This window comes from Pleurodeles waltl, chromosome 3_1, assembly GCF_031143425.1.
Source record: "Pleurodeles waltl isolate 20211129_DDA chromosome 3_1, aPleWal1.hap1.20221129, whole genome shotgun sequence".
In the NCBI taxonomy this organism is placed as follows: Eukaryota; Metazoa; Chordata; class Amphibia; order Caudata; family Salamandridae; genus Pleurodeles; species Pleurodeles waltl.
The window spans coordinates 621,223,815-621,512,172 of record NC_090440.1 but is presented as its reverse complement, the minus strand read 5'-3'; the positions used below and the strand labels follow the sequence as shown (position 1 = coordinate 621,512,172).

At 44.0% G+C, this 288,358-nt stretch overlaps 1 protein-coding gene across 2 annotated transcripts; it reads right to left on the bottom strand.

Moving 5' to 3' along the window:
• Positions 1-56,673: 56,673 nt before the first annotated feature.
• On the bottom strand, positions 56,674-183,670 carry CRACR2B (calcium release activated channel regulator 2B). Of its 2 annotated transcripts, XM_069223113.1 has the most exons (11): positions 183,201-183,670; positions 176,339-176,595; positions 172,979-173,090; positions 162,925-163,093; positions 125,952-126,098; positions 124,023-124,113; positions 122,315-122,410; positions 88,558-88,745; positions 88,033-88,104; positions 65,342-65,396; positions 56,674-57,127 (listed from the first exon to the last, which is right to left on the bottom strand). In XM_069223113.1, exons 1-11 carry the CDS (start codon positions 183,430-183,432, stop codon positions 57,122-57,124), a joined length of 1,425 nt encoding a protein of 474 aa, XP_069079214.1. In that variant the 5' UTR covers positions 183,433-183,670; the 3' UTR covers positions 56,674-57,121. The 2 variants fall into 2 exon arrangements, with proteins under 2 accessions (XP_069079214.1, XP_069079213.1); XM_069223112.1 differs by lacking the exon at positions 56,674-57,127 and having other exon boundaries at positions 64,633-65,396; positions 183,201-183,665.
• Positions 183,671-288,358: the final 104,688 nt, after the last annotated feature.

The following is a 288,358-nucleotide window of genomic DNA, read 5'->3' as shown; positions in this document are numbered from 1 at the left end:
AGGTAAGTATAGGTAAGTAGAGGTAAGTTTTTTTTTTTAAAGTGCCATTAGGGCCCCTGAAACGGGCCCTCCTACATGGCCATTGGGGTGGTGGGTATGACTCGTATCTTTTCTAAGACAGGAGTCATGTGGTATGGATAGTTTTGCGTCAGAAAATGACCTTAGGCAGGTTAGAGTCATTTTTTGGACTCTAACCTGCCTAACGTCATCTTTTGGTACAAAACCACCTTCTTCCATACCGCCAGCCCAACCCAACTAACGGCATTTTTTTTTACGCAAGCCTACCCTTTGCACCACCATTCCATAAATATGGTGCCCAGCTGGTGCACAGAAATGGTGCAAGCCGTTGCAAAACTTTTGGATGCAAAACTGTGTTAGTGCAGTTTTGCACCAAAAAGTATAAAACAGGGCCTAAGGGTTTTATTTATTTTAATGTTCATTTTTCGAGCGCCCCACTTGGGCGCTGCCCCACCCTGCCACCCCCAAGCACTGCAAGCCGCCCCTGCTGCTAGAGTGAGTACCTGATCCCCAAGAAATGCCTATCCAGGTCCTGGACCCTCAGATGGCATCAGTTGAGCTCCTCCTGTGACATTCTGGAGTTTTGAACTCTGCACGGTGGACTTTGAGAAGGTAATTTTTCAGCGGGACTAACCTGGTCCCTGAATCCGGCCAGCACTTCATTGTAATTGGCTTGAACTTGTGACTTTATCCCAGTCTAGCTTGACCAGATTCCCACAGCTAGCACTTCTTTCTTCTTCGTGCTATTTTGACTTAAATCTTTAAAGTTGCATATCTCCAGTGTTGGAAATGGCCTTTCTGCAGGGTCATCCCCAGACTTTTTGCCTTCCTCCTTCTCTTTTTCTGACCTCATTTTTGCTGGCTTTAGGACTCTGCGCACTTTCCCACTGCTAATCAGCGCTAAAGTGCATATGCTCTCTCCTTAAAACATGGTAACATTTGATTATACCCAATTGGACTATTTAATTTACTTATAAGACCCTGGTAGAGTGCACTGTATGTGCCCAGGGCATGTAGATTAAATGCTACTAGGGGCCTGCAGCACACGTTGTGCCACCCACTTAAGTAGCTCCTTAACCTTGACTCAGGCCTGCCATTACAAGGCCTGTGTGTGCAGTTTCACTACTAATTCGACTTGGCATTTAAAAGTACTTGCCAATCCTAAAACTCCCCTTTTTCTACATATGAGTCACCCCTATGGTATGCGCTAGGTAACCCATAGGGCAGGGTGCTGTGTAGGCAAAAGGCAGGACATGTGCCTGTGTAGTTTACTTGTCCTGGTAGTGTAACACTCCTAAATGTATTTGTACACTGCTGTGAGGCCTGCTCCCTTCGTAGGCTAACATTGGGGATGCCCTCATATATTGTTTGAGTGGTAGCTGCTGATCTGAAAGGAGTAGGAAGGTCATATTTAGTATGGCCAGAATGGTGATACAAAATCCTGCTGACTGGTAAATTTGGATTTAATAATACTATTTTAGAAATGCCACTTTTAGAAAGTGAGCATTTCTCTGCACTTAAATCCTTCTGTGCCTTACAATCCATGTCTGGCAGGGTTTAGTTGACAGCTCCTTTGTGCATTCACTCAGACACACCCCAAACACAGGATACTCAGCCTCACTTGCATACATCTGCTTTTTGAATGGGACTTCCTGGGCTGGGAGGGTTGAGGGCCTGACACACGCATGTCAAATGACAGTAGCCTGCCCTCACACAAAGGACGGCCACACCCCGTACTGGGACCCTGGCAGACAGGATTGAACTGAAAGGGGACCTGGTGCATTTCTAAGCCACTCTTTGAAGTCTCCCCCACTTCAAACGCACATTTGTGTATTTAAACAGGACCTCTGCCCCTGCCAACTCAGACACTTTCTGGAAAAGAGAACCTGAACCAGAACCTGCGTCCTGCCAAGAAGACCTGCCTGGCTGTTCAAAGGTCTCACCTGTCTGCTTTCTGTGGAGGACTGCTGCCTTGCTGTTGCCCTGCTGCCTTATTGCTCTCTGGCTATGGTGAAGAAGTGCTCTCCAAGGGCTTGGATAGAGCTTGCCTCCTGTTCCCTGAAATCTCAGGACCAAAAAGACTTCATCTCTACAAGAAGGACTCCTTGTGTGGCAAAATTCGACGCACAGCCTGCCAGAAACGACGCACAGCCTGCACAGTGGTGAAAATTCCACCGCACGCAGAACCAGAACGACGCAGCTCTACTTCGCAACAAGAAGATCGATGCAGCGCCAGCGTAGCGACCGGAAATTCGACGTACGGCCTCACCGAATCGACGCACAGCCGAGCTGGAACGACGCAGCCCGACTTCCAGAGAGGAATCGACGCAGCGCCTGCCGTGCTGTAAAAAATTCAACGCAACACCAACCAGATCGACGGAGCTCCTGTGACTTCACCCTGCCAGCGCCGGAAATCCACGTCCCGGGACGTCTGAAAACCCGCAACCCGAAGACGATCTACGACCGAGTTCTGGAAATCAACGCCCAGCCGTCCCTGCATGAAAACTAAACGACGCATCGCAGTGTGCAGCCTGAGAAATCGACGCACACCCCTTGGTTTCCACGCTTCTCCTCCTCTGACGTTCTTTGTGGAGATTTTTCACACAAACCAGGTACTTTGTGCTTAAAAGAGACTTTGTTTGCTTTTAAAAGACTTAAGACACTTTATATCACTTTTCAGTGATATCTCGACATATACTTATTACATTTTTAATCGTTTTGACCTGCATGTTATCAGATAAATATTATATATTTTTCTAAACTCTATGTGGTGTATTTTTGTGGTGCTATATTGTGTTATTGTAGGATTTATTGCACAACTACTTTACACATTGGCTTCTAAGTTAATCCTGACTGCTTAGTGGCAAGCTACCAGATGGTGGGCATACGATAATTTGGATTGTGTGTGATTTACCCTGACTAGAGTGGGGGTCCTTGATTGGACAGGGGGTAATCTGACTGCCAACTAAAGACTCCATTTCTAACATCTAGGTTCTACTGATTGGATTTTAGTCATGTTGGTCCCATTTTATTTATTACATTTTTCTCCTCTTTTCTGAATTGGTTTGGATTTTGTCTTGTATCGTGTCTTCACTTTATTACTCTTTGTGTACTTAATATGGTGCCCTCAAGCTAAGCCTGACTGTTTTCATGCCAAGCCACAAGAGGGTTAAGCACAAGTTAATTTAGTGACTGCTGACAAGGATTGGGGGTGTTCCTTGAGAAGGGTATCCACCCCCTCAATCAGCTGTGAAAAAACATCACCTTGTCAGTAGTTTAATCTCTTAACCATCTAAAACTCTACTTCATAGCCGAATCCAGGCTTTCCCAGACTTGTGCTTCCTCAATAGAAAATCTAGCCCCTTCTAATTTTAATGTAGCTAAAACTAATAGGTAAGGTGACAGAGTTGATATACTGCATCATGATTCCATTTAAGTAAATGATACGTGTCCCCTATACACAGATTAAGATTCTCTGTTTTTATTTGTTCCTAGATCTAAAAGTAACCCTGTACTATGTATGTTACTATCAAAACCCTATAAGATTGTAATGGAGGTTTTGAGTACACACTTTTATGAGAATCCACCAGTTTTCAATAGAAGAGATTTTTAGACCAGGAAATATCCAAATTATGATCCAACATATTTTGTGAGTGGGAAATTGTGGGTAGAGAGGTCCTTGCTTTGTTGGATAGCTTGCACTACTCAAGATGGAAAGAGGTGGCAGCAGTGGTAATGCTCACATAGTCAGATTTTTGTAATAAGGCAAACACGCACAGAGAAAGTGTGTGCATGTTTAAATATGTTAACATTACATATATGAGTTACTTGAGATAACTATAACTGGGGAATTTTAGTGTTTTTTGTTAGTTTAGAACATTTTCTAACTGAAATCTTCACCTAGGTATTACACCCATTTAGTCTTTGGTTTTGTTACTGAATTTCTAAGATTTGTTTTAATGTATAATACGATATTCTTACAATTCCTAAACTGTAAAGTCACTTTCACTGAATTTGTAGTTGTTTTTTTTTTTTGCGCAAATAAAATGTCTATCACCGTGTGTGGCATAGGGTTGGACGCCCAACCTTCATCAGGCACCCAAGTCCACGCTGCTCCTGGCCAGAACCTGCGCCCAACCTCCACAGATGCCAGATCTCTCTTTTTTTTGTGGCACAGCTCCAGGGGGTCTTGCTGCAACTCAAGACAGGTCCATGGATCCTCAGGACCCCCCCCCCAATAAAAATTTGGCTTGGCTTAGAGGGGTCACTCTGGGTATACCTACCTTGCCCCATTATTTGTGTTTTTCTTTTATTTTGTAGGACTTGGGAACTGAGCCCCCAAGTCCTAACACCATAGCCACAACTCTTCCTTCTGGTTGCAGCCAGCCAATCTCAACAGCAGTTGAGCTCGCTGAACCACCGCAGTTAATCACAGTTAAACAATCACAACGCAGGAAGATCTGTGGACCCTTCATGTCTTTATATATGCATAAAGGTTGAACCTTAATGTCCCGAAAACTACTGAATGAATTGACACCAAATCACAAAAAGCTAACTTTCTGGGTCAAGATCTAGATTTCTGCCAAATGTGGTGTAATTACGTTCAACCATTTTTGTGTATCATTGTTCAATTTTCTTTTGGAAAATTGCATGATGAATATGCATTTTAGACCCCTCTGGCCTTTTTCTCAACTCTTGCTTAACGGATCACCCCAAGACTTTCTGGGAAGGAGCTGAGGTGGCTGAGGTTTTTTGTTGAAACTATTTGTGAAGATTTGTTAAATTGTGCCAAAGTTATTAGCAAACCTGTTGACTTGGCCCTTTCTGCAGGGTCATCCCCAGACATTTTGGGGGTCATTACGACCCCGGCGGTTGGTGCAATAGTGGAGGTATTACTGACAACAGGCTGGCGGTACCTACCTCCACTACTATGACATTGGAGGTTTGGCCAAAGCCAAACCGCCAAGTTAACACACCGACCACCACGGCGGTAACAAACGCCAGGCAAGAGACTTCACTCTCCAGCCCGGCAGCCGTCACTAGGCCACCCATGGCATTTTAACCCCACCCACAGCCATGGTTTCCGTGCTTTCTATACTGCCACGGAAACCAAGGCGGTAGGCACTATCAGTGCCAGGGAATTCCTTCCCTGGCACGGATAGGGGTTTCCCCCGCCCCCTCCCCAGAGTCTTCCCCCACCGTCCCCCTCTCCCTCCTGACCCCCCCAAATATACACACACATACATGCCCATACATACACACCCATACACACACACATTTACCCATGCATGCATACATTCATAAACACTCACAGTAACACTCACGAACATACATCCAGGCACACACGCACTCACACGACACAACATGCATGTACACACACACCCACTCATGCACACATGCATTACACACGCATCCACGCATCCACGCATCCGTTCACAGTCACACACACCCCCATACACACACACAACACCCCCACTCCCCTCTCCTGTCAGAGAACCCGACTTACCTGCTTGCAGGGGGTCCTCCGGTAGGAGACATGATGCAGCGATGCTGCCAGCAGCAGTGTCTGTCGGTAAAACACCGCCAGGCTGTATCATGTATCATGATACAGTAGGCAGTGTTTTGCGGGCGTCACCTTGCCGCCGTCCACTGCCATGACCATTGCCGGAATTCCACCAGCCTTCTGGCAGAATTCCGGCTACGGTCATAATTCCATGGACGGTCGGTAGCCACGGCGACGATATGTTAGCTGCCGTCACCGTGGCGGTAGATGGCATTTGCCGCCAATGTCATAATGACCCCCTTTGTCTTTTATCTTCACCCTTTGCTGAATTTGTTTTTGTTGGCTTCAGGATTCTGGGCACTTTGCCGATGCACACCAGTGCTAAAGAACATGTGCTCTCTTCTGCACACATGGTAACATTGGCTGATCCACAATTAGCATATTTAATGTACTATAAGTCCCTAGTAAAGTGCACTACATGTGCCCAGGTTGGGCCTGATTGTGCCACCGACTTCGGTAGCCCTTTAAGCATGACTCAGGCCTACCATTTCAAAGCCTGTGTGTGGAGTTTTAAATTGTCATGTCAACCTGGCAAGTTAACTCTCTTGCCTGGCACAAACCTTCTTTTTTTAATACATATGTCACCCATGAGATAGGCCCTGCACAGTCAGGGTGCAGTGTATTTAAAAAGGTAGGCATGTACTTGTTAGTTTTACATGTCCAGGTAGTGAAAACTCCTAAATTTTGTTTTTCAGTGCTACAAGGTCTATCTCTCCCATAGTTCAGCATTGGGATTACCTTATTACATTTTATAAGTGTAATTTTCAATTGAAAAAATATAGATATTTCGAATTTGGTGTCTCTGGACTCATAATTGAAAATCACAACCTATGATAAAGTTGGATTTTTAGTTGCAATCTGAGAATGCCACTTGTAGAAAGTTGGCATTTTCTTACCTTAACCATTCTATACTTCAGCCTGTCTCCGAATACAAGTCTGGGGTAGGTGACAGTTGGACATTCCCACTAGACAGCCACACACAAAAGGAACTTAAGTGTGTCTGATGGACCATCCGGTGCTGGGCAAAATTTTGGAAACATAGATATTGTGGGGCAGAATATCATGTGAAAAATATCGAGGACAAGAATATCGTGAAGGTAATTTTCTAAGGGTACGTAACGCTTTTTACTACATATAACTTCACTTATATGTATCTTGAATATATATATGTATATATACATATATATATATATATATGATAAAGATTTAGAGTTAAGAATAGTACATTTATACTTACCTATTTGCACTTACCTTCTCGATATTCTTGTCCTCGAAATGTTTGACACAATAATCTGTAGACACAATATTTGTATTTCCTATGTTCTGTCACTGATCGGAGCAATCCACATCCTGATGGGTGATCCTGGGCAGCATGGGAGGGAGGAGCGGACGCTTTCACCTGAATGGGCTGTGCCTGTCCCCACAGAAAGAGCTGCATACCCCCCGTAGTGAATCTGGAAAAAGGGCAGGAAGGACAGGGACTTTGTCCACTTCAAAGGCTTATCTTTGAAGTCTCCCCCACTTCGAAGACATAGCTGGGTTTAAGTACCGGACCTCAGACATCACAACTACAGTACACTTCTGGGCCTGACTACATTCTGCCAAGAAGAAGGACTGCTGTGCTGCTAAAGGGACTGTTGCTGTTCTGGACTGTGCTGGACTCCTTCTCTGCTGTGCCTGCAGTGCTGCCTGCTGCCCTCCTTGCCTGGGAGTAAGAAGGACTGGACCTCCAGCTCTACATCCCCAGAACCAAAGTGACTCCAAGGACGTGGCGGCTTGATGTGGTGGCTTGACTCCTGTTCCGAAGTTTCAAGGACATAAAAGACTTCACTTCACCCAGCAACAGCACCTGGACTTTGCTTGCTGCAAGTCTTGTTTTGCCAAGTGGTGCCAATCCATTTCTGGGCCCTGGACGTGGGTATAAAGTGTTGCAGCTCTAAAATCCATGCATCACATCATGATGCTGGTCGGAACCGATGCATCTCCACTTGATGTCGATGCATCGCTGCTGCTGCTGAGGACAAAGACATCACATCACCAGTGAGCCGCCGACGTAGACGCATCACCTCCATTGCAAACGGGTGGTGAAACACAGTTGAGGACATCACATAGGCTGCATGACTTGATGACGACGCATCTCCGACTGCATTTATTGGAACTAATGCATCGCTTACATCTGAAGGGGTCAACAGTGACGCATCGGTGCCTCCTCTCCTCTGCATCAGGTCTTCAACGTAGACACATCCCTCTATCCAAGGTACTTTTTCAGCAAGACAAGGTTGGCCCCTGTAACCAACACATGCTCCATTGAGGTCGGGCAGACTTTTCTGGATCTTTATCGCTTTGGTCTTTTTTTGTTCTTTAAATTAAGCTCAATATTTTTACCCTGGTGTGGGTTATTTTTGTGTGGTGTTTTCACTGACTACTGCCTGCTCAGTGCCAAGCTACCAGAGGGTGAGTACAGGTTAATTTATGTTGTGTGTCTGACTTACCCTGACTAGGAATATGGTTCCTGCTTGGACAGGGTGCATACCTCTGCCAACTAGAAATCCAATTTCCAACAAAACCAAAAAAATCCATTCTCTATGGAAACCTGGTCCTAACTATACCTACAACGAGCAACCGCCACTCAGTAATGCATATTATTAATTTGGTAAAGGGATAGATTGTTAACATAGAGACTAACCTGATGCTCTGATTGAAAATGCTGGTAACAAAATGCAAGCAGTACCTAGAGACCTTCCCTTAGCACGCAGCAAAGGACATGGCTACCAGCCGAAGGTGTACAGAAGATATGGTCTGATACTGACTCACAAGCTGAAATCCAGGTAAGTACTAGCAAGAGGGAAGGAAAACAATGCAGAGAAAAGAAGGGAGGAAAAAGCAAAGGTGCAGGACTCAGAAACAAACTGCGTGCTATTTGATTAAGTGGCAACCAAGCAGAGCAGTTGGGAGGTGCTGGCGCGACTGGTCCTTCATTAGTAAATTTACAAGGGAACGCGCATAGGTCGATGAACCATTTGATTTGCATGGAGTACCCTAGCCATGATGTGACCCAATAATCAATACACAAAATTCAATAAACATTAGACAAGTCTTTAATCAATAATCAATGAAGATGCAAGCAAGCATGTCAGGTTGTTTTTATGAGCATAAGCCATCCCAAACATTTGTGTAGGTTCAAAGAATCCTTTGACCAATACTGTCATGATCCTTAGCTACTCTACTCAGATCCCTAATAATAGGTACAAACAAAAACACTACATCCTGATTTGAATAAAAATATTGGATATACTCCTAGTCATAAAACCTTGTTAGTAGCAGACTACAACTTATCCTGTGTGTTAATGGAGGACTATGGTACGTAACTCCTTCCTCAACTCACGAAGGAATTTGCGTACACACAATCTCTTGCATCCATCGTCTCAACATACTCACTCAACAAGCAATAGAAGACGTTAGAAGAAAGTTCTCCTTGAGTATTAAAATAATCATGCAAATATTTCTCATCTAATTTAAACTTCTCCAAAACTGTTAATGTAGTAGTCTCAGAAGCAGAAGTATGGTTGGCTCCTTTCACATCAAGAGCAGACATTCCCACCATCACCACTATAAACAAAATCCCACACATAATTGCCAAACCAATGCTCATATATTTACAGCGCTTAGTATTTCTAACCTGGTTATTTAACTTTTACTCAGCCATGATCTGAAAAGAATCAGAAAGCAGAAGTAACTTTAGAAAAGTGCAGCAAAAATAAAAAAAATAGACAATTTTCTTCTTTCAGCAGTTCAGTTTCACATCCAGGAACCCTTTCTCCTTTGTCAAAATCGATTAGCAGCTTGTCACATCCGGGTTTTAACATCTAATCAGGCTATCAATGTCTTTTCCAGTTTATTTTCAACAGTCTCTTTTCTTAAGCTATTCTCAGATTGATTCAACAATTCGGTTCCTTGATCACCTTAAAGTTACATCAAAATATTGACTCAGAACCTCCCTATCAAAACAAAAAGACATAAACTTGTGTTGCCATTCGTTTGTAGTTGTGTATGCCCATTCAGGACCTGTGTATCTCCGACTTGCTATTCTCTTTCTCTTCAACTTTCGATCACCTCTCAACTCTCCTTCACTCAATTCCTCTTTTCTCGTAGGATCCACTTCTTCCTCTATTGTTTGATCTATAACCACTTCTTTCTTTTTCTCTACTTGCGATTCAGGCCAATTATCTCTTCTGTCAATATTCCCTTCCCTTCAGAATTGGACTCGTCTCTTTCTCTTTCTCTATGGTGTTTTCTCTTGATAGAGCTGCAACAGGCTCAGGAGGAGTCAGATCACTTTGACTTTAAGCCAGCTCTACTCCCTCCCCTTGTTGGTCTGGCATTTGCTCTGTTTGTTTCTCAGAATCATCTATTTCTGGGAGAACCCCTGCTGTGCTAGGCTCTCCTACTGCATCCGTGGAGCAAAAATGAGTCACAAAAATAGGTCAGAGGGCAAAGAGTTAGGAAAAACCATACCAAGGATGCCAGGTCTGACACCCCTGAAGTAAAATAAATATGAGTACCCTGTTGCATGAGGAATTACAGTTCTATTCTGCATGTAAGGAGGAGTAGTTTTTTGGTTTGTAGTGGTTCTTTGTCATTGTTCACTGTTGCTGTGTGGTGTGTTTTTTTTCACTCGTATGTGCTGTGGAACTTATTGATGCTTTACGCATGATATGATTTGATAAGTGTCTAGTAGGGAAGACAGAACATTGATGTTTACTTTTGTATTTCACCTGTATGTGCTCTGGAACCAGTTGTTCTCATGTATAGATAACAGGATTTGACAGGTGTTTGGTACCGGACGCAGGGTACATTGTTGTTTGTCTTGTTTTGTGTATGTGCTTAAGCTCGATGTCAGTTAACATCGCGTATGTTTGGGAGCATACAATGGACATGTGATTTTGTCTCTAAAGGACAAAAGGTAGATTGTAGGGTATCGATACTTCTTTATCGTGGCACCCTCGTACATTTTAAGGTGTGTTGACATGGCTCTTTGGATGTTTTGTTTACGTGCTATTGCTAATAGTTTGTTTGGACACAGAAGGCTCTGTCATTGTCTCTGGGAGACGTTCTGTGTGATATTATGCAACACTGAGAATGCATGTTGCTGGGCCCAGATTCAATGGATTTTTTGATCGCATATTTGGTCAGGTTGGTTTTACCAGTAAGTGTAACTGGATGTTAGGTGTGGTGGAGAGCAGGGCTTCATTTGTGTGTGTGTTAGAATGTTTCAGAGAGTAGTGTCTTTGTGGGCATGTGAGGTTACTTATGAGAGACAGAAAATACATAACAATAAGCCTCGTTTGCTAATGATTGTTGTGTCTGCTTCACACCCGTCTCCTGTGTATGGAAAACAAATGAAGTAGTGATGTGACATGACTGAGTTGTCCTCTGCATAAGGAAAAGGAATGATGTAGCGTCTGGGCTTGCATTTGTGTGCATAGCCTGAGTGGGCATGTGTCGAAATGTCGAGTGCGGTTGCTAGGCGACTGTGATGATGCCTGCACGTTTAGAGACTGTCTGCTGGAACTACCTTGTGAGTACAGGTAGTGGAACAATGGAGCGCTTTCAGGGGCTAATGATGATGTGGCTGTGATCAGGGCCTATTATAGAGTAAACAGCTTAACGCCTGCCCAAATGGCTCCATGTTCTCCAATTATAACAACTGTGCATGTCTGACACATTTGTTTAAGAAATTGCAACTAATAGGTTAAAGGAAGCTAGTAACATTTGATTAAAGGTAAATTGGTAATGTAAATTGGCAGACTATTGTAATTTTAATCCTCCTGATATATTGTTTGTATAACGAGGGCCATTGGGAATCTGTTGAAAATGTTAATATTTCATATTACAGTCTTAATAGAATGTACATTTGACTCAGTTAACGTTTTTTGTATTTAGCTCTGTATAGTTGCAATTGCTGTATTAAGTCGTTACATAAATTCAAGTAAGAATTGAACTGACAAAAGATGTTTATATTTTACATATAATGGGATATAACAATTCCCCTGTAATAAACAAAATAAACAAATACATTAATATCTAATGTACTCCTTAAGGTTACCAGGAGGACAAACAACCGTTGTGATTACAAAATGTGAATCGGAAAATGTCCACTTCATAGTGGTTTCCAGTATCCTAACAACTTAAGGTTTCTGGAGTGTTACTGAGTTCACCTTCATTTAAAACACTACTCTTCCTAACCAGTCACAGACTTGGTACTTATCTAATTTTCCATTATTACACTCACTACAGGCCACAAAAGAAGAAATCGTACTATCCATCTATTATTATTTTTAACCAACTTCAGATCCACGCCAAGAAAACAACCATCTGTTACTTTTCTAATCTCTGCTCCCTTATCTTTACAGATATCGTGAGGAGAATTGAAAATTCTCCTTTTAGGCCACTGGCTGTGCTCCTTAAGAAGATGAGGAGGTTATTTGTACAGGGCAGACAGTAAAAATGGAAATAATCACCAAAAGATTTCATAATTTGTGAGTTTTCATCCGTGCCCAGAGAGAGAAAATCAATGCTAGGAGGGTAATGTGCAAACTCTCTGGCATGAAGTTAAGCAGGAGACAAAGAGGTCTGTACTTTTTGTACTTACACGTAAGGCAGATTGAGGCATAATTGTTCCTGGCCAGCAAATGTCAAAAAAGATTAAAAACACAGCTACTCGGGAATCGGAAATAGCTTAAAAAAGCCCTGAAGAGGCGTTGTAGCAATTTTAGCATCTTCTCATTGTGCTGCATGCAATGCAAAACAAGAGTGTGTTGCCACGAGCACAGTCGCAGGATTGGGAATGAGAAGATGAAAGCCCACTACAAACAGCACCAATAAAAATATAAGGACAAATTATTCCAGTTTTTAAAATCCACCCAAAAAACAAAATCTTAAGAAAGAAAAAAATATTTTTTAAGAAGTACCCACAAAATTCATTAAAAGAGGATTTCTCTACTATGACATATGCCATGTAAGGCTGCCTTCAACAGGTGGGGCAAAAAGTTAATAAGAATAGGGAGGTGGTAAGGGAAAATGACTAATGTTATTAAAACATAGCCAAATAGAATCAATACAAACATATGGCCATGTTAAGGAGGCAATGTAGTGACATACAGTCCAACAGGACCCAAATGCATTAAAACACCTGACTCAGCACATACTCCATTTTATCCCATCTCCCACCACTGTCGCATTTGGTGTACCTCAAGATTCTGAGGTTGCATCTATACTGTTCAACCTGCATGTCGAACCTCTAGACAAAATCTTGAGACAGATTATTGCTCCCACCAATAAGCAGATGATGCACAGCTATGAAAAAATGACAGCTGTAAGAACTTAGATACTTCTGCAGGAGGCTTTTCACATATCAGTTCATGGATGTGTCGGTGGGCACTAAAGTTAAAGGAACAAAAACATGAAACATCTTTGTCTATCACTTGCCAGTTCCAGGCTCTCCTAAACATCTTCCCTTAGAATGTTACTTGACCAATATTGCCTAATTTCATGCTGGGTAAACTTCTAATGTTTGAACATGCACAACATGGAAGTCAATAAAAGTCCAAGATACCTACAAAGGTTACTCAGTAATGTTAGACCATTCTTCCCCCATCATATTTTAAACTGCGGTACAAGCACTTTTGATATCACACATTGAGTATGAAAATGTTCTACTAACTGGATTACTGAAATCATTCACTATCATTCTGAAAACCATCCTCCACTTTGGAGACAGACTGAAAAAAGAATGTGACAGAAAAACACTTGCCCTCAAATCTCAAGCATGACTCACTCTTGAAGATCAAACTCTAGTAACACTGCATGTCTCACTTACGAAGCATTCCACCTCAACTCTGCCCTGTACCTCACTCACAAAAACTGTAATTTTATGGCAAGACCGGATGCTCTTATTATGCTTCTCTATCTTGCTTTATTTTAAATAGCAGCAGTCAAGAAAACTACATTTCCCATGAGGCCAAAGGAACAGGCAGCCAATGGGAAAGGAAAACATATCCACATAGTCACCAATAGTAACACCTGAACATACTATAAACACCATACTTGACTGCGACCAGCCCTCTTTCTTGCTGCTCGCAGTCAAGATAAGTGTTCTAAATTCCTCCATTTTATCTATGTGTGCGCATTTACCTAAATACTTCTTATTTGCATGTATTATTTCTTGTACGCCGCTTTGCTGCCGCGCGGCTGTGTTTCTTCGCTAATATTTCCCCCCCTGACGATCCCCTCCTTCTTTACTGCCCCCCCTCGCGCCGGCCTTACGAGGAACGCGCAAACGTTCCAATGGCCGTTTTTCTCCTCAACACGGCTTCGTCTCACATCAGACGACCGTGCTTCAACCAAATTCCCTCGCTCTTACCGGTCGCTTCAACGCCTGCTCCTCTTTTCGACTCCACACCTCTGACCGGCCTTCTCACACCGGTAACGCCCCCGTGGGCGTGTTCTCCCAGTTTTTGCTTCCAATAACTTCTCCTTAACCCTTTTCCTCCCGGTTTTCATCAAATATGACTGACAATTCTCATAATGACGATGAGGCAGTTAATCAAGACCTCGATAAGGGGTACACCCTTTGATATGCCGTCTTCTTAAGGGAGTAAAGTTTTCTTTTCCACCGTTACCCAGATATTCCAGACTATGGGATGTCAATGTTGTCTTAAACTTATTTATTTCCTGGCAGGACAATGCAGAACTTTCTCTAAAAATGCTTTCAGCCAAACTAACAATTTTACTATGTTTAGTCTCTATTAAACGTTTATCAGATGTCAAAGCACTAGATATTTCATCTCGCCAATTCTCCCCTACAGGTGTTTTATTTACTATTAACAAACTTTCCAAAACAAATATACGTTCATTGTTTTACCCTTATTTTCCCAATCAACCCAAATTATGTGTAGGACAATGTCTCAAAGTCTACGAAGCCCGCACAGCCAACCTCAGAATGTCCTCATCCCAACTTCTCATTTCTTTCCGCAAACCCCATAAACCTGTATCATCTGCTACTCTAGCCAGATGGGTACGCTGGGTCATGACCTTAGCAGGCATAGACACATCCGTGTTTGGCGCTCACTCTTCCAGAGGTGCCATGGCTTCCAAAGCATTTTGGGTAGGATCCAGACTCGAGGACATTCTGAGATCGGCTGACTGGTCTAATGATTATGTTTTCAGAACTTTCTATTGTAAACCAATTCATAAAATAATTAACATGCTTTAAAAAAGCATAATAAGAGCCTCCGGTCTTGCCATAAAATGTAGATTTTCCTAGTAATTTATGACGGAAAGTCTTAATTTTATTAAAGACACAGAGGCGAGTATTATCCCACCTCAGATTCTCTAATTTTTGTTGATTCTTCTTCCCTCCCACAGCAACAACAAACCAACCTCAGAACCCTTCCTGATCTCCGGAAAATGCCTCCAACATCGTCAAGTTGGATCACCCATCTGCCTCAGGTTCATCACAAGTTGCACTCATCTACCTGGTCTTTCCTGATCCTCAAGACATGGATGAACTTTTGGCAAGAACTTTGTTCTCTAATTTTGGCGGTTGCCATAGTTGTTTCTATTATTCCGTTATTTTCTCACACAGACTAGCCTCCTCGCATCAAGAAAGAGGGCTGGTCGCAGTCAAGTATAGTGTTTATAGTATGTTCAGGTGTTACTAATGGTGGCCATGCCGATACGTTTTCCTTTCCCATTGGCTGCCTGTTCCTTTAGCCTCATGGGAAATGTAGTTTTCTTGACTGCTGCTATTTAAAATAAAGCAAGATAGAGAAGCATAATACTCGCCTCCGTGTCTTCAATAAAATTAAGACTTTCCGTCATAAATTACTAGGAAAATCTACATTGTGTCGTAGTAACACGTCCCTAAGAAGTTAGAAATATCTTCTCAACACACTACATTCTTAAAAGACCCGCACCTTGAAGCACTCTTTTTCAGGGAAAACCCTAAAATGTAGACTGCTCTCTCCATGAACATAAGACGTATTCCCACACTACTAATCTTCAAATCTAAGTTTAAAAACCACTCATCTAAAGCGAACTAATTAGTACTAACTGAGTACGTACATTTTTACTGATGCTCTGTATTTTTCCAAATCCTTCCCCATTGTTTGTATATATATCTTTTCTCTCCTGTCTTTTCTCTGTTCAATTACAATATTTTGACAAGGGAACCATTTTTGTACAGAGTGATATCACCCTTACGGTGTCTAGCAGCGCTATAAAAATAAATACTGGCATTACGACATAGTTAAAACAGCTACATTGCACCTAACAGTGGATCTGAGAGATAGACTAAACAATTTACCAACTGATTTTCTTTGTAGGTCGAGGGAGGGTAAAAATATCACAACTATACAAGCATGTAGAAAGGTTCAAACAGTTGTTGCCTTGCTTATAGAAATGCAGTGTGGGTGAACACTAGAGACACACACATAGCAGTAATAATTTCCCTCTGGAACAGATTTTTCTACATTAATCCATTCTCAGGTGGAGGTCCAGGTAATCTATTACTTCATGGCGGCACTCTACGTGGCCAAGGGTGTTATATCCTCAGGGTTAATGAGAAGAGTTTGGAACCTCGTGACGTGGTCTATCCTTTTTTCTATCACGTGGCAATTTACTGTTTGTAACAGAGTCTCTGGTGGTTGATGTCCTTAAGTGCTCCACTGTGACAGTGAGTTCATCTATAACTCATCCACGTATGCATGCATGCATGCATCATCAGTTATTGAAGGCATGCCTCCAAGTGTGTTTTTCTATGTCTCTGTTGGTCCCATTATGTATGTTGCTTGTAGATAAATGGGTGCTGTATGCAAAACTGGTTTCATATGCCAGGTGTCCTGTAGTATTGTTAGATACACACTGTTAGACCCTGTTTCCTGGGTACCAGGGCACTCATGGGCTACCCCGCTCCAATCGCATCAACTGGAGCGTCCCCCACTGGTGTCCTGGGACCTCAGGGCTAGCGGACTCAAAACTGGAAAACCAAGTACTATTCTCCAGCACTTGACTCTCTCAGGTTAGCAAGGCAGAGCAGTCCAAGGCTTACTCAAGGAGGTGAGGTGGGCTAGACATTCAGAATAAGAAACAGGGTACACAGTACTACCAGCTAATAAGATAAATGTCCAGTTAGTGCTTTACTTTTGTTTATAAAAGAAAACTACTTTAATACACATAAGAGAAATATACTACACATGACACTAGGATAAACAATGAAAACCAGACATCTCTACAATCCTCTGGGCCAGAGTTCTGACTCCTAACAGTATTATAGCGCCTAGACACTAAGCGGCATACAAACACAGTTAGCATGTAGACACACGGTTAGCATTGCATATTACAGACTATGTTGCACATGGTTGCTCTCATTCGCTAGAGCCATGATACCAATCCTTGTATGGCAGTGATGTAGTTTCAGCAAATGATGTTAAGTCAAAAGTTCAAGATCAGCTCCAGAACCCACCACCCAAAGAACAGAAGTGCCCTCCTGTCCTTAGCAAGGACACCACTCTGGTTGCATGAGGGATCTGATCACAGGTGCCCGATGTCTTGGCACAGTTTACTGGAATCCCAGTAAATCAGTAGCCACTGGCTAGCTGTAAGAGAGTATTAGCTGGCCAGAGTGCCAGTACACCCTGGAACCCCCATGTGTCACAAAGAGAAAGGGGCCTGTACCACAGGACACCTTTCCCCAGCTACAGATTGCAACTGTAAGTATCCCAGGTTCCAACAGCACAGGGGAGGGGTCTGGGCAGAAGTGGCCTTACCTTCAAAGGCTTGGTGGAATCAAGCTTCCCCCTCTGTTGATGTGCTGCAAGCTTCCTTATCTTGAGCAGCTGTTTGCAATTTTCTTGTCTCCCAAGCCGATGCTGCTCCGCTCGAAAAACCTCACAAACAGCTGGTCCTCTGCATCTGCATTCAGGTTGCTGTTTGATACTTTTGCTCTTTCACAGCTGCCAAATTCCTTCATAGCAGAATCCATCCATCATAGAGAAAACTCTCAAGTTCAGACGCAGTGAACAAGCTTCCTTGCCTTTACACTGCAGGCCCACAGCTGGCTTCTGTAGATGCTTGTTAGAACCAAAGACCAGTCTTAAACAACCACTGACTACTAAGGCCAGACTTTTATCACCTCTGCTTGATAGGCTGATCCAATCAGAGGGTCTGCTTCTTTTGAATCCTGGGTACACCCTCCAATCATGAGGCCTATCTGTGTCATGCTCACTGCGTGTATAAGACATGTATAGGATGAGTTACTGGGGTTCAGGACAGGCTCTTGGTATCAGCCCAGGCTATTCCCCAGAGAGGAATTTTAATTAGCTCCGGATCAGGAGGCACTGGCCATCATCCCTCCTAGCAGATTTAGGGCAGCTAAACACAGATAAGAGCAAGAGTCTACCCCATCCCACCAAGCTTCTCCAAGGAATAGGGAGGGGCACAGGAGAGATGGAATGTCAAGCAGAACAGATCAGCTCACTATAAACACGATGGCTCACCTCACCATTCTCCCTTAGGGAACATACTGGCTGCCAAACAGGCACATCCCAGGTAGACAAAGGCAACCGGACCACAGGCAAAGAAGACTGCACAGATGTGATCAGGAGGGTGGCTGGTAGCCCTCCCTCCACCAAGGGTACAAGTATACATGTATCCTTGACTATAGATTTATTGCTGCCACTACTGTCTGTCTACCACTGCCTTGGTAGAGAGGGCAGTAGCCACTCTCTGTGAACTATGGGTGCACTATGCATGCCCCCCTCGACCTCAGAGCTAAGCTATAGGGTCTCAGTCCATGTAAACAGAGAGATCCTCAGTGGACATATGTTTGTCATGTTCACTGAGGTAGGGATCCAGAAACCATACAGTAACTTTTAAGTGACTTGCCTGTAGATCATCATAAGGCTGGGGAAGCACGCTCTCCAGAGACATGCAGAAAAGTTACTGTCCCAACACACACTCTTTTGTGTATATACTATAATGCTTGCATTTCGTTGACTTCTCCATTATTTCATAACTTGTGCCTAGTCATATTGGGAGCCACATGTTAATGATGCTATAGGCAGCACTGTTTTTTGCCTTGTCCTTCTTCACTCCTGCAGACAAAGCTCTTGTGATGACACTGACATCATTGAGGACTTGATGTCACCCTCCAAGATGCCTCGAAGCTCTAGAAGATTAAAAGGTGCGAATTAAAGTTTAGAATTTGGGGCTTAATCCTGACATAGAGTAGTATATATTGTCCAGGGGAAGTATATTTTGGACCCAACTTTAGTTAGGCATTTACTATCTCTTAGTCAAGCACAATTTATTAGTTACTCTTCAGGCCCCAGCCAGATCCAGAAAAACAACCCATTTTTACCCTCATTGTTTTCTTATATAGACCAGTTTCCTTCTCATTTGCAGTGCTCACTTGCTTTCCACCAAACTTTAGGCTCTAAATATAGACATGCATGCAAGCTTGACTGTAGTAATGATGCCCTCGTTTGGGCCTCAGGTTGCAGAACCTCTACTGAATCTGTTTCAAGATCTACGATTATGAAGAGCTACTTCAAACTCTGCTTCAAAGCCTGGCCCCGGTTAGAAGTTATAAAAGGTTCATTACTCACTGATGTGTCTTTGCAGAGCTTCCTTGCTGACAGCAATCTTTTATGGGACAGTTCTCCCACATCTGCTGTCTTGTAGTCTAATACACTTTCTTGAAAATAAAACCTCACTCCATCTCAGTTAAGCTGAACCACTGCTTTAAATACTTTGTTGAATGACTCACTGTGTCGCTGGAACAAAAGTTTTCCCGGCTGAATAGCCCATAACTAGGGCGAAACTCGCTCTGGGTTCCTTGTGCTCTTGTTCAGGGAGGACCTGGCTTGGCAGTTTGGGCTGGACTGTTCCTGTGAGGAACAGGGGCTGACTGATTTCAATATGTCTGGGGCAAAACTGAGGTGGCAAGGTGAGCAAATGAATAATGGATAGGAGTGCTTCCTTAAGCTGTTGCCACTGGTTAAACTTATTGCAAGTAGTCCCCCATCACATTTTATGTGCCTCATGAACTGCCCTAAGTAGCATGGGTGTGCCCAGACATGGGTCCCCTGCTCAATGTGTCATTGGAACCAAGCTGTATCCAACTGAAGAACCCATAATTGGGGTGAAACCGGTACTGGGTTGCTTGTGTTCCCGTTCAGGGAGGACCTGGCCTAGCAGTTTGGGCTGGACTGTTACCATGAGAAGCAGGGTCAAGGCTTACTTGCATATGGCAGGGTCCAAACTGAAGTAGCATGTTGAGCAAAAGAATAGCTGGTTGGTGTGCTACGCTGAGCTATTAATAGTGGCTAGAGTTAATACAAGCAGCCTCCTACTAACTTTTGGGTTTTTCATGTGAGCAAAAGAACAATGGGTAGGAGTGCTACCTTGAGCTATTGCCAGTGGTTAGACTTATTGCAAATAGCCTCCCATCACCTTTTGTGTGTTTCATGTTCTATCCTTAGTGGCATGGGTTCTGTGCTGCTCGTGTCACTGGAACCAAGATGTACCTGGCTGATGAGCCCATAAGTAGGGTGAAACTGGTCCTGGGCTGCTTGACTTCCACTTCAGGGAGCAATTGGCTTGGCAGTTTGGGCTAGACTGTTACCATGAGGAGCAGAGTCAAGACTGATTTGAATATGGCTGGGTTCAAACTGAAGTGGCATGTTGCGCAAAAGAACGAATGATTGTAGTGCTACCCGAGCTATTGCAGTGAATAGACTTTTTGAAAGGGTTGTATGAGAGAACAATGCAGGGCAATACATCTCGTGCCTTTACATCGCATTTTTTTACCCCACATTATTTTACTACGTATATGCTTTTACCTCGCATACCATTACCACGCATGGTTAGCCTATCTAAGGTATATATTAGGTTAAGTTAAAAAATATATATGTATGGTTGACAGTCAGGTTACCCCCTGTTCAAGCAAGGACCCTCACTCTAGTCAGGGTAAAAGAGAATCACCTTCAGCTAACCCCTGCTTACCCTCTTGGTAGCTTGGCAGAGTAGTAGGCTTAACTTCAGAGTGCTAGGTGTAAAGTATTGTAGGTAACTTAATGAAAACACTACAAAATGACACGACACAGGTTTAGACAAATAGGAAATATTTATCTAAACAAAACAAGACCAAAATGACAAAAATCCACAATACACAAGTCAAGTTATCAATAAAAATGCAAAAAGAGTCTTTAAGTAGTTTTAAACACACACTAACGCTGTCAGCGTGAAAAAGTACCTCGGGCGCAATAACCTTGCATGGGCGAGTGCATGTCAAAAAGGGCTTGCGATGTGTTGATTCCACTCACGAGTGGGACCGTGCGTCGTTTCTCCTTTTGCCGGGTCGGGGCGTGTTGTTTCTTCTCTCCTAAGGAGAGTGATGCGTCGATCCGGTCAGTGCTCTCGGGTCCGGGCAGTTCTTGCGTTGCTTTTCCACACACAACGGGACTTGAGTCAGAAATCCAGCCACATGAGTATCCGAAAACCCCGTAGCGCGGGTTGTGATCTCCCAGCCTCCGTCAGCGATGCTGCGCGTCGTTTCTCCTGCTCCGTGCATCAATTCTTCGGTCGCGTTTCCTGCGAGCGGCGTTTCTCAGCTGCGGAGCCGGTAGCGTGTCATTTCTTCAGCTGCAGGTTGGAGTTGCGTCGATCTTTTCCCTGCACGGTGCTCTATGCATGGATTTCCTTGCCTTTAGGCAGCTAGCTCTCCTTTCAGGGTCCCAGGAACTGGATGGGCACCACAGGGCAGAGTAGGAGTCTCTCCAGAGACTCCAGGTGCTGGCAGAGAGAAGTCTTTGCTGTCCCTGAGAATTCAAACAACAGGAGGCAAGCTCTAAATCAAGACGGAAGGCACACAAAGTCTAGTCTTTGCCCTCTTACTCTGGCAGAAGCAGCAACTTCATGATAGGTCAACAAAGCACAGTCACAGGCAGGGCAGCTCTTCTTCCTCAGCTCTTCTGTGGTTTGGGTGCCCTTCTTATATCCAATTTCTCCTTTGAAGCAGGCTTGGAGACTGCATTGTGTGAGGGCAGACACAGCCCTTTCAGGTGTGAGTGACCACTCCTCCTCTCCCTCCTAGCACAGATGGCTCATCGAGATATGCAGGCTACACCCCAGTTCCCTTTGTGTCACTGTCTAGTGTGAGGTGCAAACAGCCCAACTGTCAAACTGACCCAGACAGGGAAATAACAAAAACAGTAAAATCCGAGTCCAGCACACATCAACAACCTGGGGAACAGAGGCAAAAAGTTAAGGGAGACCACACCAAGAATTAAAAGTCTAACAATATGTGTATGCATTTTTTACCCCACATTTTTTTACTACACATATTCTTTTACCTCGCATGCCATTACCACACATTGTTAGATTATCTAAGGTATGTATTAGATTAAGTTAAAAAATATGTATGTATATATGTATATGTATTTTTATTTTAAGGTTTTTATATACATATATACATGTGTGTATGTGTGTATATATATATATATATATATATATATATATATATATATATATATATATATTTATTTGTTTATTTTCTTTTTTTGGGGGGTTGGAGAGACTCCCCAAACCCCCCTTTCTTAATTATTCTTACAACCCAATACCCCTACCCACCCCTAAACCTTAAAAACACCCTTACCACCCAATATCCCTGCCCACCCCTAAAACCTAAAAATACCCTTAACACCCAATACCCTTACACATCCCTGAACCCTAAAGAAACATTTTCCAACCACACCCCTTACCCACGCCTAAATCCTAAAAAGAACACCCTTACCACCGTTATCCCCTACCCAGCCCTAAACCCTAAAAAACCTTAAAGACATACAAGTGCTAAAATTATGTGTGGTAAAAAATTACTTGTAATTGTAGTCCGATGTAACACATTTGTGGTAAAGGTTTGGCTTTTTCCCCTTGCAGGCAGCCTTCCATCCACTTTTGTGTGTTTCATGAACACATTGTTCACACTGTGACCTAAAAGACCATAAAACGCTTTGTTTTGAGAAATTTTCTGAACTGTGGAAGACTGGTTTGGGCCATACGGAGGCTCAAGGTCATCTACTGTAAGATAGTGTGTGGACTAGGCAGGCCCAAATAGATGGTCAAAGAAAGGGAATGATGTGCTGTAACTGTTCATGTCTCAACTTTTACCAGCACCAGTAAAAGACATCATAAAATAGTTTGCCACACCACAAAATAAGATCCTATCCCATTCCCACCACAACTCAGGCACTCCAAATCGATACAAAATCTCAAAGTAAGCATTGATCATGTTAAGTGGATAAGTTAAGGTGCAGATTGTAGTCATGAACCACAGAGGAGAGTTCCGGCACCACAGTCAGTGCTCACCTATTATTCTTTGAATGTCCTTGCTTTGATTGAGAGGGTTGTTTATTAATTAGGACATCCTAGCCTGTGCTGGAGCCAGATGAAGGGCAATGGCTGACCAAAGTTTTTTGCTTACTCAATGTAGCCTGGTCTTTACAGAGAATGGAAGGTACCGGATGGCCTAGATGGTAGATTTTGTTTTGACTGCATGATACTTGTGGTTGATGTGATGATTGGCAGCAACATTCCATCTGTCTGGCTGGCACTTATGGGCTCATAGGATTCGGAGGAAAAGCAGGTATTTCATGGGATGCTTGTCACAATTTAAGTGATAGTGATATAGCAACCGGCCAAACTCTCTGTGAACTTGCCCGCTGGTTCGGAACTAAGGCGCCTTTCAATTGAAGCAACAGACATCCTTAGACTTTTTTGTGGCATCAAGGTTGAGGATGCAGTTTCCCTATGGGATGTGAGTGTTTTTTTCCATCAATTAACATTTTAACTAGTCAGGATCAAGCGCTATGCCCTAAGGTAAAAGGGAACCCACTGAAGTCTCAAAATAGGTTAGTAAGAAGGGAGAAATCACTATTTGGGTCAAGTACCAAACTCTGAAGTATATGGTGTACCTATCCCTAAGCATATCATGAGCAGTAAAGAATCTTTGAATCACAAATAGAACAATATATTTTCAAATAAGCGCATGAATTCTCTTAGCATGCTGGTCCTAAGGCAACTCGAATGACAATAGGCTGTTCCTCCACTCAAAAGGAAACCTCCATAATGCTTCACCTTCTGCTGCATTCCTAACAGCCACTCAATGCCTAAGGAGCTCTGTTTTTCTCAATATATGAGCTGTCAAAGCAGGGGAGTGGTTATGGATAGTGCACTCAACAACTGAATGCCACAGGTATAGCAGCTGTCACCTTTCACATGTTTTTTTCATGTACTGACTAGGAATGGGCAGAATTTTGAATTCTGGTGGTAGAATTGGAGAAAGTTAGTAATTCCATGTTTCTCTTGTAACACGGAATTACTAATAATTTCTGCCACTCCGCTTGGGTGACAGAAATTATCAGCAATTCAGTATCAGAATTAGACAGCATATGCTAGCATCCCTGTGTCTTTTCTAGCACAGCCTCTCCCTCTCTATGGTGCACACATTCTCAGACTGCAAGATCGACCTGGGATGTAAACAAGTAGTAGTTCCTTTAGGCTGCGGCCTCTGTGCTGTCTGGGCTGGGAAGGTGGCAGTGAGGCCCATGGAGCCCTCTGGCCCCAACAGCATGTCATGGCCAAGGTGCGACACCATAGCGGGAGTCTGGGTAGCATCAGCTGGGCCTTCACTGGGTGTTCACTGCCAGCCAGGGCAAGGCTGATCCCAGCCGCCACCTCCAGCACCCTGGAGCTCAAGGATACCGTGACCAGTGAGGGGATCTGACCCACTTCACAGCCAACAACCTGCAGCTGCGGTGCTTGCTGAGCGTGCTGCACAGGGCGCTGCAGGGGCTGGGGGGAGAGGGCCTTGTGAGCAGGACAGCGAGGGAGGGAGAGAGTTGCAGGGGCTGGATGGTGAGTGAGGGGTGTGGGGTGAGGGCTGTGGGGACAGGATTACCCCCCTCAGGTTCACAGGCACTCAGCCAGCCGAAGGGGCAAGTTCAGTTTCTAAAGGGGAGACTTGAGTGAGCCAGGCACCATTTCTGCCTGGTGCCCTAAGACAATGGCAGGGGGAGCTCTGGGGACTCGGCTGCTTGGGGAGAGAGGGTGCAGTATGGGCAGATAGGTAAAAGTCGTCCTCTGTTGTCCGCAGAGCTTCACATACGACGAATGCCTTTATTTCCTAGATGGCATTTTTTCAAGTGACAGCAGCAGTTCCCACGCAACCTAAGAAACACTCATCTGCTGAGGCAATCCGCTGCTTGACGTTAAGCCAGCTGCATGCCAAACGGGGCTTTTGTTTCCTTGCCGCTTACCCTCATTCAAACACTCTTGCTTGTTGTACACTGTGCTATTTATAGCCGCTGCCCACCAATCGGTCTTCACTCAACACACATTAACAGGGGTGGGCGGAACTAGACGGAATCTCATGGAGTGGTAACTCTGTAGAATTCCATTGAATATTGTGAGTTCTGTCCACCCTAGTATTGACTCCTGCTAAGTGAAGAAGGACAAAGCCCGAACCTCAGTAGAATTAAGCAAGCAGTTGGCTTAGGATCATATTGTCAAAATTCCAGACAACTTATCAATATTTAAATCCACTGGGAGGTAGTTATAGAATTCGTTTGTTCTATTGGGGTCATGGTCAGAAAGTTTTTTTTTTTATGCCTGTTGTATATCAGCAATGCTAATTTTGCCTTTAAATACTATTTATAGAAGCAGTGTTTGTTAAATGAGTGTTATTAGATCGTACATTATTAAGGCAATTAGTTGACAGCCACAGCCTAAACTTAAATCACAATTTTGGTTCTTGGGATATGGTGGTGGGAATCAGCCATGGGATAGTGGAATAAGTTCCCCATATCATGTTAGCAGCCAGGAAATAGGAGGCATGAGTGCTTTTGTGGCCCTCAGGGTTGACTGATGGTTGGGGATTAGTAAGTGGGTAGGTTCATAAAGGGTAGATGAGAATAAGGACAAGGTGGGGTCGCACATACAAACATTTGTAACTAATATTAGCTTAGGGGTTTTAAGTACTAGTTATATTTTCAGACCTACTTTTTCTCTTCAAGATGTTGAAGGCGAGGGTCAAGCCAGCAATAGGTTGGACAGTCTACCACACATCAACTATTTGCACGAGGCTGTCAAGGATCAAAAGATGTTCAATGTATTGGGCTGCAAATATTTTTGTGCCACCACGCAAGGGGCTACTACTTGAAAATTTGATCCCTTATTGTTTGTTCTCATTTTTAACAGTGACCCACTTTGGAATCGAGTAATAGCTGAAATTAGCTGCAAGTCTTATTAAGTATAGCATTGTTCAGTTTATGGGTCCAATCTGAATCCCCAACACGCATGAACATCAATTCACCAAAATACGAAGGGAAGCGGAACTGACATCACACACCATTTGACCTTTTCTTGCACTCATGCATTCATGCTTACACACACACACATAATTAAACCTAATTACACACACTCACTCTTTCATAAACAGACTCTCACATGTAAGCATGCACACAACATACATTTAAAACCATTTTTTACTTACCTTAGTTGCCAGAAAGGGATATCTTTCAGCTAATTGTACTCCATTCTTTTTTACACTAATAGTGAATTATATATTATTAACTATTAATGTAATAAAACACTGACAAAAAACAGGGATAGTGGAGTCCCAAACGTTGTCCATGAGGATGAGCTGCGCATGTGTTCCTGGCACTGATTTGCCACCTCTGAGGCCAGGAGTCACAAAGGCAGTACTAGGGTCGCAAGGGGCAAGCCAGGGGTCCAGCTGCAAAACATGTTCTTTGTTGAAACGTGTTGCTTGTAATTGGATTCTTAATTTCTCTTATAATGCTTAGCAATAAATAAATAAAAATTACTGAAGGCAAACCTGTCACAAAAATGGGAAGTTGACAAACTCTTTAAGAAAGAGAAGGAAGCCTATGACTGAATGCTGAAGTGTCTTGTGAGTTAGAGATGAAGGGAACCTTTAGGTTCCTGACAAATTCCATAGAACTTTGACATACGTTTTCGGGTGTGGTGAGTGGAATTCATGATTTAGAATGTTGAGTTCGCAGTTACCCTCTGAGAAATAAAGGCATTTAATACCAAGCTGTGTGTGGCATAATCATTTACAAGTACCAGGTCAGGGGAGTACGCTACAGATGCTACTTTCTATTTAAGGGCTGTGAGATCAGAGAATCTTGTTGTGGCTAGAGTTTCATCCTACGAAGCCATTGGTGGAGAAGAATGAGAGGACTGGAGAATGTCCTGATAACCCACGGTAATTGGTAGAGTGAGGTCATGCAGCAAAGATAAGCCATTAAGAAAGGTAAGAAATAAAGTACATCAGGGGTATAGTTATAATTCAGATACCAGATATCTGTCTGTATATGTTAATATTCATAGACAAATGGAAATTGAAGACCTTGGCTTGGAGCCCCTAGTCAAAGAATTTGTGATCCAAGGAATTCTACTTGGAAGGAGAACCAATGGAAATGGTACAGATATTTACCTTTGTAGGTATAACCTTTGCCACATAGGACTCTTGGAAACCACATGCAGTGAAGCCCTCATGGAAACAAGCGATTGTAAAAGGCATCCTCTCCTTCACATGTTATTTCAGTGGTGAAATACATTCCTTGTTTTCAATCACAGCACAAGTTAAAATGGACTTGATAGCCACCCATGGAGCATCGGTATGGTCAGCCATGAAAAAAGTTTTGGAATTGCGAATGTCACAGAGGAAACTTTCCAAATCTGTGCTTCAGATCCTGCATTCCTTACCAGCAGCAGTCCTCTAAGGATAATGTGCATGTACTCCTGTTGAGCTCCAATGCCTCAAAAGGTGAAACGAGCTGTACAACCAAACATCGCACAGCCCACCTGATCCACAGGTGCTGGGAAGAATTTGTCAATCCCAATAATAATATTGGGAAGAAAGGTCAAGTGGTGCAAGAAGTAATAAATAAAGCAATTCTCAAAAGGAAATACACAAAACCCAACCAGCAAGAATAGCAAGAAAAAGCAGACACTGTCAAGAGCATTCCATGAGGAAGGCATAGGAACTGCACCAAAAACAAAAACCATATCTCACCACTGTTCAGGGAGGGGACAAACACAGAAAGTTTGCCTTAGCAAGACTCACCTTCTCAACCCTTAAGAACAAATCCACTGGTAGAATAAGATCTTGCATCCAGAATGCCTCTGCAACAAGAAACAAATTGAAAACATTGCATATATCCTTCTAACATGCAAATGTAATCAAAGTGCACAAAGACCTTTCTGAAGAAACTCATAAAGCAAACCCAATTGGAAGACCATACAAGGACTATTGGCACTGCTTCCTGGACATTACCTACCAGAAATTATCCAGAAAATTCAAGCCTTCCTCAAGGTCTCTGGGAAAATTAGAAGCCTAAAATCATGTTGATGTCCTTGTCTCTGAAGGAGATGAAGGTAAATACCCTACCCCTGACCCACATGTGGACCAAAATCACCTGCCCAAGTAGGATACTCTCCAAGAAAAAATGGATACGTTGCGAAGCCTGGGCCAAATACGTGCCCACTGTGTGGCTCCTTTCATTCTCACTTATCCCCTCGCTGCCCTGAGTAACCATGTATGCTATGCTGTGGTATTTGTAGAGCACTCTGTCACACCTCAGGGTATCCTTGCGCTGAGCAGGTGTGGTGCTAGAATCCGTGACTCAAGTCAAAGAGGTCTTCAGCCTATTGTAGAAATTGAAGAGGAAGGAAAAGTTCCCTATGTAGGGAGGGAGGTTGTTCCATGTTTTGGTTGTGATGTAGGAGAAGTCCTGATCTTGTGTATTCCTGGGATCTGTGCGAGGGCTAGTTCTGCTGACCTAAGGATTCTACTGTTGAGGCAACCTGGTCCAGTCTTGTGGAATGCCTTGAATGTGAGGGTGATAAGCTTGAACGTGATTCTCTTGTGGATTGGTAACCAGTGTAGTGTCTTGAGGTTGTTGGTGATGGATGTTGGTGCTGTGAATTCCTTTACTAAGGTGAAGATTTACTTGCTTTTGTTGGTGCTGGAGTGTATGCAATCTCCCAGGTACCTTTTTTGCATGTCTCTAATTTGCTGGTGGTGTTTTAGTTCTGCAGCTTTGTACATGTCTTTGTTCGTAGTGTTTCATTTAAGCCTTCATTTCCTTTCCAGCTGCTTGCAGTGAAGCTTAGACAACCTAAGTTCTTTCTTCTGTGTACTGTCATGATCTTGTTGTTGATTGCCTCTACCTGAGGAGTTGCCAGTGTGCCTGCGCAGGAGATGATCCAATTGTTGAAATTTGTGATGTCTGTCAGTAGCTAGCCTGTGTGAGCCAGTGTAAATCTGAAAGAGTGATCCTGCAGTTTTCCTCTGTAATGTTCCTCCATTAACAGCAAGCTGTACATGTCATGGTGTTTTTTTGTTACGCAGTGCACTGATCTTGAAGTACACATGGGTGTGGTCTGATCAGATGATGGCAGTGGGTGTGTTGACTGTGATGTTGGTATAGTTTTCAAAAATGGTGTTGTGGGAGCTGAACCCCAATATTTGCAAGTACCCCAATCTTTAGATCACAGAAAATGTACCTCCAGCAGCTCAGCTCCAGCACCCTTGATCTAGTGATGTCATCATCCTTTTTGACATAAGACCCACAAAATCAGTTTAGCAGATTAAATAAATAATGATTGTGACCACTCTATAATTGAGTTCGAGATCAATGAAAAGGTAAAGGGTTTTATTACAAAAATCTCAAAAAAAGAAATGAGAAAAATGCAAAATTATATAGCCCATGAAGGCTTAGATACAAAATACATAGTCAGAAATCAAAATTATTCCAAGTCCCTAAAAACAGCAAAAGACATAAAAATCAGCATCTCCAATAGAATGAGAAGCCTCTTAATAAATGAACAGAGTCTAAAGTGAAGTCATCAAATTAATCAAACAGAATCCTGCGAAGAAAATGAAAAGTCCCATGGTTCACCCCAAAACCAGGGTTTTTTATGCACATTTTACACATAAGTAATGAGGAAACTGCAAATTCAACATGGCATGGCTACTGATGTAACATATTGGATGAATTAGAATCTTGATCGTCATAGAAATATTATAGCATTAACCCATTTCTAAGGTAGAGAAAATATTCCAATAGCTTCCACAGCAACAGAGGTCCAGAGATGTACAACACAATATGAAATATTATCAAATAAATACTCCTACACTAGTCTGCTAGCAAGCCTGCATTGGAACTTTCAGCTGAAGTGCCCTTTAGAAAGTTACATTAGGAACACAATCAAAAACTTAATTTACAATACATGCTGTCGAAGAGAAATAACTAATTACATCACAGTGCCCATGCTGCACAAAAACTGTGGGAGAGAAGTCTTGCAGAGGAACATTGATTGGGAGGGGAGATGAGTAAGAGCAAGATTAACAGAACAACAAAAAACAGCATCCATTTTAAGAAAATGGCGTCACTACGAAAATATGGCAAAACTAAACTATGTTATTAAACACTCCTCTAAACCCTTAAATAAAATCGTTTTATGTATATTATGAATTCATTGGTTATGACTGTATTCATCTGAAAAATCATTAGTATTCACAAATTATTTGTCATCCAGAATTGTACATTCAACAAAAACTTCAACATCCTCCAGAGTCTCACCTATGGTGTATGTTGGCCCTTTAACATACTGTGTGAGACTGAGGTTTTCAAGGTTACCAAGCAGGGCTAATTATTTGGGGTCGAAGGTGTTATCCAGGTGGTAGTTTAGATCCTGTAGGTAGATGGAGGTATTTGATTTAACCAGGAGAGGTGATATGAAGTACAGAAGGTTGTTGATGAAGCTGAAGCTGGCCCAAGATCCTGGTGGATGTAGACTAGGGTGCTGTGAATAGAGAAGATGACTATGATGAATAGCTGGAAGGTGTGATGTTCCATGTAGCTCATCTCGGTCTCCGAGGAGGTCATGTAGGTGTAGAAGTCTTTGTAGATAATGGCAATGCCTCCTCCAGGGTTGTGTTGATGATCCTGTCTGGTTATCTTGTAATCATCTTGGATGGCTGAGGTGATGTCCGGGGATGATGTTGCAATCATCCATGTTTCTGTCAGGAGTAGGAGGTCAGGTGAGGAGGTGTCAGGCAGGTCTAGGTAGCATGAGATAGTTGTGTGTGGTGTTATCCAGGTGGTAGTTTAGATCCTGTAGGTAGATGGAGGTATTTGATTTAACCAGGAGAGGTGATATGAAGTACAGAAGGTTGTTGATGAAGCTGAAGCTGGCCCAAGATCCTGGTGGATGTAGACTAGGGTGCTGTGAATAGAGAAGATGACTATGATGAATAGCTGGAAGGTGTGATGTTCCATGTAGCTCATCTCGGTCTCCGAGGAGGTCATGTAGGTGTAGAAGTCTTTGTAGATAATGGCAATGCCTCCTCCAGGGTTGTGTTGATGATCCTGTCTGGTTATCTTGTAATCATCTTGGATGGCTGAGGTGATGTCCGGGGATGATGTTGCAATCATCCATGTTTCTGTCAGGAGTAGGAGGTCAGGTGAGGAGGTGTCAGGCAGGTCTAGGTAGCATGAGATAGTTGTGTGTGGTGGGTATGAGAGAAGAAAGGGGTGGGCGAGTGAGGCAGGGGGTCGGTGGTGCAAGTGTGGTGGGACGCTCCTGTGTTGTTTGGTGCAGTGTCAGTGCACCAAGCAGCAGCCCGGGCTAAGGGCATGAAGGACTATAGCAGTGGGATGGGGGAGGACCTGCATTCCTGGTGGGCAGAGGTGCTCTTGCATTTAGCGTGCCAGTGGAGTGCCTGCACTGTGGCTGCAATTAAATAAATAATCTTGGAAGATGGGAGGAGGAGGAGAGGAGGGGCGTGACACAGGGAGCATAGCAGGGAAAAAAGCAGCAATTGGTAGCAGGTGGCAAGAAGGTAAGTAGGGGGCAGAACCAGCATTAAGGGGTGCAAGAGGAGATTTCATAGAATGAGGAAAGTGAAGGGGTGAAAGAGCCTGAGTGAGTGGAGACCAGGTGAGAGAATATCAAGAGGAAGAAAAAGAGCATAGGAAAGTGAGAGTGGAAGGCAGAGCATGAGTGAGTGAGAGTAGAAAGAAATCAGAGCACAGAAACAGAAGATCAGAAGGCACAATAAAAGAAGACCAGAAAAAGAAGCACAAAGAAGAGCTGTAAAATGCAAAAAGAGAAGAGCAGAAAAGCAGTATAGCACAAACACAAAGCAGAAATGTACAGGCACCAGGGGCCACTGGTGTTCATGGACAAAAGGGGCATTGCCCTGCCACCCTGAGGGGAGAGGCAGAAACAGGGAAATAAACACAGAGCAGCTGAAAATAAATTAGTGCTTGATCAATTGTGCTGAATCTCCTGGGTGAACTCTAGAGAACTTTGCAGATGTCCTACTGCACAAGTGCTAGCAGGGCGAGGATTGCTTTGACCTGCAGGTACAAGCTACAGCAGTGACATTACAGGAGTGGGAGTGCTTAATTAGAAAGCCATGGATATGGTTGCTTTTGGGGCACATAAACTGTGGCCCTGGGAGGAGTTGGCAAAGCTCCATTCATTTCAATGGCCGGGGTGGGACAGGCCAATGAGGACAAGGAGGGAGTGGGTGGCAACAATTTGTTGATCATTACAGAGGGGCAGACTGTAGGACGGGTCAAGGTTCTGCTCTTCTGGCAGTAACGTGTTTAGTACTGATTCGCTTTCACTTTGAAAAAATAAAATATTATGGCGGTGACCACACAGAGTGCTCCTTATCTCGACCATAGAAGCTCAAGAGAAAGGAGGTACCAGCTGAGGACAACAATTGCACTAGTGGACTAAGGGTTCAGTGTTAAGCTTCTGCATCAGTGGCATCATCACCCCTGCCCCATGCCCGCCCTAGTTTAGCAGCTACAGGGAGAGTAGGGTTCTTGATGGGCCTCCTCTGTCTGCAACTTAGCAGACAAAGGCTCATAAATGAACTTGGGAGAGTGAGTGATTGAAAGGCTTGATGGATGGATGGATGAAATGGATGGATCAGTGAAAGGATGGATGTAACAATGGAAGAGTGAAAGGGAGAGAGGGTGTATGTATGGATGGATGAATGGATGAATGAATGAGTGAAAGAATGGATGGATGGATGGATGGATGGAGGATGATGAGAAAAAGGGTGAATCGAGGGAAGAATGAGTGAAAGGACGGATGGATGAGTGGAAGTGTAAAAGGATAGAGGAGTGCATGAAGTGAACATATGGTTGGATGAGTGAAAGGATGGATGAGTGAAGTGATGTATGTAAAGATGGATGAGTAAAACAACAAGTGGATCAGTGAAAGACAGGGTAGATGAATGTAGATGGAAGGATGGATGGGTGGAAGAGTGAAAGGGTGAATTGATGGATGGATAGATGGATGAGTGTGTGAAAGGAAGGATGGCTGAGTAAAAGGGTAAATGGAGGGATATATGGATGGATTGGACAAAGGTTTGATGGATGAGTGTATGAGTAGATGGCTGAGTGAAAGGGTGGATAGATGGATAAAGCACAGGGAGGATGATGGATGGATGGATGGATGGAGTGAAAGGATGGATAGATGGAGAGAAATTATGGATGGATGAGTGAAAGGATGGATTGATGATGATGGATTGATGACCAAAAGGATGGATGAATGGATGGATGCAAGGTGGTGAATAGGTGAAAGGATTGATAATTGAGTGAATAGATTGGTTTGATGGATGGGTGTCCCTGGACCAGTGGCGGCTCTCCTTTATGGTCCATTTTTATTGTATCAAGAGCGAATAACTATTCACTCTTGGCAGAGCTTTGGGTCCAGCACCAAACTGAGGCAGCAAGTGACTTTGTTTGATTGCTTACACAAGTGCATGAAGGTGCCTGTGCCATTCCAGCACTGTGAGAATGGCTGTGTGACTATGTGTGTGAGTTAAAGGGAGAGTCAGTGAAGGACTAAGTCATGGTGAGAGAGAATGAGGGGCAGTAAGGGCAAGTATGTGTGAGAGTGAATGTGAGTGAGAGAGAATGACAGTGAGGGCAACTGAGTTACTGTGTGTGAGACACAATAAGACTGAAAAATTCAGAATGAGTGGGACTGAGTGAGACAGAGTGGGGCAGAGTAGAATGAGTGAAACTGTGTGAATTAGACAGATTGTGAGTGAAGAAATCATAGTTAGAGTGTACGCAGTGCAAGAAAGTGTGAGAGAACCCTTCAAGAAGAAGCTCATTGTAATTCGAGCTAAGGAGTAAGCCCCACCACTGTTCAACATCACGAGTTGCCACTGACAGTCACAAGTAGAGAAAAAGTGTGACAGCAGAAGGCAGCAGAGCGAAGCAAGCTGGCCCAGTCTCGAGACGGGAGTCTCATCAGGATGGCATGAATATAGTCCAAAAGGGACCCCACATTTATTAGAGGACCAGTGAAGTAAATGCAGGGGACAGTTTAATTACGTACATTTCTTTCCATCTCTTCATGAGATGTTTGCCTAACAGTGATTTAGCATGAGGAGAACAGACAATTGATTTACTCTGAGCAAAGGCCTCTGTGAAAAGGAATTGTGTTGCGAACATTACACAGAAATCTCAAACCTGGCAGAAGCTCAATCAAGGAAAAGATGGGTGTTCCAGCAAAGCTGCTACATTTTTAGCTGAAACCAATGGGCGCAGGCAAGCTGTACCACACTCCAAGTAACATGTACTGTGCCCTTCACAGGCACACATAAACCGAGCACATGTATGTAGTATTCTTGCACATCACAAGACTATATCCTTCATGTATTGTAGCATTCACAGACACACATACACTCAGCACATGCATTTAATATGCATGCATTTCACAGCACAGCATTATTCTTGTATTGTACCTTTTACAGACAGGCATGCACCGATCACATGTATACCACGAAGGCACTGAGCAACACTACACACAAAACCAATGTAGACCAAGGGTGAGGTAATCACAGAGCCGCAGAAGTTTAAATGAGTGAGCTTGTAGACCTCACTCCAGTAACATAGGCAAAAAGGACCTATTTGCTCCTACTGAACACTACATGGTAGGCTGCCATCACTGCACTTTCATTGCTTACATGCCTCTTCTAGTTGTTCTTGTTGTCTAGTGCGTATACATTCATTGTTATTCTGAGGAAGACCCGGTTTCAAAGCATACATGGTGGAAACATTGACAATTAAGTTATGAGCTTGATGTTGGTTAACTGTTACGGGCTAAACAAGGAGTTGACAACTTGCCCCATTTCTCAAACTGTTATGTGTTCACAGGCTCTTATTTTCATAACGTATGTTGGATATTAGTCTTTTGTTGTGAGCTCACTTTCACTATAGTTGTGCCAGTCTCACTGTATGGAACACCCTTCTATGTAATGTTGTTCTCTTAGAATTCTTATAGTTGTGTTTTTGTCTAAATGGTGTGTTGTTGTAAGTCACTATATAACCTGCCCCCTTATGAAATAGTTGTTTTTTTACATTTTCATCGCATGATCATTCTGGAATTTTATATCTAATAGGCTCAGATTCTGATGATTGCCCCCCATCCCCTGTGTATATTTAACTTATGGAAAACGCAGAACTCTTTCACCATATGAGGGTAACGAGTTAGGACCCCTCCTGGTCCAAAAAGACCACAACCCCTGAGACAGGCCTATGTCATCCCACACCCTCATGATCCATGTGCACCATCAACTAAAATCAGCAATAGGGATCCAGGCATCATCATTCACAGTTGTGGCACTCAGTGCAGACGTGCTCCTCTGTCACCACGCAAAGCACATTTCAGCCCCAACTGTGTAGTTAGTTTTTTACTGCACTTGATGCATTGTGCTCTGTTTTAACTGTTCTGTTTTTGAGTTGTTAATTTGCTTTGTTGTATGTTGTATTTTGATGTATAAATACGTTAGAGGTCAAAAACGTTGGTAGGTTTCCAGCCTAATTCAGCACATTCCTTTAAAGTTTAATTGACAACACCACACTTCTGCTCCAGCTCTTCAACTATTGAGGACATCAGCAAAACCAAAACTATGCAGAGACCGTGCATTAAAATAGGGCTTCCAGTGCTCAGGTGATGCGAAATAATCCTTGAATCGTTGTTATTAATGTCTCTTCCTGGGTACTTACAGTAGGTTTGCAGTTTAAGTGGACTCCATATGATAAGCAGGTGGGTTTTATAGTCAAGAAAGTTTTGTGTTCCGTGCAGGTCGCTTTTATTGAGAGTCCTGGCTTCCTCTGGACACCAGTGCAGAATCGTGGTTGCAACATCTGACAGGCAAGAGGCAACGCGTATTATTTGAGCACGTTGTGGGATTTGCCTTGGAGTGAAGAATTTGGATGCTCTCTGCAATTAATGAAACATATCAATAAGGCTATGACAACAAGAAGGTGAAGTTGGAAATAACGTGGTTGTCTGCTTCAGCATCATGAATCCCACATTGCAAAATATACTGCGTTTGGAAAGGCTCTATGTTGTCCACTAGATGGCAGCAAAATCTTACAAACTACCGTAGCGCTAACTCACTTTAAATTAATATTTTTGATAGCCAGTGTGCAACTATCTTTCTCTTTAGTTTGTCGGAAATGTTTTCAAAGTGACAACACAGGACAATTTAACATTGTGGCGGTCATTCTGACCCTGACCGCGGGAGCACCGCCGACAGGCCGGCGGTGCTCCAATGGGGATTCCGACCGCGGCGGTAAAGCCGCGGTCGGACCGGCACCACTGGCGGGCTCCCGCCAGTGTACCGCCGCCCCATTGAATCCTCCAAGGCGGCGCAGCTTGCTGCGCCGCCGAGGGGATTCCGACCCCCCCTACCGCCATCCAGATCCCGGCGGTCCGACCGCCGGGATCCGGATGGCGGTAGGGGGGGTCGCGGGGCCCCTGGGGGCCCCTGCAGTGCCCATGCCACTGGCATGGGCATTGCAGGGGCCCCCGTAAGAGGGCCCCTAAATGTATTTCACTGTCTGCTGCGCAGACAGTGAAATACGCGACGGGTGCAACTGCACCCGTCGCACAGCTTCCACTCCGCCGGCTCGATTCCGAGCCGGCTTCATCGTGGAAGCCTCTTTCCCGCTGGGCTGTCGGGCGGTCTGAAGGCGACCGCCCGCCAGCCCAGCGGGAAAGTCAGAATTACCGCCGCGGTCTTTCGACCGCGGAACGGTAACCTGACGGCGGGACTTTGGCGGGCGGCCTCCGCCGCCCGCCAAGGTCAGAATGAGGGCCTGTGTCTTGAAAAGAAGGAATTGCTACCGTCGATGTTTAATATGAATGTTACGCCAATTGGCCTCTTGTCGCTAAAGAAAACACCAGCAGATATGCATTCGGCAGCCTTGTACACTATGATTCCAGGACAACTCACATACGGAGCAAGGGTATGGTGTGAGTATTTATATAACATTTACTACACCTGTCGAAGCTCTGAAGCGCCATGCGGAATTGATATACTTTCCCCGAGATGTATTTGGCCTGAATTATGAAATATGTGTGGGAGTAAGCGCACCCCTCCCACCCCCCACCCACACACACACACACACACTTCCAATAGCCATTTTAGGCCCCGAAAAGCCCAGTCCTGGGGCTGTATTCAACAAAGTAAAGGGCCATAGCCACGGGAGGGTGTGAAAGCGAATGCTCCATACAGTAGGTCTGAGTTGGTTATGGTGACAACTTAATGATGAAAAACGATTGGCCTGATTGTTTTTTTGGGTAAGTTATTTCAGATGTCATATGATTTATCTAGTATGTTTATTATGAAACATTTGGACAAAAGCAGTGGGCCTTATTTATTTGTAATACATATTATTGCCCATAGGCCTTTGAGGACAGTTTGCTATTACATGGACCCAAAACATATTTTATTACATGAAATCCTACTGATTACCATTGTAGGGAAGGGCTTTGCTGTTGATTAACCCGTTTGACAAATATTTGGGGGTGGTGGGGATGTGGAGAACGTTTACCCTGCAATAATTCTTGCTAGCATTTCTGCGGAAGACCTGACAGGCTTTGTTGTCTGCCAGATTCTTGTAATCAAAAGCCTGAATCAAAATCATAAATATACATGAACATATACAGAGGGGTTTAGGTCATCCCTTTTCTGTAATTAGTCGGTATGAGTGTCATTTAAATCAATCAATCAATCAATTAATCATTCAATCAATATTTGTTTAGTGCAGCTTATCACCCCGAGCGGTAGCCAGGTGCTGGGGAGGGGGCCAAGGGGGGTGACGTTTCATGCTGGCGGCCTCTCGTCGAAGAGCCAGGTCTTGAGCTTCTTCCTGAAGTCGGGGAGAGACTGAGTGGTTCAGAGGTGGAGGTAATTCCTGGCTTTAGCGGTGAAGGGGGAGAAGGAATGGCCTCCGCAGTGGCTCCGGTGGAATCGTTTGATGTTTGCGAGCGAGGGCGACCAAAGTTCTCTGGTGTGTTGGTGGAAAGTGAGACAGTAGTTGATGTGTTTGGGTCCAATGTTGTGGAGGGCTGTGAAGGCGAGGCTCAGGACCTTGAATTTGCATCTCTTTTGTACGGGCAGCCAGTGTAGGCTTCTGAGGTGCAGGGTGATGCTGGTGTGTCTGGGAAGATCTAGGATGAGTCTTGCTACAGAGTTCTGTATAGTTTGGAGGCAGTTGAGGAGTTGGCTGGTGACTTCAACGTAGAGTGGTAATGAGGGCTTGGGTCACCATTCTTCTGGCACCTACGGAGATCCATCTGAAAATCTTTTGTAGCATGGGGAGGAGGATGAAGCAGGAAGTGGCAGCTGTGCTTATCTGACCCTTGAAGGTGAATCCACTGTCGATGATGATGCTGAGGTTGCAGGCGTGGTCTGTTGGGGTTTGCCCAAGAGCGATGAGCCACCAGGTGTTGTTCCAGGGGATGCGTTTTTTACCGAAAATGATCACTTCTGTGGGAAAGACAGGCCTTGCAATAGTGAAAACTGAAATTAGCTGTATTTCACTTTCAGGACATATAAAACACACCATTACATGTCCTTCCTTTTAAATACCCTGCACCCTGCACATGGGACTACCTTGGGCCTACCTTAGGGGTAACTTACAGGTAATAAAAGGGAAGGATTAGGCCTGGTAAGTGGGTGCACTTGCAAGGTCGAAATGGCAGTATGAAACTGCACACACAGGCACTGTAATGGTAGGCCTGATACGTGTTTGCAGGGCTACACATGTGGGAGGCACAATCAGTGCTCCAGGCCCACTAGTACCATTTGATTTACAGGCCCTGGGCACACTGGTGCACTTTACTAGGGACTTACTGGTCAATCAGATAAGCCAATCATGGATAACCAATCACCAATACAATTTAGACAGCGAGCATATGCACTTTAGCACTGGTTAGCATGGTAAAGTGCCCAGAGTCCTGAAGCAAACAAAATTAGGTCAGAAAAAATAGGAAGAAGAAGGCAAAAAATTTGGGGATAACCCAAAAAGGGACAGGTCCACAATTATTAATTATGTAAATTGCGTAGTTATTATATTTTTTAGTTATACTTTAGGTGTGGTTTGCTGGGTTTGTAGGGGTACAGGGTGGGAAGGTAATTCTGTAATAATAAATTAATTATTATTAATGTATTATTATTTATTTGAGTCATGTAAATTGCGTATTATCTCTTTTTTATGTTTTATATTAGGTGTGGGTTGTTGGGTTTGTAGGGATATGGGATTGAAAGTTAATTAAGTAATTAATAATTAATAATTCATTTATTAATAATTGATTATAAATTATGTAAATTTTGTAATAATTATATTTTATAAGTTATATGTTAGGTGAGGGCTGTTGCGTTTGTAGCAGTATAGGGTGGGAAGTTATTTAAATAATAATTAACAGTTAATTATTCATGTATTAATTATTATTTAATTGATTATTACATATGCTAATTGTGCTATACTTATTTATATTAGCTATATTTTAAGTGTGAGCTGCTAGGCTTGTGGGGACTTTATGAAATAATAAAGTATTCACATTTTTTAATTCATAATTAACAATTAAATTTTTTAAATAATCATGTATTTGTTTATTTTTTTCTTTATATATATAATTTTCCTAATAAGAGTTTTATATTTCAGGTCAACTAATAAGTTATTAAAATATGTGTTTAAAGTGAAGTACTTTCTCTACTGCTGCACAGACTGGAGTGGAAATAATAAATATCACCCCTCTAGAGTTTAATACTTCCTGTATTGTTGCACAGACTAGAGTGGTGAAAGTAGATTTAACCCCTCTGAAGTCCAATGCTTTCCCTACTGTTGCGCAGGCTGGAGTCAGAATTGTAAATTGAATCCCTCTGAAATCCAACGCTTTCCCCACTGTTGCATATACTGGAGTGTGAATAGTAAATGTAACCCCTTAGAAGTCCAACGCTTCCCCTACTGTTGCATAGACTGGAGTATGAATAGTACATTTAACCCCACCCAAGTCCGTAGCTTTCCCTGTTACATTAGACCTAATTACGATCTTGGCAGATGGGATGCTCTGTCACAAACGTGACGGATATCCTGTCTGCCAAATTACAAGTTCCATTATATCCTATGTCATGTTTGTGACGGAGTATCCTATCCGCCAAGATCATAATTAGGCCAATAGAGTAAAGTGGGAATAGTACATTTAGCCCCTCCGAAGTCCAACACTTTCTCTACTGTTGCAAAGATTGAAGTGGGAATAGTAAATATAACCCCTGGGAAATCCAACGCTTTCTCTACTGTTGCACAGAGTGGAGTGGGAATAGTAAATGTAACCCCTCCAAATTCCAATACTTTTCCACTGTTGCACACGCTGGAGTCTAAATAGAAATGTTTACCTCTTCGAAGCAGACCACCCCATGTGTGCTCATGACAGCTGATTAGCATTTCAGCCATTACGGCCTTGTTCACGGTTACAAATCCAGTAATTGCTATGTTAATTGCTCACCCTTATAAGCCATGCTGGGAATGATGGTCTTGGTAGTTTTGTGTTCTTTTATCCTTCAAGCTAAATGTAACTTGCCTCTTTATTCAAACAAAAGCATTTGCTGCGGAATTACAAGTTCCATTATATCCTATGGAACGTGTAATACAGTGGGCGGGATATTTGTCACGTTTATGACGGAGTATCGTATCTGTCAAGATCATAATCAGGCCAATAGAGTGAAGTGGGAATAGTACATTTAACCCCTCCAAAGTCCAACACTTTCATAGTTACAGGGACGTTATAGTTAGGCTCACATTTCAAACCTATAAAACCATAGGAATTCACCAGTTACAGGTATTTAAAGTAACTATGGCCCTCGTTATGACATTGGCGGTAAATCCCACTTACCGCTATGCCCACTGCCGCCAACATAACGCTGCTGTGGTAGATAACCTCCAAGCATATTATGACACACACATACCAATCCGTCACTCTACAGCCAAACACACAAGTGCGCCAGCACAAAGGTCAGTGATAAAGTGGCGGTATCCAAACCCACACCGTTACGCCAACAGAACTACACGGCGGACATTCAATGGCAGTAAACCATTGGCGGTGCATACCGCCACGCTCAAAATACACACATTCAAACACAACTACACCACATTGGACAATTCAAACTACACACACCTGACACACATACACACACCACACCCACACCACTATAAAACACACACCCACATTACCCACAACTCTTTACGACTAGAAAGAATTGCCACCAGAGAGACATACAGCAAGAGCACCCACACAACCAGAGCCACATAACACCATCACCTATACACTATCCACGCACCTTACATCACACACCCCAACACATCACCCCACACACCCTCACCCACACCATTCACACTACACCCATGGCACCACAATGACACCCTAGGTTCTCTGAGAAGGAGCTAAGGGTCAAAGTGGAGGAAATCATCCAGGTAGAGCCACAGCTGTTTGGATCACAGGTGCAGCAGACATCCATTGCTAGGAAGATGGAGCTATGGCGGAGAATCATGGACAGGGTCAACGCTGTGGGGCAGCACTCCAGAACAACGGATGACATCAGGAAGAGGTGGAACGACCTAGGGGGGAAGGTGGGTTCCACAGCAGCAAGACACCAACTAGCTGTACAGAGGACTGGCAGTGGACCCTCACCTCCTCCCCCACAACTAACAACATTGGAGGAGCAAGTCTTGGCAATCATGCATCCCGAGGGCCTCGAAGGAGTAGGATGAGGACTGGACTCTGGTAAGTCAACTCTCTATTACTATCACCCCCTCTACCTGCATGCCATCACAAATCTCCACCCTCACTCCCATCACTTCACCACCTCCCACATACTCCACCATCACAACCCACTCATCCCAATACTAAGCCCTGCATGCAACACCAATGCATGGAAACCCCTCACAGACCTGCAAGGACACCCATCACAACTGCATGCACACTGGAGAGAATCACCTAGCCCACCAAATAGCAACTCACACAAAGGCAAATCTGCCATGGGCAACAACAACCATAGAGGGCAACACACCCATGCACAATATGTCACGTGCAGAAACAATAACACTGCATTCACATCCCCACAGGTACCCCGGCCAATGTCACCGGAGAAGAGTTGCCAGCAACATCCAGTCCCCCCACAGAAGAGACCCACAGTGATGACAGCAGCTCTGCTCGTGGATTTGGATGACCAACCTAGCCAATCAGGGATCTCCGGACAGTCGGTTACCTAGGCACTGTCACACACCACCAGAGAGCCTCCCCCTTCAGGAAACACCACCACAGCACCCACCCAGCGGGCCCATACCTCTGTCCCCAGGACACCTCACAAACACAGGACAATCAGGGACCTGGGGTCAGTGGCAGTGGGCATACAGTTCAGGGGACAGAGGCACAGGACAACAGGGAAGCTGGGAGGACTGTTGTGCGACAGGAGGAGAACAGACCCAGGGAACCGATTTCCAGGAGGAACTCACCGCGATCCTGGGAGCATACCAACATTCCCAGGATACACTGGGCCAGATACTGGACAAGTTGCAGGAGAACATGTAGCTACAGGAGGGACAGTACTTGGGATCAGGGAGGACTTGAAGGACATCAACACCACCCTGGTCTCTATTGCAGGGGTGCTGGAAGACATGGCCAACACTTTAAGGGAGGCAGTGGCACAGCACCGGGCCCCTGACACTAGCCAAACCGATTAACAGCCTTCCACCTCAGCTGCCACTAGTGAACAGGAGGCCCTGCCACAGGTCACCAGCACCCCACCCCACAAACGTTCCCTGCGATTCAGGCAGAAGCCAGAGACTATTGTCAAGACCCCGCCAGGAAATAAGACTCTCCTGATTGTCACCTTTGTGTCCCACTCTGTCACCCTGCCCACCTTGAACTGCCATTTCTCCTCTTCCTATGCCCCCTTGGACAATGCACCTGTGATAGAAATAGACTGGACTCTATCCTGGACTTTCCTCCACCATCAACCCAGCCCATTCCACTAGCACTTAAATAAACACCCTTTGAAAAAATACAAGTATGGAGTATGTCAAATGATTTAAGTATGTATTCGTTTATCAAGGTTTAAACATTGCAATTCAACTGTACAGTAATGTATACATAGGAAAGACCTGTAGTTGGCTGCAGGCAACACACCAGGCGCAATAATGGGGCACAAATATCTGTAAATAGAGATGCCAAAGGGTACAGTGAGTGACCATAGAACTGGGAAAAACAGCCTGCCAGTTACAATGTCAAGCACAAAACTGTCAATTAAATATGAATTTGCACTGTCTTCCCTGTGTGTCATTGGAAGTATTGACGAATTATTGCACTTCTGATGTCCTCATCCTCATCCTCTGGCTCCTCGTCTTCACTGTCCACAGGGTCCACGGCTGTCACACGGCCATCTTCTGCATCCTCCTCCTGCAGAAAAGGCACCTGCCGACTCAAGGCAAGGTTGTGCAACATACAGCATGCCACGATGATCTGGCAGACCTTCTTGGGTGAGTAGCACAGGGATCCACCTGTTAGACGGAGGTAACAAAACCTGGTCTTGAGGAGGCCAAAGGTCCACTCTATAATTCTTCTTGTTCGCCCTTGTGCCTCATTGTAACGTCCCTCTGCCCTTGTCCTGGGATTCCTCACAGGGGTCAGGAGCCATGAGAGGTTGGGGTAACCAGAGTCACATGCAAATATCGAGGGACAACTGTTAACCACACACTAACCCTTAGGGCCCACACCATACCCAAACATCAACATATACTTGGTGGGAACCAGGGCTCACGTATTAGCCACACCCTGTGCCTCTGGAATTAAGCCATCACATTTGGGATGCTGCTATTCCTCAGGATAAAGGCATCATGCACAGACCCAAGATATTTTGCATTGACGTGGGAGATGAAGTGGTCTGCCAGGCACATCATCTGCACATTCATGGAGTGAATGCTTCTGAACACCTGTTCATTTCGCCGGGGGGAGGGGGGGGGGGACAAATGCAATATGTGTTCCATCAATTGCCCCAATAATGTTGGGGATATGTCCCATTGTATAGAAATCAGCTTTCACTGTGGCCAAATCCTCCACCTGGGGGAAAACAATGTAGCTGCACATGTGTTTAATCAGGGCAGACAACACTCTGGTCAGCACGTTTGATAACATTGGCTGAGACATTCCTGCCACCAAGCCCACTGTCACTTGGAAGGAGCCAGTTGCCAGGAAATGGAGCACTGATAGCACTTGCACAAGAGGGGGGATCCTGGTGGAGTGACAGATAGCAGATATTAGGTCAGGCTCCAATTGGGCACACAGCTCTGTGATTGTGGCCCTGTCAAGTCTATAGGTGAGGATGATGTGCCTGTCCTCCATTGTTGCTAAGTCCACCAGGGGTCTGTACATGGTGGGATGTCTCATCTCCTATTCATCCGCAGCGGTTGCAATCTAGGAGACAAAATGGTGAGCATCTGGCCATTATCTCCTAATTCCAACCACTACAGTTCAATGCATGTTGTGATTGTAACGTTATTTTGTTGGAGATGTCCAAATGGTGCATTTGTGTACTGTGACACAGTTAGGATCAATGGCCTGCCCCCCACTAAAATGGCGTCCACCTGTCCTGTATGGAGGGACAGGTGTATACGAGGTAATTCCGCTGACGTTGTGCGCCGTTGCAGAAGGCGATTGAAAAACCGCAGTGCAACTCCTCATTGGTTAACATTGGGCCCTATGGGGTACAGTGGCCAATGGTGATGTACTCCTGCGGTGACAGTATGCACCAGCGGACGTCACCTCCATTTTCTATCTGTTCACTCACTTGTTACCTGACCTTCAACAGTAGAGGACCTACACTGCATGTGCTGCTGTGACCTGTTTCTGGAACTGACTATGGCTCGTGTGACTGGGGAAAGGGCCCCTGCCTTCACCTCTGTGGAGTTGGAGAGACTGGTGGATGGGGTTCTACCCCAGTACCGAATGCTATCTGGGCCTCCAGACCAACAGGTGAGTACACCGTGAGTACGAAGCATGGTGCGTGAATGTATGGAGTGCTGTGTGTGAAGGCCTCATGTAGGGGGTGGGTGGTGGATGGGCCCTGGGCAGCATGCAGCATGCAGCATGCAGCATGTATTGAGAGCCATGTCTGTGCTACTGGGAATGGGAAGAGGCATGGTGGGCCATGAGTGTAACAGGCAGGACAGTCGGACTAATATCTTTCCCTGTGTCCACTTCCCTAGAAGTCAGCGCCCATCAAAAGAAGGGTATATGGCGTGACATCGCCAACGACGTGCGGACCCTGGTGGTCTACGGCAGGCAGAGCACCCACTGTCAGAAACAGTGGGAGGACCTGAGATGCTGGGCATGGAAGACGGTGGAGGCCCAGTTGGGGATGGCCTCCCAACGAGGCAGGGGTGCCCGTCGAACCCTGACTCCCCTGATGGCCAGCATACCGTATCCTTTGCCCCTTTTTGTTTTGTCACCCTGTCTTTATGTGCATTAGCATCATCTGACGGAGGACCAGAGGCACCGGCGACGGATGGAGCTGCATCCCACAGGACCCAGGAGGCAGAGTCCACCGACGCTGAGGGCACCAGTGGAGAAAGGACAGTTCGGACACGGATTCCTCCACCTCTGTGACCACCCGATCTACAGGTACAGCTGCCATCCCCCATACCAGCACCGCTCTCCCAGCAGCCCTTCAGCGAGTTTCCAGTGCCCGCTCACCCAGGAGGGTGGGCATCTCCTTCGCCCCAGGCACCTCAGGCCCTGCCCCAGTTAGCCCTCCTGCCCTCAGTGAGGAGGCTATTGACCTCCTGTGATCCATCTCTGTTGGGCAGTCAACCATTGTGAATGCCATCCAGGGGCTGGCAGCCCAAATGCAACAGACAAATGCATTCCTGGAGGGCATTTACACTGGCATGGTGGCCCAACATAGATCAATCCAGGCTCTGGCCTCCACTCTGATGGCAGCCATTGCCCCTGTTTCTAGCCTGCCCCCTCCAACTTCCTCTACCCAATCCCATTCCCCTCAACGCCAACCAATCCCAAGCACACAGTCAGACGAGCATGCACCCAGGAGTGGACATGGCAAACACAAGCACCACACTTCATCCCACAGGCACTCACACAAACACCATCCAGAATCAGACATACCAACATCCACTGCCTCCACTGTGGCCCCCTCCTCCTCATCGTCCACCTCCCTCCCAGTTGCGTCTCCAATCACACCTGCATGCACTACAGTCACCACCCCCACTTCAATCACTCAGACACCCAACAGCCATGCACCTCACAACAGCATCCAGCCAATGCACCTGCACTCAAACACAGCAGACACCTCCTACCACCACTCCTTCTTTGTCCACTCCTAAACCATCTCCCTCTTCCCGCCCCAATGTCCCTAAAAAGCTTTTCCTCTCCACCATTGACCTCTTCCCTACCCCTCCCCCACCCTGTCCCTCACGTCAGGCCAGCACGGTCAGAACCCAGGCAAGCACTTCAGCCACCCGGTCCACGGGCACAGTAGTGTCCACAGCTACTCCAGGTGGGAGAGGATCCCAGACACCAGGCAGCCACACTGAAAGGCTACCTACACCAAGTGCTGTAAGGAATGGCAAGGAGGCACCCCAGCTGCTAAAAGGAAGGGCAGGGAGACACCCCCAGCTGCTGAAAAGAAGGGAAAGGAGGTACCTCCAGCTGCTAAACAGAAGGGCAAGGAGGCACCCCCAGCTGCTAAACAGAAGGGCAATGAGCAATCCTGGCTGCTGAATGGAAGGGCAAGGGGCCTGCCCCAGCAGGCTGAAAGGACAGGAGGCCTGGTGCTGGGACTCAGTCGAAGCCCCCACTACCAATCATGGTGGTTCACCTGCACCCCCACCAGCACCACTGCCAGCAGCAGCAGCCCCAGTGGGCAGCTGTCCGAGGCTGCAGGGGAAGGGCTGGAGCCTCCCACCACCACTGCCAGCACCGCCACCAGAACCGCCACCAGCAGCAGCAGCCCCAGTAGGCAGCCGTCCGAAGCTGCAGGGGAAGGGCTAGAGCCTCCCCCCATCACTGCCAGCTCCACCAGCAGCACCACCACTGCCACCACTGAGTAGCGGTCACCACCAGCGGACAGTGTGCAGTCCTGCCTCCATGGGCTGTTGTGCGGCCTGACCCCAGCAAATCCTGTGGGTCTGACACCCAGGTATAAGATTGTGACCTTGCACTCCCCAAGATCTGCATCACAGGGCACAATGCCCCCTACAGAACCAGTGGAAGAAGCCATCCACTCACCCCATCCTCCACAGGAAGAAGCTCACTGGGCACAATGCCCCCTCCAGAACCAGTGGAAGAAGCCATCCATTCACCCCATCCTCCACAGGAAGGAGCTCACTGGGCACAATGCCCCCTCCAGAACCAGTGGAAGAAGCCATCCATTCACCCCATCCTCCACAGGAAGGAGCTCACTGGGCACAATGCCCCCTCCAGAACCAGTGGAAGAAGCCATCCACTCACCCCATCCTCCACAGGAAGGAGCTCACTGGGCACAATGCCCCCTCCAGAACCAGTGGAAGAAGCCATGCACTCACCCCATCCTCCACAGGAAGAAGCTCACTGGGCACAATGCCCCCACCAGAACCAGTGGAAGAAGCCATGCACTCACCCCTTCCTCAACAGGAAGAAGCTCACTGGGCACATGGCCCACTCCAGAAACAATGGAAGAAGTCACCTACTTGAGAGACTGTGGCCTTGCATTCCCCAGGACCAGGCAGTGGGCAAATAACCCACTTGAGAGACTGTGGCCTTGCACTCCTAAGGACCAGGTAGTGGGCAAATCACCCACTTGAGAGACTGTGGCCTTGAACTCCCCAGGACCAGGCAGTGGGCAAATCACCCACTTGAGAGACTGTGGCCTTGCACTCCCCAGGACCAGGCAGTCGGCAAATCACCCACTTGAGTGACTGGTCTTGCACTCCCCAGGACCAAGCACAGGGCATGTTGGCCCCTCCAGGACCAGTGGCGTTGTACCATCTTCCGTCTGAGGTGCCCCCCCATTCCTCATCCCCCTAAGGTGCCTGTCTATTTTTGACCTGATGCCCCTGCAGTGTTCTCTCCGTTGTGTTGCAGGAGTGAGGTGGGGCCTTGGACTATGTGATGTGGCCCTGTGGCCCACAGACATTGAGGACTGGGCAGTGTCCCTTACATTTGTAAATATGTATATACTTGTTGATTTGGATGCACGTATTTATAGTATTTTATCTTATTACACTCTTTTTACTCTATAGTAGTTGTCCTTGCATTATTCCTGAGGGGTACGGGGTGAATATGTAATGTTACTTCACCTGCTTGTGTGTATGGTGTTGGGGGTGGGGGTGTTGCGTGTGTGTGTCACTCTCTTTTTCCTCCTTCCCTCTCCTGTGTGCTAGGCGGCAGTACTCACCGTGGTCGTCTTCACCAGGCGTTGGTGTTTGCAATGGAGCAGAAGGTAGAAGATCATGTGGAACACATGCAACTCAGGCTCCATGGCGGCGTGGTTCTTCCCTGAGTGTCCAGAGGTGAGTCTTCTGACTTCTGAAATCTGTTTCCGCCAGGCTTTTGATGTTGTTGGTACCGCCCCGGAAAAGGTGGCGGTTTCCTGTCTCATAATACAGTGGGCGGAACATTGTCTTCCGCCTGGCTAAAGGCGGTTACCACCGTGGTGCCTGTTGATTTCACCCTGGCGATCGGTGTGTTAAAGTGGCTGTCTGTCTGAGCGGTTTCTGCAGTGGTCATAATTTCATATTTCTTACCGCCGGCCTGTTGGCTGTATTACCGCCGCTTTATCACCAACCGCCAGGGTCATAATGAGGGCCTATATTTTGTGCCCTGAGGTAACTATAACCCACACCCTCGCCTTGTACAATTTTTTGTAAGCCGTAATTCGTGGTGTAATTAGCACGTCCCTGTAACCTTTGTTTTTTTTAAGTGAATTTCTATTTTTCATTTGATTTCCTAACTATAACATCCCTGAAACCTTTGGCTTTTTCAGTGAATTTCTATGGTTTTTCTAACGTAAAGTAATTTTCATTACTATACGTTAATCCAACTGCCATGCACAACCAGTGGCTGTGCGTGATGGCAGTTGACCTCAGTGCCTGGTCTGCGGCCAGACCCTGCAGCCAATCCCCCTAGCCCCTCAACCCCAAACCCCACACTGTGCAGGGCCCTTTGACCATGCATGGTGGGAGTTGGCTGTGGCCTGTTTCTCTGGGTGTAAGAATAGACGTAGGAGGGTGTATGTGGGGGTGAGAGTGGCTGTATGAGTGTCTGTCTGGGTGTGAGAGTGGGTGCATAAGTGTTTTAGTGGGTGCATCAGTGTCTGTGGGTCTGTGAGTGGCTGCGTCAGGGTTTCAGTGGGTCTGTTAGTAGGTGTGTCAGTGTCTGTGTGGGTGTGAAATGGGTACATCAGTGTCTTATTGGGTGCGTCAATGTCTGTGTGGGTCTGTCAGTGGGTGCTTGAGGGTTTCAGTGGGTTTGTGATTGGGTGTGTAAGATTCTTAGTGGGTCAGTGAGTGGGTGCATAAGTGTCTGAATGGGTCTGTGAGTGGGTGCGTGAAGGTGTGAGTGGGTGCACAAGGGTCTGAGTGGGTCTGTGAGTGGGTGCGCAAGGGTCCAAGTGGGTGTGCGAGGGGGAAATGGATTTAAAAAGAGAAATTGAGAGAGAGAGAGAAAGAAAGGGGGAGTTAGAGTGATTTTTAGGCTTCTGTGGATGATATACTTAGAATAAGATATTTCTGGACAAATAGGAAAGAAACATGTATTTGTCAATTAAAAAGAGTGAGATCACCTGTCAGTATAAACCTCACATTTTTAAAGTTGAAAATAAAGTAAAATAGGAAATGACCACAGACACATCTGGACTAAAACTCTCAACTTTCAGTGTGAGGGTCTGTGACATTAACCATAATGCCACAGGTGACTGTTGCATGTGCTGAAAGTCATTGCATGGAAAGACTATTGCAATGACTATCTCTCTCTCTCTTCAATCCCATTATGAGATGGAAGAGAGAGAAAGAGTGACAGGACCGTGGGGGGAGCCTCAAGGCCCCTGCGGACGTTGCCAGCCCCCCACGACCTAGCAGCTCCCTGCTTCTGCGAGCAATACTTCAATGTCTTCTGTGCATGCATATTTGTATGTAGGAAGACAGATGAAATCTCCGCCTTCTGCAAGGGAGAGCTGTTTGACAGCTCTCTCTTGCAGAAACCGTACTTTGTTTGCTTTTGCTTGGTGGGAGCTGTTAGGCACCACCAAGCAAAAGCAAACAGCTATGTCCCTGGGGATGGGCACCCTAGGACATAGCGGGAGCCGGCCCTGGGGGGGGTGGCAGTCCCCAGGGACATAAGCGGTTCATCAAGGGGGCCACGTGGCCCCCTTCAGCAAGCATAGCCCTGGGAAGGTGGTGGTCCCCAAGGCTGGGGGGGAGATCTAAAACAGACCCCCTATGTTTCCTTCAATTATAGCCCTGGGCAGTGCCATCCCCCACACTTCTTTTATGAATTGCCCCTTGAAGGTGGTGGTCCCCAGGAATACAAGGGGGAGGCGCGTTCCCCCCTCATTGAATTTGAATAATGCCCCAGGGATGTGGTGGTCCATGGGGGGGCTGCACTTATTTTATGAATCGCCATGGGGAGGTGGCGGTCTCCGGGGCTTCTGGGGTCGGTGCCTCCGCACACATAATATTTTTAACCCCGGGAGGTGGCGGTCTCAGTAGTAGGGGGGGGCAGTTGGCCCCCCACATCAAAATATCAATGCCCCTGGGACTTGGCACACACAAGGTCTCCTCTGAAAGAAGACTGAGCCAGCACTTCATTTTTTTTTTGTTTAATGTTCGCTGGATCTGCCGCAAACCGTAGGAATTTTTTTTTTTAATGCTTTTTTGCTCTGGGGGGGCTTTTTTTGCATCTTTTTCTGGGACTCAGCGGAAGCTGAGTCACAACATAGCTGACAACGCTTCCTGGTTGAAGTGTTGGCAGCCAATTAGATCTCAGCATGAGATCAGAAGGGGTCGCAAATCCATTGTGTCTTGTTGAGGAAGCTGCTGCCCGAGTAGAAAATCTATTCGAGTAGCAGAAAGAAGTTAGCGCCCTCTGGCACTCCATGTGATGCAGTTTGTGCTGATTTAACAGTGCAGGAGAAACTCCTGGCTCTGAAAATCCGCACGAACAGTGCGACTTACCCAAACTCTGCTGCTCGCAGAACTCCGCATAGCGCATCAGAGTTTTTTCAGCACTTCGCGGCATTCCACATTGCAGAACTCCACCCAGACCTACAAAAGTATTGGACTACTGCATGTCAGGAGGCTGGACTATGCCTAACCAAGGCTTTTATGTAGTTCTTTAAATGGAATTCACCTCATATCTTCACCTGTAATAGAGATTTGCCAGACTACGGAGTGCTTGGAACAGGAGGGAGAACAGAACAGCCCATGGACTAGATTGAAGCAATGCTGTGTGAGAGTGGGCCTGCAACTGCACACATTCCCAGGACCTTTGGGTGGTTCTAAAGAGGATCAGGGTGAGCTGATCTCCTGGCGACTTCATGGGATACAGAAGGGCATGCAAAGTCATCTTCTTGTGAAATGACCAATAGCCAGTTGCATACATGCCAACATTTCAGAATAGGAAAGTGAGAGATTTTTAAACAATAATCGAGAGAATGTATTTCTCTCATTGACTTCTACTGAAGGAGAAGCAATTTCAGTTAACAACCAAAGCCATTTTTGCCTTTAAAATTCAGGGGTCCCCCTCCTGAACTGTATTGGCATGTGTTCAGTTGGCATTAGATGAACTGTTCTGTTGACTATTATTTGCTGGAAGTGCAGGATGTGGGACAAAGCTGACTCTTACTGTGAGCTGACCACTAGCGGAAGTACTCGTTGGATTGATGATCCTGGGGCTGTACCAGAGACTGAACTTGCACCTTTGAATGTGGGCCTCATCCAGTGGCCCGTGGAGACTTGGGAGGACCAGCTGAGACCCTGCATGCAGTGAAGACTCGCCCTTAGGAACTCCATGAAGTTTGCAAGCTGTGAACTGTGCTTACTTCCAAGAGGTGACCGATTCTTAACCAGCCCTATGGCCTGACTAATTGCAAGAGGCAGCCTGCAGCTGAAAACTGTACTGTGCTCTTGGAAAGAGAGGCAGACTCGAAATCCCACTTGTGAGCAATGCACAGGAACGTTCAATGACTGCACATGCAGAATACAGACGCTTGTATTTGAACAATTACATTGAAATTCTGTATCTTTGACACGACTAACCCTATGTTTTTGCTGTTTTGATTTTAATTTTTATCATAAACTATTATTGACTTTTTCTAACTTGGTTTGGGAGCTTTACTGCGTGGTTTCTTGACGTGAGTGTTAACGCTGGTGCTGTTTGCATCCTTAGTAGGCCAGATGTGAAGAAAGCCTACAGCCGAAAACCACATCGCAAGCAGAAGCCAGACACAGTTATCTCAGAGACCTTGCTTGCCTGAGTAGGAGCTAGTTTATAGTGTTTGGGAGAGACTTTTCGGTAATGACAATTCTTGTAGAACGCAACACTAATACAACAACATAGGCCCAACCTTGGGAGCAGCAGTGTAAACGCCCCCAGCGGAAAGAGGAGGGACAGGAGAAGTGTCAGCCTCAAGAGCAGCAGCATAAGGTTCTGTTACAGGACTGGTACGACACAGGTAACAACAGCGCAACCTTCCCTTCCTTACAGAACGGATTTAACTCGAGCACCAGTACAGCAAGTGGCTCCCTCTTGCAGAACAGGTACAGATTGTATTGTACTGGTATTTATATAGCACTTTCCATACCCCTTCTGAGGTCTAAAGGGCTTAGGGGAAGTAGCAGTGAAAACTCCTCTTCTTCATAGACCAGGTAACGCAAGTCCACATTTTCGTTTCACAGAATAGCTACAGCTTGTGCAGCAGAAGTGCAAGCTTCTCACATAAAAGGTACAGCAGTGCAGAAATATTGCAAACTTCCCTCTCTCACAGAACAGGTACTTCTTCGGCATAAGCAGTGAATGTTTTCCTTCCTTGTTTGACAGGTACAAACTGGGCAGAAGAGGTGCAAGCTTCAGTTCCACAAAACAAGTACAGATTGGTAACAACAATCAAGTTTCCTATTTTTTTACAGAAACCAGCCATAGAACACGATTCCCTTTATGAAACAAAAGATGCAGCACATCAGTAGCTTCCACTGCTCCCCAAAAATGTGATGCATTGGATGCATGAGTGACAAGTAGGATATATACAGATCTATGGATCAGGTGCTTGATCCACTCAGGGGAAGGTAGAGATGGGTAGATGATTATACTCTTGTACAATGTCATTGTGAGAATGGATCCGCCCCTTTAAGCCCCCTGGATTTCTTGACTAGCTGGTTTATAGTCTTCTGCCATGATGAATCTCACTACCTGAGTCTATCTTACAGTAAGCTTGGTTATAATGGACTGAAAATGCTAACCACCGGTGTCTGCCTTAAAAGATATGGTCCACTGTTGCACAGCTAGGGTAAAAGGCTCTCGGCTAGTTGTGTGTGAATACATGCAGCATATACACAAGTGTCTATCTGAGCACAGTTACACTGGCGCAGAGGTGATCTTTCATTTGTTGTTGCTGACCTTTGCAGGACTTATAATTAAGGCTCCCTGTTTTCCATTTTTCTAAATATATACAATCTTTTTTCCAGTCAGAAATTAGGTAATTTCACGAGTGGTTCTAAATGTTCTCAGGCATGACGGCGCAGCCAACAGCCGTCCTGATTGACAGTTAAGGGAGATGAAAAAAAAGACATTTTTTGTATGAGGCTTAAACAGCTCTATATGTGTACAATGTTGATACTAAAATCTGCATGTTTTCATATGAGTGTATTCATTTTACATCTGTGGATGGTCATATCATTCAAACATGTCAGGCATTCAAAATATAGGTGTACATTTAGTGGTTAAATAAATGTAGAAATATAATAGTTTCAGCTTTCTCTTTTTACAACACCCAAAATAAATATATGATAGAAACAATATCATAAATATTGGAGCCCAGTTAGGGCTAGAGAAGAGTGCACCAAACACAGATCTGACATTCATTTCCACATATCTTTAGTCTTTGTGGCACTTCAAGACTCATTATTTGTCTCTGAGTTAGCTCCTAGTTTGATTTGGCCTTTGAATCTCCTTGCTCACCCAAGTTAATTACCCTGCTGGCCAGCTGGAGGATCAAACACCTCCCCTCAACTTTGGGCCATTATCCAGTAATGATCCTGGGAAAGGAGAGGTTGGGCAGAATCTGCATGTGCTACTTACTTTTCCTACTTCACCTGGCCTGGGAAATCTCAGCCGTGCAGAAACAAAGGAGAGTAGCAAGACCTCTGTAGTCAATCACAGGAGTTAAAGCTTTGGAGGGAAGGTACCAGATAGCTGTGGCACTTATTGGTGGTGCTTAGGCTCTCAGAGAAGGTCTTCAAGAGACCACTTGAATACACCATTTTGGAAATTCTCAAAATACTATGCCAAATGGTTGAGGAAGTGATGATGTCTCACCCTAGGGTTTGTTGAAGGTGGAGGCGACAAGAACTTTCCACACCACTTAAAAACCCCTGTACAACGGAGAAACTCTGGAGAACAGTCTGGGTGTGGGGAAAGGGGCACCAGAGAAAATCATAGATGGAAGAAAGAAGACTCCTGACTCCTACACAGATGGACTCGAGGACTTTCTGAATTCTGCTAGGCACCACTAGGTATCACTCACCTATAATTGAGACCTACATGGTTTTCTAACCACCGTTTGCTCTTCTTTGTTCATAACTTTCAAGAGTTCCCCTGCTCTGTATGTTATGCTGTGGTAACCAAGCAAAGTGGTGGTGCAGGAGAGAGATGTTGCTGGCCTTGAAATCTGTTGAACTGCTGCCCTAATTTCGAGTATGTGATTGGCCTAATGCACAAATGCACTAGGATTTAGTTTTTCCTGAAGCTGACGTGTGATTCAAAGGAAAGAACAATGTGTTATTGACTTTTATCTAAAGCTTGCAACCACAATTTGCTCATGTTTAATTTCACTTATCTTTGATGGTTTATTCAGCTTAATTCCCCAAAAGACCTTTGTGGTTACTTAACGTAGGCTTCTATTGCCTTGACCCCTCTTCTCCCACCTTGGTCAGACAATTCTCTACCAGTTACCACCTTCAAGTGGACAGGCAAATCCCTTTCTTCCCTTATCCCTGGACTTCCCTGCCCATCCCCATTTTGTTATCTCTCCTCCCAGTTATCCTCTCAGACAACCAAGTAACGGACAGATAGGTTAAGGATTGTGCCCCTGCAGCATCTTCCCTGCTTGGGCCAGTAAGTGTAAGTCATAGGGGAAGAACTCATATTCAGTTCTTCCCAGTCTGATTCTTTTCTAGAACTTCTCCCCATCCCCCTAAATGTTCTGCAATCAAGCTACATTCTTCCCACGATTCCTGATTAATGCTCACCCATGACACTCCCTTAATTTCACCCACTCTATATACGCTGTCACAATTTCTGGGTGTCTCCTATACATCCATTTATTTATTGTGGTTTATGTAGATTTATTTGGATCGTATCTTCTCTGCTTCTATGTGGATCTCCACACATTCACCTTTCATTGAGGTGTAATGTCTCCAAAATAGGAAAACTCCACAGACCCATTTCCTGTGGTGTTGGTGCATTTTCTTAGGTTTTCCCTGCTCCACGTTTGTGTGGACCCTGGAGGCCCATATATAGTGGTGTCTCTAGATTTCAGTGAATGTGCCTTCTCCACTCTGAGCGAACCACTAGACCCATTTACTATGGTGTTTCTTTGGCCCTCAGGTTGTACAATTGTTGCTTTGTTTTGGACCCCGTATACCTATTTATAGTGAAGTCCGTGGATTTCCCTAAAGTCTGTCTTTCCATTTATGTGTGAACACCCCTATTATGTGGCCTTTGTTTAATTATTTAGGTCGCAACACCTTTACTAAAGATTCACCGTTGTGACTGGTGTTCCATCAGGTATGGAGAATCAATACCACATGGTGCTCACTGCATTTCTCTCTTATAGATCTATATACTCTTGCACACACATGCACTTCCACTTGTAACCATTCAGGGCATGTGCCCTTTACAAATGCTAGGTAACGTAACATAGGCCAAAGAGTTCGCACTTCATTTAGATTTTTAAGAAAGAAGTCACAGGCCTAAGCAGCTGTTCTTTTAAAGAACAACTCGGAATCACTTCTTATCAAACTAGTCAAGAATTGGCAAATGCCTGATCAGTCTGTTGGCCGAAGATAGCCACCTCAGTGTATTAAAATTGCTGCCAATTGACCCTTTCGGGCTCCGCCTTTCCCAGTAAATGCCTCTCCCGCAGGCGTCAAATATTGACCTGTGCGTGCGTCTCATACAGCTCAGTGTTCGAGCTCTGCAACAGCCTCCCCCAGGGCGTGATGACCGAGCTGCCCACACCCAGGCCCAGCGTCCACCGATTACCTGCTGGCAAACAGCAAAGTCATGTGCCGATCCACAGAGTAAATATTAGCTCCACCTTTAAGAAAAGACGGACAAACTCATGCTTTTCTTTCTCCCACCGAACTTGTCCGGTCATTGATTTTTATTAAATTATTTTCTTGCCTTACCCAGCTTTGTAACTTTGGTTTTTCACATTCAAAAGGTAACGCAATCAAAATACACTTTGCACAAAACGTGCACGAAAGAAATTTAAAGACTTTGACACAAACAAATATATTGCTGTACAGAGGACGTGCGTGAATGAATATCGAAAATGAATGTTTGTTTTACCAAGTGTCTAGGGCGGGGGTGTTGACCCCGCTCTCTCGTTTGGCGTTTCCTTGCCTATTTCTCGTGAACAGGGAAACATGGACCCGCTGCCCCAGTCTCAGATAAACCAGAGGCCTCGACCTCGCGGTTGATAGTGGGTGAGTGTTTTGAAACTCAGGAATTTGTGGGCACGACAACATCCCACTCAGTCGCAGCATGCTTCGGTTCTTCCACGACTCGGGATCATTCCTTGAGAAACAACAAATTCATTGTCAAGTTAGCCTAGCCTTGCGGTTCCACTGCACGTCTCCTAGTGTTGTACCATACAATTAGTAAAATGAACCCCCTCAGTTTATTTTGAAGACCTCTATTTAAATCCTCCCACAAGACATTTTCAAAGAAATCAGGTGAATGACGAGACACACTCTAGTCCACCAACAGCCCTGCAGTTGTACGCATAAGACATTATGGAGGAATTTTGATCGAGGGTACTGGCGGTCACACAGAAGGCCATTTAGAATCTAACATTCAAACCCAGACGTTCTCTTAAAGGCTCATTGGCATAAAGCAACGCTGTATGCCAAGGTGATGAAAGACGCCATCTAGATATTGGTCGTCCGATCCTGCCCTCCCATTCTCTTGTGTAGATCATTAAGCCACCCACCCTTCCTGTGCACCTCCTAAAAGGGTCAAGAGAAACGCACAGTAGACGTATATTGTTTCTCCTCTCCGTTTTGTAAAGCCCATTCTTATACATGGCACCCCACCTACTTCCTCTCTGCCTCCTCTGGGGTATCATTTTATTCCACACCAGGCACAGGCAAGGGAGGTTCTGTCATTGAAACTAGTTTACAGAAGTAATCACACTATTTTAGTATTTTAGTGTCTGTCCCCTTCATCATTGCGGCACAGTCTCCAGATTTACCCAAACGCTACAATTTGTGAGAGACAGAAAATGAAAAGGGAGCGAGGCTAAGTATGGGACACGGAAACTGAAGTTGAAGGAAAGATAAAAGAGAAAACAAGCATTGGCATGGCTGACAGCTCTGGGCTTCATCTTCCTATGCATGCAGCGCAAGTATAGTTAAACCTGATAAGAAACAAAAGAGGACTGAACCAAAAGCTGTCTTGCCCTTGATGCAGCCCCGCTTTTGCATTTAGCTTAAAATAAGGCTGGCTGCTACAGGAACCTACATTATTGTCCTCCTTTTTCAGAAAGGAAGGCATCTAATGAAAGCTGCCTTGCCAAACCATTTTTTGACATAAAAACAAAAAAGGAGGTATTGAATGCAAGGCGTCCTACAGTACAACAGGCTTTTAGTTTCTATGAAACAAAAATTGTGTAAAAACTCTAGGTCAGTGGTTCCCAACCTGTTGTCCGGGGACCCCTGTGGGTCCAGGAAGTCTCCTTGGGGGTATCCGTGACAGCTCAGAAAATTAAATAATATTAACAGATTAGGTCCCCAGATTTCAGTAATGACTCAGTGTGGGGGGAGGGGGGGTCCCCGAATTCCAATAATGATATAGTGGGAGTCCCCAGGTTCTAGTAATGATAAAGTAGTGGTCAACAGAAATCAAAAGGTTGGGAACCACTGCTCTAGGTCCTAGCAGCACTAACAAGAAAATGTGGAAAAAGGTTGGCTGGGATGGGGAGAGTGAGCCCACAGGGAAAGGAGAGAAGGAGCTATGAGAGGGTGGCAGTCAGGCAGACTGAGGAATACACAGGGGACAGAGAGATGGACAGGAGGGAGCAGAGACGTCGAACAGAAGCGGGACAGAGTGAGAACGGTTTGTAAACTGAAAAACAAAGCAATATTGCAGGCAGGATGAAAAAAGACAAGTACATCAATGTGTTTTAAAGGACGTTACAGACAAGTTATAAAGGCTAAGCACCTTTAAATTATCTTCTTAAGTTAAAGAATTCAACCAAAAATATCCTTCCCCAATGCAATTGTAAATTAAAGAGTTAAAGAACAAATGTGATTTTATGGTCGCACTAAATGCCCATTTTCAGAAGTTTTTAGGTTTTACAACATCACAAGGCACTTTAACCTCCCTTGCATGGTATTATGGCTACAGCTATTCACAAATAATTATACAATAAACATACATATACATTTACATATATACTTCATTATACATGTATGCTACAGAGGCTTATACTAGAGAATAATTTTACAATCGCGCTGCTCAAGGGTTGCTTCAAGACCCTTGTGCTCAAACATTGAAAATGGTAGCTGAAATTAAGCACGGTGTAGGCTAATAGAAGACAACTATAAAGTGGGCTCACTATCAGCGCCATATGGAATTCCAGATGTGATTCAATGTCCGCAACAGCTAATGGAAGACTGTTTCTGAGCAGAGAGTCCTGTAATGCTAAGTCATGCCCCACACAAATTTGTGAGTCAAACCATTATTTGATTTGACAGGCTTCACTTGACAAGTCTAATGAGTCTCCATGAGTGCCACTAGGATCATGCTCCTTGGAAGAGTGAAGGGCCGGCCAACTCAAATGTGGAAAGGTGACATGCCAACAAATCCAAAAATTACATACAATATAAACAATACAAAGAGGCAGCAACCGGTTCGAGTTACCAAACACAAATAGGAACTTGTAGTGTTCTTAATGTCCAACAGTTAGGGAAGGTGTGTTGCCTCAATCCTATGTTGACGTTTCAACCCCAATAGGAACTTCATCTGGACATAATAATGGTAGACACCTAGACTGTTATTATTCACTGTTCATTCTAGAATCAATTCCTAAATATCAGCCTTGATTGATATAGAAATATATGGAGGCCTACACAGCCACTAAAAAGTTGGCCCTGACTTTTTCACCAGGAGGAGGCTTTACTGACAGGGAGTTCTGGACAAAGACGTTAGCTTGCAGTGACTGCCTGTTGTGCATATGACAGATTTACTTTATGATGGTTGTGTAGGCTGCCATCACCTTTGCACTCTTCACTGCACTGTCACTTTGGAGCACCTGCATTGCTGAACCAGTCTCACTATTCTTTCAAATATAAAGAAAATAAATTGAATATTATTAAGCCTGAGAATTGTGTATCTGGATCCTTGAATCTTTGACTGACTAAGTTAGATGTGATACCCATTACTGTATTAAAAAATATTTTTCCCATTTTAGGAATTAATGACAGAACACCTTTTGATATTACGTTTATTATCCTTGTTCTGTGGACTATAGGGTTCCCCAAGATTGGGTGATATTTCCAATTGATTGCAATAGTGTTGATCCCCTGAAGTTCTACGCATTGACTGTACTTAAGGTAAAAGTTAAGATATTTCCGGCTTCTCTGGCAATATTCTATCAACCCACTAAAAATATCGATCTCTATTTTTGTTGTCCTTGCCAATACTATGTCTAAAAAGCTGATGACACATGTTCTTCTTTTATCTAATCCTTTCAAGGGTGAGGCTGCTGATGCAATTTCTTCCATGAACGCTCACATTTAATTCTGGGGAATTCTACACCTCTTGTTGTGATATGTTTGCTGCACTGGGCCAATTTGATTAACCTCTCTTTTCTAACAGGATTGCCATACATCTCCCAAAGTTAGTCATGGATCTCCCTGGTAAGAAAAACAATTCAGGTTCCTGAGATTCTAGCTCATTTGCAGACAGTGTTGGACTTTCCTTTCTGTGCAAGGCCATGGATCATTATATAGCTATTCAGTTGTACTTACACACTGCATATAACAATCGTTTGGTCCTGCTCTAGTCTGGCTTCCAGTGGGGTCGTGCTACAATGACATCCACCGTCCAGTTCAAGCACAATATTATCTGCTTAATGGATGGGGTAATTCATGTCTTTCTGACACAGTGATATTTGATAAATCGCTTATTAGGCTCCTCTCTGTATCCTAGGAGCCTAGATAGACCTTTTAGGTGTAGTGTTGAGGTAGATTGCCCCATTCATTGGTGATTGGTTCCAGTAAGTGGTTTCAGTAGGAGAAAGTAGCTGCAAGCCTGGATGACTATTTAATTTCTATCTCATTTGGCGGCCGAATTCCAACATTGGAGTCAGCTCTGAGCCCACTAGTATGATGCAGATAGTCAATTCAACCCCTGGACATTTTGTTTGGTTTATTCCCCAGTCTGTGCTCCATTTGTGTTGGTCTGGCTTCAGGACAGTAGGGCAGTATAACTCTTTGTATGTTTGTATGTACTGGGGCAGCATAGCTGAAGAACAATAGAATGCTGAACAAAGAAGAGAACAAACAGATTGTTGTTAACAAAGGGAGGGTTGAGCCTTCTTGTAAAATATTGTCCGAGTTTGGGATCTAGTACCTGACAAAGATGAATGAGATGTTCTTGAAAAGATGAGTTTTAATCTTCATTATTAAGTGCTTTAGCGATGTGGTGAGTCAGTTAGGGTGGCAAGATATTTCCTCAGATTCTGGGATTATTCATCAGAATGCCTGATTTCCAGTCTTCTACATTTTGCATTGCTTTGTTTTCTGTCTGGTGATTTGAGGAGTCCTGTGTTTTATAACCCACCACAGATGTTTCTATGTTTCTGGCAGATATAATGAGGTGTTTTAGTCTACTGCCTTGGAGAGTGTGCAGGAGAATGCAACAGGTCCATATTGTAAATTGGTTGTGTTAAAAATGTTCTTGTTCGCTCACTCTTGAGTTTTTCTGTTTGCCTACATTTTGAACTGTTACTTTTTCCTTTTGTTATAGACTTGTTTATCCCTGTTTTTGTGGGATAGCTTTTAGATGTTTTAATATTGGTTTTACAGTTAGATACTGGTCCGTTGACTCAAATACAAGTGAGTGCCAGCCTATAGTTACCCACCCTTCTCATTTTATAGTTAATAAACCTTCACGTATAATGATGAGCTATGCTTGCTTATACAACAGTGGAACTTTGAAGGAATATTTGACGTTGCAGGTATATTATACCAGGCCAAACAGAGTTATTTCACATGCCTCTGGACATGCTTATACCAACCGAAGAGTTCAGCACCACAATGAGCCGAAACTTAGCCTTATAAAGCTTGGGTTAAAGACATTATTGAGGGGATTCTTTTAAAGACACGACGTCACAGAAATGAACATTGGCCAGTCAAATAATGCCAATACTACACCCAACCCAATGGCCAATCCGAGCTAAAGTGTAAATTATGAATTCCCCTCCATATTACGTTTCAGCTATGTAGTTTTTCAATCTTTAAAGCCATTCCAAACAAAACCTTTACCCTTGCCTTTACTCACAAGTATAAAAAGTGTACATTTTGTGACGGATTTTATATACATCACATTGTAGTTACATGACATTTCACCTTTTTTAGGTGAGAATAGCAATAAGGTTGTGCAAGAATTATTTCGAAATCTCAAGCATTTTTTGCTGTTTCATGTTGAATTTCTCCATCATACCGCTATCCAAGTTTGAAAACTGCTATCCTCACCGACTTCAGTGTGGACTCCTACATCCTGCTCAAGATGCCTGCTGTGCAGTTCTAGTTATTATCAATGATATTTGACAAACAGGGTAGAATGCAAAATAAAAGCTGTTATGTCTGGCATATTGTGGCGATTGTGAAATACAAGGATCAGCATTTCTTGAAATCTCTCACTATTTTTATGAAAGATGTCTGACAATATATTCTGTGCAGATTATAAAATAAAGTTACAGGCGTGGCACATAGTGCATATTGTGAAATAAGAAGGAGGGACCGTGGGAAATCTTTTGTGTTTGGTGGCCCGCTATTTTTTGCCTTTTGCAGGGACCATATGTTTAAGCTGGCTTTATAGTTTGTGTACTTTACCCCTGTTAACCAGTAGTAAAGTGCATGTACTCCCCTAAGTGCTCGAATTGGCATATTCCTAACTTGTGTAAAACATGGCTTCACGCCTACCAGTGTAGCCTGACCACTGCAGTGTAAAAACTGCAATTCAACCTGTCAAAAATACCCTTTTGACAGTTTTAAACATCCATTTTGAATATTAATAAGTCACTATTATATAAGCATTTGGCCCACAAAGCAGGGTGCATGGTGTTTAAAAGTAAGACATGTACAATTTAATGTTCACATGTCCTTACTGTGACTAGCACTCAAAAGCTATTTTTCCACTGTAGTTGGTCAGAGTACAGATAAGAGTCCTTAATACTGTGTCTCAGGAATAGAACTAGGTGGAAAAATAATGAAACAACTATTATTACTACTTAGTAAAAATCTATTTCTATAATGAAGTCATATTTTAATAAACAATACAGAAAAGTGGCTTTTAAAACGTTATGTTTTCCCTCTCTGAAGTTCCTGGAAGCTAATTTGCATGGGCTCTCAAATGTCTCCCAAGGAGGGATTAGTATTTGAGTAGGTGTGGAATGCCTCCCAGGAGCAAACAATGGGCTGACCTCAATGGGCAGAGATGAGTCCTCTGAAACTCCCAGAATAAATACAAAGGGTAGGGACTGTGAGCATCCGTTTTGGCATTATTGTGTCAAAATCTGCATCAATGTCAAATCCACTCAGACCAGACATAAATGTGACATCTCCAGGCATCCATTTCAGATCCTTCCTGGACCTGAGGGCGATCAGCAGAGGACTGAGCCTGCTGTCTGTGACCTAAGACAAGCCCAGAAGGAGTGCACCAGCTCTCTCTTTTATCTGGGACAAAGAAGTAGACTACAAAGATCAAAAGGTGTCAACTACCGGATGCAACATGCTACACAAATATAACAAACTTACAACAGTCCTTTCCTGCAGTGGCCCAGTAGGTCAGTGGCAACTGGACCAGGACAGGTGCCTGCTTTTGGCCTCTGTCCAATGTCCTGTAAGTCTTTAAATGGCTTCCCTCAGGTTCTGAGGGCATTAGAATTGTACTCCTGTGGTGGATTGGGACTTAAAGGTCTAATGTCAGAAAGTAAAATCTTTTGAACAGGATGAACCTGGTTGCTGTATCCGACCCACGCTCCATCTCAGTCAGCATCAAATTGAGCCTTGGTCCAGGTCTACAATGACCATTGACTATCATTGGCACTTTATGCATCTTGGCCCTACTTCTACTTGAATCTTTAAAAATCCATGTATCCGGTTCCCTCAATGCAGTTCACTCTAGTTTTCTAATTCAGGTTTGGGAGTTTTATTGTTTTATATTTCAGATTAATTACTGCTATGGTACTGCATAAATACTTTATACATCACCTCTTGTCTGGTCTGTGCCATAGTTATTAAGGGGTTGAGCTCATGTTTATTTAGTGGTTTACCCTAACAAGGACAGTGATTTTTACTTTATGTGGGTAGTCACCCACTCAAATTAATAATCCAGTTTCTTACAAAGAGCTTTATGGATTGCTGTTAAGATTATGAAATATATATGGAAGAGATGTCCGACAAAGTGCAGAATATAAAATAAAATGCCAGATTTGCCTGACATTCTTATCAGATTCTGGAATAACACAGCAGACATAACATGTCTGGTGCAAGGTCTGGAAAGAAGATAGTTGAAAAGTCTGTCATATTCTAAAATAAAATAGCTGGTATGCCAAGAATACTATGCAGATTGTGGAATGAGATGCATTATCAGTCCAGATTCTAAAACAGAATTGATAACTTGACCAGCATTATGTCCACATTTAAAAAAATTGAATATAATTTCTATTATTCTGTGCAAGTTCTGAATGAAGTGGTCTGGATGGTCCTGCATGTCATCATCTACATACCATGATCCATACAAGTTGAGCTATCAGATGTGTTACAGCAAACACGACCTTTCGAGGCAAAGGATAAAGAAAACAGTTCTGTATTTTTTTCGGGTATGCTTGCAAGAAGTTCCAAACATATCTTTAAGCACGAAGGAATGTGGAAGGAATCCCCAAATTATCTTGGAGGTGCGCTGAATGTCCATATCATTTAGACTGCAAAAACTGGGCCAGTTTTACTACAGTGATTCAAATTCAAAACCAAGCATACAACAAAACAAAAAACTGGAAGAGGCCCGTTTCCAGGAAGGTGGAGGTCCACTAGCCTGCATAAAAGGCCTTGTGTCTCTTCTAGCGTCATTAAGCCCTATTCCTTCATGTTCCCTACTCTTCCACTTTTCTAGACTACCCACCAATGAACACCACTGCTGCACAAAAGAAAACCTCTTGTTCTATTATTATAATCAATCTGGAGCAGCCCTTGATTGCAGGGGTTCATGTAAAGGTGAAGGTCTTGTCTTAGAAGCAAAAGACATCTATTGCACTCTTTTTGGCACGGACAGAAAGTTCACCGACTCCTGTGTCTTTTGTCCTGGATTTCAGTATGTGCAGCATTTAGATATATATTACAGTCTTTTACATATTTGTGTACATTCATGTGTCTATATCATCTTAAGGGCTACTAGATAGCACAGCTAATGTCCTGCATGGCAGTGCAGTGAGCCCACATGGTTGTGACAGCAGCAGCAATTGGAAAGGTGCACAGGCTTCACAGGGGTCTTCCTGAGACTAACCAGCTTCTTGGCTTCAAAGGCGTCACGGTCATCCCTGAGCTTCTTGTTCATCTCCCTGCAGGCAAGAATGAAAGAATGAAATGATTAGACTGCTGGACAGACAATCAGAACCTGTATCAGACCCTAGACCTATTGCACAACTGTACCCTGATGTATGAAGCCACTGTATTGCTTCCTCTTTTTCCCCCGCAAGCACTTATTTTCAGTACTCTACTAGAAGAACACTTGGAGTTGTGGTATTTTTGGATTGAAGAACACACTCTTTCAGACAACCCAACCAAAACTAAACAGCCCAACAGTGCTTCTTTAACACTACAAGAGGCACCAAATGTCACACTAAGTGGCAGGAATTTGACACCAGAAGGCACAAAATGTCAAGCTAGGCGGCAATGGATCACACCATGAAAGCCAGTGGCTCTCATCCCAGCAGTTCATTTACCTAACCCCGAAAGGCATTATGTGTCACCTCAGAATACCTAATCTCGAAGTAATTGCTAGGTATCTATCTATCTGTCTATCATTCTATCTATCTATCTATCTATCTATCTATCTATCTATCTATCTATCTATCTATCTATATGTATATATACAAATATATATATATATATATATATTTACTACCTAGTAGCAGTCGCCACTAGGTAGTTATGGTTAGGACCTAGGTTCTATAGAAAAAGCATTTTTTGGTTAACTAATAACTTTTGGGCTGTTGGCTGAATCTTCACAAAATTTCCCTAAAAAGTACGACGCTCACTTCAGTGTCTGTCTCGAAAGTTTCAGGATGATCTGTCAAGCGGGGGTAGAGAAGACACTTTTTCCCCATGCATTTTTCCATAGGGATTTTGAACAGAAATAGCGCCCGACCCACTGGATGGAATTGCACCAAATTTGGTAGAAAGGTAGCTCTAGGTCCAGAAAGTGAACTTATTGTTATTTGGTGTAAATCCATTCAGTAGTTTTGAGTAAATAAAGACAAAACGAATTTGTATATATAGGGATGCAAAGACTCAGTGAACCCTCTCGATCTTGTGCTGAGATCAGATTGGCTGCCAACACTTCAACAAGGAAGTGATAGCAGTCATTTTGGGACTCGGCTTCACCTTGGATGCCGCGGGCGCCCTCACTTTAGCATTGTGACTTCGCCAGACTTCGACTTTGCCGGAGGTGCCAAGGAACCGAATCCTCGCAACTGACACTGCCTCACCTCCACTGCTCTGCAGCAAGGAACCAACGCCTCTTTGTGACGCCTTCGCTCCTTTGCCCTGCAGCACCAGAACTGATGCTGCATCGGATCCAGCAACACCTAGCTCCCCGACTCAATGCATCGGCCTGTTCTTCCACACTTTTGCTAAGGTACTGTACCTGGGAGTCTGTGTGACTCCGTAAACGGTGCCAGTGGCATCACATTGTGGGAAAGGACTCCGTCACAACGACGCCTCAGCATCAGATTGCAGCATTTGTGCATCTAGGCACTATTTTTGTGTTTTTAAGTGCTAAAGCCATATTTTTAATTGTGTATGGTGGATTTTTATCGTATTTGGTCTTGTCTTATTTAGATAAATATTTACTATTTTTCTAAACCTGTGTGATGTCCATTTTGTAGTGTTTCACTGTATTACTGTGTGCGTTGGAACAAATACTTTACACATTGCCTCTGGGTTAAACCTTTCTGCTCGTTCCAAGCTACTAAGTGGGTGAGTGGGGGTTAACCAGGTGTGTTTCTCCTTTGCCCTGACTAGAGTGAGGGTCCTTGCTTGGACAGGGGGCAACCTGACTGCCAACCAAAGACCCCATTTCTGAAAGCATCCAAACATACCTATAACATTTGTACCAAACATCTTGTTAGTCTGACTCTTTGAAGTCATTGTATGGAGATACCATTGCAATGACAACTTCTCTCTCTACCCCATCCCTTTCACAGTCACCCACGTCCATTTTTCACTGTTCCTTCAGTTGTTGCAGGGCATCGGGAGTGTGCGGTGGGATTTATTTGTATGTCAGGGTTGTGGCTATTTTATGCATAGGTTCGCTTAGTAGTCTGTCCCCGGGGGTGGGGGGGGAGACTTCCTTCAGCTTCGTACTGTTCTCTAACACTGATCTCAAGGTATGCCTCATCTGAAAATATCTGTAGGTATAGGGGGCTGGTAGTCTCTCATTTTTTCCACCAAAGGAATCTCTCTTAGCCCCATATTTCCCCCACTGTGGTTATGCCAATTAGGTCCAACCTGGAAATCTCACCATTGCTGCCAACATCTCTGCATCCCAGAGTGGGGTGGCTTGTGTTATTCTTCTCCTCCACCCTAAGTATGATGCTACTGCTTTCCAAATTTTAATCACTGTTCTGGCCAAGGTGGGTAACCAGTATAGCGTCCACCCTCCATAAAGCGCTGCTGGGTATCCCCTGGCACCCACAGCAGGTCTTTCCATTTGTAACGCCGATTCAGTTTATGCCATGAAGGCCCAGTATTAACAAAGATCAGCTGCAATGCCCAGTAGAATGTTTTGGTATCTGGAAAAGGCAAATCCCCCATTATACCAGCTCTTCGTCAATTTGGGCAAGGCGATCCGTGCCTGGACACTGTCCCATAGTAGAAGACAAACTTCTGCCTCTATTGCCTTGAAGTACCCTTTAGGAATCTCATAGGGTATATTATGTAACACCTATAAGAAATGTGTCAAAGACATAGTTTTAAATAAAGCTGCCCTGCCCAGGAGGGAGAACCCCAAGGCACATCAGTGACGCACATCGCCTTTCAGTCAGTCCATCACCGGGAACAGATTCCACTCATAAAAGAGTTCTGCTTCTGATGTTGTGTAAATACCCAAGTAGGGAAATCCACTCCATACAGAGGTCACTCCACAATTATGTGGCAGTCTTGGTATCCCCCCTTAGTGGATATAATAAGTACTTGTGCCAATTGATAACAGACCAGGAGTATTTTCCAAAATTCGTATTTGCATTATACTATCAACTCCCAGCTCAGGGTCGGAGATATAGAGTAGCACATCATCCGCGTATAGAGATATTTTGTACTCCAAAGCCACCCCACCCCAGTCCAGTCTCTTGAGCAGTGGGTCCCATTGTATTAAGACAGCGAGGGGCTCCAGTGCCCGAGCAAATATTATTGGTGACAAGGTGCATCCTTGTCTAGTGTCCTTTCATAGTCCTAGACAATGGACCGTCATACAGCAAGCGTACCCACAGTGTATATTTAGGGCCAAATCCCAACCTGACCAATACCTCAAACATATAAGTCCATTCCAGCATGTCAAACACAATTTCTGCATCCGTCAGAATTACCATCGCATTCTCACTGCCATTACAATACTATTGCACCCAACACTCCATTTGCTTTATGTTAGGCATTTAATCGCGTTGCCAGTATTTTGACCAATATTTTAACCTCAGCGTTTAGCAATGAAATCGGCCTATAAGAGGTACAGTCTTCTGGGGGTTTCCCCTCCTTATGAATAACTACTAAGGTAGTGAGCCCTTGGTCTTGCAGGAGGGTGTCCCGCCTTCTGCATTCTTCGTACATGTTTAGTAGCTGCGGGCTAGTTTTGCGGCCATCGCCTTATAGAGCTCCACCAGGAGTCTGTTTGGGCCCAAGGACTTCACCGCCTTGAGCTCCTGCATCGCCACCCCAATTGCCTCAACCCCTAAGTTGGTGCTAGATACTCTACATGGTCCTGTGTTGGGGAGGACAATATTTTTGAGAAGGGCGGCAGAATCCTCTGCTGTCTTCATCAACATTGGGGAGTATATGTGGGTGTGGTGGCAACACAAGCTTTAGCTATGCACTTTCCTTCTCTAAATATCTCCTCACCTCATCCTTGACCTCTAGCACCCAGTTTCAGGACTGATCCTTCCTATCCAGTCAGGCAAGGAGTTTGCCTTCTTTATCCCCAACGTCATACAGCTGATTGGCAGAAGCTCTATGTGTTGCCCGGAGGCATCAGTGGCTAGGTTTTTATACTCCTGTTCCTTGAGCATCAGTCCATGTCACATCCCTGATCGCCCCTTATTCTCAGGAAGGCATTCTTCTTCCATGATTTCTTTTGCTAGCTTATCCATTTTTGCTCTCTTCTGCCGCTTGAGTCCTAAGATCAAGGATAGGGCCTGTCCCCTGTCTACAGTTCTGTAAGCTTTCACTACTGAGTGCTGAATCAACTGTGCCCACATTTTCTTTGAAGTATTGCTCTGTGCATGTATTGAGTCCCTCCCGTACCTTGACCTATTTTAGGGATCACAGATTAATCTGCCCAAACCTCACCCAAGTGCCAGCTCATTCACTGAGTAATGCTCACTCTGGAGAGTGATCTGAGATCCCCCTGAGCAGGTGTCGGGCCTCTGTGAATCTGTGTGAGACTGCCATGATCCCCCAAGTGATGAGTGTATGCTTATCTTGAGGGTTGGGCAGTCTCCATAAATCGAACAGGGCCATGGCAACCAGAAATCATGGAATGGACTCGACTTGTCCTTGGTCAGCCTAGTTGTCAATATATCCCAGTCATCACACACCACCATGTTAAAGTCACCCCCTATTATAAGACTTCGTCTGGAAGTTGCAGTAGTAAAGAGCCCACATCTGGCAGTGCAAGGACATGCAGTTTGGGTGGGATGTAGATAGAGCAAATATTAACCAGTGGGTCCTTCCAATTTCCTGACAGAGTCATATTTCTACCCTGCACGTTAGCCCGCGTCCGTTTTAGAGGTAGCGACTTCTTAAGCAGTATATCCAACCCCCTAGTGCCCAAGTTATACCCGGCACGAGCTAGCAATTTGTATCCCCATCTGTCCATGGCCTTGTTCGTGGTGCTCATCACTTATGTTTCTTGTAATTAAACTATATCTGGGGCATGCTGTTTAAGATACTGTAGGGCTATCCCCCCTCTTTATCTTGTCCACCAGACCGTATAGATTCTACACAAGTACTTTCAATGATCGCCCGTTGGCCACATAAAGGCATTACTACTTCTGGCCTTGGACTTCTTTATTCCCTGTGGCTGATGAGGGGTTAGGTAACGTTTGCCTTTCGCAGGATTCAACAGTGAATTGACACCACCAAGAACAAAACATTTGAAATAAGTAATTTCCCCATAAACCTCCCCCCTCCTAGCTTAAAACTGCCTCCCACCAACACTGCAGAGGACCTGTCACCCCAAATTCATTGTATCTCAACTGGGTAGCTCTACCAATACAGTCTTCTAGTCCCATGCTTCTCACCCCTGCTTACCAATCATTGTTTGTTACCGCGTGACAAGCCATGGTGAGGGAAATGTCCGGCTTCCACATTTGGCCCGGACTCTCTTTTGAGAGGATGTCCCTGGTGATAGTCATTATCATGGATCATGCTAGGGGCCAGACTCTCTATAGTCTCAGTGGTTGGTGTCTATTCGCTCCCCCCGACCTCCTTGTATAAGGATTCTTGCATTTCTTCCAGCTCTATCGGTGGGTTCTTGTTCTCCTGGGGGTCTTATTATAGTCCTAAATCTCATGCAGCAGCATTTGGCGATATGGGGTGCCGTCCTTGTACCCATCTACCCTCCATCATTCGGCCTCTGTCCAGCCAGTTCCAGGCCTCGTCCGGGGAAGCAAAATACCATGTTTTTCATTTAGCCACAGCCCTCAACTTCCAGTGGCCGCTGGTGACATTTGAAAGTGGTGGGGCTTAAAAGTTCGGGATGAGTGCCCTGTGGCAAGTGTGTGTATCAGGTGAGCTTGACCGTCATAAGGGGGATTTTGGGGAAAAAAATTATTTGAAAGAGAAGTGGGCAAATGGTGTTTTTTCAAGCAAATTTGAGATAGCAAGATGGTTTACTAAATAATTGTGAAAGTACATACTTTAAATATTGAAGCAATAAAATGCTCCTTATCTTACTGAATTTAAATTGTTCAACAGTTAGTGTGGTGTGTAAATTCAAATTGTCCTTTTATTCCGCTCTCACTCATTCCTTCTCCATTCCCATACTTCCCTTCCGCCCCTTCTTCTCGTCCTCTCCCCTTCCACCCTTCACTCTCTGTTCTCATTCCATCCCCATTGTTCTCACTATGCCTCTCCCCTTTTGCGTTTGTCCTATTTTTTCTTCTCCTCTACTTCCTCCCTTCCCCTTTTTCTCCCTACCCCTCCTCTCCTCTTTATGTTCTCCCTTGTTTACTCTTACCCCTCCTTTCTCTCTTATGGTCTCCCTCTTCCTTCTCCCCCTCCATTCTCTGGCTTCTCTTCCCCTTTCTTCTCTTCCCCCTTTGCCTCTCTTCTCCATTTCTCCTAATTTTCTCCCTTTCACCTTCTTCTAGCTCCCTACCCGCACTCCTGGTTTTGCAGAAATTAAACAGTGATCTGTTAGGGAGAAAGGTCTTGGGTTCAGCTCTGGTTCTCAGCAGAACTTTGAACTGGGCCGTCTGGTTGTTTGTGGCCTCCCTCAACACGGAAACAATAGGTGAGTGTTGGAAAATGTATTCTGTAGTACTGGTGACTGAGAGCAGATATCATCATACCGCCGGTACTCTGCCAGTTTCCCAATGTGTCCACTCCACTCCCAGACACAGGCCTTACCGATAAGAGGGAGACGGAAAACAACAAGAAGTGAGTTCCGAATGCTGATTCCCCAAAGGTGAGGGAAAAATGCAAGAGCCAAAAGGAAGCATAAAGTGAATGAAATAAAAATCAAGTAAATATACACAGAAATAATAAGGCTAATGGAAGAAATATAGGTAGCGCGTCTGAGTTACTTGCTACTATGCCCAGCATAGACATTGAATAAAACGCTTGCAGCGCCAGTGCCACACGCTAGTTCACCACAATCAGCCACAGAATGATGGATTAAAATATCAAGACTCATTTTTACCTCCTTACATTACTACTAATATTATTATTGTTTTTGCACCAGTGTGAACACCTTAGCAATTAGCAAATCGTATTACTGACCAATTCAGACAGGATGCATGCAGATGTGTTCACTCCGCTCCAGACAAAAGAGGAACTGTGCCAGCTGCTATTCACCTCAGGCTCACTAATTGCCCAGGTTGAGACTCCTGGAGAGAAGTCTCTAGAGTGCATGTTTGGCTGTCCGAAAAGAGGCAGCAGTTCAACCCGACATGTGCACTTTGTGGGCCCAAGTGCACTCACTGTTGAACATGGTGTCTGCTGTCAATATTGTTTAAGACCCACCCCCTCAGGCCCGCATGCACTGGCTTCCAGGCTGCCTCAGGCTCGACAGATCAACTGGCCTGTAGCTGACAGCTGACTGCCGCAGGAGGAATGAAAAAATAAATACATGTATAACTTTATTCACATTTAATCGAGGGGTTAGAGGGATTAAAATATGAGAGGGGGAACACCCTAAACTCCTAAGGGAGGAACCACCCCTCCCAACTTCACTGGAAATATCATTTAATATTTGAGGCCCAACTTTCTCAAGATCTTTTTGATTTCGTAAAAGTTGTGTCATAGCTTCTGTACTCGGAGTGTAAAATCCAGAAAAAAGCTGATTGTGGCATTCTTGTATTCAATAGTCATGTTCTGTCAGGCTGCTTGTGGGATCACATCCTGGTCCTGATGATTGAAAATGAGTGGTGCAATAGTTCATAGCTGGGCACCGAGATGGGAAGTGGGGTGGGGGCTCTCTGGGCATGTTCTATTGTGAGAAATGTTGAGTTCCCTTGGCTTTAGTGTATTCATTATCAGATCCTCTAGAAAGTGATCAACACTGTGCCGTCCTCTCTTTCTGGGACTTCTACGGCCCTGATCTTATTTCTCCTGGAGCGGCCTTTAATTTATTCCATTTTGGCCCCTGTCTTTGCAGTTTCAGTCAGCAGCCAGGCCGCCTGATCCTTGAAGTTCTGAGTCTTGCCTGCAATTTGGCAATCAGGTATTCATTTTCTGTAACTCTGTCACCCAGTTTGTGCAGATCAGCCGGCAGGAGTGTGCCTTCTATAGTGACAGAGTCAATCTTGGAGCCCAATGAGCGATGGACACCTTGAATCACCTCAATGATGTCTTTGAGGATAGGTTCCACTTGTCTTGGATTGTGTTAGCGTTCCACCAGGATTAGGGCTTCATTTGGATGCTTAGGTGGGGCATAGATCTCCTTGTTTTTTTCTGCATGCCCTTGTTGCTCCTACCTATGGTCATTGTAGCCACCTGAGTGCCTCTCTGCACAATCATGTGGAGCTTGTAATCACCACCTCCTGCCAAAGCAGCCTACTTCGATTCTGTCGTGCCTATCGGTCTGTCGGGTTTCCCAGGACCTCCTTTACTGTCGGTGGCCAAGGGCACTCTCATTCGGTGGATTTGGTGCACCATTCAGGGAAGTCTTAGCCCACATGGGTGTTTGGGGGCTATTGCATTTTCCCAGGTGGCTCTGCCATCATCTCTGGCATCACCACTTTGCCTGCCTATCACATCCAAGTCTCCAGTCTCAGGAGGCTCTGCTTCGTGCCTCTCATCTCCAGGCACTGTGTTGGCTCGGTCCCACTTCCTGCCTCCACTGGTGCCCCCTCTCTTAGCACCAGTGGGCTGCTTCACATCTCCTCACTCTGGCTCCAGGCCCCACACATGCCTCAGCAGCTCCATTTCTGGGTCTTGGCTCACGTCTTGCCTCCTCTGGCAGCCCTGTTATCAGCACTGGAGGCCCACGTTGCTTCCTTCCCCTGCTCTGGCCCCTGCTGCCAGTCCGAGATGTCTTGTCGTGGGCAGTCCTCCTTAAATTCACTCAGGGGCCTGGGCTCTCCACCCACTCTAAAGTGTTTATAGGGGCAGGACTATGCAGCCCTCGGCTTGTCCTCTTTGTCTACCCCTACCCTGCACTCGAGGCTGGGGATTCAGGCACAGGTGTAGCCCGTGGTCCTGCACCAGGCTCTGGGTGGCGTTTCTGCCACCTGGAACCTCTCAGCTATAACAGACGGAGCAGAGGAACATATTATTTGACAGATGGTGGGAAATTTAGGTGAGTCAGCGCAGCAGCGGCTTACACAAGCAGCCATTCCCCTCTGTGGTTGGCCATGCTCCACTGTTGCTAATAACATTGAATCACCCCAAAACCTTTTAAAACAAGTACTACTTTTTGACTAATTTGACTAATTTGCACATATAAAATGTCAAAGTGATCTGTTAGTTGGGAGCCGAAAAAAAGGAGGTTCCCAAAATGCATTTTCCCCATTCATATTCTTCAGGAACTTTAGACACAGCTGCAGCCCAAACCACTGAACAGATTTACACAACATTTGGCACAAAGCTAGGTATTGGTCCAGAAAAAAAGTGCTTTTTGTGAGTGGATGTAAATCTGTTCAGTAGTTTTTGAGCAATTAATGTTCAAAAACATTGTATATTTCATGCTGTGGAGGCTTTGTGGCCCAGAAAGATCCCCTACTGAGTGACATTGGCTGCCACCACATCAACCAGGAAGTGGTGGTAGACATTTTAGGACGAAGGACTCAGTATATAAGTAAGTAAAATCCATATACCTGTGAAGTAGAGGCATGCATGATTAAGGCTGTGTTGTAAATGCTTGCACGGTAAAGACATACGTAGTTATGTCATACAACAGTAATTACTATGGGTTAGAGTGTGAAAGTTTTGTTACTCTGTAACCTTAGTCTCATTGAATATTGAAAATTAAAGAAATGTTATAGTGCACAATGGACTTTATTCAAACTGAAGCATACCAACAACATAAATTGGCCTGCATACACACAATAGCCAATAGGCAGGGGCTCAAACCTTAAAACAAAAAGTGGACATTTATTTATTTAATTCATAAAGCGCTAGCTTGTAACATGTTGCCACTTTGTTGCGCTAAAACTGTTATAGTCAGGTGGGTTTCTCATGAGATGTCAAGTGGTGGCTTGAGAATGAGCGTTTTGTGTATTTGCTGAGGAAGAGAAGCATCTTATATCATCCCTGTCATCTAGTCAGAAGGAGGGGTGGTCCCTACACAATTAAAGGGTAGGGTAGGCCTCTTTGAAAATACTGGGTTTCAGGTTTCTTTTCAAGTACATCAGGGTTGGTTGATAAGCCACGGTTCTGATTGGGCATCTTCCATGGGATATTCGTGTGAAACTGGGTTGAACAATCAATTTTGCATTGCTTGATTTGAGACCCCAACTTGGGGAATGATTCACAAAGAGCCTTTGCAGTTGTGGCAGGTGCTCCTGAGTCAAGTGTAGTCCCCGCACTCCATGGAGAATCTCTGTACTGCAGTTTCTTACTGCAGAGATTGAGCCACAAGTGTGGAGATTATGCTAAAACTGCGGAGCCTCTGCAATGACTGCACAGGCTCTAAAGGGCGAAATTAGGCTTTTTAGGTATTTTGTCCTTTTTACTACTGACATTTGAAGACTTGGCAGAGGAGCTTGAATTTGAACTTTTATGCAGCCGGGAACCAATGGATAGTTTCCTGGCTGAGGTAGATTCTGGTTGTTTGATTGCGTATCCTCAGTAGTTTTGTAGCTCCCTTTCTGTGTGCTCCTAAGTAGACTATAATGCAATATGTGAGATGCAACAGAATCAGTGCCCTCATAAGTTTGATCCTGTGTTTTCTTTGGAGAAGGGGTGACACATCTGATCCTCATGAGGTGTTAGTTACGATTAACGGTTGCAATATGATATTTGAGGGAACGTTCCCTGTCAGACCATATCCCAAGATTTCTGACTGACTTAATAGAGTTGGGGTCACCTAGTTCCCTTGGCCATTCAAAGAGGAGGTTACTTGTTGTGATCCTGCTGATTGTCAGAATTTTGTTTTTGACCCATTAAGGTGGAGGTAGCTCTCCTACATCCAGTCGTAAGTATGTTTCATGCATGTTGTCATGGTCCTCTTTTTATTAGGGGGGATTCCTATTCAGAGTCGGATTTGATGTTAGCAGTGTACATTTGGAATTTAAGTTGTTATTGGAAGATGATCTGAATTAGCGGTTTCATGTACATTTTAAAACATAAAGGAATAACATTCAATTTAATCTTGAAGTGGCATTGTGATCTCACTTTCTATGATTTTGCTAATGAAGGGGAGGTTCAATATATATCTGTAGTTTGATAGTTCAATACGTGCTCATATTGTTTATACAGTAGAGAGTTATTTTGGCTTGCTGTAGGTCATGATGGTATGAGGGAGATGTTTTCAAGATATGAAGGCCTAGTGTGGTCAGATGTTTTTTGATAGTTGCAACGGATGTTGGTTCCAATGGGGATTGTGATGCCTATTATTTGTTTTCTCTTTCGAGAACTTGGTTGACGTTCACAAAAGCGGTTGAAAAATGTGATTCGGAACTAAGGCTTTTGTTTGGAGGAAAGGGGAAGGTTCATGATTTTCCTGAATGTTTTGTGGAATATTTGAGATTTGATTCTCAAACAATGGAAGTAGGTACTGTTATGATTGGTTGGCTACAGTACTGGAGGATTTGTTATCCAGTTTGGTTTATTTGAGTTAAAGAGGGGACGCTGTGCTCCTGAGATGGAGTATACTGAAGAGGGTGCCTGGGTTGATGGTATTTGGTGAAGTGGGGGCAGGATTTTTTTAAAGGCCTCTAGGAATATTGATTGGGGACCTTTCTCCAGATTTTACAAGGTGACGCATGGGTCTCCTTGATTACTGGCCCTTTGGTTTGTGCAACTCATTTCTGTCATGAACAGACCCAAGGAACTGTATGACCATGAGAGTGGCATAGCTATTGGTTCTTAGATGGACAGTCCATGTGAAAAGACTAGGTCAAAGATGTGTCCTGCTCTGTGGCTTAGACCCCACACCATTTCAGTAAACCTTTGTCTAGCTTTTTCTCACCTTTCCTTGCTTGATTATTGCTCAGGCTGTCTCCAAGTAACATGATTTTTTGAAAATATGGATTGAATATATAGGGTTAGATCTATGATTTCTTTAAAGAACATCAAGAAAAAGCCTGGTTTTCAATATATCAGTATTAGGGTAAATGGTGATTCGGGACAGGAAGAAAGGTGTGCTGTTAAGTGGTTGAAGGAGAACTATAGTTAGGCTTTATAGACCACCTTTCAGACCTGTGAGTCATGGTAAATGATGTGCAGACAAAAAGTAAGATCCAGTAGTTGGTTGGAAAAAACGTGTCTAAGAGGGTGAGGAGCATCAAAAGTGAACCAGTTTTCCATGAACCGCAGAATGGCGCTTTTCTCATCTTCTGTTATGTTTTGAATTTCTGTTGATTGTTTGGTGCACAGTGGCCATTTATGCACCTAATTTGAAAAGGTATGCACCGGAAGTTGAGGTGCCTCTGTTGTTTGGTGTCAGACTTGTTCAATACGGATAGAGGTGTAGTCGAAGAAGGCAACTTATCTGGTGGGACTGCTACTTTTTCTGACAGACTGAGGGGTATGCTGGTTGTTGAATTATTTTTAGGCCATTTCTGCCCCCCCAGGGGCAGATCGGCCTAATACAATTAGGCCGATCTGCCCCCGGGGGGGCAGAAACCACAAGACACCAGGGAATTTTTATTTTTTTATACTAACGCATAAGGGGAGAGCCACTCCCCGGGGGGGAAATATTTTTAGGCCTTTTCTGCCCCCCCAGAGGCAGATTGGCCTAATATAATTAGGCGGATCTGCCCCCAGGGGGGGCAGAAACCTCTAGACACCAGGGATATATATATTTTTTTATTTACTTTATATTTTTATGTATGGGGAGCGACTCCTTAGACAAGGGTTGCTCCCCTGGGGGGCAAATTGTACTTAGGCCATTTCTGCCCCCCTTGGGGGCAGATCAGCCTATTTTTGTTAGTCACCTCCAGACACCATGGATTGGTGTGTGTGTGTTTTGTTTGGGGGGCAGCACCTTGGGCAAGGGTCGCTCACCATGGGGGCACATTACTGTTGGCCATAACTGCCCCCCTTGGGGGCAGATTGGCCTATTTTTGGAAGGCCCATCTGCCCCCAAGGAGGGCAGAAAGCCCACCAGAGACCAGGGAAGATTTATTTTTCAAAATAAGAGGTTGGGGGTATGGCCATACCCTCACCCCCAAATAAATGGGGCCAAAGCTGTTCTGCCCACCAGTGGGCAGATTGGGCAATTACCCCCGATCCACACCCAGGGGGGACAGAAAGTATACTAGATGCCAGGGAATAAAAAAAATAAAAGAAAGTAGTGGGTTGGTGGTTACCAACCAGTATGGGCCTGGTTATGCCACCACCCGAACTGAAGGGGCTAACAGTCTTTCAGCTCTCCCCCACACTAAAACATCTTATCCCATGGCAAGCAAGAGGACATTTGATTATTTTTGTTTTTTGTTTTACATTTGGGCCATGAGAGCTTGGTAACTCTCAAAAACATCCCACATGGAATGGTGAGGGCTGCACTTTTTTTTACTTTGGGACGCTGCCATGTAGAAAAATCCACAAGACCTAGACACATCTGAAAACTAATCATCTAGTTGATTCCAGGCTGGTGTGCTTCACATGCACCCCACACCATTTCCTTACCCACAATGCACTGCACAGCTGCAACTTTGCTGGAAAGCACACATTTTCCCCACATTTTTGTCATGGAACCTTTTGGAATCTGCAGGAATCCACAAAATTGCTACCACCCAGCATTGTCTCATCTATACCAATAACATTTCTGCTGCACTTGTCAGCCTAAAAATTTGTTTTTTCAAACTGCCCTTTTGGACCCACTTTGGTTCCCCCTCATTTTCGACGTGTTTTTGGCTCTTCCCCGTCACAAACACTTGGCCCACCTACACAAGTGAGGTATCATTGTTACTGGGAGATTGAGGGGAAAGTTGGGTGGTAGGAAATTTGTCCCAGTGCGGTGATCCCACACAGAAATGTGGGAAAACGTGATTATTTAACTAAATTTGAGGTTTGCTGAGGATTCTGGGTAAGAAAACATTGGGGGATCGACGCAAGTCACACCTCCCTTGACTCCCTCAGGTGTCTAATTTTCAGAAATGTCTGGGTTTGGTAGGTTTCCCTAGATGGCTGCTGAGCCCAGGACCAAAAACACAGGCGCCCCCGCAAAAACAGGTAGTTTTCTATTTGATAATTTTGATGTGTCCAGATAGTGTTTTGGGGCATTTCGTGTCGCGAGCACAAGGCCTACCCACACAAGCGAGGTACCATTTTTATCAGGAGACTTGGGGATCGCTGGGTGGAAGGAACTTTGTGGCTCCTCTCAGATTCTAGAACTTTCTGTCACCGAAATGTGAGGAAAAAGTGTTTTTTTAGCCAAAGTTTGAGGTTTGCAAAGGATTCTGGGTAACAGAAGTTGGGGAGAGCCCCACAAGTCACCCCATCTTGGATTCCCCTAAGTCTCTAGTTTTAAAAAATGCACAGGTTCGGTAGGTTTCCCTATGTGCCGGCTGAGCTAGAGGCCAAAATCCACAGGTAGGCACTTTGCAAAAAACACCTCTGTTTTCTATGGAAAAATGTGATGTGTCCATGTTGTGTTTTGGGGCAATTCCTGTTGCGGGCACTAGGCGTACCCACACAAGTGAGGTATCATTTTTATCGGGAGACTTGGGGGAACGCTGGGTGGAAGGAAATTCGTGGCTCCTCTCAGATTCCAGAACTTTCTGTCACCGAAATGTGAGGAAAACATGTTTTGTTAGCCAAATTTTGAGGTTTGCAAAGTATTCTGGGTAACAGAACCTGGTGAGAGCCCCACAGGTCACCCCATCTTGGATTCCCCTAGGTCTCTAGTTTAAAAAAATGCACAGGTTTGGCACGTTTCTCTAGGTGCGGCTGAGCTAGAGGCCAAAATCCACAGGTAGGCCCTTTGCAAAAAACACCTCAGTTTTCTGTGGAAAAATTTGATGTGTCCACGTTGTGTTTTGGAGCATTTCCTGTCGCGGGCACTAGGCCTACCCACACAAGTGAGGTACCATTTTTATCGGGAGACTTGGGGAACGCTGGGTGGAAGGAAATTTGTGGCTCCTCTCAGATTCCAGAACTTTCTGTCACTGAAATGTGAGGAAAAAGTGTTTTTTTAGCCAGATTTTGAGGTTTGCAAAGGATTCTGGGTAACAGAACCTGGCGAGAGCCCCACAAGTCACGCCATCTTGGATTCCCCTAGGTCTCTAGTTTTCAGAAACGCACAGGTTTGGTAGGTTTCCCTAGGTGCCGGCTGAGCTAGAGGCCAAAATCCACAGGTAGGCACTTTGCAAAAAAACACCTCTGTTTTCTGTGGAAAAATGTGATGTGTCCACGTTGTGTTTTGGAGCACTTCCTGTCGCGGGCACTAGGCCTACCCACACAAGTGAGGTACCATTTTTATTGGGAGACTTGGGGAACGCTGGGTGGAAGGAAATTTGTGGCTCCTCTCAGATTCCAGAACTTTCTGTCACCGAAATGTGAGGAAAAAGTGTTTTTTTAGCCAAATTATGAGGTTTGCAAATGATTCTGGGTACCAGAACCTGGTGAAAGCCCCACAATTCACCCCATCTTGGATTCCCCTAAGTCTCTAGTTTTAAAAAATGCACAGGTTTGGTAGGTTTCCCTAGGTGCCGGCTGAGCTAGAGGCCAAAATCCACAGGTAGGCACTTTGCAAAAAACACCTCTGTTTTCTGTGGAAAAATGTGATGTGTCCATGTTGTGTTTTGGAGCATTTCCTGTCGCGGGCACTAGGCCTACCCACAATAGTGAGGTACCATTTTTATTGGGAGACTTGGGGAACGCTGGGTGGAAGGAAATTTGTGGCTCCTCTCAGATTCCAGAACTTTCTGTCACCGAAATGTGAGGAAAAAGTGTTTTTTCAGTCAAATTTTGATGTGTGCAAAGGATTCTGAGTAACAAAACCTGGTGAGAACCCCACAAGGCACCCCGTCTTGGATTCCCCTAGGTCTCTAGTTTTAAAAAATGCACAGGTTTGGTAGGTTTCCCTAGGTGCCGGCTGAGCTAGAGGCCACAATCCACAGGTAATTGAATTGAAGAGGACATGCTGAAAGCAAAAACTTGAAATTGAACATCACCCGCAATTATTGCCGGGAGTCTCTCTTTTGAGGAGATAAAGATATTAAGGGAGAGACTATATGCCTGTTGAAGAGCCCATTCTTGAGGCTTTACTGAACAATAATGTGTACTGTGTAGAATCACTAATAGTGAAGATGACTCTATCAAGAAATGACAATCTATAATTTCAACTACTAGGTGCTACTATATAGAATGATTCCCAGTCCTGATGATGACCCGTTGTTGATTCTTATCTATATAAAGGGTCAAAACGTCGACATTAATTGAAATGTGGATTGACATTACATGTGTTTAAGTGACTTCAGGACTCCTGGATTGACGGAGCCCCTGGAAGTTCACTCTGATTTTAACCACATTTTTGTATATATTGTGTATAACACCATCACTTTGTTCACAATATTCACTTTCACCGTGTTTATCAATATATGAGCACCTATTGTTATACATTTTTTAATGAGAAATATTGTATGTTGGAGTTGTTAGAGGACATTAATTGAGTTTGCAAAAGAAATAAAAAACTTAAATTAATCCAGGGAGACTGGATACATTGAATATAATAATTATAAATTATTTACTGTGAAGGTCTAGGCTTACTTTCCCCTTGTAATGACCACGTATCATTATCATTGTTTATTTACCCAGGTCAAAGGGTAAGTGGGCTTTGCCTCATTTTCTTTATCACAATCCACAGGTAGGCACTTAGCAAAAAACACCTCTTTTTTTCTTTGGGAAAATGTGATGTGTCCACATTATGTTTTGGGGCATTTCCTGTTGCAGGCGCTAGGCCTACCCACACAAGTGAGGTACCATTTTTATCGGGAGACTTGGGGGAACATAGAATAGCAGAAAAAGTGTTATTGCCCCTTGTCTTTCTCTACATTTTTTGCTTCCAAATATAAGACAGTGGGCCTGATTACAACCTTGGAGGAGGTGTTAATCCTTCCCAAATGTGACGGATATACCACCAGACGTATTACGAGTTCCATAGGATATAATGGACTCGTAATACGGCTGGTGGTATATCCTTCACATTTGGGACGGATTAACACCTTCCTCCAAAGTTGTAATGAGGCCCAGTGTGTAAAAAAGACGTCTCTTTGAGAAATTCCCTGTAATTCACATGCTAGTATGGGCACCCCAGAATTCAGAGATGTGCAAATAACCACTGCTCCTCAACACCTTATCTTGTGCCCATTTTGGAAATACAAAGGTTTTCTTGATACCTGTTTTTCACTCTTTATATTTCAGAAAATTAATTGCTGTATACCCGGTATAGAATGAAAACCCACTGCAAGGGTGCAGCTCATTGATTGGCTCTGGGTACCTAGGGTTCTTGATGAACCTACAAGCCCTAAATATCCCCGCAACCAGAAGAGTACAGCAGACATAAGAGTATATTGCTTTAAAAAATCTGACATTGCAGGAAAAAGTTACAGAGTAAAACGTAGAGAAAAATGGCAGTTTTTTTCACCTCAATTTCAATATTTTTTTATTTCAGTTGTTATTTTCTGTAGGAAACCCTTGTAGGATCTACACAAATTACCCATTGCTGAGTTCAGAATTTTGTCTACTTTTCAGAAATGTTTAGGTTTCTGGGATCCAGCATTGGTTTCACCCATTTCTGTCACTGACTGTAAGGAGGCTGAAAGCACAAAAATCGTAAAAATGGGGAATGTCCCAGTAAAATGCCACAATTGAGTTGAAAAATTGGGTTTTCTGATTCAAGTCTGCCTGTTCCTGAAATCTGGGAAGCTGGTGATTTGTGCTCTGCAAACCCTTTGTTGATGCTAATTTCAGGGGAAAAACCACAAGCCTTCTGCAGCCCTTTTTTTCTCATTTTTTAAAAAAAATACTAAGGGGCTCATTCTGAGCCCGGCGGGCGGCGGGAGCCGCCCGCCTGGAGGGAGCCGCCAAATGACCGCACCACGGTCAAAAGACCGCGGCGGCCATTCAGACATTTCCTCTGGGCCGGCGGGCGCTCTCCAAAAGAGCGCCTGCCGGCCCAGAGGAAATGCCCCTGCAACGAGGACGCCGGCTCAGAATTGAGCCGGCGTAGTTGCAGGGGTGCGACGGGTGCAGTTTGCACCCATCGCGTATTTCAGTGTCTGCATTGCAGACACTGAAATACACAGTGGGGCCCTCTTACGGGGGCCCCTGCAGTGCCCATGCCATTGGCATGGTCACTGCAGGGGCCCCCAGGGGCCCCGCGGCACCCCCTACTGCCATCCTGTTCCTGGCGGGAGACCCGCCAGGAACAGGATGGCGGTAGGGGGTGTCAGAATCCCCATGGCTGCAGAGCGCGCTCCGCAGCCATGGAGGATTCCCCCGAGCAGCGGGAAGTCGGCGGGAGACCGCCGACTTTCCGCTTCTGACCGCGGCTGAACCGCTGCGGTCAGAATGCTCGTGGGAGCACCGCCAGCCTGTTGGCGGTGCTCCCGTGGTCGGTGGCCCTGGCGGCCACCGACTGCCAGGGTCAGAATGAACCCCTCAATTTTCATTCTATTTTGGCTGCTTTCTTGGTCTCCTTCAGGGGAACCCACAAAGTCTGGGTACCTCTAGAATCCCTAGGATGTTGGAAAAAAAGGACGCAAATGTGGCGTGGGTAGCTTATGTGGACAAAAAGTTATGAGGGCCTAAGCGCGCCCTGCCACAAATAGCCAAAAAAAGGCCTGGCACTTGAGAGGGAAAAGGCCTGGCAGCGAAGGGGTTAAGGGATATAGCAGCCTTATTCAGGCCTTCTCCTTCAATAATAGCTGACATTTTGTGATCCTAGATTGAAGCCTTGTGTAAATTTCCTATGTCTTTGGAGAACTGGTTAGTGAATTTGGACATAGCTATTCAAGCATCCAGATACTGAGGAGTTGTTTTCTCTTTATCTGGATTACTTTGGAAGCCTGGGAAAATTAGTTGCTAAATAAACCAGCTTTAAAATGAATATTTAGTATATTTATTGTTTTTCTCATTGTTCTCTGTGGTCAGCGACCTCGTTCTCTTCTGGTAGATTTTCTCTTGCCCCGTTTCCCTGTTGGGGTCCTCCATTATCCTATGAGGTTTCTGTTTTCACTCTAGGCCTTTTTTCGCTGAGGTGACCTGCCGTTCCCTGGCCTCCATCCTGTATCCAGCTCCATGCTTCATCCGGGGACGCGAAGTGTCACATCTTTCCCTCTGCCACAATTCGTAATTTAGCTGGAAGCAACATTAAGGGGGTCATTACAACCGCAGACCGCCGAGGTTGCGGAGCCAGAATACCGCCATTGCTGGTGGTATGGCTGGCTCCCTATTTTGACTTTTCCACTGGGCCAGCGGAAAAGTCACATCAACATTGCCGCCGGCTCGTAATTGAGCCGGCGGCAATGCTGATGTGCAGCGGGTGCAGTAGCACCCGTCGCACATTTCACTGCCTGAAATTCGGGCAGAGAAATGCGCGACGGGGCTCTGCCTGGGGGCCCCTGCACTGCCCATGCCACGTGCATGGGCAGTGCAGGGGCCCCCAGGGGCCCCCTGAGTCCACTTACCACTAGCCTCTTCCTGGCGGTGCAAACCGCCAGAAAGAGGCTGGCGGTAGGGGAGTCATAATCCCCAGGGCAGCGCTGCTTGCAGCGCTGCCCTGGTGGATTATCACCGCCGGGGCTGAAATGGCGGTATACCGCCGGCCCCGGCGGTGCAACCGCAGCGCTACCGCCGCGGTCCAAATACGCCGAGAGGCACTGCCAGCCTGTTGGCGGTGCTCCTGTCGTTTTGGCCATGGCGGTCAAAGAAAGCCAGGGTCATAATGACCACCTAAGTGTTTGAGATTATTCTGTTGTAACGCATTTTTAACCGCAGCAATGCTGCATCTGAGCTGCTGTATTGGAAGCGTAAAATCCAAGAAGATACTGATGTTCCCATTTTCCTATTTTTTTGGTGGGCTTTGTCAGGCGGGTTGCAGGATTGCATAACGATGCTGGTGGTTAAAAATGAGGGCAATAATAGTCCTGGGTGGGGTTCCCAGACAGGGCAGTGGGATGGGTGGCCTATGGCCCTGTTCTACTGAAAAGAAATTAGGGTTTCAGCGTGTTCATAATTAGGTCCTCCAGAAACAGGTCTGCACTAGGCCCCTCTGCCCTCTCCGAGCCCTCAACAACTCTGATATTTCTTCTGAAGTGGCCTTCAAAGTCTCCATGCTTAGCTTCCATTGCCTCAGCGTCTGTCAGGAGTATAACTTGGTCTCAGAGGGTCTTTGTTTCAGTTTGTAGTGGGCCAGCAAGGCTTCGATTCCTGAGACCCTGTCACCCATTTTCCAAATATTGGCCTATAAAAGCACGACCTCTGCTGTTACATTGTTAATCTTTGACTCCCCTGAATTGCCACCATTATGTCTTTTAGTGTACGCTCCAAGTGTCCCTGTGAGCTCTCTGGATGAACACATGGACGGGAAGGCAGAAAGGCTTTCTGCCGACATCTTGTACATGGCGTTCTTATCCACTTTGGTCTGTTGTGGTCCCTTAATGACCTTGCCACCAGTCATTTTGGTTGTGGAGCCTGCTCCTCACTGTCTCACCTATCAACACCAAGGAGTGTGGAAATGGTACTCATTATTGCCTGCCAGGGCTCTCTGCAGCTGGTAGCCATGCCCCTGTAGCCTCACCATTTTCCGTGTGACATCCTGCTCTCTCCCAAGTTAGTAAAAGCACAGGGTTGGCAGGCCTCACACTCATTGGGCTCTTCACTCAGCCTTGGTGCTTTTTGTTTGCTGAGTAGATTGCTGCTCCCTCATGTACTTGAGCTGGTTGCTCCAGCAGAGTTTTCAGCTCCCTCGCTTTGAGCAGCCACTTCGTCCTGCACAGCCCAGCACCAGTTGGGACGTCGAGTACCAGGGGCATCTGCCTCTGTGGTGCCCTGATTGCTCAGGCTATCAGGAGGTTGCTGCTTGGGAGTGCCATACATTGGCCACCACATGAGCCTTCCTCTGGTGCTCCAGCTCTCTCAATTGAGCCCATGGATGTACATGCAGGAGTAGGCCGTGGCCCACTGCCGCTGTCCACAGTGCTTTCAGTGCATCTTGCCGGTTCTACAGCCTCCCTGCACTGCTACACTGTTGTGTCATTGTTGGCCGCCACTGCAGAGTGGATAGGTGGTCAGATGGCAGGGGATATTAGAGATAAATTACCAGAGCCTCTTCATTGAGAAGCCATTTTCTTTGCCAGTTGGCCTATCCCCCCCCCCACCAACCCCGCCCAATTTTTTAGCCTTTTTTACTATATGCAGGGAGGCCTGGTTTTCAAGATTTTCAGGACAGTCATGGTCTTTCACCATCTGCTCAGGCTACTTTCAGTAGATTTGGCACAGGTCGGTTAAGTGAATAGAGAGGAAGGCACATTTTCATATATTCCTATCCAGAATTATTTGCAGCTTATATTCAATGGTGATTTAATTATACATTAAATATATTTTTCTAAGGTTTAATTATTCCCTTTGTTCCACAATGTACTTCGATATTAGACAATGCTGTTGTTTAAGTCATTTGGTGCCCCAGATTTAGTGCTAGCTTGTAGTGTTATTTCTGTGTTTGAGGTTTATTTAGACTGGGTACCCTGTTTGCATGAGGATTAACATACAGCCACAGAGTAAGGGAAGATATTGAGTGCCTGTGGAAGTCAGTGATCTTACCCTTAACCAAGGCCAGTACATTTAGGCCCCTCCATCCTCATCTGGCACTTTGCCTTTGAGTGCCTCTAATCATCAGCAGAATAGACAGGGCCAATCTCAAATCAACCTCCCATCTTTGGGGGGAGGATGGTGGTTGGCAGTCTTGGGGACCCCACTGTGCCATGCCCACACAACAGTCTCCAGCCTCATCAGAGGTATTCCGCAGAGGTGTGTCACCTTAGCTTCCGCGCTTGCTGAGCAAGAGGCTTGAGGGTCGACTACACTGGCTTTCTGTGTCAGAATATAGATGCCAGAGACATGTCCATTTGTCACCTACAGCAGAACCCTTTGCAGGGAGGCTGTGTGGCACAATTACAGTGATTCAGGGTTGTCGATGTCTCTCAATCACTGTGTCTGTTCTTGAAGGGTGAATGGTTGTGCTGGGCAGGTTTGGTTGCATTCACTAGACTAGTGTTGGGAGTACCTATGTGGTGTTGCTTCTGTTCCCTCAACCATCTTGTGCAAAGTTTACATTTAGCACCCTAATCCACTTCTAAGCTTTATGTAATGGGCACTGTCCAGCCCCCAGTTTAAATTACTGACACTGCTGTGCATCTTACAGCTGCAGACCTTTGCGATCCTGGTCTGCTTGGCAAGTCCAGGGAAATTCATCTTCTTACCTTAGATATAACCCTTTTTCTGTGATCAGGTACTGAAGCAACATCTCCCTGAATATGCTATCAGCAGGTACCTGACAACTGGTCCTGAGAACTGGTGACTCCCCTTGGCTCTTTTATGATACGATACTGTTACCTGTGCTAACGTGGTCATCCTTCCCTCTGTGCTGATAGCAGGGTCCTTGTTGTACTGGCCCTGATGATGACAAGTGGCTTGCATGACTCATTTGCACGACTGGCTATTGAAGGGTTCCTTGAACCCCTTCTACAAGAGCGAAAGGAGTCTAGTGTTTCTCCTTCATTTTGTATGCCATAGTCTGTACTGAAGGAGTCACCACTCACCCAACTTAGCACTAAAAGGACGTGGATGCACCCACATTTATGCACAGGGCTTCCCCTGTGGTTTCATTTAATCCTACATCGTAATGCCATTCTCCTGCCACAGTACCCTCACCTGAGAAGTTCCAGTTGCCGCAGAAGGCTCTGTTTCTCTTTCTGCATGTTCTTTGAGACTTTGAAGACAACCCTGTAGGGAGACAAACATTATCATGTACATCATCATCAACATTTGTGTCAGCCTCTGAGTTCAGCAGACATACCATTTGATTCACACGAGTTGGAAGACAAACAACAACATACTTCTGTTTGGAACTCATCAACCAATAAAAGTGCAGATCTCTGTATGAACACAGACACCTGCATTTCCACTGGTCAATAAATAATGTCATTTACACATGGCCGAACAGCGAAAGGAGCATGTTTCACATTGGAAGAGCATTTCAAGCTGAAGAACGTTAAGGGCTACCTTCCTTGCTCCAGTCAACCAATACATGCGTACCACACTACAGAGCACCACATTAAGCGTCTACATTAGAAAGAGCCATTGCTGAGCAGACTAGCTTAAGGTTTTGCTTGCGGCTGTGTGGAATGATGTTGAGCCACTATTGTTCTAGAAGCTTCTAGCCCTCCCTTGCTCTACCTGTCCTTCACGTCCTGTTCAAGGTCAGCCTGCTTCTGGAGGGTCTGCAACTGGCCTCGGGCCGCCTCGAGACCGCACTTGCTCTGCTCCAGTTGCTCGAGGAGGTCTTGATTCAGCTGGCGTAGTTGTTCATTCTGTACGCGGGTCTCCAACTGCTCCGAGTTTAGGGCCTGCAGCCTTTGTTCCAGCTGTCAACGACAAGACACACATGACAGAACAGATGGCATTAGCTGCAGAGGTTCACAGAGATCACCAGGGCCCACAACAGTGGACACACATCTTAATTTCATTAGAAAAGGGGATGAGATTCCAGTGGCTTGGGAGACAGAGATGTCACACAGGACCTGAGAGCCTGCACATCCTGAGAAAGTGGAATCAGTACGCCCAGAATAGTTTCATGAAAAACAGGGTAGCAACACTTGATACATCACAGATTAGAACAGTAAGTGATGATATAGCTCACAAAGCACTTCTCCAACTGCGCCGGGTGGGGGAAGGGGAGGGATATTGTGCACCTTAGTAGAGACAGTTAGTGCACTCTAAAGTTACAGTAGCAATTCTTATGACTAGGCAGATAAAAAATTCTAAAGAACTGAAAACAGAACATGTCCTCCAGTGCGAACTTAGGGGCAGATTTATACTTTTTCACACAAAACTGCGTTAGTGCAGTTTTGAGTGAAAAAGTATAGCGCCGGCTAGCGACATTCCAAGAAGCCGGCCTGGTGCCATATTTATGGAATGGCGCTAGCCGGCGCTAATGCCCTGTCGGCGTCCTTGGAAAGGACGCTAACAGTGCTGGAGAGGCATAGTGGTGCTACACTGTTCAGAGGCAGAAAAATTGCCTCTAAGCAGTGTAGCACCATTTTCTGGCACACAACCCCTGTGGACATGGCTCCTGTCTTAGTAAAGACAGGAGCCATGCCCACCACCCGAATGTCCATGCCCAAGGGATGAATGTCCCCTGGGCATGTCCATTGGGGCCAGCACCATGCTGGGGGCCCCAAGTCAGGGCCCCCGAGTGGTGTTGGATAAAAAAATATATATATACTTACCTGGGATGGGTCCCCCATCCTTAGGTAGCCTCCTGGTGTGGGTGGGGGTGTCCCTGGGGCCAGGGAAGGGCACCTGTGGGCAATTTCCATGGTCTCTGACCATGGAAATATGCCTACAGGTCCCATTATGCCTGCCCATTCCCAGGCATTAAATATTTAAGGCCCCCATCCCCCTGTGCTGGATTTTAGGACGGGTGATAAATATGGCGCAAAGGCTATATGTCCTTATCTTAACTGGAACAACTACCTTGCATCTCATTGACGCAAGGTAGGTGTTCACGTCCAGAAAATGCTGTTAACTCCATTACTTTGGTGATAGACGTGCCTAATGCCAAAGTATAAATATGGAGTTAGGTTTGCGCTGAATTAGCGTAAACAAAATGTCGCTAATTCAGAGCACACCGAGTATAAATATGGGCCTGAGTATGATCCCAGCTGCACAGGCGCGGGCGAGCCTACAGCAGACCATGGACGACAAAAAGGGGTGCACAGTCACACAGGTCAATCTTCACCACTGCGGAAGGAGAGATTAGCCCCTTTGCGGCACAGCAACACTTCCAAACTATGAGAGGCCAAAGCAGGGGTGGTTGGATTGTGAGAACACCTTACATTTGATTCAACACAAAACACAGCTGGAATGTGATAAATGAACATTCCGCAGGCCCTGTACTTTATCAGGGACGGTACGCCCCCTCCTTGCTCTTTCCTTATCAGGATTGTGTCAGGTACAAGCTGTGCTGGAGGGCTGGCACTCTGCCTAGTTACCTTTCTGAGCCTGGCGCCAATGGAGAGCAAACCCACACAATACCCAAGGCCCTCCGCCGTAAACATTCCACGAGCAGCACGTGGTCTACAGACTTCCCTAACCATTTCTCTTCTTTTATTTAGCACCTAATTTCTGCTTAAAGTGGTCAACCCTGGAATTTGGCTCCCAAGTCCCGAATGTCAGCAGTGGAGCTGTGCCAGGCCCCGTAATGTGCAAACATACGCAGTGATGTGCACCTCATATTTTACCACCATTGGAAAAAATTTGAAAAGGTAGCTTGGCGGGTTAATGCAACTGTTGCAGCGGTCTCTGTGCTACCCAGTAGCAGCGTCCTCTGTGGCACCTGCAATTCACAGATCCACACGCTGGATAAACAAACGAGTCCCCGACCCTTAAAATACCATAACAAAGACCCATTAAATTAGTTACAATGACTTGTTACAGCAGCATTACGCCTCTAAGCCAGGACAGTAAGCAACATCTAAAGAAGTGCATACATACATTGCATACATTCACCCAAAATAGCCCGAACCTTTCTCTATTCCCTATGTACTAAGACAGCTGCGGTCCTCAAAGAGCTTTACAAACAAGGGGGACACCCCAGCCTGCTCCTAAAAATGAGCACTGCTTGATGACACCCATGAAGCATTGCCCTTCTTCAGCATCCGTGACCACAGACCTCCACTTTTACGGGGACAGGCCGACCCTGGCTAAAAAACCTCACTGAGAGTAGGTCAGGAGTGGTTATCAAAGAAACCAATTATCCTGAAAGCATGGGAGGGAGGAGGCGCCTTTTACAGAGGTTGATCGCACATAAGGAAAGACGTGTGTGCTGGCGAGGAATGCATTTTTATTTTGCCTCGCCTAAAGCCTCTCAAAGGTAAACTCATCTGTGGTTTTGCACGTTTTGCATCGTCAACAAGGCGCGGGGTTGGATCAATGTTCCAATTAAGATAACGTCATTGTTTTGATAAGAGGTATTTGTGTAAGGCTCAGTGTTCTTTACAATCTGACACAGCCTGTCCGGACTGTGGGTATTTTTGCAGTAAGCTGTAAACTGAGCATGAATTTATATGGTAAGATTCACACTCAGTTTCACACGAGGTGTGGGCACTGGGCATCATTCTGTCACAAATAACTACACTGCGACTTGTGCCAGGTCTACAAGATTCTCTCATTCTGGGTCTTGGGTTCAGTGGGTTTCATTTTCTCACTTTGAGACCTGAGCCCCAAGGCGAAAGCCCATCAGTCACCCCTTGACTTCCTAAAATAAACAGTGTCAGAGCGTAGCCTATGAAAACGGAGATCTCTGGATTTTCAAAGTATTACACTCTCATTTTCAGGCTCTCTGCAATATGTGAACCAAACCGCTATAGTTCAATAGCCAGCCGCCACCCAGTAGCAGCAGAGCTCTGGCGACCTATGGGGCCGTTCAATTGTGAGGCTGCTGATTTACTCAGCTAATCCTCTAATCAGCGTTCAACATTTTCAGGCTGCTATTCATGAAATCAAACTCTGTTTCTTTGATCTTTCTGCTGTAAGCATACAAAGAGGAAGTATCCTCAAATTAGAGTTTTTGTGCAGGAAAACTGTCCTGACCTTAACACTAACACAGGCACCTTTGCACATTAGTGCAGGGCTGCCCGCGTCGGCGCGTCGGCATCCACAAATGCGCCAGCGCGAAGCAGCGCACCATTCTTTGGAGATATTGTATTGCATTGTAATCGTATTTATATAGCGCTTACTACCCCTGACGGGGCGTCGAAGCGCTTTTCGATGAGTAGCACGCTACTCTGGAACCCAACAAGAATTAGTGATGGATTAGTATAGTTTAATAATGAGTACAGTTTTAGTATTATTATGAGTTAATTTGAGCCGCGGATATGAGAGTTTGTTAGTTAGATTGACTGGAGTAATGGAGGGGTGGAGGAGGAAAGAAACCCAGAAGTGTTGAGTGGGAATATATCCTTCATTTACTCAACCCAAAGGCTTGGGATGAATAAAGGGGGGTGGAGGGGGAAGAGTATGCAGAAGGGTTAGGGAGAGCATAGTAGCAAGGTGAGATGAATGCAGAAGAATTTAGTAGGGTTGTGTGGGAGGTCACAGAGGTAGAGTGAGATTTGGTGAGTTAGATGTGGAGGTGGAGGGAAGAGCTTAGGCAGAGATATTTAGGAGATGAAAGTGGTAAAAGGGATGAGTCAGAGTGAGAATGGAGGATAGTTTGATAGATGGAGCAGTTCAACTTCATTTACTGCACTGCTTTGCATGAACTCCTTAAAGATATGCTCCTTAATTCAGAATTCCATAAATTGTGATTCAAAGTTTGGCAGCAGAAAGGGGGTGGAGTCACAAGGGTCAGAATCACAAAACGCAGAGTCTGACAATTTATACATTCATTTTGAAAAAAAACTCTGCAGCAGTGTAACTGGCAACAAGGAAAAATGTAACAGTAAATCTGTTCTGGCTCACTTAATTGGTCCCAAACAGGTTGCATTTTCAAATATCTTATAGGGTTCAGGGAATAATAATAATTGGCAGATAACTGGTGGTTAATGCCCTCGCTGGAGAGATCTGTGCTTTGTCTAGTCACAGTTTTAAATCATCATGAAATAACACAGGGGGTATAATGCAACTGTTGCAAAACCTCTGTAACATGCAGATCATAGATATATATTTTATGCAGATAGCTTAATGGGATAATGCTTTCACAACTGAGACTATTTTGTTAATTGCAGTTAATAAGTTACAATCCTTCTAATATTGCGCAGTTACCTAAGGATCGGTATCAAGGAGCTGCATGCAAACTGCAAGGCATAGGTTTAGAAACTGATGTTTTTTCGCTCAATCTTTCATCATTGCAGAGCTGATTAAAGGGTTCCCTTTGGTAATTATAAAGTCTTAGGGCCTCATTATGAGTGTGACGGTTCTCGGACCGCCACCCTGGCGTTGACCGTTGGAGTGCCGCACTCCAGGCGGTCCGACTGCCCAATTACAACTTTAGCGAGCGGACCCGCCTAAAGACCGCCGTCCACACCAGGATCATAGATCCCGATGGGGTGACAGTGGTTGGGCTTGTAACCAGCCATGGCAGCGCTGAACTCGGCATTGCCTGGCTGATTACAACTCCATTTTCTGCCACCATTTTTGATGGCAGGGAACCTGCCATGAAAAGGCTGGCAGAAAGCCAGTGCTGGGAGCCACGAGGGGGCCCTGCACTGCCCATACCATGGGCAGTGCAGGGCCCCCCCTGCTCAGCATCATCGGAATGTGCACTGTCTGCTTTAAAGTCAGTGCGCATTCTGAGGGTACTAGTCGGCCACACCTGTGCATTATTTATAGTACTTGGCTCCCCTAAGGGAGTCGAGTCCTATACCGTAGCACTGTTCCCACTGGACTGACAGTCAGGAACACTTTATTATAACGTTCCTGCCAGTCAGCCCGGCAGGAACATTGTAATAGGGTGGGGGGGGGCACCACTGGTATGGCGGTGGCGCCCTCCCCACGGCATTGGCAGTCAGCTGGTCCGACTGCCAATGTCGTAATCAGGCCCTTAGTGGTAAAGGTATCCCCAACAGTGTTTTAAATGCTGACTTTGTGTTTAAGATTAACCACTGTTAAAATATAACGCTTACCATTCTAGATGATAGGTGATTTTTTTCTTAAACCTTGTCACCTTGTTTTATATTTCATGTACACTGATTTACACATTTTTATGTTTCATTGTCTCTGTATAATGTATGTGTGTTGACACCCTTCATAGGGGCGAGTAGCATTATGAAACAAATAAAATAAAATATTCCAGTGATTTCCATTTAATTTGATCTTTGAATAGTTACTCAGTCAGTCAATCATATATATTGGGCTAAGGATTGCCATACAATACAGTCAATAAATATATGAAATAATATAAGATTTATAATAAAAACAAGTTAAAAACATTAAAATGTGCAATCAGAGCTAATTAATTTACGAGTTAGTATAGAAACGTATATTCAACGATTTTGCAGGCAATTAACCATTCCATATCTTTTCCTGACATTCAAAGTGCACCTAATGAAATTGATCACTGCGCAGCAAGTTTGTATTGACCCCAGTTGCTTAGCAGTAGTTCAAAAAAGCATAAACTGAGAGGTGCTTTTTTTCAGATACATTGCCACAAGAGCATTTATGGAGATTTAAAAAACAAGATCCCTGCACAGGAAACGCAAACAAAAAATGAAGGGTATTACATTGAAGGCGAATAAGATAAAATCTATATTGAAAATTATTGATTATAGATAAGTAAATCTCCGGCCCAAGAGTGGTCTTCAAAGCAGAATACGAATTAAACTGCATGCGATGAGCCTTCACATTGCGCTTTTAATAACAGGGGTTATAAAACAGGCGTTGTACAAGGTCTTTTGAATTCCATCAACACTGCTGGGATTGGTAAAGAGCTCAGGGACCCCAAGAGCAATAAAACCCAGCTTCACATAAGCTATCCAGTGGATTGCTAGCGTGTTATCTAGAGTTAGACAACCTTTAATGAATCTCCTCTTAGAGCTAACTATTGGTTTCTCCCAAACACTAAGCAATAACAGCAGTGGACTTACTTTGATAACGCTTTCCAAATTACCCACTCCCACCTCAGTGTGAAATAAATGTACAAGAGACCTACTGCACGGCTAGCAATCTATTTACAAAGCTATTTTCCACCCTTTGAAGGGTTTTGGCATTAATGTACCCCCATACACCTTCACGGTATAGCCCCTATGAGATACACATGTTCCTATAAATGAGTGTTATTTCTTTCAGCGGCTTATGCGTCTGCTTTGACGTGAAGCAGAAGACGGATTCAATAGCTCCATGAAATTTCTTGTAAATTAAGTAAATAATCCCCATTTAATGCAGAATAACATGAAGTACCTAGATATGTTGTAGAATGAGCCTTTGATTTTATATTTTTTAGACCGCTTCTCACAATGAAAGACTTTGTTAAGTTTATTTTTAAATCAGTCACACAGAAAACACCTAATTAGACAAGGAGGTTTGTAACCCGTTTGGGGTACTTGATAAAAGGACCACGTGGTCAGCATATAAAAAAACTGGGTAAGGGCATTTCCCTAACTGTGACACATATTTCCAACAAAAGGTCAAATATTTTTCCAACCCAATATTATAAATTAAAAACAAAAAAGGTATCAGAAGGCATCCCTAGCGATCCCCGGATTTAGATTGTGTTAGAGAAGAGAGTTTGCCATTAGGCCCATAACTTACCCCAGCCGACTTCCTCCAGTGTAAGTACCTTAACAAATCAATGAGTGCCTTTTCAACTTCCATCTCACTCATAAGCATCCACAATTTGATCGAGTTACTGTGTCAAAAGCACAGGAGAGATCCATGAACACCATATGTATAGCACCCTTCCTGGCTTTGACATAGGAGATATAGGTTAAGGCACTGGTCAACAGTTCCAGGCCCGGTTGGAAACCAAACTGCACTTCGGACTGGACATTATTTTCCACAGCCGACCCCTCCAATCTAGAAAGGAGTACTTCGCCTAAGATTTTAGTATAGCTTTTAGTAAGGAATTTGAATGGTAGCAGCTGAGCAGATTACTATCCCCTTTTTTAAAGATTGGCACAATCACTTCCTTCCAAGGTGCTACAAATGGCCAGCAATAGCAGCTTTTAATACATTTGTAAGTCCTGCGGCCCAGAGGGTAGTATTCTCTTTAAAAATGTCTACAGGTACTCCGTCGAGGGCTCAAGCCTTCCCAGGAGGACTCTTATTAATAGCTAGGGCAACCTTTTTTATGTTGAGTGTGAGACTCAATCTGAGTCAGCAGCCTGACCATAAATTACTCCAGCCTTCTTGAATGGGTCAGCTCTGACATGACGAGGAGCATAAATGTTAATAATAAAATGCTCAACCCACATATTATCTAGGATTAAACACTCAACCTTTTCCATTTAATAATCAATAAAGGGAGGTTTACTACTTACAAAAGCACCTTACTTTAGGTTCCCTGACATTTCTGGATCCTACCATGCTTTGGATTGGATGTCTTTTTTACCTGCATGTATTGCATTTTGTTAAATCCCTCTAGCAGCTATTACATGATCCTTAGAGTATGGGCCATTTTTAAGTGCTAGATTAATCTGTCTACATGCTACTGTGCATACAGAGTTAAACCATCAGCATTGCTTTCAATCGTCTTCGTTTTCTGAACTAATAGCAGCGACGATATAGAAGAGAAGAGTAAATTAAATGATTTTAAAACAGTACATAGGGCATCATAATTAAAAAAAGCCAGTATTGTTTCCTTGTAAGAACTTATTAAATCATACATTTTTCTTAATTAATGTTTCCTTACTTAATTTTTACACCTTTATTTGTTAAGTATTCAATTTCCTGTCCCTCTATAGCATTATTGTTACCCTTCATATTTAAATCTATGAATACAGTGAGTGGATTGTGATCATCTGCACAGTTAACAATGACATCAAATTGTGCCACTAATGGTACTATGTCTGCTGACATTAAAAATAAAATTGATTGTAGTACAATTACAATTTCCTTTAAATATAGGAACATAATGCTCATTGAACAGATTTAAGTCATTCACAAACAGCAAATATTTTGTCATTATCAATTGAGTTAATGTAACCCCCCCTCATCTCTAATATACCATACACGGGTGTATTACATAATTTTATACAGAGATATAAAAATCTTCTGCCCACAAAAATACAGTCTTTTACATTTCCCCTGGGGGCTTGGCATAAAAGCATGGAATGCAACAATTACTCGTGGGAATCTATGGTAAAAATATTTATTATAATAAAAATTCATCAAAATGATGCAATTGGACGCAGCGAGTTTCAGGAGTAATAATTGATAAGAGCAGGTACAAGACTACTGTAGTTAATTCTCTTTTGCCTCTATTAGCAGTAGATGGAATTTCACACAGATTATGATACTCATCTAAACAAAAGTCACCCACTGCCCACGCCTCTTGGCAACAGATTATACCAAACTAATTTATAAGAGTTAATAGCCAATCAAAGTTGGTCAGTTTTGAATGAATGCCTGCAATATTACAGAAAACATATAATTACTCCTACAGACCCACATCTGACATTCTTACAGTGATTGCACATCTCTCACTTACAGTGGTTGAATAAAGTAAAAACCTGCATCCAAATCATTGTTTCTATAATGCACTTAGTATATGATAACAAGCTGAGTGCCTTAGTTTACTATCATTGAAGTTAGCATTTAGGAGTTAGGCTCCAGTTAGCTCCTGACCAACATCAGACTGGAAAAAAAGAAGGGCTTATGGCCCTTTAAGTGAATGCTTTGTGTCGGACCTAGCTCGAAGTGAAAATAAGAAACCGCCTTTAACCCCTGTTGGTTGCTGCTCTGAGCAGAAATCAGAAGTGTTGGCACTGCTGAATGTGTCTTGTGTTGGCAAATTACACCGGACAAATTCCGCATATTTGATTAGGGCCACCCGATTTCCAGATCCAGATAGATAACAGCTGCCAGATCCAGCTGGATCTTCCTCATCACTTGCAATGGTAACTGGTGTATACTAGCTGCTGCAAACCAGAAGCAGACTTGCTGAGACAAACAAAAAAAGACAGTCATCTAGGAAAGAATCAGAATTTGTGAACTGATGGCTTAGGAACCAATATGTTTGTGTTTTGGTGGATTAAGTCTGCAGACATTGCATGAGCACAGACTTAAATACACAATCCCGTCTGACGCCATGTCAACTACAGATTAACCACCAATAGGGTTTTCCAGAGGATGGAGCCTGCAGCAGCAGTGCCTTCGGGAAAACACCTATGTGAAATGGAGGATACAACAGGTGGCCAATGGGGAATTACTTTAGCTTTTAGCATTTTTCCCCCTTCTGGACCACTCCTAAATGATCAAATTCAAAGGATCCTGCACTCCAAGTAGATAATAACATTTTCTTAAAAAATTATCCTAAAAATTTCACTGGTCATCCATGTAGTAGGTGTTGATCAAGGGTATCTCCTTCTGATCACAAGGCGTACTAGTTCAAACAAACCAACCATGTGACCCTCCAATTTGGGGACATCCTCCTAATGCATTCGAAAAAACTGTTTTCAAACTCCAAAAAGCATAACTGAATTTAAATGTTTATTTAAAAACTTTGGATTATATATTCATGAAGTAATTCAAATACAATCAAACATTTATCTTCCAGTGTTTATCTTCATCAAAATGAGTTTTCTTGGAACTCAAAACATCAAGTGTATTCCAGGTCATTCAAGTCAACAGCCCAAAGCATTTCGGGCAAAGTCCTGATGTTTGATTGTACTTTATGCTCTGATAGATCTCTGGAGTTTCTGCAACTTTATCTTGAAGGGAAGGGTGAGGACATTTGTTGCATAATTTTGCCCTGACTTCTTTTTCAAAGCTTTTGCGGCGGCGCAACTGGACATTATCCACATCCTTAGTCGAAGGGCATCATTTGGCAGATCTGGGGTGGATAATGGTGTCAGATCGAAATCCAGAATACTTTCGGCTCTGTAGCATTGTCAAGATGGATTTTGTGACTACCTTTCGATGGAGGAGGAAGGGAATCCTCTTTGGACATTTCTGATGAAGTCAGAGAGTCTGCGCCATCTTGCATCAGATCAGAGGGCTTGTCATACATTAATGGTTCCGTATTTCCTGCCACCCCGTAAGCATGGTCAACCAAGACTTCTTTAGCTAAACTATTTAGTGTTGAGGTGTGTAGCCAAGCTTGATCCACAAATAGAGGATCTTCAAGTTGAAGATTGGGTGCCACACCCTGAGCTTCACGCTCTTTCTCTCTAAGAGCATAATTTGTTAAGGGGCGTTGAAAAGGCTGGAGAGCGGCCGCCAGGGCCCTGTTGACCAAGTCCTGAATGCAATGATCTATTGCCTTCACTAAATGATCCTCAAAGTGTACCTCAGCAGGATCTTCATAATCATCGTAGTCCTCAGAGTCATCATAATGAGAGTAACCTGCCATGACAAGTTCACTATTTATTTTCTTTGGCTGTTTATGTGGTACAGGAAATAAGAAGGCTGGGAACCCACCCAGGCACATGGCAGAAAGCTTGCTTGGCAAGCCCGTGAACCAAATAGGGCCTATCTGACAGAGTTTGTCAAAAGGAGAGATTGGAAAGCCTGGAGGGAGGTACCTGAACTCCTCGAACAGTGCTCTTAATCAGTAATAGCAGCCCCATGGGGCATAGAGGAGTTAGTGAGGTAGCGTGGAGCGTAACAAGTCAGTTACAGGCTTTCTCGTTTGAATAGCGTGCTTCCACCTCACGGGTGCCTCGTGCATGCACGATCTGGCATCCGCAATAAAAGAGGACTGCGCAACTAGCGCATGTCCCACTCCTTTCTCCCTCCAGGTGGCCACATACAAGGCCAGCCCCAGGACCCTCAAAGAGGGTAAGTATGTGACAGAAAAGTCTGAGGCTGAGGGGAAGGGAAGGGTGAATGCTTTTCCCTCACATCCAGGACCCGCTTTGAAGTTGTCAAAACGTGTCCATACCGCACGCGGGTGAAGCGTATCTTTAACAATCATTATAGCGATTTATACGTTAGACATAAAAGAGGTTTCATTTATCTCGAGGCTGCTGAGCAGCAAACAAAGAGGAAAAAACATGGTGGGAGCAGGTTATGCAGGCTGCATGGGAATACGATTGGCGGATGAGTGTGATGTTATACACTGTTCATGGGATATGTAGTTTTTGTTCACTTTTACGCTGAAAACGTTTTCGTTGGCTGCTGTGTTTATGCAGAAATGAGAAGCATATTCTGAAGCCCCCGCTCCTGACATAGAATTATTGTATTTGCTGCCCTTCTATTTCTACGCCCTATTGTAGAACTGAAGGAAGGACTAATCTGTTTTCTTCCACTGCTTTAACTATTAAGGTAGATGCAGGGCGCGACTGAGACACTGCAAGAGTAGCAAGTAGCCCCGGTACCCTGAAATAAGTGCCGGTGGGGCCCACAGCACAACTTAGGCACTGCTGCTTAATCTGGGCAAACCTTTCCTCTTCCAAAACCACAGACTCTATTTAGTTTCCGTATCTGTCTTTATTGTGTGACGTAGATAATTCGATGGTAAAGCTAGAGAGAAACCCCTTAGCTCAACTAATCTTGTTGATTATCTGTCAGTTGAGACCCCAGAGTCTCCAGGCTTGTGTTTGTTCTTATGCTATGATTACCCTACAGGTTTGTCTTGCTCTTACACTTTGATAATATTACATTTAAATTAACCTAGAGAGTCCCCACTAAATAGTGCAAATTGAGTATTGCACACAATACAACTATGTTTCGTATCTTACCCCGATGAACTTAACAACGGCTAAACATTAAAAAATGAATATTAATACAAAATAATGAATAATCAACAAATAACAAGTCAATTCTTTAGACGTTGTTGCTTTAAATAACAGGTGGCCGCACCTCAGAGTGGTGAAGCTGCAGTTGCAGCAATTAGTATCTTCAACTCAGACCTCCCCGTTACATAATGAGCACTTTCCTCACTAAACTATTTTCCCACAGAACTACTTTGCTGGCTCACACATCAATACATTGTTCTGTACTGTGCAGAGAAAAAAAGCATTATGTATAATAGATGATTGATGCCTCGCCGCACCTCTCTTTCTTCAGTGTGCACTGTCTCCCTCATGTGAAAAAGTACTGCCTGGCTGATGTAAAGAACTGTTACTCGAATACCTGTCAATCTGTAACTTGCCATAGTAACTGGTTAACTTGCTTGTTTGAGGAGGGATTGATAGACTATCTATAAACATGTTTTAAAAAAAGCTTAACAGAAAAATACAAAATGAAGAAAAGTAAGGAGTTCCCTTATCCTGTGTCATGCTACAGGGTTCCTAATTATTTATTGTGGCCACGAACTGGAGCTAGTGGGGTGGGGTGGGGGGGGGGGATGGAAGGGCAGGGCAGCGTGGCACGTGGTGTGGACAAATAAAAGTAATAATATATTTTTTTTAATTAGCTTCCTTGCCGCCTCCACAGCTCCTCGGTCCTCACAGCAGGCACAGGCTCCCAGCCTGCCTTGCGTCCAATCCTAATGCTGCTTTCATGCTGATAGCAGCTTGAAAGCAGCATTAGGATTGGCCAGTGCGTCCTGACTTGGAGCTCTGAGGCTGAGTGGGAGCCTCTGCCTGTTGTCTCCAACCCGGCAGAGAGCCCAGTACGCATGTGTGTTTGGCCGACCCGAGACGGCCAGGAAAACATACATGCACACTGAGGGAAGAGCTGTGCACTCCCCCTCCGTCCCTGTAATGCCCCATGGGCCCAACCCTTTTCCAATAAAACAATAATAGACATAGCTTATTATCATTTTATTGTAAAAGGTTTGCAGCTGCTAGCGGATGGGCGACGCTTCTCCGCCATAGTGGAGGAGCCACCGCTGCATGCAAGTAACCATCCGTGGTGTATCCATTCCAAATTTTTTAGGACCATACTTAATATAAACATGATAAAGATGCTAAGCTGTACTGTTGCACATGAGGAGTCTTTGCCGTAATTGTCAATGTTGTAGTCTTATTGACTGTGTGGCTGATGGGATACTCCGTCACAAACATGGCTGATATCCTTTCAGCTATATTACAAGTGACATAGGCTATTAAACACTTTTAATATGGCAGACAGGCAGTCCATAATTTTTCTGTCCCTACTGCCAAGCTTTACATAAGGCCCTTAGTCCTTTCTCTCGTACCACTTTCCAGCCCACTGCTCTAGAAGTCACATCCCTGGTTCCTCTGTATAAAGCTTATCAGAGCCAGTAAGTATTCTGGTTAGTAGGAAAATCAATAGTTAATCACAAGCCAAGAGAGAAATAAATCATCTTAAGGGAAAAGTTCTGCTGCATAAGATGAGGACCAGGTAAGTATGAAGGGGGGAGGGTGTGGGGGCTACCCGAGACGCATCAGCTAGGCAGTACCGTCATTTATGCCACTTGATAGCTCACAAATGGACCCCATCACTCATCACAACTAAAACTGAGGCAAAGTGGAGGTAGCACAGGGCCCACTGAAGTTCTGAATCCAAGATTAGTTGAAGCTTGTATAATGAATTCTAGGCATGCTGAGAGAGAGGTGGTCCTATATGCATTTACTTCATCTCCTTGAATATTGTACGCCTGAGCGTACCCAGGCAAAAACAGACTGCACTTTTCCTGACAACTTGCATGATTAGCAGTAAAAAAGAGATATTCATGTATTCTTAGTTTGCCTTGCAGCAGGCACATTTCCTGTCTCTCTCTATGTGCCCTGGAAGGTGTGATCCAAATTGTGTCCATTGGTGCCTACCAAAAACTATCCTAATGAATTATTCCTTTAGGATGTGTACAGGTATCCATGTAGTCAGGGAAAGTGCAAACTCTGAAGATTGATGGATGCTGGTCTTATGTCACCAAAGAACCCCGCAGCAGCTGATGCCAATATACCACTTCTGAGAAGCACAGCTTTCAAACAGCACTCTGCCTTTTGATGTGCTGGTTTTAGAGCTCACAGTCCCTCAATATGCCTGTAATACTGAGGTGTTGGGGGGTGGGGGTGTAGGGGGGCAGGGAGGGGGGCACAGCAAGAGTTACCGACCCCATAAGAATGATGACATCGACAGAACCTTGCAAATTGGGTGTCTTTCACCTAAAGACCCCACCTATAGAAGCAGGTGAAGTCTGTAGGTGAGAGATAGGTGGGGGAGGGGGGTTGGGGGGGAGGGGCATGGAGAGTGAATAAGAACCGGAACTCGAATTACATATTACCCCATTACTTCCTCATTTTTCATGCTCTCGTAGGGAATACCAGGTAAGTCTGCCGCCTCAGAATTACTACTGCCCCTTGTATTGGTACCATCGTGGGGATGGAAATACTGGGCATAACTATGGGGACTTCAGAATGAGGCTTGTAATAGACACTGGCCCAATTTAAAGTTGGCTGGAAGTGGGACATCTCTAAGAAGTTGCTGATGCCCGTCCACTGTACCATGAGTCCATCAATGTCAATTAGAACATTGGAAGTTGGCAGCTCCATTGAAAACAATGGAGTGCTGCGGGCTTTTACTGGCCGGTAAAAGCCCGCAGCGCCAACATTCCAATGGGCTTTGTTCACAGCAGCAGCTGTGAACAAAGCCTCACGGAGCCCGAGGGGATTCTAATCCCCTCGGGCTCCGTGAGCAATTTGTTTTTTTTAAGAGAACATTCTGCCCTGAGTTAAATGCCCGAGCCGAAGGCGAGGGCATTTAACAAGGGAAAGGGCCTTTAATAGCCGGTAGAGCCCACTATGGCGGGTTCTAAGGCTATTAGAACATTCTGCCACTCAGGGCAGAATGTTCTCTTAAAAAAAACAAATTGCTCACGGAGCCCGAGGGGATTAGAATCCCCTCGGGCTCCGTGAGGCTTTGTTCACAGCTGCTGCTGTGAACAAAGCCCATTGGAATGTTGGCGCTGCAGGCTTTTACCGGCCAGTAAAAGCCCGCAGAACTCCATTGTTTTCAATGGAGCAGCCAACTTCCAATGTTCTAATAGCCGGTAGAGCCCGCTACGGCGGGTTCTAAGGCTATATTATGCACTACCTACGCAGACAGGAGATATCCACCACCTTTTGGCAGATATCCTGCTACTACAAACTGTAAATAAGGTGCACTGCCTGTTCTCCTTCTTAAGAAAACAGACATGGACAAAATGCCCCCAAAGATTGCATGTAAGTGTTAACCGACAGGTGCGCATAGTCACAAATGAGGACCCTTATATAAATCAACAGTGCAATTACATGACCTGCATGATTTGGAAAGGACAACTGGCTGTCATGCATTAGGAACAGCAAGGACTTCAGCAAGAGATGTTTAGTATTGAAACATCAGGAATACTGTAAATTACATAAGGAGAGACATGTCTGTCTTACATCTCTGGTTACCCTGATCCCCACAGTAGACACCTCACTGTCCAGCATGGGGCATATGCAGAATTCCTGCAGGAAATGCCTGGTCATTAGACATAAGTCAAAGGATGCTCCATGCACATACAGGACGACAGAGATAAATAACAACAGGTAATTAGCTGTTACAAAGGGAAATTAGATACAGAGGGAGTTTTGGCTGTCAGACTTCATGGCTATCCAGTAACCACGTCATCCCACTTTTGTTCTTTATGGGTGTGTTAGAACTAAACAACCATGCCTTATCTTTTATGTTAATATATTAAAGATTTGGATTCTTGTACATTTAAGTCGAATCCACCTCGTTAAAGACTTTTCTTGCCAATAATACATTGATGCAAGAATCGGGGCTTTCGAGAAATAGTAGCAATAGAAGCTGAGAAGGGGGACATAAGGGGTATCCAGTGACTTCCGGATTTCAGCAGGGGAGACCTTCCCTCTGACGTCAGAGTCCTTCAGCATTACCAGCAGGGGCCATCTGGTAGCCAGGATTTCAGCAGTAACGAGTCAGACAGGTCACATGGAAGGCCTTGCACGAAGGAGCACTAGGCTCCTCCAGGTCTGCGGTGGGATATTTACACTTGCTATTTAAAGAGTCAGAAATGAGCAAGATGTCTATAAACTAACATGTGCGTAATGGTAATGATTTCAGAAGGCCTGAGTCACTGCACCTTATCTGATGCAACATAAGCCAATCAAGGAAGGAGCTGGGACACACAGCTGTCCGTAAAAACTGGATTGTTACAGGTACACCCCCTCACCCCACCGCAAGCACCTCCTAAAGGCCTGAGTATGTGTGGGTGGAGGGAGACGAGTGAGAATGAGGCATTTCACAACAGTCAGCGTGCAGTGCTCTGAACTAATATACAAAATGTATCAGTGAATAGTTGTAGTGTAGACCTTGCCTCCTTGAGTGGGAGTAGGGCCACAAGGCAGAGATCAGATTCTTAGGCAAAGAGCTGACAATCCTAAACACGAGAGTGTTCAGTGCAGAAATTGTCTGAGTAAACAAGCAATCGCCTGATACAGTGAAAAACAAATCTTTCTAAGGGACCACAGATAGTGCCAAACCACTATGACAGCACATTTTCAGGGGCAGGCTGCTATAATGCTGGGGGACAGGGGTACCTTAAACGTTATCTTTGTTGGAGAGATCAGGCCTAACCAGACCGATCAGATAGCTGCCTAAAGTCAAACCCGCTCTCACACCGGGGATACCGCACACTTTTCCTCAGGCATTCCTAACAGCTATAACACACAAGAGGTGTGGTGCAGTAAAAACAGGGTAACATCTGCCTCGTTGGTATCTTCTTTCATCAAGTGACTTGGACTCCCCACAACCTAGTCCTTGTAGCTTTCTTATCGTATGAGCTTATTCTCTCAGTACAGGTCTGGGAACACTCATTATGGAGAGCCAGTCCCCCGTTCCCTTGTCTAAAAGAGTTACTATGAAGGTTGGGCTACTCATGAGTCTCACCCTAGAATGCCGACATTCGAGCTTGTCAAAGAGCGAGGAAGGAAGGCAACTCTCACCAAGGACCAAAAGTTAGGTGACTGCCTAGGAGCCTCAACTACTCACCGACTTGGCAGCCCGTGTGGTGGCTTGCATATCTGGATGTCGACTCTCAAACCATCCTTCTGCGCTGTATTGCTTGCCTGGTCAAGGGCTATCCTTTCTTCAGGAGTGATCGTGAGGGAGAAGGCAGTCTTGAGGTATTGCCAGCCAGCAGCTAATTAATTTAGTGGTGAAGCCCACCTGACCTGCACTTGGGGTCCTTCTGAGCATGTTCTATTCTAGTGGGCTCTCTAAACCAGTTCCTAGACCAGGGTCTTCTTCCATGGTTCCACTCAACAGGTTCTTGAGCATATGCCATGTTAGCGGCTACCGCATACTTGAAAGTGCTCTCTTTGACTTAGTCATAGTAGCAGAACATTCTGCCTTTGACAAGATTCAGAGATGCCCATGTGTTGACCTGGCCAGTCATAAACTCACAATTGGGATATTGTCAGCCAGGCTCTGTTTGTGTAGAAAATAAGTGATAAATCATACCCACTACACCATTTGCAGCAGTGACATCTACAGGGATCAATGGAAACATGCACCAGCTCATATTCACCCTCTTAATAACAATAGTCAAATAATTCACCTAAAATTCAATAAAAAGGGACCGCTATAGCAGTAAAACAGTGCAACTAATTAAGTTATGTAGAACACCAGAGAGCAACAAATATTAACAATTCCAGTAGATATTGCCTTTTAAAGGCCACTCCTGAGCTATTGGTTTTGCCAATGCTTGTTATCATTAGCATTATAAAAGTAAAAAAATAATAATAATCATTGGCGGCTGGAGCACCACAACGAACACACATACATGCATCACGACACTCTGCCGCCATCTATCAATGACTTTTCTTAAAAAAGAAAAAACATTCCAAGATGGCAGTATCTGTATGCATGGGTGGCCATCTTGGAATGTTCCTTCTTTATAAGAAAATTAATTTCTAGATCACCACTTGGTATCAAGATGGGCACACATGCATGCACTGCCAGCCACTTGGGCAGACTGACAACTGTAAATTAAAAACAAAAAAAGCTCTAAAAGAAAGAAGTAAGCAGCCTGATAGTACTTTGCAGCCTCCAGGTCTATGTTGAAATAATACAAATAAATAATAATAATAAAGCGGGAAAAGGAGAGGTGAGGGGCAACAGAGAGTGAAGCAAAGGGCAAACAGCAGTGTGCAGCTCTTGGGCCCTAGCACAAACAATCCATGTTTTTCAATTATTTAGCAAAAGCAAAGAAACAGAGTGAGAACGGGAAGGAGTGATGAAGCAATGGCTGAGCAAGTGGGTGAGGGTATTTGAGCATGGGTGGTAAAATACTTTTTATGGCCTACTGTGCTACTGTGAATACTGTTACAGGTAAATCACCTTGAAGGTAGGTCACATGGACCAAATTGACTAAGTCACATGGATGACCTGTCCAGCGGTAAGGAGCCTGTTGTTCATCACATTCTTGAAGGAGAGTGGGTAAAGGTAAAACCAGGACATTGGTTTAAGGGTTTGTCCAAGTTCTAAGGGCTACATAAACTAAGTGCATCAGGAAGGAATTGGGTTAAACTAGAAAATGATCAAAGGTCGACCTTAAGGGGTGTTAAAGAAAAAGGGGCTCTTTCAGGAAAAGAAGATGCAGAAGATTGTACTAGTTGGTTTCGTTAAAGTTTCTGATTTTCAGCGTGTTGAAAGAAGAAGGTGTGGTCCTCCCTTAGGCTCAGCAAACAACCTGGTCAATGCTCCTGGTTATGCAATTCTAGATTCTCACAAGTCACCTGAACCATAACATCGTCCAGGAGTTTGGTGAGGAACCGGAGACCACCAGGGTAGTTGCATGACTTTGTGCAGGTTTAATGTGTTTGTTCTATTTTAATATTGCATAGCGTTTGAGGGTGAAGTTGTTTGTTTCATTGCGTTGTTCATTAGCATTCCTGCTATGTTCATGATGTGCACTGTCATATCGTTTTTTAGGAATGTTTATGTGGGTGTCTTGTTTCGGTGTGTGAGTCATCGTGTTTCAGTGTTTGATTTTGTTATTTGTGAAAAGGAGATGTGATGTCTTCCTGTAGAATGCTTGATGTGTGATGTCTTACTGTGGAACACGTACTATGTAATGGAGTTCCAGGAGCCTGTGCCAGTGTATTCCATACTTGTTAGAATTTTATTTGCCAGTTGCAGCCGTGGTGTAAGGCCCTAAGATGTCACAGAGATATTGCCCAATAAACTACTTCTACAAACTCGAAGAAGGTTGCTGCTTCAATCATTTACAACTGAAACGATAGATATTAAGATCCAAGAAAAAACAGACTGACAACAGATGTGTCGTTATGAGATGATGGCGATTTATCAAGCTAAAAACAAAAATGTCCATGAAATCAGGGGGCAAGAAGGATGTGACTTTCGACCCTATTCCAAGATTCCCACGTCACTGAGCGGCACTGGGGACAATGCTTAGTATCACGTCGTAACAGAAGAAATACTACATATACACCATCCCCAACAAGAAAGTTTGCTGCTAAGGTTTTACGCCAATAACAATTGAGAGGATGTTTAGGGTTTCCTGCACAGCAACAACCTTTTGCCACAAAGGTGTCCCATATAATACTGCAAGACACACATTTTAAACTTTTCTGCATTTTCTGTTGAAGGACACGTTAGTAGTCCACAGTATGGTCAGTTAATATTTGTAGAAGTACTCAGGATTCCACTAACAGCCAATTGAGTGCTTATGTGCAGCCTCGGTATAGCTGCATGTCCAAGACTGTATGCTAGTCATCAATAATGCTCCTGTTGAGATCTGGCAACAGCAACCCTCCTCACAGAAATATTTCTTCCCTCCCCACTTCCTTGCATTACTCTGACACATGAGTCATGTTGACACAGCCCTGCACCAAACAGCCAAATAAATCGGGGCCTCTCTGTGTTTGAAAGTAAGTCCAAAACTCATACTCCATTCCAAAGCACGGCAACTGAATAAAACAACACACACTCACAACCCTGGAAACTCAAAACTTACTTGTAGTCCTAGTTCTTCAAAGGAATCTTCATTAACAACATAAACATTAGAATAATTCTCTACCGTGAGATTGGACCCCGGAACACTTCATTTTAATGTATTTATCCATGCAATTTAAATCGTAAGTTGCAAAAGTCCATATGTCCATATGATGATCTGCACCCTTTTGAAAGCCTATCCAAACCAAGGGTTTTCTAAATGTAGGCTTTTGGACTCCAGAGTGCCAATTTCATTGCAGCACAAAAGGCTTAAAACCTGTCTAACATATTGTTAAGCTTCTGAGTAACTCACCATGTGAGTTGCAGGTACAGCAGCACCTCCCACCACTTACCTACCTGTTTCCTGGTCACCGATGGGCACGCTGCAGTCAGCGGCACAGCAGGGGAGTTGGAGAGAGTTCTGCATAAGCTCATTTTCTCTGCCCTCCCTTCTTCCTTGATGTGGCCTCACATTCTTGTGGAACGTTTGGGCTCCGTAGGAGAATCCGCTATCTATGCTGCATGTACTGGAAATTGACTCTCTTTAAGGCCATCGTTAATAGCCCCCTAACAAAAAAGCCCCCAGGGCAGATGGGGTTCCTATGGATCTATTCAAGACAAACCCAAATGTATTCAACTCCGTGAGCAAGGTTGGGGTGTCCCCATCTTGGCATAAATCTATAATAGTACCTGTTTTCATAAAGGGTAACTTGCGGAACCCTAGATATTATCGCTCAAATTCTCTCCTAGATTCTACCACTAAAATAGTTGGGTGTGTCATTTTGGACCACTTGCTTGAATGGACCTCAGAGCTAAATATTATTTCTCCAGCTAAATATTGTTTCAGGAAAGGTCTTGGCACTGTTGAACAGTGTTTAAATCTCCATCTACTTATTTTCAAATATACGCATGCCAAAGGCAGTTCATTACAGTTGGCGTTTTTGGACCTATCTAGCACCTTTGACTGTGTGAACCTTTGTAAATTATGACAAACACCAACTTCTATGGGTTTGGAAGCTGGCCTGGTGACGTTCTTACGACATCTTCACTGGGACTTAGAGGCATCTGTAAGGTATGGGGAAAATGGACAGTCTTCCCCCATTTTGGCGGTAAGTAGAAGAGTGCAACAGGGGAACATACTCACCCTTATGTTATTCTTGCTATATGAATGATTTAGAGACAACTCTCATCAGTTGGGGGCTGATGTGCCAGCGGTTAAAAATAGACCTATGTTGGCGCTCCTCTATGTGGACGATGCTGTGTTGCTTGCTAGAACCACCAGTAGTTTATAGCTGTTGATCTCTAGCTTTGTGAGTTTCATAGTTAAACTTGATTTGCAGTCCAATCTAACAAGGACCTTCATAATCGTATGTGGCCCCACGAACACAAAAACTCATTCCATATGCACTGAGGCAACTTAATTGAGAGAGTTAGCCAATTCCCCTATCTAGGACTGACGTTCGATGCTCTTGGATCCCGTGTAGGGCACTGAATCAACTGCTACGTTGGGGTGGCTGGGTCTATAGTCTCATTAGCTTCCACAATAGAGGGAAAACCAGAAGTTCTCATCCTAGAGATCTACAGGAGGAAGTGTCTTCCCTCCTTGACTTTTGGGTCAGGGGTTCGGGGCTATAAAGTTTCCAGTAGAGTGAAGCGGAGAACAGAAACTGTAGGTGGATTCTGGACGTCCCCCCATCAGCCTCCCATTTTATTGTTCACCAGGAGCTAGCTTTGGAGTACGTTGAGGACCAAATACACCTAGCCCCACTGCTGCTGTGGTGTTCAAATTGGACAAATAATGAAGCTGGGGTTAACAGTGCAATCATATTAGATTGCCTCTCCTGTTCGCACGGTCATAATATCCCTTGGCTGAGGTATATCAAGGAGACGACTCTAGCTTTAGGCTGTCCACATATTTTTGAGAAACCCAATCACATCACAAAGAGGGACAAGGGATGGCTCAGAGATTGTTTTTTATCCTATAGACGGGTGCAGAGGGAGGGAGAGGAGGTAATGAAACCATCTATCAGAGAATATTGTCTAGTCCAAACTACTAAAGCAGTGCCCCCTTATTTAATTAATGTTAAGAAAACATGGTAGCGTACACTATTCATGCTCTTCAAAGTTGGCTCTAACAGATGGCTACTGTGATTTCCCCAAGGCCAGTTTGTCTCCTCCGACATATTAATCTGCCCCTGCAATGAGTCATCCCCGAAAACTCTGGTACATTTTGTTTTCTTCTGCAAATTTTATTTCCCACTCATGAAAAGGTTTTAATTCCCACTACCATATGCAAACATCAGTTTGGTAGGAGCAGAGTGGTGTTGCTTTTCCTTCAACAACTAGAAGGTACACTTACCTGCAAGACAGTTGGCACTTTCCTAAAGAATGCTCTTTATTTGCAGAAGTCAATATTGTTTTAATTTATGAATTGCTGTTTTTTCTTCTGATGCACTATGTTGTATGCTTGAAAGTGTTATTTTTTTGTGTTTTAACATGTTCCTGCAATTATTTCTCATATCTTATATCTGTTTTTATGTTTTATTGTGATTTTATTGTGCATCTTTTATGATCCTTTTTTGTGATCGAATAAAGAATACTTCGATTTAATTTTTAACTCTCAGAACAACTTCTTTGCATGGTAACTATCTGACAGATGGTTTCTACCTTCCAATGGGTTCCAGTCGAATAGGCAGGCAGGTCGTTAATGACTTCAAAGAAGGTTTGTGCATTACAGAACTTGAACTACAACAAAGTAACATGTTCTTCTGTATCATAGGCTCTTCCCTGATAGTCATAAACAATAGAATAGAGAAGCTAGCTAGCAACATTCATACATAGCAGTTGTTGGACAATAGAAAGAAAGCCAAACGGTAATCAATTGAGATTCCTGAAAAGAGAATCATGACTATTCGAAGGCTTGAATATTGTTGGCTGGCCCTAGCATTAGGGGTGTGTCTGAGCCTAGGCAATAGTGTCTTGTGAATGTGTGTAGTGACCTCCATGTGGCAGCTTTGCAAATCTCAGACAATACTGATCCAAGTTGCTGTGCATTATTTACCTCTACTCAAATAGTTTTTTGGGTTTAACTGGAGGTGGTATATTTACAAATTGGTAGCATAACGAAATACATACTACAAGCCATCTGACATAGATTATTTGGACGAGACTAGACCCTATCTAATATGGCCATAACTGATAAGTAGTTGCTTTGATTTTCTTAGATCTTTTTACTTATATAGGTAGAAATTAAGTACCTGTCTAAAGCACAATGAAGGGAGTGAACATTCTACTGACGTGGACAGACTGGGTAAAAAGGTAGGTAATGTAATTGTTTCAATAATGTGAAACTCTAGGACAACTTTGGGCAGGAAAGATGAATATATCTTCATTACTACTCTGTTTGCAAAGGAAACACTGTATGGTTGTACAGCCGATAGGGCTGTATTTCTCTCTCTAAAGTGGATGAACCAGCAACCAAAAGATTGTTTTGTATGAAAGTGCTGCAATGTAGCTCGGCCCACTAGTGTTGATAAAAGCAGCAAGAGTTCCCAATGAAGGAAATGTCTTCTGATCTTCCAAAAATACTTCACAGGGATTTTGAAGAATTAAGCTTGGGTTGGTTATTTTCTGTAAGTCCTTGTTTCAGCAAGATGAACCTTTATCATAGGGAAATGCAATGTTGATCATGCTGAATACAATGCATATGGTATAATAACATCCTCTTGACACAAGATTGGATTGTGCGCATTCTTCTAGCACCAAATACAAAAATGTTCCCACTTCATGGTATAACAAGCTTTTGTTGAAGGTCAATTTACTTCTAGATTATCTAGAGTGCTGATAGTAAACTTAAATATCCATATTGTCTGACTTCAGGAGCCATTCTGCCAAATATAGGTGATAGTAAATTTAGATGTTGAATTTGCGCCAGAATTCTGGGAAATATGGTAGTCTCGTGTGTTGTGTCATGGACATCTCTAAAAGGTTTGGACACTATTGTCTGGCGCTATCAGAATCATTTAAGTTTAAGACTTTTGCAGTTTTATTAATACTGTTGGAAGGAGTGGGATTGGTTGAAAGACATAAAGAAATGGCCTTGACCAACTGACTTCTATTCTGGATTTTCTGTTTTGAGCCACTACAAAGACATTTAGCAATTACATAGTCCACTCTTCACAGGCATTTCTTACTTGTGACAGTATTTCTTCTGAACCCAAACACAGTTGTGGATGCACAGATAAAAGTAAAGTTATATCTAATAAAGAAGGAGTTCCCCCTTCTCTCTCCCAGTCCTAATGCCAGCTTCCCCTAACTGGTTGGAAAAATGTTAAATCTTCATGACATCATAAGAAGATTATTACTACTGTTACATCCCATGAACATCTGTGCCACCGGAACGTTTGTGTTCGGTGACAGATCCTCCTCAGTGGCACTTAAACGAAATGGAACAAACTTCCAATATATCTGCATTCCATCCCTTCATGACTCATGTTTTACAAGTCTTTAAAGAATTTTCTTTTTAACCCAATTTAGAAAATGTCTGTTATTCTAGCATTCTGCCCCCAGTCCAGCACCATGAAACGTCAATAAACAAGTGCTTTATACATACTAACTTTTTATATCTACGGCTCCCGGTTTTATGGTATTTTTTTTTTTTCAATTTCTGACTAGTTTAATCTATATTTTGCTAATTTTATCTGTTTTTTTCCACATCTATTTTGTCTAAGATGGAAACATAAAGAAGTATATTTCTTCATTTATTCAACTGATAAATGTACACTCTCACTTGAATTCCTGACAGATTCAATGATATGAACATCCACAGATGATACATCGAAACAAGTATATGAAAACATGCAAATTTTAATATCAATGTGTGCATATTTACTGCTTTTGAAGCCTTATTACTAATATGTTCTTCTTTTTTAACCCCTTACCTGTCACTCCGCCCAGCTATTACTTTTCCTGGAAGTCATGACTGACAACATTTAAAACATTAAAAAACAACCTAATTTCCGTTTTTTATCCACATTAAAGAATAAATACAGACAGGAAAATAAATAGTTAGTTGTCTGTATTTTTCTGTAAAAATCAGTGCCTTACTTATAACATATTCTCTCTATGTCGGATTTGTAACTAGCTTTGCAGACAATGGTGATTTTCAGAATTAACTATGGAAATGCTCATCTTGCCTGACTCCTTACAGCTTGACTCACCCACTTCAAAGCTTTCCTTCACTCTGCTAGATGTCTTATCTCTATCAACAAAAAATATTACTATGTCCTGTTCTTGCCTCTCTCAGATGACTACCTATGGATTCTCTAAACACTTTTAAAACAGCATGAATTATCTTTAAGGCCATCCACATGACAACCCTCAGTTATTTCTCACAAACATTAAACAAACTCTGGTGGCATTAGGAAACTGTGGAGTAAAACCATCCTACTCACAAAAACTACACAGTTCAGACAACCATTGGCAAAGCCAATAGACCTAGCCTGCGCAAGGGCTATTGGCTTTGCCAATATGTTTTAGCTATGTTGTTCTCCAGCCTCAGCATAGCTAAAAATTAGTGGCATAGAAGAGAGTAGCATGGAGTGTCATAGAGTGGAATGGCGAAGAGTTGAGTAGAGTGTTGTAGAGTGGGGTGGCAGAGATTGTTGTGTATTGAAGTGGCATAGTGTGGAGTCACATAGAGTGGCATACACTGGAGTACCATAGTGTAGAGTGGACTGGTGTACAATGCATTGGCAAAGAATGTTGCAGAGTATTGCGGTGTAGAGTGCAGTGGCATTGAATTCAGCAGTGTACAATGCATCATCGTAGACTGCAGTGGTGTAGATTTGGCTGGTGCATAATAGAGTGAAGTGGGGCAGAGTGGTGTGGTGCAGAGTGGTGCAGAACAGAGTAGCGAAGAGTGGAGTGGTGCAAAGTACAGTGACACAGAGCAGAATGGCACAGAGTAGAGTAGCATAAAGTGCAGTGGCATAGAGTGCAGTGGCGTAGAGTGGAGTACAGTAGTGCAGAGTGGAGTGGCGTAGAGTTGAGTGATGCAGAAGGCAGTGGCGCAGATAAAAGTCAAGTGGCACAGAATGCAGTGGCTTAGAGTGCAGAGCAGAGGTGAGTGGCATAGAGTGGTACAGAGTAGAGTATATTGCCATATAATGCAGTGGCGCTGAGTGGAGTAGTGCAGAGTAGAGTGGGGTAAAGTTCAGTGGCAAAGAGTGCAGTGTTGCAGAGTAGTACAGTGTCGGAGTGCAGTGGTGCAGCGCGGAGTAGAGTGGTGTAGAGAGCAGTGGTGTAAAGTACACTGATGCAGAGTAGAGTGCAGTGGCATAAAGTGCAGTGACACAGAGTGCAGTTGTGTAGAGTGCACCGGCATATAGTGCAGTGGTTAAGAGTAGAGTGGTGTAGAGTGCAGTGGCATAGGGTAGTTTGATCAGAGTAGAGTGGGCTGGTGCAAGGTAGAGTGTAGTTGCGTAGAGTGGCGCAGAGTAAAGTGGTGTGGAGTGCAGTGGCATAGAGTGCAGTGGTGCAGAGTAGATTAGAGGGACATACAGTGGATTGGTGCAGAGCGCAGGGTAATAGAGTTAAGTGTTACAGAGTAAAGTGCAATGACGTAGAGTGTATTGGTATAAAGTTAAGTGGCATAGAGTGCAGTGTTGCAGAGTGGCGTAGAGTACAGTGTCATGGAGTGGAGTTGTGCAGAGTAGATTGGTGTGGCCTAGAGTGGAGTGATGTAAAGTGCAGTGGTACAGAGTGCAGTGGTACAGAGTGCAGTGGCCTGCAATGGAGTGAAGTGGAACTGTACAAAGTTGAGTGCAGTGGTGTAGAGTGGAGCGGCGTAGAGTGGAGTATTCATGGTGTGGTAGCACACTGCCACTTCAGACAACACATTTTCGATTGAAATGACCATTACATTTGCAAAGACATACAGTTTTACTAATAAAACTACACAGTGTACAGATGGAAATATGTGGAAATTGGATCACCTTGTTTAATGCTTAGTTTGGATCATATTAAAGTATTTGTTTCCAACACACTTCAGAAATAACAAAAATGTGCTGCATTTGTGCATTTATAAATCTGATATATTATGAAATACTTACACATCTCATTTAAACATTGTTGTGTGCTAGAAAAAAACTCTTTCCTACCCCCAGTATCCAGCAAAAGTGTCACATAAATCCTCTGACTTTGAAGTCAGAGAAAGAACAAGCACCCTTGAAAGACAGTGCCTGACATTTGACCTCGGTCTTTGAATGTACAGCAAATGTGATGAGATAGAGATTTAAAGGCATGTTAACAGAAAGTGAGTTTGTGGAAGGATACAGAAAACACGGATTAGGCAACATGAGGGGCAAACTGAGCCTGGTGAGCCTAAAAAATTAAAACAAACAAATTGAAAACCAGAAACTCTGATTTACAAACCACAAAGCCAATGGTAATCAACGAGCGGAATGCATTTCTAGGTCAACTTTCTCAAAGTCCCCAAGATGTCTTTGTAAAAAAAGGGTCACTTTCAAGCTTTCTTTTTTGGGCAGTACACAACAGTGCAGGGAATACTGAATTTGAAAGTTGCCACCCCTGAAAATCCTCAAAGATCTTTTAGAGCAGGGTTTATGTGGCTCCTCTTTCACAGACTTAGCTAAAGTCTGAGAGACTAATTTTGGAGCATTTCCATTCTGTTTATAAATGTATTTGAAAGCCTAGTGCAGATGACTTTTTTTGTCTAATATGCAGAAACCATGGCTTTGATCATCTTGACCCAGTAGTCCAGTTGGAGGAAGGTCAGAACTTTTGGAACAGAGGGCCTCATTTACAGGAATATGATGCATCCGATCCGATGTGTCAGATTCCTTGTGCTGCCCTATGGCCCCCTACCAACGCCATGGATGCACTGTATTTACAACACAGACCTCCATGGCTCAAGTTTTTACAGATGTGTCAGAAATTCTGATGCATCTGTGGCACTAAACTCATGCATTGCTTGACTAGCATCAAAAAAATGACACTACACCAGCAGTACCAGAAGGTCCACATTAAGAAAAGCTCAGTGTCAGTTTTATGCCTGCTCTGAGCAGGCTGTAAAATTTTGATGCAGTGAAGTTGCAAAATGATGCAGTGAAATATTGTAAGTTGTTGGAAATCTATCTATTTAGTGCTGCACCTCCCTTTATGACTGTACTTTCAAGTTTCCATCGAATATGATTATATAACTCCAGGATGCTAGTCCGGGCACACTAACTGTAGACATTGGACCCATAACAATGCAACTTTTTTGACCCGTACATTTTTTCAGTTTTTGTAAGTTATGTTCCTGAAGTACAACAATACCCAGATGGCTTTAGCAACATGGGAGTATCTTTTTTTATATGAGTTCAAGAAAGTTATCAGAATTAATGTTTATAAGGGATGTTTTAAACAGAAAGTCTAGGTTGATTGTCATCCTCTTTTTAGCATTGCTAAATGTTTTCCACCTTCCACCTTCCATTAACACACAATGTATTCAGGTGGGAAAGTCCAGAAATGAATCCTGGTTTCTTGGAAGCAAAGTCAACAATGAAGGAAATGGAGCACATTTCTTCCTGTAATGTATTACTCATGTGCAGGTTAATGTCTTAGTTTATGGGGAGCAGCTTTTTGGGTGGTGTCACCCCTGTCTTGGAGATGGGAAAAGCAGAAGACTTGGCAGACTATTCTGCTTTTCCACTGATGAATCTGGTATCAAAAGTGCACCAGACACATAGGCCCTCATTCTGACCCTGGCGGTCGGCGGAGAGGCGGCGGTCGGACCGCGAACAGACCGGCGGTATTAAAAATGGCATTCTGACCGCGGCGGTCCCCGCCGCGACCGACCGCCACTTCCCCACTCCGACAGCCACGGCGGTCATGACCGACGGGCTGGAGTCTGCGCACTCCGGTCCGGCGGTCGACCCAAGACCGCCAACGCTATCATGACCCTGCTTACTGCCGCGGTTTCTTGCGTTCGGGAACCGCCATGCGAACCATGGCGGTAGGCACTATCGGGGCCAGGGAATTCCTTCCCTGGCACTGATAGGGGTCTCCCCCACCCCCCACTGCCCCCCCGAGTCCTCCCCCCACACCCTCCACCCCCCTGCCACCCCCCAGAGGTGGTACGAACCCCCTCCCCACCCCCACCCCGACATGCACATACATGCACCCCGACATGCACACACCCCCAACATGCACATATACACACCCCCTACACACACACATACACAACGGGGACACATACCCGCACACATACATGCCGACATGCGCACCCGCCGAACTACACACATTGCCCATAGGCACAGCAGCAATCCCCGCCCGCATGCACGCACTCACACACCCCCTCTACACACTCACACGCACACCCCCATGCACGCACACATCACACAACACCCCCCCATCCCCTCCCCTCACGGACGATCAACTTACCTTGTGCGTTGGTCCTCCGGGAGGCGACGGGAGCCATAGGGACGTGACCGCCAACAGAAGACCGCCAACAGAAGACCGCCACACAGAAATGTGGGTCGTAATTCTGGGGGCGGTGTTCTGCTGGCGTGGCGGTGGAGGTTGACCAGTCTCCACTTTCCCGCCGACCGCCAGTGTGGCTGCTGGCGGTATTCCGGCGGAACGCTCCCAGCGGTCGGAATACGCGCAGCGGCATACCGCCGCGGTCGGCGGTCTTTACCGCGGCGGTAACTCGGCGGTCTTGCGAAAAGACCGCCAAGGTCAGAATGAGGGCCATAGTGTGTCCCATTTTCCACATATCCGGTGTATATCTCTGTGGTCCTGCTGGCTAGGGCAAGCAATTAGCGTGCCCTGTGCTCTGAACTGAGTTGAATCCAACCTCCAGTTTTCCGCCGCTTCCTTTATGTAGCTAATGAGAACAGGAGGCTGGATCATGGCAGGATGGAGTGCTGAGCATAACCCTACCTCACTGCTACTTGTTTATTCCAATTTATAACTGTCCTACCTGTCCCCTGGGTTTGCATCCTAGTCTGTCACGTGTCCAGTCTGTCCCTTGCAGCCACAGCCTGTTCACTGTGAGTGTTGGGACACAGCAGAAATCATGCACCTCTCCGTGTTCTTAGTAACTGCAAATACTGGAATCATTCAGGCCACTCATAATGAGATCCAAGGAAGTGGGCGAGGACAAAGGAGAGTAGATGGGCTTTGAAGCTTTTTAGGCTAGGCAGGCTCATCACTGTGGATGGTATAGCTACCAAACTTTTACATTTTATGTGCCAGTCGTATTACAAAAAAGTCAACCTGAATTTTCAAATGAAATCCATCTGACTAGATGAGTGCTTAAAGGGTACACTGCAGGAAACGTGCATTTTTTTAAAGGAAGTGCAAATTTTTCATTGACCCTTCCAAAATAAACTCAGTTTAGGAGCTGTATGACAGTCAACATGGTCACACAGAGCCTCCCTCAGACTCACACCTCACATTGCCTTATGAATTTTGGTAGAAGCACAGCTTCAAAATTAACGGCGAGTCTCAGATGGGTTGGAGTGATCCTGCCAGACAAACGCTTGGGATGAACACTGCTATGAAGCAGATTTCCGTACTGCATTATGCACCACCAGTAGGGCGTGGATTGCTACAGGACAGCACATGGATGGAAACTCTTTCTCGAGAATTTGTTTTCCCTCAATTGGAGATTTAGTATTCCTTAGTCTTCCTGCTTAAAACATTTAATAAACTCTCCCCTGTTTTTAATGAAAACTAAGTATATGGTGTAAAGCACCTTGATGGCATGCTTCCAAGAATGAAGAGTGTAACAGGATAAAAAGATACCAATAGGAAGTACTATTAGGACAAATTCTAGTGATCCATTCATTTTAGTCTTGAATCCATTTTCAATGTAATTTTATAAATACATAAATAGGTTGGTGTTTTTCGACACAAGCCTAAATTGTATGTCTTGATGAAGACCTAGGAAATTGTTCTGATATGACGTAAGTAATTATTGACTGTGTACTACTCAAGAACTATTCTTGCACCTTCTCACAGTCTTCATATGTTTTGCACTGATATTTATTAAATAACACTTTTTAACTCAACCTGGGCATTTTTGATAGACTCCACTATCATGTGTGCAGAAAAAAAACATTTTCTTCTTTTCTGAGTCAGATTGTTGTTAAAACAAATATCTTACAAAAAAGATTTTGAATATCTAACATGGAGTGCAATCAGTGTTAGAAAGAAGACTACCAGTCAACAACCATGCAATAACTTTCAAATGTGTATTCTATAACTAGTGGAGTTTGATTAGTGACGTTTGTAACACCAAACTATCTTGATTTAAGAAAGTATTACACTCACCTCCTACATATTTTGGTTCACAAGAACAGGTGAAACACATTCTCAATACCTGATGCTTCCTCACAAAGCCCTCACTTAAATATCAATGGAATAAAACACTTGAAGATGGAGCAACAAAAATAAGCATTGGAAAAGCCGATGTGTCTCACTTTTGTGACCGATGGGCATTGCCAGTGGTTTTTAGCCAGCAATGCTGTGCAGCATAGATAAAGTTTAAAAAGAAAGCCTTTTAATGAGACCACCAGCGTCATTTTTTATGCACGCACAACACACTTGTGCATGCCTACATAACGATGTGGGTGCTTTTTTTTCCTGTTAGTTACTGATCTGAGTAACATAAAAGAAAACAAAATGTCCAAAAGCATTTTCTTATAGCGGGTCTGGGAGAGGAAGCAACAGAGGGAGGTGGGGTAAACGGGGAAGCAACACAAGGGAGGGTATTGCCAAAGAAGCACTAGATAGCATGCAAAAGAAACAGGGAGGAGGCCTGGAGGGGATGCAAACACAACAGGGGGGCGGCGGTAATGCAACATAGAAGTTGGGGGAAAGCAAGAGGAAGTGTGTAGGTAGCAACAGGGAGAAGTGCACAGGTGACCGCGAGAGGGCAATGCAGGAAGATCCGGTCATGCAACAAAGAGTAAAACAGAGTACAGGGGGAGAGATGTACATGAGGGAGATGGCTCCAAAACACACACACTTTAATGTAGTGCTTCACTCCATAGAAAAAATACGTTTTTGAAAAAGAATAATTGGAAGCAGCAATGCAAGCCAATTAGAGAGATTGTAAAGAGGTCATGATCCAGGAGAAAAACAAACAAGATTGGCAAGCTGCTTCACAAATACGAAGTAAGCAAGTGAGATTGACAAACCAACCAGTGGTAAGCAATGGGCGGGCTCCATTGCTTACCACTGGTTGGCCCCTCTATTTTCTTGGTAAGCAGAGTATGCCTCGCAACAGAAAGGACATGAACCATCTAGTAGGTTTGAACTAAAAAGAAGAGAAATGCTGGAGCCTCAAACCTAAAGTTGCCACATATGTGCGAGAAACTGTCATGCAACAATGCATTAAGTTTTCTTTATATCAGAACGCACATTTTAGCAAGACAAGTTGTTTAAAGTACGTTTCATCCAGACCCGTACGCATGTGTTCCCTCTAACATTTCATTTGCAAATGAACTGCGCAGGGCAAATGTTGATAGGTGGTAACTCATAAACACAAAGCACAAAGTCATGGAAAAATTAATTTAGACTTTTTTTCTGCTGGATTATGCCAGTTGAGAAAAATGATTTGGCAGCAAAAGTATTGCTTGATTTTTTTTAGTGAACTTCACTATATCTCGTGATATTTTTTTTTTTAACAGAATGACCATGTCAATTTTTTCTTTATTCTTCTAGGATCAAAGGATGAGAGGCCGTTCTTTGGTAAAAAAATAAAAATAAATCACAGGAGGATTAATTCACAAATATTCATGTGCACCAACAAGCACAAATTGCTTTCTGCAAAGGAATATTTCAGATTCTAATTTACAGAGTCAGCTTCTGTGCACATTCCAGGGACTTTCTGCTGTAAGAAGGTCTGGTAAGGTGGACAGAACCTATAACTTGATGGATATTCACAAACTTTCCCAATTGTTTTTTACGTCCAAAATGTGTACCTAACTTTAGTGACAAACAAAGCTAGCGTAGGAGTGCAAAATTTGGTAGAGAAAGCTACCAGACCTGTAATGTTTTACAGGATCTGCGGACAGGTTTTTTCCCACCAGGGAAAACCACTCTCTTGGATTTAGGTGAAAGAAATTAAAGTTAAGATGAATTTTCTTCTAAAACGTGCTCCTTTCATGGCTCGCTTTCTGCTGTTGGAAATATCTGCCAAATTAGAGTATGATTAGAGATCTAAAATGTTCACACCTGCTGCTTAAATTAAAATAGAACCTGGAAATCTCAATTTGTAGGAGAACCTAGTATGTGTATATTTTCAACTTCTAAAATTAACTTTGTCATTCAACCCCTTCTGGACAGTGAGTGCAAGTGGGGAGCAATCAACCAGACAACAATGTTTTACACGCTCAATCCAGTATACCTGCTTTTGGCGTGAGACAATGTTCTCCAGCTCCAGCTCCTTGTTCCTCAGCTCTTTCTGTAGCAATGTATTTCTACCATTGTGTTTAGCAGAATCCTGTCGGAGAGAGGGACAGAGAAACAGGCATACTGTCAACATGACTGGGGAGCAAGAGCGAAGCATTCAGAACACGTGAGAGCAGCGCAGGGTGTGAAACTGCACACCATGTGCCAGCAGAAGAGTTGAGCACTGGCAGCAAATGACCACAACTGAACTGGTCTTGACACACTGGTGCAGCGCTACCTTTTTGTAATCTTTTATCGTAAACATGTGCAAGAAAAAAAATAGGAAAAAAAATGCTTTCGCCTAAACATGGCTTTCTTAAAATAAAAATTTTAAATTTAAAAAACATTCACCCATAGCGATGTTTGTCAAACAATAAGCCTTTCAGTTGTTCTGTGCATTTATTCTTATTTTTAATAATACTATTAATACTAATACAGCTACTACTAATAATAGTAAAATTATAATAACAGGGGCAAGAATAAATCACCAGCTAAGCAAGCACAAGAGCTGCAGTCAGCTATATTGTTGCCACTTAAATATTTTATAACATAAGCTTTAAAAAGAGGTCCAGGCAGACCAAATAGCCTGTATTTAAAGAGAATATAAAAAATAAGGAACATTAAAAAAACACAGTTTGAAGCAGCTTTGCAACAGAAGAGAAAGGAACTATTTTCAGGCAGATGTGAACAATGTGCGCTCAATTTGTGCAGTCACTCAAAGTGAAGGGAATCAAAAGGTAAAGTGGGCTGACCATTGCCCCATGCTGAATGCTGTTATTGGTGGAAGCAAAATATGATTGACAATTTAACAGAACAATGGAAGAAGCCCATTGACCAAACACTCCTCTATGTGTGTAAGTTATGAGTGAATCTTTGGGAAAAACATACAGGGCCTGATTAACAAAGGCAAACTTACAGTACCAGTTTGCCTTTGTGAATCAGGCCCATAGTCCGTGAGAAAACTAAAGCTGTCTCAAAGGCCAGACCTAAACAGCCGAGGAATCACCAAAAAAGGTGAGAGCTGGAAAGCCTGGGTGGTGGAGCACTTTACAGTACCCTGGAACACAGGTCTCTGTATCACTTAACTACGTTCACCTTTTGCAGCATGATGATAGACCCTGTGGTCTTAAACGCACAATTTACTGACTGGGTGGGACAGGGATCACTTGCGAAAAAGATTAATGCCAGCAAAGTGATGATCATTGAGATTGGAGACAGAAGGTAGGTTAGCGCACAATGACCTCCATTTGATAAGTAGACGATTAATAAGGGAGGAGCGGGCAGGAAAGCCCACCAGACTGGAAGCACAGCCAAACGCAGGGGGACCTGCAGAGTTTCTGCAGGGACTAGCCAACTAAGAGAGGCCTTGCATTGTGCATTGAAGCTTGCTTGAATTGGGATACTCAGTACGCCATTTGACATCGCTTAGACCAAGGGTAAGGGAAAAATGGAAACAGCTTGGGAAATGAGGATAAAGTACTGGAAGCATCTGGAGTGAAAGAGTAAGTATTGGGAGAATAAGAGGATGTTAGGGAAGAAAACGGAAAGCACAGTGGGAATGAACGAATAAAGGAACAAAACACAACCTGCCCATTCTTGACAATCATGAGCCTGCCCTTTGTACTGGTCACAGTGTTTATCAGAATCAGCTTGGATGGAATTACCTTGCCCAGTAAACGCTCCTTCTCGATTTTAATCTGCTGCTCCATCTCCTCATAAAGGCATCGCACTTCTCGTCCATGGTCTGTCTCTTTTCTAGAAAGGGGAAGAAGGGTCATCATGTGTTCATAGGATTCAGAATAAGAAGAAATTAAAACCTTCCCTTCACTAGTGAAGTGAAATTGAGGGTGAAGGAAAAGACAGAACGTAAGAGTAACCCATCATGAAGGATTCACTCCTTTATCTTCTAGTTGCACACTGCGCTCTGTATGCACTGACATGATCATTGTCGTGCACACATCTGCAGAAAGGGATTTCAGGGCAATGTGCATTTTGTGATTACAACTTAACACAAAGGGAGAGGAGGGGAGAGGAAAAGAACCAAGACCCCATACACAAGATACACAACCAAGTACACAAGGAGTATGGGGTGTTTTTATGGGTACCAAGAGCAAGGAAGTTGCCCTGGACCCTCTGTATATCTCAAACTTGACTTTTTTGTGTGCTGAATGTCGCTGACCGGAGGGGAATTTCTCTTTACGGACTAGGTGGTCTCACACACTATATAGTGTCATGCTTCATCATTTGACCACCTAGCCCCATCCAGGTAGGATAGTACCACCTGGACGGACTCATCCTCGCCAATAAAAGAACTCGGAAGGAGTGCAGAGATAAAGATTATCTGAAAAGAAGTGGGATCCAGTTGTACTACAGAAAATATAAAATCACCTAATCAGTCACCTGTTTTGTAATGCACCTTTATTCGTGGTGACTGCTGGTGAGATTAAAGACAATCGGTGGGACACCTATTGAGGGTAATGACTTGAAGGGTCAACTACTATTCACTGGCCAACATGTTTCTGCCCACTAATTAGAGCCAAAGGAGGACTGGGGGCATTCGTCAGGGCCTAGGATCCCTAGATTCATGCACTAACAAGTTGTGTGCAGAGGGAAAGAGGGCGGCTACCTCAGTAGGAGGTGGCCAGATAGTAGTAATGGAAAGAGGGCCTACCTGTGGAACAACGTGATCCCACTTCTATCCAGATTATTTTTATCTCTGCACTCCCTCTGAGTTCTTTTAATGGCGAGGTTGAGTCCGTTCAGGTGGTACTATCCTACCTGGATGGGGCTAGGTGGTCAAATGATGAAGCATGACACTATATAGTGTGTGAGACCACCTAGTCCGTAAGGAGAAATTCCCCTCCGGTCAGCCACATTCAGCACACAAACAAGTCCTGAGGTTCAAGATCCACAGAGGGCTCAGGGCAACTTCCTTGCACTTGGTACCCATAAAAACACCTCATACTCCTTGTGTACTTGGTCATGTTGTGATTACAATCATACTGGCTCACACATGGCCACTTCAAGTTTAGTGGAGTAGATATTCTAAAGCGAAATCACTAAGGCCAACAAATGTGTTTCATTGCTGTGACATTACCGTGACCTTCATTGACTGTAGTCAGAAAATCAGTAGGTTACATAGACTATGAAGTGCTGTTCAAAGGACACAGTAACTGTGTTGGATTAAATAATGGATCACAGTGACACAGGAATATTGACTATGTGACAGTAATGATAATGGCTCAGTGAATGTTGTATGTCAATGGCAGTAGCTGGGTGAATGCTGTGTTAAAGCTGCAGACGTAAGGGTGACCTAGTTCACAGTCACTGTGCTGCAGGAATGTACTTGAAATCTGGGTCACAAATACTGTTGTGATGATGTAAAATAAGCAAATCATCAATTCAAAATAACATAACATAACATAAGATGACATAACCTGACATGCCATGACGTAACATAAATGCACCCAGTGATTGGTGCTGATAGTCAGTGTTCCATTGCATTAGGCATGGAAACCTGGTTGTTTACTTTGGACATTATTTTTTTATTTAAAATTCAGTAAAATACTTCAGCCCCTTCCAAACTTCCTCACCGTTTTAGTGCTTGCTCCATGGTTTCTTTCTCGTGATGTACTTCCCTGATATAGGAGGAAACGCGATACAGAAATTCTTCAAAATTGGCAAGGAGCTCCGGGCGATCCTTCCGAAGCCGGGCCCAGAGCTCTCGCACTTCTCTCTGACTAGGAAAAAATGATAAAGGCAAGGTGGGTTCATTTGAATTCTCCTTTTTGGCTGCAGCTTCTTACATTGAACACTCTGCTAGACCTTGTACTGATGCTGTGGTCGCCTTTCGGAAAACACAATAGAGGTCTGGGAGATGTCTTTTTGTACAGGTTTGTCAACTAGCATCTGCACATTTAGAACATGGATCAGTAACTTTTGAAGAAGCCTTCAGTTGAAAGGACAAAAGCATTCTTGAGCTACCATGGTGCTGGTATCACAAAGAGTGCGCACAGGCTCTACAGGTACTTATGTTCAATGGAAATCATACCCAGCTAATAAATTACTAGTGTGCTAATAGTGACCACACCAAAAAAATAATACATTAGTGATTGTCACATGCAAAATTACCAAACGTGATCACCTTGCTGTATCGGACAGGGTTGCCAGCAGCAATGTGAAGAAGTCTTTATCGTTTATCAGCCTCTACATGGTTAATACATAACGGCCATAGCTGCAATGCCTCCAGCTCAGAAGTAATAATACTACTAATAAGTTTCCCCAGCACTCATGATTTATTACTCCTAAATCACCTTTAAATATATTTTGGAAATCCAGTCTTTTTTTTTCAAACATCGGCTTATGAATTCTGAAAATATATAAATTTTCATCTCCAGAACACAATTTTCTGTTTCGTAATACATATGCTAATTCCACCAAGCAAAAACGTGTAATTTAGCAGGCTGGGCTGAAAACATGAGAGCTACTTACAGGTAGCTGGGGAGCTACCAGTAGCTCACAAGCTACTAGTTGGAGAAGCCTGCTCTACAGCTCCAAAATGCCCACCCGCTTGGTTTAGGCGCCAAAGTGTCTGGAACACTGGAATGTGGGCCAACACTTGGACACTCTCCAACTTGACTTTAGCCCTTGACTTTAGCCCTCTCTTCATCCCCTAACCCTTTCTTTCTCCATTTCTCTAATGCTTTAACATACGTATAAACATGGACAATACATACATTAAACAAATGAATAGCACCTTCAAAGGACATAACCTGACATTACCTTCCAGGAAAAATATTCTGAACGTTATTTGGAGATGGGGTGTGACGAGAAAGTACTCAAATTCTGGAGTTAACACATTGGCTAAATCTGGTACTCTTCGGTCGCTCTCATGTAAGCCATGGAATTAACTGAAATTAGAGGACCTAAAACAATACCTCTTTCAGTTTGTCCTGCTGTTCTCAGGAATGTCTTGGCCATACACTGCCAACGCAGCGGAAATATGCTAATTAATATCGGCTTTCAAAAATCCTCTTATTCTCAGGTGCGATGATTTTTCACTTTAACACGAGTGGATTCTTGGCGATGTTTACTCATGTAAATAGAACTCAACGAGGCATGACTGGACACTAATCCCAGGTGCTGACTAACAGAGTTGATAAGAATGTGAATTCTCCATCACTGAGTGGCTACATGAAGTTCATTCTTACTTATGATGGAAGAAACGGGCTAGGTCTTCAAACTGGGGGGCGGGCCCCCCTAGGGGGGCTTCAAGTGATCCCAGGGGGGCCCCAGACTCTGGCCAAAAGAAATATTATACAGATAACAAGCCTTTGTTTTAAGCAGAAGCAAGGTATTGCAGTTTTAAAAAGGTAACAGTACTTAACTGCAATGTTTAAATAGATTTAGACATATTTAAACATTGCCATGTTTATAAAATAATTGTGAAAAATTCTGAGGGGGCCCAATGATTTTTATTTTTCAACTGGGGGGGGGGCGGCATTAAAAAGTTTGGAGACCTCTGGGCTAGAGGTACCCTAATGCATTGAGACGAAGATAAGAACATCTGTAGTTTTTCATGCTGTGACTCAGAGATCATACCATCCAGTTAACAAGTAGATTGGTAGATTGCTCCTTTTTATTCAAGCAGGTGCAGCTGCCTCAGAAACAGTTCTTTTCTGTGATAGTAAGTTCCCCTTGGCAGTCTTCTGTTTTTACAGGAAACAGGCGTGCACAACTGCTTGTTTTGTGTTGTATCAATAGCACATCTTCAGAGTCTGAGCGTCAACATGACAACATGAGTAGAAGTCGAAGCCCCAAGGACAGTACAGAAACAAGCCACCTGCATGTTAGTATGAGAACCAGCGTCCTGCACATTAGTTTTGGAACAAAGGGCAGGTGCAAGTATACTCCTAATGCCATAGAGATGTGTGTCTCCTGGCCAAGAACTAGATAGGCTCTCAGAATACTCTCATCTTAACACTTTAGGTGCCAAAATAAGGGGTACTGTACCTGCAGAATGAGTACAAATCAAATTTAATTTCCACAGGTGCCCTGGTGGTCTCACATCTAACAACTCTTGACAATTCACCAACATCATCTTATTATCAATTTAATTGTATCATTTTCACTCCACTCTTTATGCTCCTACAATTTAATGTTAAGGATAAAACACTCTCTCTTTGAATGTAAGTCTGTGGCAAAATAGAGAAATGCAAAAGGGCCTGTCAGTGTTATCAACTACGTTGTAAACCGTGTCTCTGTGAGAACAAATTTGAAGGTAGAGACCATGGGCCAGATTTACAAAGCGTTTTTGAGGTCACATATGGGCTCAAATTGCAATTCAGTAGCTACCAAATTGGAATTTAGGTTTGCCACCCAATATCAATTTGATCTTTGGAAGGGGCGTGTTTAGGGTGTCCCTTCAAAATACCGAATGATAGTGCTATGTATTAATATTGGCGACTGTTCTGGTTGCAAAATATTAATATTTTATCACCTCTTTAAAGGATTTGGTGACCCATTCGCAAATATGACGGAGTCTTCTTAGGGACCCCTTCCCGTTTGAGAATGTTAAAAAAAAAAATAAGATCAGGCTGTGGGCCCATGACCCACTGCCTACTATTGAAAAATGAAAGTTAAACGTTTCATTTTTTGTTTTGGAAACACATCCCATTTTCCTTTAAGGAATATGGGTTGCATTAAAAAAATACTTTATTTAAAGGCAGTCATAGGCTTGGTGGTCAGCAGGCCAACATTGCCATCCCCAGATTTTGCACATCTGGCCCCCAGTTCATTAGGGATATTTGCTCACCCCTTAAACACTGGCCACAAAGTACCAGAGCTGAAATTGCCTCCGATTTTTAAAATCAAGAAGTGTGGCAATGAGATTTTCAAAGGTGTGGATGAGAGGATTCAAACAATCTTTCTATGCATGGGACACAACACTGAACCTTCAAAAAGGCAGTGATGTCTAGTTGGCTTAACGAAGTCTTGCTTTTTCATTATCATACATTACCTATGTGAATTTGTGGCGATTGAACTACCCGGACTACCTAACCTTTTTATTTTCCCTAATTCTGACTATTTGAGAGTTCATTATAAACATTTCTGAGATATTTGGGTATACTACATTATTTATACTACATTATTTATACTACATTATTTTACATGGACCGTTTCATGCCATTTAATAGAGATGCACAGTACATTGGAAGTAAAATACATTGCCATTCCTACCACCTGCCTTGTTCTTAGTGGAAAAGCAATGGCTGAATCACACAATAATGGTCTTCGAGCATCGGCAGAATCCATGCACAATAAACGTCTTCAGGCATGCATGCTAAGAATCCACTTTAGCTTGAAAGAAGTATCTGGGTAAGAATGACCGTTGTGCTGAAATTGTCTATGAAGCCAAATATCCAGGGGATGAGCAAATGAAGGGTGATAAGCGAGGCCAGCCTAGCCACTTATAGCTGTGTGTGAACTAGTACAGCAGAGGCTTGGGACCAGAAGGTTTCTCAGTATGTTGTCGCCTACTGTTCAGCATGCCATAGCATTGAAGCTGTTTTTCAGTCTTGGCTAAAGATAGCTGTAGCTGTCTGAGGGAAGACCTATTATTTTCAATTATTATATACATAGAGTGAGTTTGGGCCAGCCCTTGCTCTATGACACTGGCGTTTTTGTCTATCTCTAGTTTTTGATCTTGGTTTTATGGCCTTCTTCCCTATTCTTGGGTTTGCCCCGGTCTGGTACATTTTGGTTGCACAGTGTTCTGATTGGATGTGTGGTATCCTTCCACTTCTGCCCAGAGAGGTTTCTTCCCTTCGAGTGTAAGCATAGGGATACAGAATCCTGGTGGTGGAGGCGATCTTGTGGCAGTCCAACCACCAGCATCCAAATCTGGTGGTAAGACCACCAAGTATTGTGGCGATTGGCCCGCTACTGTGAGTATGGCGTCCTAGGACTGCCATGCTCATAATCGGGCACTATATTTACTCATGATATTAAGTAACATTTGGCACTTAAACCAGATGCATCAGGAACTAAATGTAAAGTAAATAAAGTGTCAACCCAAATATTTTAAACAGACATATGTGCATTATAAAAAAAATTGTATGCAATTACATCCTGCAAATATATGTCAAATTATTTTGATAGTGCTACAATAATTTTGCTGGGTTTTTGATCACAATGCACCCGCTTACTTCGTAGACACAGGTAGTCTAGCATGGGCTATTAGTGTGAAACAAAAAGGTATAAGGTCATCTAGCTTTTGTACTGTTTGTGGCCAGGGTTGTGGGTCAGAAGTCTTAGATCCCTCATTCTGGTAAGTGCAATAGCATCAGCCCAAATTTCACTCACTCAGCACCCACACTGAGAAAGAGTGCCAATGCCTGAATCCCTCTGCCTCACTACACGTTACTATCATACATACAACGAAAGATCCAAAAACATTCTATGTTTAAACTGCAAAATACAACAGAAATATCTATTCTCCTCATTAGGCTCTTCACACAGCGGAACACCAAGGGCCTTAATCTCAAGCTAATGGTCAGACACACCATGCTCGTTTTGCAGATATCGTCACTTCCCCCATCTTGCAGGCCCTCCCCATCACAGAAACACGATTCACCCATAACCTTTTCTCCTGATTTGAAAAACTACCCCCCACTTAAAATATCTTTAAAATGGGAGTAGGCAAATTCTACTAGACATTTCGTTCATAGGCATTTCTCCGCTATAAATCATGTATGCTCTCCTGCCTCTTCATGTCAGCCTACAGAGGATCCAACAACAACAAATCAGGAAATATATTGTTTACTGAACACCTGACATCGAGAGAACTTGCCCAACACTTCCCTGCCCTCTTTCTCATCCCACATCTCCATCGCTGCTATCAACGTATCCTGCTTACCTGGTCAGACCACTGAACCGTTTTAGTCAAAATCCCACACAACAAAGCACAACACACAAGCCAACCAGTTCACGTCTGTCCAAAAATGTCTTATCTAACTACTCAAACGAGGACTCTAATGCCTTGCTATAAACCCCCCAATTCACTCCAAATTCACTCCGCATATACAGCCAGGTTTTCTTCATGCAACTGTCAGACACAATCCATACAATCACAGAGGCAACATATAAACAAGGAACCGTTGACAGTAAGTTCATCTGCAGCTTTGATCTTACCCACTGTAAACATTCTGAATTGAGAAAAAAAGAAATCCCATTTGCTAAATCTGTCTTTCACCTCAAGACCTTACCCCAGAAACATTTTAAGGATTTTGGGGGTCCTGGGCCAAACATATTGTGGGGGCCCTTTTCTGAACAGCTTTAAATGTATGATCCAATTTCAGTTCTGCAGAACAGAGCTAGCTCTAGCAAGGGGGGCCCTGTGCCAGGGCCCACTTTCCTATGCCTTTAAATGTCTTTGCATTACCCAATACAAAGGCAAGATTAACATTTCTTCAAAACTGCCTTTCCTTGCCTCAGTCTCTTTAAGAGCCCCGTGCCATATTGCACTAAGGGGGTTATTCTAACTTTGGAGGAGGTGTTAATCCGTCCCAAAAGTGACGGAAAAGTGACGGATTTACCACCAGCCGTATTACATTACATATATATCCTATGGAACTCGTAATACGGCTGGTGGTATATCCGTCACTTTACCGTCACTTTTGGGACGGATTAACACTCCTCCAAAGTTAGAATAACCCCCTAAATGTCTACCGCAACTAATCTTTTTACACTCAAAACTCACTTGCTCCTTCTTCCAAGTTAAAAAGCTGTTATTTTTTCGTCCCTGGCCCACAATAATTCTACTTCATCCTTCTTTGGTTTCTCTAAATACCTTCTAGGAAATTACCAGATGGCTCCGAATTCTGGTGTGCAGGCATGGCCGGCTTTAGCGCTGGTGGTATCCAGTGCAACAAGCTTTTATTGGTGCCTTCTCCACAAATTCCCTCACTACCATGCTCCACCAGTAACAAGCATCACTACATAGCTCCTCTCTAACATGCTTTTTATTTGTTTCATAGTAGTACTCATCTAGTGTAGGGTGACAGAGTACTTTTCATCACACACATTAAGCCAATGAAGCATACGTGTGTAAATCAGTCTATAGTAAATGTTACATAAGACAATGAGGATTCCAATATGTGGGAGTCACATGTCACTGATACTTGTAGGCAGTATACTTTAATACTGTTTTATCTGGAGAAGGACAAGCTGCAGTAGTTTGCTTTACTAATAAGAATGCATTTCTACTTAAATGAACTCTTTTTTGCACCATTAGGATAATGAAAGACTGGGAGAAAAATAATAATATCCTAACCTATAGAATACGTTTTCATGCCGATCTTTGATGATTGTTCACAGCATACTGTGCTACATTAGGTTTGTAACTTATGAATTGCAAGTAAGAAAAGGATTTATTTCATAAAAGCAATAACGCACTGCACAGTAAAATACTGTTCAGTTATTTGCATGCTACATGTTCTTTGCATACTTTTTGCAGCAGGCAAATTAACCCTCTGTGCAACTTTATGATGAGTCAAAAATGCCACTAGGCAATACTGCAAACTCTCTCCAACAGGAACATTAATCACTAGTTAGCTTGACATTTTATTGTTGCCTGAAAACTGCTAGACAAACGAGTAATTCTGAAACTGGTGCTTTTAGGTGGAAGCCTACTAGACAGTGCAGCTATCTGGTTGTGGAAAGACGTTTTGTGGGCATTCAGAAGGCTTCCATGGGAATGCATTTTGCCCATTGTTCATAATTGGCTTTGTGATTTCTAACTCACCTTTTCTGGCTTTCTGTTTGCCGGAATTATTGGTTTAAGGCTGGTCTGCATGCTTTTTTCCTCCCATGGACCAAAGCTTGTTCACCATTTGATCTATGTATTTTTCCACAAGTCTTCACTTTCTGTAAACAGGCATTTACATTTTGTTTTAATCTTGTCAGATTTGCTACACTTTTAAAGACAGAGGTCAAATGTCAGACTCTGTCTTCTGAGGGAGTTTGGTGTTTGTTTTTCTTTCTCTTAATTCAAAATGAGAGGATTTAGGTGACAATCTTGCCAAGTACTGGGAAAAAATCCTTTTTTTTCCAGCACACAAAATTAATATGTCTGTAAAAGAACTGTGTAAATATTTCAGAATATATCAGAATTAGGAAAGCACAAATGAAGCACTTTGTAATTTAGAAGTGCGGTGGAAACAAATATTTGAATACGATCGAAACAAATGAGTACACTAGGTGCTCCCATTTCCACACATTATAGTTTGTGCGCTGTATAGTTTTGTCAATAAAACTGTATGTTCAAATGTAATGGTTATTGAATTGGAAGTGTGTTGTCTGTAGTAGAAATGGACTTCCACGCCATGCATATGTCACTCAAAGCCACTCCACGCTACACCACTCCTCTCTACAACACTTTACTCCCCTCTATGCCCCTCCACTATATGCCATTCCACTCTAAGCCACTACACTCTAAGCCAATACACTCTAAGCTACTCCCCTCTGAGCTGTGACACTCCAAGACAGTCTACTCCCCTCTCTGACACAAAATTCCACCAAACGCCACTCCACCACACTCTACTGCACACCACTGCATGCCACTTGCCTCTTTACTCCACTCTACACCACTCTACTCCACTCTGAGCCACTCTACTTCCTCTATGACACTCCATGCCACTCCACTCCACACTATGATACGCTACACCACTCTATGCCCCTCCACTCTATGTCATTCTGCTCCACTCTATGCCAGTCCTGTACAGTTCTTTACTCTACCCTTTGCATCTCTATAGCTCTCAACTCCCTCTATGCCACGTTACTCCACTCTACTGCATGACACACTATTCCCTAAGCCGAGCCACTCCGCTCTATGCCACTCTATGCAACTCCAATCTATGCTACTCTTCTACACTCTATGCCACTCCACTCTATAATACTCTACTTCACTATATGCCACTCCAATCTATGCCACTCCATTTCACTCTACAACTCTCCACTCTACGACAATCCGCTCTGTGACACTCAAATCTACAACACTCCACTCTGACACTCCACTCTACTCCACTCTACTCCACTATACCACCTCCACTCTATGTGCTATCACTCCACTCTGCTCCCTCCACAAGACTCTACGCCACTCCACTCTATGCCACTCTACTCGTTGACAATCTTTGCCACTCCATAATGTTCTACGTCACTCCATCTTACTCCACTCTACACCATTACATCTACTCCACACTATACCACTCTATGCCGCTCCATGACACCCTACTCCATGACACTTTACACCATTCATTGACATTCCACTCTACCCCACTCCACTCTGTGATACTCCACTCCATGTCACTCTCTTCTATGCCACTAACGTTTAGCTATGCTGAACAGCAGTCACGCTGGTGTACAACATGACTAAAACACATTGGAATAGCCAAGAGTTCATGCATAGGCGAGACCTATTGTCTTTGCCAATACTTGTTAAACCATGTTATTTCTAAACATGACACACCCCTGCCCACACCCTTTGCCCTAGAGTTCACTTGCCCCTCCGAGGCTACACCCCTCTCACCGCCCTAGAGCCGGTCCTGTGTAAAGGTGATCCTCAAGCTTAAACTTCAGGGTACCATTCTGGGCCATCTTAAGGGTCAGCATCGGTTGCCAGCGGTGAAAACACATGTTCTATTTCACCCTACATCAACCTTTGTGAGGTCAATGGAAAAGATTCTGCACTACTGCAATCTAAATTCATACACTCTCACAGCTTTTGTGTGTCAGCCAAACTCCTCTGCTAGTTGCACTATAACTGCTATAATATGCAAAAGAACACTCTCTGGAGTGGAAGCCAAGCTTTACAAACTCATCAAATTATATACATTTATCAGAGAAATTAAAGGATAAGACCCAATATCAGCCTAAATAATCAAATCAAGTCTGCTTCAATTTTTATAGGACATACATTTTGTATCTGTCCAAGCACCCCCTACCAGGAACACATTCTTAGACCTCATCTTCAGGCACTCAGTTAATTCCTTTACATCTCTGGTTAGAGGAATGGCTGAGCTGTTTTTCTCTACTTCTTCACAACCAGTAAATGGTTCCTCTATTAAATGCTCCCTGCTTATACATCTGTCTTCATCATCCATGCCCTCCTAAAAGCAGCTGTCCATGCAGCAGTACATGGCTCAAATTGCAAAAAACTGCATGGTCACATGACCTACCCTGTGATTAATCCTCATGTTTTCTTCCAACTGTATAATCTGTATAAAGCAGGCTACTTGATTCACAAAGTCAAAATCAATAATAAACTCTCCAACCTCACTGACAAACTCTCAATAAATGGTTAAAGCCATTGAAACCAGAGACAATGCAGGCAGGGAAGGCTCGCAAATGAGAGTGGATGAGGGAGGAGGAGTTTGACAGACTGGCCTGCTTCACTCGTACTGTCAGTCTAGCAGTAGAAGTTCAGCAGTGCAGTGTAAGGACACACTCTATAATGTATATATGGGAGCCTTAATTCTCTCCCAGGTTTTACAAGGCCTCTATGTGTCAGAGATGGAGAAGTTAGTGCAGACATGTACTGCAAAAAAGTGTCACGTTTCCATGGGCATAGGGTAAGAAACTGGATTATGTCTTACCTCTCCTTAGCCCGCCTTACCTGTGCTGGGCAGATCCTGCCTACTCTCATTGGCTGACCCTTTAGGAGTAGGCATTATCCAAAGGCAAACTGATGACTTCACCTCTACCTACCTCACTCTGCTTCTGGCCTCAACCTGTCACCCTTCACCCCATTGGAGTGAGAATATCTGTGAGCATTTGTTCATGTGTGAACTTTCGTGTTTGTGTATGTGTGTGGGGGGAGGCTGTCTATGTGTGAATGAACAAGATAAGTGTTTGAATGACAAGTCAAGTCATAGATGGGGAAAGTTGTGTTGTAGGGCCTGCATTCAGTATCCATGTTAGCTTTCATTTTTAACTGGATATCTTTTTCTAAAAGTAATTTTTACATGTTTTTCTTTAACACAAGAATATGACACACACCCATTTATTCTTGGTAGGCATTGTCACCCTGTAATGTGCGCATTTAGTTCCATGGTTTTACAATCAGAACTTAATGCCATTGTTATATTTTTCTGTGCTAGTAGGAGACTACTCTTTCTCCCCAGAATCACTAAAGAAGCTTTTCTGCATATATGACACAGTACAAGAAGGATAGTGTTTTATTATATAAACAGTGTCCATGCTAAACTCAGTGAGAGGATGCTGAGCTTATCATTGAACTGCTGAGCGCTCTGACTGAGATACACCTCTCCTGACCACAACCTTCATCCTGAGAAGGAAGGTAGCCATGCACGGTTAGATGGGTGCATTCGTGAATGCAATGAGGTTGGTGTCCTAACACATGATACCAGGGTATGGCGGATTGGATCATTGCAACAGGTCTGGCAGAAGGGTACTCCTGCTATGCGTTGTTTCATGATTAGGTATTAGTGACAAAAGGAGGAACATTAGGACCAATTAACATGTTGAAATTGGTTGTTTTTTCATCATTCTAATAATGCCTATTACAATGATATGTCTCCTCTCCTTAATAATCGCAGCTCATGTTTTATTTACAAGAATAAGGTCTTTGCAATAAATATTTGAAAATATACTACCATATCTTTTCTTTGTGACACCTTGGGCATTCCCAAGTAATGAATAAAAGGGTTAGATCTGTTTCAACGAATTCCTTTGGAATCAGAGGGCTTATCTGCAAGGTTACCAAAAACATCTGCTACTGTGAAAGGTTAGGGTTTTAGAAGTGGTGCAGTGAGGTACCCTCATGAACCAACATTTACTAATCATATAAGTAGACCCAGGGCATATTTATGGATTTGTGTCGCAGGGCAGCGCAGCAAGTTACCTTGCTGCGCTGCCCTGTGCCACAGGGAAAGGGCAGGAGTGCACTGTGGCATATAGCATATGGTGCATTCCTGTCCTTTCCTCCTGCACTGGCCACGTTTCGACAGCCTAACACCAATGCAGGCAGCCTTGCACCATGGTGCAAGGGTGCCTGCATTGCATGCAGGATTGTTTTTGTGCAGGAAGGGTAACTTTCCTGCACAAAAACAAAACAACCCTGGGAGGCCTCTTCCTCTCTCTATATGTGCTGCAGAGAATACAGCGCACATAGAGAGGAAAAAAGGAGGAGAAATAGTGATATTTATCCTCATTGTGCCTCCCCTGGGGAGGTGTATGGTTTTGGAGCATCCCCAGGTTTCTAAGGTCTTGTAAATCTGGGGATGCGTCAAAATCCATGGCTGTTGCGTGGATACACCCACCACAAAGCCCATGAATGCCTCCCTAGTGCAGTGTTTGTGCTGCCTTGCATTAGCCTATATTTATGAGGCCATTCAGAGTCACACAAAGTGGCTTTGCGTGGTCTCATAAATATGAGTTAGAGATTTGTGCTGCTGTTGCACCACAAAAAGGGGCACATTGGCGGTGCAAGGGTCTCAAAAATATTGGCTAAAGTCTCTATATTATGAACTTTTTGTTGACATAATCCACAGTCCTACTAAATTCATAGGTACCGTATAACACTTGATGGGCCAAAAGGTAAGTGGTGATCCTTGTATTTTGTGGCCTGGGTTCTATCTTCAACATATTGTGGCCATCCTTGACCACATTCTAGCTCTCTGAACAATAACGTTGGCCTATACACAATATGTAGGGAGCTTTTTAGTTCACAGCACAGGAGGGCACCGCTGTCGCCAGACCTTATGTGATCAACAGAGAAAGAGCTTTACAGAGCACTAGTGGAAAGGGGTATGGCTCTGCCCCTATATTGATTTCCTTAACTGTTGGACCTGACCCTTTTTGCAGGGTTATGCCCAGACGTTTTGCGTTCCTCCTCCTATTTTTTCTGACCTGTTTTCTTTTTGCTTTCGGCACTTTACCACTGCTAACCAGAGCTAAAGTGCATATGCTTTCTGTCTAAAATGTATTGGCGGTTGGTTTATTCATGATTGGCATATTTGATTTACTAGTAAGCCCCTAGTAAAGTACCCTATGTGTGCCCAGAGCCTGTAAATCAAATGCTACTAGTGGGCACTCAGCACTAATTGTGCCACCCACACGAGTAGCCCTGTAAGCATGTCTCAGACCTGCCACTGCAGTGTTTGTGTGTGCAATATTAAACTGCCATGTCGACCTGGCAAGTGCACCCACTTACAAGGCCCAAACCTGCCCTTTTATTACCTGTAAGTTACCCCTAAGGTAAGCTCAAGGTAACCCTGTGGGTAGGATGCAGGGAATGTAAAAGGTAGGACAGGTAATGGTGTGTTTTACATGTCCTGATAGTGAAAAGCTGGTCCATTTTGTTTTTACTATTGCAAGGCCGGTATCTTCAATCAGGTAACATGGGGATTGCCTTGAAATATCTTTTATGTGTAATTTCCCATTGGGAGCAGATAGAGATCTGGAGTATGGGGTCTTTGAATTCACAATTTTAAAATACATCTTGTGGTGAAGTTGGTTTTTGAATTGTAAGTTTGAAAATGCCACTTTTTGAAAGAGGGCATTTTCTTGCTTAACCTTTCTGTGCCTTTGCATGTCTGCCGAATGCACATCTGGGTCAGGATGACAGTTGGGCTGTTTGTGCATTCACTCTAGACAGTCACAGAGGGAGCTGAGGTGTGCCCTGCATATCCTGATGGCCTATCACCAGGCTGATGGGTCTTCCTGAGCTAGAGTGGTGGGAGGAGCCGACAATTGCACCTGAATAGCGATGTGCTTGTCTTTACACAAAGCATGCTCTGACCACCTGGAGTGTGCCTGGGGCCAGGGCAGGGAAATGTAGGGTCTTGTGCATTACAAAGACTTCTAATTGAAGTTTGCCTACTTCAAAGACAGAAATGGGTATAAGTACTGGACCTCTGACACCACAAAGTTAGAACTTTTCAGAACTGAGGACATTGTGCCAGGAAGAAGTGCTGGATGCTGAAGGACGGACTGCCACTCTGCCTGCTGCTTTGTTGTGCTGGTCTGCTGCTTGGTGCTTCTGTCCTGGGAGTGAAAAGACTTGCCTTGGCTTTCTACATCCTGCGTTCCAAGGTTCTGCAAGGGCTTGATCTGAGCTTTCCTCCTGTAAAGAAGTCTCAGGGACATCAAAGACTGCATCGACCCTGCAGGTGCCTGGGCTCTTCTGCTGAGAATCCTGACTTGCTGAGTGGTGCCAACTCCAATCCCTGGGCTATTGGAAGTGTAAGCAGGTGACCTGAAGGAGAAAATCCATGCACTGATGCACCGCGGGTGAAAAATCAATGCAGCACCTGTTCAGCTAGAGAAATGACACAGCGCCTGTCTCGAAGCTGCAGAATCGACACAGCACCTATTTCACGCCAACTCTATCAACACAGCACGTCTGGATTTTCCAATTTCTCATTGACCCTGCAACGCAGTAAGGAACCAAGGCTGCATGTCCATAAATCAATGCATCGCCTTTCCTGTGAGGAAAGAATCAAAGCATCACCTCCCCTGCAAGTAAGGAACCGATGTGCGAGGAAAGAATCAACGCATAACCTCCCCTGCACAGTAAGGAACCAATGCATCACTTTGCTTTTTGGGGTCTCACCTCCCTGTGGCCCACATCATCTTTTTCTTTATGCATCCCAGGTATTTGGTGCTAAAAATACGAACATTGATTCCTGTGGATTAATACTCCTTTAAACCTTTAAAAAGTGATATCTTTACTTGTGTATGGTGGGATTTTTATTGTTTTGGTCTATTTTTACTCATATAAATATTGGCTATTTTTCTATACTGGTGTGGAGTACTTTTGTGGTGTTTTCACTGTGTTACTGTGTGTGTGTGTGCACAAATTCTTTATACATTGCCTCTGAGATAAGCCCGACTGCTTGTGCCAAGCTAGCAAGGGCATCAGCAGGGGTTATCTTAGCTGTGTGGCTTCCTTCCCCTGACTACAGTAAGCATCTGTTCTTGGAGAGGGTGCAAACCACTCCGAACTAAAGACCCCATTTCTAACATTAACTGCATCATTTAATTGGGCAGATGTTTTGTGCTTCCACCAAAGAATACTTTTTGCTCTATTGAACTTAAAACAGTTGCATACAATAGGAGGGTGAATGATGAGTAATGAGCGCTCCCTACTCTATTGCTATACTCAAAAATCCTACTATGTCTCACGGTGCAGCTGACTAGGGTCACACCCTCAAAAAACCCTAAACGACAAATGCCTATTGTCAAAACATGAAAATAAATTCAGTTGCACACGTGACAATAAAATAAGAAGAAACCTCGTTTCAAAGCAGTAAACAGATTATATTATATATACAAATTGAATAAATCAGATTATACAAATTAAATGTCCATCAGATGATGTCCTATTATCTAAGTTTCCCGAAGTCCAAAACAAATGTATAGTTCCCTTGTTGTCCTATCCATAGTCTCAAAGTCCATAAATCCAAATTATATATCTTTATTTGGTTTGGTTCCAAAGTTGCCGATTTATATCCTTGTGTGAATTGTTTCAAAATTACCAGTTCCATCCAACAGCTTCCTCTTTTCTCCCTTAGTCTTTTAGTCTCTTTGTCTTGTCTTTAGTCCCTTTGTCAACACGTGTTTCATCCAGGGAGTACCCCCAGGACTTCGTCAGGACTTCCTATAATGGTATTATGTATGTGATTTTATATAATAAAACATAGTTACTTGAATATAAAATAATTTGTGAAATATTTTAACTATTTAAATATTTTATTATATAAAATCACATACATAATACCATTATAGGAAGTCCTGACGAAGTCCTGGGGGTACTCCCTGGATGAAACACGTGTTGACAAAGGGACTAAAGACAAGACAAAGAGACTAAAAGACTAAGGGAGAAAAAAGGAAGCTGTTGGATGGAACTGGTAATTTTGAAACAATTCACACAAGGATATAAATCGGCAACTTTGGAACCAAACCAAATAAAGATATATAATTTGGATTTATGGACTTTGAGACTATGGATAGGACAACAAGGGAACTATACATTTGTTTTGGACTTCGGGAAACTTAGATAATAGGACATCATCTGATGGACATTTAATTTGTATAATCTGATTTATTCAATTTGTATATATAATATAATCTGTTTACTGCTTTGAAACGAGGTTTCTTCTTATTTTATTGTCACGTGTGCAACAGAATTTATTTTCAACTTAAAACAGTTGGCCTGAATAGATTATGGTAATAAGGCAATGATGCCACTTGTCAGATGCCATGGGTGTGATTTGTGATTATGTCATATTATACCAAATGTAGTAAGTCTGAAAACATGTTAAAAGCAATAGGCCTGTTAAACCCTCGGGTGCCCTTGACGAGATGGTTACGTTCGCTGCCGTGACGCTTAGGTCCCCAAGGAAAGCGCTAGCACTCCCCCGAGGGCTTTGCACTCACCTCCTATGGGCAGGGCTGGAAGGGGAATCGCTTCCTCTTCCACACCTGCCTCCCCCTGGGGTCTCATGAAGTCAGCTTGCGATTGCGCACTAACCTCATCAGAGGCTGCCCCCACCACGCTGGAAGCTCAGCAAAAGCATTTATCTTCCGATCACGTGGAAGGGGCAAGAGAGGCATCAAAGGAAAGGAAAGGCATTTCCTTTCCTTTGAGGTCTCTCTCAGCATTTCTGCAGCAGAAATGCCCACTAGACACTGGGGATGTTTTTTGTATTTTTTTATTTATGTAATTATGTAATAAGGGGAGCGGCCCTTGGGCAAGGGCTGCTCCCCATGGCGGGCAGAAAGCCTACTAGATGCCAGGGATTAAAAAAAAATAGTGGGGTGGTGGCTACCAACCAGTGTGGGCATGTTATGACCCCACCCCAACTGAAGGGGGTAACAGTCTTTCAGCTCTCCCCCTGCACAGTAAATCATCTTATCCCACTGCAAGCAAGAGGACATCTGATTATTTTGGGTTTTGGTTTTACATTTGGGCCATGAGAGCTTGTCTAACTCTCAAAATAGTCCCTCTTGGAATGGTGAGAGCTGCACATTTCGGACTTTGGGACGATGCCATGTAGAAAAATCCACAAGATCTAGACACATCTGAAAACGAAACATCTGGATGAGTCCAGGGTGGTGTGCTTCACATGCACCCTCACCATTTTTAACATTTTCAAACCCACAGTGCCCTGCAAATCTCCAGCTTTGCTGGAAATCACACATTTTCCCCATATTTTTGTGATGGAACTTTCCGGGAATCTGCAGGAATCCACAAAATTCCTACCGCCCAGCATTGCTGCATCTATACCGATAAAAATTCTGCCCCACTTGTCAGCCTAAAAATGTTTTTTTTTTCAAACTGCCCTTTTGGTCCCACTTTGGTTCCCACTCAATTTCAACGTTTTTGGCTCTTCCCTGTCACAGGCACTTGGCCCACCTACTCAAGTGGGGTATCATTTTTACTGGGACACTGAGGGGAACGTTGGGTGGTGGGACATTTGTCATGGTGCAGTGATCCCACACAGAAATGTGGGAAAAATTAGATTTTTTTGGTAAAATTTGAGGTTTCCTGAGGATTCTAGGTAAGAAAACCCTGGGGGATCCATGCAAGTCACACCTCCCTGGAGTCCCCCAGGTGTCTAGTTTTCAGAAATGTTTGGGTTTGGTAGGTTTCTTTATAAAGCTGCTGAGCCCAGGACCAGAAACGCAGGTGCCACCCTCCAACCTGCAAAAACAGGTAGCTTTGTATTTGTTAATTTTGATGTGTCCACATAGTGCTTTGGGGCATTTCCTTTCGCGGCACTAGGCCTACCCACACAAGTGAGGTACCATTTTTATCTGGAGACTTGGGGGAATGTTGGGTGGAAGGAAATGTGTGGCTCCTCTTAGATTCCAGAACTTTCTATCACTGAAATTTGAGGAAAATGTGTTTTTTTTGCCAGATTTTGAGGTTTGCAAAGGATTCTGGGTAACAGAACCTGGTGAGAGCCCCACAAGTCACCCCATCTTGGATTCCCCTAGGTGCTAGTTTTAAAAAATGTACAGGTTTAGTAGGTTTCCCAAGGTGTCGGCTGAGCTGGAGGACGAAATCCACAGCTAGGCACTTTGCAAAAAAACAGCTCTTTTTCTTTGTGAAAATGTGATGTGTTCACGTTGTGTTTTGGGGCATTTCCTGTTGCGGGCTCTAGGCCTACCCACACAAGTGGGTATTATTTTTATTGGGAGATTGGGCAAACGCTGAATGGAAGGAAATTTATGGCTCCTCTTAGATTCCAGAACTTTCTGTCACCGAAATTTGAGGAAAAAGTGTTTTGTTGGCCAAATTTTGAGGTTTGCAAAGGATTCTGGGTAACAGAACATGGCGAGAGCCCTACAAGTCACCCCATCCTTGATTCCCCTAGGTGTCTAGTTTTCAACATTGCTCTGGTTTGGTAGGCTTCCCTAGATGCCAGCTGAGCTAGAGGCCAAAATCTACAACTAGGCACTTTGCAAAAAACACGTCAGATTTCAGAGTAAAAATGTGATGTGTCCATGTTGCGTTTCCTGTTGCAGGCATTAGGCCCACCCACACAAGTGAGGTAACTTTTTTATCGGGAGACTCGGGGGGAACACAGAATAGAAAAACAAGTGTTATTGTCCCTTGTCTTTCTCAACATTTTTTCCTTCTAAATGTAAGACAGTGTGTAAAAAAGACGCCTTTTTGAGAAATGCAGTGTAATTCACATACTAATATGGGGACCCCGGAATTCAGAGATGTGCAAATAACCACTGCTTCTCAAAACCTTATCTTGTGCATTTTGTAAATACAAAGGTTTCCTTGATACCTATTTTTCACTCTTTATATTTCACCTAATTAATAGCTGTATACCCGGCATAGAATGAAAACCCATTGCAGGGTGCAGTTCATTTGTTGGCTCTGGGTACCTAGGGTCTTTGATGAACCTACAAGCCCTATATATCACAACTAGAAGAGTCAAGCAGACGGAACGGTATATTGCTTGCAAAAATCTGACATTGCAGGAAAAAGTTACAGAGTAAAACTTGAAGAAAAAAGGCATTTTTTTAACCACAATTTCAATATTTTTTTATTTCTGCTGTTATTTTCTGTAGAAAAACCTTGTAGGATCTACACAATGACCCCTTGCTGAATTCAGAATTTTGTCTACTTTTTGGAAATGTTTAGCTTTCCGGGATCAAGCATTGGTTTCATACCCATTTCTGTCACTAACTTGAAGGAGGCTAAAAGCACAAAATATAGTAAAAACGTGGTATATCCCAGTAAAATGCCAAAATTGTGTTGAAAAATGTGTTTTTCTGATTCAAGTCTGCCTGTTCCTGAAAGGTGGGAAGATGTTGATTTTAGCACAGCAAACCCTTTGTTGAATCCATTTTTAGGGGAAAAAAACACAAGCCGTCTTTTGCAGCCCTTTTTCCCAATTTTTTATCAAAAAACGAAAATGTCCCTGTATTTTGGCCAATTTTTTGGTCTCCTCCAGGGGAACCCACAAACTCTGGGTACTGTAATTGTATGCTTCATGGCTGCCTTGAGGGAAAGTTTATACTCAATACATTAGGCCTAAATGGTGACAAGCCAATAATAAAGAAAATAGACTTGAATGGTTATGAAAATATTTCGCTGATGCTGTAGGGTTGATCTATTTATTATGGAACGTTATGAAAAAGGCAGTAGCCCTGACTTATTTATTGTGCAAGGAATGTGTAATAGGTGAAAGGCCTTTCATAGGGAGGTAAGGCAGTGCAGAAGCGAATCATCCCCCGCTGGATTGGGCTCTGCTTTAAAATGTGCTATCCACTGGCCAAAAAGCATCCGTCAGAAGGGCTGCATGGACATTCTACCAGGGCCAAAGCTGCTATGACTGCATTAACACGAGGAGTCCCTGATCTAGTTGTTTGCCAGGGCGATACATGGGCATCCCTCCATACGTCACAAAGCACTATCATCTGGACAGTTGGGATTGTCAAGAGGGGCTTTTTGCCGTCTCAGACCTGCAGGCCTTTCTGGTTTCAGTGCGTTTACAGAGTTGCCTGCAAATATGTACTGCTTTGGTATCTATTCAAAAGGTGAGGAATCTGTGGCAAGAATTCTTTTTGAAAATAACAGGTCACTTACCTTCGATAATGCTCTCTACGGTAGACTCTATTTAGCCGCAGATTCCTCACTGGCCCTCCCACCCTCAATATTCTGTGATCAAACTCCATAAATTTGATTCCAAGTCTAGGAATATGCATTCTGGTCACAGCCAGTTTGCTCTGGGGATGTAGACAGCCTCAAAAGAAACTGACATTAGTGAGCAAAGGTGGCATCTATCTAGACTAAACACATCATTTATGATACCAAATAGGCTTGGGGTGGAATTGAAAATTCACTGCTGATGGGTTTCCAGATCTGGTCTGGCTCCTGGGAAGTGTACAAGAGGTGAGGAATCTATGACTTGATAGTTTCTTCCAGAAACAGCAATAATTGAAGGTAAGTAACTTGCACACTGAGCAGTGTTGAAATCCCTGCACTATGTTTTCAGTAAACATAGCTTTACAACAAAAAAACCTAAATAATGTGGTCAGTTCTTATGGCACATTTGCTACATGATGATACTGGTTGCATGTACAGAGCTGTTTGCTCCATAAGATTAGTTTTATGCTGTTGAAATATTTCTCCTGCCTCCCCATAACTGATCCATTGTGTCAAAACGTGGGGGAGAGAGCTTCGAAGTAATTGGTTGTACTAATGTTTGTTTACTCATCACTGTTAGCCTAGTGTTAATACAAGGCTGAGTTAGCGAGGCTTCACTCAGAGAAATGAAGGATTCATGTTTAAAAACAACACTACAAGGCAGGATGGATCCTGCAAGGGGAAGGTGACCCCAGACACATCCATTCTGCTGGACATGATGTCTGTTCTGCGGGGGTGCAGGTGGATACAGGGGACAGCACCTTCCAAACCAGACATAGAATGGGTCACAAACATGAAGTGAATATACTTGTGATTGCTGCAACGTGTCTATCAATTGCCTTGTTCTATTTGTAGGTTGGTCAGTGTTTACATAATATATTGTTTATCATATATATATTATTATATTGTTTATGGTGCACATAATTTGCTTTAACTAACAATACTTTATAGTATTAAATGTGCTGTAGTGAGTAAATAAAAAGAGGCTCTTATTTGTTATACTGTTAAATGGGTCTCAACAAGCAATATGCTTCTTTTTTTACTGTAAGAAGTATCTGTATCACCTCTTGGAGTGCCTCTAGAAAGATTGTGTAATCTGCATTCCTTTGGAGCAGAATTTGCAACTGTTTCTTTCAAAAGGTTTACATCCACAAATTGCATGCAAAAATTCTCATCCTGTTATATTCCTTAAAATCCTGCATGAAAAATTGACCTTCCATCACTTATGTTTTTTAAATTGACATCTGCTTCTTTTTACCTTTTGTCTGCCTCTTCTGTATACAAGTTACTCTAAAATCTCATGCCTATCTGCCTTAAAGCTCTTTGGAAGCCAGAACAAAATATATTAATTCCAGCTGGCAATTATGTCTCACATAGCCCTCTCTAATAATCACACATATGTCAACAATGTACCACAAGAAAACTGGATTGAATGCATGGAATGGGCATGTAAAACTAACCCCAATAACTAATGGGCTGATCACTAACTTTAAGCTCCCGGGTAGCGTGCTACTCACCATAAAGCGCTTTGACACCTTGTCAGGGGTAGTAAACGGGATACAAATACAATTTAAATTTAAATACGTCCCTTCTTTTACTCCAATTTAATACTCTGGGTGCAGCTGCTAATCTCCAATCCTCATCTATTTCTGTTTTGGGGAGAAGAATCCCAGGGTTAATTAAGACTGTGGCATGAAATGCATATCTTAACTCCTCAACAAGGGCCTACAGTGTTACCATAGGGAATCTCTGACCAGCCCATAACCTCCTAGAGAACCCAGCACACAGCAGTCCAAAACATCTGTACCACTAGGCAGCCCCAGACTGAATGGAGAAAATACGTGGTATGTGAAGCAATTATGTGATGGATTTTAATCTATCTTCATTAGGTGTTAGGGAGTATAATACACTCAATTAAAAAATTGAAACTCTCTAAGATGGAACTTGGCTGAGATAGCCACCTCCTGCATCACCACCTTAGCAATTTAACCATTCTCTTCAGATAAAGGGCCATGTCTTCTCTCCAACATGCCTGTAATGCAACAGATGAGGAAGGCGCATTGACAATTAGGATACACCAGCTCGGCAACAAACATTTTCCATATAGCACACCCACTATATTTATCTTCTAGATGTCGAAAATCTCGAAATAATATCTATGAATACTGGAGTGTTTCAAGTGCACATCTCAGGTGGAAGTATTTCTAAAAGTGGGACCTATGTAGGGCAAAGCTGCCACCAAGTTCAGAGACAATTATTCACCCAGACATCTCCCAACTTTCAAATTGCAATCAAATTTCAGGGCCTGGTACTAACACAGTTTGAGCTAACCAAGTACCCTCACACAGGCGTGCATCCTTAGTGGGGATCTCCCTAGTCAGTCTGACGTTCTACAGAATCTGGGTCACAGATCCTTCCTTTAGTAATGAGAATGTCCTGAAGGACCTGTGCACCACGGAGCAACCTCAGTAAGTTTGTGCTACTAAACGCATCACACTAAAACCTGACAGCAGAGCCATTTTGACAACTAAAAAGCCAATCATTCACCTCACTACGATGAGCTGCCCAGTAATGAGCTGCCCTGTAATACAATAAACAAATTGGACACATTCATCCAGAGAGACTGTGCACCCCCTAAGACAATGGGACAAAGCACACCTAACTCTCAACTGTGTAGTAACATTGACCAAGGACAACATGCTGATACTTTTGGAGCATATATAGTAACTGCGGGAACACTAACAAGCTTATCAGGTGCTGCGGTACAATGAGGTGGAAGCTTGTGTATTAGATACACCAGGAGTATCACAGTACCCATAAACATTTTTAAAAACCTAAAAGAAAGAAAATGTGGATTGGGTGCTCGTGGGGCTGTTGGGAGCAGGGCCTGGACAGAAGGCAGGCCCTGCTGCAAATTTCCCCCTATGCATGGAGGGAAGATGAGGAGCAGTGGGAGGTTGACTGCCCATGGCAGACGTGGGTGCAGGGCCTGGCCTTCGACCACCTGCAGTTGTGGTAGGCACAACAAATAGTTAGAAGTCATGCCCTGCAGTCAATTGCAGGCTGTAGGTTGCCCAAGGGGGTTGGGTGGATGCTAATGTATGAATATGATCAACAAACCCCACACAATCTCTGAAAAAACAGAGTAAAGTGATGCTATAGTTTGGTATGGCAATTAGATTTTAGCTCATGTTAAAATAGAATATTAGAAATTCACTAAAAACACAAAGTTATGTTATAGTTAAGTGTTGAAATTAGACATGAATAGGGAGTTTGATGTGGGATTTATATTAAGGTTTACTATTGCTGATTTATTTGAAGAAAAGTGCTAGTGAAGGGATAGTAAAGCGTATTGTAAACATTCAAGATCAGGATCCCCAGAGGCTAACTCATCAAAGTTCCATAGAGCCAGTGTCTCCCCATGAGTTAAGTAAATACATTCTGAATGATAACAAGATGAATAGGTGCTGTCTGGATCCTACCAGTGCATGGTTCTCCGTGGCATGCATATCAACCTGCAGATATATCTTACGGAATTTACCCTGGGTTTAAAAAATTATTAAAAAGTCAGTCGAGAGATAGAGTTTGCAGAGACTGAGCTGTAGACTAAGCACTAAAGCAGATACTTTTAAAGCAGTTGAGACCACCTAACCCGTAAAGCCTGGCCTATCACCACTTGCACCTGCCACAGATTTACGAGTGATTTTTAAAGAAAAAGAGACAGGAGAGACATAGATGAGTTGTACGTCACCATATCATGATCAGAAATGTCCAACTACAAATATACTGCATCCACAGTATTAACTTCCACTGTATTGTTCAGGTAAGTATGTATATGGACGAATGGAGTCTCTATTCTTAACTCTTCATTTACTTACCTTTATGATGCAGGGCCTGATTTATACTTTGGCAGATGGTTGTATGTCTTTCAGAGCGACTGAGTAATACCATCCATCAAAGCTAGAGATGTCCACCGGCTCCACGGACGTCTCTTAACATGGGCAGGAACCACCATCATGGCGGTTCAAGTCAATGTTTTGAATGTTTGATGGTCAGCTCCATAAGGAATGATGGCCCTTTGTCAAACTTTTACAAAGTCTTACATTTTTTAAAGAAAAACCTCCAAAGTGGGAATTTGATATTGCAAAATGTAAAACTAATGAGTTTTCTCCCCTAGTGTGGTGGTCATATACCAAACACAGAATCTGGGCCATAGCGTTAGTCAAATATTGTAGACTCAATATTTTTTTATGTCAATATTTTGACCATGATATAGTGACCCCCACAGATAAGAGGGAGAGTAGGGTGGGAGAGAGCTAACACAGTAATATGTGGTGAAAGGTTAAGTACATGAGAGAGAGACCCTTGCCTTCTGCAACTTCTTTAACAAAGGCTGCAGAACAGATAGAGGAAGTTTTTCTTTTTGTTAAGCACCCAAAACAACATACTTATATTTTTACTCCACTGAATACATTGGCACTCCTAAGTCACTTCATCTCCAGGGATTCAATGAGCGATACCGAAAAAAAAAAAACAACATGAGAGTTATAAGAACCTCATCAGCCATGTCTATCATAGACCTGACCCAATCTACAAGGAAGCAAGGCTCAATAAACTAATTGAGGACATAGGAAGCCAAGAGAAGAGGGACTTGTAATGCTATAATGATACAAAAAACACTGCACACACAGCTAGCTCAAGAGATACACCCAACTCTCTCTGCATCCCACAACACACACAGGCAATAAACAAATGCAAAAGTATTAATCACAGAGTGGATAATTAACCAGACCTACATAAACAGAAGAGCAGGAACTGGAATCTTAATGACAAGGATTAAACTTTGATCTGAAAATAAACCTTCAAGAATATAGTATTGGGACCTGGTAGCAATTAACTTCTGAAAGTAAATACTTTTACCTGGAAGTAATAAATATGACAAATCAATGTTTTATACTTTCCAAATTAAATTGACATCAACATCGACTTTCTTGGTCTTACGTGAAGGCAAGTGCTGGTTGTCTCTAGTAATCAATATACCAGCCTCTTGGAGAGGTAGCTACAGAAGACCACAATGCTGCACCATCACATTTCCCTGAACAGGCATTAGTGCCACACGTCATTCAGAAACCATCAGCGTTGGTAGATGTTCATGAGAACAAAGAAACAAGATGACCAGAGAAAGGACAGCATACTTAGGGCCAGATGTACAAAGCATTTTTGGGGTTACAAAAATACTGTTTTTTCTACAGGGTCACAATTTGGGTTTGTGTTCCATATTTGGAATGGGTGTGTTCAGGTTGTCACTTCGACATATTGAATCGTAGCGGTATGAATTAATGTTTGCAACCGAATTCTGGCTGCAAAAATATTAAGCTTTTATCACCTTCTCAAAGGAGGTGGTAAGCCATTTGCAGGAACGGGGAGGGACCCCAAAAGACTCCTTCCCCTTTGTAGATGTTGAAAAGAAACATTTTTAAAACATAAGCAGAGGTCATATGGACCACTGCCTACACTTAAAAAATGAAACTTACACTCTTCTGTTTTTTTTATACTCATCCCGTTTTCTTTTATGGAAAACGGGTTGCATTTGTTTTTTAAAAAAGATCGATTCATTTAAAACCAATCACAGACATCGTGGTGTGATGCCTTCAGCATGTCACCATCCCTGTTATGGCTGTCATTTCTAATACGTTTCAAATTGCGAACTACCTAATTAATATTCATGAGGTAAGTCGATTTCCAGTCCACGAGGAATCGCTAATTAAAAAAGAAAAGTTTCATACTTTGAGTAGCGATTACCAACCAGCGATTTAAAGAAAAAAACTCTTCTAAATGTTTGTACATCTGTCCCCAAGTGAAGTTCCTGAAAAACTGTGTGTCATCCCCGGACTGCAGACAAATATTGTCCAAATGCTGTAAATTATATCCCATCATCAAGCTATATGTGAAATATGTTATCGAGCATGTCCCCGCTTTACAACATTACTCTGTTCTATTTTTACCATTACTTAATAGCCTTTGCCTGTTTGATGAGCTTGCAAAGAGAAATATTTGCACGTAAGATTAATCCTGAAGAGTTTTGTGCAGTGAGGACTGGGACCAATATGGGAAACTGGGGGTATAATCCCAAAAGTTGCATTTCCCATTCAAGCTCTGGCAGGAAATTGTATACATCGACATAGCAAGATTGCTGGACAGATAGGCACCAAACCTGGGCCAATAGATAGAACATTGTCCAATTTTGGATGTTTTGTTTTTTTACCTTTAGTATGATCCTTTCCAGCTATCTTGTAAACGCTAAAAATAAAAAGCAAAATGTTTATATACAGGGCTTATTGGTGTGTGGGCCATCTTGTGGACCACAATTCAAGTCTGAGAGCAGAATTTGATGGGGTACAAAGAGTTTTCCCTGTAAGCCATTTGTGAACCCGGTTGTATTGGACTGAAAAAAAACACTATGTGGCCACAATGGGGACAACCAGAGTACGCCTCAGAGAATTAGTAATGCCCGTCAAAAAGTCACAAATGTGCCATGTTGTTTGTTAAATGATTTGCAATTCGTGAACCTCACCTGCTCCAAGAAGAGCGATGAGGTTCAAAAACCAAAGCCACTAAGGTTCCAAAATTCTGCATAAGGTGTGTAAAATGCCTGCATTGCATGAACGTATGCCATGCCATGTAGGCACTGCAAATTCAGGTATTGCATTTCCAAAAGCCATGGCTATGCATTGCTGGCACTAGATATTTGGTATAGAAAATAGCAAAGGCTAAGACGTGCACCTAGGACATGCTGACAACTACCCATGGCTATGCATTGGCGGTACTGGATACCTGGTACAAAAAATAGCAAAGGCTATGACCCGCACCTAGGACATGCTGACAACTACCCATGGCTATAGCAAAGGCTAAGACGTGCACCTAGGACATGCTGACAACTACCCATGGCTATGCACTGCTGGCACTGGATACCTGGTACAGAAAATAGCAACGGCTATGAACTGCACCTAGGACATGCTGACAACTACCCACGGCTATGCACTGCTGGCACTGGATACCTGGTACAGAAAATAGCAACGGCTATGAACTGCAGCTAGGACATGCTGACAACTATTATGAACTGCACCTAGGACATGCTGACAACTACCCACGGCTATGCACTGCTGGCACTGGATACCTGGTACAGAAAATAGCAACGGCTATGAACTGCAGCTAGGACATGCTGACAACTACCCACGGCTATGCACTGCTGGCACAGGATACCTGGTACAGAAAATAGCAAAGGCTATGAACTGCACCTAGGACATGCTGACAACTACCCACGGCTATGCACTGATAGTACTGGATACCTGGTACAAAAAATAGCAACGGCTATGAACTGCACCTAGGACATGCTGACAACTACCCACGGCTATGCACTGATAGTACTGGATACCTGGTACAGAAAATAGCAACGGCTATGAACTGCACCTAGGACATGCTGACAACTACCCAAGGCTATGCACTGCTGGCACTGGATACCTGGTACAGAAAATAGCAACGGCTATGAACTGCACCTAGGACATGCTGACAACTACCCACGGCTATGCACTGCTGGCACTGGATACCTGGTACAGAAAATAGCAACGGCTATGAACTGCACCTAGGACATGCTGACAACTACCCACGGCTATGCACTGATAGTACTGGATACCTGGTACAAAAAATAGCAACGGCTATGAACTGCACCTAGGACATGCTGACAACTACCCACGGCTGTGCACTGATAGTACTGGATACCTGGTACAAAAAATAGCAACGGCTATGAACTGCACGTAGGACATGCTGACAACTACCCACGGCTGTGCACTGCTGGTACTGGATACCTGGTACAGAAAAAAGCAACGGCTATGAACTGCACGTAGGGCATGCTGACAACTACCCACGGCTATGCAGTGCTGGTACTGGATACCTGGTACAGAAAATAGCAACGGCTATGAACTGCACCTAGGACATGCTGACAACTCCCCTCGGCTATGCACTGCTGGCACTGGAAACCTGGTACAGAAAATAGCAACGGCTATGAACTGCACCTAGGACATGCTGACAACTACCCATGGCTATGTACTGCTAGTACTGGATACCTGGTAGAAAAAATAGCAAAGGCTATGACCTGCACCTAGGACATGCTGTCAACTACTCATGGCTATGCACTGCTGGCACTGGATACCTGGTACAAAAAATAGCAAAGGCTATGACGTGCACCTAGGACATGCTGATCCGTGTGCTCTCTGCCGCTTTTCGCCGTATCTGTAAGTGTTTTCTACTTTTCAGCGCCTTGCCTCCTTGCGCTCTTGCCCCCATTGTGCCCCCTCTGATTGCTGTATTCCGATTGTATTTTGTGCCACTTACCGTATTTTGTGACTGTTTTTGACTTGTGCCGCATTTTTGTCATTTTGTGCCTTGTTTAACCTGGTTTCGCCCCTTAGGCGCTCCCCCTTGCCGCTCCCCCTGCCGCCTCCCGCCTCCCAGCTGCTTCTCCCTCCCCCTCCCTTCTTAATGGCTGGCGCTGCGCGTCGCGGGTGAGCGACCTCTGACCTGTTTTTGGTCTAGAGCTCGCCCCCCACGTCCGCAGCACCACCTTGCTGTCTCGTGCCCCTGACCCCCACCCATACTGCTGCTAGCGTGTTTGAGGCCCTCCTCCACCCGCAGGCATCCTCCTGCGCCTCATCCCTGGTGTCTAGTGGGCTCTGGTAAGCTTCGCTAGACCCGTGTGCTCTCTGCCGCTTTTCGCCGTATCTGTAAGTGTTTTCTACTTTTCAGCGCCTTGCCTCCTTGCGCTCTTGCCCCCATTGTGCCCCCTCTGATTGCTGTATTCTGATTGTATTTTGTGCCATTTACCGTATTTTGTGACTGTTTTTGACTTGTGCCGTATTTTTGTCATTTTGTGCCTTGTTTAACCTGGTTTCGCCCCTTAGGCGCTCCCCCTTGCCGCTCCCCCTGCCGCTGCCTCCCTGCGGCCCTGCCCCCCTCGCACCCCCATTCGCCGCTCCCTCCCGCCTCCCAGCTGCTCCTCCCTCCCCCCTCCTCCCTTCTTATTGGCTGGTGCTGCGTGTCTGCGCAGCGGGCGCGCCAGAGGCAAGCCCGTCCGCGCCTGGACCGCGCCCAGCGCCACCACCCCTGGCCCGCACGTCCCCCGCACCACCAGCCTTCGCTACTCGGCCAGCGAACTCCTCGCCCTTAACCCTGGCTCCTCCACAGCCTGCTTCCAGGCCACTACGAAGCACACCAAAGGACCCTTCTCCTGCCGCACCTGCAACTTCACCTGCAACAGAACAAGGAAGCCTGCAACTACCAACACCAACCACCTCCACTGCATCCTCATCAACACACGCTCCGCATGAAAACACGCCATCGAGCTCTGGGACCTGCTCGACACCACCGCCCCAGACGTAGCCTTCCTGACCGAAACCTGGTGGAACGACTCCTCGGCCCCAGACATCGCCATCGCCATCCCTGACGGCTACAAGATCACCAGAAGATATCGCACCAACGGAATCGGCGGAGGAATAGCCATCGTCCACAAATCCACCCTCAAGATCCACACCCACACGGACGACACCCTCAAGACAGCTGAACACCTTCACTTGCAGATCCACACGGACCCCAACACTACCCTCAGAGGAACTCTCATATACCGACCTCCAGGACCAAGAGCCCCCTTCAGTGACACCATCTCCAACCTCGCAAGCACCCACGCCCTCGCCTCAATGGACTACATCCTCCTTGGAGACCTCAACTTCCACCTGGAGAACAACAACGACGCCAACACCGCATCACTGACCACCAAACTCTCCAACCTCGGACTCAGACAACTGGTCAACACACCCACCCACATCGCCGGTCACACCCTAGACCCACTCTTCACTGCAAGCAACCACATCCCCTTCAGCCACACCACCGAACTCCACTGGACCGACCACCACTGCGTCCACTTCACATTTAAGAAAAACACCGAACACCACCGCACCCCACTACCGCCGCACCGCCGCTGGGGCAAAGTCACGAGGACCAACTAACCAGCACCCTCGCCAAGAACCCACCGACCGACCCTACCGACCCGGACTCCGCCGCCATCAACCTCCAACAGTGGATCCTCAACTGCGCCAACACCCTCGCACCACTCAAGAGGCCCACCGTCAACCAAGAAAAGAAAAAAGCAGCCTGGTTCACAGACGAACTGATCACCTCCAAACGCACCTGCCAGTAACTTAAGAAAAAATGGCTTCTCGAGCGCACACCCGACAGCCTGGTAACCCAAAAGGAAGCCACCCGCACGCACCACCAACTTATCCGACTCGCCAAACGCTCCCACTTCACAGAACGCCTAAACAACAACGCACACGACAGCAAGGCACTCTTCTGCATCGTGAAGGAGCTCTCCAACCCCAGCGCCAACGTCAACGACGTCCCACCATCCCAGAAACTCTGCGACGCACTCCCCACCTTCTTTTACCAAAAAATCGCCGCCATCCACGACAGCCTCAACACCACACCTCCGCCAGACCCCACCCCCGACAACTCCTCCTACGCCGACCGCCTCACCACCTGGACCCACGTAGATGACGCCAAAACCCGAAAGACCATGAACTCCATCCACTCAGGATCCCCCTCAGACCCCTGCCCACACCACGTCTACAACAAAGCCGACTCCACCATCGCCCCCCAACTTCGTAAGATCATCAACCTATCCTTCGATACTGCGACCTTCCCGGACAGCTGGAAGCAGGCCGATATCCAACCCCTCCTCAAGAAACCCAAGGCTGACCTCAACGACCTCAAAAACTTCCGTCCGATCTCCCTCCTCCCCTTCCCAGCGAAGGTCCTCGAGAAGATCGTCAACGCCCAGCTCACCCACTACCTCGAAGACAACTCCATCCTAGACCCCTCACAATCCAGATTCAGACGCAATCACAGCACCGAGACTGCACTCCTCGCCGCCACAGATGACATCAGACAGCAAATGGGACAACGGCGAAACTTCAGCCCTCATCCTCCTAGACCTCTCCGCTGCCTTCGATACGGTCTGCCACCGCACCCTACTAACTCGTCTCCACGAAGCCGGAATACAAGAAAAAGCCCTCAACTGGATCTCCTCATTTCTCTCCGGCAGAACCCAGAGAGTCCGACTCTCACCCTTCCGCTCCGAAGCCACCAACCTCATCTTCGGCGTCCCCCAAGGCTCCTTGCTAAGCCCAACACTGTTCAACGTCTACATGGCCCCCCTCGCACAACTGGCCCGTCAGCACAACCTCAGCATCATCTCCTACGCCGACGACACACAGCTCATCCTCTCCCTCACCAATGACCCACACACCGCCAAAGCCAACCTCCACGATGGATTGAAATCCATCGCCGAGTGGATGAGAAACAGCCGCCTGAAATTAAACTCCGACAAGACGGAAGTCCTCATCCTCGGACGCACCCCCTCGGCCTGGGACGACTCCTGGTGGCCCACCGCGCTGGGACCCCCCCTTACTCCAGCCAACCACGCACGCAACCTCGGCTTCATCCTCGACTCCGCCCTCACCATGTCCAAACAGGTCAACGCAGTCTCCTCCTTCTGCATCAACACCCTCCACATGCTCCGTAGAATCTACAAGTGGATCCCGACGGAAACCAGAAAAACGGTGACCCAGGCCCTCGTCAGTAGCAGACTTGACTACGGCAACGCACTCTACACAGGCATCCCAGCAAAAGACATCCAACGACTCCAACGCATCCAGAACGCATCCGCCCGCCTAATCCTCGACATACCCCGCCGATGCCACATCTCCCACCACCTGAAGGACCTCCACTGGCTCCGCGTGGACAAGAGGATCACCTTTAAACTCCTCACCCATGCGCACAAAGCACTACACAACGCCGGACCCTCCTACCTGAACAACAGACTCAACTTCTACGTCCCTTCCCGCCAACTCCGCTCTGCCAACCTCTCCCTCGCCATCGTTCCCCGATTCCAACGCAAGACCTCCGGCGGCAGATCCTTCTCCTACCTCGCCGCCAAGATCTGGAACTCCCTCCCGACCCCCCTGCGCCAGACCCAGGACCTCCTCACCTTCAGGAGACTCCTCAAGACCTGGCTCTTCGACCAATAGCAGCTGCCCCCCCCCTCAGCGCCTTGAAACCCTTACAGGTACATAGCGCGCTTTATCAATTTAATGATTGATTGATTGCTGACAACTACCCATGGCTGTGCACTGCCGGGACAGGATACCTGGTACAGAAAATAGCAAAGCCTATGACCTGCACCTAGAACATGCTGACAACTACCCATAGCTATGCACTGCTAGTACTGGATACCTGGTACAAAAAATAGCAAAGGCTATGACCAGCACCTAGGACATGCTGACAACTACCCATGGCTATGCACTGCTAGTACTGGATACCTGGTACAAAAAATAGCAAAGGCTATGACCTGCACCTAGGACATGCAGACAACTACCCATGGCTATGCACTGATGGTACTGGATACCTGGTACAAAAAATATCAAAGGCTATGACCTACACCTAGGACATGCTGACAACTACCCATGGCTATGCACTGCCGGTACTGGATACCTGGTACAAAAAATAGCAAAGGCTATGACCTGCACCAAGGACATGCGGACAACTACCCATGGCTATGCACTGATGGTACTGGATACCTGGTACAAAAAATAGCAAAGGCTATGACCTGCACCTAGGACATGCTGACAACTACCCATGGCTATGCACTGTCGGGACTGGATACCTGATACAAAAAATAGCAACAGCTATGAACTGCACCTAGGACATGCTGACAACTACCCATGGCTATGCACTGCTAGTACTGGATACCTGGTACAAAAAATAGCAAAGGCTATGAAGTGCACCTAGGACATGCTGACAACTACCCATGGCTATGCACTGCTGGCACTGGATACCTGGTACAGAAAATAGCAAAGGCTATGACCTGCACCTAGGACATGCTGACAACTACCGATGGCTATGCACTGCCGGGGCTGGATACCTGGTACAGAAAATAGCAAAGGCTATGATCTGCACCTAGCACATGCTGACAATTGCCCTTTTAGCCATAAGACAGGAGTACTAGACACTAAGCATGGCTGAAGGCTATACCTGCGTGCAGTGTCTAATGCACACAGTGGCAGAGTGTTCCTAATGTCCAGCAGGCAGGCACAGCCACTGATGTGCCCAGCAGGTCCTTAGTGCAAGGGTACTGAGCAAACAGCATGGCTGAAGGACATATCCCTTACTCACTGGACACTGCCACAAGCCATGCTTGATGGATGCCAATGTCAGTGGCCTTGTACTCACTGGTTGCAGGGCAAGGCCGCATGCCCTCTCCAGCAGGTAGGGGCAGGTGTGAAGAGCAAAGACTGTGGCTGAAAGACGCACCCTGTGCACAGTGTGCATTGTGGCTAGTGGGCCAAGTATCGAATTAGAACATTGACGAAATTTACAGGGAAAAAAACTTTATGAAAAGGGTCTTTACTGCTGCCTACCAAATTCATTAAAATGTGACTATTATATAAATAATAGAACTGGTATTTAAAATATAATGAATTCAGTAGTTAAGATTACTGTTTAATAATCAGCTCATTATAGAGATTCTACATCCAATGCACTGGTCGTGACCTTACTAATGACAACACAAAAGACATCATTCATAACATGGCTCAAGGAATCAGATATGCCATCACCATCAAGAGCTGTTAGGGACCAACATTTTTTATTGAATATTTGAATATGTGATCGAACGGGCAGGACGCCCCTGTAAGTATGTTTTGTAGTGAATACATATTAACACGTAGACCCTGCTTGGGCACAAAGCTAAAAAGTAAATATATGTCCTCTTTGGTCTGCGTTATACATATCAACTGCTAACTTCTTGAACTGGCTTGAAATGACAATAAATACAATTTTGTGATCAGTGTGTGCCAGACCTCGAGAGGAGTGAGAGAAAGAGAATGAGTGAAACGCTGAAAGAGATTGGGGGGAGAGCGAGAGAAAGAGGGACAGAGGGGAGAGGAGGTATCATGCGATGGTGCCTTCGAGGGAGTCTGTGTGTTGTGCACGAGCAGGGACATGAAATATGTGAGTGGGTGGAAGAATGAACAGAAAGAGAAAATGCATCTGACGGCGGGGGGGAGAGAGATGTGGGCTGGATGTGTGCGCTGCTCTTAGCAATGTCACTTTACTGAGCTCGTTCAGCCAGAGGGCCTGTGAAACATGGACCTGACACTGCGAAGTGGGACAAGATGAACAGGTTGATCCACCCCAGGCTTTTATTGCTGGCACAGCGAGGTCTCATAAAGCAATCTTCCCTCCTGTCATCCTTTGTGCACTAAAGGACTTTGCGCTCTTGCCTTCGCGTCTTTGCTCTGCACCAACAACTCCTCAGTAGTAAATGCTTGTTTTTTTCTTTTGTTTTTTTTTCCAAATGTGAGGAATTCGTGCTTTGGTTCAGATACATACAATCGTCACCGTACACAAATACCTAGTAGTAAATGCTTGTTACTCGAGTTAAGCACATCATGGCTCCCAATTTAGGTAGCTCTGGCTTCCGGAACACTGAAAGAGGTACTGGTTAGACAAGATCACACAACTGTTCGAGTGAGGGCACTCGTTTTCGCATTCCACAGTTGATGTAGCAGTTTCCCTGCGGTTTTGTTAGGTGAGATTTTGTGCATAAGCTTGGTGTGTGCCATGGTGTACCTAAGCGGTGTTCCGGGCTCTTCCTATTCTGTTTAAGAACAGCTGGATATACACAATAATAAATGGGTTAAACACTTTGGTGGCTTTTATGACAGATGATGTCTACAGGAGGGACATTTGAAAGGGTGGAGGATGAAAGACATAGAGGATGCTGCTGATGGAAAGAAACCAGATACCCAACAAGCATATCAACGTACCACTGTACCAAAGGGCATAGGAAACAGTATATATATTGCTTGCCATGTCAGGCAGCCCAAGTTTGGCAAGCCAACTTCATGGTACCCTTGGCAGTTGAGGTTACAACCAAATTTATATATACTTTCTTTAACCTGTCGGTTAATTTACTTTTCTTTTTAACATTGCTATGATGTCTAAAAACATATGGGGCAAAATAAATTGATTTAAAGGAAATTTAGGGTCACAATTGGTATCTTACAGCTTGCTAATCAGTTAGAGAGACTTTCTCAAATTCAGAAGACTAAGGAAATATGGCACAAGTGACCAGGAGTACTAATGCTTGGGGTGTGTCTGTGTAAAAGTCTACTGAGCACAGGAAAATTAAGCCATGCCAGGGCTTCCAAATAAGGTATGATGGCCCACAAGTGAAGTTAAGAGATCCTAAGGAACAGTTTTATTAGTATCAGGATTTTGGGAGCATGGGAGCCCTCTTGCCCCTTGCTTCTGATACAGCAGCAGATATCAGGTGGTCTACGGTTTCTGTCTAACAACATTATACTGAGGTTGTCTTGCCTAAAAAACAAACAGATAGTAGCCTGGGTCCTGATGTCCAGTGGACACCCATCAAACCTGGTCCCCCTAAATGAAAAACACTAGGGGGGTTATTCCAACTTTGGAGGAGGTGTTAATCCGTCCCAAAAGTGACGGTAAAGTGACGGATATACCACCAGCCGTATTACGAGTTCCATAGGATATAATGGACTCGTAATACGGCTGGTGGTAAATCCGTCACTTTTCCGTCACTTTTGGGACGGATTAACACCTCCTCCAAAGTTGGAATAACCCCCTAGGTCTCCTTTCATGACGTCTCAGGGAATGGTTTGGTTCTGTGGACACGCTATGGGAATCTCCATATATTGGCTGGTTCATGACGGATAGTCAGGGATTCCACAGCTCTGCCTTCTGCCATTGACATTCACTATATGGACGTAATTCTGCAGGACCGCAGGCAATGTGGCATCACAAAATATTCAGAGTGCAGGATGGGGTTCCTCAAGATGTTCTCTCTCAAAGGTTCCACGTATGCGTAGTTAAGACAACTATATAGGTTGAATGGGCACATAGTGCTGTTTTTTCCTACAAAAGAGAGCTTTTATAGGGAAACATCTGAGCGTATGATTATTCTATTGGAAGTCTGGTTAGGATTGGTGATCTACAGCAGGGAACAGTAACAGAAAAGGTGTGACACCCAGAAATGTTTTTCTGAATTTTGCAAGTGTAACTGACAGTCAAAATATCACAAGCACTACTGACTACCACTATATGCAGTATGCACTTTACGGACAAACCAACTACCAGTCACCACCCCAGCTTACCCAAGTGACATAGTTCTGCAAAATAATGTCTTCTTTCTTAAAGTAGCACTAGCTAAATATTTAGGCCAAGAAGACATGTAGGGGTATATTTATGAGCCCCTAGCGCCACCGAAGGATCACTTTTTGTGATGCGCCGGTGGCACAATGCCATGCACCGTATTTACAAGGTAGCGTTATGCCACTTTTTAGCAGCTTAACGCCAGCTTGTAAATACCGCCCCTTCACACTCAGCCCTTTGCCTGGAAGGTGCATGCAATGGGTGTTGCTGTAGGTGTGCAATAGCAACACCCATTGCATTTTGATGCTGCCTCAGACTTACAAGTTTTCATAAACCTGAGGCAGTGCCAAAATCTAACAACACCCCAGGGGTGGCGTTAGCAAGGTGCAACGAGGAGGAATACTTTTATTCCTCCTCGTATTTTGATTTTTCTATGTGTGCTGCATTCTGCAGCACGCATAGAAAGAGTAAAATGTCAGAAATGATTGTTTATGTGCGGGAAGGTGTCCTTTCCTGCACATAAACAATCATTTCAAAATGACGCTTTGGCAGTGCTGTGTGAGTTGCATTGTGCAGCACACACACAAGTGCTAAATCACCATTAGTGATTGTTTATGTGCAGGAAGGGACACCTTCCCACACATAAACAATCAGACCCTTCAACGCAGACATCCTTGCACGATGGTGCAAGGATGTCTGCGTTGGCGCTAGGCAGGTCAATTTAGCACCAGTGCAGGGGACAACACAGTGGTTTGACGTATTCAATTAAATATGGTGCATCCCTGTATTGTAAAAATGACGGAGTGTGGCGCTGCCAATTTGGCGCAGCGTCGCTCTCCATCATTTTCAGTTAAATATGGGCCGTAGTGTGTACAGCCATCTCAAACATGACAAGGTTCAAATCTCTACTTACTCGAACAGGTATCAGAATAGCCCTCACAAATCTCTCCTTTTCTGAGGCCCTATCTGTGTCTGCCCAAGGTGTTAGCCTATGCCGAAAATAGTTTTTTTTCACAATGTGCTCATTTCAGGAGCATGATGAAAACGTTTCACAATTGGTCATCATCACATCTTAGAAGACTCACCCCTCAAAGATCTGGGCAGCTCCCAGCTGCTCCATCATGGAACAGAAACGTCGCTCTTCACAGTCAGCATCGCCCAACTCATCTGACCAGCCTGACTCAAAGGTCTCCTCAATCCCAGAATTCTCCACGTTATCAGTCTCTGGAAACAGCTCGACCCCTAAAAGCTTTCCTGTTAGTGTGGGTGGAGGAGAAGGAAAGAATATAGAAACATACTTATGTGCAATGAAAATGATGCAATCTATGATCCTATAGTCACGCTGTCTAACGGATAGCTTATCTTGTAGGTGGGTCAATACTTTTGAGGTATTTGTAGATTTTTGTCACCTTGATACTTCCTACCAGGGAGCAGAGTGACAACTGCAAGGTGACTTTAGGAGGCACAAGAACTACATCCGCCCCATTTATGCAGGTAAACTAGAGCTGGAGGCTGCTGAAGGCAGAGCACACATATGGATGTACAAACATTTACATACATGCTGTACAGGCTTATGAAAGGTATAGGGTTCCACAAATGCTAGTTTACAAATTTGAAAACATAATAAGCGTATTGTTATTATTCCTTGTTGCGTATGTTGTGGAGGTCATATTAATAGGTCAAAAGAGCAGCTATGGTTCGTAGTTTAAATTCTAAGGGTTGGCATTTGTACATTTCACGACAACAGCGAGAACTTGTGAAAATGGTCCATGATGTAACAATATCTGTACACAAAAAATACAGCAATTAAAACATTCAGTCAATATGACGTTACTTGCCTCTAGACATCATCCCAGATAGCAAAAAAGGAGAATGTAAATAGAGGGATGCGCAGAAGGTGTATATTTAGAGTACTCAGATGAGGAAGCCAGTGGCTGGAGACAGGCAAAGCAATGAACAAAAACCAACAAAGGTAGAGGAGATAAGGAGGGATCATATGCGGAGCAGGAGGAATGCTGCAGCCTATGTCTCACTCAGTGTGGCATCGTAGGTAGACAGCTGCAGAGCAAGGCACTCCCATGCCAAGATTCCCCTATCATACTATTCCACAAGTGAACTCTCAAGGAGGTTACAAGTACTGGATCTGTGGCTGTTTGGTTCACATCATCCATCCCTCCAATTAGGTTAATTTCCAGGGTGAGGGTTCTAGGGGACTTAATCCCAATTCTGATTTTTGTCTTCCTCTTTTGTGGGCCACAATGAATAGGTACAGACAATCCAATGTGTTCGTCCTGGGCATGACAGTGGAACTTTGTTACCTGGGATGGTTGCAAGACCGTGAAGCTGGCTACTCCACCTTGGGAGTGAGCTATGAGCTATGTCCTGCTGGACTATGGTCTCCAAATGTGTGGTAAACCCCCTTGAAGCTGTGGAAATACTGCATCAGTTGTCATGTAGCCACAATGGTTCTTGATTAATCAAACGAGCAGCAAGCTTAACTTGCATCAACAATGGCTGCTTTTGGATCACCCTTACGTTAACACTCTACCTCATTTAATTAACCTGTGGCATTAATTTCTCCAGAAACTGTGTCCCGAGTAGAGATGTGAGAAATGTTGTGGGCTCAGAAAAAATGGCTCAGGAGAGTGGAAAAAGATGTAAGTGCATTGCGGGCAGAACACTATAAAAGGCGTGTTGGGTAAAGTAAGCGAAGAGGGAAAACATCTATAAAGTACAAATGCCCAAATCTGCTAAGCTCTTCCCACTAGTTCCATTAATTAGCACTCTGAAGCTGCTGAAAATCAGCATGAGTGTTATGCAAAAAGTTTAAATTAGTCAGGATAAAATAAATAAATTCTCATTGAGAACTGAACGGTTTCCCTGCCAAAACAACGTAGCCACAAACCGTAAGTGGAAATAAGTGGGTGCATGGATGGCTTTAGATGTGTAGTGAAAGCAGTTTATGTTGCCTCTGGAAGCTCTCCCAGTATTATTGAATGAAGTTCTTGGAACCCTTCAAGGGCTTGGATTGACCCAAGCATTAGTGCAACAACACATGCAAGCAACTTATCTGCAGCGGTCGCTGCAAATCTCAAGGTGGGCAGCAGAGGGAGATGGGGACTGGGAAATAAAAACAAAAACGTACCTGTCCTGCCGCCTCGCTCCTCTTCTGTCCTGATGGTGTCCCACCAGTCCCAGGGACACTAGCACAGGTTCCCCACATAATCCGGATGCTGTTCTCATGCTATACCTAGCATGAGAGCCGTGCCAGGATTGGTCTGAGCAGCTTGATCTGCCCCTCAGACAGTGGACTGGAGTCTGTGCTTGGAGAAACCTAAGTGCACATGTCAGTTTGGCTGGCCTAAGATGGCCAGCTAAACTGACATGCGCACTTCAGTGAACTGCAGTCCACTCACCCTACCCTCTCCCATGGCCCAACCCCACCCCTCCTTGCACATGCCGGCTCAGCCAGCAGCTCAAATAAAAAAGATAATAAAATGTTACTTTACTTTTCAGCAGCTGGCTCTTAGCCAGGAGGGCGATGCTCCTTCGCCATAGTGGCTTATGCTCTGCTCTTGCACTAGACTGGTGCCTGTTAGGAACTGGAAGCAAAGTGGGCTCACTTGCTTGCTGTCGCTATCACTTTTTAATGGCAAAGTGCAAGAAACATGTCAAAAATAATAAAAATTGGGAATGTACACAAAACTAATATAAAATTTCGTTGATTACTTCCGATTCCAACGTGGTGAGAGATTTTCAAAACAAGTTAGAAAGCCCCATATAAGTTTCAGCTGATGAAGACAGATCAGAGGAGGTGAGGCAGGTTTTGCTTCAATGGCTTTTTCAAGAGAGGTTGCGGCAAAGTCAGCAGAGTTGAGATGTAAAGGCCGAGATCAAAAAAATCAGTTTCTGCCACTGGCTGTCACTCAGATTTCTGTAAACCTCTGAATGAAGAACGAAAAGACAGAAGGCCAATGGTTTTCACTTTCTCGGGTAAAATAGAGTTCCTACTACATAGATGGTGAAGAAACGCCAGCGGCTGATCTAGCACATCCAGGAGATGAACAAAGTGATGTTTCTCTATTAAAGATTGCGTTGGTAAAGTACTCTCCCTTTCTTGGCTAGTTCTACGAGGATGGAGCTTATCTTGGGGTCAGACAGCCGCTGTGTCTGTCCCAGCATGCAGTTTTCTCTTTTCCATTGCCAAATTCTGGATGAACCATTTTCCAAGAGGAGTGATTACAACAGAGGATATATTAATGTGGATGAATCTATTATGGACCTTGTGAAGTCAGTCGTTACATAAATGTAAATGCAGATAGGGTCTGCAGCACAGAACATTTGAGTAAAAAGGTGGTCGTGAAAGTCAAATGTCTTCCCAGATGGTGACCCACACCTGGAAGTGGGAAAGGTGCTGAATCTGGGGACTGGGGGTCTGCCTCACATCTAGGGCCAAACGTGTTGTCAAAGTTATGTAATCCAGCAGGCGAAGCTGCTACAGTAGCAGGAAGCAAATCATTTATTTAGAACAATATATATATATATTTTTTAAACAACTACATTTAGGGTCATCTTGAAGATGCAATCATCAGCAAGCTGAGGCAAGCCTATGGAATCCAAGCCTGATGAAAAAAACTTCGAATATTGAAATGTCTTGCTAGCCTGGGCCACAGGTAATAATGTCACGCCAGTACTCCTGCGGGCCGAGGCCGAGGAGAGGTTAGGTGGCCTGTATACGACACTACCAGCAAAGCGGTCTTGCCTGAAACACAGCATCACTGACCCTGCATAGATCACCGAGAAGGATTGAGGATCGTGGGATAGGGCGGAAACGTTTCCCTCTGTTGAGACCCTAGATCGGGGGACACAAGAATACACGTGCACCCGGTCCCCTTACGTTCTGCTAACAGGTATGTGGTTGCGTCACTTTTGGATCCATCACGTCACAGCGTCGGGCCAAATGACATGCAGAAGAAGGCAGAAAGCATTCCTCGTCTGGCCCTGGTGGGGTAGGGGCAGAACACCTCCCTGGGATGGATAACAAACCTTCTAGGTGCCGATTGCATTTTGCCATCAGATGCTTTGCAGAGGTCAAAGGATGATCTACGGACACATGAGGAACACTAATTTTAGATGTGCTGGAAACTAGTGCATAATTGCTTACATCCTAAGTGTAAACAGCGAACAAGCCGGAAAACCAGACAAGAGCATTACAATGAAGAGCTACGTAACTTGTATCTCACTGTGCAGAACTTGTCGTCTCAAAAATTATGCTAAAAATATATTTTCCTGCACTGAAGAATTGCAAGGAAATCCTTAGAGATATGGAGTGTTTCCGAACAAGGGTAAGATGAGGCTTAAGCAGAGTCAGGCGTCTGCCTCAGATCCAAACAAAATATCTGACACCTTACCGAAAATGGCATACCACAAACCCCGCAACACTGAAACATGCATCACAGAAGCGAGGGGGAGTGAGAGAGAGAGAGAGGAAAAAGCAGGACAGTCGAAAAAAGAGAGAAATCAAAAGGTATAGAGATAGGGAAAGGAAAGATAAATAAGGGGACAGGAAAACAGAAGGTGGAGAAATGAGGTTGGGGGGGAATAGCGGTGTACATGGGAAAATAATGGGGACAAAAATATCACAATGCATTAATAGAGTGTCAAAAACACCATTAAGAAAAATATTGAGCTTACATACTTTGCCTCATTACAACAAGTTTGGCAGGATAGGTTAGGGGGCATATTTATTAGCGCCTTGCGCCACCCCTCCCCCCCCATTGCATCACTTTTTGTGATGCAACGGCAGCACAGCCCTTGAACTTGTATTTCTGAGGCCCTGCAAAGCCACTTTGCAGGCTTCAAATGACCTCATAGATATGGAGTAAGGCAAGGCAGCGCAAATCGCTGTGTTGCCTTACCCTGCGCAAGGGAGGCATTCCGTGGGCGTGGTGGTGGGTGTATCCACGCAACACCCATTGCTTTTGACGCATCCCCAGATTTACAAGAGCTTGTAAATCTGGGGATGAACCAACATTTGTCTCCTCCCCAGGGGAGACGCAACGGGGAGAAATATCACTATTTCTCCTTGTTATTTCCTCTTTCCATGTGTGCTGCGATCTGCAGCACACATGGCAGGAGGAAAAAGCCTCCTAGGATTGTTTTTGTACAGAAAGTTGCCCTTTTCTGCACTAAAACAATCCTGCATGCAACACAGGCACCCTTGCACCATGGTGTCAGGGTGCCTGCATTGGTGGTAGGCAGCCCATTGTGCGCCAGCGCAGGCGGAAGGGACAGGAATGCGCAATATGTTACAGATACAGCGCATCCCTGCCCTTTCACTTTGTTGCAGGGCATTGCAGCAAGGTGACTTGCTAAGCGTCCCTGCGCCAAATGCCCATAAATATGCCCATAGGTATTTACCATGTGTGGTAAATCCTTCCTATTCTGTGTTTTCAAGACAAAAACGCGGCATAACGTGGAATCATTGGTATTTAACACACCAAATTCAACATGTTTTACCTTTTTTATGGGCCCTTTCCAGTGATAAATTTCTGCAGGTTTGTGCTGCCAGAAGTTATTAGGAGAAAACTGGAAGGGTGTGATGATTATCGTACAACATGTAATTCTGATCCCTGAATAAACATGTGGTTGCACGGAGATTGGAATTAAGCACTGAAAGCGTATTGAGGGCCTTTGTATGTAAAGTATGAACACTACAACATTATTGAAAACAAATAATGTGGACCAGAATGTTGTCAAAAAACGTAAATGCATATATAAAAGGTAATCCGATAATTAAAAGAAATATAAAAATATTTCACTTTGTTTATATAAAATAAAGATAAAAATATAATTAAAAAACGAAAAAATTGAAACAATTTATAAAATACATTAAATTATTAGTAATAAAAATATGACATTTAGCAAAACTATATATTCATAAGAAAATATATATCAAATTTAATTAAGAAATAAAATTAGTACACAAACAACAAAATTATAATTTAAATAAAAATGACAAATTATTTCCATAAATAATTTACAAATTTAGAAAAAAGTAATTAAAAAAATATTAACAATCCAAACTAAACAATAGTAGGGAGAGTGCTGGACTTTGAAGGAGACAGATTTACTTTTCAAGCTTCAGCTAAAGCAACAAAAAGGAAAATGTTGGACTTTGTAGGGGTAATATTCATGATTTCCACCCCAATGTTAAAAAAAATATGGAAAGTGGTAAACTTCCGATGGATTACTTTTCGTTTTCCTATTCCAATACGAGCAAAAGCTGGAAAGGTAAAGTATTGGATGTTGGAGGGTTAAATGTCCTATTCTCACTACAGTCTGAGCAACAGTAGGGAAAGTGTTGGACTTTGGAGGGATTACATATATTATTCCTACTCCAATCTCAGCAACAGAAGGGAAGTGGAAGGGTTTGATTTACTACTCCCAGTCCAACATAAACAAAAGCAGGCAAAGTGCTGGATTCTGGAGGGGTTAGATGTACCATTCCTACTCCAGTCTGCGCAACAGTAGGGAATATGCTTGACTTTGGAGGTGTCAAATTTAATATTCCCACTCTAACGTAACCAGAAACAAAAAGTGTTGAACTTTACAGGGGTTAGATTTACTATTACTCACTCCATTCTGAACAAAAGCAGGGAAAGTGTTGGACTCTAGAGGGGTTAGAGGATTAGATCTACTATTACCATTCCTAAACCTTTTTAAAAAAAAAGCATTTAATATAAAACAAAATAGAACTACTGATCCATGTTAAAAAATATATAGATTTAACAAATTAAAGATAAATATAACAAAATCAACTAGAAAATATACATTTAATATTACAGAATTAACAAAAAAATAAAAAAGTAAAAATATTTAAAACATACACTTCCTTCTATACTACACATAAAACACTAACAATTAAAGTGAATTAAAAAATAAAAATGAAACATTATTAATTAGAACGATTGGAATTAAAACAAATAATAAATATAAAACTCATTCTAAAAAAAATAATTAAATAAACTGATTAACCCATTAATAATTAACAAACATTTTATTTAAAAACAAATAATGTACATACATAATAATTAATAACTTAATTTACCTAAAAAAAAGACACAAAACAATATTTTATCCTTTAGATAGCTTACTACTTTAATTCCCTAAAGCCCAACAGCCCACTATTACAGAGAGTTTGAGTGAGTCAAAGAAAGAGAGAGTGAATGATAGAGAGTTAAAAAGAGATGAAAAACTCTGCTGGACTCCTTTGTGCCCTGTTAGCTGTATGCGTCACCAGCACTGTTGTCACTTTTGACCCATGTTTTGCACTTCCAACATAACTAATGTCATCACATCAGCCTCTAAAATGATTTGTATGCAGAAAATGCACTGGATATGTGTAATACGAGAGCAAAATAAAGACAACTTGTGACTTTTTTTACAAAAACACAGAAAGTAATCAGCCTTTCGCAAAAAACACTGTTGAACTGAAAGGTGTTACTATTTTAGCATTTGAAAAACAGACAGTTGTCCTTCTCTCCATTCCTCGCTCGCTTCCAGGCCTTCCCATCCATAGTGATTTGGCTTTTCTGCAGTAACGTGCACATAACGTCTCACAAGACCTTCAGAAAGACATCAGCATGAAAGCACGTATTCAGTGGCCCCCAAAGTCTGACCCTTAAAATTGCATATGATCAAACCCAGCACACACGTCCTAGGGTTACTTCCATTCTCATCAGAAGCAACACAAATACTTGCAACTAGAGGGCGCCTGACAATATTATGTGAAACATTTGCATTTCAATGGTGTCTTTTGTGTGCTTTTTTTCACCTGGATTCCGTTTGATTTTCTCCCATTTCCGTTCCACATCAGTTTGTACGAAGAAAGAAGTCTCTTTGCAGGGTTGCTCATAAAATGAATATTAAGCTTAGTTCAAGTATTCTCATTTTTTTATTGTTAATGTTTTATTTTCCTTCAAGACCCCTTGCTTGGCAGTGTCAGGATCACATTGGCTCTGCCTTCAAAACTCCCCAAAGCTCCAACTTACTGTTTTGTGGATGGATCACTATCCTGTCAGTAGGACGGGGAGTCACCTCTGTCACACCAGAAGTCTAAGGCATGTAGATTTAAGTCTCACCAGCACAGGGCAATCTGTCTGGGGGGAAACTGCCCATTATAACATTTACACCTTCTATGTCCCTCATGGGGGAATTGACATCACAAATGTGGATACCCGGATTCTACTCAAATCTAGAGATATATTTACTGGCATACTGGGAGTGGCCTCAACAACATTGCAAGGGCTTTCTCTACCATAGCCTACATAATGGTTTTACAGAGAACTGGTATTGCTGGAAATACCGTCAGACCTGCAATTCTAATTTTGGCAGCTGGTTTAACATCACTTCCGGCTGATCAGCAGCTATCCATTGCTATTTACAATAACCGAGCCAGAAGCAACTCCACCATTGGGTACATCGCCACCCCTTACAATCACAACGAGGCAGGGAGTACAGAGGTGAGCAGACAGGGCACTTGCTGTTCCCTGTAGATGTCCCATTACCACGCCTCTAAATCAGTAGGTTAAAAGTAATAATTGAATCATTTGGCTTCAGAGGGTCCCCTGTCATATCACTGAAAGAACCCTCAATGGGGTTTTAACTCATGGGTACAGAATACCTGGATTATAGGAATCCTGTCACATCACGGTCGCTGACAGGAGGCTGATTGCTCATGGTTTATCAGTGAATATACCTGCTTTTTTAACAGTACAAGGGAGCCCCAAAGGGTGAATATTGACACTTTTTTAGAATAATGAATAACTATGGAACTTGAAGGATCATTTTCTGGAAGTTGCTAGTAGAAACCACGGTTAAGCATAATACCACACTTCCTGACCAAATGCCCAGGTGAGCTATCTTAAGCAAAAGCAATGATACAAAAAATAAGAGTCGTACACCAGGCACTATGCAAAGGATCGCAATGTGGTGTCACACTAACGTCTGCAAGGGTATACATATCAACTGTACAAAACTGTCAGGATTTGGTTGAAAATCTGTCTTCATCATCATTACTGTATGATAAAATACTGGAGATCATGCATGTAACTAGCAATTATAAGCCATGTGCGCCTAATGTACCAGGAGAAAACAGCAATAGCAATACGAATAGTCTGTGCATGTTAAGTCCTAGGCATGATCAGAAAGAATACACAACCCGGACCTTAAAAAAGGAGGTGAGAGGGACTTAAGGGAAATGCAGCTGCGGTCTTCTGTCTGAAGTTACCCTTGTTGTGGAAGAGTTCAGGATCTGAGGAGCCATAGATGGTGTGGAGGAGAATCGCAGTAACTGACTGCATGGTGGGGTAGGACCATATGGGGATGTGAGTGAGGACATTATGGAAGGTAAGGAGACAGCAAAGAACACTAGTGGGAGAGGTTAAGCTGGTGACATTGTTGCGTCTGGAGACTAGTTAGCCCAGAAAGTGTCCTGTGCTGGAACATGGTCAGAGCTCTGGTGGGTAGTCTGTACTGCAGGACTGGAGATATCCTGACTTTACCATGGGTTTCTGATCTAAGCCGCATGAAAGGGCACCTGCTTATGCACAATTGCAACAAAGAATACCATTCCTATAGTGGTGTTGAAGGCGTTCTTGCATACATTGCAGGACTTTTCCAATTCAACAAGTGCCTGTAGCTGAAACCAGTAAAGGGATTCTAGAATGGGTGAGATGGGCGTAGATGTCCTTATTTCCATGACCATGTCAAGAAAATAGTCTGTGATCAAGCTAAACACAAGTGCACAATGCTCAGCTTCTTCTTGGAAAATGGCTTCATTATCATGGTACATTGCAAGGGAAATGAAAAGTAGGGGAATGAAAAGTAGGGACACAGAAGCAGTGACCGGAACATAAAGCCGACATACTCTACATCACATGAACATTCAGTAGAAGCAAATTCCCATCAGTGCAACCACGCTTGTCTAAACCCCTAAAACACTGAAGGGAAAAACTTCAGATCCCCTGAAAGACATTCTACAATGGACAAACTCTTGGCTAAATACCTATTTCACTCAATGGGCCTCTTTTGTCCCCCTAAGCATGCTTCTTATTAGTCATAACAGGGTGCACTCACCTAATCCCATGCTGAACTCGACAGGTGTCAAGTAACCATTGTTACTCTGGTCCAAGCTCTCGAAAACGGCCTCGAGCTGCTCGGGGGAAAGGGGCAGTTCACTCTGGAGCCGCTGGGGACAAGAAGTAATATTGATGAAAGACTAAACGTTGAGTGAAGAGCGTCAGCACCACAGCCTTGAATGCAACCATGTAGGAACAAATCATATTGATGTGTGACCCATTAACTTTTAACTTTCACAGGTGGCTATGAATTTTAACCAACACAGGATTTGTCTATGAACAAAAAATGGAACAGATTAAATACATTAATGCATTTTGGTATGAATCACTGCTGGGTCAGTCGTCAAAGGATGAAAGAAAAAACAAAATACATATTTTAATGTGGTTGACAGTCAACAGATGTCCATGTCAACACATGCACAGCATCTTCCTGTCTGTGATTGTGTATTTATGTAACACTTGGCTACGACTGCTCAGATGTCAGTGACACGTTTATAAGGTAGAGCATTGTTGTTAGGTCAGTTGTTTGTGGTTCGCCATCAACGGAAACACCAAAAAATGCCAGGAAGTAAAGAGATGCCGCAAGAACAGTTTAGGAAAGGGGCTGAAGAAGAATTCCACCTGCAAGGCCTGGCAGTTGAAAAAGGCATGGAGTATATATTGTGGAAATGGAATTCAGGATGACCCAGTGTCCTAGTATTGGGGAAGACGATTTTTCAAGAAAACAGCAAAAGCCAATGCCCCATGTCGAGCGTAAGAAGCTAGGACTGATCTGCTCCAACGTATGGACACTGAAGGGCAGGACTTCATTTATTCTCATACACCTGCCTGGTGAGCTCTGTAGACTATACCACCACGGTAGATACGCAGCTGGAACACCACTTTAAGGTTCACTGCATACACGTTCCTTTTTGAGTATCTTTTCTAGGGCTAACAAATAAAGATACACGAATGCATAGCACTATAGTTGTTTCCCCTCGTGCTCGAGTTATCACATCCCCCGAGCACTTACCAGCCTGCGGGCCCTATACAGAAGAGAATTTGGCTCCATCCTGTCCCCAGCGCTCACATTCTTAAATCATAAAACCTATATCTCGTACAGTTCTCCGCTGCTTGCAAGCTAGGCCCGCATTGTGTAAATCACAATAAGTAAATACATATAGACATTGCTTTTGAACGCCAATGAACATGCTTTGCTCCCGTGGCTCACCAATGCCTGCACCACTGCCTTACAGGCGACCATAAGGGAACACACAGAGCCGCAAGTCATGTGAAACCATGTCTATGAGATGTCACCACAATGGTCACAGATGGAAAAGACAAATGTAATGGAAAAGGCTCTATGCTATGATGTTTTCAGTGACAATGTTAGAAACTGGCGATTTGGTGCGTCTATCAGTTAAAGTACTTCATGTTAATGTGAAGCGTAAGTGATAGATTTGTTCTGGATGTGAAATTGAAATCTGGCTCATAGGTGATAGAGGAGGATTTAGGTGGCATTATTTGCATTTATTCCGTACTGAGGTTGATTTGATTCTGGACTGGACTGTGACTTTAACATAAGCCAAGCATAGATAAGTTATTTCAAAATGAGTGGTAGACTTGAGGGAGTTGTAATTAAACAGATAAACAACAAACTACCTCATCCCTCAAGATCGTCTTTTTGTTCTTCTGACTTGAGAGAGATTAAAAATAAATTAACAAAAAACCTTTAATGCCTCCTAGGATCAACTGTAGTTCCACTACCATTACTTTATTTATGGGGGATCTGGTTCGTATAACAGGGAGGAGATCACCGCGAATGATATTTATCTGTTTATTAAGTTGATTGATTTTAGGTAGCATCATTGTACTGCCGTTCTGCCACATATGGATACTTTGCCCACACAACAACACCTCAGAGTATCCCTTCACAAAGGTCACAATCTTATATAAGCGGTATGTTGTGATGTGACAGAGCTTCACCATCACTGAGAACCCCCTGGGTGTATTAAAAAAAAAGCATAATTTCTCAGCTGGAGGGCGTTCTTGTAGGGAAAAATAGGAAGGAAAACACCTGCACAGGAGACAGGAGCATCATACAAAGTGCACATGACTCCATCAAAAATTTTATCTTTGGCCAACATAACTTTTGGTTTACGCTCTGCAATGTTGAGTCTGCGTTTCCCAACATAGCATAAGTAGAATAAGAACCACTGGCCCCTGTAAAGCTATGGCGTGGGCCATCCTTGCTTGGGAGGCTGTACAAACTCATGGGCTAATAATTACTGGAACTGTTGGGTGGGATATGATACGGGAAGTGCACAGTGTATGAAAAGGAAGAGTGACACAATGTAAGCTGAGGTGTGGTGCACTGAAAGGGGATATGCAATTGGAAGATGAGGACACCAGGCCTTTTCGGAGTTTGGATAAGAAGAAACGAGTGGACAAAGTAGATATTAGCTTTGAGAGAATGGAAGGTCAGACAGCTGGTTAGGTTATGAAGTGACATAGTCATGGAAGAAAGAATGCATGTGTATGTTGGGGAATTTATAATTTCTGATTTGTCTCTCTAGCTTCTGGTGACAGATTGTTACTCAAAAATGCTTGTGACCGTAGTGGAATCATTAAGGGAAACATCCGGAAAGGCAGAGATAACTGTCTAGAGCGCCTCCTAGAGAAAAAGACGACTTGTGTGATTGAATGAGTGTATTCTCAAAGCATGCTACACTATGCAAGACAGTTCTGAACACTGATAAAAGTTAAAGGGGTGGCCAGAGTGCCACTGCTGATCTAGGGACTAACAAATGTGGGCCCCATAGTCAACAGAGCAGACGTACAAGGGGGCATTTCAAAGCCTTCCTCCTATATTTGTGGTAGTCCAAAGGGGCACATACTGATCCGATAAGAAGTTTGTTTCTTGTGCAAGGATTGGCTATCCAAAATGCTTTGATGACTCAACTGTGTTTAGAAGATAGTGGGCTCCTCTGAGGAGTGCAGTGACTCTATCTCCTGAACAAAGAGCTGTTAGTAAGCAGGTAGTTGGTGTGGATTTCATGTCTAATTGAAGTGTAGATGAAGAATGTACCAAGGATTTAGGAGGATAGGAATGCAAAGATGGCTTAAGTCTATTGGGGATTGAAGGCCAGGGCAGTTAGTTAATAGCCTCAAGAAATCACACTCATTTTATCCATGGGTGAAGAATGGCAAACTGAGGCCATTTGGGAACTTGCCATCTTCAAGTTAAAGCCATTTTAAATCTTGATACTTTGGGAAGCAGGGTTGTATCCTTAGATATTGAGGTCCCTTAATTATTGTTTTTCTGTGCACCTTATAAGTTTATATATTCTATGCACCTTATAGGTTTCCTAGATCATACCTGCAGATCTCGTTTGGTAATCAGGCCTTTCTCTTCTTTGTCGCAGAGCTGGAACAGCTCCCGGGCCTTCTCCAACATCTCCTCTTGGGTATCTCCATTCACTAGTCCCAGGCCCATGCCGACCACAGCAGGGCTTCCTTGCACTTTAGCAGATGCCTGTCTCAACTGCCGCGTACTCCTTGTCCGCTCTTTCCTGTGCGTCTCCATTTTTAACAAGCCCGGCTCTACGAGCCCAATGGCCACCAAGGGCATGCACTCTGAAAAGAAAAATCACATTTGAGTAGAGAGCACCATGCACGCAAATACTAAGAGTACAATATATATATGTATGTATGTAAGTAGGGATTTAGTGCCCACATAGCTATTCTGAGCAGAGTGGAGTGCTGAGCAGGGTAGGGTCCAAAAGGGTGTGAGGGAGGTTCTCTAATGTTGATGTTAATTGACATCCCAGTATGACATGTGAACTAGAAACACTCCCACTTTACCATGCAGTCGAGGATGCAAGGGCTTCTCTTTCTAGAGGAAAAGTCATGAGCAGACAATATGTCGGCGACCACAGTGGAAGTCAGTACTGACTGAAACGTAGGGTCAGGTTGTGGTGTAAAGTGAACTAGAGGGAAGAGCAGAGGAGATTATACCTAGGCTAAAGATTTGAGGAGTAGGAAATGAAGAGGAGATCTTGAACAATGTGGATGAATAAACTGGTGCCAAGTGGCCATATGCAATAAAGATTTGTACACATTTTTCTTTAAAAAAATATCCTTTGATGTTGTGACTTTGAATTGCAGAGAGGTCTTGAGACGTCATGCTCATTTAATAGGTTCCTCTGTATTCTCTGACGTAAAGCGTGCATCAACTGTTTGTGGCAAAAATACTTTTTTTGTCTCAAAAAGCACACATTAACATAGTAGTCCCGGGCACCTTTGTAACTCCTCTGTATGTGGATGTGCTCCTTGTGAAAGTGCAGAATGCAATAAATCACAGTAAAGTTAGCCAATGCCTGAAGTGAGCTGACCCACTGCCCCACGCTGCAGTGGGTGAAGAAAAATGTGACTGACACAATAACAAACCAGTAGCTGAAGAGGGCTGTCTTAAAGTCCCAATAAGTAAGTATATTATATATTTAAATTTAGCAAACACACAAGGTCTTGGCTAATGCCATACCTAAAATGTGGCAGCACTAGAAATGATAATGCTAGCACAGCACCATGAGCACTTTATTACCATATTTATTTCTGAGTGGCAGTTGTAGTGGAGGCCTGTAGGGACTGTATCAATAAATTACAAAGTGTTTTCACTGCACCATCTTACATACATTGGTCCTTACTTTTATTCAGGAGGGATAGCTTAGTTTTCTACATCTAACAAACATCAAAGTGGATCCACTGACACCAGCATTGTATACATTAGGGGGGGGGGTGGATCTTGCAGTTTCACTCTGTGGAATTTGGCAAAGTTGCATGAAAATTCAGCAGAGTCCTGCGAACTGGCAGAAATCAGCATGTTGCGCTGGTTGCACTGATTTTTAGCGCAAGGAGCTCATTCCGTTCAGAAAAATCAGTACAAACGGCACCAAGCAGGATGCCAGAGGGTGCTGCTGCTCGAGCTGGTTTTGCTGCTGCTTGAGATTTTCTACTCAAGCGGCAGCTTACTCACCCGTGAATGGTCCAATCTCCTGCGTTGGGATAATCTCACTGGGTACCCTCCTAGCACTCAAAAATCGCGTGAGGAGATATCAATTCTCTCCTGTGCTTCCCAACCTATTGCTGGCGAGCTGCGAGTGAGAAAAAAAATTCCACCACACCATGGTTGCCAGAACTTGGCCACAACTTCTCCTTACAAGCGTAACATTGAGTGGTCAAAATGTTGCCAACTCAGCTGACGGAATTTATTGTCCACTCCTAGTATACACTCTTTGTAGGAACACTGGAGAGCGTAGGTCCCACACGCAGAGGCTAGTCACAAGACCCTTACATAAACAAGCATTAAAAAAGTCAATCGATCTGGCTTTAGCAAAGCGTACAATTTTTTTTGCAAGCACATGCAGTAGAAATTACTTTTTTTAAAAAAAATACTACAAGTCCCATCGTGTAAAGGTGACAGGCATATGTTGGAAATGAAAGTAGGTAAAAAATGAACCACTGGAGAGGGTGAAAATATACAGTACTTAAAAAATAATAAAAAGTTAAGTCAGACGACGAGCAGAGGCACATTACTCCTGGCAGTGAATGCACTCCTGTTCAGGTGGCTTCACATCTGATCATGAAAGATGCCACCACTCTGCAAGTGAGGCCTTCGCTGTATGCTGTAGTGGGTAGAAGCATTTTCCAGATGACACTTAAACAGACCAATGGATGAAGAGGTTTGTTTGAAAGTCACTCAATGGATGCATATGTATGTGCATTTGTATTTTTGTTTTTTAAACATGAGGCAGGTGAGACATCTTAACCTGACTCTGGGTCAATCTTAAAAAAGTATATAGAACTTCACTGAGGTGGGGTAATTGGGAATAGGCATATGCCACTGAGTGAGAGCCCTGTGCTGCCCAATAAGTCTCTTATCCAGTGATTAATTCTGTTTAAATACAAGTAAGCATGCATTACTAGACTGTTATCCCATAACACAGCTTTAACGAGATGCAAAGGACTGAGACTAGAAGACATATCAATTTTTTTATGTATGTTCTTAATATGTATTTGTGCTCCCTGCCAGGCAGATGTATACGTGAGGTAGGCTGCAGAAGGGGGCAAGAACTTGGGGAGTCAGGGGGTGCCATAATAGCCAGCTAACTGAATGCTTTGACTTTGTTCGTTGTATGTCCAATGCTGCGTCTACATGTGTTCTGTCGTCGGATAGTAGGTGGTATGTCTTTTGCCTGGTGCTTTCATGAGCAAGTGGATACACAATGTTTAAGCATGTCTGCGCTGCGCTGGATGTGTATGTAATGTTATGTCTGAAGCGTCTGACTGTGTATCCATACATTTTAGTTTGTAGTGCCTTTAATTACACAATTAGACTGCAATACAGAGAGCAGGATTCAATGACCAACTAGTTTAATATGTTCCAGGACACCATTCACTTTCACAGGATAGTTTTGCACAATCATTTCTGTAAGTTATCAGAGAATAGGCAAAAGCATGTTTGAACAAAGTCTGAATGAAATTGTAATCATGCTGGAGTAATCAGAGTAATTTCAGTAGTAACGCATTACTCTTGTAATGCAAAATTATCGAAATTATTTGATTACGCCAGCTTGAGTAATTTAGGGCAAAAATTCTACTGCAGGAGCACAGAAACAACAAACTAAGAGATAATGAGTGGCTGCCGGCTACTGCTGTTCGTTTCCTGTACATTTAGTGTAATTTTCTTAGCTCAAAATGCATCCTCAGGTGCCATTTTGACGCCAAATGATGAATTACACTTCTCAGGTAATTACGTATAATTATGAGTAATTTTGCAGAAATTACGAGTAGTTATGCTAGAGAGAATTATGCCAGTTAGCCCTACCCCTAAGCTGAACAATTCCAATGGCATGCAGCTTGTTTGAGATTTCTCTATACTCCAATTATAGTTTCTTGGTTTAGCCCATTTGGCAACGGCTTATAATAATGTGCATTAAAAGTCGACAGGTGTGGATGGAAAAATACCACGGTTAAAAGGTGTGTTATGTTGTGTTGTGGGGATTCAGGATTAATATTTCAAATCATATTTGTGAAAGGACATGAAGTGCTCTCTTGAGGCGAGTTGAGCTTCTCGGGCCTCTGATAAGCAGCTGTGAATTAAGGGTGCATTACGTCCTGCTTAAACTGAGAACAGATTGATGCCAGGCACATTTTTTAAAACTTTTTCAGACATACTCTTTCAATAGCAGCTTTGTGAAAATGGCATCTCTGTCCTATGGGCGTCATCTGGTTACTGTGAACATGCTGCTCCCTGGTAAAATCCAATGGGTGCTGTGTGAACAGGTGAGTGTACTGGATGCTAAAACGTACAATTAATGAACGCTATAGTACCTTGTGTTCCCATATTGCAAACTTTCTACTTCGCCACTGAGTGCAAATAGTACCAACCGACACCTAAGTACAGCCAAGGGCATTTAAGAATGAAGTCAGGCAAAGCTTCCTGTGTGCGTAAAACTTTAAGGGGCATGCCCCTCTCTCTCTCACTAGTCCACCAGTTTAAAAAGAGCTGCAGTGGAGGCAGATGTATGATGAGGCAATGGGAATGGAAGGAGTAAGAGCCCAAATGCTAGTTATACAGGCGACAAATGTCTTACTTTGGGTACACACGAAAATGAGGGTTGAAACGTGTTGACACCACACACCAGCGGTCCAGGCTATCTATGATCAATCAAGTAGGACACACTTAACACCTAAGCAGAACCTGCTTTTGCTCCTCAAGATCATTTAATTTTTCCTAAACCACAAGGCATATTAAAGAATATTGGATCATTAAAACATCATCACATGAATGTGTTCCAAATCCACTCTAATTTCTTTGGACCAGAGTTCCACAATATCATCTCAAATTGTGAGTTGGTCACACTTACAAGGTAAATACTTGAATTGTGTATATTGATGCTCTTCGTGTTGTCACTGAAGACTCACAATCTTTTCACTGGTGATGGTTTTTCCTTACGTCACACTGTTTGATCTAATTGTGACATAGTCTTCAAAAAGCAAAATATTATTGAGAACCTTTTCAGTATAAATTAATTTGAGTAAGGAATTCTTTATTTGTTTCTCTTTTGAACATTCTGATTAATGAGATTGTTCTGTGAGGCTCCGGGTGAAATAAACTAGGGTGGTGTTTTTTGCATCAGTGTCACGGATCCAACTGCTCCTAGTTTCATAAAGACCCAAACCCTTCTCTTAGTATTACAATATCGCACTTTATCACCCAGCCCCACAATTCTTAATTTGAGAAAATATTAAAATCAGAAAAATGGTTGAAGGACATCACAGAACCGGGTGGAGAGCCTCCATACTCCTCAAATATACATTCTGTCCTGCATTAGGTCAGTTGGTGTCCAGTAAAAGACAGAAGGTGCTGTGTGGCATAACAACCCATGTTTCTGTAGCTTGTAGGTAACTAAAATAAAACCTCCAAAAAGCAACAGATGCTGCCTTGCAGTGGTGGAAACGAAATGGGTGACTTATTGAATATCCCAATAGAGACAGTGGAGAATGTAATATTTCAGGATGTTCAACCCAGTCCTGTAAGCACCGGAAATCATTCTTCCAATAACATCGCCTTGCAGATGAAGAAATCCGAGAATTTACAGTATCTTTGGAGTGTTCAAATTTAGATTTTACCCAATATCTCATAGATCTAGTGTTCCCAATTTTGAAAGATTGGGGGCACGAACCCGAAAGGGTTCTCTCCGTTTCTCTGGATAATCAAAGACCTCTTAAGAAATAAGGGTGGGTGCAGTTAGCGCAAGAACTTACTCCTGAGATAGCACATGAAAGGCAAAGAAGCCATTACGGCTTTATGTTTACTAATGGGTAGGTTTCAGCTAGAAAACATTATACTGCCTGAGTAAACACCCTGCAGTCTGCCACCTGGGAACTCCCACTCAGTTTTTATGACGGCAGTACCAGGAGGCCATGAATAGGCCTTGGCAAGCCATGTACAGGTGACAGGCTGAGGCGGACTCCAAGTGCGGTTCAAAAGGCACGTTTGGCAAACATTTACTTAATCTGCAAACACATTCTTTTGAAAGGTTCCATGTTAAGTGATGGCAGCTGAACCCGGCACTGTGCGACAGACATTCTGACAACCACCAGCAGGCCCAGTCCACGAGGCATTCATCCCTAGACCTGCCCTTCAACCCCCAGGGTTCCTTCCATAACTACCCATCCAACACCACATGTCCCTGGGTGCCATGGGAGTTCCAAGCTATTGAGCTCCGAACATAGCACGGGGAAGACCTTTGTGAACTTCCTTCTCAGTCTTTTTATAACAACTACTGCTTGACAAACAAAAGGTAAGGACCTCCCAGGAACCTTATCCCTATCAGCAGCCACTCAGAATGGGCTGGGCACAAGAGAGATGCTAGTGCAGAGGTCTCCAAACTTTTCTTTAGTAAGAGCTACTTCTGTTCAATGAAAACCATCCTGAGCTACTAATATTATTAGTATGGTAGTGTGGAATAGTCACCACATCACACAGGATTACATTAGTGGTTAAAATATGAAAGATTAGCCCCTGTGAACACCCCCGTACCTCAGGCAGGGTTTGCAGCAATAACCTAAAAAAAGATATGTCAACTTGGAACGCCTCTACATGCGTAATAACTCACAGTCATGGCTACAATTCCCCATGGAATCAAGGTATTATTAATAGAAATATTTTGCCTAATACTCAGATATCAGCTTTAAATATATTTTGGAAATTCAACCAGTTTTTCTCCAAGCATCAAGTTGGAAGTTCCAAAGACACACTTTCGATTCGAAAACACACTTGTCAATTTTGATGTACAGATATTAATTCGGACAAGCAAAGGTTTGTGATGTTATACACTGGGAGCTATTTACCTGGAGCGCTGCCAGGGGCTCCCAGCCTCCCAGGCTGCTCCTTGGAGAAGCCTGCACTAGTGTACACTGGGATATCGTCCAATGCGCCTCATTTCAGCTCCGTCGGAGATCCTGTTGGAATTGCACAGTGCGAGATTTTCGGCAGAATTCACATTCTGCGCAGGAAAATGGCAGATTTCGGTCACTGGCACAAACAACGTTAAAATCTGACATCTACCTATAGACAACTGACATCTGACGCTGAAACCGCTCGAGCCGGCGAAATTCTACGCAGTAAACGCATATTATGAAGATCGTCTAAAAGGCCAGCGCAGCCGCCTTACCAGAATGTGAAATTTGGGTTTTCCCTCCTTCCTCTGGAGCTCCGGAGAGACGAATTTTAGTCACAGATCGAGCGACTGTTCTGAGTGCTCCGGGCGCAGATTCCATCACAGCATCAGGGCCAGAAAACAGCGCATCCTTTAGAAGTACTTCTGGAGGCAGAGTACCCGGTCCCCTTGCGCTGGGGGCGCCGTCCAGGGAGCTGTTCCCCATCTCCCTCAGCACCAGCCTCATAGAGCCGGCGTGCGCGCACAAGCCGCGGCTGGGATACCCCCGCGGAGTTTGGCTTCTTAAAATAATGTAGCATTTATATAGCGCTTTAACGCCTCGTGGATAAAGCTGAGTAGCGCATTATATAATGTTTTGCTTAGAAGTGATCTGACCGGCTGGGGTGCCTGGGGGTGGCCGTTTGCAGCAGAGCACTGAGGCAGCCAGCACAGTTCCGGTTTCTCTTGCTGCTCCGGTTTCCACCTCTCGTCACGGCGTTTCCTGCCCCCCTTAACCCGTCGCGCGCAGTCACCGTTTAAGGAAAAAAATATGTGAGAGCTGACATGGTATTCTAGATTTACCATTTCAATTGATTCTGCAGGGTGCATCCAGCGATGCTGAACCGATGTTTAGAGTTGGGTGCTGCCCAATATCATGTCAGGGTTTCTTTTAAAGCACAAACATGCCATGAGAATCCTTTGAAGGGCCCCATTACAGCTCCTTCTCGTCCTAAACGCTTTAAAAATAAATTTAGTCCTAGTCCTAGTCCTGGCGCCACTCCACAAATCACTTCCAATCCCACCTTCAAACTGTGTAATCTGGGTAAACGTTAAAGATCTAAAATCGAGACTAGGCACCCATGCACACTCTGCCCAGTATATTTATATAAGGATTCGAGGTATCACGAATGTGAGACCCTTACGTCTTCATCCAGCATCTCCTTGTCCCATTCTACACTTTGGCTAATAGTGATGAAGCAGAAAATGAAGGTTTTACATTTATTAGCGCGTAAACGTAGTGTGAAATAATCATGTGTGACTTTAACCGAACTAATAAAGATTGTACGGGGACAAAATGTGCCCTCAGAGTAGTTTGCCAACATTTATAAGCGTGCTTTATATAACGTGGTGTATTAGAATTGCACTAATCCGACATAATCGTAAACGTGTGCTATGATTTGCTTGTTTGAAATGTTTTAGCTTAGCATTACTTTAGTGCAGGCTTCGGCCTAGTGGTCTGGTCTCACGGTTTAGATGCTCGTATTTTTCCAATGTGCTATTAAACGTGTATTTCTGCTTGAAGCTGTACTTTTCCACTGAGATCGTTCACATGCTTATCTTAAGGTTTCGTGCCAGCCTGGCATATTTTCTCTTTACTCCAAGGTCGATCTGCAGGTGCGGACAATGGAAGCTCTGAAAGTGAGTTAATTGGTATAAAATGTTGCAACTTGCGTACCCATCTCCAAGGATAATGTATGCTTAAGTAAAAGCTTGAGAACTGTCGTTTTTGATTGGACAATTTGAAGCTAACCTATGAACCCTCCAATGGAAGACCCTACTGGATTTGAACTGTTGTCTATAAAACCCAGGTGCACGAGAGGAAAGTAGCTATTATTAGCCATTACCAGCTATTGCCCGACATCGCGTCATTCCGTAGCTATTATGGCCCACTTTGCTGCGACGCCATTTTGAAAGAGACTTTGATGCTTTCTCTAATCGAAAGAAAGAGACTTTAATGATTCTTGCCCTAGAGACTTTAACTTTGATCCCTTGCATGAAGTAGTAGTTTTACCTTGCCGCCGTGAGGCAATTGCCCCGTCCACCCCTGCCCCTTTTGCCCCGTCCCATGCTGATCGAGAAACGGTACCTGTGAGACGAAGACTTCCTTGATTGCTGACCGTAATTGGTAAATATGAAAGGAAATTGTAAAATTGCATTGTGTTTCCTTTAGGTAACCAACTGCTGATTTTGATAAGAGCCCTAGTTAGGAGTTTTCTAAATTAATGTTGCTAAATTGTTTTTGCATGAAGTCCCACATGCCGATGCTAATTTGAGGTTAGACGAGGATTCCATATGTCGCACGATGCAATTTGAGATCTTGTTATGCTGACTAAATGTATGCAATTAGTTCGTTACAGATTATCGTATTAGTGATTTGCATTGCTATTATCGAATGCCTTGTGATTCAAATGCTACATAGATTGCGCCTGTTTCGCCGTTATGGACAGCTATTAATGTCCATATATGTTTATCATTTGGTGTTGAGACACATCTATATTGTGCTAGCTTTGTTAATATAGGGAAATAAAATTCACTAACTTTGAATAAACTGGTGTGGTTATTCCTGACTGAAAGGTCAGGGTTCGCTGAAATGTATTCTGGATTAATTGTCAAGTGTTATGTTGATCAAGGTATTGCTTATGTTCGTTATTAATTATTGATTTAAGGAAGTTGATCGATATAGAGTACAGAGAGTCCCACTTAGTCAAAAGATTCATCGGCCTAAAGAGCGTCCGAACACAGGTAAAATTATTAGTACGGACCACTCTATCAGTAGATGGTAGCAGAGGACGGTTTCGTCTTTTGGGACCCTGTACTCTTAAAGTACATGGGGTTGAATTAACGGTTACGCATTTTGAGACCCCACTCGAGAAGTTGAATTAGATTTTTTCTTGGATAAAACAGATTGACAGAATGATGATGGGCTAGGTCCACCGCGACTTTCCTGGGATCTCGGAGCTTGCGAATGGAGAGAATGGAGGTGTGGATTCGGCGTTGGCGGTACTAGTGATGGTATGAGTGAAGTTAGGGTTTTGCGCTTGCACAGCTTATTGCCGCAGGGTGTGTGAAAAGGTTGCGAGGATTTTTCTTTTAGAAGATAGCGGAGGTGCAACTCCGAGTGTAGAAGTAGAGAAGTCGTCGAACTTCATAGAAATAGCGGAGGTGCGACTCCGAGTGTGAGAGTAGGGAAGTCGTCGAACTTCATGTGCGTGTGGCGCTTTGTGCATAAAAAGGTCCACGTGGTTGTTGTTGTTGAGGCGGGCCCTGCGAGGTCAAGAGACTCCGGAGTATGTTGATTTATGTTGTGGTCTGGGCGGTTTAGTAGGTTGATCGGGCGTGGTCAACGAGTCGGTACGTGTGTAAGGGAGTGAAAGAAACTTCGACTTCGGGCTTTGACAAGATTCTAAGTGCACTAGAACAGATTATTGACAAGTTGAAAGTAGGTCTGCGGGTCAGATTTGCTTGCGAACGTGGGGACCGAGAAAGATGGAATAACTGCCGAGGCTAGTGAAAAATCCCTAAGGTCCTGAAGCGATTGTGTTACCCTTCCTGTAGTAAACCGACAGATCTGTTTTAGTTTCTGGTAGCTCGCGATACATGCAAGAAGTTGTTACGAGAGGAGCTGAGTGAAGGAAGACTAGCCGCGAGGCTTTGTCAGCCGCAGTGTGTGTGAGTGTGACGTCACTAGGAGCCGCGCTGAGATAGGTTGGTTGCAGAGAAGGGTCGCGCACGGATTGGACGCAGTCCGTGGGACTCGATTGGAAGGGGAAAGGCAAGCGAAGAGTATTCCGGGAATTAAAGTCACCTATTGATTACAAACTTTGTGAAATAAAAGACGAGAAAATGAAATTCTTTAAAGCATTTAGGAGTGCGATGAAGGGGGAGTCTTACATTAAAGCGAGCGTAGGTGAGGAGACGCCGCCCGAGGGCACACCAGCTTACATTGTAATGGAAGAGAAGGGGGTAGCTCCGTGTCTTTGGCTAAAGCAATGGCACAAACTGACAGAGAAACATGGGAGCGTAGCGTTCCCGATACATGGGACATTCAATATAAGGATCCTAGAGAATTTGAGATTCACGATGTACGACATGAAGGTGCCTCCAAGGCCAGCCCAGTTTGAGGCTCTAGCGATTTGGGAACTAATGGCCAGACAGCAACAGCAGAAGAAGTTTGAGACCAGGATGAGAAAGGTAGAAAAGACACTAGCGGATGCTAGGTGGGATAATGCACAGAAGGTGTGGAGGTCAGATGTATTGCAGGGGATAAAATTGTTTCCCGCAATTACTAAGGAAGAAGGGGAGGCAGGTAAGAAAGCTACCTGTAAGACAGACAGGAAGTGTTCCAAGGATAGAGAGGACGAGGAAAAGTTGAGAAGAGAAGAGGAGTTAGAGGATGAGGAGTTAATAATGCAATTGCTGAACGACCGTCCACCACCTTATGCGGAGAATGGACAAGGTCCAAGTACCAGTTCTGCCCCTCCGGCACCGGTACGGAACAGTGAAACCCAGAGTTCAGGAGCGTCATCGGGATCTAAGGACCCGAGTTTATTATTCACCCCGCAGATACCGCAGGTTAGGAGAATATATCCAGATGTGCCCATGTTGAAACCAGCAGAAAATTATCAGCCGCAGATGCCAGGGTACTACAGCAGTGACAACAGTGGAGGAATGATTCTAGAACAAACCGTAAGGGGAGTACAGAATGGTCACAACCAGACATTGGCACAAGCTGAATCAACTCAGTTTTTGATGCCCCAAAAGCAGATGCAGGGGGGAAACGCACATGCTCAAATGACGGGGAGTCAGATGGGCATGCCGGCAATGATGACCCATGGTGTGGGAATGAACATGCCTCAGAACATGGGAAATGGACAAAACCCAGATGCAATATCACTACCCATTACTGTAGGTCCACCGGTACCTTTGTATAGTCAGCCTAACTTAGGTATGAGCGGTCAGGGATCAATGCTGCAGAATGGGACCGAAAGGAGGTGCATAGAAAACACTCCAGGGATAACTCCGATAGCGGCTCAGCCAAATGGATCTGGGTCCTTGATGGAGTTTAGTCCCATGTGTGCTCAGTCAACACTGGTGAGGTCGAGCCCCCCCCTGATAATACCTCTAACATCGAACACTGAAAAGTTGCCGCAACCATCAATGGCAGTCGATGTGAACGCTACACTGATGGGGGTGAATGCGCAACAGCTGACACAGTGGTTCAACAGTTTGAATTCCACACAGGGCTCAGCCAGTGGGAAAGGAGAAGATTATCTGAATAGGATGAGGTTAAACATGGAAGCACAAGAATTGGTGGAAGGGACTATGGGTGTGAATAGGTTAGAGTCCTACTCGGAAGAAGAGTTGAGGTATCTATGTCCAAAGATTACGAAGGAAGTGAACAAGGTACATAAAAGCTTGCAGGAAATAGCCGACAAAAATGGGGTTGACATAGACAAGACAAAACATTTGAGCAGGAGCTACAGGCTGGATTTTGGGGCCACAGATTTTGAACACATGAGGTCAGCAGGCATGAAGGCGCACCTTAGAGAATTGCTGCAGAGTGCACAAGTGTGGAGGTGCTTAGACAAGTGGGAAAGCAGGTGGGTAAAGAGAAAGGAAAAGAGGAGGGACAGTGTTGAAGAGCATAATGAGAAAAGACCACAAAGCAGCGAGACAGTAACCATGTTACCAATGAGGGAGACAGCAGGGGGAAAATTAATACATGTACCATGGCACAGAAGCGATATTCAGTCTTTTACGGACGATTTTCCCAAACTGAGAGAGAAACCGATCGAATGGTATCAACAGACTGATAGGTTTGTGAAGCTTGCAAAATGTCTCTGGGAAGACCTGAACACTCTCTTTGAGATTGTGGTTCCGGCAGATTTGTGGGAGGATTGCAAAAGAGCTGTAGGTTGGCCGACAAGTGAACCAGAGAGAGACAGGGAGACGGGTGCACCATCACCTATGGTGATGAGCTTGTACTATAAGGTGATTGAGCATTTGAAGACGAAGGTTGCCGTGAAAAATGTGGATTGGCAGAAGATTGATCGAACTGCCCAAGAGGCTAAAGAATCGATTCATAGTTACTATGAGAGGTTGTTGAAGGCGTTTAAGAACTACAGTGGCACGGAAACAATAGAGGCGAAGGACATGCTTCATTTTGTGTTTAAATTTGTGGAAGGGCTGAGGCCAGAGATAAGTCAGATGATAAAGTCGCATTTGATTTGCTGGCAATCTAAACCGATTGACGAAGTCTTGAATTATGCGAAATACTGTAGCGACGAAATTGAAGTGAAACAGAAAAAGTTGAAAGAGAAGGTGATGATGATGCAGCTTAAGGCAGCTCAGACAGGTTTGCAAGGTCTGCAAGGGTTGCAAGGGTTCCAACAGCAGATACCGCAACCGCAGCCGCAGTTACAGGGAAACACGGCGTTTCAGCCACAGGCCAGAGGCAGAGGCAGAGGAGGTTTTGCGAATAATGGTCCGGATTTGAACACTGTTGTGACGGGTGTGCAGGCAATGAAGAAGGTGATGCCGTGTCACGCGTGCGGAATCGTAGGTCATTGGAAACGCGAGTGCCCGATGGTGGTGCAGGAAGGTGCAGGTGCAGGTGTAGGTGTTGGTCAGCAAAACAATGATGTCAATGCATTTCAGACAATGAGGGGACCGAAAATGAGAGGTCCAAACCCAAATTTTCAGACCATAAATCAATTGCAGGGATTGCAACCTATGCAGCCGCAGCAGATGCAGATGCCTCGTATGCAGATGACGCAAATGCAGCCAATGCAACAGCAGTTACCCATGGTACCTAATCAGCAAATGCAAATACCTTTGGCACCAATGAGTCAGCAGCAAGTGATGGTTCCTCCACAGGTCTCGGGTCAGGTAATGAGTACAAATGGCACCGTGCAACAGTTCCCACTACACAGTGAGAGTGGAATAAACAATGTATGGGAGAGTGAAAGCTCAGAAGAAGAAGGAGATTGTGTGCTTGCAGCATCCTTGGAAGTTGATCAAAAGGGTCCGTACGTAGAGGGAAGAGTAATGGGTCATCGTGTCTCGTTCTTGGTTGACACGGGAGCCACACGTTCAACTGTTAAGAGCAGTGAAGTACCAAATTTGCCACTCTCAGGGAGGACAGTTCAAGTGGTGGGAGTAGCAAACAGACATCTGACGAACCCAATAACAGATCCGGTACCAGTCAGCATCGGTAACTATCAAGGGGTACATCAGTTTGTGGTATGTGACTCAAGCCCGATAGCACTATTAGGGAGAGACCTATTGTGCAAATTGGGTTGTTCGATCATGTGTTCGAACGAAGGAATAACAATACAGACGAGCAGTGATGGGGAAGAAGAGGACAGTGTAGAGGGGGATGAGATGGAAACTGTAGATGAAGAGTATCCTCTGATTTGTCTTTTCCCGATGATAACTGAAGAAGATATTCCAGCCGAATTACGGGAGACAGTCGGAAAGGAAGTGTGGGACATGACAGGGAAAGAGGTGGGATTGATGAAAGGAGTGGAACCAGTGAAATTGACTGTAAAGCCCAATGCAATCTTTCCCCAGACCCCACAATACCACATGGCACAAGACACCCTCATGAAAGTTGCCCAACTTATTGACGAATTTGTAAAACAGGGAGTACTGAAAGAAGTGTTAAGCAGTCCATGTAATTCACCAATAATGGGACTAATAAAGCCGAGTGGAAAGGTCCGACTCGTGCAGGACTTGAGGAAAATAAATGACATCATAGTCAAATGCTGCCCAGTAGTACCGAATCCAGCTGTGATAATGTTCCAGGTCCCTTGCGATGCTGAGTGGTTCTCAGTCATCGATTTGTCACAAGCATTCTTCTCGGTGCCTCTTCATGAGGACAGCCAATTTCTCTTTTGTTTCAAATTCCTAGACAGAGTGTACAGTTGGTGTCGAATTCCTCAAGGGTTTTCTGAGTCACCGTCAATCTTCAATCAGATTCTAAAGAAAGATTTGGAAGCATTAGAATTGCCGTTCGAGTCAACCCTAGTACAGTACATTGATGACTTACTGGTTGCATCAAAGACAGAAAGTGGCTGCACAGCCGATACCATTGCTCTGTTGAATCATTTGGGAAGGAATGGACATAAAGTGTCTCCTTCCAAATTGCAGTTCTGTCAGAAGAAAGTGAAATACTTGGGTCACCAGATAGAGAAAGGGTCACGGAGAATAATGAAGGAAAGAATAACAAGCGTACTTCAAATGAGTCCACCAAAGACAAGGAGGGAGGTGAGGAAGTTTTGGGGAATGGTGGGTTATTGTCGCCAGTGGATTCCCAACTTCTCGACTCTAGCAAAGCCTTTACTGAAATTGACCCAGAAGGATGCCTTGGATCAAATTGAGCTGAAAGGAGATGAGATGGATGCTTTTGTTGAACTGAAAGAATGCATGTGCAGGGCTCCAGCTTTAGGTATGCCTGACTACACAAAGCCTTTCACATTGTTTTGTCATGAACGTGATGCATGTTCCCTGTCTGTCTTGACTCAAGCCCATGGTGGCGTAAACAGACCAGTAGCGTATTTTTCAGCTACTTTGGATCCGGTCGCAGCAGCACTCCCAGGGTGTTTGCGCGCCGTAGCAGCAGTTGGTATCAGCCTCACTCAGAGTGAAGGAATAGTGATGGGACAGCCAGTAACAGTCATGGTCCCTCACTCAGTTGAGATACTTTTGACCCGCTCCCGAACGCAGCACACGACTGGAGCTAGACTCACAAGGTATGAAACGATAATTCTGGGCTCACCGAATGTGCAGCTGAAAAGGTGCACTACGTTGAATCCAGCAACCTTGCTCCCTGGAGAAAATGCCGAAATTGAGAACGCTGAAGACGTCGAGCACGACTGCCTTCAGGTGACTGAATTTTGCACAAAACCTCGACCGGACATTAAGGATACTAAGCTTGATGAAAATGACCAAATTCTTTTTGTTGATGGTTCATGTCTAAGAGACGGGATGGGGATTTTGAAAGCAGGATATGCTGTATGTACTGTAACAGGGGTCTTGGAAGCGGGATGGCTTCAAGGAGTCTATTCTGCACAAGTAGCAGAACTTGTAGCCCTTACCAGAGCATGTCAACTGTCTGCATTGATGAAAGTCACCATTTACACTGATAGTCAATACGGGTTTGGGATTGTGCATGACTTTGGACAACTATGGTCACAGAGAGGTTTCCTGACTTCTTCAGGATCCCCAGTGAAGAACGGGGAGAGGATAAGGGAATTTTTACACGCCATTCAAGTGCCAGCCGAAGTTGCAGTGGTAAAGTGCAGTGCTCACACGAAAGGACAGGACTATGTTTCTCTGGGAAATGCATATGCGGATCAAGTCGCGAGATTTTGTGCCTTGAACTGTATATTACTCAGGGACGAATGGAATTCAATAAGTGAGCCAGAACTAGAACCAGCTGAAGCATTTGCCTTGAAGGTCGTAGATACAATAGATGAATTAAAAGCATTACAAAATAATGTCAGGGAGGATGAAAGAGATTCCTGGATTAAATCACAATGTATAAAGAGACCAGACGAGTTATGGGTTTCAAATGAGGGAAAATTTGTTTTGCCAAACAGTCTCTTATCAAAGCTTGCGCGGTTCTATCATGGGCAGGCTCACCTAGGGAGAGATGCCATGATAAGATTGTTCAAAACTGATTGGTTTAACCCCAGATTTCGTCAAGCTGCAGAAGCAGTTTGCCATCGATGTGTCACTTGCCAGCAGATGAACCCAGGAAAGGGAACAGTTGTGAACGCGAGCCACATTGGTAGGGCAAGCGGGCCTTTTAGTCGTATGCAGATGGACTTCATTGAGATGCCTGTGCATGGAGGTCTGAAGTATGTGTTGGTGATTGTGTGCATTTTTAGTCATTGGATTGAGGCATACCCCACACGTAGAAATGACAGCCTTACAGTTGCAAAGCTATTGTTGAGAGAGCTAATACCACGTTTCGGATTCCCGATCTCTTTAGAATCAGATAGGGGAAGTCACTTCAATAACGAGGTGATAAAGTTACTTTGCGAAGCGCTGAACATTGAGCAAAAACTACATTGTAGCTATCGCCCTGAAGCCTCAGGACTGGTGGAGCAAATGAATGGTACACTGAAATCAAGAATGGCGAAAATATGTGCATCGACAAATTTGAAATGGCCTGACGCATTGCCCTTAGTGCTAATGTCAATGAGAAACACCCCTGATAGAAAGACTGGATTGTCTCCGCACGAAATTCTCATGGGCAGGGCTATGAGACTTCCTGCAGATCCCGCAAACGCGCTTTTGAATATTACAGATGATATGGTGTTAGACTACTGCAAGGGTCTGGCTGACGTGGTTCGCTCTTTCTCTCACCAGGTGGAAGCGACCACCTTGCCACCGATCCAAGGTCCAGGACAAGCACTGAAAGCAGGTGACTGGGTCGTGGTAAAGAAGCACGTGAGAAAGTCGTGTCTGGAACCCCGTTGGAAAGGCCCTTTCCAAGTGATCCTGACGACAACTACCGCTGTGAAGTGTGCGGGGGTTTCCAACTGGATTCACGCCAGTCACACAAAGAAGGTGTTGTGTCCCACAGATGAGGAAGTTGAAGCGCGAAAACTGCCAGTGCCTGACAAAACAGTGCTGAGTGCTGAGACAGAGCAAAACTGAACTGAAAGCGAACAGGCAGAAACGGGAGAGAGGGAGATATTCTCTGAGGACGAAGAGACCAATTCACTTGGGGGAGACCAAGGAGAAAGTTCAGACAGCGACGAAGCAGCTGAGGGTAGCAAAGAGCCTGAAGCAGCTGAGGGTAGCAAAGAGCCTGAAGCAGCTGAAGGTGACAAAGAACCTGAAGCAGATGAAAGTGATAAAGAGCCTGACGAAAGTAACGGTGACAAAGGGCTCGAAAAAGGTGAAAAAGCAGGAGAGCCTGATCAGAGGAGGGTTTTCCCAGAAGCAGACGGTATAGAAAAAGAAAAAGAGAACGTGATTGATTCCCCAGAAGGAGGGGACAAGGCAGAACAGAACGAAAAGGTTCAAGCTTCCTCAGAAAAGATCGCAGGTCCATCAAATGGACACGGTGCAAAGAGGAGACTAAGTATATCACCAATAAAAGAAAGGACTAAAGAAAGTTTGAACGACGGAGAAAGGCCAAAAGTGAAAGAGAAAAGAAAGGAAGTGACTGTTGTGGAACAATCCTCAAGTGAAGAAAAAGACTTGACAAAAGAGGAAAGTACCAGCGAAGCAGAATCAAAAAGAGAAGCAAAATTGAAAAGGAAAAGGATACCAAACAGGAGATATTCCGGTCCTGAATGGGCATATGTAGTCAATGACGATTGGACTGACGAGTTTGTATCTCTAAGCATCGAGAACGAAGAAGAAGAAGAGATACCAATAGAAAAGAAAAGTTTTATGGACTCTGTCGATTGAAAGGGTAATAAATGATATTGCTTGCTACAATATAACGTGAAACAAACAACCAGCTGAGACATTGCTAAACCGGATGAGACTTGCTGAACTGATAAAGACTGAGTTATTGCCGAATTGAGACAAATGCTGCTAACCGATAAGTGACTGGCCTCCTGAAGAAGACGGTGTGAACATTGTGCTCGTTCAGCTTTGTAACTGAATTGCTAAATAGTTTCATTTACAAGTGCTTCTAGCTCTCTGATTCTATACAGATCATGACGCAAAACAATAGAAAGAAATATTGTAAATATGTGTGTATAGGCTTGATAATTGCATGTGTACTAATAATAATGGCAATTGTGCTTGGAATACATGGTAAGACTGAGAATGAGAGAATTGATGCTTCTACTCTTGCTCCTGTTACTGTCACCGAACTAACCGCATTGAAAAGACTAGCATTGGATGAGAGACTCTTGCACGATAAGAAAGAGCTTTCGTATAACGTTTTCTATCGCTTGCTAACAGAATATGTTGAGACTATGGATGCAAAAGATTGTTATGTGTGTACACAGATACCGACATCAGTGAAGGAAGGGGTGACATATCACCACATGCCTCTTACATACGGGATTACATGTAGTATAGTAATGTCTAGATTTTATGGTCAAACTAACATACAGTATTTTTACTCAAATTATGATGTTACCTTTGCATATGTTCCTATAATAGCGCAGCTAAGCCAGATTGCTAAAGATTGGGATGCTAAAATAATGAGGGAATTTTTCGAGCCAATGCAACCTTTTGAAACGGCTCACGCTCATAGGGAAAACCTTACCTGCTCGCTCTCTGCAATAGAAATAAGCTTTTTAGATCGCACAGATGATAGAAGGGCACAAATGAATGCGAAACTAGAAAAGGAGCTACATAAGAGGACTTCAGTAGATAATTATGATTTTGCTGCAATAAAGACACAAGGGAAAATAGCTTTAGATGCTTGGCATGTAGGGAAATTTTGTATATATCGAGGTGAATCTTATTATGACAACATTTTTGTAGGAGCGAGTGAGTGTAAACATACGTTTATCTTTAAGGCCAAATGGACATTCATGATGGACGGACTTGACCCTATCATTCCAGGTGTATATTACATTTGTGGGTATAATGCCTATTATCGTCTTCCAAAGGGATGGTGGGGGAGATGTTATTTGGGTATAGTGTTCCCAAAGGTTTATCAACTGGATGACCTATCGATGATTCGAATGACATCTGGATCCCATCGTATCCAGAAAAGAGAGACCGCAGCTGCTGTGGTAGGAGATATATTTGGAGCCATGATTCCTTCGTTGGGAGTCGTGTTGAATTCCATCAAAATAAGAAAGTTGTCTACTATAGTGGATAACATGTTGACGAAGTTTTCAGGTGCTATAATCCTGATAGATGCTGAACTTGCAGTGGAAAGAGCTAAGACTCTTCAAAATAGGCTTGCTTTAGACATTCTTTTAGCAAAGGATGGTGGCGTTTGCAAAATGCTTGGTGCACGACACTGTTGTACATATATTCCTGACAATAGTGTGAAAATTAAAACTATGCTTGCTAATCTAACAAAAGAGAGTGCAGATTTGAAGGAATTGAAAGAACCAGGAGTGTGGGAGAAGGTTGGAAAAGGTATTGTTTCAGTGGGACATTGGATTGGGGGAATTTGGAATGGAATATTGTTAAAAATAATAGAGGGAATTTTAATAGTGATAATTTGCATATTTGGAATTTGGGGAATAAAAAGGGGAATAATAATGATTATGGAAAGAATTAAGAGAAGAAAAGAAGAGAAAATTATGAAAAGAATGGCAGAAGAATACAAGGCGAAAACTAGGGGAACTAAAAGGAAAAGAGAACTGACAGAATTTTAATGGAATAAAATTTGTGGGCATGATTTGGTGTGATGACAAGTAGTCATCAGAGGAGGGATTGATGAAGCAGAAAATGAAGGTTTTACATTTATTAGCGCGTAAACGTAGTGTGAAATAATCATGTGTGACTTTAACCGAACTAATAAAGATTGTACGGGGACAAAATGTGCCCTCAGAGTAGTTTGCCAACATTTATAAGCCTGCTTTATATAACGTGGTGTATTAGAATTGCACTAATCCGACATAATCGTAAACGTGTGCTATGATTTGCTTGTTTGAAATGTTTTAGCTTAGCATTACTTTAGTGCAGGCTTCGGCCTAGTGGCCTGGTCTCACGGTTTAGATGCTCGTATTTTTCCAATGTGCTATTAAACGTGTATTTCTGCTTGAAGCTGTACTTTTCCACTGAGATCGTTCACATGCTTATCTTAAGGTTTCGTGCCAGCCTGGCATATTTTCTCTTTACTCCAAGGTCGATCTGCAGGTGCGGACAATGGAAGCTCTGAAAGTGAGTTAATTGGTATAAAATGTTGCAACTTGCGTACCCATCTCCAAGGATAATGTATGCTTAAGTAAAAGCTTGAGAACTGTCGTTTTTGATTGGACAATTTGAAGCTAACCTATGAACCCTCCAATGGAAGACCCTACTGGATTTGAACTGTTGTCTATAAAACCCAGGTGCACGAGAGGAAAGTAGCTATTATTAGCCATTACCAGCTATTGCCCGACATCGCGTCATTCCGTAGCTATTATGGCCCACTTTGCTGCGACGCCATTTTGAAAGAGACTTTGATGCTTTCTCTAATCGAGAGAAAGAGACTTTAATGATTCTTGCCCTAGAGACTTTAACTTTGATCCCTTGCATGAAGTAGTAGTTTTACCTTGCCGCCGTGAGGCAATTGCCCCGTCCACCCCTGCCCCTTTTGCCCCGTCCCATGCTGATCGAGAAACGGTACCTGTGAGACGAAGACTTCCTTGATTGCTGACCGTAATTGGTAAATATGAAAGGAAATTGTAAAATTGCATTGTGTTTCCTTTAGGTAACCAACTGCTGATTTTGATAAGAGCCCTAGTTAGGAGTTTTCTAAATTAATGTTGCTAAATTGTTTTTGCATGAAGTCCCACATGCCGATGCTAATTTGAGGTTAGACGAGGATTCCATATGTCGCACGATGCAATTTGAGATCTTGTTATGCTGACTAAATGTATGCAATTAGTTCGTTACAGATTATCGTATTAGTGATTTGCATTGCTATTATCGAATGCCTTGTGATTCAAATGCTACATAGATTGCACCTGTTTCGCCGTTATGGACAGCTATTAATGTCCATATATGTTTATCATCTGATGTTGAGACACATCTATATTGTGCTAGCTTTGTTAATATAGGGAAATAAAATTCACTAACTTTGAATAAACTGGTGTGGTTATTCCTGACTGAAAGGTCAGGGTTCGCCGAAATGTATTCTGGATTAATTGTCAAGTGTTATGTTGATCAAGGTATTGCTTATGTTCGTTATTAATTATTGATTTAAGGAAGTTGATCGATATAGAGTACAGAGAGTCCCACTTAGTCAAAAGATTCATCGGCCTAAAGAGCGTCCGAACACAGGTAAAATTATTAGTACGGACCGCTCTATCAATAGTGAGATGAAGCCTTACATGTGCACCCCTAACAAGCCTTCCTCTTTGGTTTCCGCTACTCCTATGGCTTTTCCCGCTTTACTATCTAAAGGGACATGACCTATCTATACCATCTGTTTTTTGTGTATCCCTCAAAAATGTTCTCCCGTAGCTTGCAGTGCTGGGCCTGTTTTAAGGGTCGAGCCTGCGGTAGCATGCGCTAGCAAATGCACCTCGCTTGCGGGACACATGCACTAGCATATGCATCTCGCTTGCAAGACATTGTTGTTGACAAAAAGGGTGTGGAGCCCACACGTTGGTTACCAATTGTTGGCTTGCCTGGCACTCTTTACAGCCCGGTAATTTGTCACCGTAGGTCTAGAATCATTTCCGTTCCTCTCTGTGGAGCAGGGATCAAACACTGATTAATTCAACTTAATCAGTTCCCGTCCACTGCTCCTGACATGAATGACATACTATTTTTTTTCTTATGAACTTTTAGTGCCATGAAAACAGAAGGTGTGTGACTGGCAAAAACATGCACAGCAAGACAAACAAAATTGCAAAGATTTATTTTCTAAAGCTAACTTTTTTTTTTTGACAAGTCTTCTTTTCTCATTTTGCACTTGTGTTTCCTTCTCTCAAAACATGGAGATTATTTTATTGCAACACAACATAGTTTTTTTCTTATGTGTGATTTCTGCAATGATGCTTTCACATATAAACTGTACAGTACACCCCAATCCACCACACTCCAATCCGCCCCACTTTACCCAATATTAATCCACCTCACTCAATCCAATCCAACCCAGACCAATCCAATTCCCACTCCGATCCAAACCACTCACCCCAATCCAATCCTCCCAACCCACTCCACTCCAATCTTCCCCACTCCATTCTACCCCACTACTATCCAAAACAATCTGCCTCACTCCAATCCAAAACAATCTGCCCCACTTCAATTTGCCCCACTCCAGTCTGCCCCATGCAATCTAAAACAATATGCCACACTCTGATCTGCCCAACTCCAATTCAAAACAATATGCCCCACTCCAATCCAAAACAATCTGCCACACTCCAGTCTGCCCCACTCCAGTCCTAAACAATCTGCCCCATTCCAATCTGCCCCACTCCAATCTAAAACAACCTGCCCCACTCCAATCTGCCCCACTCCAGTCAAAAACAATCTGCCTGACTTCAATCAGCCCCACTTCAATCTGCCCCAATCCAATCCAAAACAATCTGCCCCACTCCAATCTGCCCGCTCCAATCAGTGCGACTCCAATCCAAATTGGCCCTCTCCAATCCATCCCATTCGAATATGCCCCACTCCAATCCAAAACAATCTGCCCCACTCCAATCCATTCTACCACAATCCACCACAATCCACCCCACTCCAATCCAAAACAATGTGCCCCACTACAATGTGCCCCACTACAATCCAAATCAATCTGCCCAACTCAAATCTGCCCCACTCCATTCTGAAGTAATCCGCCCACTCCAATCCACCCTACTCAAATTCAATCCACCTCAACCCAATCCAATCCAACCCACTCTAATTCACCTCACCCAACCCAATCCGCCCCACTTCAATCCATCCCACCTAACTCCAACCCACCCCACACCAATACAATCCACCAATCCAGCCAAATGTAATTCACCCCACTCTAATCATCCTACTCCACCCCACCACACTCCAGCCCACCCTACCCTACCCCAATCTAATCCTCCTCAATCAAATCCACCCCATCCCAATCCAGTTCAACCCACCCCAATCTAATCCACCCCATCCCAATCCAATCCACCTCACTCCAATCAAGTCCCACCCAATGCAATCCAATCCACCCCACTCCATTGCATCCCACTCAATTACACACCACTTTATTCCACCCTACTCTATCCATTTCACCCCATTCCAATCCACCCCATCTCAATGTAATCCACCACACTCTAATCCACCCCACTTCACTTCACTTCACTTCACTCCAATCAAACCCATCCCACCCCAAGCCAATATATTCACCCCACTCCAATCCAGTCCACCCTACCCCACCCCACCCAACCTACCTCATTTCACTCCAATCTAACCTACCCCATCCAGCCCACCCTACTCCAGTGTACCTCACTCCAATCCACCCCACTCCACTGCAGTCCAATCTACCCAACTCTATTCCAATCCACCCAACTCTACCCCAATCCACCCACTCCAGTTCAGTCCACCACACTCAATCCCATCCATCCAGTCTACCCCACTCTAGTCCACCCCACTCCAATCAAAAACACCCCACTCAATTTCAACTCTCTCTAGATCAGTCCACCCCACTCCAGTCCAATCCACCCCAATCCAGTCCACCCCACCTCACTTCAATCAAATCCAATCCAGTCCACCATACTTCAATTCAATCCACTATCTGCAGTCCAGTCCAGTCCAATCCACCCCAGTCCAGTCCAGTCTAATCCACCCAACTCCAATCTAATTCACCCCACTCCAACCCACCCTACTCTTATCAAACAGAACTCTAATTCAGTCCACCCCATCCCAGTCCTATCACCTAAATCTAATAAACCCACCCAAACCAATCTAATCCACCCACTCCAATCCAATCCACCCCAATGTAATCCACCCTATCCAGTCCACCCACTCCAAGCCACCCCACTCAATCCAACCCACTCTACCCAATCCAATCTACTCCAATCCAATCCACCCCACCCCACTATCTCAATCCACTCCAACCATCTTCACCCTATTCCACTCCACGCCCCTCCACTCTACGCTACTCCATTCTATGCCACTGCACTCTAACACTGCACTCCATGACACACTCTAACACTGAATCACGGAACTCTATTCCCCTGTATTCAACTTTATGACACTCTCCTCCCCCTACCCCACTCTATGACACTCTGCTCCAACAAATCCAGCCTATGCCACTCTACTCCCCCCTACTCCAAGACACTTCGCACCACTTCCTTTTACTCATGGAGAACAGCAGCCAGACTGGTGTACAACATGGCAAAAGCACATTGCCAAAGCCAATAGCTCTTGAATAGGTGAGACCTATTGGCTTTGCCAATACTTGTTTTAGAATGCTGTGCTTGGAGATAACTGTTCTTTTCATGGTCTGGCTTGATAGAGCAGCTGTCACCAGACTAGTATGTGAGAATCATCAGGAGAGGGGCTTTGGCTCCACCTGCATTATGGGAGCCAGGATACATGTGATTGAGTAAAGGTCTTGTACTTCCATAAAAAAGTGCTTGGCTTCCACACAGCTGTGATCATTTTATTTATCCAGCTGCCTGAATTTGAACTTTCAGGGGCACAAACATGACATTGTGATCTATTAAAGTGTCTTAGATAACTTATGGTGTTTATTCTGTCAGCAGCACAAATAAAAGGAGGGCAATTCTTAACCTGCATTTATTTTTAGGGCTGGCTGGCACCTGACCTTATGTGATCAGCAAAAAAGAGCTCTCAGAGTCCTACTGGGAGAGTGGCTAAGGCTCAACCCACATGTTGGTCCCCTTGGGTACAGCATTTCATTGCTTCCAAATAAAAGACTTAATGTATTGCACTTGTTGGCTTGTCACAAAGTTTATACTCAATGCAGCAGGGCTGAGTTGGTTATAGTGGCAAGCCAATGATCATGGCTATAGGCCTGTTCTGTTTATTATGAAATGTTGTGATGAAGGCACTAGGCCTGATGTATTTATTGGGAAAAGCATATGTTAATGCTGATAGGCATTTGGGTGTAGATTGTTATTACTCTATATTAAAGCCTACAGATACATGTTTTGATTCATGGAGTTTCACAGATCTCTAGAAGGCAAGAGTTTTGACTTCGGCACCCCCTCTGTCAAATCCTGGTGGATTTCACTGTGATGGCTCTTGTTAGGCCATTGAGGGGGGTTGTATATTATTTTGTATATTGGTTTGCAAGCTGTATTTGTCTACATATCAGAATTGTATTCTGTATGCTTGATGGTTGCCAGTTTATGTGCACTTGAACCGGCCAGTGCTGAGTAAAGTGTAAAGTTAAAAAATAAAGGTCTGACCTATTTATTGTGAAAAGCATGTGTTAATGACAATAGGGTTTTAAGAATGGATTGTTTTACACTGTGATAAAGCCTGCAAGCAGGCACCTTGTTACAAAGAAATTTCACATATTAATGTAGTAGGCATGGGTTTTGGTGCTGGTGATCCACCCGAACAAAGTGTGCTTTTGTGACTGAATGCCAGATGGTTGCCTCATGGAAAGCTTACGCATAGTACAGTGGGCTTACATTGGATCTGTTGATAAGCCAGTGGTAAAGGCTATATGCTTGATTGTTTGTTGTGAACTTTTATGATAAAGGCAGTAGGCCAGACTTATTTTTTGTAAAAAGCAGAGGTTATTCAGTAGGCATTTAAGGGTGGATTGTTATTAGTCTGAATTAAAGTCTACAGGTGTTTTTTTTAGAACCTCATAGATTACCCCAGTAGGCAAGGGTTTTGGTGTTGGTTACCGCCTTTAAAACCCATGAAAAAATAATATTTGCACTTTGAGAATCTTTTAAAGATTTATTAGAAGAGACAGTATTTTGCTTGCCGACTGTATTATTTGGCATTTGCGATTTTATGACTGTATGCCAGATGGCTGCCTTGTGGCAAAGCTTATGCTCAGTTGGTTATGGTGACAAGCCCAAGCTGGTTAAGGTGACAAGCCAATAATAACAGCTGTAGGCTTGATTGGTGTACAGGAAAATGTTATGTCTGATTCCATAGTTCTGGCCTGTTTATTATTAAAAGTTATTACAAAAGCAGTAGGCGTGGTTGATTTACTGTGAAAAGCATATAGTAAAGCCATCAGGCCTCTAACAGCTGATTGTTGTGATATTATGTTGCAGGCCAAAGAAAAGTATCTGGTTACATGTAATCTCACAGATTACCATAGAAGTCAGTGGTAATGATGACGATCATCCACTCTGACAAACCTGGGGAGTAGAATTTCTCTCAGATTATTCTAATTAGACCATATTAATAGTGGCTTTATATTGTTTTGCCTACTGTAATTGTTAATATGTATTTTTCACATAGTTGTATTTTTATAAATATAAATCTGATGGTTGCAAGCTTCTGCACAGTTCAGTGGCCTCGGTTGTATATATTGTCAAACCAATACAAAAGTTTTTCCCCTGGACATGTTAAAATCCAGTCTTTCTCTTTGTGGATGCTTAATGGGTGGAAGAACACAATAACCTTTGTCAGTACTTTTATTGTATATAGTTGTTTTTATGTTATTTTTGTGCTAAATGTTTTGGAGGATGTATCTAGTCCAGTGGATGATAAATTGTATTAACAAATGTCAATAGTACTTTATGTGTATTTTATGAAATATATATGAGATTCTAGATATTGTGGTTGGAGCACAATTGGTTACTTTTGACATCAACGTTATTTCTGTTGTTCTTAGGTTGATAATTAAGCATCCATATTGGGAAAGAATGGATTTTACCAACAAGTCAAGAGGAAAAACATTTGCATTGGTTTGGCTGCATTCTATCCCCTGCACCATTGTAAAAGTGGTCAGTTTTTGAATTGTTGATGCATATATTGTCAAGCCTTTGTTAAAGAGCAGAGACCTTATCAGTTCCATGCGTAACCTATGTCAGATTCTTTGAATGAACTGTTTAAAGCGTAAGGACAAAGCAAGTAGGTCTTACTTATTGTGAAAATTATGTTTTACAGGCAAACAGCTTTTAAGGGTTGATTGTTATTACACTGTGTTAACGCCTGTAGACAGGCACTTAGATAGATGGAATCTCATGGATTACTGTAGTGGGCAAGTGTTTTCATGCTGGTGACCTACCTGAATAAACCATGGAAAAAGACAATTTGCGCTAGACTCATGTGTGTCTTTACCCATGCTCATCTTTCCACCAAACAAAGAGAGACATAGAAAAAGAGAGGGAGTCATCCTTTTACACAAGTCCTATGAGCGTTGTGCTCCTGGAGAACAGGCCCACATATGGCCATTGAATATATAAACATGCATTGGCAATACCAGTAGATCTGGCTTAAAAATTATAGTGCCTTTTGCGCTAAGTAATCATGCCTGCACTGTCTCGCTTATCTTTTCACCCATGCATCCATTCATCAATTCTCTGGCTTATCCTTCCATTCACAATGACACAAATGCATTAATACACACACAAACTCAACAAAATATGCAAGATAAATTAAAAGAATACAAGTAGAAAAACGAAAATATGCTGGCTTCTGAACAAGGAAGTCATATTGTCTCCATTTGTCTCCCTCTCCTCCAGTAGAAGAAAAGAGGTATGGGGAGTAGGAGGAACTGATCTTCTAGAGACAGAAGTAGCACAGGCACTACGTCAGATAAGCAACTTCAACTGCTGGTTAAGTCTATTTCTAATGCCTTCATTAAGTAGTAGGAAGATCACCATAGATCACAGACCTCCCCTTCAAGAGCTATTTCTTCTTAGACTTCATTTTCATCACCTTCTTCAATATCTTCATCCTGGTCTTCTCCAAATTATGATGATGATGGTGCCAGGAATTTGTTTCTACAAGTTGGAAGCATATACAAACAGAATAGGTGCAAGGATTGGTGTCTTGTTTTCAAATCTACTGTTGCCGCCTAATAATGAGCAACCCTCAACAATTGAGTCTGCGAGTCATGGTCTATAGGAAAGATAGTGTAGAGCTCTAGAAAATAATTCAGTGCCTTGGTTCATGCACAAATTATACCTCTTGACTAAAGGTGACAAGGAGATTCAACAAAAATAATTAATTGACCCTAGCAAAATTATCAGGCAGATAGCTATATTAACTGAGGACATAGCCTTATCTGATCCGGTTTATAGGGGCAGAAGAAGCAGCATTGAAAACATATTCTGGTTTAAATTTGGTGGTGAGAACAGGTATGTTTGCTGAATATACCTCTCAGTCTTTGGTTAAAGATTTTCATGCCTTGTCCTCTGCAACACAGGAATGGAAGCACCAACAAAGTATTTGCTGGATATCACTTTTCACATCTTGAAGACTTCTTCAGTGGCTGCAGGTGGGTTGGTAACAGTTAAAAGACACTTACTTTTAAGGGGATGGAGAGTAGAGTCATCACAGAAAGTGTCTTTATTAAATAGGTAATTTTAGGATACAGACTGTTTGGCGAGGACTTGAAATCTGCACTATTTAAGGCTTTTAAGAATTAAAAATATACAGAGCCATTTAAGCAGAAATGAAAGTATTATTATAGGATGAGGAAGCCATATGAAAGATCAAGGTAAAGAAGATATGAACCACTTGACATAAGATATGATTCCAACTCAAACAGCATATGACAACATATGCCATCAAATGTGATGAGTGATCAGAACCTGAGGTCAATCAAAAGCAGATGTAATGATTGTCATGTTGCAGACTTCTCTTGCTACAGTAGGTTAATGGCTGCAACTATACGAGAAGGTATGTCAGACATCAAGGACAATTAGGGAGCTCAAGTTCTGTCTTACTGTAATACCACTTAACTCTCAGTTTGTAATAGCCCCAATTCTTCACAGTCTGGTGAAGTTGAAGAGGCAGCAAGACAACACTTAATTAATGGTGCAGAAGGAATCCATTATTCCTGTACCACAGGAGAAGAAGTCAATGGGAAGATACTCAGTAAAACAGTCATCAGGCAAGTGCACACTGGTAATAGACTTAAGGAATTTCAATTTGTTCATCAAGCCTGCTAATTTAAGAATGAACACATTCTTTAGCATTATATCACTTTAGTGTCGGAAGGGTCTTTTCTAACATTACCCAGCCTGCAGAATCCTTATCTATACAACCCTAATAGTAAGGTCACATCAAAAGATTAAAGATTTGCTGTGGGGAACATGCATCGGGCATTGAATGTTCTGCCGTTTGGCTTCAAAGTATCTCGCAGGATGGTCACAAAAGTGGTGGCTCCTGTGATAGCCATTCTACATGAGGAAAACTGCAAGTGCATCCTTATCTGGATGATTCCCTTATAGTGTATCAATCCAGGGAGTGGTTTGGTTTGTTGATAAATGTACGCAGATCCCATTCTTCAACCAAATATGTATCGGAAAACCTTTGGGGCATGGTTTCAGGCAAAGGGACTGTTTCACTTCTTTCAGCCAGGAGATCACAGTTGCATCAAAGATTGCAACGCTTATAATAGATGGATCAAGCTCTAGACAGGCAGTGGCTTCAAGTTTGAGGAGATATGGCATGTAAAGTCAAGTTGTCTGACTGAATTAGAACTCTATAGTGTGGAACATTGAACCTTTTATCCTCTTGTAGGCAGCATTTATACATGTGGTGCTATGGGCATGTTTGTATAGGAGTCCCCTGGTGTGTCACATTCTTCATCTTTGGAATCCTGTGTCTCAAAATTTCAAGGCAGCCATTCCAATGATGAACATCATCAAACAACATATGAAGTGATGGATGGATTCAGAGTGCTTGGGTATGAGCAATTAATTCCTGCCCTGGTGGTGAAAATAAAAATGACTGATGCAAGCAAGACCGGCTTGGGCACAGTTGTCAACTGTAAAGCAGCTAAAGGGCTTTTGTGAAACAAAGTATTCCTCCACTTGAAGGCAAACAATAGCAGTCTGGATGGCTTTACAAGCATTCAAGGAAATCATTATCAACTCACTTGTAGTAGATAGGACAGACAATATGGTAACAATTCAGTACCAATTCAGTAAGAAGTTGAGTTCTCTGAATCATTTGGTACACAGGATTTGTTATGGTCAGATAATTATCTTGAGTTAATCAGAATAATTCATATAAGGGGGAGGGCAACACAGACCCAGACTCTCTAAGCAGAATTTTTCCATCTTCACACAATCTCAGACTGTCAGCAAAGGTTACCCAACCAAAGACCTTTTTGCAGATAAGAACAATTCTCTTTTACTGAAGTACTTTACACGACTCCAAGATACCCTGGCAATGGCAATGGATTCACTGACAACCCAGTGGCCCAAAAATGTTATTGTATGACTTTTAGATTCACAGGGAGCAAGCTGAAGTAATTCAGGTATGACCTTACTGGCTGAGAAGACAGTGGTTGCCGTTGTTGAAGCAATACTGGTATGGGAAGTTTTGGTTCTCCTGATAGACCCATCTTCCCTTTATTATCCGCTCCTTCCTCACCTAAGTCTCCAAAGTCTAAGGTTGTCATCTTGGAGGTTGAGAGGGAGGAGCTTGTGAAGTTAGCGTTATCTCTTTCTGTGTCATTGTCTATTGAAGCTTCTAGAAGGCAGTGAATCAGAAAGGCTTATAATCATAATTTGAATTCTGATGTTCGTTTGGTGTCATACAAATCATTGTTCACTGACACATTGTATTCCATTTGTAACTTTGCAGTTCCTCAGGGAAGGTTTTGATAAGGACTTATCATTGGTAACTTTGAGGCTGCAGTGGGCTGCTATCAAAGATGTTTGCTCTCCAGGCGGTCCTCTCGTAGATATTGAGTATTGGGTTATGATGTCGTTTAAAGGTTTTGGCATGCTTAGACTAAAGATGAAGAATGTATTTCTGACCTGGGATTGCATTTGGTACTATCAATCCTGGGGAAAGAGCCATTTGAACCTTTACATGAATTTGCTATTTGAAAGTATTATTTTTAATAACCATAACATCAGCAAGGCGTCTAGGTGAGTAAAGTACTCTGATTTGTGTTCCTCCATACTTAATAACCTTTGAAAATACAATGGTGTTGACAGTGTTGCAAAATGATTCAGACAGAAATGGAGATCCTCATGTGAGTAACCTGGACGTTGTTAGAACTGTGAAAATGTACATCAGATATTTTGTGACTATAGGACATGTGATTTCCTGCCTGTGAATTTTAGAGCAGCAAATAGAGGTTGTAAATCATCATTCTCAGCCTTAGGAAGATGGGTTAAAGAGGTGCTTTGATTACCACATTGTAATGCAGGTAAATCACTTCCAGGCACTATTCAAGCTTATTCCACAAAAAGGAAGAAAGCCTCATGGGCAGAATGGGGTAGTACATCGATTGTGGACAAATATGCAGCAACCACATAGGTAAATCCGTCAACTTTCGTGAATCATGAAATTGGCACAAGGTAATTTATTGATGTTTAGCACAAAAGTATTGAGAAGTATGTAGTTATAATGAAGTTAATTTTGCTTTTTTGTGTATACTTTAATTAAATCTTATTCTTGTCTGCACAAACGTCTGACTTGAGTGGTTTGGTGAAGAAGAAATCTTGTCTTGGTATGTATGCCAAAGTAAGGAATAGGACGAGGAGATGGAGGATGAGGAGGTAACTCTTGATTAATTCCCTATAATCTTTATTACTGCGATTCTACACCCCTTGTCCCATTCCGTATGTTATCATGAGTCTCCATGGGAATCAAGCCTTAGGCGCATAGATAGGTGAAATCTGTTTACAAAGTAAAGGGGGTGAAAGTAGACATCAAAGAGGAACGCTTGAAAGGGGAGCACGCCTAAGGCTTTGGCTTACTATTAGCAGAAATAAGTATTGAAACGAGGGATGCAGAAACAGAGTAATGAATATTACTGGTAAGAAATGCAGAAATCCTATCATGGCTGCCAGTCTGCTCTGCAGTAGGCTCATTGGTCCAAAATCATTGCTATTAAGACTATGAACAAGTGCTTCCTGCTCCACTAATTTGTACAATGTTACTATGGTGTGCTTTACTGAGCTATGTATTCACTTCTATTCCAGTGTACCAGTTCTTCTGTTTTCCTCCATATTCCAGGTTTGTAAGCTGTAGTCCGTCAACCTCGATTGTTGAATCAAGGGCTGGGGGAAATTGAGAATTTGTTTGTCATAAATTGCAAGTTCCAGTACAACAGACTCCAGCCCTCTGTGCTACAGCTTTGTAACCTTCATGAGAGTCATTCTAGATTGATATCTTAGGTCCTGAAGATCCACCTACAAGTAATGATCCCACAATCAGCACTATCATCCAGAACATTTGGACCTTTTCATTCTGGGGCTTTTGGGACCACTTTCCAGAGTCCACTCTTTGTGACTCGTGTTGCTGCTGAGTTGGGGCCAATCTACTCCCAACCTTCTTAAAAAAGGTGTCCAAAATATTTTATTTCCTGTACTTTTCAGCCACATCCATTGAGAGGAAATGCACCAGTGGCCATCACAAAGCTAGTGACGTTACTAGCATAGTCACCTCTGGCAACTGTGTGGAGGAGGGAGATGGCACAAAGTAAGGAACATATAAGTGTGCCTTGTGGGTAGCTGGCCAGTGGTGTAGTTATTCTATATTATGGTGTCCCACAGCCACTGAACCAAGTCCTATCATGGGCAAAAGAACGGTCATTTTTCTCCTGCCTCCTTCCCTCACTTTTCGACAGAGAAAGCCAAAAAGGCACAGGGGCATTTCCACGAAAAAACACCATGCCAATGACAACTCTAGTCTCTTTCCCTGTTCCATTTACAACCCCAGATTGTGAAACAAAAAGCTGTTTGTCTCTCCACCGGTAAAGAGACTGTGGGAATGCCTCCCCCAACTCACCCGTCTGGTTGGAGGAACAGGAGTTACTGTCTAAAATTGCAAAGACCCAGAATCCAGAGGAAAATACATCTGTAAGTGAGATGTGCTAGCAAAGAGCACAACATTCAACAGTGCAGCAGCTGCATTAGCACCAGGGCTATGCGATCAGGGACCTTTTCACTCCAATAATTTATATTATTTTTACAATCAAACCAGAGTCAAAGTCTTGCATAAAGGAAGCTCATGCTGCCGAAGACACAATTCCAGGGGTAGAGAATTTCAGAGTCTGGGGCCAGGAAAGTAGTGGATCAGCCACCCCAGCAGGATCTGAAAATCCTGGGGATATTCAGTAGATGGGCTGACAAAGATCGAAGGATTCTCCCAGGAAGCTATCAGGAGGCTAAGGATTTTATTAAAGGGGGGCCCTTATAGTTGACTGCCCTATGCATGATGCAGAGGGACTTGAACTACACTCGGCATTCCACAATAAGCCAGTGTAGGTCTCTCAAAGCTTTGGTGGCCGAATGATGTTTAGGAATGTTCATAATCAGACGTGCTGCAGCATTCTGCACAGCCTGCAGCCTCCTGACAACATAACAGGGTAAGCCTAAGATCAGGGCATTCCCATAGTCAAGATGAGATAGCACGAGGGCCTGAACGATTGCTCTTCTGGCAGTAAAGGGAAGGAGGTAGAAAACCTTCCACAACAATCTCGGGATATCATAACAGTTGGCAGCAAGTTTTTTGACTTGAAGATCCATAGTAAGGCCAGAATCAAGCCAAATCCCAAGGCTGTTTATTGAATTTTGGGAGTGGGCAGTTTAATCTGACAATCTGGGAGAGAACTCAGAGGCGGTTTGGTGAGATTGTTGCCCAATAACATAACTTCTGTTTTTCTTTCTCTTTTTTGAGTTTTAATTTGCAACCAGCCATCCAGCTGACTACTTTCTGAAGACAAGAAGTCAGAGATAATGACCAGAGCTTAAGTCCGAGGAGATTGACATGACCAGCTGGGTGTCGTTGGCATAGGAAACCAATGATAACCCACGCGATCAAACTATATCAACAAGGGGACATAGAAAAGATTAAACAAAGTAGGGCTCAGAGAAGAGCCCTAGGGCACTCCACAACAAGATGGGAAGATGAACGAGAGGCAGGACTGATCCTGGACCTGATGGGAGCCATTCTGCAGGAAAGAAACAAGCCAATCCAGTGCTCTTCCTCCAATACCAACTTTATACAGAAACCATCCAAGAGTTGTTTGTAACTACTAGATTGAGATGAAAGTCTCTCGGTTACACATTGTTAGACCTGACAGCCTTAGGGTGGTCACCCCTAACTTTTTGCCTGCCTCCCTCCACTTTTTGGACACTGTTTTTGCTGGCTTTTAGACTCTGCACACTTTACCACTGCTAACCAGTGCTAAAGTGCATATGCTCTCTCCCTTTAAACATGGTAACTTTGGATCATACCCAATTGGACTATTTAATTTACTTATATGTCCCTAGTAATGTGCACTGTATGTGCCTAGGGCCTGTAGATTAAATGCTACTAGTGTGCCACCCACTCAAGTAGCCCCTTTACCTTGTCTCAGGCCTGCCATGGCAAGGCCTGTGTGTGCAGTTTCACTGCCACTTCGACTTGGCATTTAAAAGTACTTGCCAAGCCTAAACCCCCCCTTTCTCTACATATAAATCACCTCTAATGTGTGCCCTAGGTAACCCCTAGAGCAGGGTGCTGTGTGGGTAAAAGGAAGGACATGTACCTGTGTAGTTTACATGTCCTGGTAGTGTAAAACTCCTAAATTCGTTTTTACACTACTGTGAGGCCTGCTCCCTTCATAGGCTAACATTGGGGCTGCCCTCATACATTACTGAAGTGGTAGCTGCTGATCTGAAAGGAGTAGGAAGGTCATATTTAGTATGGCCAGAATGGTAATACAAAATCCTGCTGACTGGTGAAGTTGGATTTAATATTACTATTCTAGAAATGCCACTTTTAGAAAGTGAGCATTTCTTTGCACTTAAATCTTTCTGTGCCTTACAATCCAAGTCTGGCTGGGTTTAGTTGACAGCTCCTTGTGCATTCACTCAGACACACCCCAAACACAGGGCACTCAGCCTCACTTGCATACATCTGCATTTTGAATGGGTCTTCCGGGGCTGGGAGGGTGGAGGGCCTGCCCTCACACAAAGGACTGCCACACCCCCTACTGGGACCCTGGCAGACAGGATTGAACTGAAAGGGGACCTGGTGCACTTCTAAGCCACTCTTTGAAGTCTCCCCCACTTCAAAGGCACATTTGGGTATAAAACAGGGCCTCTGCCCTACCACCTCAGACACTTGCTGGAGAAGAAACGTGAACCAGAACCCGCATCCTGCCAAGAAGAACTGCCTGGCTGCCCAAAGGACTCACCTGACTGCTTTCTACAGAGGACTGCTACCTTGCTGTTGCCCTGCTGCCTTGCTGGACTCTTGCCTTGCTGCAGAAGTGCTCTCCAAGGGCTTGGATAGAGCTTGCCTCCTGTTCCCTGAAGTCTCAGGACCAAAAAGACTTCTTTCTTTCAACTGGACTCCTTGTGCGGCGAAAAATTCGACGCACCGCTTGCTCCGCAGTGAAAAATTCACTGCACGCCGACTCGGGACGACGACGCTCGACTTCGCAAGGAAAAGATCGACGCAGCGCCTGCGGTGCGACCGGAACTTCGACGCATGGCCCACCTGGACAACGCCGCCCGACTTCCAGAGAGGAAATTGATGCGGCGCCTGATGTGAGGGAGAAAATTCCACGCACAGCCCACCGGAACGACGCGCAACCGGACAACAAGCCCAAGATTCCACGCACAGACCTCGGGGCGTCTGAAAACCCCGCGACCCACAGAGGAGACAGTCCGCATGCTGGAAATCGACGCAACATCTTCCCCGCGTGAAAAATAACGACGCAAATCCGTGTGTGAAGGGGCGAAACCGACGCACACACCATTTTCCACGCATCTCCTCCTCTGAGGCCCTCTGCGGAGATTTTTCACTCCAAACCAGGTACTTTGTACTTGAAAGAGACTTTGGCGGTCATTCTGACCCTGGCGGTCAAAGACCGCCAGGGCGGAGGACCGCGGGAGCACCGCCGACAGGCCGGCGGTGCTCCAATGGGGATTCCGACCGCGGCGGTAAAGCCGCGGTCGGACCGGCACCACTGGCGGTCTCCCGCCAGTGTCCCGCTTGCTGCGCCGCCGAGGGGATTCCGACCCCCCCTACCGCCATCCGCCGGGAACCGGATGGCGGTAGGGGGGGTCGCGGGGCCCCTGGGGGCCCCTACAGTGCCCATGCCACTGGCATGGGCACTGCAGGGGCCCCCGTAAGAGGGCCCCTACAAGTATTTCACTGTCTGCTGCGCAGACAGTGAAATACGCGACGGGTGCAACTGCACCCGTCGCACAGCTTTCACTCCGCCGGCTCGATTCCGAGCCGGCTTCATCGTGGAAGCCTCTTTCCCGCTGGGCTGGCGGCCGCCCGCCAGCCCAGCGGGAATGTCAGAATTACCGCCGCGGTCTTTCGACCGCGGAATGGTAACCTGACGGCGGGACTTTGGCGGGCGGCCTCCGCCGCCCGCCAAGGTCAGAATGAGGGCCTTTGTTTGCTTTTTAAAGACTTAAGACACTTCATATCACTTTTCAGTGATATCTCTACAATTTCTTATTGCATCTTTTATCGTTTTGACCTGCAAATATCCAGATAAATATTATATATTTTTCCAAACACTATGTGGTGTATTTTTGTAGTGCTATATTGTGTTATTGTATGATTTATTGCACAAATACTTTACACATTGCCTTCTAAGTTAAGCCTGTCTGCTCAGTGCCAAGCTACCAGAGGGTGGGCACAGGATAATTTGGATTGTGTGTGACTTACCTTGACTAGAGTGAGGGTCCTTGCTTGGACAGGGGGTAACCTGACTGCCAGCCAAAGACCCCATTTCTAACACACGTAATCCCTACTTCTGTAGGATTTTGTTTCACACTACACTTGTATGCTTTAGCATGCCCTCCCTTGTCCTCTCCAATTCCTGCCCTGCTGTCCTCACTGATCCGAGCATCCCTGTAAATCCCGGCACTAAGGCCCTAGTGTCAATTACAGTTTTCTTGGACTGACTCTTGAAGAAACAATGACAAAGGTTTTGATGTTAGAAAGTATGTAACTGTATTTTGGGGCAAGTACAGTGCTTTCCTGAGACTTACACCCTGTTAGGGAACAGATGTTTCAGGTGAGGAATCAAGTGTGAGCTGTCAATCAAAGATGATTGCCTTTCCATTCATCATTGTGCAAACCTAAAACAGCATCTGTAGGTACGCTTCATCAACATCCCTGACTATGTAAAGCCCAGGCTAACACAGGACTGTTGAGTTGTGAACGATTTCCCTGGTAATATGGGAAGTTCCACCACAGACAGCTAGGTGAACGATACAACGAAATGGCTACATCGAGAAATTCAAGGCATTTCCTCTTGTCTGATCATCAAAATCATACTCATAGTTTTTCATATTGTGTTTACAAACCCAGTACATAGTCCTAAGTGCTAAGATCAAGCCAGATATTGATGCTTTACTAGCATTATGGCCAAGAGATCCAGAGACAATTCAGGTTCTTCTACAGAAGACTGCAGATGTTTAACTCAGGCAATCAATATATCCAGTACAGAGGACCGATTGCAGTTCCTGTTCATGAACGTTTTGAGAATCCATCCCAGAGACCTAGATCATTAGATCTAATTTATGTTTACTATGCTATGTGAGCATTTTAGGCATTCTCTGCTCCTCATGGGGCTAAAACTAACAACCAGTATGTCTTGCAAAATAACTGCAGCATTAGTTGACTCTCTAAATGCAGAGTACATAACTGTTCATTCTGATATGGGTGACTGAATATTCAAAGTCTTCTCTTGTGATCAAGCACAGAAGGCCTGATTCATCTAGAAGATAGGTGGCATTGAAACTTAAAATACTTCTCATCAGACACCGAATGCAGAAGCTGATATTTATTTAACACTGCTCAAGGCAGATGTTGAAACATTTTTTTTCATGACGCTTAGGAAATGGATGAAGTCGCTTGTTCTGGTGAGGTTGTGGTTCAAGTACAGGTAGGTATTGGCCATAAGGGTTTCATGGTCCCTTGGGCGTGATTTCTGCCTTGAAATGAATCCACTCATGTATCACATGCTCCTCCCGCTGGATTCCTGCTTCACAATACATGGAGGTTGTGTTGTTGTCCATGGTGCAGATAACATCAGGATACAACTCTAGAAGGATATGGAAAGATGCCATCTCAAGAAAGGAATCCTATTCAAACATTCACTTCTCAAGATAAAAAGTGGCAGCAGTCATGAACAGGGAATGGTGCTGGGGTGATTTCTGGCAGATAGACTCCAGCAAGAGGGAACTGCTGACAGCTGGCCATTGTGTACTAAAGGCATTCTGCATTTTCCAGTCTGCTGCCAGAGCCAAATGTTGAGTCATATCACATGAAGGAGGATGGTCATTCTCTGAAAGACTGCCTTCTTTGATAATTGGAGCAGTGACATTGGTAAAATGGAACCTCTTCTCCCCTAAGGCAGGCCACATGACAGGAGCAAACATCACAGCAGCCATCACAGTGAGCAGGATTGTCATGTTGTCTCAAGACTACTGACTGTCCAGATAAGTAGTTTTACATGGGTTTTGCAGGAGATTGAGAGACATCTAATTGGACCGATTTCATTCAAAGGAGAATAGTTATTACAGATTCTCTGACATGAAGGGTTTATCCTTGATAATTTTCTTCTCCCAAAGAGGCTTTTGAATTCACTTGTTTTCCATTTATTGGAAACTCTTTTGACCTGGCAAGATAGGAAGATGCAAAAGTGAATCTGGTAGTTTTGAACTGGAGCTAGGTTATTTGCTTTCCCCTAGTACAGCATCTTGCAAGGGACTAGGAATTGGTTTTAGGCCTATCCAAAAGAGTGTTCAGGCTGCACACCTCCCACCTTAAACCCTGTCCTGGCTTCAGCTCTCATTCAGCTGATGAGTGGCTAGCATTGGAAGGGATGGGACCCAGAAAGTTGTCTATCACTCACAAGCCACTAGGCCATACATGCTTTTGCAGCCTATTTCAACCAATGAAATAAGGGAGTTAAACTTTGACATGCAATTCTTTCACAACCTATGCATTTGTTATAGAAAGTTTCGATAAGAGGTTGGTTTTTCGTACCCTAAAGGTATAATGAGCTGCAATTCACACTAGATCCATATGGTTGTCAGGATGACACTGAACATTTAGCATCACAGAGATGGCTCTTAAGTTTTTTTTTCTTTCTTTTTTTTCTTTAAAAATATTAGTGTCACTGTTGAATCTGTCTTATTGTAGCAAGCACTGCAAACTCATCTGCTTAAACATGTGTAAGAGGTTCCCTTTGAAAGGCCGAAAGTCCAGATCTAATTAATAGCACAGCCAGCTCGTTCACTGGGGTTCTCATGTAGAGAGAAGTCTACCTGATATTAATTCCAAATGCTTTGTCTCTTATGAAGGGTACCTTCTTTCTGTCTAAGGTTTCATCTAGCTACCACTCTACTAAAAAATACCTGTTCCGCTCTTGTCTTATTGTTCGCTTCCTGAGGGCAGTAGCTCTTCTCTACTGTTTGTACGTCTGCAGAACATTCTATATTTATTTTTCCAGAACAGCAGCGTTCAGAAACAATGCTGTTTTTTTTATTGTGGGTCCACTTGTTATATTCAGGAACCATCAGTGTTCAAATTTAGCAGATGGATAAAGATTATACTCTCTTACTGTTTGAGTGAGTTAGGTTCCCGACCTTTACCCAGTGCTAAGTCATTTTACTGCGGGAGGTTCTGGATTCTGATTGGAGGGTATGGTGATTATGGTATGATATATTTACATGACAGCGACATCGTTTTTCACTCACACTTTTTTGAGGTTTTATCATCTGCAGATGGACAATCCGGAGCTGTCAGTAGTGGCTTCAACTGTACTGCTTCGGTTTCCTGCTGAGTGGTGTTTTAGTGCAGACCAGTGAATAAATCATCTCAGGGTTCATTATTGGTATTACAAGTCCCAGGCTCTTACGATTGCCTTTATATTTTCTCATTTTTATGAGGGGCTATTTTACAACTAAAAAGTAAAATGTATATGCATAGTCTTGCATTTCCTTCTATGTCATAGAAACGGAGGCAGGAATGTAATGAAGACTTCCTTGCCACCTTACTTTCTTTGCCATCGTGCTTACTTTGCCAAAAGTGGACTATAAAGCATGCACGACACCGTTTAACATACTCTTAGTTTCGTTTCTATATGAAGCAGAGTGAAAGGTCACTTTAATGAGTCTGGATCTAATATGCTAAAGCATGTAAGCACAGGCATCCACAGCTGTGCACTTCTGCACACCTAGGTGTGCACCTGCTACAACATTAAAAATCAGAATTACTGGCATTGCCAGTGTTTATTAAACATGGTGATATTTGAAGACACAGGCATACTTCATTTTGTTAAGCAATGTGACAGAGAGGAAAATATTCTGGATAATCCCTCCTTATATAAACATAATTAAGACCCTCAACATTGTTTTCTCATAAAAATGCAGGCCTCAACAGTAAAATAAATCAAAGTTAGTGAATATACAGAGTAATGACAAGAAAGTGCATTAGAAAAGATAAAATATATAGTTACTTTACTAACAATCCCGTCTTTTTGTTGACATCGTTAAAATGCACATACTGGCTGTGCACATGGGAATACAGGCCGAAGCAATAAATTGCATCAACAACAATAAGTGTTCAAGGTAGTTACAGTAACATGCATTATTAGTGGAAAAAATAACAGACCTAGTTGGAGAGCCCCCATATGTTAACACCTTTAAATGCACCTACCTCGCCTTCACATAACACTACTGTTCAAACTGTCACTAGACGATAACTATAACAGATGTTCAAGGAAATTTAAATTAAGATCCGTAATATTAAAAAAATAAAATATCGAATTGCTTTAAATAATAGCATGAGTAGAATAAGAAGGAAAAAAACGTACACTTGTATTACCCAAAAATTCATCATTCGTCGGGGGGAAAATAATCTTAAAGACACAATTTATAGCCAATAAATGGTGCACCTGAAATGGTGGCAGTCAACCTAATGTAAAATTGGCATTCAACCAAAATAATTTCTTGAGAGATGCCTTTAAGTATTTGCCAACACAAAAGTTATTTCATCCGACGGAAGAGCCGAAATTAAATTTTAAAGTAGAGGCCCACTCTTGACACCCATTATTCAGGAAAAGCGTTAATAATCGTTTTCCTCTCTCCCTGGCTGTTTTAAGGTAGTGTAGTATTACCTCTCTTTCATAACACAACACAACATAAGCAAAAGAGGGTCAAGCAGAATGTGGTTGATGGAATATTTGACATATAAATTACATGCACACAGCCTGTTAAAAACAGTCTTACGGCAACAGGACCCAAAATGGCAAAAACCAAAACAAGTAAGCATATATGTCTTTGGAACCTATCCACAATTTTTGCCGAGCTTTTCGTCCCTAAATAAACGATGCTGAGGTTAAAACTTACACTCTGGACCGCCTTTTTCTATAACTGTTTTACTCTGTTAAAGGGGAATCCATGTCGAGGCTAGCAGCTGGTGAGCCACAGATTGCAGCTAGTTTATCCACTTTGTACCTTATGAGGGCCTTCCTGGCAAAACATGATAATTAGCCTTGTTTTTAGTGTGCTCCAGCCGGAAAAAACAACAAACTGGTCGTCCATTGGCAAGCAAGTTCCAAGGAACAAGATGATATTCTAAACGTATGACCCAAAATATCGAAGTTGCAGGGATTTACAGATTTTGTTTTATGCACAGGCCTTCAAAGGAGCCCCACTTACATCTTAGGCCACGTGCAAACAGTTCTGCTCCAAATAGAGTTTGGATTCAATCATTTCCCATGACGCTCTTAACAGAGGTTCGAGAGTATAGCTCCCATATGTAGCTTCAAACCTTCTTAGAGAGTTAACAGTGCCCAATAGGGAACTTCTCAGAAAGGAGCAAAGCGTAGACCAGCTACACTTGAGTTACAATTTAGTCCCAAATAATTATAGGAGTGGGCGTTCCTTATCATTTAAACACACCTGCACCCAGCTATTGGAATATGACTGCTCATTCATGTACAGCAGACCCACAGATATTTCCAGGGCCCATATTTTTTGCTCCTACGGATACTACAGTCAACCAGGTCGAAAGTGGAACGAAATTCATGAAACAGCAACCGAGTTTCCGTATTAACTTTGTTGCTACTTTGGCTAATAACCACGAGACCAAACAGCAATCGATCAATGAGTGATTTGGATGAAAACCTCCCTGCTCCAGTGAGATCAGGTTTTCTTTTGTTGCCCAACAAGTTAGAAATGTAAAATGAACTTTTGCATACATTTTAGATATCACATCGAGTAGTGAGATCAGTTTCTAATTAGATAGTAGAAATGTATCACCCTTTTTTGATATTGGTTTTGAAATCAAACCAAATCAAGAATAAGGAACTATTATTTTTCCTGTGGTCCGTTCAAGGAAAGGGTTTATGATAGAGGCCAACACACAGGGCCTTATTACGACCCTGGTGGCCAATGACTGACAGGGTCATGGTGGCGGTCCGACTGCCACATCATGACAGCAGCGGTAGTGCTGCGATTGGACAGCCAGCACACTCACTTTTCGTCGGCACAACGGTGTGGCGGTCCTCATCCTCCGGGGCAGCACTGCAAGCAGCGCTGCCCTGGGGATTACGATTTCCTTCTATGCCAGCCGTTTCATGGCAGTAGCACCGCCATGAAACAGCTGGGGGAGACAGGGTGCAGAGGACAGCAGGGTGTCTTCTGCACTGCCCATGCACTTGAACATTGCAACGGGGCTACCCAAGAGGACCCCCTTAGGCCGCCCAGTCGCAATGTTCACTGTCTGAGGATGGGCTTTTGGGATTTCTGCGGATGGGCTTTTCCGTCCACCGAAGTCATAATTAGGCCCACAGTGTTTGTTTTAAAGTGAATTGCCGGTAGGGAGTCGGGGATTTCTGCCTGAGATGCTTTTAGATCTTTGATTAATTTTGCAATACTTCACTGAGCTCTACTTTTTGGGATGATAAGGTCCTTCTGCCAAAGGAAGCATTTTTTTCGGAATTTGTTATATATATCTCCTGCATACATTTTTTCCAGATTTCTTCTGGAACAATACTTTCAGAAATGACTGGGAAAACAGCAGATTTACCATTTACTAGCGACCAAAATTCCCTTAAATTCCACACTTCAAGTGCCAACTGCATCTCATCCCATTGGACTTTAAAGTAATCAATATTCTCGAGGAGGAGAAGGTCCCTGTACCTGTGTTTACTTGTTTCTAGTCATGTTGGAGAGAAGCATGTTCATCCTTTTTTATTTTCTTCCAAAGTCTGTTAAGATCTTTCTTGATTTCTGCCAATCTGTATCAAGCCATCTACAGGAAGATTCCCATTTTTTAGATACACATTTATCAAATTGTGTGGTGTTATATTCGAAACAAAGTCAAGAAATTCAGCACACTGTAGTACTTCAGCTTCTCTTGAGTTGCTACTTTGCCAATTTCTGAATTTTTCACTCTTCAAAACTTCAGTAGAGGTCTGATTGAGACACAGTCTCTTATTTTGTAAAGCATTTAAAGAAACAATAAAGAGTTTATATAGGTTTCATTGAACCACGTTTCTAAGGTCATATGATCACTCTTTTAAATATATTACTTCAAGAAATGTCACATTTTCAAAATTCTCCATTGAAATAAATACACAGACAATTGGAAAAGGACAGATTCCTAACTTAAAAGGAGTTCTTGCAGGGATATCATGCATAGGACGAAAATTTCACTTCATCAGGTTAGGCTGCACCAGGTAACCACTAAGGGCCTGATTGCAACTTTGGCGGAGTGGGTTAATCCATCCCAAATGTGACGGATATCCCGCCCACCATATTACGAGTTCCATAGGATATAATGGACTCGTAATACGGCAGACGGGATATCCGTCACATTTGGGGTGGATTAACCCCCTCTGCCAAAGTTGTAATCAGGCCCTAAGTCTTCTGCTTTATCACCACAGTTATACATTCACACAATAGAGTCAGAAATTTAAATAGGCATAACCAGCTCTGAAAAGACATTGCCTAATTTACTAAGAGGCAATTTTGAATGCAGGTCACCAGCGAAAATAACAGTTTATATGGGATTCATAGATCTTCTTTTTACCAGGACTTGGTCTAGTTTTATGGCTTCCATTTCGAAATGGATTGCTGATTGCTCAATATATACATGTGAATATACATGATCAACCTGTTTTTAAACCATTCTCGATCAAATTCCAAAAGAACAACCAAGATCCAAAAACAGCTGGAAGAAATTACCATTACACTTTCAATTACAGTGTCAATATGCCCGCAATGGTTGGCCTTGCCCTCTAGAGACTGCATCTTTAAAGAAAAAAGTATAAGCTTTAATAAGGGGGATCATCACAAGCCAGGTCTTTCAGGATAACAAAAGCTTAAAACGATTTGCTTTATCTCTTAACAAATCTTTCTCATCACTAGCATTAAAGCAATGAATGTTCCAAACCAAGGGGCATGTTTATGAGAGGCTTGCACCACCATTGGGTCACTTTTTGTGACACAGCGGCAGCACAAATCTCTCAACCGCATCTATGAGGCCACGCAAAGCCACTTTGTGTGGCTTTTAATGGCCTCATAGATATGGAGTAAGCCAAGGCAGCCCAATTCGTTGGGTTGCCATACTCTATGCCAGGGTGGCGTTCCTTGGGTGTTGCAGAGGGTTTTCCCATGCAACATCCATGGATTTTGATGCAGCTCCAGATTTACGAGAGCCTGTAAACCTGGGGATGCGCAAAAGACTTACGCTGCCCAAGGAGAGGTGCAACAAGGAAAAATATCTTAATTTCTCCTAGTTTTTGCATTCTGCAGCACACATAGAAAGGGGAAAAAGCCTCCCAGGATAGTTTTTGTGCAGAAATGTTGCATAGATACAGCACATTTCTGCCCTTTCCTTTTAATGCAGGGCAGCACAGTAAAATGACTTGCTGCATTGCCATGAATAAAAATTTCACAAATTTGGTCCAAGGCTCCAAGGTTTGTGGATTACCCTTTTGCCTAGTCCCAATCGAAACCCCAGCCTAAATTGCTACCAAAATACCAAAATAGACTTCACATCATTTATTTGACAGATAAATAAGGCTGGGAGGTTCATAGTGATAATACATGTCACGAAAATAGAGGTTTCCTTTTTTTTTTAATGCTGTTCAAGGAGTTGTGTCTATATCAATTGTTTTCCTCCACAGGACCATAGGAGTTTCTACCGGAGTATGCAGCAAATCACCGTAGTTCCTCAAAAAGGGCAGTTCCTTCTGCACACTGCGGGGAGGGGCCTGAATTTCAGGACCTTCGCTGAACAGTATCCCTATATTGTGACGGATACTTTCTGCCTCTCTTACAAGGGATGCCACTCTTTAAAGAATGAAGGCACACTTTGGTAACTCTGACATTATCAACATTACAAAACCCCAACCAAAACTAAACCATTTGAACTGGTCAATTTTAGGAAGCGAACCTCTTATAAACAGTCTATTCTTATTTGAGGGAATTAGCATAGCTTTCCATTTCAAACTAGATAGGGGTTATAAACAATATGGACTGATGTATAGGCAGCCGTTTTACCTCCTTTCCTGTCTTGGGCCCTCGTTACGACCCTGGTGGTCTTAAGACCACCACGGACGCAGTGGTGGTTGGACTGCCAACAATGCCTCGTCCGACCACCACATTACGACCGCAGAGGTAGCGCGGCGGTTGAATCGCCAGCACCGCCACTTTTCATCACCACGACGGTGTGGCGGTCCTAATCCACCAGGGCAGCACTGGCTTGGCAGTTCGGGCTGGACTGTTCCCATGAGGAACAGGGTCAAGACTGATTTGCATATGGCTGGGTCCAAACTGGGGTGGCATGGTGAGCAAAAGAACAATGGATTAAACCCAGATCTGTGACCGGGGGTGAGTGTTTGCATTGTTCAGCACTCCATCCATCATCTTTTTGTGTTGCTAAAGTTGCCCTAATTGGGAAGGGTATGCCCAGACGTGGGTCACGTGCTTACTGTGCCACTGGATTCAAGCTAGCCTGGCTGATGAAGGTTGATACCCAGAAACTGGTCCCAGGATGCTAGTTTCTGGTCCAAGGAGGACCTGGCTTGGCAGTTCGGGCTAGACTGTTCCCATGAGGAACAGGGTCAAGGCTGATTTGCATATGGCTGGGTCTAAACTGGGGTGGCATGGTGAGCAAAAGAACGATGGATTAAACCCAGATCTGTGACTGGGGGTGAGTGTTTGCATTGTTCAGCACTCCATCCATCATCCTTTTGTGTTGCTAAAGTTGACCAAACCCAGCATGGCACAGCCACTTCATGGCATCCCAATCTGCACTTAATTTAAGAAAATACCTCCATATGTGAGTTGTTTTTGAACTGTGAATGAGCACTACACTATGAGGTGGTGGTTGAGTGCCCTTAGAAGCTATTCCTGACCAAATGTTGTTCATTACATTTTCATGTAGGTCACTTTGGTGGCAGAGGGCCTTTAAAAGCTATTCCTGACCAAATGTTATTTTTTCAAGTTTTCATATAGATCAACTAATGATATGGACCTCTGAGCTGGGCACAAGTAATGGTGTCTTCTTCGGCTCAAATGCCAAACAGATGCATAGCATTCCAATGGGAATGTGTAACTCAGAGTCTCCCCTGCAGCTTCTCATTCTGCTGTTGTAAGATGTCTTTTTCACTGCTCTGGTTTCCTCCCTGACCACCACCTCTTGTTTGTTTCCATATGAAATAAGAATTTCAAAGAGCTGTATTGATGGTCATGTATGTGTGTACTCATGCTATATTTATTTAGATAGCAGAAATTGTACCACTAGCATGGCACTGCAGTGCTAATAGTTTTGGTACAATCTTAACATTTATATAAATGATTTCAAAGTACATTAACTAAATAGGAATGAGGATGCCGCATGGCTAAGTGGCAAAGAAAATAGTGATATTGTTATTTGCAGACAATGCAGTTGTTTTGACCCTGGCTGAGTTATCAATGCACCAAGCTTTCAAGGATGTTTGCTCATATGTTGAGAAAAATAAGTTGACAATAACCAGAACTAAGCCAAATTCATGGTCATAAATCATAAGTGTTTGTTTAAAGTAATGTTTCCCTGCACAGAGTTCTAATAGAAGGATTATCATACTTTGACTAGTTAGGGATCAGATTTGAAATCAGATTCTTCTGGATTCATCAAAAGGAGAAGGTAGCACATACGATAAAGCAAAATGTGGAAGCAGTTTTACGTTGCAAGAGAGAAATAGGCGGTGACTCAATCAAAACTATCCTAGAAGTTTATAAGATGAAGGTATATGCAGAATTGATATTTGGTGCAACAATTGGGACAATAAGAGGATCTGAGTTGCAGAAAATCAAGAACCATTACCTAAGGAGACTATTGCTTCAAGATCAGGGCATGCCACTGAAGTCCTTAAAGCTGGAAGTTGGGCTTAAATCCGGTGATGGAGTTGAGACCCACCTTGCTATTGGTAATTTGGATTCAGCCAAATCCCCATACCAAAGTTTTCTCAAAAGCTCTACAGAAAGTTATTCCCATGGACTGTTTAAGGAAAGCATGAATCAAGCCTGAAAAGATATTCTACAAACAGTAGACTGCGAGGAACTATAGGACGACCCTAATCAATTAAGTACCACAAGTATTGCAGCCAAGCAGTCAATCAAGCAATTGAACTCAGACTATTGGCAGACAGTCTCTTGCATTAGTGAAGGTTCCTTGTTGAAAACGTATTTGTGTCTAAAAATCAAGTTAGGCTTTGAGACTTACCATGATGCAATTGTGCCAGGAGGTACACAGTCTCTGTACCTAAAAGTTAGAGCACGAACATTGCCTTTATTATATTCCATAGCAAAATGATCTTCCACTAATACTGGTACTGGTTTATGTATTTCTGATCTGGGAGACCCAGCAATGACAGAGATTTTTTTTCTTTTTTTGCTCTAATTATGTTGTCCCAAGGAATCAAATCTTGATCCCACTGAATAAGAACTATGCCCTAACAACCATTTATGAGGCTGAGGTACTGCCTCATAGAACTGATACACCTCACATTTTTTGTTTACCACAACCTATATTGACTAAGGACTACGTTGTAGTGGGAGTGCAAACATCTATAGAAAACGCAGGCCTATGCACTTGTATGTCAAGTGGAGGGTTCTCCACACTTTAAAATTCATGTTTTGTCTCACAAAGAGTCAGAAGAGTAATTTGAGAGATGGGGGTGTTTGATCAGTTCTTATAAAGTTCTGGCACATTCTAACCACCCAGAACCTCAGAGGTCTCTGCAGATCCACTTTGGAAAAGCACATAAGACAAATATATCAGCAGTCCAATCAGGACTGCACAAGTTCTGTCTGGAGATCCACCCAACGGTGTGCTCAGATAAGCGAGGACTGTTCTAAGCATATCTGGTTTATATTTTGTACTTTTGAGACAAAAGCATTAACCTGTCTGGTGAATGTGCAGTTGCAGTTGTATAGGAGTCACAGTTTTTTTTTAAATGTGCGCACCAGGGATGGTTTCTCCAAGAAGTGGATATATTAAAGGTACAGATGACCAAAATCATGTTTGCTACCACCGGGGACCTCATTTTAAAACCCTTCAGACACAGATTGTTCCTTTTCATTAGGGGAAGGTGTGTCTCATGCAAGCCACTGTATTGTCCTGTCAATCAGATTCACTCCACAACTGAATATATATCTGTGTGATCCATGTGTGTTTCACACTGGTGATGTGCTGCACCTTACAAATCAATTAAATAAAACAACTAAAAAACTCAGGACTTGGGAAGGACTTTGTAAATGTTAAAGAGTAATGGTGAAGTGAATGGACCTGTGGCAGGGTTGCTCAAGATGCCTGCGTACGCCATCTTTACCCATTAGCTGCAATTAGAGAGGAAGTACCACATCTTCTTCAGGGCAAACACAGTCATTCTAACCATTTTTCACAATTGAGGTTATCTCTGTGCCGTCCGAGTCATGCATCGGCAGCAGAGGAGGATCAAAGCAGTAGACTGTCCCTCATCTAGGACAGCACTTCCAGTAACTCACAGAGGTGTTTTCTGCTGTCAATTAATGCAACGTGGTTGCCTCTTGTAGGTAAACCCTACTTACCCCTCAACCTTTGTGGGACTTTGGAAGTAATTACATAACTCCTTTAACTACCTGTTTACTGATTTTCCACTGAGTTTGTAAAGACTGCTGTGTCATCCTGCATGCACAATGGAATGCAGAGATATTTGTGTTAATGAGGTCATGTAATATGGGAGATTAATAGGGAGGTTTGGAGGCAATGGAGCGCTGTGATGGCTTCCACTTGATGTAATAGTATTGAACTTACCAAAAACCTTCTCTGCCCAGAGGCTCTATGAAGAAGGGAGTACGTTTCAGTGGTGACGAGCTTCTCACGGATCTTAGCTTCCAGGCGTGCACCTAGCCCAAATTGCGACATTGAGAAAGGAGTGTCTTCAACCGACGGCTTCTGCTGAACTATCCAGAAGATTTAGCAGAAAATGCATTAACCTTAATGCCCAGAGCAAGGCCAAGTTTCTAGTGATATATATCAATTTGAGGATTTGAGCCTGTTTTGAGGCGTCAGTTCTTCAGCCTGAATGAAGACAGGCAGGAGAACTGGAAAAGCACACCTTTTATGCCATGGAGGCTAGCGTTGCCCCGATGACTGGACGTGGAGAACCGTTGAATCAAAGACAATAAAGCTTTCAGCGGTAGCACACTGGGGAGAGCGGCACGTGCAGCGTTGCCCTGGTAACAAGACATGCAGGGATACTGCGCAGCAGCACAGCAACTTCCAGCAGGAGCTGGCAATGCCAATAAAATTGTATCTGGCTTTTGGTTTCAAGGTTTGTGCAAGTCAAAATTATAGGAGAACTGATTTTACTCTTGTCTGTCTTTTAAATATATCTACATCTAATTCATTGATAAGCTTGAACACAATGCTACAGAAGGTATGATTGCTCCAACAACATGTTTAAACCCCCCTGGTGAACGTACAAGTTTGTGGGAAGACTGTAAGAAAGGTTTTAAAGCCCAAGTGTTGGCCATTGGGGGTCAGATATTTTCTACGTCACTCAAGTTGGCAATGCTTAAACATTATTTAGATGCTAAAGGCAGACACATTTTAAAACATCTTCCACCTTTGCATACAGATAAAGATGATGAAGATGAGTTGGATGAATTTGAAACAGCAATGCATAAACTAGACATCAATATTGAAAAAATAAGAAATGAGGAGGTGGAATGATATTAGTTCCTCAAGAGACGTCAGCGTCCTGGTGAGTCAGTTGATAATCTTATGGCAGACCTAAGTCAATTGGCTTCAATCTGCAATTACAAGGATTTCGTAGATGATATTCTCAGAGACCAGCTAGTGCAGAAGATAATGGATAAAAGAACTCAAGAAAGATTGTTGAATACTGGTGGTTTGACATTGAGTAAAGGGATAGAAATCCTCAATCCACCCACTCCTCAAGGCTTAAACGACCGCATGCCAACCATTGGCCCTATACCAAGTCCTGTAAAATTCACATGAGATCAACTCATCCAACCTGCTAATCAATCCCTGCACAGCAGGATTCCTCAGAGACTCACTTAGGATCCTGCCACCTGAAAACAAGGAACATTTGTGTGTAACAAGGGACTTTTCATGTCCTTTCGAATGTATGTGCAGTTGTAATGTACTCTCTTCAAAGTGGCACCTGACAGAGAACCTTTTTGGAATGTTTACTATTGTATCAACAAGAGGGAGCATTGCAACACTCCGTCATCTCGAAGCCTTCGCAACTATCTCCCCTCCACATTCTGTGACCTCATTCTTTGACATCTCTACATTACATGGCATGTAGGGTTGAGTTGTGACAAAGCAGCATGACTTACAAAATATATACATATAGAAATCTAAACATCTACAATGTCATAAATGGCAACCCCCACTCACAGATTTAGTACATCACATAATCACTAACCCACTTGGGTGCCTTCTGAGATCTTCCTTGATTTGTTCAGGAGGACAGGTAGGAGCTAGCCACCCTTTCGTATTTTGGGCTGGTTTACTGGTGAGACATTCAGCCAACGTAACAACCTCCTTTAGATTCCACACATTTCCATCACTTAGGCAAACTGTATATGCATTTACTTTTTTTACCTGCAAGGGATCTGAGAACTTGGACATCCCCTTCCATCCCTTGCGACCACTTTGCACGCATACTCAATCGCCAACCACAATGCCTCTGGCACTTGCGTTGCCCTGGCCAACACCACTTCCAACACACACCTCCACGCTTTGCCTCTGTACTCATTTGGATAGTAACATCCTCGGTTTCCTACCCTTATCAACTCAAACAGCATCTAACCAGTGGCACTATTGGATGTAGTGTGATACACCCTTATCAAATTGTTTACAGCCTTCTTCCATGAACCTCCTTGACTCAAAGCCAGTTGCAATCCCTCCTTGAGCGTTCTGTTCCACCTTTCCACCAAACTCTCCCTTGAGGGTAATATACTGACAAATGGATGTGCATTATGCCCCATTTCTCAAAAAAATCCATCATGTCACGTGACAAAGTCCTGAAATGTCCAACTCGTTTTTTTCCATGGAGCATCCATCTAATCTATAGACACTGACAGATACGTCACAGCCTTCTTTTATGTATCGCTCCATGCATAAGATGTACAATCTCTGATACTGCACTCTAAAATCATGATCCATACCAGGCCACCAGTACTCAGATCTTAGCCTACGTTTGGTCACACTTATGCCCAGATGTCCTTCATGTTCCAGATTAAGAATATGTCCTCTCAAAACTTCAGGCACCACTGACTTGTCACTTTGCCATAAGACATCCTCTAACACTGATAATTCATCACCAACATGACTATAGTCATTGGCATGATCAGATCCTTCTCCTGTCTTAGGTCAACCATTTGACACATATCTTTTAACCTCTTGTAATACCATATCCTCTTTCACAGCTTGTACCCAATCATTTCATTATTCAACAGTGTACACATACTCCAGCATTCTCATCATCCATCTCACAATCCTAACAGAAGCTTTGTCTGCCACCTTCGTAGTGAATACATCCACCAATTGATGATCAGTTCGCAAAACAAATTCTGCCCCACACAAATTTCTTGAAATAACAAATTCCCCACCGACACGCTAAGGATTTCATGCTCTATAGTGGGGTATGCCAACTCTGCCTCTGTTTATGGTCTTGGTACCTATAGTCACTTCTTTCCCCTCACGTTTCTGTAACAACACTGACCCCCAAGCCTGGCATCGGTACAGATTAGACTCTTGTCATCCATGTCAAGTTGTTTCAATGAGGGAGCAGACGCTATGTCTTTCTTCAAATGTACAAATTCTCTTTCGCTTCCCTCACACAATCAAATTTGCAGGTTTTTGTCATTAGTTACCTCATGCAGAGTTTTATCAGCAAACCTAGGTATAAACCCTGAGTACTATTCAGCCCAACCCAAGAAAAACTACAATGGATGGAGCATATTTTATGGCCTTTACCAGCTTCATCTTCAGCAATACGCCATGCTCATCCAGCCAGTGCCCTAGGCATTTTACTCAATTCACTTGTCTTACACTTTTCCAGCTTGATTGTCAACCCATACACCTGCAACACTGGCAACACTGACAACACATCATGTAACACTTTACGTCTCCTTATCTCTTCAAAATATTAGAATATCATCTTGGAAACTGGGTACATTTGGCCTGTCATGGAACAAATGATTCACTGCCATTTGGAAGACCACCAAAGCTGACGCCAAACCAAAAGGCATGCGTACAAATCAGTATACCCCATCAGGTGTGATGAATAAGGTTAACAGCTTAGAATCTGGTGATCTGGAAAACATTTTTGCTCCGTTAAGCAGTACCAGCATATCACTAATATTGGGCAAAGGATGTCTGTCCAGCCATATTGCAGTACTGAGATCTCAGAGATCCACACACATTTGTAATTCACAGTTGGCTTTCCTTGCTAGAACAATGACAGCCAACCACTCAGGTGCTTTGATTTCCTCTATGATGTTCTCCCCACACAGTCTGCGCAGTTCTTTACTTAAAGGTTCTTTCATGTCTCATGGGATAGGGCGTGCTTTGTGTACTTTGGATGTAGCCAAGTCCTTTAATATTACCTTATGTGAGAAACCTTTCAATAAACCCAGATTGTTACTGACAATCTCTGACAATTTCTCTTTCCAAGCATTCTGTGACACACCATTCACACTGGACATTGCCCCTACCACTTGGTCCAGATGGTTGGGATCTAATTGAAACTCTAGTTCTCTCTGCTGTAGCCACCCCAACAGATAAGATTCATCCTTTGCAATATACACTTTGGGTTAAGTAGCCACACCCTGGAACTCCAAAATGCCTTCAAAATACACACTCAGATATATATGCATGTTGCTATATGCCATCAGTTTAACATCAGGTGGTCTCTTAGGAAGTTGAAGAAAAAGGTGAGTCGGACCCCCAAAGTCGGTGCACCCATACTGGGCAGAGTCTGTGGTCCGGAAGACCACACATGCAAGGGGAGCTAGGGGCAACTCTGCAGCTCAGGTGGAGCCACCGGGGAAATCTGATGTGGGCAATGAGAACTTACCTGGATCTGTGCTGGTGCCTTCAGATGCGGTGGAAGAGAAGGCCTTTAGAAGGCAGTGGTAGGACTCCGCAGATTTGGATGGGGCATCCCCTGCGCATGAGGGAGATTCTGCAATGCAGCTCACATGCAGGCGGGGGCCGGGGTGAGCTGCGATATGGGCCTGCCATTGGACTTGTTATCTGAAGGCAGGCAGGCTTGTTTTGATTTTACTGAGAGCGGTGCTGGTGCGGTTAGAGCTGGGGCAACCTTGAGCCTTTCTATTCATGATAGTAGTTCTAAGGCCCCAGGTTTTTGGCAGGTCCTGCACAGGCAGGGGTGCATCACTAGAGGCAATAAGGCTGGCTGGGGTGGTCAGAGACCAATTGTTAATGGGCCAGTAGCATAGATGGAGGTTGGTGCCTCAGTGCCATTCTTTTCGAAGGGCACTTTTGGAGGAGCAAGAAAGTACAGGGACAGGCTGGGGGGTGGGGGTTTAGACACAACTGTTTTCAAGATGGGCTTGAGGCAGCTGTTGCAGGCAGTGAAGGACAGCAGCTTGCCAACTGGGCGCAAGTACAGCGAGGTTGGTGATAGATGGGAATGCCCACAAGGTATTGTGATGGGTGGTCCCTGCCAGCACTGTGCCAGCATTAGGAGACAGGTGGCGGTGGATTCCAGATGTGGTTGTGAGGGTGAATGACAGAACAGGGACAGCAGTAGTGGCTCCTGACTGGGGGCATCAGGTAGAGGGCATCAATGCTTTGTTGGCTATGGCGCACACAGAGCAGGGTCAACGACCCTGCACTGAAGTCAGAGAACATGCCTATGCGGTCTGCTCCGTGATGTCGATGGACCGCAATATTGGCATCAGAGGAAGGCTTTCAGCAGCCTACCAGCATCAACAGGAGTGGCACGACAGATCACCTAAAGGACATGTAAGTGATGGTGGTATTGATGATCGGGAAGTAACGGGCACAAGTGCAGATGGGTATGGAGATGTGAATGGGGAATGAATGAGATGTTGGACTATGATGAGGATGAATTGGAGGAAAGTGAGCTATGGGAGGCAGCTGAAGAAGCCACATGATGGTCAATGCCTAATGATTTGTGTCATGGGCATCAAGAGATTTTGATGATAGACCAGCTAGTGTTTTTCAGGCCCCGAAAAAGACCACAAGTACAAGAGACTCTAGAGCTCACACTAGACAAGGAACAGCTGGGACCAATGGACCACGAGTCAGGTCCCAACATTGAAATCAGGTAAGACAGGCAGGTTGAGTACCGAGGTTGGATGCCAATCAGTCGGTGTGGGCATTCTGGGAAAACAGGTGGGCAGGCAAGGATCAGGTTGGTGAAAGGGAGGTATGACCAGGACCCAGGGACAGGAGAAGATGGTAAGGCTCCGTCAGCTTGAACGAAGGAAAAGGGGGCAGGGTCAGACGGAAGGGACAAGGATATGAACAAAGATGAAGAGGATAAAAAAGAAAGTAAGGCGGTTTATCATAAGAAGCTTGCATACATGGGCATCACAAAGCTGTTGAAGGCACATCTTACCATGCCACAAAAGAGATAATTTAGGAAGGTGAGTACATTGAAATGGTCAAGCTGTTGCACAGGGAAGTGAGGGCAAAGAAAGAGTCAAAAGAAAAGGAATGTGAGTTTTCCAAGCACCCAAAAGTGCAGGTGAATATTGACAACTGGACAGCAGCATTTTTATTTATGCAAGTGTATATTGTGAAAATGTTTGTGAGTGGTGTGTGACTTTATTTAAGTACTCAGGGTCTGATTTAGATCTTGGTGGTATTACCATCAATCTGCCCTGCTGGCGGACTCGAAAACACCATCAAGTCGACAGTGTTACGCGTGCTGTATTTAAATGTACTGAGCTGTCGACTGCCACGACGGAGTGCTCTTCCTAGCCGTCAGCCCAACTTAGATTTTACAGTCCTGCAGGTAGTGTACTAACAGAAGATTGCTGATGGAGGGAGCCCATTGCTGGACCTAATGGACATCGTACAATGACAGTGATTCAACTAAGTGAACATTTTTGTTGGATATCACACTATGTCACGCTTTCTTCAGTTACAGCATGTGATGGCCCTTCCTCCGGTTTCGGTTTGCCTTTCATCCCAGCCCGATCCTTTCTAGACATTCACACAGGGGGCCAATAACTCTTGCAGTCATGCTCATGGTGACAGTGGCGCTTTGAATCGACTTGCTTCTGTCAACTGATTTACTTTTCATTTTCAATTTATGTGGCAAGAAAAGTCCAGTTAGGCATTTACCATGCTAATAGCTCTAAGTCGAGCAAATACAAGACCCATTGCATTGCAAATGCTTGTTTTTCTTTATGCACCTGAGGCAACAAGGACCACATGGTGATTGAGGAGCTGAAACTATCCGAGGGTGAGTGCAAACACCATCTCTCAAGGTATGTCCTGGCACACACCCAGCCATACCCTTAAACTACTCCAATTTACTTCAGCCAATAACTGAGGCCAACATCATTTTCCTTAATACGGGATGAGTAAGCCCTACGCTCACTTAGGTGTCCTACTAAATGGACGGCAGAATAAACTGCATACAGTACCTGCTTGCTCACTACCTTTCTTTTTTTAAATCATTTTAACAGTTAACTTGTGGTACTGAAGTTAGATGGCACCATACTTTACAAAGTTTCAGTGGTTTGGCAAATGCTGTGTCTGCTCCCTATGTCAGAAGGCTGGCGTTTCCAAATGAAACATGAGTGATGTACAAAATACTTGCCAATTTTTCTCAACAAAAAACACCTACGTAGGGATTATATTTTTGTTGTAATAGGCAACTAAAATATATGTGACAGCGGAAAAAAGGCAGGGCAGTGTGCTTCCATAGTCCAGAACTCCTCGATGGTTTAATACCTTAAAAGATACCTACCTACCTTAATCATTATAATAAATAGCTCTTTCACATAACCAGGAAGTTGCATGATATCACAGCGGAAGTGGTTACAGAATGGGGCCCGTTAGATGTCACAGAACTCACTGGTAGATGGGTACACTCTTTTTTTATTATACTGTAGAAGATGATTCCATGGAATGCGGATAGCTTCGGCTGGGGATGCTTTTTGGAGCAGCATTACGAGTGTGATGGTCTCAAGACCACCACACTTACAATGGCGGTTGGACCGCCACAGACAGGGCAGTCCGACCGCCCAATCATGATAGTGGTGGAGCCGCCATGGTCCAACCACCCACACCGCCAGGCTGCAAGCCCGGTGGTCCAGCAGCGCTGCTCTGGGGATTACGAGTGCCCATCCGCCAGCCTTTCCATGGCGGTAAACACCACCATGGAAAGGCTGGCGGAATGGGGGCATCAGGGGGCACAGCCTAAATTATGGGCAGTGAAATGCGCGACAGGTGCTGTCGCACCCGACACACCACAACATTGCCGCAGGCTCAATTATGTGCTGGCATCAATGTTGTGGTTTAGTGTTCCGCTGGGCCAGTGGGCGAAAACGCTGTTTTTGCCCGCTGGCCCAGCAAAACACTCCTAATATGGCAGGCAAAAGACCTCCAGGACTGGCGGTCTTTTGCCTGCAGCGGCTTCGGGGGTCCTAGAAAAGGACCGCTGAAGTCGTAATGAGGCTCTATGTATGTTTCTCTGAAAAGGATACTCACTTAAATATAATTTTCATCGCTTGGTGAGTTAAAGGAATTTTTCTTTCGACAGTAAGACAAATGGTTTATCTACCATCAATAACTTACAAAGTAATTAAGACAAACTACAGAAAACAGCCAGACCTACAAATGGAAGCATATTTTTTCTTATCACAGTCTGTCACTGTATCTTCTGTCATCAATATTTTCTACCAGCAGCACCATCAGAGACTTTAAAGTGCAGTCAAGGGTGTAGCTTAGTGAGATTGGGGGGAGGGAGTGATGGTGGGGGTATGAAAAGGGGGTGTGAATCTCAAATTTCCCAACTTCAAAAAGCAGTAGGCTGCAAGGTCGAGGGGTGAGATGACCATAGTTTGGGATGGACTGTTTACATGAAGAAAAGTGTTGGTACCCATTGCATTAGGCATCTGTCTAGAAAGGTACAGTGGATTGGAATGCTTCCCCAAATGACTGCCACTGGTTAGAATATGTGCAAGCATTCATCCCATCACCTTTTGGGTGTTTGATGGCCAGTAGTACACCTGGAAACCTAAGACTGGACAGCTTTCAAAGCCTATTACTGGCAATGTTAGTGAATTACAAAAAGTTATACATTTACACCCACTCAATGAATACTTCTATGAGTGCAGATTTACTATGTTTTTGGTAAACCAGTCACTAAATACATTGAGGTTTTTGCTCCAAAAAATGAACAAGTTAAAAATCTTTTGACAAAATGAGAACAAGGAGAAAATCCAACACAGACATAGCAAACCTGACTCATGGCCACGAGACCCAACTACCAAGCCAAGAATGCATTTGGGGATGTCACCCCCATTAAAAGCTATGCTCATGCCCGTCCAACTTGAACCCGGTAGTTCTCACTGAGAACTCCTGACTATAATCACATAAAACACAACAGCCTGGAATCCCTGCCCTGGGAGTTATTGTAAATGCATTTTCACTGCACACACTCTTCTTCTTCTTTGTTATGAAAAGCCCAGAAGGTACAGTTGCCAATTCAGTGTATGTATGTAGGACTGCATGTTTCCAGTCCTTGCCCTTATACAAATCATTTTATCAAGTTACTGATGGTCCCATGTATTAGGCCCAAATTTCCATTAGAGGTCGATGTGCCAGCAAAATAATAGGGCAAGTCGAGCCACAGCAGAGCCAAGTGTTTGGTGTGGCTCTAAGAGTCCATGCATGAGCCCAGCCATGAAAACGTTTGGCATTTATATTGTGTATCAAACATAATGTCATAATATGATACAGTCGCTTCAAAATTCAGAGTGTATTCCTTTAACATGCGGATGCATTTCTCCTTAGTACACCAGAATATATCACTTCACAGACAGTCATAAATTAAAAGTGCATTAGGTGAACTAAGAGGCAAGTCAGTAGTCATGTAAATTCTAAATGGTGGCTAGATTCTTATTATACATAAGCAGTAGTATAGTATGGTAAATCCAGCATAAGAGGTGCTTGTACAGTGCACATTCTAAACTACGGTATTTAAAAGTGTGTTTGTATGCAATAATAAAGAAAAAGAAGGCTCTGTGAAATAAAATGTTTCCTACGATCACACAATTTGGACAAGAAGGGAAACTTGTACAGATTCTAGGTTATCAGCTTGCAGATTCATATCTCTGCGTCTCTCTCCTCCTTTACATCAGAGGTCATTGTTTTGCTTTTTAGGGTCGAGCCTGCGTTGCATGTGCTCGCAGATGCGTATCGCAGCGAGACGCTTTAGTGTTTAGAAAAGGGCTCGGAGCCCTGTCAACGTCACGTCAGTGTTTTTGATTGGTTCATGGGGTTGCCTAATAAAATCTGCTTGCTTTCATTAGTCGAAGGCATGCATATGTCATGCCTTTTCCGGTGGCTAGCCCTCTTCGAGTGCATCGACCAAGTACAGAAAACATGTGAGGCTCGCTGTTTTCTGTCCGGCTCGTGGACTACTTTTTCTCTAATTTACTAGCGTGATTTCGCTTGGCAGAAGTCGAGCGCTTTACATAGTTAATTGCACTTTTTTGGGTTACGTACATAAATGCACTTTTGCTGATAGGTGAAAAGTCGGGTTAGGAGTTTACAACGCTATCAGCTCTAACATGAGCAAACGCAAGACCTGTTGCATTGCAAATGCTTGTTATTCTTGGTCACAAGGAGAAATCCTGACACAGACGAGCTGACTTATGGCTCCCAGACCCAACTACCAAGACAGAAATGCATTTATAAGTGTGCACCCCTCCTGAAGCTACACCTGAAAGCAATAATGGCTCAACTTCATTTTTTGTGTGAATTTTTATATTAAACCTAGAGCTTTTGGTGACCCTTCCACACCACTTCTCTTCAAACAAAGATACAGGGCGAACACCCTATACAGTGGTTAGTAAGCTTTTGGGCTCTGACAGCTCTCCATATACACTGGATAATATGATCTGTCCTTTTTTTAGGTCTGGCTTGACAGTACAGCTGTCTGCAAGATGTATAGGGCCAGATGTATTATCTGATTTTGCACTCGCAAACAACGAAATTGGCCGTTTGCGAGTGCAAAATCGGGGTCTGCAATGCATCAACTGCATTCGCAGACCAAAAAATGAAAATCGCAAAAATTGCGATTTTCTGCGTTGTGACCTGGATTTTGCAAATCGCAATTTGTGATTCGCAAAATCCAGGTCGCAAAGCAATTCTGCAAAAAATCGCAAACAAGGTGGTAACCTGGTGCAAAATTTAAAAATGCAGTACAGCTGCATTTTTAAATTAGATATGTAAAGTACACGTGCCCTTTTGGCATGTGTGTACTTTACATGTGCAAAAAAAAAAAATGGGGTGCAGGAGAGGGGGCCTTAGGCCCCCAGCACCCTGGCCTTTTGCTTTTCCCAAATTGCGATTTCTGTTTCAGAAATTGCAATTTGCGAAATGCAAAAATTTGCAGCTATGGGCCAAAAGGCCCATAGCTGCGAATGGGGCCAGTATCGCAATTTGCGATTCGGTAATTGCATTTGCGATTTTTAAGAAATCGCAATTACCGAATCGCAAATGTGATACATGGCCCTTTGCGAGTCGGTAATTGCGATTTCTTAAAAATCGCAATTACCGAATCGCAATGGGCCAGATTCATACATCTGGTCCATAGTCACCAGTAAGTTAAAATATATTTATAGTGTGCTTTGGCTCCATGCAGAGAATTATCAATCTTTTGCTATTGGCTGTCTGGTGTATCTTTCACCTTCCAGGACGTACTTCCATTAGAAAGCATGAGAGACTGTTTTACATACGAAAAGTACAGTCAATCATCATGCTGTTTGACACATTCAATTATTTGGCTCCTCTGTGCATTCTATACAGAAACAAATTCCTTTTCCTATTTTCTTCCTAGCATCGACAAAGCCAGTAGTTTTTCTGTGCTAAAGAACATTTGTGAATACCAGTGTATACATGTATTTACACATTAAAGTCAGACCTATTGACTTTGACAATTCGTGTCACTAAATTGGCCCAACCAATAAAAGGCATCTAAATGCTCTTTGCCCCCTTACATTGTCTTACTGGATGATTAGCTACATCTAACAGATCTCACTGCGACATGTTCTTTGCCCCTACTGACACCCCACTTCTTCAATGTTTCTTTTCCTGTTTCTCCTCTGTCTCTCAGCATCCACAATTGTCGGGGAAGGCATCAGTGCACCATCATGCAAACCATAACCTTAAGGAGGTGGGAGGGACGTGATTGCTGTGATGAGCCCGTTCTATGTTTCCTTAAATAAATAATGAAGACAATAGGAACATCTCTTTGGTGACAGTAGTATCTTGAAGAACTGCTATATTTTTGAGTTGGGGGTGAAGTGAGAATCCTACTGGGCAAAGACTTCGCCCTAGATCTGATCTAGGTTCTGGAAAGAGAACTCACATCGATATGCCTGGACTGTGCCAGTGCATTACCAAGGAACACCTTGAACTATTTGGCAACCAAACTCCAAGTACATTATTGATCCTGACTTTATGCCCTTCCATTAGTGAAGCTTGGACAACACCCTGCAACTCAAATCAAGCTCTTTTCATCAATTGTACGCAAGGAGGCTAGGAACTACATTCTTAAGCATTGAATTGTGATCCTATAACCGGAGATGCTGTGGGAACCTTTTTAGGAGGACAGTCAGCTGTTAGTGACCCTAGATTATATCAATTGTATCCATTTTCTACATGTCTCCTGAGGCATCACCTTACTATTAAGGCCAAAATTTACACAGAGTACATCCCTTTAGCATCTGACCCTTATAGTATCGTGGTCAGTTTCTGTGGGTAAGTTTAAATTATCAGACCCACAATTATTGTTTCAGGCCCTAAGAAATATTAAATTGTTATTCATCCTCCCTTTTTCTGGAGTCAATGGCCCTGATTATGACCCTGGCGGTCCATGGACCGCTAGCACCACGGTGGCGGTCTCACCGCTGCAGGACCAGTGGTGCAGACCATCATATTTTGACTGCAGCGATTTGCCCACTGCCAAACCGCCGCATCCCTGACCGTCCCGCTGCTTTACCGTGGCCTGCCGGGCTGGAGGTTTCCACCAGCTGCCCGGCGGGAGTCGGAGAAGCGCCGAGGTTATTCAGACTAGGGACACCATCAGAATTTTCCTTGCGGTCTCACCGCCACAAAATGCTGGTGGAAAGGTACCCCTACTACAGGAACTTGCATTGCTGCCGCCAGGGTGCCCCCCAAACACCTTTTACAGACGCACACATGCACCCACACACACACAAGCACACACAGACACCCCTCCACTCACACACACTCACAAAATTCACCCCATAGACGCGCATACATATCCATACACATTACACATGCACGCATACACTCTCCATTCCCCACCCCCTCCCTTCAACTACAAACATCACAACCCCCACCCCCACCTCCCTCACTCATCTTCACACAACCACACCCCCAGCCCCAATCGTACCTTGCTACACGCACACACACACACCATATACACATACAAATATACATGCACCTGCATGCACACACTCACGCACCCCCTTAACAATTACACATTCACCCACGCACACCCCACCCTGTCCCCATGCATACACACACGCATCACCACAATTACACAGAGACACCCACTCACGCATGCACAATCACTCACATTCCCTCCCCCCCACATTCATGACAAGCATACACACACATACCCACCCCCTACCCTTGCAGACAACACTTACCTTGTCCGACGAGGCGCTCCTCCGTTAGGGGACGGTGCTCAGCGCTCCCACCTCCGGCACTGCCATGCCAGAAAAAAAACACCACACAGAATTACTGGTCGTAATTCTGTGGGCGGTCTTTTTCTGGTGTGGTGGTGTCGGCAGGGGGACTGCCTAAGCGCCGCCGACCGCCGTAGTGAATGCCGCCGGATATCCGACTGCTGGTGGTGCGGATATCCGGTGGCAGTCATAATACAGCAGTCGGAAGACCAACAGCACTGGCAGTCTTCAGGCGGCTGCGGCTGCGGCGGTCTTGGGAAAATACCGCCACAGTCATAATGAGGACCATAATGACACACTACCTCTCTGTACTGAGTTGCAGTTCAGGCAGGCCACGCCTACAGTTTGCGGTTGTCGATGGTCTTCCCCACTCTAAGTGGTGTGTGTCGTGCACAGTCCACTGATGGGGACTCACTTGTTTTTCTCCCTGGCCCAACCAATGTTGGTAGCAGACTCTTCGGTATACTCTTGGTCAGGTGAACCTATGCAGCTCCACCTCTGCCAGTGGAAAGCATAAGAAGCAGCGCAATGGTCATGGTCTGTAAGTCTTGTTCTTTGGTTTCTTCTTTTGGTCCAAACAAAGCTGGCATTTGCATTGGCGAGTAGTACATTGAGGGATGTCTTTGACTGTGAAAAGGTTCACCTTCCTCCTTTGTACATCTAACTCTGAAGCAACCACTGACTGCAGTCATAAATGATTTAGCTCCTCACACTTCTAGGCACCTGCTTCTGTTAGAGGGTTAACTCAGTGAGCAATTTATTGATCTTAAGGAAAGTCCTTGATCTCAGTCACCTCCACAGGACAGCACACACTGGAGGGATATTTGGGTCACCTGAACCTCACACATTGTACTGAGCAGTGCAGGCCATCAATAGCTGTTGCATTTTGTCACCTCCTCAGCTCCTTTCATATCTTCCTTTTCTAGGCAAAGCCTTCCTTATGCACAGGCACTTTGAGGCCCTTCCTCAGCAGTTGGGCTTCTTCTTCTTCCGTCAAGATAGGTTCCAAGGTAGCTTCTCCTGTAAGGTTACTGATCTTCCCCTGGTTCTCGTCCCGAAGCAGGCAAGGGAAGATTTGCAGTGGATATCTCAACCCTGGAGCACAGCGGAATTCCTGAGTCACCGTTGGTGAGGGGCACTAAATTCTGAAAGATAAATCGTCACGCAGTGTGTGGAAATGTCCACCTCATTTTTATACTAAAGTTGTAGACAGTAGCATTGTATTTCAGTTGATAGCTATGTGACAGTTTCTAAGCAGTTCAGACCCTTTTGCTTATTCCATTCAGAATGACCCAGTCATAGACGTTGTTTTAAGGTGCTAGAAGAAAGGTGGAATTGAAAGAGAGAGTTTCCTCTCAGGAGAAACCCAAAAAAGGTGAGTAAAGGAAGGCTGTCCTAACTATCTGTTAACCTCTGGGAGGTAGCTCTTTCAGTGATAAATGGGACATGAAAGGGCAGGGGAATCTCCCTAGCCTTCTAAGGGGCACTCTGTCTTCTCTCCTCCACTCCTAAATGTCTGACTCATTACAAATGATCCCTGGAATGTCCTGGAGGAGCCCTGCAGTTCACATCAGTTCTTGGGCTGTCTACCCCTACATCTCAGGTACCACTTGCATGTGAAAAATACAAAATGGATTCCAATGTGGCTATGGCCACATGTGTCAAACATGTCCTCTATACATACAGACAGGCATACAAATGCAACATCTATATCCCACTTTGATGGGCAAAGGAACTGGTTGCTGGACCTGATATATATATTTGAAAAGAGCAATGTTGTAACAAAACTTTAGAGGGGCCCCCTTCAAAGTATATGGAGGCCCCCCACCCACCACCGTAGTCAATCTGAAGCCCTGAGACCAGAGTAATTGTGCTGAGCGGGCCCCCTGGAGCTTGGGCCCCCCCTAAACCGCAGGGGCCTATGTTACACCACTGGAAAAGAGGCACAAGAGGCCAGTAGTCAAACCTCCCTGGCATAGACAGGTAAAGTAGTTTTGCTACTATAATCTGTATCACTGCCTCTACTGTCAGTTATCTACAGTCCGTCAGACTAACAGTAGTTGCGTTCACTATGGAGGCTGCACATGGTAAGCCCCTCTAGACCACAGATCTCTGCATGATCTTGTGCATGTTGAGGTGAGAGTCAAAATTCTACAGCTTGTTATGTTGAACTTGAGGTAGGAGCACACACTGTCCAGAGACATGCACATGCCCTGTCTCCATCCCAAAGCATACACTACAATTTTGTTCATCCCTTTGTTTTATATAATTCTCAGTCTGCTGTTGTGTTTCAAAGTTTGCACATTTTACAGTCTGTAGTGAAAGTAATAGTAGATATTTGTGAGTGTTTGTTTCTTTGCAACCTTCCTCCACCCAGAGATGTGAATTACAATGGAGCAGAAGGCATCTTTGAGGAAGAAAGGTATGGTTCCTCATTCCCTATCATCCATTATCTTTCTGGTTGAGAACGCTTAGCAGTTTGTGAAAAGATGGACTCCTCAGTGAGATGGCCAAGAATCTAGATGTACTTGGCTTTAGATAATTAATCCACAATGGTGTGTGAAAGTTCTGTACTGTTACATCAAACTACCCATTGATCCAGATTTACTCTGACTAACAAATCTGCATAAACTTGAACTTTTCTGGATATACAACTAAAATGGCAAAAATATGAAGTAGCAGCATTGTTTAGTCATAGGAGTGTGGGGGTAAAAGGAGGTGGTGGCAATGGTAGGTCAGATAAAACATTAAAGTAAATTTCCAAATAAATCACGATTCTCAGAGGGAGCCGGCGCACAGTCTGGTGTTTCAAAAGGGTTAAAAGCATTCCAGCTACACACTAAGGGGTGTGAGCTTTCAGACAGTCCAAAGAGTGGAGGAATGTGGAGAGGATTTATAAAACATACAGAGCTTTTTTCCACTCTCAAGTAATTCAAAAGGTCTCTAAACAAATTCTAAAGAGTCACTTAAACTTTGCTGGGGCTGTATGAAAGAATGGAGAAATGTGAAAGCACTGAAAACACATAACCATTATACAAAATCATTGCTCTGAACCCACGCCTAGCTTTCACTGTCTTCACTTCAGACTTGCTACAGTGCTGGTAATCTGTCACTGTCTACAAACCATATCTGCTAAAGTTAGAGTTATTTGAAGTAACAATAATGTATGCCCTAAAGTAACTATGCCTGCCCATCAACCACCAAAATCTCTATCCCCTCCTCAAAGGAACTCTGCAATGCCTTCTGCAACCACTTCCACAACAAGATAGAAACCATTTAGAGAAACTTTGATCATCAACCCTCCGACCTCCTCCTTAGCATCCCATCATCCACCACTGCGCCCACCCACTTACTGCATGGGAACAACTCAGCACAGCAAACACAACATCACTCATGAACTCCATCCACTCGGAGCACCCACCGACATCTGCCCCCACAGGATTTTCAACCTCAGAAGAGACAAGATCAGCCACCAGCTCACCACCATCCTCAATGTTTCAAAAACCATGAACACTTTTACCAAAGCTTGGAAACATTCAGATATCAGTTCCCTCCTCAAGAAATCCTCTGCAGACCCCAGTGAGCCCCAGAATTACCGTCCAATCTCTCTGCTCCCACTCCCCGCCAAGGTCCTGGAGAAGGGCATCAACCTCCAACTCACCAAGCACCTGAAGAGAAACAACCTACTGGGCCCGTCCCATTCAGGCTTCAGAGCCAACCACAGCACAGAGACAGCTCTGATCACTGCAACAGATGACATCCGCCTTAATCCTGCTCGGGCTCTCCGCAGCCTTCAACATCTTTTCCCACCACACATTCATTGATTGACTACGCCAGATCGGGATCACAGACAATGCACTCAGACGGATGGCATCCTTTCTCACAGGACACACCCAGAGAGTCCCCCTTCACTGAAGTTCTGATCTTCGGCAGACACACATCCCTCTGGAACAACTCCAGCTGGCCACTTGAACTCGGACCCACCCCCCACGCCGAAAGATCACGCCCGCAACCTTGGGATCATCCTCGACAGCAAACTCTCTTTCAAACGTCAGGTCAATACCATTTGTTCAGCCTGTTTCCACACGTTCCGCATGCTCCGCAAAGTCTTCAAGTGGCTCCCCATCTGCACTAGGAAGACAGTGACGCAGGCACGCATCACCAGTCAATTGGACTATGGCAATGCACTGCATGCAGACACCAGCACCAAACTCATACAAAGACTCCAGACTGTCCAGGACACAGCCGCCAGACTGAATCTCAACATGCCCAAGTGAACGAACCCTCATCACCCAGCACCTGAAGGATACCCACTGACTTCTGATGCAGAAGAGATGCCATTTCAAACTCCTGACCTACACCTACAAAGCCCTCCACGACCAAAGACCCACCTATCTGAACCACTGCCTGCACTTCCACCAACTTCCCAGGAACCTTTGCTCCACACACCATGCCCTTGAAAAGATACTGTGCATACACCACTGCCGCTCGAGAGGACGCTCCTTCTCACACTTTGCCTCCAAAGCATGAAACGCCCTCCCCCTCCACAATGCACCCTCACTTACCCACTTCAGGAAGGGGCTTAAGACCTGGCTCTTCGACTAACACTGGCAGCAAGCACTTGGATACCCAATCGGGTGACAAGCTGCCCTATACAAGAACCACCTGATTGATTGAGTGAACTATAACTCGCACCCCCACTTTGCACAGTTTTCAGATCAATAATTTTACTGCAAATGTTGCAATTATATTATCAGTAATGTCATAGAAGATGCAATTACTGATGTAATATGTGGGATAATTATCAATGCATGGTGAGGGAGCGAGTTATAGTTACCTTAGGGCATGAGTTACAGTAGCTTGAAATAAGTCTAACTATAACAGCTGAATTTCTATGGGTTTGTCCGTGTAAATTCTGATCCTAACTATGACGTCCCTGTAACCTTTGTTTGTTTTGTGAATTACTGATGTTTTTAAATGCTAGTTTTTTTAATGGTGCGGGGATGGCGACAGGGCCTGGAACAACCCCCATCAGGCTCCCCCAATTGTGCATCCACTCCCCCGCCATGTATCACGGAAGGCCACGAGCCTGCAAGCAGCCAGGCCCTGTGGCCAAACCCCTGTGTGTTTCCACCCCCACGCCGTGAGGGAAAAGCAAGGAGAAGACGCTCAAAAAATGTGGGAAAAAGCAAGGAGAAAGCAATTAAAAACTAAGGAAAAGCAAGGAAAAGGCACACAAAAAGCAGAGTAATAGCAAAGAAAAAGCAGTGAAAACTAGGGAAAAACACAGAAAAATCAAGGGGGAAACCAAGGAGAAAGCAGTGAGAACGAGGGGAAAAGCACAAAGAAGGTACACAAAAATGAGTGAAGAAGCAACGAGAAGGTAGTGAAAACAAGGGAAAAGCAAGGAGAAGGCACACAAATAATAGGGAGAAAGCAAGGACAGTAAAAATAGGGAAAAGCAAGGAGAAGGCACTAACAAATGTGTGAAAAAACAAGTAGAAAACAGTGAAAACCAGGGAAAAGCAAGAAGAAGGCACACAAAAACGAGGGAAAAAGCAAGGAGAAAGCAGTGGAAAAGAGGGAAAAGCAAGGAGTGGGCACACAAAAGTTGATGGTAAAAGCAAGGAAAAAGCAGTGAGAATGAGGGAAAAGCAAGGAGATGGCACACATAAAACGAGGGAAGAAGAAAGCAATGAAAAGAAGGGAAACGCAAACTGAAGACACTCCAGAAACAGGGGAAAAAGCAAGGAGAAAGCAGTATAAATGAAGGAAAAGCAAGGTGAAGGCACACAAAATATGAGGTAAAAAGCAAGGAGAAAGCAGTGAAAATGAGCACAAAGCAAGGAGGTAGCAAACAAAAACTGAGGGAAAAAGCAAGGAGAAAGCACTGAGAATGAGGGAAAAGCAAGGAGAAGGCACAAAAAATGGGGGTGGGGAAGCAAGGAGAAAACAGTGAAAAGAAGGGAAAAGTAAGGAGAAGACACTAAAAAAACAGGAAACTTAAGAAGAAAGCAGTGAAAATTAGGGAATAGCCAGGAGCGGGCACACACAATACGGGGAAAAAGCAAGGTGAAAGAAGTGAAAACGAGGGAAAGGCAAGGAAAGGACACATACAATACAATGAAAACGAGGTAAAAGCAAGGAGCGGACACACAAAAAACAGGCGAAAAAGCAAGGAGAAAGCAGTGAAAACAAGGAAAAAGACTAGAGAGGGCACACACAAAAAACGGTGAAAAAGCAAGGCGAAAACAGTGAGAACAAGGGAAAAGCAAGGGGAAGGCACTCAAAAAAGGGGGAACAAGCAAGGAGAAGACAGGAGCAAGAGCGATGCAGCACGACAGGGAGAGCTGGTACTTTAAAAAAAAATTGCTGTTGATTCATGGATCCACCACAATTTTGCGACAAAACTAATGCCTAAGGTATACCTGCCCTGCCCCCTTCAGCCAAGTCCCATTAAAAAAGAGTTTAAAAACAAAAGGGGGCCAAGGTACGGACACCCTGACCCATTAGCTCTGGTGCTGGGGTCCCCACCCCCGGGGCTAAACGGCATTTTATTTTTTATTTTCGCCATGATTTACAGTCGATCCAAGGATCCAGAGAACATTTTTAAAGAAAAACAAAGTGTGGGCTCCTGTGATTCGTGCTTCTGGATCCCCTGGGTGGGCCAACTCCCTGAGGCATTCCTAATATAATGTGGGGTTGCCATCTCCGGGGCGTTCATGCATTGTAAGGTGGGGTCGCCCAGGCCCCTCCTGCAGCCTGGGTGACTGCCACCTCCCTGGGGCCTAAATCTAATTACATGAGGGGGCCGCACCCCCCGCAGCCCCGGGGACAACCACCTTCCCAGGGCTATTAACAAATTGCGTGTGGGAAGGGTTGCCCCCCCCGCAGCCCCTGGGACCACCCCCTCCCCGGGGCTATTAACAAATTGTGGAAGGGGGCCCACATTGCCCCCCCCGCAACCCCAGGGACCACCACCCCCCGGGGCAAATACTAAAAAATAGAAAGTGGGACCATTTCAGACCCCCTGCAGTCCCAGGGACCACCACCTCCCCAGGGCTATATTCAAGGGAGGGGGGGCCACTGATGGCCCCGGGGACCGCCACCCCCCAGAGTCAGCTACTGCTATGTCCCGGGATGCCCACCCCCGGAGCATAGCTTTTTGCTGTGGCTTGGTTACAGCTTTGCAGCTGCTGTCAAGTCACAGCAAACACTCCGGTGCGATGAAGGGAGAGCTAACAAACAGCTCTCCCTTAATGGGAGTGAAGGTTTCCTCTGTCTACCTGTCTGCAGAGATGCAGGCAAACACACAGAGGAAACTGCTCTCACAGAGATGGAGCCGTTTTTACTCCTCCCTCTCTGTGACAACAACGCTGGCTCCCACAGGAGGTGGGTAGTCAGCTGGGACCGTGGGGGCCTTCAGGCTCCACCCACAGTCCCCAGCATTGTGACTGAGTACCCTGAGGGGCACCCAGGTCACATGACCAGCCCCAGAGGATGGGGTCCCCAGTGCTGAGATAGATCTTGGGAGGGAGGGCTGCATGGACCCCTCCCCTAAAAAACAACAAAATGTAGACCGGGCTCTGGGAGGATGGGTTCCCCGGGGCCAAGATCGGCCTACGGAGGGGAGCCGCGCACCTCCCTGCCCCCAACAAAAATTTATTTCAGAAGGCCTGGCACTGGTGGATGGGGTCCCTGGGGCTGAGATTGGCCTGGGTGGGGGGGGGGGGCACGCAGCCCGCTCCTTAAAAAATAAAATGTTTAGGACGGGCCCTGAGGGAATGGGTACCCGGGGCCGAGATCGTCCCTCCATACCACAAAAGAAAAGTCATAATTAGGCTGGGCCCCACCGAATGGAGTACCTGGGGCAGAGCTTGGCTGGGGGGGAGCACGGCCCGACCTTCAAAAAACAAAATTTATTATTATTCTGGGCCCTGGGGACTCGGGACCCCGGGGCCAAGATGGGCCCTGGAGTAGGGGGTGCACGAGGCCCTCTCCCAAAAAAAAAAAATAGGCTGGGCCCGAGGGATTGTGTTCCCGGGGCAGAGATCGGCCTGGGGAGGGGGGCTGCGCAGCCCCGACACCCCAAAAAAATTAAATGTTTGAGCCGGGCCCTGGGGGATGGGGTCCCCGGGGCTCAGATCGGCCTGGGGGGGGCTTGCAGAGTTTGGTTGGTATAGGTGTTAGCTGCAGGCCCTGCGGACAATCCACGCTGTGCTCGGCCTTTGGCCATACGCAACGTGGGGTTGTTGTAGGGGCTGGCCACAGGCCTGGAAATTCACTGAAAAAAAACAAAGGTTACAGGGAAGTTATAGTTAGGAAATAGAATTAATAAAACTATAGAAATTCCCTTAAATAACCAAAGGTTACATGGACGTTATAGTTAGGCTCACATTTTAAATGTACCAAACAATTCACCAGTTATAGTAATAGTTAGCTCAAGTAACTATAACTCATGCAGTAAAGTAACTATAACTTGCGCCCTCGCCATGCACTGCTAATTACCCCACAAATTACAGCACTCAGGACATCTTTGACAGCATCCTTGATAATATCAATGTAATATTTGCAGTAACATTTTTGAGGAAAAAACTGTGCATGGCGGGGGCGCGAGTTATAGTTACCCTAGGGCATGAGTTATAGTTGTTTGAGAAAACTCTAACAATAACTGGTGGATTTCAATGGTTTGGTACATTTAAAATGTGTGCCTAACTATAACGTCCCTGTACCCTTTGTTTTTTTTAATTGAATTTTTTTATATATATATATATATAGAGAGAGAGACAGAGAGAGAGAGAGAGAGAGAGAGGGGGGGGCGTGCTTTAGACAGCCATCACAAAGCCATTCTCAGGCGCGTACCTCAATGAAGCCCCAGGGACTCTATCCCCCAGAGTGAATATTAAATATCAGGGAGGGGACATGCCATGGCCACATCCCCTGGGGTCGATTTCCAAAGAAAAGGGGAGGGGTGCACGAGATCCCCCTCCCTGAGCCGATGCTGCAAGTTGAAGAGCATGGCTTCAAAGTTTCTGTGAGCAAATTCACCTCAGCCTCAACAGTAGGCAACTGCAATTCTAATATGTCTCCGGCTCTGTAAACTACCACCCTGAAACAGTCATACTCATCAGCAGAAGTGCCCCATGGTGAGTATAACTCTGGTATTCTGTAGACCAGCATCAGTGTATGAAAGTTTTAGAAAATGTCTGCCTCATCCTCATCATCATCAAGAGGAAGATACTGAATGCCTTGTGTAAGGTTAGAATCAGATTCAAAGAAAACCTTTAGCCATCTGATACTAGCACTGTGGCAAGGACGAGGTAAAGAAATCTTCAAAACAAAAGACTGGCGCCCAAAGGATCAGTCAGGGGATCCAAAACTGTTGGAAAAAACTGCAGCATTGCCTGCTAGTGGGCCTCAACCAGCTCCAGATGGCTTGGGAAAATTGGATGCATTGGCTGAAACTGAGGAATGGGATTGGGGCGGAAGACGCAGTGTAGTCAGATACTTAGAACACCCACTGTGTGACCTCCGTATGGAGTGGAAGAGTGGGGAGAGGTGAACTCCTGCTTACATTTCTTTGTGCTTGGGTCAAGATTTGTCTTTCAACTTTGTCTTGGACTCACATGAGAAAGGTGACCTGGACTGGGACCTGGATCAGGAGTGGACCAGTATTCCAAACATGACCAACCTTGCTTCTTATGTTCATCGATATACAGCTTCATTTGATACACCCTGATAGCTTTAAGGTACACCAGGAAGCATTTATTGCAAGACATTGAGTCATACTTAGAACCCAAGCACCACAGACATATATTGTGTGAAACAGTGACAAATCTTGCCAGACCAGCAGAAAGCAGATGTCTAAAAACTATTGGTGCTTTCTATATGCACACTGTTGTTAGCAATTATTTTGGGTGTCAGTGAACACCAACAAAAAATATGGGAGCAGAGCTTCAGATCTGCATGGACTAGTGCAGGAAAAAAAGGATATGACATCAGCCCACAGGGACGGTGCCTATATTTGGCTCTGCTTTGTTAGGGGGGGGGATGCAACAGAGTTGACCTGTGGTTGCGTCTAGGATAATTTACAAGGTCAGGAATATAGGGTTCGAAATATCCATCTGAAAGCATGTCAAGGCATGTTCAAAACAGGACATGTGTTGCTGACGACCTAACGCTATTGCAGTGCAGATAGGATCCTCGATGACCTGGGAGTAACAATGTAGCCCATACCTAGCCTGTGAAATGAGAACTTAACTTTGAGCAGATTGATCAAAAATAAATATTCTTTGAGCACTCAGTCGATGCAATGAGTCATACAAACGAAAGGCAGTGATTATGTAGTGGGCTGTAGCAGCAGCCCCTGATTCTGTGGTCGTGAGGTGAAGGGTATCTTGCACCCACAATCTCTTCCACTCACAATCTCACCATTGCACAAACGAGCAGTGAAGAATACATGCAGAAATCTGTGTTTCACTTGGGAGTTCACAAATTGAGAGCCCCAAGGGCTCACTCAGTAGTTCATGTTTCTTAAACAGACAAACTGAGTACAAAAGGGTGTACTCTAGAGACATGCAAAAAGTTTGCCTTGTGAGCTTCACTTACTTCCAACAAAAACTATAAAAAAATACATATAGGTTATAAAGTTATAAGCAAGTGGGCTTTTGAGTGAAAACTCGTCCTTTTGTGGTGCTTGTTCTATCGCACACCCCCACTGTCCCTGTTTTGGGCGAAGGCCCGTGACCAGAGGGAACTTGAGGGGCTGGAGCATAAACCACACGAGGCCCCCCGAGCAAAAGGAAGGCGCGCATGATGGCGCGCAACAAAGAGTGGTCGGGGGGACCGGAAGCGGTCTCCCGGGCACAACAATAGGTTCCCCGTTTCCGGCCCGACACAAGAAGGGTGGCACAGGGCGGAATCCAAGAAGGGGGGCAAGGTCAAAGGTGAACCAATGGGGTTTGTGCATTTTTCAAAAAAAGAACATCTCCATGTCCCGAGGACAGGTACGGGGTTTTATAAAGAGGCTGCCTGGCTCCGTCCAGCCTATTCTTATCCAGGGCGGCCGTGCAGCAGTGAGCGGAAGAACAACCCACCCACACCCGGAAATTAGCACCCAGAGCATTGCAGGCTGGGGCACAAGTAGGGTGGAGGAGGATAAAGGTGGCGGAAAGGCGAGATAAGGGACAAATAAGGCCACACCCAACACAAGGGGTGGCAGGGCTACTTACCTTGGGATGCCTCACGGCAGGGTAAGGCAGCTGGGGGAATTACTCAGAAACACGGCACTCGCAGCCCGGGTCCACCGGGGAGTTGGACACAAGGACTAAAACAAGGTAGTGAGTTAAGACTAAAAGAAAATGAGTACCCTCCTACGCAAAAGGCAAAAGGAATAACGGCAAAGGAACAAACGAACCTGTAACAGGCAATTTATTATCAAGGATAAAGTTGTTAAGATACTAAACAATGTATGACACAAATGTAACAAAATGAATCACAAATCCCAAGGTCTGTAACCTCAGGGAGATACCGCGATTATAACAACCAATATTTGCTTGTAACAAGGTTATGACAAGATGATTTATGGCCCTCATAAAAGCAGGGCCACCATGCCGATAAACCAACTGTAAATAAACTGCAGCCAACATTTCCCAAACATTTGAACTGTCTGTGGTATTAATACATGTCTTGGAGGGAATGGGCCGTCTGTAGGGGTTTTGTACACACACGTTCTTTGGGATACCTTTACCACGTATGAGTGAAGTCATCCGTAGGAAAATGCTACACAAGGCAGGCTTATCAATTTAATTTGATTGCATGTCTGTCTGATGGCGTTGCAGACCACTTGTGTAAGTCACTCCTCTTCCAAAAGGATCTGTTCGGTAGCAGGAAGTGACGTATCAGAGTATTATGGACCAGAAAGGGACTGAAAAGCCATAGAGTGGTGGGGGAGGGTGCGTTTGAGTGGAGGCTGTTGGAGGGATGTTCTTGCGACTTAGTGCTGAACTGCAAGTCAAGGGTTTTGCAATGACCAGTAATATCTATTGTTTAAGCATCTAGACTTAGGAAACAATTTGGTCTATTGTGGGAACTTTATGAAAAGGCAAAATGCTACGACAACAGTAATAACAATATGAAACAACAGTGAACACCTACTCATCATTGGTGCTCAAATTATTATTAGCCATCCTACGTGCAGACAGAAACGTCAAAGCCAAGCTGGATGATAAGACTTGAAATGGATACCACCATATCCAGCCCTCATCCGCCACAAGGGCAGGAACTACTGTCAGAAGCCTGAAAGCTGCCAATGAACAGCAGCCATTTGAAGTCCACCGACAAAGCACCGCACACCTCGGCGGAAGCAGTCCTTTTCATTGTGGGAGACTGGGGCTCAATGCGCGCCAGCAGTAACCCAGCGCGGCTCCTCCTCCTCGCTGCTGCAGTATTGTGGGCAGCTGTAACTTAAGCTATTGTAGTGATGCTGGTCGGCGGAATTCATTCTTCGTCGCTCGCAGCCATTCAAAACAAAGCACTCCTAACATAAGCTTTCAGGGAGTGAAAGCATCCCTCGGGGGCCTCCTTGGTATGCCTTAATTCGTGGGTAGACCGTCCCAGGCCCTCACACAAACCACCTGAGGCATGTGACCCTGTTGGCCTCAGTGCTAAGTTTGTAAATAAAAAAAATACCGTTGCCCAAAGCTCTCCTCTGAAACACGCGGTTGCTCCAATTAAAGTGCGAGCACAGAATACTGAGGCAGCTGAATCCTGAAGCCATCTCGGGCCTGTTTAATCAATTTGCAGCCACTCCCTGCCCCTTCAGCTCACTCTTGCATCCTTTTGCTTTCACCCTTTGTGACGCCTTTTCGTTTTTTTTCTCTTATCCCGTCTTTCCCATATGAGGCTTTTGCTCGCAGTAAATGCTTGAGGGAAAAAAAAATAAGTGCCGGAGCCCCGCACCAGAAACCACCAGCTCAAATGAAGCACTGGTTGGCCTCCTCTGTTAGACATGATGTTATAATTTGGTCTTCCGTTTTTATTGTATTTATGTTAATTTAAACATACCCGTCTGCAATGTGTCCATATTTATTTTGCTCATCTGATCGTTTTTTATCCGTTTTTAATTTGTGTTATGAAAAAACTGAAGTTGCAGCTAGTATAGTTGTGCATTTATCGTGCTTTTATTTATTTGATGAATACACACTCATCCTTAGATGTATGTCCTGTGTCTGAACTAACGTTATTGTACAAACCCACGGGCACATCTCCACGTATTTAAGTAAATTGCTTTACTTGTAAAGTTGTTATGCTGCCTTTGTCCATGGACAGCTGTGAGGTTTTGTCACTGAAAAGACCTCCTTGGCTTTTTTACTGTTTTAAAAAATATACACAAGAAGGAAGCACATTGTGTTCTCTCTGTATTATTATGTCAAAGTAAATTAAATGGAAAACTGAGAGCCCTCCTTCTTAGCTCTTCTGATGCATTCACAAAAAATTAAGTTTATGACCAACCCCAATTACTCTACTCTCAGAGTTAGCGGCTCATTAAATAAGTTTATTTTTGACCTCCGTCACCAGCCCTCATTGATTTGATTTTCTGTTGTTACAAGGAGGGTAAAGCATTTCACAAGCATGCCAACGTTAACAGAAATGATGTGATATGCTTTTTGAATTAACCACCCTTCCCATGCATTACAAAAAATGGAATCACATGACTTTTGACCCAGGGGATATCACAGCAAGTGATGTTGCATAGTCTTTGACTGTGACAACATGAAAGGTAACACAAATGAATACAATGAAAAGTCGCTAAACCAGATAAAAATATGGCTTTGGAAATACCTCCATACAGAAATAGTAGTGCTGTGATATGACAGGAATGTGGTAATGACATGAAAGCAATGCAGCTATCGACATGTGCTATGCTTAGCCATTTTATACCCAATCACAGCCTTATACGTATATTCATAGCTGTGGATATTATCAAATGGCTAACTAACCCTCAAATGCCCTATATAGCATCAGACGTCCAGCCACAGTACCAAATGCTCATATACTCTGCAATACTGCTATTGTACCTGCAATCACAGGAAGAAGATGACGCATTAAATATTTGCATATTGCAGGAAAATGGGTTACCAGTTGAGGGAGTGAAACCCTACCTAAGCAGCAATGACAACCCTTGTCAGGGTGAAAAACAAGCAAACCCCAAGGTAACCCATACTTAACCATTTGGAAGCCTGGCACAAACATAGTCAGGCTTCACTTAGAGGCAAGTTTAAAGTAGTTATGAAGCACTTCAAAAATAATAATGTGAAAACACAACACAAGAAAAATCCTACACCAGTTTAGAAAATAGAACACAATGTAATAAATTGTTTGACACCAAAACAACAAAAATCCAATCAATAGAACTGGAGATTTGCAGTTTTAAAGCTTTAAGTAGATATGGTGCCTAAAAGCACAAAGTGCCAGTTGTGTTTATCTGGTCACGCCAGACTGGGACAAAGTCACAAATTCAGGCCGACCACGATGAAGCACGGGGAGTAAATAAGGACCAAGTTAGGCCCTCTGAACAAAGTATGCTAATTCCTAGTTGCTGAGTGATGTGAGATACCGTGGCAAGGAAGTCATCAATGGGTCTTGCGATGCAAGGTCCTGCATCGTCATCAAGGCTGCCATTGATGAAGGCTTGCAATGCAAGACCCTGTGTCAGGTATGTGTTGCACAATGGCGGTTCTCAGGAACTGCCATGCAAAGTCCGGTGTCGCAGATGTGTTGTACAGGGGCGGTTCCAATGGAGCCATCGATGGGGCTTGCGATGTGAGGTCCTGCATGATCATCTAGGATGCCATTGACAAAAAATGCAATGCGAGGTCCTATGTCAGGGGTGCATCACACAGTGGCAGTTCTGAGGAACCGCATAGAGAGATCCTGCATTGGTAATGCATAGTGTAGCAGTGATTCCGGTGCAGAGCTGTGAGGAAATGCGTTGTGCTGCATCTCTTCTGCCCAAGACACCACAGCTGGGTGGCAGAGCACCTTTAGGCCCACTTCCAATGGTCCAGGATTGGAGTGGCACCACTTGGGGGGAGGGTGGGGAAGGGCATGACTCACACCAGGCAGAGTCCAGGTGTTGGGTGCAAGGTGATGGGGGCCTTTTCTGTCCCAGAGCCTCTGATTAGGGGCCAGCCACCTAGCCCTTGGAGTCACTACGACAGTTCTGGGTTCAAGATGCTGGTCCAGTACTTTTCACTCAGGCAGCAGGGTAGCAGAGTAGTATCGTTCTTGAAGCATAGCATTCCTTCAGAGTCTTCCACAGGTCTAGAGGTGCAATAAGGAGTTGGGCCTGAGGGTCCAATATTTTTACCTGATGCCAGCTTTGAAGTAGGAGAAGGTTCTGGACGTTTCCACCCCTGAAGATGTTTCGAATTTCCTTCCTCCCTGCCCTGACCTTAGCTTGTCTGGGGGCACAAAGGACTAGTATGAGACCCTTTGTAAGTGTGCTGAGGCAGGGCCTTGGTGATGTGCAAGTGTGGTATGTGGCAGCTTCACCCTCCATCAATTCAGAGATGGTACATCCTGCCAACACCTATTCCCTCTTTTTCTAATTGTCTGGGACCAATACACAAACACCAACTGCCAGCTACACCTGGTCATGTGAACCAGGATAAAGGTTGCAGGCCCCAAATGGTTGGGGCAAGAAAATGCCAACTTTCCAAAAGTGGCATTTTGAGAATTGTGACTCAAAATCGGACTTTACCATCAAAAAGGGAATGCAGTTATAATTATTTAGACACCAAACTCGACATTCCTACCTGCTCCCAATTGAAAGTTTTCACTTATTAAATATAGCAAAATACCCAATGTTATCCTAAGGGATGGTTAGGCCTTGCAGTAGTGAAAAACGAATGTAAGCGGTTTCTACTCCCAGGGCATGTAAAAGTTAAAAGTATGTGTCCAAGTTTTTAAATTCGCTGTGCCCTGCCTTTTGGCCGTTGAGGGCCTACCCTAGGGGTGATATATGTATTAAAATGAAAGGTTTAGGCCTGGCAAAAAGGTTTATTTTGTCAGGTCGAAATGGCAGTTTAAAACTACTCACACATGCTACAATGGCAGGCCTGAGACATAAGCAGGTGTCACAATGAGTGCTGCAGGTTCACTAGTAGCATTTAATATACAGGCCATCGGTACATGTAGTAGTAGTACTACTATTCTAGGGACATAAAAAATAAATTAAATGTGCAAACTGGGTGTAAGCCAATTTTATTATGTTTATAGAGATAGCACAAATACTTAAGCACTAGTAAGCAGAGGTAAAGTGTGCAGAGTCATAACGGCCCAAAAAAAACAGTTTAGAAAACAGGGAGGCAAAGGCAAAACGTTTAGGGGTGACCCTGCATAGAGGGCTAGGTCCACACATTTCCATCTGAGTTGTCATATCTGGTACGTTTGAAAACACTAGGGTTCCGGTACAATGGGTACTTCATTCTCAATATGTAAACATATACATGAATGTGAAGCTCCAATACGGTTTCACATTTGTGTATGCTGTCCTGTGTACAGACTTAGTAAGCAGTTAAGCAGTGGAACATCTACCTACAAATGAATGACTGACTGAATGAACAAATGAAAGCAGTTTATAATAAGGCACCCCAGCACTCAAGTCAGTAGATAGAACAATTAGAAAGAGATTTTAAATATCTATACACATCTAAATCTGACCAAGTTACACCTGGGACCAATGGGAATTCTTAAATTCAGGTCTTTTTTTATTTATTCCAATAATGCTGCAACAGACAAGAAATAATGTTGAAAATTAACAGGTCTCTACCAGTGATGTTTTCTGCATTGCTTTTTTGAGGTGCCATAGCAAGCATGGAAACAACCTTTTTACATGAAGGTTCTCAGGTCCTGAAGAAACTGTAAATAACAGAAGGCAGTGAAACGTGTCGACCGCCATCTTATAAGGGTCATAACGTGAGTTTTAACACGTGCTGGGAGCTATTTTAAATAAAGTCAAATAGGCTTCCGAGACATGCTTTTACTTACTGACAGTGTGCTTATGAAAAGATAAAGGACATGCAAGAGACAGCACGGATAGCTACCCTTCCCTTGGTCACTTTACACATACATAGCGGGGAAGGTAAGTGTAGACCCAGTCATCACGCCAGCAATAAGAGTAGAGTGGGTATATGTTAGACTTTTCATCCTTGGCGTGGTCTCCCTTAACTTTGTGCCTCCGTTCCCCAGGTTGTTGATGTGTGCTGGACTCTGTTTTTGCTGTTTTTGTTACTCTGGGCACTTTACCACTGCTAACCAGTGCTAAAGTGCAAGTGCTCCTTTACAAAATTTGTATGTAATTGGCTTATCCATGATTGCCATATTTGATTTACTAGTAAGTCCCTAGTAAAGTGCACTGGATGTGCCAGGGCCTCTAAATCAAATGCTACCAGTGGGCCTGCAGCACTGGTTGTGCCACCCACATAAGTAGCTCTGTAATCATGTTTCAGACCTGCCATTGCAGTCTCTGTGTGCAGTTTTAACTGTAAATTCGACTTGGCAAGTGTACCCACTTGCCAGGCCTAAACCATCCCTTTTCTTACATGTCAGACATACCTAAGGTAGGCCCTAGGTATCCCTAAGGGCAGGGTGCAGTGTATGGTTAATGTAGGACATATAGTAATGTGTTTTATATGTTCCGACAGTGAAATATTGCTAAATTTTCAACGTTGCAAGGCCTGTCCCTCTCATAGGCTAACATGGGGGCTACCTTTAAATCTCATTAAAGTGTAGATTCCCTTTGGGAGCGGATGGACATGTGGAGTTTGGGGTCTCTGAGCTCACAATTTAAAAATACAAGTTTTAGTAAAGTTGATTTTAAGATTGTGTGCTTGAAAATGCCACTTTTAGAAAGTGAGCATTTTCTTGCTTATACCATTTCTGTGACCCTGCCTGTTTGAGGATTCCCTGTCTGGGTCAGTTTGACAGTTGGGCTGGTTGCACCTCACACTAAACAGTGACACAAAGGGAGCTGGGGTGTAGCCTGCATTTATTGATGAGCCATCTGTGCTGGAGGGAGGGGTGAGGTGGCCACTCACACCTCAAAGGGCTGTGCCTGCCCTCACACAATGCAGTCTCCAACCCCCTGGTGAGTGTCTGGGGCCTGGCCTGGGCAAGCCAGGATTTCACCTCCACAAGAGACTTTGCTTTGAAGTAGGCCTACTTCAAAGGAGAAATTGGGTATAAGAAGGGCACCCAAAACCACAGACTTTAGATCACTTCTGGAAATCAAGAGGAACCTCTGCCTGGAGAAGAGCTGAAGAGCTGAGGAGAAGTGCTTCCCTGCCTGTGACTGTGCTTGGTGGAGCTATCCTGCAGTTGCTGCTTCTGCCTGTGCAAGGGGACAAAGACTGGACTTTGTGGTATATTCCTGCTGGAGAAGGACTCTCCAAGGGCTGGGACTGGGCTTGCCCCCTGTTCTGAAGTCTCAGGGCCATCAAAGACTTCCCTTACCAGCACCTGGACTCTCTGCTGAAACTCCTACCCTGACAAGTGGTGCCCTATCCAGTCCCTGGGCCATTGAAAGGAAAATCTGGTGAAAATTCAAGAAAATCGACTTCGGACGACTCCGGACCGACGCTGCTGCTGAATCCGGTGACGCTGCCTGCAACCGACTTTGTGATCTTCGCTGGAACACGCCAACCTTTGCAGGCCCGACACCGCTACAGCCCCGCCGAAGTCCGCGTCGCAGCACCACGTCGTGACCGACGCCGCTCGAAGTGCGCGGATTCAACGTTTCGCATGGATGCCACGATCCCCGACTTCGCGCATCGGCTTGTTTTCACTCTTCACCAAGGTACGGTACCTGGGGGCCCGCGTGACTCCGTGGCCGGTGCCGATGGTGTCGGATTGTTGGGAACGACTGCGTCACAGTGCCGCGTTAACAAATCAAAGCATTTTGTGTTTCTAAGCGCTATTTTTGAATTTATTCTTTAAAATTCATAACTTGACTTGTGTATGATTAATTTTTGTCGTTTTGGTCTTGTTTTGTTTAGATAAATATTTCCTATTTTTCCAAACCTGTGTTGTGTCAATTTGTAGTGTTTTCATTAAGCTGTGTGTGTTGGTACAAATACTTTACACCAAGCACTCTGAAGTTAAGCCTACTGCTCTGCCAAGCTGCCAAGGGGGTAAACAGAGGTTAGCTGAGGGTGATTCTCTTTTACCCTGACCAGAGTGAGGGTCCTTGCTTGAACAGGGGGTAACCTGTCTGTCAACCAAAGAACCCATTTCTAACAGTAAACAAATAGGCAGTTTATTTACTAGGTGGGCTCTGCCCCTTGCCACTGTGGAAGCAACCCTCTTCCACTACTGGTGCTGCATCCTGCACCACGGGCGCTGCTCATTGGTTTTGGTGTTTGCGCCAGACCTGCCTGCAAGAGGTAAAACCAAATGAAGTTTTAAACTTGTCAGATACTGGTGAGGCTTAAATATGTGCTTCAAAGAGGACTGTGTATGTGAAGCAAGCAAGCCCAGCCTTTCTTAGGGATGGCCTTTTGGCACATCTCTCCATTTTCTAACAAACTTTGAAAAAGTACCAACTCGTGCATTTTACAGCACAATTTTCAGAAACATGGACTAGAAATCCACAGGTTTTGAAGGGACACTGATCAAATATTTCAATAACCTTGCTTAATTTGTTAAAATAAAGTGTCAGGGACCAACATCATTTTTGAAAGGGCACGAACCACTGCCAGGAATGATCATTCCATTCACTGGTACCATCCACTGCCACTATTTACTTCCGTGAAAGAGCAAAATAATGATGTACACCTAGAGGTTGAGAAGTAAACCGCACATTTTCTTTGTATGGTCTGAAACATTGGACAGGCTGGCAGCAGTAGCTGGAGCCCACCTCCTGATCTTGAAGTTGCTTTTAGTGGTATAAATGAATGACAGGCTTGTGTACCTTAAGCTCCTCCCCAGTACAAACACAGTACAAGGCACACATAAGTGCTCCGGTAAGTTGTGTCTGTAAGGCAGGCTGCAAGCAGAAGGAACCCGTATAACTGATGATTCATGGATGCATTGATTTTCCACGAAAAACACATGGTATCAGACCTGTCAACCGTCCAAAACCGACAAAAATAGAAATTCAGTAAACTCAAAAGACAAGCAATCAAAAACTCTAGACCTCAGCAAAAACAAACCACTTGAGACAGGGAATTTTCAACTATGCACATTAAAGTACTGGCAGCGGTTAGAAAGCAAGTGAAAAAGGCAAAAGGCTGCCTTCTAACTGCAAAGACGAACCTTATGGTGTTCGGCAGTATACAGTGAGTAGTGGCATATGAGGAGTCTGCGTAGTGCATAACCCTATGGGTCTTGACATATATAACCAGAGCTGTAATATGGGCCGAGGCACCCATACTGAGTAGGGAAAAGAGGTGTAAACTGCAAAGTGATGTAAGGAATGTCACAGTTTGGTGGGATGGAAGTATTGACACAGAGATGCTGGGAGGAGAATTGGAGGGAATATCACACTCTAACGAGGGAGTGATGGATGGGACGTCACAGACTAGAGGCAGAAGTATTATAACTCATTGAAGAGGAAAGGTGACGGCCAGACGTGATGCCAGTAACATAGCTCAGTAGGTGGAGCCTCAGATGCAAAGATCTGTGTATTACCTGCAGGTCACAGGTTCACAGACTAGAAACGGGAACTTAAATGTTTTTATCGTTTAGACTGTGAAACACTAGATCCCTGTCTCTTAGCTATGTAATACTTTAGGTTTTAACATTACTTGAGTTAGCATTGAAATATAAAGCGCTCTGTCCCTGGTGTAATCTTTCTGTGGGCTTTTAAACGTGCCCATGTCATGCCCATCAGTTTGGTTGGTTCATGGGCTTGCCTTTTAAAATTCGCTTGATTTAATTAGTGAAATGCATGCATAGTTCATGCTTTTTCCGGTGTTTAGCCCTCCTCGGGCACACCAGCCAACTACTGAAAATATATGAGGCTCCATGTTATTAGTATGGTTTCTGGACTACTTTTTCTCTTTATTTCATAGGCAGCACAATCTCGCTGAGCAGTAGTTGAGCGCTTTGCATGACATTGACTCTGTTACATGGATATTTGCACTTTTGCCGGTTGCATGGATAATTACACTTTTGCCGGTTACATGGATAATTGCACTTTGGCTGATACGTTTCATCGCAAGCGAACTTCCGTTTCGTTTTGTGTGTATGCTTTGCGCTCATGGCAGCCATCGTCTCGCTTATGTGAAACATTTTCAATTTATATGGCAAGAAAAGTCCAGTTAGGAGTTTACAAAGTTAATAGCTTTAACTCGAGCAAATGCTAGACCCATTGCTTGCAAATGCTTGTTTAATATGTTGTGAATACAGAAAATGAAACAGATTTTACGTGTGCTGCAGCGGTCCCATTCTTCTGAATAACAGCTAAACAATGAACGTATTTGTATGAATAATGGGTTTGCAGCGAGCTCCAGTTAAAACCCGGTTCCTAGAGAATGCATGGTTGAAATGGGTGGTAGTTTCTTCTTGGCCTCTGGAAGTAAATCAGTTCAGGCAGGTTTTAAGAGAAGGACTAAGACAGAAGATAAGTCAGAACGAAGCTTTCTAACAGTTTCCCTGTAGCTGCGCCAAGTAGCATTTATTGCTCACGACCCTGATGCTTGCATGTTCTGAATGTCATACCGGCCTTTACTATTGAAGACACAGTTACACAACAGCCTGACCAAAACAATAATTATTAAGGTGTGCTAAAGCCACACAAGGTCATTAGCTGGTATTTTCAATGTCAAAAGAGGCTCGTCCTCGAAAGGATGGCTCGTACAGTCACAGAGTCCATGTTAGTAGGAATAAAATCAAATGGTCGTACACAATATTTCAAGATACAGTATATTTCAGAAACAGCGTGCTTCATAATAATTATGGACCTAAAAGGATATTGCCACACCCCAGCACTGGCGGCCATTATGAGCTTTCACATTGGCTGTCTTTCGTAAGTGAATCAAATTAGGCTGTGGACAGTGAGCCTCTCGGTAATCTACACCGCGATAAGCTACCTAAATGACAATAATGCAGGTTTGATGTAGTCCACTTCCGAACTAGCTTTATTCTGCATTTATAAAATTTACTTTACATGTTTTCAGATCCTTAAAAATAAATATGCATCTTACATAATCATCTATGTTAGGGCACGAAGAACAAAATGCATTTACAAAATACCCCAAAGTTAACATTCCGAGCCCGCTCAAGTAGTAATAAAATAGCACAAGTCAATCATACAATTCACCAAGAAATCCCAGGAATCTTAAAGACAACGCAAAAGAGTGGAAAAAGCAATGTAGATGCAAGTGACAGCGAAGTGAAAGAGACAGGCAATAACCAAACAAGAGCAAGTCTCAGTGAGAGAAAGCACATACGGGCCTCAGGTAATAGGAATGGCAATTTCAATGAGAGCTTAGGGATACACAGAGGAAGATCCCATTTGAGTCCTGCGGATACGTGTCTACACAGATACACAGAGGGGAGGTCTGGAGCACAGAAGCATAGAATGTGGAGAGATATCTAAGGATTGAGAGGAAGAATTGAGGACGTGTCATCATGGAGAAGGTCAAGAAATTAGGTTAGGAAAGAAGCATTGGCATGGTGGAGAAGAGAAAGGCACAACAGAAAATAAGCACAGAGGAGAACACTGGAACACAAGCTGGGTAGGAAGAGAGCTGAGTATGTGGGAGACAGTAGGGAAGTTATAGAGGGATTAAAATCGGTAATAGGGGATGGAAATATTCTGGTTAGGGAGAAGAGAATGTCAAGTGACATTAGAAATGGGGTAAGTATTGATAGTGATAGAGAACGGCTGGAAGAAGGTGAGAGTGAAGGAAGAGTGAGTGGTGAGTAGTGCGCTTTACAAATTCCTGATTGATTGATTGATTGATTATAAATGCTGGGATAAGAAATGGTTCCACAGCATGTAGTTAAACTCATGGAAAGAGTGCATAGAGGGAGAATAAGGAAGAGCAACAGGCAGGGTATTGTTCAGGCAAATACAGAGGCAGTTGCAGCAGAAAAGAGGTAGGAGTAACACTGAGAAGAAAGGGCCAGTCGAGAGAAGCAGATTGATTAATGAAAAAAAAGAAACTACAAACAAAGACAACACAGGAACATGTGAAATGGAAAAAATGAGCGACAAGGATGAGTTGAACATTTAAAAAAGAGAAGAAGTTGGTCAGTGATTGAGTTTAAGTGCATATATGGTTGTAATGAGATCGTTGTGGTTATGCTTGATGCTTGCTACAAACGAAACATTTTGGGCGAAATAATACACCAACATAGTGAAATTATTGTATAGAGAGATTGAAGCACAGGAAGGATAAAAGAAGAAGAAACCAAATTGGCAAAGAGACCAAAAGTGCCAACAGCTAAGGAGAACTGGACCACGACTTTCACAATATACACCAGTGTGGTGTGCAAGAAAGAGCCAACACGAAGCACATCTTTGTGGAAATATGTGGATGTGTTAAGACATGCTCACACCAGTTTTGGAAGAATGGCCTGGGTATGTTCTATGAGAAATACAGATAACAAACAAGAGAGGATTATGACTTGGTGTGAATTAGACATGATCTGTGGTTACAGTTGGTGAGACCCACAAGACCTGTGGTAATAAGACACATTGCGAGTGGGCACCTGTGGACCACATACCTCCCTCCAGGATGTGTCACCCATAGTGGGGTGGGATGGGTTAAGAAAAATGCAAACAAATAAGATGGAGCCTGCTGGTTCTACAACAAAGGATTGTGCACAAGGTAATATTGCAATCTTAAGAACGAGTGCTTTCAGTGTGCTGGTAGATACGCATTCCTGCAGTGTACAATGTCCCTTAAAGGGAAATGGATTAATGACAAAGGAGGAAAAGGAAGAACTAAATTGTTTTAAGAAAAGGGCCAATGCACCAGGTAAGACACAGATAATGTTAATGTTGGCGCACTATCAAGACAGGGAACGCATACAGATTTCGGACAATGGCTTTATACAAGGGTTCAACATTGCACACAAAGGGCCCAGAAAGCATAGATTGGCAAAGAATTCAAAAAGTTTGGAGAAGAAAAAAGATTCGTTTTAAAAACATTTACGAGAGAGGTGGAATAAGCCAGAATGTTAGTACCATTCAATTTCTTCATGTTCAAAGACCTAATTGCATCCTTATTCAGTACAATACTGAAAATAGAGAAAGGGGAGTTCAGAATAATCCATAGCTTATCATGGCCCATTGGTGGGTAAATAAATGTCTTAGTTGTCAGCGAGGACTGTATGGCGACTATAATGATGTGCAAGCACTGATAAGGTCAGTGCAATGATGAGAAACTGTGTGAAGGATCAGACATGGCAAGTTGTAACATTATAACTGCACATAGACTTTAGTCTGTTCACCTGCAAGATTTTGTGTTGATTGGAAAGCAGGTAAATGGTATAATTTATGTTGACAAAGCTATGCAAGGGGTGCTGTTTCATGCACAAACACATTCATTTAATGGGCAGTGAGATGGAGGAGAGGGATGGATTATTTCTTGATCTATTTGGATGACTTTCTGTTTGTGGGTGTGGATGATGGAAAAGGACAATGTGAGAGAATGTTTCTGGAACTTTTAAAAGATGTCAAAAGAACTGGGTGGAACCACTGTCCAGTGAAAAGACAGGAGGAACAGCAATGTTTTCGTATTCCTAGGAATTGAGTTACATTGAGTGACAATGGAAAGTAGACTACCTGATGGGAAATTGGTGAAGCTGAAAGAAATGATATGAGCAATGAAGGGAATTAAATATATGAGCTGATGGAAGTGCAGCAACTATTGGGTCCTTTACATTTTGCTTGCCGGGTGTTGGTGCCAGGTACAGCACTCTGCGGGAGATTTGAAAATGAGACAAAAGCAGTACTTAAACCTCAATACAGAGTACATTAGAATAAAAGGGTGAGAGAAGATGTAGAGATGTGGGAGAGGTTTCTGGAGGATTTCAATGGTAAGAGCATTTGTGTGGATAAGGAGCTGGCAATTAAAAATAAGCTCGGTCTTGGTAGGTGCTGTTGGTTTTGGAATTTACTGGAATGCATAGTGGTGTGCAGAACGGTGGCCAGAGGAATGTTTGTAGAAGAAGCAAAGTATATTGTTCCCAGAATGTTTCTTGTAGTAGTATTCTTAAGGTTGTGGGGGGGGGCACACGTTTAGGAACAGTAGTGATGTTTTTGATTGATAACAAAGCTATAGAGCATGTTATAAACAAACGGTTAGCAAAAGAGAAATGGATGAGTAAAATTTTATTTTGAGGTGCTTAGAACTGAATGTTGTGTTACAAATGAAGCATATGCCTGGAATTAAGAACTATGTGGCTTACACTATGTCTCGTGCACAGTGGATGAGATTCCATGGGCTGGCACCAGAGGAAGACACCTGGCCTAGCATCATGCTATGCAGGCTGGGAGCATATGATAAGGACGCTAATAGAAGCATCTGTATCACCTTCAATGTTGGGTACTTACTTAGTATGATGCAAATTTGTGTTTGGAGAGGCGATTATACAAGCACTGATGAAGAAAGGGAAAGAACACATTTTTCCACATAAGATCCACTATTGCTAGAAAGTTGAAAGCAGTGTGATTGTTTTTAATATTCTGAGATTGTGAACCAGTGGGGAGAGAAATATGTAAAAGAATGTTGCGAGGACGGGCAAGGATGAAAGGGCAATAAAAAGATAGGGGGAGACTAATAAGGTTGGGAATACTGGTAGAATGAGTCAGATGTTACAGAGAATGTGAGTGGAAATTGTTTAGGATACTGTTCATGTAAATGTTCTTTGGTGCCTTAAGAGTTTCAGAGTTGATGGGGAGAAAACAGGAAACGAATTATTCTGTAGGGAAGTACAGACTGGTGAAGAATGTGTGTGCATATGGACAGGAAGGAACAAGAGAAACAAAAAAGGAAAGGGATAATAGTTTGGCTGAATACATTTGAGGATGCAACTGTATGTTGCTGGACATGAATGAAGATGTTTGACAGCATAAGATCTAGAAAAGATGATAGTTTATTCATGCACACTAATGCTGTGAGGGTGAAAGAGTACTAACCAGTATTTAGACAGAATATCGAAAACAAAAATATTAGGGGACAAATATTGGGTCAACAATATCAAGGACAAACATATTGTGAAGGTAAGTTTCTATAGGTAAGCAAAGTTTTATATACGTACCCTGGCAATATATATATATATATATATATATATATATGTATATATATATATATATATATATATATATATATATATATATATATATATATATATCATGGGTCTCCAACCTTTTATGTATTAAGAGTTATGTGTGTTCAATGGAAATCAGTGTCCAGTGTGCTAAAAGTGACCACATCAGACATGATTACATTAGTGACTGTCCTATGCAAAATTACCAGCTGTGATCCCCTCAGTGTATCAGACAGCAGCAATGTGAAGAAGTCTTTATCATTTATCACCCTCTACATGGTTAATACATAACGGCCATAGCTACAATGCCTCCAGCTCAGAATTAATAATACTAGTAACACGTTTCCCCAGAACTCATGATTCATTACTCAAAAATCACCATTAGATATATTTTGGAAATCCTGTCATTTTTTTCTTCAAATATTCTTTTGAGTTCTGAAAATACATCCATTTTCATCTCCAAAACACTATTTTCTGTTTCATGATACAGATGTTAATTCAACCAAGCAAAAACTTTTAATTTAGTAGGTGGGGCTGAAAACAGAAGAGCTACTTACAGGTAGCTGAGGAGCTACCAGTAGCTCTCATGCTACTGGTTGGAGAAGCCTGAGATATATATTTACTAAAGATATGTAGATGTGGAGTTGAGAATTGTAAATTCATACTTACCTATTTACACTTACCTTTTTGATTTGTTTCTCCTCGATATTTTTGACATGATATTCTGACCACAAAATAATTTTATTTATGATATTCTGCCAGTGATCTGTACAAACCATCCTGAGAAACGAGTTGGCATGTTGTGGATTGTAATGATCAGAATGTGGAATGCAGGTGAAGCAACAGGGGTTATGAGGATTGGTTTGAGTAGGAAAGAGGTGATGAGACTGGATGGATGGAAATTGGACACATATAAAATGTATACATGAAAGAGAGCAAGAGATAAGAACATGGAAAGCGATGGCATGATTTTTTTTTTCAGATAAAGGAGCAACAAAAGACACACCAGTGGAAATTTGGATTTGTGGACATTCCCATCTAAAATGGATGAGGAAATATGCCAGCAATAGGAGTTTTGGTGGAAAGATGGGCCTTTGCCTTATACAGGTTGAAGGGACGTCGTCTGGGAGGTGAGGGATGATATGGCCTCATAGTCTTGGAAGGAGGAAAGAATGTCCTCAGTTGATGCCAATGGTATGGAAATTGAGCGAAAGTCAGAAAAACTCTGACATGTTACTGGAATATTTTGGACAATATGACATATTGCAAACAACAAGTTTAGCTTTGAGAAAGGCAATGAAAATATCCCTGAGTTAAAAAATCCACTGCCGAAATCCAAGGAATGGTGGATAAAATGATTACCAATGAGATTTGGCGAGGGGCGGGAAAAGCACCAGCTGTAAACAAGAAAAAACTGACCGTAGGGTTGAGGTAGTTCTGTAAAATGTTTGTAGTAGGAGCAGCTGACCACCCACCATTAAAATACCATTCACCCAACATGTTTTGACAAGATGGAGTTTGTTTATCATTTGGCAGGAGGGAGGCGTACTTGTCCCTGATCATGAATGTGGTAGACGAATTTGTTCCAGTGAGGAGAAAACTAAAGATGAAGGAAGAGATAAACACTGTGCGGGTTATTTCTATGTAGAAAAATCAAAGAAATGAAATGTTCCTAATGGTTACATTGCAAAACATTTATGGACTAACACAGAAAGAGGGCACTGGTCCCGAAAGAGCGAGGGAACAGAGAAGAAAATTAGAACCTTAAAAAAAGGAGAAAAGGAGGAGCGTGAGGAGGAAAAAAGTTGTATGGATAAACAGTTAAAAACAAAGAAGTAGACAGAAAATTAAAATACCCCCCACTTTGAACTAAAGCTATGATGTCACCAAGCAAGCAAGCCCAAACATCCTTGAAGAGCTGTCTTGTCTCTTCTTTCCAAGATTCTACCCGTTCATGGTTTCATCCTACTATTCGCACACTGATATTCACCATTTCACCTTTGCATTCAGCCATTCATCATTGTCTTTCACCATTCCACCCATCCATCCATTGGCCCATCCATCCATCTATTCACCCACCCACCCATCAACACCCATCCATCAATAAAGCCTTTCATTCATTAGTTGATCTTTTGTCCATCCATTCATTTAGCCATCATCCATCATCTCAGATTTCCATTTACTTTACAATCCACCCTCTCAGATTTCCATTTTCAATGCCATACATCCTTATTCTCAGATTTCAAGTTACTCCTACATCCTTTCACCCACCCATCCATCCATCCTCTCAGATTTCCATTTACTCTGCCATTGTTTCACCCACCCATCCATCCATTCTTTCTGCTTACCATTTAACCTGCTATCCTTTCACCCAATGAACCATCCATCCATTCACTCAGATTTCCATTTAGACTGTCATGCTTTCACCATCCATCCACCCATCCAACCATCCTTTCACCCACTCGTAAAATTTACCCATTCGTCCATCCATCTTTCCCTTTTCTATTGGCTCATCTTTCGGTTCTTCCTCATAGAGTTAATAATGAGCTAGCTACTGCAATTGTAGATAAAAGAGTCCCTTAAAGAATCTCACCCGCTGTAGCTGGTAAAGCGGGGGGTTCACATCTCCCCCGTTGAAAAAATGGTTTGAAAGTTACACTAAAGGGCGAAATGTTTTAAATAAAGCAACCTTTTTACAACTGAGAGTTTTTTGTGTGGTCAAATGCCGTCTCCTCCAAGGTTCCCATTATGTTCTATGGGATATAAATGTCAGCAGACGGGATGTCCGTCACTGTTGTGATGCAGTAAGCTGTCCCCCAACATCTAAATCCGCGCTGTGATTTAATCACGGTTGGTTTCAGCAGTCCGGCTGTCCGAAACCACAGGCAAATGAAGCTGTAAACTAGTGCTACTCACTAGGCAGCCAGGGACTTTTTTATTGATTGATTATCTGGATCACCTCCAACAGGAGAAAAAAAAAGAGTCCCGGTGCCCAGACGGAAGCGCCAGTGAGATCCACCTGCAACCACCTGCTCAGATTTAGCATGGCACAGAGGGCCGTCCCATAAACAGTAGGGAATGCAAGTAGCGGATTTGGCTTTTCACATTACGGAACAGTTCTCTGTGGTCAAGAAGTAAACTCACTATTAGTAGAACAACACATCTACAGCAACTGAATTGGATTGGTGTTTGTGGTGAGTCATTTATACGTTGGGCAGAGACTGGGCCAGTCTAGAACCCTCTTACTCCGTTGGTAGATAACATGGCGGGTACTAACCATGTCAGCTCTTACAAGATATCCATGTCCAAGGCATTTCGTGACGAATCCATTGTATAATGTGTAATCAACCCCCATCCTGTGAACCCCTGAAGCATCAACCAGAGATTGGGCACAACTGAGCATCCTCCCCTGTAAACACCATCAACACGTCGATGGTAATCAATTATAGGAAACTGAAAGATATAAATCTGTCTCTTACAGGTTATAGGGCACTCCAGCCCACATCCCCGTACCATTTCTTCAGCGGTAGTGTTGCCCAGTGGTCGCCCTGTGTCTCTGTTATGTGAATTGTCTCCTCCCCCTCTCATAGTATGACTCGTTATATGTTACAGCTTCTCGTACTACGCATAGTTGTCCCAGAATGACTCCTAGCAGTGAGGCCAGTTACCGCCGGTCGCCCCTTCCCCTGGCGGTTATGCTGGCAGAAGAAGGGAGGGAGCGAGGCCGCAGTGGTATTCCTGGCCACACGCTGTTTGGGTTAGCGGTAAACCTGAACATGGGTGCTGCGAGGACGAATGTGTGGGGGAGGTGCACACGAGTTTGCAGCTACAAACGAAGTAAAAGACAGCACATCAAAATTCTCAGTGCGTAAGGAGCCCTTCGGCTATTTACGTGCCTCTGCATGGCCAATGGTGGGAGAGCCTTCTTACCATGCTTCTTGTGCGAGTGTCTGACTATGTCAAATAATATTTTGACATATTTGGATCGACTGATCCGGCTAGATCTGGAAGCATGCCCCCTCTCCTGGCTGAATGGAAGGTTGTCACATGGCTGTATGTAACATAGAACACAATGAAGGATGTAGCAGGTGAGCTGATGTCATCCGGTGGCCTCTTGACTGGAAGCAAAGAGGGTCCCATTCTGAAGAGGAGCAGTTTACTTCCTCTTCTCAGTTTTCCCCTAGGCAGCCTGCACTACCACCCACTCTGAGATACGTTTTGGCAACACAGCTCCTCAGGATCCAGGATGGATGCGAGTAAGAGGGAAGATGTGCTCGGCCAATGGATAGGATGGGTATGAGCACCCGGTGTGCACTATCGATGTACCGGACGGTGAAATTGTAAACCTGGTGGCGTATCCATAGCTCTACAGGATCCCCTTTTCGGAGGGTCAACCACAACTAAAGACACGAGGCCTTGTTCTGTTCAATGACACAATGCGTTTCACCTTCTAATAGGCTAGGGTGATGCTTCAACCTAGGGGAGCGTCCAGTAAAATAAAAGCATGCAGCCTGTGGAGGTGGCACGTGCATTAACACTGGATCTGCACACACTACCCTAAAGCCATGCAAGTGCAGAGGAGTAGCAGCCCTAGGCAGGGTGTGGTGCCCCAGCTGCATGTCTTTAGGTGATGCCCCATATACCTGCATGTACTCCTAGAAGTAGCGACATCCGCACCCGTTTATTTTAACCTTTTAAGGAGCTTGACATACCGGGTCTCTGCACCCTGGGGATGGAGGAGCTTCGCTGAGCAGCGCCTGGCCTTTCATAAAACCCTGGGGGGGGGGCACCAAACAAATGGTTTAATTGCTCGAGACACCTGATATGGGGCACTCTGCCCTGGAAACAAAGACACGCATGGGAGGCAGCCCAGTCCTTTTCTGTGCTGAAGGCTGCACCTGCTATGGTCCAAGCTAAATATTTTCATAGATTCGCCAATCTTTGCTGCTGGGAGTATTCTCTCAGGCATCGCTCTGCCTTAGTTGCTTTGTTATTGTTGTTACTGCGGCCAGAACGGGTTATATTCAAAATTACAACATGAACAACTGTTTACGGCTCAAACCCGATATTTCCATCATGCACGGTGTCCGAGACAGACTAAAGAGAACTGAGCCACCTAGCACTTCCTAGGCTTGATCGTCATTTTGCCCCCTCTCATCCTCACCAGCATCAGCTCCACCTGCTTCAAGTGGCCCTTCCATGGATTCTGAAGGTAATAATGTAATCCAAGTAGGCCTCCTCCAGCCCAGGCCAGCCATAGTTGACCAGGTGCTGCAAAGTGGTGGGAGCATTCTTTAGTCCAAACGGCCTGACCTTAAACTGATAATAACCTTCGGGGGGGCAGATGCAGTCTATTCTCCTTGGCACCAGTGTAATCTACAGGTAACCACTGGTCAGAGTAAAAGTATTGAGCATTCTGGATGCAAAAAAGGAAAGATACATTGACTCTAGATTAGGTACCATTAATAAAGGATTGACCCATGGACTATAGAAGTGCTCAGTCACTCCCAGGTCCAACATCTTAGTCATGTCTGCCTTGAGTTATTCCTAGACAGAGCTTGACATCCTGTCTAATTTGCTTTTCAATGACAAATTACTCTCTGTGTATGTGTCTTGGGCCAACACTTGGGTGTGTAAGAAGAGTAGGTAGTCATCCTAATATCTCTGTACACTCCATCTACTATTCAGGAGTTAGGTCACGGGCAAATGTTACCTCAACAAGTCTTCCAGGGGTTCACTCTTTGCCTAAACCTCTTCTATTGTCATCAGGATATTAACAATGTGGTCTGTCAAGCGGTATGGCTTAAAACAGTTAATGTAAAAGACTCTCTGGGGCTCCCGAGTGCCACTCATGTCAGCCAAGTAGTTGATATCTGTGATTTTCCTGACTACCTTTTAGGGACCACTACATTTCTCTCCCACAGCTTGAGAGCAGATTTGCTTTAGTACCCTCACATCCTGACCACCTATGACCTAGTTAGCATCGCCTTTTGGTCGCATCTCTCCTGTTTCAGCTCTTGGCTAGCTGGAAGGGTCTTTTATGCATTTTTGAAGAATTAAACCATCAGCTTCCTGTGGTCCAGAACATAGTCCACCACCTCATGGTTTGGGAACTCAATGGTACTTTCCAAACCTTCTCTGACCAAAGTCAGTTCACTGTAGATAGGAAATAAAAGTGCAAAGTGAATAAATTATATCCCGCCTTCTCTGTAATTTCCATGTGGTTGAATTAAAGACAAGCTAGGAAGAGTTCCCATTTCTTATTTATGCTTTCTGTAATGGTCTAATCATTCTCATCAGGGTATTGTTCAAGAATTCTGCTTGCCAGTTATTCTAGGAGTCGTATGTGGTAAAGAAGTGGTAAGTTACTTCAACTTAATAAGTCGTCCTGACGCAGGAGAAGCCAACATTTGTCCCTCTGTCAGATACCAACTTTTTGGGAAATTCAATCCTAGAGAAAAAGAAGGGCTCACACTACTGCCTTCGAGGTTTGAAGTTGTGCCCCTTCAGAGATCCCATCTCAGGGCACCAGCTGCCATCATTCTCCACAACTAAGATATACTTGTAGCCTTAAGTGGAAGGAGGATCTCTGTCCACCCAAAACCTCTAAAATTACATCCCAACCTCAGGTAGGTCACCAATGGTGCCTTGTATGGCATTAAGACTTGCCACTCACTTGCGAGGTTGGAAATATTCTGCAGAAAATCTCTATATGTCGGTCTATCCCCACCCAGTTGAAAAAAGGTTCCAACCTGTCCTTGGGTTTCTTAATACGCTTGTGCCGAACTACAGGATACATCATGCTCTAGGAACAATAGTAAATTCCTGTCTGCTGTGGGACCACCAACCTCTAGCTGGTACTGGATTCTGGGTACATGGGCTTAATATATATAGCGGCCCTTTCTTTCAGACCATGCTGTGTCAGTCAACCACTCCAGTGGCAGTTTGCTTCTCTGCCACCTTGGATAGGTCTACAAGAGTAGGACACTCTTCTCTAGCAGCTAACAACTCCTGCAGCTCTGGCAATGACCCAGACTCCAACACACATTCCACCTCTGGGTCCTCATCGTCCTCTTTGTTTGGAACAGTGGCCATGGATACCACAGCAATGGGACTCCAGTAGAAACATCTTGCCACTCTGGTTGGTAGTTTCTGTCCACTCTTTATACTAAGCTGACAGACAGAATTTATGTCTTACAATGGTACTGCTGTGAAACAGGTTTCAGGCAGTTATTGCCTTTTGTGTATTCCTCCTAGACTGGTTGAGAGATAGCCTTTGCCTTTAAGTGTTAGCAGGGGGTTTATGTCATTACTCCACAGTATGTTACCTCAGAGTCATTACATCACAGTTTTTACATCACATGGACCTTCACATTGCAATGTTTGAAATCAAGAGTGCCTTTACTTTGCAAGTAACTATATATTTCTTTACAGACACACACAAGTATATATGTATATGTACACATATGTATACATATATATGTGTGTGTGTGTATATTTTAAAAAAACAAACAGAGAACCCTGGGTAGTGTTAGGTGGAGAGCAGCTCCTTTTTATGGAACACTCTCAACCACTGACACTTCAAATCTACTCAGCTCAAATGTTTGTTTTTCTAGCACAGTTTTTAAGCATAGGATTAGCACAGTGCCATCCACGACAAGCTAAAAAGTGCCCATGCCTTTTGCCATGTTTTATTTTGTCCAGACGCAAGAAAGCAATCAGTACAAGTCAGAAGAATACCCTTTCAGGCTTAAAGTGCTGCATAAATTGGAAATGCAAGGCAGGAAGCTATGGCCGAAGAGGGCACCATGCCTTCAGACAGCCACTGGACAAGGACCTGGTGACTAATTGACTTTTGCTTTTGGTGGAAAAGCTCAGAGTGGGAGAAATTTGAATTTTGCCCCCAAAGAAGGTCTCTCGTCTAAAGTATACTTTCCATGCCTTCACCTGGTGAAGATTTTAAACAGTCACTTTTTTGAGAGCTCAGATTCTTCCAGCAGGGCAAGGCTACAGGATGTGACCGAAGAGGGCTCCACAAGGTTGGACACCTTCTCCGCAAGGTTCCGATGGATAGGCTTTGCTGCTGTAGGAGCAACCTGAATCTTTGGCCCAGCGGCAATGCACCTTCATTAGATTGGCTTGGCAGGTTGGTCTCGGTCCCCCATCAGATCTCGGAGCAAAAAGCTGGCAAAAAAGTCTTAAGTCACAGGTTTAAGGAAACTTCAGGAGGAGTATACTTTGACACCAGTCAAGGGTCCAGGACCTTGAGGACTATGACTTGGGCATCATGACTCACTGTAGCAGAGGCCACCAGCTGGGTCCTGGGCAAGCCCAGCTGGAACTGGCCAACTAGGAATGCAAGAAAATGACCCCTTGGAGCATGTTGTGGCCCTGTAGTCGCTACAGGAGGTCAGCCTTATGACCTATGGAGTCCACGTTTGTACTGCGTATAAGAGAGAGAGATGGTCAGTCTACAAGGTGCTTCTCAGTTCACAGACCTTAGTTTCAGTTTTCATCTTCCAAGTGTCCAGAAGTGCTCTGAGGAGAGTACTGGGGCTTTCACATTTATGCCCAGTGCGAGCCTGTGGGTGAGGGGAACTCCTGCCCACTCCGTAACCAATGGGGTAAAAGATCCTAGGGGACCATACCCATTCTTGCAGCACTTCTTGTATGTTTTACTGTAAGTTACCCACAGTACCCTTCTCTACATAAAGCAAACACAGCAGAACGTTACTTCCCCTGTGCAGAGTTCCCTGTGTCCACCCATATGTGTGGCTATGATAATGGGCAGCCCCTCCCTTGTGATCACTCCAAACCAGTCCTGGGGCAGCTCCTCTTCCACTGAGGTAGGTGCCTAGCTGGTTAGCAGGACAATAGAGATGGCAGCCCCAGGTGTGAACTACATCGACCTGTGACAGGATAGGCATCACTTGAAGTTAATTTGGTTCCTGGGCCCAGCATAGATGGCCATCCTGTCAGGGGTATATCAATCGCTCTTCCTCTGTCTCAGCTCTGGAAGCTACTTCACACATAATCAAGAAGCCACATAGCTCCTGGGTGACAGTGGACACTGACAGAAAGGCACATTTGGCTCAGGCAGGAAAATGGAAACTTTCTAAAAGCTTCATTTTCAAAATAGTAATATAAAATTTGACTTGACCAGTAAGTGAAATTTTAGATTACTATTAAAATGAGTAATTGGACCATATTTCTAGTTACTCCGAAGCTGAAATTAATCATTAAAGGTTGTTATAGTGTAAGCAAGTGTTTTCTTATAGGAGGGCCAGCCTTGCCACAGTGAAAAAAAAAACACCTGACTTTGTTTTATTTTTCACTGCTTGGATATGTAAAACATTAAATATACATGCTGTGCTTTTAAAAAAAAGTATCATACACCATGTCCTATAGGCATTTAGGACCTACCTTATAGTTAGTTTATATGTATTAATAAGGAAGGTTTAGGAAATAATTTAAAACTGAATACCCAGGCTACAAGGGCAGGCCCGGAGACATGTTTAATAATGCTACTTTAGTGGGTTGCACAATGAGTGCTACAGCCCAATAGTAGCATTTAATGTACAGGTCTTGGCTGCATGTAGTACCGTTTAATAGGGTCTTGTAAGTGATTAAATGTACCTATTAGAATTATGTTTATTTTACCATATTTAGAGTGATAGCATAAGCACTTTACTAGTAGGGATAAATTGTGCAGAGGCCAACAAAAACAGGTTCCGCGACAAGCGGTAAAAATCTAGGAGAATACTACACAAAAGACTGTTATTTCCAACAACCACCTATCACACGTCTTAGGGGAAGACAGAATTTACGAGGTTTACAGTATTTTGTCCTTCCTTAGCCCTCCGCCCCTCATTTTTAGATCTCAGCTTCCGACAGCTCCTAGATGTCTGTTTTCAGAAGACACATGACACATGGGGGTACTGATTTGCACAATTATGAACCAGAATTTTTTTTTTATAAAACAGTCATTTGTTCAGTCTTAGTGATTAAAGGAAACATGCCCACGTTTCTATGAAATATAGAGAATTGTATTGCTGGTTTATTTGTTATGAACCCTTATGATTTCCCTTGTGCGGGACTGGCGTGACAGACAATACAGTGCTCCAGGCATGCCTAAAAATCTGAGGGTTGCGTGCAGAGTCGCAGAGCACACCAGTGGCTGTACCACGGGATTGTCAGAAAGAAAGGGAGCGGACTAAGAGAGGGAGGAGCCAGTGAGATCAGAACGAGGCAAGAAGGAAGTCTGTCCCTGGGCGACAGGAAGATGCTAATTAGATTACTTTCAGGTATTTCGTGAAGTATGTGAGGGGCGGGGATATCTGACTAAAGATAGGTTTTTTATGCAAAGATTTGCTCCATTTAAATAGGTATAACAAAGAGGTCTGATGTTATGATCACTTGATGAAGCAGAAAATGAAGGTTTTGATTTATTAACGCATAAACGTAGTGTGAAATAATCATGTGTGACATTAACCGAACTAATAAAGATTGCACGGGGACAAAATGTGCCCTCAGAGTAGTTTGCCAACATTTATACGCGTGCTTTATGTAACGTGGTGTATTAGAATTGCACTAATCCGACATAATCATAAACGTGTGCTACGATTTGCTTGTTTGAAATGCGTTAGCTTAGCATTACTTTAGCGGAGGCTTTGGCCTAGTGGCCTGGTCTCACGGTTTAGATGTTCGTATTTTTTCCAATGTGCTATTAAACGTGTATTTCTGCTTGAAGCTGTACTTTTCCACAGAAACTGTTCACATGCTTATCTTAAAGTTTCGTGCCAGCTTGGCATATTTTCTCTTTAATTCAAGGTCGACTTGCAGGTGCGGACAATGGAGGCTCTGAAAGTGAGCTAATTGGGAGACAATGTTGCGATTTGCGTACCCATCTCCAAGGATAATGTATGCTTAAGTAAAAGCTTGAGAACTGTCGTTTTTGATTGGACAATTTGAAGCTAACCTATGAACCCTCCAATGGAGACCCTACTGGATTCGAACTGTTGTCTATAAAACCCAGGTGCACGAGGAGAAGATAGCTTTTTCTGCAGCCATTGCCAGCTCGATACCCGCCATTTTGACTTCGTAGCTATTATGGCCCACTTTGCTGCAACACCATTTTGAGAGACTTTGATGCTTTCTCTAATCGAGAGAAGGAGACTAAATGATTCTTGCCCTAGAGACTTTAACTTTGATTTGATCCCTTTGCATGAAGTAGTAGTTTTACCTTGCCGCCGTGAGGCAATTGCCCCGTCCACCCCTGCCCCTTTGCCCCGTCTCATGCTGAGCAAGAAATGGTACCCATGCTGATTGAGAAACGGTACCTGTGAGACGAAGACTTCCTTGTATGCTGATCGTAATTGGTAAATATGAAAGGAAAATTGTAAAATTGCATTGTGTTTCTTTTAGGTAACCAACTGCTGATTTTGACAAGGTCCCTAGCTAGGAGGTTTCTAAATTAATGTTGCTAAATTATTTTTGCATGAAGTCCCACATGCCGATGCTAATTTGAGGTTAGACGAGGATTCCATATATCGCACGATGCAATTTGAGATCTTGTTATGCTGACTAAATGTACGCAATTAGCCCATTACAGATTATCGTATTAGTGCTTTGCATTGCCATTATCGAATGCCTTGTGATTCAAATGCTACATAGATTACACTTGTTTCGCCGCTATGGACAGCTATTAATGTTCATATATGTTTATCATTTGGTGTTGAGACACATTTATATTGTGCTAGCTTTGTTAATATAGGGAAATAAAATTCACTAACTTCGAATAAACTGGTGTGGTTATTCCTGACTGAAAGGTCAGGGTTCGCCGAAATGTATTCTGGATTAATTGTCAAGTGTTATGTCGATCAAGGTATTGCCTATGTTCGTTATTGATTATTGATTTTGAATGCAAGTCGATCGATTAAGAGTACAGAGAGTTCCCACAAAGTCAAAAGATTCATCGGCCTAAAGAGCGTCCGAACTCAGGTAAAATTATCAGTACGGACCGCTCTATCAGTAGATGGTAGTAGAGGACGGTTACGTCTTTTGGGACCCTGTACTATTAGAGTACATGGTGTTGAATTAACGGTTACGCATTTTGAGGCATCATTCGAGAAGTTGAATTAGATTTTTCTTGGATAAAATAGATTGACAGAATGATGATGGGCTAGGTCCACCGCGACTTTCCCGGGATCTCGGAGCTTGCGAATGGAGAGAACGGAGGTGTGGAAACAGCGTTGGCGGTACTAGTGATGGTATGAGTGAAGTTAGGGTTTTGCGCTTGCACAGCTTATTGCCGCAGGGTGTGTGAAAAGGTTGCGAGGATTTTTTTCTTTTTGAGGATAGCGGAGGTGCGACTCCAAGTGTAGAAGTAGAGAAGTCGTCGAACTTCATAGAAACAGCGGAGGTGCGGCTCCGAGTGTGAGAGTAGGGAAGTCGTCGAACTTCATGTGCGTGTGGCGCTTTGTGCATAAAAAGGTCCACGTGGTTGTTGTTGTTGAGACGGGCCCTGCGAGGTCAAGAGACTCCGGAGTATGTTGATCCATGTTGTGGTCTGGGCGGTTTAGTAGGTTGATCGGGCGTGGTCGACGAGTCGGTACGTGTGTTAGGGAGTGAAAGAAATTTCGACTTCGGGCTTTGACAAGATTCTAAGTGCACTAGAATAGATCATTGTCAAGTTGAGAGTAGGTCTGCGGGTCAGATTTACTTGCGAATGTGGGGACTGAGAAAGACGGAATAGCGGCCGAGGCTAGTGAAAGGTCCCTAAGGTCCTGAAGCGACTGTGTTACCCTTCCTGTAGTAAACCGACAGATCTGTTTTAGTTTTTGGTAGCTCGCGATACATGCAAGAAGTTGTTACGGGAGGAGCTGAGTGAAGGAAGACTAGCCGCGAGGCTTTGTCAGCCGCAGTGTGTGTGAGTGTGACGTCACTAGGAGCCGCGCTGGGATAGGTTGGTTAGAGAGAAGGGTCACGCACGGATTGGACGCAGTCCGTGGGGCTCGATTGGAAGGGGAAAGGCAAGCGAAGAGTATTCCGGGAATTAAAGTCACCTATTGATTACAAATTTCGTGGAATAAAAGTGACCTATTGATTATAAACTTTGTGAAATAAAAGACGAGAAAATGAAATTCCTTAAAGCATTCAGGAGTGCGATGAAGGGGGAGTCTTACATTAAAGCGAGCGTAGGAGAGGAGACGCCGCCCGAAGGTACACCAGCTTACATTGTAATGGAGGAAAAAGGGGTAGCTCCGTGTCTTTGGCTAAAGCAATGGCACAAACTGACAGAGAAACATGGGAGCGTAGCGTTCCTGATACATGGGACATTCAATATAAGGATCCTAGAGAATTTGAGATTCACGATGTATGACATGAAGGTGCCTCCAAGGCCAGCACAGTTTGAGGCTCTAGCAATCTGGGAATTAATGGCTAGGCAGCAACAGAAAAATAAGTTTGAAACAAGGATGAGGAAGGTAGAAAAGACACTAGCGGATGCTAGGTGGGATAATGCGCAGAAGGTGTGGAGGTCAGATGTATTGCAGGGGATAAAATTGTTTCCCGCAATTACTAAGGAAGAAGAGGAGACAGGTAAGAAAGCTACCTGTAAGACAGACAGGAAGTGTTCCAAGGATAGAGAGGACGAGGAAAAGTTGAGAAGAGAAGAGGAGTTAGAGGATGAGGAGTTAATAATGCAATTGCTGAACGACCGTCCACCACCTTATGCGGAGAATGGACAAGGTCCAAGTACCAGTTCTGCCCCTCCGGCATCGGTACAGAACAGTGAAACCCAGAGTTCAGGAGCGCCATCGGGATCTAAGGACCCAAGTTTACTGTTCACCCCTCAGATACCGCAGGTTAGGAGAATATATCCAGATGTGCCCATAATGAAACTGGCAGAAAATTATCAACCGCAGATGCCAGGGTACTACAGCAGTGACAATAGTGGAGGAATGGTTCTAGAACAAACAGCAAGGGGAGTACAGAATGGTCCCAATCCGACATGGACACAAGCTGAATCAACTCAGTTTTTGATGCCCCAAAAGCAGATGCAGGGAGGAAACGCACATGCTCAGATGACGGGGAGTCAGATGGGTATGCCGGCAATGATGACCCATAGTATGGGAATGAACATGCCTCAGAACATGGGAAATGGACAGAACCCAGACGCGATATCACTACCCATTACTGTAGGTCCACCGGTACCTTTGTATAGTCAGCCTAACTTAGGCATGAGCAGTCAGGGATCGATGCTGCAGAATGGGACCGAAAGGAGGTGCATAGAGGGCACTCCAGGGATAACTCCGATAGCGGCTCAGCCAAATGGATCTGGATCCTTGATGGAGTTTAGTCCCATATGTGCTCAGTCTACACTGGTGAGGTCGAGTCCCCCACTGATAATACCTTTAACATCGAATACTGAAAAGTTGCCGCAACCATCAATGGCAGTCGATGTGAATGCTACACTGATGGGGGTAAATGCGCAACAGCTGACACAGTGGTTCAACAGTTTAAATTCCACACAAAGTTCAGCCAGTGGGAAAGGAGAAGACTATATGAATAGGGTCAGGTTGAACATGGAAGCACAAGAATTGGTGGAAGGGACTATGGGTGTAAATAGGTTAGAATCCTACACGGAAGAAGAGCTGAGGTATCTATGTCCCAGGATTACAAAGGAAGTGAACAAGGTACATAAGAGCTTGCAGGAAGCAGCTGACAGAAACGGGGTTGACATAGACAAGATGAAACACTTGAGCAGAAGCTACAGGTTGGATTTTGGGACCACAGATTTTGAACACATGAGGTCAGCAGGCATGAAGACACACCTCAGAGAATTGTTACAGAGTGCACAAGTGTGGAGGTGCTTAGGCAAGTGGGAAAGCAGATGGGTAAAGAGGAAGGATAAGAGGAGGGACAGTGCTACAGAGCACAACGAGAAAAGACCGCAGAGCAGCGAGACAGTGACCATGTTACCAATGAGGGAGACAGCAGGGGGAAAATTAATACATGTACCATGGCACAGAAGCGACATTCAGTCATTTACGGATGATTTTCCCAAACTGAGAGAGAAGCCGATTGAATGGTATCAACAGACTGATAGGTTTGTGAAGCTTGCAAAATGTCTCTGGGAAGACCTGAACACTCTCTTTGAGATTGTGGTTCCGGCAGATTTGTGGGAGGATTGCAAAAGAGCTGTAGGTTGGCCGACAAGTGAACCAGAGAGAGACAGAGAGACGGGTGCACCATCACCTATGGTGATGAGCTTGTACTATAAAGTGATTGAGCATTTGAAGACGAAGGTTGCCGCGAAAAATGTGGATTGGCAGAAGATTGATCGAACTGCCCAAGAGGCTAAAGAATCGATTCATAGTTACTATGAAAGGTTGTTGAAGGCGTTCAAGAATTACAGTGGCACGGAAACAATCGAGGCGAAAGATATGCTTCATTTTGTGTTCAGATTTGTGGAAGGGCTGAGACCAGAGATAAGTCAGATGATAAAGTCGCATTTGATTTGTTGGCAGTCTAAACCGATTGATGAGGTCTTGACTTATGCAAAATACTGTAGCGACGAAATTGAGGTGAAACAGAAAAGGCTGAAAGAGAAGGTGATGATGATGCAACTTAAAGCAGCTCAGACAGGTCTGCAAGGTTTGCAAGGGATGCAAGGGTTCCAACAGCAGGTACCGCAGCCGCAGCCGCAGTTGCAGGGAAACATGGCGTTTCAGCCACAGCCTAGAGGCAGAGGCAGAGGAGGTTTTGTGAATAATGGTCCGGATTTGAACACTGTTGTGACGGGTGTGCAGGCAATGAAGAAAGTAATGCCGTGTCACGCGTGCGGAATTGTAGGTCATTGGAAACGCGAGTGCCCGATGGTGGTGCAGGTGCAGGTGTTGGTCAGCAAAACAATGATGTCAATGCATTTCAGACAATGAGGGGACCGAAAATGAGAGGTCCAAACCCAAATTTTCAGACCATAAATCAATTGCAGGGATTACAACCTATGCAGCCGCAGCAGATGCAGATGCCTCGTATGCAGATGACGCAAATGCAGCCGATGCAACAGCAGTTACCCATGGTACCTAATCAGCAAATGCAAATACCCTTGGCACCAATGAGTCAGCAGCAAGTGATGGTTCCTCCACAGGTCTCGGGTCAGGTAATGAGTACAAATGGCACCGTACAACAGTTCCTATTACACAGTGAGAGTGGAATAAACAATGTATGGGAGAGTGAAAGCTCAGAAGAAGAAGGAGATTGTGTGCTTGCAGCATCTTTAGAAGTTGATCAAAAGGGTCCGTACGTAGAGGGAAGAGTAATGGGTCATCGTGTTTCATTCTTGGTGGACACGGGAGCCACACGTTCAACTGTTAAGAGCAGTGAAGTACCAAATTTGCCACTCTCAGGGAGGACAGTTCAAGTGGTGGGAGTAGCAAACAGGCACCTGACGAACCCAATAACAGATCCGGTACCAGTCAGCATCGGTAACTATCAAGGGGTGCATCAGTTTGTGATATGTGATTCAAGCCCGATAGCACTGTTAGGGAGAGACCTATTGTGCAAGCTGGGATGTTCGATCATGTGTTCGAACGAAGGAATAACAATCCAGACGAGCAGTGATGGGGAAGAAGAGGATAGTGTAGAGGGGGATGAAATGGAAACGGTGGATGAAGAGTATCCTCTGATTTGCCTTTTCCCGATGATAACTGAAGAAGATATTCCAGCCGAATTACGAGAAACAGTCGGAAAGGAAGTGTGGGACATGACAGGGAAAGAGATGGGATTGATGAAAGGAGTGGAACCAGTGAAAGTGACGGTAAAGCCCAATGCGATCTTTCCCCAGACCCCACAATACCACATGCCACAAGATACCCTTATGAAAGTTGCCCAACTCATTGACGAGTTTGTGAAACAGGGGGTACTGAAAGAAGTGTTAAGTAGTCCATGTAATTCACCAATAATGGGACTAATAAAGCCAAGTGGAAAGGTTCGACTTGTGCAAGACTTGAGGAAAATAAATGATATCATAGTCAAATGTTGCCCTGTCGTACCGAATCCAGCTGTGATAATGTTTCAAATTCCTTGCGATGCCGAATGGTTCTCGGTCATCGATTTGTCACAAGCATTCTTTTCTGTGCCTCTTCACGAGGACAGTGAATTTCTCTTTTGTTTCAAATTCCTAGACAGAGTGTACAGTTGGTGTCGAATTCCTCAAGGGTTTTCTGAGTCACCGTCAATATTCAATCAGGTTCTAAAGAAAGACTTGGAAGAGTTAGAGTTGCCATTCGAGTCAACCCTAGTACAGTACATTGACGACTTACTGGTTGCATCAAAGACAGAAAGTGGCTGCACAGCCGATACCATTACTCTGTTGAACCATTTGGGAAGGAATGGACACAAGGAGTCTCCTTCCAAATTGCAGTTCTGTCAGAAGAAAGTGAAATATTTGGGTCACCAGATAGAGAAAGGGTCACGGAGAATAATGAAGGAAAGAATAACAAGTGTACTTCAAATGAGTCCGCCCAAGACGAGGAAGGAGGTGAGGAAGTTCTTGGGAATGGTGGGCTACTGTCGCCAGTGGATTCCCAACTTCTCGACTCTAGCAAAGCCTTTACTGAAACTGACCCAGAAGGATGCTTTGGATCAAATTGAGCTGAAAGGAGATGAGATGGATGCCTTTGTTGAATTGAAAGAATGCATGTGTAGGGCTCCAGCTTTAGGTATGCCTGATTACACAAAGCCTTTCACACTGTTTTGCCATGAACGTGATGCATGTTCTTTGTCTGTCTTGACTCAAGCCCATGGTGGTGTAAACAGACCAGTAGCATATTTTTCAGCTACTTTGGATCCGGTCGCAGCAGCACTCCCAGGGTGTTTGCGCGCCGTAGCAGCAGTTGGTATCAGCCTCACTCAGAGTGAAGGAATAGTGATGGGACACCCAGTAACAGTCATGGTCCCTCACTCAGTTGAGATACTTTTGACCCGCTCCCGAACGCAACACATGACCGGAGCAAGACTCATAAGGTATGAAACGATAATTCTGGGCTCACCGAACGTGCAGCTGAAAAGGTGCACTACGTTGAATCCAGCAACCTTGCTTCCTGGAGAAAATGCTGAAATTGAGAACGCTGAAGACGTCGAGCATGACTGCCTTCAGGTGACTGAATTTTGCACAAAACCTCGACCGGACATCAAGGATACTAAACTTGATGAAAACGACCAAATTATTTTTGTTGATGGTTCATGTCTAAGAGATGGGATGGGAATTTTGAAAGCAGGATATGCTGTATGCACTGTAACAGGGGTCTTGGAAGCGGGATGGCTTCAAGGAGTCTATTCTGCACAAGTAGCAGAACTTGTAGCCCTTACCAGAGCATGTCAACTGTCTGCATTGATGAAAGTCACCATTTACACTGATAGTCAATACGGGTTTGGGATTGTGCATGACTTCGGACAACTATGGTCACAGAGAGGTTTCCTGACTTCTTCAGGGTCCCCAGTGAAAAACGGGGAAAGAATAAGGGAATTGTTACACGCCATTCAAGTGCCAGCTGAAGTTGCAGTGGTAAAGTGCAGTGCTCACACGAAAGGACAGGACTATGTTTATCTGGGAAATGCATATGCGGATCAAGTCGCAAGATTTTGTGCCTTGAACTGTATATTACTGAGAGATGAATGGAACTCAATAAGTGAGCCAGAACTAGAACCGGCTGAAGCATTTGCCTTGAAGGTCGTAGATACAATAGAGGAACTAAAAGCACTACAGAATAATGTCAGGGAGGATGAAAGAGATTCCTGGATTAAATCACAATGTATAAAGAGACAAGACGAGTTATGGGTTTCACATGAGGGAAAATTTGTTTTGCCAAATAGTCTCTTATCACAGCTTGCGCGGTTCTATCATGGGCAAGCTCACCTAGGGAGAGATGCCATGATAAGATTGTTCAAAACTGATTGGTTTAACCCCAGATTTCGTCAAGCTGCAGAAGCAGTTTGCCATTGATGTGTCACTTGCCAGCAGATGAACCCAGGAAAGGGAACAGTTGTGAACGCGAGCCACATTGGTAGGGCAAGCGGGCCTTTTAGCCGAATGCAGATGGACTTCATTGAGATGCCTGTGCATGGAGGTCTAAAGTATGTGTTGGTGATTGTGTGCATTTTTAGTCACTGGATTGAGGCATACCGCACACGTAGAAATGACAGCCTTACAGTTGCAAAGCTACTGTTGAGAGAATTAATACCACGTTTCGGATTCCCGATCTCTTTAGAATCAGATAGGGGAAGTCACTTCAATAACGAGGTGATAAAGTTACTTTGCGAAGCGCTGAACATTGAGCAAAAACTGCATTGTAGCTATCGCCCTGAAGCATCAGGACTGGTGGAGCAGATGAATGGTACACTGAAATCAAGAATGGCGAAAATATGTGCATCGACAAACTTGAAATGGCCTGACGCATTGCCCTTGGTGCTAATGTCAATGAGAAACACTCCTGATAGAAAGACTGGATTGTCTCCGCACGAAATTCTCATGGGCAGGGCTATGAGACTTCCTGCAGTTCCCGCAAACGCGCTTTTGAATATTACAGATGATATGGTGTTAGACTACTGCAAAGGTCTGGCTGACGTGGTTCGCTCTTTCTCTCACCAGGTGGAAGCAACCACCTTGCCACCGATCCAAGGTCCAGGACACGCACTGAAAGCAGGTGATTGGGTCGTGGTAAAGAAGCACGTGAGGAAGTCGTGTCTGGAACCCCGTTGGAAAGGCCCTTTCCAAGTGATCCTGACGACAACTACCGCTGTGAAGTGTGCGGGGGTTCCCAACTGGATTCACGCCAGTCACACAAAGAAGGTGTTGTGTCCCACAGATGAGGAAGTTGAAGCGCTGAAATTGCCAGTGCCTGATAAAACAGTGCCGAGTGCTGAGGCAGAACAAAAGCGAACTGAAAGCGAACAAGCAGAAGCAGGAGAGAAAGAGATATTGTTGGAGGGCGAAGAGTCCGACTCACTTGGGGAAGACCAAGGAGAAAGTTCAGACAGCGACGAAGAAGCTGCAGGTGACAAACAACCTGAAGCAGCTGAGGGTAGCAAAAAGCCTGAAGCAGCTGAAGGTGACAAGGAACCTGAAGCAGCTGAAAGTGATACAGAGCCTGACGAAAGTAACGGTGACAAAGGGCTCGAAAAAGGTGAAAAAGCAGGAGAGCCTGATCAGAGGAGGGCTTTCCCAGAAACAGACGATACAGAAAAAGAAAAGGAGAACGTGATCGGTTCCCCTGAAGGAGGGGACAAGGCAGAGCAGAACGAAAAAGTTCAAACTTCTACAGAAAAGGTCGCAGGTCCATCAAATGGACATGGTGCAAAGAGGAGACTAAGTATATCACCAGTAAAACAAAGGTCTGGAGAGGGTTTGAACGACGGAGAAAGGCCAAAAGTAAAAGAGAAAAGAAAAGAAGTGTCTGTCGTGGTACCAACCTCGAGTGAAGAAAAGGACTTGACAAAAGAGGAAAGTACCAGTGAGGCAGAATCGAAACGAGAGGCAAAACTGAAAAGGAAAAGGATACCGAACAGAAGGTATTCCGGTCCTGAATGGGCATATGCAGTCAATGACGATTGGACTGACGAGTTTGTATCTCTAAGCATCGAGAACGAAGAAGAGGAAGAAATACCAATAGAAAAGAAAAGCTTTATGGACAGTGTTGATTGAAAGGGTGATAAATGATATTGGTTGCTACAATCTAACGTGAAATAAACAACCAGCTGAGACATTGCTAAACCGGATGAGACATTTGCTAAACCGATAAAGACTGAGTTATTGCCGAATTGAGACAAATGCTGCTAACCGATAAGTGACTTGGCCTCTTGAAGAAGACGGTGTGAACATTGCGCTCGCTCAGCCTTGTAACTGAATTGCTAAATAGTTTCATTTATAAGTGCTTCTAGCTCTCTGATTCTATACAGATCATGACGCAAACCAATAGAAAGAAATATTGTAAATATGTGTGTATAGGCTTGGTAGTAACATGTGTACTAATAATAATGGCAATTGTGCTTGGAACGCATGGAAAGGGTGAGAATGAGACTATTGCTGCTTCTACTATTGCTCCTGTTACTGTCACTGAACTAACCGCATTGAAAAGGCTAGCACTGGATGAGAGACTCTTGCATGATAGGAAAGAGCTTTCGTATAATGTTTTCTATCGCTTACTAACAGAATATGTTGAGACAATGGATGCGAAAGATTGTTATGTGTGTACCCAGATACCGACATCGGTGAAGGAAGGGGTGACATATCACCATATGCCTCTTACATACGGGATTACATGTAGTATAGTAATGTCTAGGTTTTATGGTCAAACTAACATACAGTATTTTTACTCGAATTATGATGTTACCTTTGCTTATGTTCCTATAATAGCGCAGCTTAGCCAGACTGCTAAAGATTGGGATGCTAAGATAATGAGGGAATTTTTCGAGCCAATGCAACCTTTTGAAACGGCTCATGCTCATAGGGAGAACCTTACTTGCTCAGTCTCTGCTGTAGAAATAAGCTTTTTAGATCGCACAGATGATAGAAGGGCACAGATGAAGGCGAAATTAGAAAAAGAGCTGCATAAGAGGACTTCAGTAGATAACTATGATTTTGCTGCTATAAAGACACAAGGGAAAATAGCTTTAGATGCTTGGCATGTAGGAAAACTTTGTATATATCGAGGAGAATCTTATTATGATAATATTTTTGTAGGAGCGAGTGAGTGTAAACACACGTTTATCTTTAAGGCCAAATGGACATTCATGATGGACGGACTTGACCCTGTCATTCCAGGTGTATATTACATTTGTGGGTATAATGCCTATTATCGTCTTCCAAAGGGATGGTGGGGGAGATGTTATTTGGGTATAGTGTTCCCAAAGGTTTATCAACTGGATGACCTATCGATGATTCAAAAGACATCTGGATCCCATCGTATCCAGAAGAGAGAGACCGCAGCTGCTGTGGTAGGTGATATATTTGGAGCCATGATTCCTTTGTTGGGAGTTGTGTTGAATTCCATCAAAATAAGAAAGTTGTCTACTATAGTGGATAACATGTTGACAAAGTTTTCAGGTGCTATAATCCTGATGGATGCTGAACTTGCAGCGGAAAGAGCTATGACTCTTCAAAATAGGCTTGCTTTAGACATTCTTTTAGCAAAGGATGGTGGTGTTTGCAAAATGCTTGGTGCAAGACACTGTTGTACCTATATACCTGACAATAGTGTGAAAATTAAAACTATGCTTGCTAATCTAACAAAAGAAAGTGCAGATTTGAAGGAACTGAAAGAACCAGGAGTGTGGGAGAAGGTAGGAAAAGGACTTGCTTCAGTGGGACATTGGATTGGGGGAATTTGGAATGGAATATTGTTAAAAATAATAGAGGGAATTTTAATAGTGATAATTTGTGTATTTGGAATTTGGGGAATAAAAAGGGGAATAATAATGATTATGGAAAGAATTAAAAGAAGAAAGGAGGAGAAAATTATGAAAAGAATGGCAGAAGAATACAAAGCGCAAACTAGGGGAACTAAAAGGAAAAGGGAACTGACAGAATTTTAATGGAATAAAATTTGTGGGCTAAATTTGTGTGATGACAAGTAGTCATCAGAGGAGGGATTGATGAAGCAGAAAATGAAGGTTTTGATTTATTAACGCATAAACGTAGTGTGAAATAATCATGTGTGACATTAACCGAACTAATAAAGATTGTACGGGGACAAAATGTGCCCTCAGAGTAGTTTGCCAACATTTATACGCGTGCTTTATGTAACGTGGTGTATTAGAATTGCACTAATCCGACATAATCATAAAAGTGTGCTACGATTTGCTTGTTTGAAATGCGTTAGCTTAGCATTACTTTAGCGGAGGCTTTGGCCTAGTGGCCTG

Coding starts and splice junctions, on each gene's coding strand:
- CRACR2B (XM_069223112.1), bottom strand. CDS start 183,432: ATGAGGCTGGTGCTGAGGGAGATGGGGAACAGCTCCCTGGACGGCGCC. Junction 126,099..162,924: donor GCTGCCCAGATCTTTGAGGG/GTGAGTCTTCTA, acceptor ATTTTTTCCTAG/TCAGAGAGAAGTGCGAGAGC. Junction 88,746..122,314: donor TTGTCTCACGCCAAAAGCAG/GTATACTGGATT, acceptor TGTCGTTGACAG/CTGGAACAAAGGCTGCAGGC.